General features: G+C 40.0%; 3 protein-coding genes across 4 annotated transcripts; 2 read left to right on the top strand and 1 right to left on the bottom strand.

Moving 5' to 3' along the window:
* Positions 1-29,034: 29,034 nt before the first annotated feature.
* On the top strand, positions 29,035-61,331 carry bsg (basigin). 2 transcript variants are annotated; one of them, XM_028816227.2, is made up of 8 exons: positions 29,035-29,280; positions 41,215-41,377; positions 43,184-43,263; positions 43,458-43,582; positions 44,015-44,294; positions 50,004-50,028; positions 51,564-51,637; positions 60,159-61,331. In XM_028816227.2, exons 1-7 carry the CDS (start codon positions 29,217-29,219, stop codon positions 51,622-51,624), a joined length of 798 nt encoding a protein of 265 aa, XP_028672060.1. In that variant the 5' UTR covers positions 29,035-29,216; the 3' UTR covers positions 51,625-51,637; positions 60,159-61,331. The 2 variants fall into 2 exon arrangements, with proteins under 2 accessions (XP_028672060.1, XP_051790635.1); XM_051934675.1 differs by lacking the exon at positions 29,035-29,280 and adding an exon at positions 40,110-40,514 and having other exon boundaries at positions 41,223-41,377.
* Positions 61,332-97,799: 36,468 nt separating this feature from the next.
* Positions 97,800-200,133, top strand: hcn2b (hyperpolarization activated cyclic nucleotide-gated potassium channel 2b). Its single transcript, XM_028816226.2, is given in 9 exon segments — positions 97,800-98,722; positions 105,628-106,051; positions 131,518-131,679; positions 163,182-163,400; positions 183,537-183,683; positions 183,851-184,091; positions 184,936-185,100; positions 195,533-195,960; positions 195,962-200,133. Coding segments are annotated over 9 exon segments (2,976 nt in total). The 5' UTR covers positions 97,800-98,030; the 3' UTR covers positions 196,460-200,133.
* Positions 200,134-204,490: 4,357 nt separating this feature from the next.
* On the bottom strand, positions 204,491-245,378 carry polrmt (polymerase (RNA) mitochondrial (DNA directed)). Its single transcript, XM_028816225.2, has 21 exons — positions 245,180-245,378; positions 244,874-244,972; positions 234,936-235,609; positions 230,337-230,470; positions 222,596-222,782; positions 221,708-221,857; positions 218,902-219,069; positions 218,634-218,804; positions 217,962-218,201; positions 215,675-216,466; positions 215,445-215,567; positions 213,242-213,364; positions 212,981-213,160; positions 212,818-212,904; positions 211,892-212,005; positions 206,646-206,698; positions 205,859-205,957; positions 205,686-205,758; positions 205,480-205,571; positions 205,319-205,389; positions 204,491-204,948 (listed from the first exon to the last, which is right to left on the bottom strand). The coding sequence occupies exons 1-21, from the start codon at positions 245,256-245,258 to the stop codon at positions 204,899-204,901; spliced, it is 3,759 nt and encodes a 1,252-aa protein (XP_028672058.1). The 5' UTR covers positions 245,259-245,378; the 3' UTR covers positions 204,491-204,898.
* Between the last annotated feature and the right edge of the window lie 36,122 nt (positions 245,379-281,500).

The raw sequence follows: 281,500 nt of genomic DNA, 5'->3' as shown, positions 1-281,500 counted from the left end.
CAAGCATACGTTAAAACTCGTGGTCCTATGCTCTTAAAATAAAATGCTACAAAAAGCTAGATATAAACAATAATAAATTCCCTGGGTATTTACAGACCTTACATGTGATATTTACTTCTCTTAGTTTCTCTAGAAGTCAATATATTTTATTACTCTTGGTGGCTAATCTAAAAAAAAAAATCTAAACTTTTCTATTTTGGCAGTACATTGTTTTGTTTTCAACATTAACTTATATGGTGTAATATTATTCATGTGAAGTTGTGACCTTCAAAAAAACATCCGTGTAAGAATGTAACAATAATGCTTTTATATGGTCAGAAGTTTCAACTGTGTGCACTTCTGGCTGTGGGGCGTTCCTGCATTGTGTATCCTGGCATTTATCTTGCAGGCCTATGATCCATCATGGTTGTCTGCTGTTCAGTCAATCTATATTCAGGATTACTTCTTCCTTGTCAGTGCCATTCAGCATCAAGTCTTCTTATTCTTTCTTTTTCTTCATCACTTAATCACCTTCTGCAATTTGCTTGACACTTAGCAGATGTTGCAGTACTTCTTTTTTCTGCCATTATGGTGGTAACCACTTGGTTTTGTGATTATTTTGCTGCAAACACATGACCACAAATACTTTTTTGCCATCCATTACTGATGTTTAATAAAGTTTGATGTGAATTCTTAACACATATGTACCATGTTCTGGGAGTTAATAAACAAATGGGCTTGTGAGGAATGTGGTTTTCGTGCATTAAACTTTTCTCGCAACCAGATATCCCAAAAATGTTCCAGAACATAGTGGGCCGTGATACTCACCAGGTATCACTTGGTTTTGTGATCGCATTGCCATCACAAACACACAACCTAAGCTTTTTGATTTCCAGAACACAACAGGTCATAAGCTTTGATGAAGGCCAAGATCAAGGTTCCATCCCCAGTGGTTCACAATTATATATTTATATTGTAAGTGCAGGAGAGGGTGGACTTTGAGGAAAATTACCTAATCATCTGGAAGGCCATAAAGGAAGGAGTGCAAGGATAGAGACACAACCCAGCCAAGAAGATCCCACGTTTCTATTCCATACAGGAAGAACAAGTAATGAACAGGCAATTCCCCCAGCATGCTGCTCCTCTGACCGAGTTCAAGATTGGACACCAGCAGGGTTGTCTGGAATTTGTAAAACAGAAGAGTAATCCTTTCAGAGTCCTTGGGTTCTGCCAGGGGGTGTTGTCAGGGCAGGACCTCCCTGTTATGGGTAGAATCCGTGTGACCCGGAAATGCTTCTGTCATATGATGCCGTGGCACCAAAATTGTTCTTGGGTTCGAAAAGGAGGGAACTCATCTCACTCACGGAACTGGAGTTGGGAGATAAAGGACAAGGCTTGTCTGAAGGAGATTGGAGGAAATTCTGTTTTGGATTGTTGCTTGTGATTACTGGTGTTGGAGGAAGAACCTGTGAAATGTATTTAATGCAATAAAATACACTTCATTCATATTCTGAGCAATTTTTGTACTTAGTGTCTGGTCACTAATATATATTAGGCCTGGGAAAGTTAACCCATTAATTTTTGTGATTAATGTGTTTAATGCATTGAAAAAATATTGTCAGAACCTGGGGCAGCAACAAGGGAAATGCTTCAGAGCTTTGGTCAGGTTGGCATTTTCATGTACTGTATTTTTTTTTTTAAATATTACAAAACAGTAACACAAACAAGTATGTTCCTAAAGAATTGCATATATATTCATTTCTGCATTTATATACTAAATGCAAAGAATTATTATGAAATAAAATTTTTAAAGGTTTAACATTTCATATTACGTGTGAGTATTTAATGTTAGATGTGATTAATATCTTACATTTATGCAATTGATTTAATAAATTTCCAAACCTAAAATATATTATATACTAGGGGGCTCCGCCCCCTGCTTGCTTCGCTCGCCAACCCCTGGTCTTGGGTAACCCGAAATAGATTTGAAAGAATTTATATATCTCCGTCAAATGTGGTCTTTCTTTTTGAACCCGTGCCTGCTTTGCTTCCGCAGTTTCAGATGCGCGTTATAGGTGCCTGCGTTTATTGATCTTATCCAGGTGAGCTCGTGCTTGTATTGTTGAGCTGTATTGTGTTTGAATTTGGTGTAAAGCGTTCAGCGGTTTGTACAATCCCAAGCAGCACATTATTCCTAACTTCACTCCGCAGTAGTGCAACTCACAATATGGCGCTGACGCCTGCGCCTTCACTCCGCAGTAGTGCCACTCACAATATGGCGGTGATGCCTGCGCCTTTTGTACTACCTTTGCGGACCTGTGGGGCCGCCGTAGCCTGTCACGTTTGACTCTGGGGTGCAGCACAGAATCCTCTTTTTTGTGTGGTTGTGTCGTTAGTGGTAGCTATGGGCGCGTTGTTGCTTCATTTCTCATTCACGTTAGTTGAGCTCTTTCGTTCTTGGGCCGTGACTGCTTCGTTCGCAGTGGATATGACTTCACTTGCGGTTTATGAGATGCGCGCCTGCACAGTACGTCTCATGGTCCCATCGCCGTGTCCCTGCGTCCATATCCGGTTTATTCTCGGTTAGTAATATGGATATAAAAAAAAAAATAAACATATTTTAGGTCTGGAAATTGATATATATATACTGTTCAAGAAAATTAAGGGGACACTTAATAATCACAGTCTAACACCAACTCAATAAAGCTTAAGGATATCAATTTGTTCAGTTAGAAAGCATAAGATATTGTGAATCATCTTCACCTGCTTTGGTGCAAATGAAAGTGACAACAGGTGCACTGGACAGGCAACAGCATGAAAAACTCCCTAAAAGGGAATAGTTTTACAGGTGGTGGTCACAGACAATTGCTCTCTCCTTATCCTTCTTGACTGATTCTTCACTAATTTTTGCATTTTGCTAGTGGCCTTGGGCCTCATGTATAACACCGTGTGTAGAATTCACACTAAAATACAGACAATACTGGATGTGTGTACAAAAAATCCAGATGCATAAATCTGTATGTACACCAAGTTCCATGCACTTTCCCTTTATAAATTCCCAATGAACATGAAATTTAACACATGTGCATGCGCCTACAGCCCCAGCCCGACTCCTCTCATAAATTTGCATAATTGTAATATGCAAATTAATATAAATAACCCCTTCTGTTCAGTGTTTTGTTAAAAGACAATGGCAAAAGCATGTGGATAAAAGAAGAATTTAAGTGAATGCAAGGAAAAACGTACTATTTGGTGGCCCTGTGCAGTAGTATAAGCAACAAAAGGAAGTTGATGGAGTGATACAGTGTAGCAGAGACACTTTAAAGTTCAAGTTCAGAAAGTCACACGGTGCCTGAAATAAAAAAAAAAGTGGTCAGACATCAAAGTCAACGTGAAAAGGTGAGTCACAGTGTCTTTATTCTGTTTCAGACAATATTATGAAAGCTGACCCCCGTGCCGATGATGCAAATCCATGCGGTGATAGTGCTGCTGTGCCCAACACATCTTCAAACACTGGCTGCTCACACACCTCTGCCTCAAAAACCCCTGGATGACCATTTGGCTGTGTGCCGACAGACATTGTTCTGGAATCACAAAATGCAATTGTGGATGCTGTAAGAGATGTTGCCAATGAACTAAGGAATATAAGGGCTGTACTATGTGAAACTGACCACAAATTAAATGAATTGGAAAAAAATAAATGCATCTCATTACCTGTTTTCACATTCTGCTAATTACATTCAAATGAAGTTGTAATGCTGCCCAGTTTGGCTGGTCATTTGGTGGGTCAGGTTCATCACACTGTGTCACTTCAGGTATTGGGCAAGCCATGATTGTATGCCACATTATGTAGCACGCTACATACTAGCACAAAGCGACACACTTTTAGTGGACTATAGAGCAGCACATAAACAGAGTGGAATTGCTTTCTATTTACATAGGGAAATTAATTCTCTGAAGGCGCCATTTACAGTGTAGCGTCGGCAACAAGTGCCACAAGGATCGATTCTGTTCTCTTTACATGACTCTTTGAGGTGACTTTCTGTCTTTAAAAGGACTGCTTACCTTTTGCTGCACTAGTTGGAAAAAGCAAGTGTGACTTTGAGGAGCTGCCGGTGTCACAGGCTCTCCTGCTGCAGATGATGTAATGGCAGCTCATTGTTTTGGTGATTCGTCCCTGGCTGATGTAACTTGTCCAGCGCAGTTGACCACTCCGATTACATTTGGAAAACTGGAGATTGCTGCGAATTGCCCTTTGGTGTTTGCCTGTTGAACCGTAGTGTAAGGAAATCTTATATATCTGGATCAAAAGCAGATAATACCATCCCATACAGCTGGCGTGGCGCGACTCAGTGATGTTTGTGAAATGCCAAATCAGTCAGCAAGTTCATGTTGAAAAGCTCTTGTGGCTAAAAATCCGAGAGTAGATAAAACTTTCAGAAGAACAAGTAGAGCATAATTACTCAAACTCTGCCTTTGTAAAGCCAGCACCACTTCAGCACACAGCTCCAAGAAGATAGGTCTTGGAAATCGAAATTAACTTAGAAGCCAGTCATCATCATCATCATCTCTAAATATGCACTCTCTTCTAAATTCTTACATTTGCAAACTTCTCTAACAACGCTAAAGCAGCTATGGTAGTTGAAATAGTTTGGCCATTCTGTGCTCCATTATATTGTTACAGAATGCTTACAATCAAGTGAATTAAATTTGTAAACGCTATGCAGTTAATTTTGGTGTAATTGATAATGCCCACATCATGGATGTGAATATGAAAAAGAAAGATAACTGACACAGAAACAGTAGCACTGCTTTGATGCTGGGTGCTGGGTGGTTATTTTTTTTTTAATATCTGCCCAACTTATTTTATAATTATTCTAGATGTTAATAACCTGGGGTTAAAGCATTGTGCTTGCTTCTTCCAGTTATGATTCTTGCAAATATGTTTTGAAGTAATTATTATATCACTCTATTATAAAAGAAAATCTTGAGATGAGACGAGACTATTGCCAAGAGATTTTTTCAAGTCCCGCCCTCCTCTCATCCATTTACGGTTAGCAGGCCACGCCCACGGTCCTCTCACCTCTCATTCGTGTGAATGCTTCTGACAGACACAGTTCCTGCTCTCTCAGCTCTTATGAATTTTTACGTTTTCCTCACTTTAATTTCCCAATAAAAGAAGACTTATTATGTCCAAGTCTTATTGAAGAATTTCATCCCGAAGAGTTATCAACAGAAAAAATGAGTACATGGGCAAACCTAGCACAGAGAAACAATGAAGTCAAACGAATTAACATGAAAACTGTCAATCGGTTTCAAGGCAAATTGGTTAAATGCGTATCAAAAGGCTATGCTAAAGCAGTTGGTGGTGATCATGTAGAAAATGAAAACATCAGCTTTCAATATCCCATAGAATATCTACAACCGTTAACACCGTCCAATCTTCCACTGGCCGAATTACTGTTGAAAGAAGGATGTATCATAATGTTATTATGAAATTTATCTATGAGTGATGGACTATGCAATAGGACAAGATTAGTTGTATTCAAAATTGGTCAAAGAATTCTGACATGTACAACAAGGGGGCTCTGCCCCCTGCTCGCTTTGCTCGCCTACCCCTGGCGTTTTGAACCCGTGCCCGCTGGGCAGCTGTAGGTTGCTTTTGTATTGGCCTCTCTTTCAACCTCATGTAGCATTTTTATAGACTTAGCTAATGGGTGATTGTTTATGACCTTAGTCACGTTTCTCATTATAAGCTCCGTGCATTGTTTGTTTTCAGGAAGGTTCACTCGTTGATAGATTGCGTCATCTGGATCTAAGATGTATATTTCTGAAAATTTGCGTTCATGATTTGTTTCAGGGTGCACTGTTCCAATGCGATGTAATATTTGTCCACATACGCAAAAGCAGTATGGGCCATTGCCAGCTGGTGGCCTGATATTTACTCCGGTAGATGCAAAAGCAAATGAACTATTGTAGGATCTAATGCAGTTCATAAAGTTTTTACTTTCAGGTACATCGTTAGTTAGAAGCTTCCGTAGATATTCAGGATATTCATGTAAAGGAGGCAGTCTAACTTGACCCTTTTGACAACAACGTGTAAACTCATTAGTTGTATTGCCAGTTGTTTCTTCAGGGAAGTTAAGTGAATGACAATGATTGCAAATGACATTCATTAATTCCAATGAATTTTCATTAATAGTGGACTCATTATAGAACGCGTTGTCAGCCAATTGGCGGAATTGTTTAGCAGGTGTTTGTCGAGCTCTTTCCTTTTGAACCTGTGCCTGCTTTGCTTCCGCAGTTTGAGATGCGCACTGCATGCGTCTACGTTCATTGTATCTGTCCATTCGGGCTCGTTTCTGTACCTGTGTTAGTCAAGCTTTTCGTTTTTGGAGCCGAGACAGTTTTTCTTCCGCGGTTTCAGAAGCGCATTGTAGGCGCCTACGTTTATTGTTTTTTTTTATGCGGGCTCGTCTTTGTGGTCCCGTTACTCGAGCCGTATTGTTTTGCACCCGTGATCGTGAATTCATGACTTGTCTGTTCTTTATCGTTAGTAATATGGGTAAGTAATAAGGATGATCGCACTTACTATTAATAGGGAGCGTTTTCTGTGGTTGTACGGTTAATAGTGCATCACTGTAATGAGATTCACCTATGCTGTATAGTTTGTACGTGTTCAGATGACGTATGTTTAATACGGAGCGTTCGTTTCTTCTTATTATTACCCATCAGGTGTTGCGCATGTGTTATCTGTGGTTGTCCTGTTAATATTGCATCACTGTAATGCAGTGCCGGATTAACCAATAGGCACATGTAGCATATGCTACGGGCCCCGCAATTTTGGGGGCCCCCAAATGGTGGACCCAATATTTAATGAAAAAGTGTAGCATTGAAAAACTGGTCTTTAAAAATATTATCTTTACGTTTTTAAACTGTAAATTTCTTACACAACAAAACTTTAGGGGCCCAACACATAAAATTCACATAAATATTATAAGATTCTTATTATAATCGAGAGTAAAATAATTATTTAGTCTGGTTTGAACTGTTCAGAATCTAAACTTCAGATGATGCAGACCAAAAGGGCCCCCAAATTTGAAATGTGCTACGGGCCCCCAAAGCTCTTAATTCACTCGGGGGCGTGGGTCTGACTCCTCTTTTTTGTGTGCTATGGGCTTTGTGTGGCGCCTGCGTCTGACTCCTTTTTTTTTTTGTGTGCTATGGGAGCGTTGCCTCATTTCTTATTTCTGTTAGTGGAGGGGGGCTTTGTGTGGCGCCTGCGCACCATGTCTCCTGCGATTTCTGTTAGTTGGAGGGGGGCTTTGTGTGGCGCCTGCGCACTATGTCTTTTGCGTCCACGGGCAGGTCCCTGCATCCATATCCGGTTTACCATTCTCGTTTAGTAATATGGATTTTAACAGGTGACAGTTATCCATCTTATGCGGATAACATTAGACAACAAAGGAGATCATGATATGCCATTCGTATTAAAACGTGTACAGTTTCCCATTAGAATAGCTTTTGCTATGACAATTAACAAATCACAGGGACAAACATTCAAAAAAGTCGGTTTATTTATTAGAGAGAAAGAAACGATATTCACTTATGGGCAGTTATACGTTGCGTTGTCACGATGTAACTCCAAACACAGAATCAGAATTCAATGCGATATTGACGAAAAGTTAATTCCAAATATTGTTCTTACTGAAGTTTTACAGTAAGAGTGTAAGTTTAAAAAGTATTTCCTTGTTAATTTCAAAGCCAAACAGAATGAAAACGTATAACACAACTAATACCTCTAACGCAACATAAAACATAATTTTCTTTCAGTTTATTACATTTTACTATTTTTTACTGTGGTTTACTCGCTGTAATATAAAAGTTTGTTCTATTATGCATATGTAACAGTTCCCATGAAAATAACAATCTGTTTAAATTATATATCCACTTCCCCATAAATGAGTGGCACAGCTGTGAAGTGGTTATTGAGGAGCGCCCACCAGGGGTTGGTGAACGAAGCGAGCAGGGGACAGAGCCCCCTAGTAATAATAATAGAAATGATTATGAAAAAGTTTAGGAAGAAATTAACAAAACTCCTTCTATGAAAATTATATACAGGTGCTGGTCATAAAATTAGAATATCATGACAAAGTTGATTTATTTCAGTAATTCCATTCAAAAAGTGAAACTTGTATATTAGATTCATTCATTACACACAGACTGATATATTTCAAATGTTTATTTCTTTAAATGTTGATGATTATAACTGACAACTAATGAAAGTCCCAAATTCAGTATCTCGGAAAATTAGAATATCAATTAAGACTAATGCAAAAAAAGGATTTTTAGAAATGTTGGCCAACTGAAAGGTATGAACATGACAAGTATGAGCATGTACAGCACTCAATATTTAGTTGGGGCTCCTTTGGCCAGGATTACTGCAGCAATGCGGCGTGGCATGGAGTCGATCAGTCTGTGGCACTGCTCAGGTGTTATGAGAGCCCATGTTGCTCTGATAGTGGCCTTCAGCTCTTCTGAATTGTTGGGTCTGGCGTATTGCATCTTCCTCTTCACAATACCCCATAGATTTTCTATGGGATTAAGGTCAGGCGAGTTTGCTGGCCAATCAAGAACAGGGATACCATGGTCCTTAAACCAGGTACTGGTAGCTTTGGCACTGTGTGCAGGTGCAAGGTCCTGCTGGAAAATGAAATCTGCATCTCCATAAAGTTCGTCAGCATCAGGAAGCATGAAGTGCTCTAAAACTTCCTGGTAGACGGCTGCATTGACCTTGGACCTCAGAAAACACAATGGACCAAAACTAGCAGATGACGTAGCACCCCAAACCATCACTGACTGTGGAAACTTTACACTGGACCTCACGCAACGTGGATTCTGTGCCTCTCCTCTCTTCCTCCAGACTCTGGGACCTTGATTTCCAAAGGAAATGCAAAATTTACTTTCATCAGAGAACATAACTTTGGACCACTCAGCAGCAGTCCAGTCCTTTTTGTCTTTAGCCCAGGTGAGACGCTTCTGACGCTGTCTCTTGTTCAAGAGTGGCTTGACACAAGGAATGCGACAGCTGAAACCCATGTCTTGCATACGTCTGTGCGTGGTGGTTCTTGAAGCACTGACTCCAGCTGCAGTCCACTCTTTGTGAATCTCCCCCACATTTTTGAATGGGTTTTGTTTCACAATCCTCTCCAGGGTGCGGTTATCCCTATTGCTTGTACACTTTTTTCTACCACATCTTGTCCTTCCCTTCGCCTCTCTATTAATGTGCTTGGACACAGAGCTCTGTGAACAGCCAGCCTCTTTAGCAATGACCTTTTGTGTCTTGCCCTCCTTGTGCAAGGTGTCAATGGTCGTCTTTTGGACAACTGTCAAGTCAGCAGTCTTCCCCATGATTGTGTAGCCTACAGAACTAGACTGAGAGACCATTTAAAGGCTTTTGCAGGTGTTTTGAGTTAATTAGCTGATTAGAGTGTGGCACCAGGTGTCTTCAATATTCAACCTTTTCACAATATTCTAATTTTCCGAGATACTGAATTTGGGACTTTCATTAGTTGTCAGTTATAATCATCAACATTAAAAGAAATAAACATTTGAAATACATCAGTCTGTGTGTAATGAATGAATCTAATATACAAGTTTCACTTTTTGAATGGAATTACTGAAATAAATCAACTTTGTCATGATATTCTAATTTTATGACCAGCACCTGTATGCTAGAAAGCAGCATGACATTAGAAGAGGTAGACCCTACCAAATAAATCTTTAGAGACTTTTTTCAACATGTAGCTGAAGTAACAGCAATTTACATAGGCTTTCAACAAAGTATATGATGGGTTTCTGCATCTACATTAATCTTGGGAGTACAGTAGATGACATGGATATCACCAGTGACTAATGAAGATGGATTTTCAGCAGCCTAATAGAAGATGGAATATAGAAAATGTTGATAACTGGGGAGTATTCCGTTCTACATGTGGTAAGTTCATCGGTGAAGTCCTTCAAGCGGCCGTGCTAGGGACCTTACACTGTGAAGGTTATTTTAATGATACACATTCTGATACAGAATGGTACAGTAGATAGATTTCACCACTATGTGTATAAGGGTTTTCCACTGGGTAGCTGAGTCCCTCATGCCAAAGGCTGCCTTGTTTGGTGACTGCAAATTTCCCAGCTTGGAGTGAATGTACTTGTTAATGGATTGATGAACTGGAGAACTGTGACTCCACACAGCTATAAAAGTGGAGTATGCCAGTTCAGTAAATTGAAAACATTGATTTCGATATACTGTAGTGTGCAGCTTTTTGAAACTTGCAGATGCAATAAAATTGAGGTGATAACACATATTAAGCTGGCAGCAAAATATCAGAAGAAGGAACATATTACGTATGTACATACAGTACAAGACAAGCACATTAGTGAGTCTTCATTGTTTGTTAATTTATTTTTATTTTTAAAGTTGTGTTTTTTTTTATTATATTTTTCACAAACAATAAAAAAAATTGGGAATTTCAGCTAGTAAATTATAATCCTCAAATTCTCAAACACCATGGTGAGACTGCATCTAGAATGCTGTGTACAGCTGTACTGTGCATCACCACCCTATTATAGACTGTAAATAAAAAATAAAGAAAGAAGGCTGTGTAGAAACCTTATTCAGGTGTTGGTAAACCAATCCTTCAGAATTATTTGAGTTCAATAACCACATCCAGAATCCTTTAGAATTTAATGTAAGGTGCATTAAACACAGGACCCAGATGCATTCCTTAACATAAAAGGTTATGGGAGTCTGGATAAAGCAGAGAACAGGACAACTTATACAACTATCTGGATAGTATCTTAATAAAGAATTCAATTCAAATGACTCAGTTCTTATATAGTACTCTTCACTGAGTTAGCTAAGAGCTAATCTTTGAAAGATAATATATACTTGTCTAAATTGTATCGGGGGACGTGGATAATATGCATGCTTGTAAAGATTTGTGGCAAATGAAAGTTAATGGAAGCAAATGTAAAATATTACATGAAGAAAGTAGATGTGTTAGCTTTGAATACAAAATGGGAGGTCTGATACTTGAAAGTACATCTTATAACAAGGACCTGGGAATTGTAGTGGACTTATCACTATCAACATCCAGACAGTGTACGGAAGCAATAAAGAAAGCTAAAAGAATGTTAGGTTATATAGCACAAGGAGTCCAAGGAGGTGATGCTCAAGCTGTTTAAATGCACTAGTGAAGCCTCATCTAGCATACTGTGTGCAGTTCTGGTCTCCTTATTACACAAAAAGACATAGCAACACAAGATGAAATCAAGAGAAGAGCAACTAGGCTGATTCAAGACTAAGAGGTACAAGATTAAAAGAGTTGAGCCTTTTCAGTTTAAGCCAGTGGCGGACCGTGCATTTCACACCTAGGCTTTCAGTAGTGCTCCATCTGAATCAATCCACCCCTCAAAAACTAATTTATGGTTATAAAAACCATCTTAATATGCAGAAATACAGTATAAAGAGCCGTTGCATCGCAGATAACTCCTGTAGCCACAATAAATGCCTTTATTGAATAGACAAACCAGGGGTGAACAAGTTCCTTTCTACTTCAGCTACAGCCCGCGACACACATAAAAAACATCAATAATAACTCAGAAAATCGCAACATTTTACTTACCAAAAATTCGGATTATTTGTAAACAAAATCCATTCGCCTCTCTTTCCTCAAAAACAGTTCAATTACTCTGTCGTACAGATTATCCGTGCACTTCAGTTCCATCGCGAAGTCCTTTTCTATCGCCATCGAAGATAATGCTGAAAGTCGAACCTGCCCTGTCGTATTTCTGGCATAAGTTTTAATTCGCTTTAGGGCTGAAAATGTCCGCTCAACAGAAACAGTGGACACGGGAATGCTCCCCGCCAAACATACCAATGTGTACAGCTGCCCCATGATGCTCTCGTTCAGATTTTTCTATTACACCATTTGCACCGTCCTATCCAATCAACGGGTCTGAATACGGTGACGTTGTTGTATGCCTGCTAGAGGGCCCTAGTGAAACCAACTCAAAATCTGATTGGTTGAAGCAACAGTTTAATCGACATTTATTTTGTATTAGAGGGCCTGCAGAACAGATTGTGAAGGCCTCTGGGCAGACTTCTTTGACTTTGACCCTGCCTGGCAACAAATGATGGCTGAAATGTGATTGGTTAAATGCTTTAATATGAAAATACATGTCTGGAAGCAGGCGCAGCACAACCATCGGAAAAGCTATGAAAGGAAGCGGACAGACTATTTGGAATTATTTAATAAGTATTCATGGACAAAATATAAGTAACATCAGTTTGTGATTCAGATATTTTTTTAGGCCAGCAGAGAAGGCCTTGCAGGCCCTGACGGCCCGCCACTGGTAAGCAAACCGGGATTAAGAGTGTCTAAAATTGTGAAAGGAATTAATCAAGTAGATCCAGCTGTTGCTTTAAAATAAATTCTGTAACAAGAACACGGGGACATGGTTGGAAACTTGGGCAGAACTAAGAAATTTGGCAAATGAGAGAAGAGAGAAGACCATTCAGTCCATCAAGCCAGTTTGTTTAGCTAATAGATCAGCTGTCCCAATATCTCATCCAGATGCTTCGTAATGATGGTCAAGGTTGCTGCTTCAACTAAATGTCTCGGGAGTTTGTTCTATTGCACAAGTGAAAGAAAGTATTCCTTCATGCAAAGAACCAGAGACACATGAAATGAATTACCAAGTAGTGTGGTGGACAGTAGGACTTTAGGCACCTTCACATCTCAACTTGATGTTATTTTGGTCAATTGAGTTGAATGGCCTCTTTTCGTCACAATTTTACAAATGTTTGAATGGACTTTCTAGTCCATTGAAAGACACTAGTTCAGACCCATACTAGATGCTGACTTCATGAATATGTTTTAATACTACTCGCCAAAATTCAGAAAAATATGAAGAAAGAAATAAATAGCTTGCTTAAGACAAACGAGAAGACAGCTCAAGACTTGCTCAAGACAAATGAGAATCTGCGGCTGAAGCTGCAAGAGATGTGGCAGGAATATAAAGACTTGGAAAAACGTATATATAATCGTTTTGACAAAGTCTTTAAAGATATGCTGAGAAAAATTGAGAAACACATTCATGAAAATGCGTCTAAACTGAGAGAACTTGTCGATCAGCTGGAAGACGTTAAGCAGACATTCACGGCTTGAATTAAAGCAGCGGAACAATTGGCATCTAATGCCAATGGAAAGCTACAGCTGCAAATTCCATCCATCCATCCATCCATCCATCCATCCATTGTCTCCCGCTTATCTGAGGTCGGGTCGCGGGGGCAGCAGCTTGAGCAGAGATACCCAGACTTCCCTCTCCCCGGCCACTTCTTCTAGCTCTTCCGGGAGAATCCCAAGGCGTTCCCAAGCCAGTCGAGAGACATAGTCCCTCCAACGTGTCCTGGGTCTTCCCTGGGGCCTCCTCCCGGTTGGACGTGCCCGGAACACCTCACCAGGGAGGCGTCCAGGAGGCATCCTGATCAGATGCCCGAGCCACCTCATCTGACTCCTCTCGATGCGGAGGAGCAGCGGCTTTACTCTGAGCCCCTCCCGGATGACTGAGCTTCTCGCCCTATCTTTAAGGGAAAGCCCAGACACCCTGCGGAGGAAACTCATTTCAGCCGCTTGTATTCGCGATCTCGTTCTTTCGGAAACTCATTTCAGCCGCTTGTATTCGCGATCTCGTTCTTTCGGTCACTACCCATAGTTCATGACCATAGGTGAGGGTAGGAACATAGATCGACTGGTAAATTGAGAGCTTCGCCTTACAGCTCAGCTCCTTTTTCACCACGACAGACCGATGCAGCGCCCGCATTACTGCGGATGCCGCACCGATCCGCCTGTCGATCTCACGCTCCATTATTCCCTCACTCGTGAACAAGATCCCGAGATACTTGAACTCGTCCACTTGAGGCAGGATCTCGCTACCAAATTCCGAATGCAAAAAACTCGGAGACAGACTTGCAGCTCTGGAAGATGGATGCAGAAGGAATAATATTAGAATCGAAGGTCTACCTGAGAATTGCGAAAGTCCAAACCCAGTGAAACTCGTAGCTGAACTATTCTCAAAAATAATTGGAGAGGAATACCTCTAAACCTAGGACTTTAATTGTCCGCTTCGAGAGATTACAATTTAAGCTTAATGTAATGGCACTTCTCAGACACAAACAAGAGATTATATTTGAAAATAACCACATTCGTATTTTCCTGCCAAACTGAAAGTGGATATTCAAGACAAATATCACATCTTTTCCTCCAAGGAGGAAGCAGAAAAGGAGTTAAGTGAGCTGATCCTGATGCTTATTTGAAATACGATAGTGAGTCATATCCTGTCATGGTATGGCAAGAACATATTACCTGCTGGCTGATCTGCTTGCAATGACACGGGTACCATAATTATACATCCTTTTCTCATCTCAGCCACTTTCTGTTTATGTTTTAATTACAATTATATGCATATGTATGGTAGAAATTAAAGTAGTTTTTTTTTCTCTTTTTACTATTCTAAAGGAGACTGTTTAACATCATACCCTTGGTTTATTGTTATTGTTATTATTGCATTAGGGTTTACTATGCTTATCCAGGGCCACTTTTTAACACCATTCCCTGGGTTTACTATCTTAATATTTCAAGACTGTTGAAGATTATATTTTATGCATATAGTATTTAGACTTTATCAGCAATAGATATCTCTACTTTTTAATCCTCAAATGCTGCTGGTAGGGGGCTTGTTTTGCTTTGGACGTGCTCTGTCTCTAGGTATGTGAGAGGACCGGGACTTTGTGAAGTCGGGTCCAGCCTCACGTGGGGAGGCAAAATGGGGGGGGGGGGGGAGAGAAAGAGAGCAAGCTATATCTAATCTATCCTTTTTATCCTTATAATTATAATTACCAACGTAACAATAGGCTGCATGGCAATAACTTGTAGGAAAATTGGAGATTAAGGTTAAAGCTGTCTCACTTCCAGTTAAGACTACAAAATGACATCAAAAATTCAGAATCAATGTCTCCACGATGGGACAGTTAACTTTGTGAGCTGGAATATTAAAGGCCTGAATCACGAATTAAAGAGAAAGAAAGTATTCTCTCAACTAACAGGTCTAAACGCAAAAGTAGTATTTTTACAGGAGACCCACTAACTAAGCAAGGATCATTTCCGGCTGCAAAAAGACTGGACTGGCCAAATGTTCCATTCCAGCTTTACAAAGAAAACTAGAGGTGTGGGAAATCTTATACATAGAACAGTCTCATTTGTAGCATCAGATGTAGTCTCTGATCCTGAAGGGAGATATGTGATTGTCATGGGCAATTTATTTAACTGTAAAGTGATTTTGATAAATGTTTATGCACCCAATGTCGATGATAGGGAATTCATGCAAAATGTATTTGCATTTATTCCCAATGTGAACACTCATAACATTATAATGGCTGGGGACTTTAATTGTGTTTTTAAATCCACTCTTAGATAGGTCTCCTGTCACAGGGGGGATGACATTTAGCACTGCAAAGACAATTACACAGTTTTTAACTGACCACAACTTATCAGACCCCTGGAGGTTTCTAAACCCAAACTCAAGAACATATTCCTTCTACTCACCAGTGTATCATTGCTACTCAAGAATTGATTATTTCTTTATAGATAATAATTTCTTGCCTACGATTAAATCTTGCAAGTACGATGCTATTGTTATTTCTGACCATGCCCCTCTGATCTTGGAGCTAAAATCATTATGCCCCACATATTCATCTCGCAGATGGCGTCTTAACCCACTTCTATTAGCAGATGAGAACTGAACAGAATTTATATTAAAACAAATCAGTTTCTATCTAGAGACAAATCAGAGGTCTCTGCAGGAACACTCTTGGAAACTCTAAAGGCCTTCTCAAGAGGACAGATTATTTCATATCTTTCCCACAGAGATAAATTAGAAACCAAGAAGGTATCAGAGCTAACCAGCGAAATTACTAGAATAGATCAAGAACATGCCAGGTGTCCAAGTGAAGCTCTTCATAGGAAAAGACGGGCTCTGCATTCAGAGCTCAACCTCTTAACAACTAAAGAAACTGAACAACTCATTTTTAAATCAAGACATCATTACTATGAACGCGGAGAGAAAGGTAAAAAGCTCTTAGCTCAACAAATCCACAAGCAAGAAGTTCACAATACAATCCCAGCAATCACCAACACGAACGGAGATAAAATCATTGACCATAAAAATATAATGCACACGTTTAGAGACTACTATAAATCCTTATATTCTATTGAGTTCAAAGAAGACAACACACAATCTAATGCATTTCTGGATACATTACAGATACCACAAACAGATACTCTTAGTGCAGAGGAACTGGATAAACCTTTGGCGCTATCAGAATTACTAGATGCTATAAACTCACTTCACAGCGGGAAAGCAGCAGGCCCTAATGGCTACCCTGTCAAATTTTATAAGAAGTTCTCCACTCAGCTAGCTCCCCTCTTATTAGCAACATTTACAGAAGTTAGAGACAACCAAATTCTACCTCAAACTTTTCGGCAAGCATTAATCACCGTCTTTCCAAAACAAAACAAGGACTTATCACAATGTGCATCATACAAACCAATTTCACTTCTGAATAATGATGTTAAGATACTCTCCAAAGTCCTAGCTAGAAGGATGGAGAAAGTGCTGCCTTCGGTAATATCACAAGATCAAACTGGATTTATTAAAGGCCTACACTTAGCTTCCAATCTCTGACGCCTGTTCAATGTAATATATTCACCAGCAAAGTCAAACACCCCGGAGATATTATTATCATTGGATGCAGAAAAAGCATTTGATATGATTGAATGGAACTACCTTTTTCACTACATTAGAGAAATTTGGGTTTGGCCCGAATATTTGTGCATGGATCAAACTACTGTATACCAATCCAGAAGCTTGTTTGTATTAACAACATCTGTTCAGACTACTTTAAACTAGAACGTGGTACCAGTCAAGGATGCCTCTTGTCACCACTGCTATTTGCAATCGCCATTGATCCACTGGAAGTTCACTGTTGAAATGCTTATTAGATAAAGGGGATTATTAGAGAAGGACTGGAACAGAAAATTTCTCTATATGCAGATGATATGGTACTGTATATATTAGACCCACAAAATACTGTGCCTGCAGTCTTAACAGCACTTGCAAAATATTTCAAAAGATCTCTGGTCTCAGAATTAATTTGAATAAAAGTGTGCTCTTCCCAGTGAATTCTCCAGCATACAATATTAGATTGGACACCTTCCCTTTTATTATTGCGGATCAGTTCAAATACCTAGGGGTAAATATCACAAGTAAACATAAAGCTCTTTATCAACAAAAGTTTGCCATCTTTATGGAAAAAATTAAGCAAGACTTGCATAGATGGTCAACTCTTCACCTCACTTTAGCTGGAAGAATTAACGTTGTTGAGATGAATATCCTTCCTAAGTTTCTCTTTTTATTTAAAAACATTCCAATATACATCAATAAATCATTCTTTAAGCAGTTAGATTCAACCATAACCTCATTCATTTGGAAACTAAAACGTCCACATATCCAAAGAGCAACCCTACAAAGACCTAAGGCAGAAGGTGGCATGGCTCTACCTAACTTTCAGTTCTACTACTGGGCAGCAAACATACAAGCTATAAAAACCTGGACACAAATAGATGAACATACACAGGCTTGGTCAGCAATAGAAATAAAATCTTGCAGTACTTCTCTATATTCCCTGCTTTGTGCCCCAATAAATACAAGTTATTGCCATTATACTAATAACCCAATTGTGCTTCACTCACTCAGAGTATGGAACCAATGTAGAAATCATTTTAAGATGGAGAATCTTTTATCTGTAGCACCTGTGCATGAGAACCATCTTTTTCAACCCTTGCAAACATATGCAGTTTTTAATGTCTGGGAAACATTTGGGATTAAATTACTTAGAGATCTTTATATAGACAACATCTTTGCATCCTATGAACAGTTACATTCCAAATTTAACTTTCCAGCAACACATTTCTTTCACTATCTTCAAATTAGAAACTTTGTTAAACAGAACCTGCCCTACTTTCCTCATCTCTCACCTTCCTCTATGCTGGAAAAAATGTTGCTTAGTCTCCAGGACTCAGCCAGCATTTCTGCAATACATAAAAATATTTTACAGTCCCTTCCTTTCAAAGATCCAAGAGGACAATGGGAAAAGGATCTCTCACTCAACATATCAGAAAAGGAGTGGAAGGTAGCAATGCAGAGAATTAATTTGAGCTCCAAATGCGCAAAGCATACAATTGTTCAGCTCAAAATTATATATCGAGCACATCTGTCTCACTTGAAATTGTCCAAAATGTTTCCAGGGCAAGATCCAACCTGTGAACTCTGCAATCAAGTTCCAGCCTCACTGGGTCACATGTTCTGGGCCTACACCAAATTAACATCATTCTGGACATTCTGCCTTTCAGACAGCCTTGGTGTCACAATCCCTACTACCCCATTAACAGCTGTGTTTGTTGTTCTTCCAAATGGGCTTAAAGTGGAGAAGGACAAACAAACTGTGATCGCCTTAAGTACACTATTGGCACTCAGACTGATTTTGCTGAACTGGAAGAATCCTAACTCTCCCCTTTTAAGTCAGTGGGTAACTGATGTTTTATATTATTTGAAATTGGAAAAAATCAAATTCGCACTTAGAGGATCTATGAAGAACTTTTTCAGAACCTGGCAGGATCTAATCAATAATATTTTAGAATAAGCTTTTAAAGCACTGAGAAAGTAGATTCTCTCCCTATTACGTTTTCTTCTCCATTTATCTGTATCCACCTATTAAACTCTTCAATTTATTTATTTTTACTATTTTTAATTTTAGTCCATTGGCCATGCTCTTTCTCAGGGGTGGGGGTGGATTTGTTTTCAATCCTATTTTTTTGTAAAAATTGATCTATTTGTACGTAATGATTACAATAAAATCAATAAAATTAAAAAAAAAGAAAATCACTTTTTTTATATATAATAGAGAGAAATCTATCTCAGGAAAGGCTACTCCATCACAGAGAGAACCCTGGACACACTGGAAGCTGTTATGGCAAAATTGGATGCCATCATGAAAAAATCCCCTCCATTTCCTCCACCAGGCGCTGTCTTGGAGCACATTTAGCCACAGGCTCATTCCAACAAGGCGTGTTAAGAAGCACCTCTGGTAGTCTTTTCTGCCCACTAATATAAAACTATTCAATGCTTCTTACCAACATACTCTTAAATGTATTTATTTTTATTTATTTATCAGTTGATTGATTGGTTTTATTATCCTTCCCATGAGTCCAAATCTTTTTTTTATGTTTCTGCTGCGGTATGCCTCCAAATTTTTGCAGGGGATTACTAAAGTGTGCCTAATCTAATGTTTGAATGTAAAACCAAACATATGAAGTTACCTATGAACATGGATGACTTGTGGTACCTTAAAACAGCTTAAAACAAAATAAACAGTAATGCATACATTATTACTGAGACATAACCTTTTATTTTAAATGTGGGTAGAACATGTGGAGATATTTTTAAAACTTGGATTTAGTTGCCAGTCAATGTTCCAGCCACAACAGCTGCAGCGTAGCACTTCACGCTCATTCTGCATGCCGGCTGCGGGACGAAGGGGGTTGATTTCAAAAAGGAAGGGAGATTATGTAAGAGTATGAAATGGAATATAAAAAGAGTGTCATTTCACTATGTCAACAGCAGCATTTGTCATGACACATATAATTTTAACATGTCACTTCCTAAAACCATTTCAAAGTTATGAAAGTGATGAGTGATAGAGGAAACAATGATGATGAACGCAAGAAACTTGACTCCTCCAAATAAAACTGAATGATGATACAGAAATTTAAGTTTCCAAGAGACAACACGTATAACAATAATGATGATGCTATTGGAGTACAAAAGCTTCCCACATGCATTCAAACACTACATGAAGCTAGTACTGGCAATTTTTCTCAAAAGGTTTACAAATCAGCTCTAGTGGTGTTGGGTTTCTTGCTTATCCTTTTTTTAAGTATAATAGGCCTTATTTAGTCCATGAAAAGCTTGATTAGAATCATATTAAAGTATGTTCCTCGCAAGCATTGCCTGCTCATTTCATTTCCTCACAGGAACTGGTCACAGCTTTGAGTGTAGTAATTACTTTGACAGTTTGCCATCTGTAATTTTCACAGCAATAAATGACCAATTAACCGGATTTCCTTTTAAACAATGAAACACCAGAGCACAAATCATATCTGGCACCTCTGGCCACCACTCCATGGGCAGTGTGTTTTCATTCTGGAGCCCCTTTCTTATGCTGGCATTAAGTAAAATACTGTATATACTGTAATATTAAGCTGGCTACGACATGAAAGGGGTTATTGGAAACACCAGAGGTAAAAGCAGGAATGTACTGTAGAATCTGACTGCCCTATGAAGCACAGAGTACCTACACTCTTACGAAAATCAGAATTCTTTAATGAACCTTTGCTTGACAAAGCACCATTTCATTTTGACAGGGGTTCTCTGCATATAAAGTTGGTTCTTTGTGCTTTGAAAAACTTTCTAATGTGTGGAACAAAAAAAAAAAACTGAAATCCATGAACTTACCGTGTTATTGTGTGGAGCAAGAGTCCTTTTAAAATAATGACTTACTGATATTTCACAAATCTGTTATTATTTGTTCATGGTTATTTACTGTATGGAGCCTGTTACAGATATAAATAAATAAAGGTTCTTTCTGGAACCTTCAGGTATAATGATTCTCTTATGGCATCGCTCTATACAGAACCACACTGGCACCTTTATTTTTAAGAGTGCAGAATTAGATCCTAAAACATCAGAGCAGATGACTGGTTAAGATGACATTCCTGAGATAACTCATTGGAGAATAATGAATAGCAGTGGTGGGTTGGACCTGTGTGCAGCATGAGGTAGCGTCCGTCAGACCACCAAAGAAACCTGAATGAATTGCTTTAAGTCTGGTGGGACAGTTGTCACAAGATGAGAAAGCAACCCTGTGCATGTAAAGAGTTCATGTAAACATTTTAAAATAATTGTGGTGTGGGTGACATGGTGACATCATGTACCAGTAAATGATGGGCAAAGGAAGATGAGGCACTGAGGGAAGTTAAGCAATTCCAATTTTAAATTGTGCTGCACATGGTTGCCTGTATGCCAATGATATTGCAGTTAAATTCAAACATCTTCCTCAAACCATTTCTTTCAACTATAATTTGCCGACTCTGTTCTGACTGGAAACCACAGGTGTAGACTACATTCCTGCATGTCCCACAACCAATGTGACAAATAACTTTTGACATTAGCTGACAATAATATAGTGGGACCAGTAGGGGGGCTTTTCAGCACCTCAAACACAACCTCATCGACACCAGTCCTGTTTTAAATAAAAGGTTTATTTGCACAAATACATTACCATAAAAAGGCTTAAAGTGTGACATAAACACAAGTATTCTTCTCCTTTCTTCTTTTCCCTTTCCTTCCACTCCTCCAGGTGGGCCTGTCCCTCTTCCACCCAACTCCAACTCACCTGGATGAAAGCGACTTCATCCATATTGGACCCGGGAATACCTCTGCTGCGGTAGTAGTGAATGGCAGAAGCCTCGTGATACAGGGTTATTCTCCCTGCAGCGCCCTCTGGTGAAACCCAGGGACCCTGACAGGGTTGTCCTCAGAACTATGAATCCCATGGATCTCTCTGGGTGACCATGCCAGAGGAGCGCTGCCATCTATTGTACTGGGGAAGGAACTGCTCTTGACAGACACCTCCCCCAATCCATCCATTAATCTTCCGCCCTGACTGGGATAATAAACAAGCACTATCCCGGCCCCATTCACACCTCCATATACAGCGTCCATCCATTATGGCCTCCCGTCTGGACCAGGAATCACCTTTTATCACAGTCAGGGTGCCAGTCCATCCCTTAGGGCACTTACAACTGGTATACATAGAAATAAAATATTTTCATTATTTCATGTAATTTTTATATATTTTTCAGCACTGAATTCAAAAATGAAAACCATATTTCTCAGTCACATAACATTTTTTTCACAATGCACATTTTTTAGCTGCCAATTATAGTTTTTTTTATTATTTTCACACTACAATTAATTAAATATAGATATTTTAACTGATTTTTTTTATTAATATTATCTAATATTGAAATCTTGGTTTTCTGTGCTGACCTAAGTGGCCCAGTGTAGAAACTTGAGCAATTACAATGCAGAAGAATCCTAAGAGGAGACCTTCTTCATAACGGTAATAAATATGCATCACCACCTGATGGTCATTCTATGCATTTCAAAGAAGCCTACAAGAACTTCAAAAATCTTCTCAAGAAAATGACTTACAATGAGCACTGCTGGTATATATGTGGGGACCTGAAAGTTCTTCCATATCTTACTGGGTCAGCAGTTGGGGTCTACAAAACTCTTCCGTTTTCACTGTGAGTGGGACAGCAGTGCCAAAAATTGAGATAGGTTCAGAAGGAATGACCAGCTAGAAAGAAGTTACAGCTGTTGCTGCCAACACTATCAGAACGAGTTTGGTGGATTCAGATTAAATGCTGCTACCACTGCTTCATATGATGCTTGGTTTAATGAAGCAGTTTGTCGATGCCCTATCAAAAGATGGAGTCTGTTTTATGTATTTAGGCTGAAAGTTTCCGGGTCTGTCTGAGGCTCAATTCAAAGAGGACATTTTTGCCAGACCTGATGCTAGAAATCTGGTTTCTCGTGCAGAATTTGATGGTGTATTGAATGACCTGGAACAAGAGGCTTGTGTATCTTTCAAAGAGGTACAAATAATGTGGAAATTTATTAGTTAAGTTTTAGAAATTGGGTTGCAACATGAGTCTCAAAGTTCACCTTTTGGATTTGAAATTGGAATTTTACCTTGAAAATCTTGGAGTGGTGAGTGAAGGGCAGGGTGAAAGATTCAATCAAAGTCTTGGAAAGAAGCTACCAGCATATTGGGATGTCAATATGATGGTGGACCACTGCTGGATGATTCATAGGGACACACCAGAAAAATGTATACAGGAAGAATGAAGGAGTGACAAAATCTTGAGTTTGCCTACCAAACAAACAGGTCAATATGGGCCTGTACTACATCCTGCAACCCAGGGACCTATGCAAGGATTATTTTTGTGGACTTAAGTTCAGTCTTCTAATAAAACCATCCCTAAATTCCTCAACTATCCGATGCTCTCTGTCACTGCTGCCACCTTTCAGTGGATTCCCAGTTTCCTGACAAATAAGAAGCAGCAGGCGAAACTCACCTCAAGCTCCTGTACAATCAGCACTGGTGCCTCCCACAGATGTGTGTTCTCCTCACTGCTCTACTCCCTCCATACTAATGACTGCACCTCTAAGGACCCCTCTGTCAAACTCGTGAAACATGTGGATGACACAATCATCATTGGATTTATCAGAAACGGTGATGAATCTGCACACAGAAATTAGGTTAAGCACCCACCACCTTGGTGTGGTCAGAACCATCTGAAGCAAAAAGCGCTTCAAACCGTGGCAATAACAGTGGACTATTAAAATACCTCTCCATCTTTAACAATAATGTGGCAGTTGTGGAAACCTTAACATTTCTGACATCTGCTATCACCCAAGACTTGACATAGAAGATCAATATAGATTTTATTAAACAAAAGTCACAGCAGCTAAGGGAGTTCAATCTACCACAGGAGCTTCTGATTCAGTTCAAAACAACAATCACTGAGTCTGTTCTAAGCTCAATCATTACAACTACAGTAAGTGTGACAAGAAGGGGCTACAATGAATTGTCAGGCCTGCCGAAAAGATCATGGGCACCAGTCTTCCCACCTTACAGGACCTGTGCTATTGCAGGGAAAATCAGCCTGGCAACCCAATATCTCTTGCATACAATATAGCTAGCACTTAACTCTGTATATATTCATTATTTCTTGCACTTTGTATGTTTACATTGTTTATCTTCTGTCTATCTCAGGTGTCTACTTATCAATTGTAGGTCTGTCATCCAAAATGGAGCCAAATTTCTTATATAAGAGCAGACTTGGCCAGTAAATGTGATTTTGATTCTGAAGTTATATATAAGGCAATGAATTAGTATTGCTTTTTTTTCCTTTACATAAAAGTATAAAAATATTAGACTAAATATTTTCATGCTAAATTGATTTTGAACAATTTTGTGTAGATGAATAAATTGTGTAATTTAAGTTTTAATTAAATTTATTTTCAATTTTGCAATTAAATGTGAGGAGATTTAAACAATTTAATTATTTTTTATTATGAGCATAAATTATTATTCACAATATTTTTTATGACGTGTATTTTAAAGTATCCGACACCTTTCAGGAAAGCACTGTGTCCTGACAGACTGATGTTTATCAAGCAGAGTGGAAACAGATAATAGTGCACAATACTGGTTCTTTAATGGCATTTTATGGTTCTTTTACTGGGTTTTGTGGTTCTTCATAGAACTATTGCTTGACAAAGAACCATCTCATTCTAGGATGGGGTCTTTGCATATGAAGTTGGTTCTTTGTGCTTTGAAAAATGTCATAATATACAGAAAAAAGATTAAATCCTTAATGTATGGCGCACTGCCTAGCAGGATGCTAACAGATTAGATAGATAGATAGATAGATAGATAGATAGATAGATAGATAGATAGATAGATAGATAGATAGATACTTTATTAATCCGAAGGGGAAATTCACAAGAACAAGTTTACTACTTGAACAATATTAAGAAAACCTGAACTTAGCCTGTGTTACTGTATTCAGTAAGAGTAAAATCATGACTTACTGGTATTTCAAAAATCTGTTAACATCAATTTAGGGTTATACGTATATAGAGCCTGGTACATATCTAAATAGATAATTTGATCTTTCTGGAACTTTCATATGGATGGGTCTTTTGGGAACCAAAATGGTTCCCTTATGGCATCACTCTGGCACCTTTTTTTAGTGTGGGTTGCTGTGTGTCAGAATTTATGACAAACTTTGGGTGCTTTGTTTTAATAACAGGGTGAGTCCACAGGGTGTGGTGACATGCTACTCTTCTTAAATGTATGTGACACTACAATACCACATGGTGATGGAGAAGATCAACAGTGAGATACGTAAATGAGCAAGACTCCATTGGGTGGACGCCAGCGAGCACAGCACAGCGCACATTCACAATGTACGATTGATTCACTGCCTTGCATCCTGTGTTGGTTTTTTTTGGTCAGGGCGTTAAGAGTTTGTGTATTTTCAACATGTCAGAACGGATTTTCCCTGGTTATTTTATTTTCCTTAGACATGTCGAAAATGTTCATAAAAATCGGCCAAAGTGGGCTATAGCTGAACATGAACTGCATGAATGTACTAAAATCGTATTTCGTCCCGTCCTTAATAGATAGATAGATATTTATTGTCATTGTCACTTTTACAAAGGAACAACGAAATTGAAGGTACAGTATATACATTGATATATTATGCCAATGTACAGTATTGTACCGTGCTAACCTATATACAGTGTGTTTTTTATCTGTGTATTTACTGTATATGTTATATGGGGCGGGAAACTGAACTTGCATAATGGTGTCAACAAAAGAGAAAGGTGCAACTCAAAACACAACAAGGCTACATATCATCAGGAAAGCATCCATACAGTACACTTTTTTCCGAGAACTAAAAAATCATACAACGAGGTGTTCAAAATAAAAAAAACGAGGTATACCATTTGCTTTCTAAACTCTGCATCATTTTCCAAGAAACCGTAGTTTCAGGCTGTCTACAGTTAGACCCGTTTCTCATTTTCCACCAGTGATAGGTCATTCTTGAACGATTCGTTCATTTTGAACGAATCTTTAATGTGACTCGGGAAGAACGAGTCGTCTCGTGGGAGTGATTCGTTCAGCCGTGCATGCGCATTTGCGCAACTTCCTATAGTTTCTGTATTGGAATTATTGATTCACCTGTTTCGAGTCTTTTGGTTTTTCGAGTCGTTCGTTCATCACGTGACAGCCCCATAAGCTTAACCAACTCACTCTGAGCCGGAAACAGAATTGATTAGTTCATCTCTCGAGTCTTCGGGTTTGAGTCGTTCGTTCATCACGTGACAGCCCCATAAGCTTAAACTATGCAGTCTGAGCCGGAAAGAGAATTGATTAGTTCATTCCTCGAGTCTTTCGAGTCATGCGTTCTTTTGTCACGTGACCACTTACCGGCTCAGTACCTCAGTCAAATACTAACGTAAAATTCCATTTGTTGTATGTTGGATCATATTTAGAAATTATCATAAAATTATCAAAAATATCTAAAACGCATTTTCTTATATGATTATCAGAGATCAAATCAAGTATCAGACATACTTGTTTTGTTTTTTCACAGTGGATTCTAATCTTCATAAAATACTATACCTTGTTGTATGATTTATGAAACATTTTTGAGTCACGTACTATATGTTTAGGCCATAATAAATTACCTTCAATGTTTACAAGTTTTTTTTTTAACTGAAAAGTCACATGTACTTACCAATGATACTTAATAACTTGTAACTAAATAACTTTTATACTTGATTACTTAACTGTGCAGTTATTTACTAAATCAGATTGTCTTTGTAAACTATACTTTTGAAACACTGACACTTTAGACACTAGCCAGGTTTCCATCCAAGGAGTTTTTGCGAAAAAATATTTAGCGCTTCAAATTTTTTACCGATATAGCTGATGGAAATGCTAATTATCGATAAAATGTTGTACATGTCGACATAATATTTTTCCGTTTAACTTTAGCGCATAAATTCCATATCAATACTTCAGATGTCGCAAAAACTACATTGGAAACAGTTTTTGTCGGAAAAAAGGGCTTTAACGCAAATAAATGTGTCACATTTTCATCACGTGCAATCAAAACGAGAATGGCGGAGCGGTTCGCATGGTCTGATGAAGAGAGTTTTTTTTTTTGATTAAACGTCGTTATTTTGTATTAATTCAAATTTCAGTTTTAATTAAAAACCTTAAGGGAAGCAGGTTAATTCAGTTGTTATCGCACTGTGAAGGGATATTGAAAGGTAGGCTCACCTGTACAGATCCGATGCTGCAAACACAGCTGCATCATCGGCACTTCCAGGAGTGCCAACGCAAATGTCTCGTATCATGCACCTGTCATCAACAAGGGCCTGGAGAACAATAGATGGCCACCCTTTGCGATTAATGTAATCGCGGTAGCCTTCCGTCGGGGGAAGAATAGGCACATGCGTGCCATCCAGCGCACCGTAAATCTGTGGCACAAGATGCACCAAGGAATTGCGGTATGCAATTTCATTGGCCTCCGCTACAGTCGGAAGTCTGATATAACGCCGCATTCATTTTTCTTTAATAGCGGTGCACACAGCATATACACATCGATGGACGGTAGTTTTACTAACCCCGAAAGTTTCTCCAACTACTCTATACTCAGCGCAGGTTGCCAGCTTGTAAAGGGCGATGGCAATCCGCTTTTGGGTTGGAACCGGTGGTCGGTGGCAACCTGTGATGGGCGCAACATCAGGACTGATGAATCCACACAACATCTCAAACGTCGGCCGTGTCATTATAAAATGTTGCAGCCAGAGATTTTCTGTTAAGTGTCTCTCCACCACCTCCTCCCAGAAGGTCTTATTCTGTCGTCTCTCCCATACCCGTGGGTTTCGTCGCACTGGGGTACTTTCTTCGAGCTCTAGGGCTATCAGACAAGCAACTGCTTCATTCTGCTGTCGTCTTCGGATAATATGTACAATTCCAATTATTTGTGAAACTGAAATAACAGTAAGCTGGCAAATTTCAAAAAACTGTCTGAATTCTCCATTTCTTTGTTTCTTTGTTTAGTGGAGGGGGTGTAACGTGGAAAACAAATGGTAGATAATTTGCGACATACACAAAATTATGTATGGAAACGGCTCAAAGGCAGATTTTTTTCGCGATACAACAAAAGTTATGCGACAGTTCGTTTTGGGGGGGGGATTACGTCATCACGCACACCATTTTATCGATAAAAAGCCAGTTTGATGGAAACAGGCTGGAGACAGCAAATTTCGCACATTTTTTTTACGTATATTCTGTTTGTCGATAACAAAATGTCGCAAAAAACTGGATGGAAACTTAGCTAGTGTGTACACACTCTTGAATTGTTTTTATTGTTTATTTTTGTGGGAGAAAAGCTTTATAGCAAAGAGGATAACTATTCACAAATGAATTAAAACAATTTACATAAAAATAATTACAAATTAAAAGATACTAAAGCCACAGAGCCCAATAACCTTAACAAATTAACTTAAAAATCACAATATATCAAAAAAATTGCACAACAAGCTAGGCTTTTAAAAAAATAACAAAAATAAATAACCTTTAAAATAAATAACACTTTTGTGCCAGAAAGGCTTTAAAGCAAAGAGGATAACTATTCCCAAATGAATTAAACACAACTTAAATAAAAATAGGCCTAAATGAAAAAAATAAATAAATAAAATAAAGCCACGGGGCCTAATAACCTTAACAAATTAACTCACAATATTAAAATATATATATACTGCACTACAAGCTAGGCTTTTTAAAAATAAATACAAAAAATAAGCTTTAAAATAAATAACACACTGTGGCTATATTTTTAGGACTTGCTTTAAGGCATGTTTGCGTTCAAAAAAACAAGCTTCCGGACCTTGGATGGGCTTAGTCTATTTCTTCTGTCTGACATAATCTGCCCAGTTTTCGAAAAAATTCTTTCAGATGGCACAGATGTGGCCACAATGCAGTCTTGCCTTCATGACCTCAGAATGGGTTTTGTATACAGTAGAACATCTCCACCAGGCCACAGGGTCTGATGTGCGGGGTAAAATTTCCACTCGTCGTAGGGACACGCCCATCTCCTGCTTTACGTAATGCACGTAAGCGTGACTCTTTTGTCGTCAGCCCGTGTGAGGACGTACCTTCCTGCCTGTGCGCGCAAGCGCGTGCTCATGAGGAACAAATAGAGGACAAGCAGTTAAGCTCGGGCTACTTATCAGCTGATGGGCAGCGACGTTTGAGCTCTTGGTGTGGATGCACATTTGAAAGAGATAACGAAAATTTGTGTTTATGTTTTAGACTAACAGCCGACGAAAACATACCGGTCACCATGTTTCTACTCTGTTTTTCCGTTGCTATTATCATGTGTTTGCCTAGCTATCATTCTTTTACAGGTAGGTTATTTTTTCATTTTCTTTTATATGTACACAAAGTATTTGTTTGATAGTTTTATGGTAAATCAATTGTAAAGATGTGTATAATAAACAACAGTTATAATGGAGCCCTGTTTTGTTTAAAGTATGTCGTGTCGAGTGACTAGTGTTGGCCCTGTTTAGGCCTGTGAGACTCGCCCATAGGCCCTTATGTACGAACGTTCATACTTGTATTTTACATGTACATTAACATTTTTTATAGAATGTCTTGTGGCACATTTTAAAGCGGTTGTAACCCACGATTAAAATTGTCCGGTATGAGGTCGATACTCTAAAGGTCAGGGGTCATTTGTGTGTGTGTGTGTGTGTGTGTGTGTGTGTGTGTGTGTGTGTGTCTCTCGTTCGCCCAGTCGATGATCGATCGACCGATCAGTCGGTCGATCGCCCTATTAACTAACATGGATGTCTTGGTCTCGTCTCGGTGGTTATAACGAAGGTCCAGCAAAACCTAAAGATGGATTTGCTTGGGTTAGTAGGTGTAGTGTTTTTGGTAATATTCGGTTTTCTTTTTGAGTTTAAGGCTGTTTATTACAGGGATTAGAAGTTCTCACATTTTGAAGAATGGGTGTAATTAAAGATGTTTTATTTATAGCATATTTGTGTTAGTGTTACTGTTCTCGAGTATTTAATCGTTTTCCCACGCAGGTTTCTACTCTGGCACCGTAGGTTATTAAGTTTATACTTGATTAATATATACTGTTCGTTTTCCATTAGTAGGTGCCCCAACTGGCATTACTTTCTTTGCTATATTGCTGCTTTTACCTCATTTTGGACTGAAAGGATTTGATTTTGAGCAAAAAGATTAAACTTATACTACAGAATATAGTGGATCAGTAACCTTAGAGTGTGGTGTGTGTGTGTGTGTGTGTGTGTGTGTGTGTGTGTGTGTGTGTGTGTGTGTGTGTGTGTGTTTTAATGTTTTCTTAAGTGTTAAAGAGTACCTCATAAACCATTGAGTTATATATTAAGTTTCTCAGTACCGTTGGTTCCATTTTGTCATTTGAGAGCTTGCTAGGCAATCTGAAAATGAGTGTTATTGTCATGGAAGTTTCACAGTTTTTCCCCATTACCTTATTTATTCTGTAATGTAGGACTGCCTGCTGCTGTTCGTTTTATAATCTAACCTAAATAAGTCGTCATACCTTTGCCCTGGTAGCATTTCCCTTAGGAGAGCTGCTGGGTTTGTGGAGGGACTGGTCTGATCTAGTTTATCCTAATTAGCGTTTGTTCAGTTAGCCATGTGCTGAGAAACCTCCTATGCAATCCACACTGCCAAGTTTATAAGTACACTGATGAAACCGCGTCGATGTTATTTAATATACCTGCTAAATCTCACATTGGTGAAGTAGTAATAAGATTCCTTTGACACTTAAACACAGACTTGCTTGCCTTCTGGAGACCTGTTCCTGCAGGGTTGTGACAACTGATCCATTATGCTTGTTAAGACGGCCTACTATTTATACCAAAACTGAATGTGAGAAATCTTCATTTAATTGGCCTCTTCACCAAGCCATTAGAACCACACAACATTGGTGTTCTATGCACGATCTTCAGGGGCTCTATCTGGTCATCTGCTTACCACAAAGTGGTGGTGGTGCTGAGTTTCATATCGTGGTCTTTTCCTGATGAAATATAAACATTATGTTGTTTACCTGTCTGTCTTATTAACTTAAAACCTGTATTTAATATCTAAAGTGGTTTCCACCTGTATATTCCTGGATGAGAACTGAGACTGTTGCCTTTTGACTGGCCTTAGCATGTACAGTGTAAGTAGGGTACACAGTTTGAGACTTTTTTTTTTTCTTTTTCTTTACAATGTTTAAAAAATATTATTTTCAGAGTGTAAAAGCATAATGTAATCGCCCCATCATATCAGGACTATGTTTTGTGTGCCACTTGTCACCACCCAATCGAGGGTAACTTATGTCATCTTCCTGTGTGGTCAAGAAGGTATTCCCATGATCGGCTAAAGGGTTTTAGCTATTTCTAGTATTGTAAAGCTGAAGGATCGCAACAGATGCATATATGCTTTCTAAATAGAGAAATGGTAATCTAGGGTTGTCGAAGTAAGGATTTTCTTTTTCTACTGATTTTGTTCAAGAACAAGTATTCTGTATGTAAAGGATACAGGGTGTTGGGGGTGTAAGTAAGTAAATTGCTCTCTCTAATCTAGAATGAATCCATTCTCTCTAAACAACTGTGATTTGCATTTTTGTTAAACAGTCCATAATCATTTAAGGGATTAAATAAGGGAATTAAGTGATTTAGGACTAGTATTATAGTATGTACTTCTAAGCGTTCAAAGCTGTGGAAACAATACACATTTATCCCCAATGCCTTACAAAAGTAAACCACAGTTTTAGGTTTTATGAAGTATAACAAGGACCTTTAAGGCTGGACCTGAAGTGAGCTTTGTTCATTAAATTTGTTTAACACCACCTGCTATGTCTGTCCTTTTTCACAGTTATTGGGGAGGTGCTGATTAGGATTGCTTTTGTTAACTGGGCTTTTTCTACTTTTAAGGTATTTATTCCAAGTACCTTTCATTGTACAGTATTTTATGTTTTTATTTCTCCCATAGTTTTGCATGTTATAACTCAAACAAGATGAAAAAGCGATGTGTGAAAAATTTCTTGAAAATCATTTCATAATTGACCCCTCTAAATAGTAATCATTAGCGAACACTTGATTTCTGACTTTTCAGGTTTATACTATGACACAATTATCTTTTTTTTTTTTTTTTTTTTTTTTTTGGAAGGTTCCAATCAGTTTGATTGCGTTGCAGTCAAAATGGGCTTGTCTGTGATAAATTAAGCGTTTGCAGGACATGAATTACCCAATGAAAAATGCCTAATTCTTAAATGTCAGTTTTATTCCCTGTTTACTGACAAAGACAAGACAGCTGTTGGAGACCATTTAGTGGGGGGGAATTATCATGAGACATAAATGTGAAAGCGTGCAAATCAATCCTGTTTTCACAGTTAAGATATTTGGTGCTCATGAAATAGTCAATAACCTCCTAACATGTGGTAGGAAGAGAGAAATTGATCAAACAAGTCTTTGAACATTGGTAAAGACAGTGGGGGGAAAAATGCCTCAGGAATATTTGGAGTGCTTAAAAGCTGTCACGGAGAGATCTGGGGTGGTGGTTTCGGTGTGCCCCACAGAAAAATTTTTTATGAGCAAAGGACAGGAAGAGTCTCCACTGTTTTAAAGACCAGCATAAAAAGGCACAAGTGATCTTTACTTAGACCTGCCGAAAGAAACTAACATCCTTCTTGGGAAAATGTTCTGTGGGCAAATGAAACCACAAAAGAGCTCTTTAGTAATTCAGCAGAAGGGGGGGGGACCTCAACACGGCAGATATTGTGGTGGTTCTGTAATGTTGGGGTGGCTGTTGGTACAAGCCTCTTAAACATATTTAGAGAATCATTACATCAGAAGGTTACCCTGTTGTTTAGGGGTTAATTGTACCAAGTGTCAGAAACCTAGATATAGAGAAAAGATTGTGGATCCTACAACAGAACAATGACCCAAAACATGCACACAAGTATGGTTGCAAAGTAAAAAACTGGAGGTTATTAACCTGGCCAAATGAATCCTGGTCTAAATCAACTTTCAAGATTTTGAAAAGGGCTGAAGTGTTCTTTAACAGGGGTGGATGAATTAGTGGCCTCAGTGTTCCATGAACTATTAATGCATATAACCACGTTGCTTGCAAGTCCCCATTTCTGAGCAATAGCAGTTTGGCTTCTCAATAAATCCGTCAGCTATGGGTTTCTGTTGAAACCTGAGGAAACTACTGATTTTCATCTGTCAGTTTTCATTTATGTAGTGCCACATCCTTGTGATCCAGTTGTTCACACAATACATAAGTCTTAAGTCTTTCAGGGCTAGTTTTTCTTTTATCCCAGGAATATTTTTCCAAAAACATTTTATTTTTTTTAAAAAGCACTTGCTTCTAATCTGTTGAGACTTTGCATGGACTGAGTGTTGGGCATGTGTTCAGTGGCTGTGGCACTCTCTGTTGGTGAAGAAAGCTTCACTTATCTTGACTTTGCAGATTATGCTGTGATCTTCATGGAATCAATGGAGGCTGTGATCGGGGGCTCTCGAGAGACTGAGTGAAGAGTCTGAGTGTCTGGACTCACAAGCGTCCTGGATAAAAACCAAGATCCAGACCTTTAAATACTTCCTGGGCATAGCCATTGGTAGCATGTCTGTCTATGATGAGAGTGTCGACCATATCTAGAGGTTTACTTACCTCAGCAGTGACATTCATGTCTCTGGTGACTCCTCCCAATCTGTCTACTGACTTAATAGGAAAATATGAGGGGAATGTGACGCTCCTGATATCAGGAGGGTCCAGGTTTTTAAGAGTCCTGGTGCTTCCAGTTTTGTTACACTGTGTGTTTGCAAGACATACTGTAGGTGCTATCCAGTGACCTGAAACGGAGTGGGCTCCTTAGGTACTGTGTCTCTTTGGAGAATTCTTGGGTACTGCTGGTTTGAATTTGTGTCGAATGAGTGGTTTCTCGGAGTTCTGAATGAGGCACATTACCTGCATTGTGAGGGCGCCTCAGTTATGACACTACGACCATGTGGCACAATTCCCAGTGGGTGATCTGGCTCACAGGATCCTCATTGTTGAGGACCTGAGCAGCTGGACCAGGCCAAGGGGACACCCACATAATACCTGGCTGGGGCAGATAGATGGTAATTTCCGGAGGGTGGGACTGGGCCACATGTTTAGCTGGTTGGTTGCCCACCAGGATCCTGAGCTGTTTTGTCATGTAATGGGTGCAGGAGTCATGTCATGTCAGACATAATTAAGTTTGCCTTTTGCAGACAACAATCAATTAAAAATATATTGTGCAATACATTACAATTGGCTTTTAAATTCCTAGGTTAATATAAGGTTGTAAACTTTACAAGAAATGAATAATTGGATTGAGATTACTACCTTAACAAAATTTTGTTGGCAGGCTCTTTTCATTGGTGTACAGGTATATGTCCTGCTTATATCGTTCTTAATACGCACATCTTAGTTTACTCTCTGCTGTTTTCATTGAAAACTGAATTCTGCAATCCTGTAGTATAGCATGCCTTTATTATTTAATATAGTGCTTGTTCTTTGCATTGCAGTGGGCCAAGAAGATTACAAATTATGAAATATTTTTTTGTCTATTTCTTTACCGTCTGTTTAGCAACTTTCCTTTTTTAATGCTAAATCTAGTTATATAATCTAGACAGGTAGCAAAAAAACAGTGTTCCATTGCAGTACTTGCGTTTTGTGTTTTTCAAAAGCTGATTGGGAAATTGGCTGTGTTGGAGATTTGTTCTCTCCTACAAAAGTCAGATTAAGTGTATTAATACATTTGTCAAATATCCCCCTTTAGATTTCTGTTACATACCTGAAGGCCATATACCCACTTTTTACATTTCTGAAGTTGAGCAATTAAGCACCTTTTCCCTGGATCTTGCTACTATTGTTGGAATCATTTACAAATGAATCGTTAAATGCCAGGACTGTTTGTCATAGTGTTAAGGTTTTCAAAGCGATGAGAAATGATACTTTGTTAGCAGTGTACTGGAATGAAGGTGACCTTGTGTGAATTTGCTGTGTCGACTGATTAAAGGTCACATGTTGGTTTGTGCCCTGGGCATTTATTTCTTAATACCAAGTTTGTTGTGACTACAGCCTTTTTAGAAGAGTACATCTATTTTCTGGACAGTAACATTTTGAGTTCTGATCATTACAAATGGGTAATTGTTTTCTGTAATGATTCTGCATGCAGTCTCATCAGTCTGCAGCACTAGATCTCCTTGTCTGTGTTGTGGCCATTTTAATGATCTGCATTTTGTTTTTACTGTTTAGAAGTGTACTAGACTGAATTATCAGATACTCTTATTTGTACTTGGTCCCTCAGGATTAAGTGGTTTTTTTTTTTATTCTTATTTGGACCTAAATAATCGCAATTGTACATATTTCTGCAATTTTACTTCACCACTTGTTCACAGTGAGTGTGTTATAAGTAATCTAATCATCCTTATAGTACCCCCTTATTTTACTTTAATCAGACAATTGGAAGAATGAGTAGTGAGTAGCATATAAAAAGTTTCAGAATTTTTTTTTTTTTTTTTTTTGTAAGTACCCACTACTTTGACCTCCGTGTCTCTTAATTTCTGCTGGCATTGTATTGTCTCTTGTTCATAAATTGATCATTCCTACATATTTTTTTAACTTAATATTTATGCATTACTCAATTCATTTTATTTGGAAACCTAAAAATAATGAAACATGGCCTAGTCTAACATATGGAAATAACACAGTACTGTAGTATGCTTTGGTAGCAACGCTAGAAATGTGAAACTCAACCCCAACCCAAACAACATAACTATGTGACTAGAGAGCCCTGTCCAAAAATTCTTTTTATTGAATAAAGCAACAACTAAAATAAATTGAGCACAGGATAGACATGTTTTACTTTAGGATTACAATAATGAGTTCTTGCTAAGTTTTGGGGGGGAAAAAAAACAGATCCTCGGTTCTATTCCTTGTTAAGAAAATTTAGTTTTTTTTTTTTTTTTTTTCTTCTCATTTAGTTGAATTATAGTGTGTGGACAGGGAAACTTCCATTTAAAAAAAAAAAAAAAAAAAATGCCTATGCACAAGCAATGCGGTATAGGATATTGCAAATACTTTTTTCATAACACAATTGTATCTTATCTTGCATTTCTCAAGTATTGCTCTCAAAGCTCAATGTTAGGAGTGATTTGTTTAAATTTGGGTACGTCAGACCGAGATGAGAGCGCATTACCCAGAATTTTTTTTATGATAGGTCACGTTTTGGGAACATCAATGCCAATCCACAATAATATAACTTAACAATTTAGATCTTCTTCTGGGCATGTTTTAGACCATTTTTGAGAAGATGTTAGATCAGGGAACAATTTTCGTTTAATTTTGACCTACTTGGCACGTATTAAACTAGGCTGTATTGTAAATGGCTGAATTAGATTTTAATTTAGATGCATTTTCTCCATTGTTCCCTAAGATTATTAAGGGATACGTTCCTTAAATTGTTTTGGTATAGCTTGGAAATGTTGTTTGAGTTCTCAGCCCCGCTAGTCACTGTTACCATAGTTGTAGATAATAGTGAAAGAAGAGAGATGTTTGTTGTTCTCTATGTAGAAAAAAGTGTGCTGCTGGGAGATACAGTTTAAAACTTAATTAGTTCAAAAGTTGAAAGTACATCTTGGAGTTAACCATTATTTGCTTCCACACTGTTTTTACCACCAGTATGGAGTTCCAAATGCTGATATCGATACTGAAGTAAATATTTTAGTACTCCTTTACAGTCACAATGAGTCATACTACAGATGTATTGCTCTTGGTATGAAGAAGCCCCAGTAAGTGTTTCTTGATACACTTCTCTGAATAATTTGTTGGCTGAAAGTTCTCAGTTTGTCAAGAGAGGGGATGTTCAGCATTGGTCATAATGACACTCGATTGGGGTTTTAATTCTCTCGTTTGCTTCTACTTCCAGGGTGTCCGAAGTGAATCCTAGAACACCACCTGCTGTTTTAATTAGTTTAATTTAATGGGCCTCTCTAGTAGTGATGTTACCAGTCCAGCACACCACAGCATAGAAATAACACATTGGCCATCACAGTTATAGAATATATGAAAGAGATTAGATGGATGGATAGATATAATTACATAAAAAAAGTCACCAAAGGAAAAAATTGCCTGCTCAGCCTTTTGTTATACAGGTGCTGGTCATAAAATTAGAATATCATGACAAAGTTTATTTATTTCAGTAATTCCATTCAAAAAGTGAAACTTGTATATTAGATTCATTCATTACACACAGCCTGATGTATTTCAAATGTTTATTTCTTTTAATGTTGATGATTATTACTGACAACTAATGAAAGTCCCAAATTCAGTATCTCGGAAAACTAGAATATTGTGAAAAGGTTCAATAGTGAAGACACCTGGTGCCACACTCTAATCAGCTAATTAACTCAAAACACCTGCAAAAGCCTTTAAATGGTCTCTGTCTAGTTCTGTAGGCTACACAATCATGGGGAAGACTGCTGACTTGACAGTTGTCCAAAAGACGACCATTGACACCTTGCACAAGGAGGGCAAGACACAAAAGGTCATTGCTAAAGAGGCTGGCTGTTCACAGAGCTCTGTGTCCAAGCACATTAATAGAGAGGCTAAGGGAAGGACAAGATGTGGTAGAAAAAAGTGTACAAGCAATAGGGATAACCGCACCCTGGAGAGGATTGTGAAACAAAACCCATTCAAAAATGTGGGGGAGATTCACAAAGAGTGGACTGCAGCTGGAGTCAGTGCTTCAAGAACCACCACGCACAGACGTATGCAAGACATGGGTTTCAGCTGTCGCATTCCTTGTGTCAAGCCACTCTTGAACAAGAGACCGCGTCAGAAGCGTCTCGCCTTTGGACTGCTGCTGAGTGGTCCAAAGTTATTTTCTCTGATGAAAGTAAATTTTGCATTTCCTTTGGAAATCAAGGTCCCAGAGTCTGGAGGAAGAGAGGAGAGGCACAGAATCCACGTTGCGTGAGGTCCAGTGTAAAGTTTCCACAGTCAGTGATGGCACCCCAAACCATGTCATCTGCTGGTGTTGGTACATTGTGTTTTCTGAGGTCCAAGGTCAACGCAGCCGTCTACCAGGAAGTTTTAGAGCACTTAATGCTTCCTGCTGCTGACGAACTTTATGGAGCTGCAGATTTCATTTTCCAACAGGACCTGGCACCTGCACACAGTGCCAAAGCTACCAGTACCTGGTTTAAGGACCATGGTATCCCTGTTCTTGATTGGCCAGCAAACTCGCCTGACCTTAATCCCATAGAAAATCTATGGGGTATTGTGAAGAGAAAGATGCAATACGCCAGATCCAACAATTCAGAAGAGCTGAAGGCCACTATCAGAGCAACATGGGCTCTCATAACACCTGAGCAGTGCCACAGACTGACTGACTCCATGCCACGCCGCATTGCTGCAATAATCCAGGCCAAAGGAGCCCCAACTAAATATTGAGTGCTGTACATGCTCATACTTTTCATGTTCATACCTTTCAGTTGGCCATCATTTCAGCACGTCCAATCGGGCTCAGAAGTAAAAGACAAAGTATAACTTCATAAAGACGTTCAAAAACGTTGGCGCTATACACATGCAGAGCAGATGAGAGATTATGAAAGCAGTGGAATTCGAAAGGCTAAAAAAAAAAAATAATAAAGGTGCGATACACTTGCAGAGAAAGGTAAAGAATATGAAAGCAGGAAAATTCGAAAGTATTGTAGTGTCCCTTCCAGGTTGAAACCTTTTTTTTTATTTTTATTTTTATTTTTTTTTTTGAGAGACTGTTAGGTTTGATTGAGGGAGGGCGGAGTACAGCATGGAAGACTGACAGCGGGGTATTGATTGATGCGGTGGGGGGGGGGCAGGATGGGAGGAGGGGGTTGGAGAGGGTGCTAGAAAGCTGTTTGGGGTTACGAAGTCGGCGTTCTTTTTCTTGATTGTTCGAGTAAAAGTTTTGTGAGACTTTACTACGTCTGTCTGGTTTTTTTTTTTTTTTTTACTTTTTGAGCCAGACGCAGAGGTCACTACAGTATCCAAAAAAATAGCAAAGATTGTATTAGCACAAACTAAAGGAAATTTCAAAAGATTAAAAAAAACATAGGCGCGAAACACATGCAGAGCAAGATACAGAATATGAAAGCAGAAAAAAACGAAAGTGTCAAAACAAAAAGTAAACATCGCATTAGCACAAACAAAGAGAAATTATTACTCGGAGAAATAACAAAAAGGCGAATAGAGATCGAATATATGGACATAGGTGATATGTCTGAAGTATGTACATATTGTAAGGCTTTGAAGTTTAAGTCAGAGAATTTCAAAAACGGACTCTAAAGATTGCAAATATTGTTTTTAAAGAAGTTCTGAAATAAAAGTGAAACTAATGAAATAGCAACAATTCAAAGAAAAAAAATCTTAAGTGTGTATCTGGAAAACCAAACAAGGGGGTTGGCGAGCAAAGCGAGCAGGGGCCAAAGCCCCCTAATACTTTAAAATTGGATCTTTTCACCTTTTAGTATACGTTTTAAAGGAAGTTTTTGATTTACATATTGGTATATTTTCTAAATTTTGTGCATCAGTTTTTATGAGAGTAGCATGAACCATGTTTTTTTTTTTCTTGAGGAATAAAAAGATTAAAAAATTACTGTATATGAATTTTTTTTTTTTTTTTTTTTTTTTTTTTCCGCTTATATCTAGGTAATAGCTGTAAATATGAAGCCATTGTGTTCGTCATTCTACTTCAAGGATAGTCTTGGAAGGCAGCAGTGACTACTTTCTGTTGAGGTCATCCTTGTAAATGAACCTTTTTTGTCTTGATCATTGCTTAATTAGTGGCTCTCGGACATTGCGTAGTCTCCTTATAGCCTGATGGTCTGACTTTATCTGCATGAAGTCACTTCAGCCTTCTAGGACCAAATTTTTATACCCTTTTAAACAGTTATATTTGCTTTTCTTATAAATTAGACAAGCCCCCTCTGTCCTGTCTCTGGTGCATCCTTCATTGGTGTTTTGTTCTTAACCAAAAACACAGCTTTTTGTGAAATAATTTTCTTGTCATTTTTATGTACTTACTCTTGTCTAATCTTTGTTTTTATAATTTCTTTCTCTTCTGCTTTGTTTCCTTTTAACATGAACCCTATTTATCAATTGCACTTTTTTTTTTCTTTTTGCATCTATACAACTTCTTTGCATGTTCTCTGCTCTAGTGGGGTTCATCAAATCCCCACTGTCTCAGGTGAAGCTTGTAGAGGACAGCGCTGAATTACACTGTGAGGTGGTTGGAAAACCAATTCCAGAGGTACAGTGGTGGTTTATGGAGGGTGATGAGCCAGAGGAGACGTTCACACAACTGTTTGATGGTGCAAGGCAAGAGCGGGTCAAAATCAATGCAACTTATATCTCCCATGGTACCAGTATCATTTACTTCTCTAACCTGACACTTGGTGATTCAGGTGTATATGAGTGCCGAGCGTCCAATGACCCTGATCGCAATGATTTGAAGAAAAGCCCCAAAATCAAGTGGATCCGCTCACAGGCGCACATTATTATCTTTGAACGTGAGTGCTGGGGAGCTTTAGTTGTGAGTCCTAGGCCCAAGCACCCTATTGTTCTGCCCTGTGCACTACTTTAGTAGCCTTAACTTTTGTTGTCTGAATTCAAACCTCCCCCTAAACCTCCTCCATGTGGACCGTCTTTTTTGAAAGTAGAATAGTATAGTGTGTTTGGCTCATTAGGTGTGTGCCTCAATCTGAAAAGCATCTTTCTTGCTGCGTGTTTATAATTGAGTATTTTATCCATTCCTTCAAGCAGTGTGTGGCTGTGTCCCTTACCTGGCCTTGCTAAAGTCTTTTTTTCATCAGTGTATGTGTATTCAGTGACCACTTCAGATATTGTTTTAAATTATGCCTTAAAGATTTGGCCATAGTCTTAACTTTTTTTATATATATTTTTTGTACTTAACCACTTGTTCTAAGCTTTTGAAGTGGTCTCTTTGTGCCATAATGGAAGTGCTACATTTATAGATGTTTCTCCCTTATCACCACACCTGGATAGGTAGCTACATGTATATTCCAGTAACTTCCCGTTTGTCGTCTTCCCCAATTCTTGTCTTTTGTCTTAAACTAAATTTTGACATGTATTGAAATTGCCCTATGGTATTTTTCCTGTTTTTGGACAGTTTTTTTTTAGCCTTTAAGTTTGGAAATTGTTTTCTGAATATTTTTTTTCTAGGTATCATATTCTCTAGCTGTGTAAAATATTACTTTTTCATTTAATCTTAGCTGCAGAGATCACGACCAACATTGTACAGATGGGAAACTCCACAATATTGACATGTAACCTGACTGACCCAGCCATAGGTTTGAGCGGAAACTACTGGATGAAAAATGACAAGTCACTGGAAAGCAATGTAAAAACAAACAGCAGTACCTTCTTAACTTACATGTATGTATACAAAAACAAAGCTATGTAATTTGTAACTTAATGTATCTGCATTCTCCAAACTAAGTCCTTACATTCTGATGGTCTTAATTTGATTTGGTTTGGTTTAAGTTGGAGTTGTTATTTAGCTTATTTTGATGACTGCAAATGCTTTCTGGCAGTGCTGTCTTGCAACTTTCCAATTTTGAGTGAGCTCTACAGAAGGTGGCAAAAAAACGAAGTAAATATAAGATACTCGTTTGAAGTGCACTATAGACGATAAGCTGTTGCCCTGATTCAGAAATCTCATTAGAATGTTGTGCCCTGTATTTTGCAGTTAAGCTTATGTTTAATAGCTTTCTGGATATTATTGAAGTATATTTTCAGCATTAGTCCCATTCAGGTAGCCAAATAATTACTTTTATTGGTATGCAAGTACTGGTTGCTCTGCATGCCATGACATATCCATATATTCACAAAGGCAAAACAGGGTTTCTGTGAATATCATTTGGTAAAAAAAAAAACTGTGTACATATCATCTGTGTAATGCTAAGACAAATTTCTTCAAATGTTCAAAATAACCATAAAGTTTGTAATTGTCTTAAACACATCTCCAAACTTTGAGCATTTTAATGCTCGTTTGTTTGTAATTTCCTTTTATGTGTTAATTCCATGGTTGTACCTATTTCCCATGTCACTGAAATCATAGGGCCCTACTAATTAAAAATGGATTTGCATTTACAAATGTAGGAGGCCTCATGGTACTTGATGGAAATAGTTTTGCTTCCATAACCCTTGGTCAGGATTGACAGTAAATCAACATAACATTATTTTATCACTGTTTCTTCCTAAATTCAGTACTGAACAGTTATCAATGAGATCAAATATGTTAATCTGATCATTTTTCAGTTTTTATTGTGTGATAAGCATGATGTCAAATTTACTGTGCTGAATTACATAGAAATAGTTATACTGGTAGAATTTATAGTATGGTTACAATACTTGATATTTGTGAAAAAATTAAAATTTGTAGAAATTTTCCTGTATTGGTAAAAGTGAATTTTTTTCTTTAAGACCGCAGCAGTAATTTTGATACTGAGCCTTGATTATAAAGTTTGCTATCCTCCTCTTACTATTTTAGACCAGATGTTTTTGCAAAAGGATACTTTTTTCAGGACTTTTTTTAGGATTATGCATATCTTTTCATGCTCTTGTCTTTCTTACACCTGCTAGCTTAAACAGCTTTTTGTGTCAAACTTCTAATGGCCTCATTTTTCTATGCTCCTATCAATGTTGCACAGCAATATCAAAAGTATTCTGAAATTCAACACTACGCACTTGTTTTTAGTTTCAGCATATTCCAGGAAATATGTAAAGTCAATGTTCTTTCCTGCTTTTTAATCATACCTTTATTTAATAAATTCACTTGAAATGAAATGTCAATAAAGAACTTTTCATTGGATTACTTCACACCCTATTTATTTTACCAGTACTGTTGGGTTTGAAATGGTTTTGCATTTTATTAATTTACCTCTTTGGGGTTGCTGTTTAAGAAAACCCAAATACCTTCAATTTATTCTAAAACAATACAATGTTTGCCTATCAGTTTTCATGGTTCCCAAAATCAGCACATTATTTTTAACTTAAAGCTCATTCATTAAGCGGTCTTATGGAAATTGGACATTCAGAGTTTTATGTGGTATAGTCAAGTTTGCTTACCCTGGTTCTGTTATGTTCTATTAATATTAATTATTGATGAAGAGGCCAAACTGGTCATTGTATATTGGTTGTTACGATTATTTTAACTGAATATCTGACTTTATTTTAAAGAATAAAAAGCACAGACTGGGGAAATTATACTTGTGTGTTTGGCACTACCCCATCATCATCTGCTGTCCTCGAAGTTAAAGGTGAGTTAATACTGTCAATGTACTGTAGTTTTTGATTTGCTCTTGTCAAGTCACAATACATTTTTCCGATTCTTTGTAAACCTGAATACATTTCCATTGTTCTGGTTACTTATACCTTTTTAATTGCTCCTGTTGCACTTTATTGGTTAAAATATTACATAACCTCTTGTTTATCCTCTTTCTCACCCACCCAGTGGCTCCTCAAGTTAAGCCATATAAGCCTTCAGAACATGCAGATGAAAATGAGAAAGTTAATTTAAAATGTGAATTGCATAGTTACCCTCCAGCACTCAAGTGGACTTGGTCAGTGAATGGAAAGGTAAACATGGCCTCAACCATTAAAAAGTTTATATCCTGTGGTTTAAAAAAAAAAAAAAAAAAAATTCTTTTGGAGAAAAATACTTTTCAATTGGCAACTCAGTATTTCATTATTAACTACTGTTTGACACTGGTTTTTGCTTATAATTTGAACATTATTAGTACAGTATGTAGTGAGGTGGTCCACCACCCCAGTGGACTTTCTTTCACATAGTACTAACGAGTGGTACTGACTTTGACACGCACGCATTAGTTTAAAAGTTAAGTAGCAGAGTCCTGAAGTAGAGGTGTAGTAATAGAGAAATCCCATAACTAAAGTAGTCATGTGTTTCTGTTGTGAAAAGTTTCTATCACAAGTGTCTATCTCTTACATCAAAAATTCTTTAGGTACTGGTGAGTGTTTTCTGCCTCATTATATTTTTTTCCCCAATAGGTAATTTCTGGTAATGAATCGGATGAGAAGTATGTCTTCCTTGACTCTGGCAATAAGTCTATACTTACTATTGCAAATCTTGACATGGAGAAGGATGCACAAGAATACACATGTGAGGCAGAAAATGAAAGTGGGAAAGGTAGTACCAAGATACAACTGCGTGTGCGTAGCCGTCTGGCTGCACTTTGGCCTTTCCTGGGAATTGTTGCAGAGGTCATCATTCTGGTCACCATTATCTTCATCTATGAAAAGAGGAGAAAGCCTGATGAACTGGCTGACGGTATGTTAAATTTAGTAAATGTTTAAGAATGCAGTAGGGTGTATAGTGTGTTTCCCTTTTTTTTTAAAATGTCAATTTAGGATACTGCTTTTGAAATTGATTAGAATAGTTTGTCATTTAGGTTAAGTGAATTTTTAAACACGAAGAATTTGTGACGACAATGCATTTGTCTTTGAAGCAAATCTGCATTTTGGACTGCATGTGGTATTGCTTGGTAGTCTAAAAGTGTTTAGCTTCTGGTTAGTGCTTATTTTTCTTACGCTTGAGTGGGAAGACAACTTTTGGAGAGTTCAAGCTATTGTTCCCTGGTCCTGTGGTGGGTGCAGTAGAAGTCGCCTTCTATAACACAGCATTTGGTAGGCTGTGTTGGGATTGTGTGTGTGTTTGTTTTTTTTTTGTTTTGTTTTTTTTGTCCCACCCCCCCCACCCCTTCCCATTTTATTTATTTAGGTGGAAAATAACATTGAGAGCAATATTAATAAACAAATGAAGAGCAGCATTGACTTATTTAACCTGTTAAGTATAAAACTAAAGTCATATTTACTGTTCATTTTGAAGACCCTCTTCAAACTTGCCCCATTCATATTATGCCTTTTTCAAAATAGGTAAATGAGTATTTGTAGACTTTTTAATTAAAAGCTGTTTCTGGGTAGCCCAAAAAAAACCGTTCACACGCTAGTGGTTGTTCTGAATTTAGTGTGTAGTGGGGAAAAAAAGTGATTGTTGGGAGTAAGGAAACAACAAAGGTCTTTATCGAGTTCACCTCCTAAAGTTCCTCTTAAAATGTTATGCATTGATACCTTTGAAACCATGGAAGGTTGTGCTGGTGATGGTTTCATTTTGAGAAACTGCAGCTGAAAATCTTTCAGATTTCAGTCTGGAAAATGCTAACAGTAGTGTTTATGCTACTTTCCCACTACTCTCCTCCCCTCCTCACTAGTGCAAACCTTTACAGTTATGTAAAAAAAGTAAATGCATCTAATGGAAATTGACTTTTTCAACATATGTGAACTGGCATATAATACTTTTTCATGCAAACAGTATGTAGAGAGAGAGGTGATATACTTGAACAAATGATACATAATACGAAGTCAATTATATATTTTTTTTCATAATCTAAATTAAAAAAAAAAAAAAAAAAAAAGTATGTACACCCCTACATTTATTACTACTTAAAATTTATAAAAGTAGAATCTGATATTTCATATTAGATGCCAGTGAGTAGAACTTCTTGGAGAGTATGCAGATGTAACCTGATATTTGTGGTTTACATAAGACTAAGGTCTAGTGTTCTATTTGCTGTTGACATGTGTGGCGTCATTATGCCAAAATCAAAAGGCTCTCAGAAAGAAGGCAGTGAACGCTTAGGAGTCTGGTAAGGGCTTGCACTAATTTGACCTGCATGTGAAATATGCCAGGAAAAAGCAAGACAACAGATTGCCATTGAACACTGAGGCAAAGACCAGACCTTCTGGAACAGTTTGTTCTGGATAGATGAAACAATAGTAAAGTGGTTTGGCCTCAATAACAGTAAGCATCTCTGGAATAAACCAAAAACAGCATTTCAGGGGAAGAATCTTATGCAAACTGTTATGTATGGTGGTAGAACTGTTATGGTTTGTGGTGGTTTTGCTACCTCAGCTTGGGATGCTTGCAGTTGTCAACTATCAATTCTGCATCATACCAAAGTGTGCTTGCGGAGAATATCGGGCCATCTGTCCTGAAGTTGACCTTTAGACTCCATAATAAGGAATGGTTCAAAAAGAAGAAACTGGGGGTTATGGGCTAACCTAATCAAAGCCCTTATTTGAATCTTAATGAAATGCTGTGGGAGGATTTGAAGTAGGCAGTACATGCATGAAAACCAATAAGCATACTGTAACCAAAGGATTTTTTTCATGGAAGATTGGTCAAATGTTGTTCAAATATCCCTACAAAAGACTGTAGTACCAGCGTTTAAGGCCAAGGTTGTGCTTACTTTTCCCCCCAATAGGCTTTCTTTTCTGCTTTGTGTATTGTATTTGCTCCCTTTTTTTTTTTTTTTTTTTTTTTTTGACACCCATTTTAAGCCCAGCCTTAACTGGAAAGGGATTTCCCTCGGAATTGCCTTTCCCAAGAGTTTATATATGTTTTTGGGAGTTTTCTTAGGGAGTCAAGAGTTGGGTGTTGTCAAAAAAAACATGGCCTTTTAAAGCCCATTGCGTCACTCTGTGATTTTGGGCTATACAAGAAATAAGTTGTTTTTCCTGTTCAAATATATTGGAAAAAGTAAATTTCCATGAAATGTGCTTATATTTCCACGTGACTTTAGGTGTGTTGACATTACACCCAGGAAAGTGTTTAATACATTGAACATTTAGTATTATATATTAGGAAATATATTGTCCACCAGGCCTATTGTTAAGCCGTTCACCCTAATTTAGTCTCTGTCCACACTACTACATTTTCATTTAAAAATGCAGACAGTGGGCTCTGTTTTAGTCTTTCACCACACTACTGTGCCGTTTTTAATCGTAGATGCCACCTTCCAACGTATTATATTTCATAAAATGCAGCCTCGTCATTGCAGTGTGGCTGGGTGAAAATGCAGACTGTAATCACACTATTGTTTTGTGGTTATCAGGTGGTCTTTCCCTAATTGAATCCTGCTTATTACAATACCTCTATTTCAATATCTCCGATTGGTCAAATGCTGCATAAATGTTCAAAAGGCATATGTACTGTTGGTAATTTTTCATAAATCCCATGGATTGGCAGCCTAACAAGCACTAGTATAGGTGAATGGCCATTTTAGTGTGGTCAGAAATAATTTCGTAAATTTATATAAAAGTGCTAATATGATAGTTTTTGCTTATAAGTGCCATTTTAGATGAAAACATAGTAGTGCTGACATAGCCTTAGTTGTTCATTTTATCCTGAAGTTCATCCTAAGTTTCCTTAGGCATGTTGATACTTAAGAAGAAGGGTATATAAACATACTGCAGTGACTTTGCATGTGTTAGGACATCTTTATTCCTTACTAGTAAGAAGTCCCAGATTTTTCAAGGTTTACTATATTCTCCTCCCCCAAAGACGACAGTTTTTTTGCTGTCGCACGTTTTCACATGAACTCTCTAACTTGAGCCTTGTTGTCCGTAGCCGGTCTTCCTTAGGAAATGCTGCATCCAGAGGATGCTGGCGCTTCACCTTTCATTTTGCAATTTTAAAACTAAATAAAGATAAGTTTCTCAGAAGCATTAACTTGTTAAATTCCTATAGTGTATATCATTGCCAAATTTTATTGCAATGTGTGTATAAGAATGCACTAACAGGACTTGAAAATCTGGTTGAATTATTTCTTAATTTGAAAGCAGAAACTGATAAAATGACCATTTGTAGTTGGAGAATTTTTTTTTCCTTAAAATCAAATGGATGGCATGGTTCAAACGTTCTGATGGTTTAGATGCCTCACATACATTGTACGCATTTGCCTCTTTACACCTAGGCCAGCTTTGGAGCCATAGGGTTAGGGCAAAGTGAGGTCTAAGTGTGAATGGGGTCTTTCTATAAAAAAAACAAATTGATAGTCTTGACTCTTCGCAGTGAAGCTTCCCCCTTCCTTACCCATACTGACTTTAACTAACATTTGTGCTGCTATGTCTGTGAGCATATTACATTTATACAGTCTTGAAATGTATGTTCAGGAGATGCTCATGGGGGTTGTATTAAGTGTCTTTTAAAATAATTTAAATAGTGGTGCATTTCAGATAGGTGAATGAGTAAGCATTAAGTTTTATATACCTTGACAATTTCAATACTTTTTTTTGCAAATCTGGGATCTAAAATGACAGCTGTTATACTTTATTTTGATAAGTATTTTTATGTGAATGATTTTTTCAGATTTTATTTTTTACTACAGCTTTGTGTATATACAAGATAAATATAGGCGTGTGTGTTTTTTTTTTTCTCAATTAAAAATCTTTGAAACCTTCAGAGTTTTTGATTCTCAACAACTTTATCTATCTTGTCAACCTTGTATGTGATATTTAATAGATTATGTAAGTGCTATTGATAATTGGTTTTAAGATCATACAATCCAGTTCTGCTGATCTTTGAAAAATGCACCTTAATGAAATCCATATATTTAAAGATTAATATTGATTTAGGTTACAGTTTAACTGCTTTTTAAAAGACTTGTGCCTGATCTTTGCACTTTTCATGGTTTGACCTTTGAAAGGTTGTTTGGTGAATTTAAACTTTTTTAAAAAAAATCATTTACTACTCCGCTATCTAATGTGCCCAGATCAGTTGTGTTCAGGCAAGCTCATAAATATCCTTATTTTTTCAATACCTAGTATTTTTCCCCAAACCCATTTATTTTATTAGTTTTATTTTTGAAATGTTTATTTAAATTGTAACCTCTTAGGATTTTTTTTCTCATTATTTTCCTGCTGCTTTAATATTTTGGTAAGTGAACAGACCTGCATGTCAGACTGAAGTGGTTATTGCCTTAATCTGTAGATTAAAACTTTTCAGATTGTTTGTGCATATATGCAAAAGGGGTTTGCAAGGGAAAAAGCATTTTTATATGCATATGTAATATAAACACCTGTTCTTTCACTGGTCTGCTTCAATCTATTTGGGGTCTTGTATGGATAATTTGGATGGTATTTGTTGTTTTAAATTGATCATGTGTAAATGAGTATGAGCAAAGCTGAAGTCTGTTTTACCAGTGAAAGGGCATTGAAGTCTGACATGAAGTCCATAGATGCAGACTTTATTTGTACTACAAAGATGTGAGGGTTATGCAACATCACCTGCTTTTTATTATGCTGTTTTGGAATGAGCAGGTTAATTTTGCATGTTAAGCCTCATAACCAATGCTGTGTATGCATGTCTGCTTTCTAAGCAGTACAATCCAAGTATTTTAATGACTGCTTAAGTCCTGTTGATGTCTTGGTTATGAAAACTCAGTGCTTGACTTGTATCTTGGCTTTTACATGTTAAATGTTTTGTCCCTCTGTTTATGTACAAAAGTGAAAACAAACAGTTTAGCCTCAGCTTTTCTTGGCTGTGAATCAGATTTTACTCTTTTTAACTCATTTCTGCATACATTTTAAGGTATATCTTCTCTACATAATCCTGCCGATTTAAAAGAATGTTTTTTTTGTTTTTTATCTCTGATTATGAAATACAATTTAACAGTGAAAACTGTTCTAGTTTGAGAATTTTGGCCAGGTTTTTGAATTTGTGATATGAAACATTTCTTCACATATAAACCACATGAGTTAAAAAAAAAAAAAAAAAAAACTTTCACCAAATCAATACAGAATTCTTAAACTATACAGTAATAGTTATAGAATGTTGTATTTACTTCACCTGCAGTTCTTTTAGAAATAGATATCAAAGCACAAGTTATGTTCTACGAATAACAGTTGCAGTTTTTACAGAATGAGACTGCCCAAGATACGCAAGGCCCTTTTTGTCAATGATTTAATCCTGTGCATGTAATGAGTGACACTTACTTACAATGATAAATTGTATTCTGGGTTTGTACTGCAGATTTTAAGTATGCCGATTCTATTTGCAGTCTTTAGATAGATTATTTAGGTTTGCTAACTCTCGCTGTAATTTTTTTGGGCATTTCATTGTATGATAAAATGTTTTGTCAGTCTTTCCCTTTAAAACTTTAAATTCTCTTATTTCCTTTTATCTACTTTTACTTTTCAGATGATGACTCAGGATCTGCCCCACTGTAAGTTTGCTCAGCTTTTTGTGTTTTTCTTGCTTGAACTACTGGCATTCAAATGTAATTTTATTCAAATAGATCATAATTTTTTTAAAAAGGTAGGATATTTTTACTTAATTGAACAAGGTCAAAATATAGCTTACATGAACTGTCTGAAGTGGCAGACATCCCACACAGCTTTTTAAAGGGACAATGAAAATATAGTCCAATGATTGATAGTTATGAATATGGAATCATTTATTCTTTGCAATTTATTGAAATGGTGTTCTTTAAAACTGCATTTTTTTGCAGCCCAAAAGTGGTGCCAGCTAGAAAGCATCACACAGATGGGAACAATCAACACACATTTAGCGCTTTTACATGTGCTTCAATGACCCGATTTTATTCACTGAAACCCGATTTTCTAAAATGCAGCGCAAACCCTCATTCGGATTCGAGAAAGCTGGTTATTGGCCTTTTTGAAACCAAGTTAATAGAGGTAGATTTCTCCACGAATAATCCAGTTATATGGCCGTGTAAACCCATAACCGGATTACTGTTAAGGCTTTTGTAGTTTGCGCATGTCTGATGTACTGTCAGCCTACGCATGTATTTTCTTCAGGAACACTTAGCTTCTGTTAGCAGTGTCCACAAAATACATTTCCAGAGGCAACAGTTTGGGCAAACACATTTCCTTCTCCTGGATGAAAAAAATTTTGTCTTAATATTTTGTAAATTGTTAAATTTATGTTGATGAGCTGAACATAGAGAGCTAAACTCTGCAACACAATCTCAAGAGCAGTAGGATAACTTTTTTAAAAGTAACATGCGCTAAGTAGTCGGATTACTACTGATTTTACTAAAGTAAAAATACCTGCATTGTTGTTCCAGTAGCACTGGGTATAAAGCAAGAAGTACACTTGCTGGGTCCTTTTCAGGGCTCAATCACACAGCCATGTTAAAAAAAGTTTGCAGCATGCAAACCACTCGCAGAACCCTATAGAGTGTCAATATATTTCTAAAGCACAAGAAAATTTAATAAAGGTGTCATGTTTATTTTCAGATTCACAGTAGCTGATGATATTTAACACTTTGTGTAGTGTAATGACTTTGGAGAGTTTTGCCAATGGAGAACTCCAGAAGATTACTTGCGCATGTAACTGCAGAAATTATTTAAGAAACCAGGTTTCTGCTTTAACCGGGTTATTCATCTTAACCCAGTTTTGTGTGCATGTAAACACATGAATTGTTGGGCCATGAAGTGGCCATTGTTTGGTTCTACTCTGTTATCCCATTTGTCATCTGTTTGTTTTTGAATAATCCAAACCACAAAGTAATCCCGCTTGCCATTACACTTTAGCAGCATTGATACAATTTGAGTTATTGCGGATTTTTTTTTCCAGCTTTACTGATTAAAGGACCTAATACCCTGAAGTCTCATTTTTTGACTGTACAGTACTTCAATTCTATATTCATTCTCCAGCAGTGTAATTTATAAAGTGTTATTTACTTTATGTGGTTGTTGCTAATTTTTTTTTTTTTTCTCTCCCTAAACATTACAGGAAGAGTAATGCTGCAGTTAACCACAAGGACAAAAATATCAGGCAGAGGAATTCGAACTAAAAGCGGTGTCAAGGTCAGCATGCATACCATAGGCTACTCTTGGCCTTTGTGTAGTTTCCATTCCTATTCTATGCCAACAGAGTGAAATTGGCAAAAGAAGTGAACAAGTGCAGAGACTTTGAGGAGAAATGTTTGAGCAAAAAATTAGTGTGTGCGTGTGTGCCTGTGAAGGAGTGACAAGAAGTAGAAAAGGACTTTTATCTGCCTGCCTTTTGATATTTTGGCTAGATTATTAAAGAGTAATTGGTGTACAATGCAAGTCTTGCAGCATAGCTCTATATTACTTTGCTATCACTGAATGATCGCCCCCAAAAAAAGCAGTTTTGAAGTGGTCTTTTGCCGTTTCAGATAAACAGCCAATGACTGGGCAATTCACTAAAATCTCATGATCCCGTAAAGCAAGGGACTGATAACTATACAGTATGTACAACTTGTATACCATGTAATATTTCTGTCTAATCTGTTATTTAGAAACCATGACACTGGCGTAAGACTTTTCTTCAAACGCTGTTATCTTGGTCATGAAATTTATTCTGTTTTTGTGTGTGTGTGTGTGTGTGTGTGTGTGTGTGTGTGTGTAATGGTAGTACAGAATATTCAGTGCTTAGTTTTGGTTTACTGTTTTTTTTTTTTTTTTTTTTTTTTTTTTTTTTTTTTTTTTTGAGCAAGTATTTTTTGTTAGAATTGTTTGTTGTTCATGAACATGAAGACAGTGGTACCACCTAGGAAATAAACCGGAGCCTTAGTGACAGCTTCTTCATTTACTAAACTTTAAATGCTTCTACACCTTATGATATTGTGTTTTTGAAGAGTAGAGATTGTAATGTGCCAGTCTGACTCTGTAGCACTAGTGATGCCACAGCTGAAGCCCAGTGTCTAGTCCGGGCATCTGAGGTCACGTCAGGAGGCTGTCCACTATTAAGATATTTGTAGCCTATTATACTTATTTGAATCTTGCCCCCTTTGCAATGACACTTTTTGTTTACATCTTTTATCTTGTAAGTACAACTCTCCTTTGCGTTGGTCAGATATATTTGATTTTGAGCTAACGGTTGGTGTACTCCACATTATTCAAGTGATGTATTTGATTAAAGCTTACCCATGACTCCTAATCTTGTTTGATGTATCTATTTTGTAAGCTTCAGTAGGTCTAAAGGGCAACTGGAAACAAATCAAAAACATGCTGCAGACCATTACAAAGCAAATCTTTTAAATGCCTCAAGCAGGTACAGTATAAAGTAATAAAAAAGCAACTTAGGAAGACTTCAGAAAGCTCTTTTAACTTGGTGTAGGTCACCTAAAAATAGACCATAACAGATGGCATATTTGCAGCATCATACAGTGCATCCGGAAAGTATTCACAGTGCATCATTTTTTCCACATTTTGCTATGTTACAACCTTATTCCAAAATGGATTAAATTCATTTTTTTCCTCCGAATTCTACACACAACACCCCATAATGACAACGTGAAAAAAGTTTACTTGAGGTTTTTGCAAATTAATTAAAAATAAATAAATTGAGAAAGCACATGTACATAAGTATTCACAGCCTTTGCCATGAAGCTCAAAATTGAGCTCAGGTGCATCCTGTTTCCCCTGATCATCCTTGAGATGTTTCTACAGCTTAATTGGAGTCCACCTGTGGTAAATTTCAGTTGATTGGACATGATTTGGAAAGGCACACACCTGTCTATATAAGGTCCCACAGTTGACAGTTCATGTCAGAGCACAAACCAAGCATGAAGTCAAAGGAATTGTCTGTAGACCTCCGAGACAGGATTGTCTCGAGGCACAAATCTGGGGAAGGTTACAGAAAAATTTCTGCTGCTTTGAAGGTCCCAATGAGCACAGTGGCCTCCATCATCCGTAAGTGGAAGAAGTTCGAAACCACCAGGACTCTTCCTAGAGCTGGCCGGCCATCTAAACTGAGCGATTGGGGGGAAAAAGGGCCTTAGTCAGGGAGGTGACCAAGAACCTGATGGTCACTCTGTCAGAGCTCCAGAGATCCTCTGTGGAGAGAGGAGAACCTTCCAGAAGGACAACCATCTCTGCAGCAATCCACAAATCAGGCCTGTATGGTAGTGGCCAGACAGAAGCCACTCCTTAGTAAAAGGCACATAGCAGCCTGCCTGGAGTTTGCCAAAAGGCACCTGAAAGACTCTCGGACCCTGAGAGAAAATTCTCTGGTCTGATGAGACAAAGATTGAACTCTTAGGTGTGAATGCCAGGCGTCACGTTTGGAGGAAACCAGGCACCGCTCATCACCAGGCCAATACCAACCCTACAGTGAAACATGGTGGTGGCAGCATCATGCTGTGGGGAAGTTTTTCAGCAGCAGGAACTGGGAGACTAGTCAGGATAAAGGGAAAGATGACTGCAGCAATGTACAGAGACATCCTGGATGAAAACCTGCTCTAGAGCGCTCTTGACCTCAGACTGGGGCGACAGTTCATCTTTCAGCAGGACAACGACCCTAAGCACAGTCCAACATACCAAAGGATTGGCTTCAGGACAACTCTGTGAATGTCCTTGAGTGGCCCAGCCAGAGCCCAGACTTGAATCCAATTGAACATCTCTGGAGAGATCTTAAAATGGCTGTGCACCGACGCTTCCTATCCAACCTGATGGAGCTTGAGAGGTGCTGCAAAGAGGCATGGATGAAACTGGCCAAGGATAGTTGTGCCAAGCTTGTGGCATCATATTCAAAAAGACTTGAGGCTGTAATTGCTGCCAAAGGTGCATCGACAAAGTATTGAGCAAAGGCTGTGAATACTTATGTATATGTGATTTATATGTGTGTAGAATTCTGAGGAAAAAAAAATGAATTTAATCCATTTTGGAATAAGGCTGTAACATAACAAAATGTGGAAAAAGGGATGCGCTGTATCTTTGTGTTGTCATGCTACACATGCAGTATTAGAAAATGTGTGCCCCCAATGTGTTTTTGTATTTCAATCCATAAAGCTGCATGATGGTTTTCTTATTTAAAAATATGTGGTTGTACTCTGTTTGTTTGCAAAACTCACTGCATTGATTCCCTCCACAGTTAGAACATTACTTTGAACATTTAATAGTAATTACTACAGCATGTGCAATTGCTGTCCTTGAGTGTGTTACTTATTTTCTTCATGTTCGGTGACATTTTAGCTGTTTTGCATAAATCAATAATACGGTTAGGACCAAACTCGGCATTTGCTAGGTAAGCATCTTACTTTTTCCTCGGCGTTTTATCATATGAATGACAGGACCTAATAGTTACTCCACTTGTCAATATATCAAATTATGTTTTCATAGTTAATTTTAGAGCTCAGCAATAAGGGCAATGCTCCTTACAAAGTGCACATGTGTGTAGGTTCATGCAACTCTGCTGGTAGTACACAAAGAAACAAGTCTAAAATTTACCACACCCACTGCTGAATGTTCACAAACTATAGATGTTACCTTAGCCTTCTTCCTGGTAATAAGTTTTATTAAAACTTGATGTCTGAAAGTCTAAAGGTGAATCTTTTGAAAGTTGACCGTAATTAACAATAAAGTGAATCGGTTATTTTTTGCTTATGCCCATTCCCCATGAATATTTTTCATATACTGCAGTTTGTGGGTTACCCCTTTTGAAGTAAGGCTTCTAAAGTTATCTCCGAATACTCCATTTTTAAAAAATAGGTATATATTTGAGTATATTTGAATATGGGTTGAATGTTCTGAGTGCTATGGTTGTAACATGTAAGCCTTTTAATATTTTTACCTAGCTCACATGTCAATCGCCAACCCAGTCCTTAGAGGGAATATTGAATTTTGGGTTTCTCCATAGTGGTTTATTTTTTTATTTTATTTTTTTTCCCCCTCAATGTTACAGATTCATTCTGTTGCCCTTCTGGTTTCAACTTTATTTGTGAAACATAATGGGTAATTTCTCACCTTGGGGGTTGATTTCAGTTTTTCAGCAGATATGTCATCTCTGGAGATTTATTTATTTCTTCAAAATAACACATTTGTGTGGAGAGGAGTTTTAATAAAATCTTCATCTTCCAGTAATTAGCTCTGTTGGAAATTGTTAATTAAATGCTTAATACTGTAAGCTCAATGATAAGTGGAGAATGGTCTGAAATTACAATGGCATTGTAATTGTAAGATTTATCAGAGGAAATTATCAATAAAGTTGTTCGCTTCTGAATAGCTATGGTGAAATGGAAAATACACACTGTAACTGTCTGTAAAATAACTCTCTAAGAGCTCAAACTTGTAATCCTGGATGAAATTTAAAATCATTGACAAGTTTTAAATAGTTGGATTGTTGTTGAATGACCCCAAAATAATACATTTTTAAACTTGTCCCATAGTGATTTTTGACTAGCCATGAAAGGGGCCGGAATGTATTTAGTTTTGCTTGGTTAATTTGGGGTTAGTGTTGTGACTAAAACCTCTCAATTACAATATCCGATAATAAAATAAATGTTGATTTAAACCTCATCAATTTGTGCAAAGCATAGTATTTATAAAATACACATTGTACATTGTATACCTCGCTTTCCACTTGGATTATCCACAAGTGTAATTCGGACTAGACTTTAATTGTGAGAGGTTCCATCTGACACGTCTCTCTAGGAGACCTTATTCGAATACCTTTTCACTTATGACCGTTTTGAATTTGAAATACTCAGAATAGTGCTCTTGGAGGGTTGAGGATTAACATCTGATGATACATTCTGGTTTGTTTATCTGTTATGGTGTCTTGTGCCATTATTACTAGCATGTTTGCTTATTTTACTTAACTGAAAGAGTTCAAAATGCACTGCTACAAGAATGTTTTCTTTCACTTAGTCATTTATGCATCATGAGGGTTTCTAGAACTTTTGTAGAATTTGGCAGATTTGTATTGGTGAGCATTCTGAACCTCTGCCATCTTCCCACCTTGTGTTCTAAAGTGAAGCATTCAGTATATTAAAGTACAGTTTACAGATTAAAATTTTCAAAAGCCCTTTCACTTGCACATGGAGTCAGTCTTTCACGTTTGTGTGTTATATTTATGACAACAAACGGACTTTAGAAATATACCTTATCACAGATTTTTTAAACTATTTTCCTGAGGTAAGTATACTCTGTTAGCTTGTTTATTTCAGAATGACTATTTGTTAGTGTAGTTTTCATGTACATAAGGAAGTAAAATGGCATGAGGCAAAGAGCTTATCATGACACTGCCTTTTCTTTGAAAATCGATCAAATTCATGCATCCAGGATATAAAAAGGGGCAGAGGGGTTGAATTAAGGAATTGTGGTAACTTGAGGTTATCTTACCGGTTGTCTGAAACCTCCTTTATCTCTCTTGATTTCTTTCTCTCGTTTGCCCCTCTCAACTACAGTTTGTTGGAGCTCCAGATAGTTTTATCCTGGTTCATATTATAGATACATAGCATGATCTCATGCAGACTGAAGTAGGCCATACAAGTGGAATACTGTATAAAATGTGACTAATGTAGGTAGGGATCTTATACCAGCATATAGGGAACATTAACTGAATATTTATAAATAATCACCAAAGTTGTAGCAGTAAAACCTTGAGACGCTAACATACGGTTTGTTTTAACATTATGCCCAAATGCACAACAGAGGAGAGATATTGATAGTAACAGAAGGCTTGAAAGTACTAATTATTAAAATCCCAGTACACAGAAGTTGAAAGAGAGGCAGTAAAAAAAAAAACATGCCTGAGGTGTTTTTTTTTATTTTTGTTACTAGCTGATTACCCAGTGGCTTCACTCACTGAGTGCACGGGGAAAAAAAATAAAATGTAGTATTTATAAAATAAGTTTAATTGCCAATTTTATTTTTCAACAAATAAAGAGCACTTACAGTAACATAGAAATCAATATAAACATTATTAACATCATTATCATATGAGAATATGAAGTAATATATAAGAAGCACATTGCATATAAATATAAATTATCAAACCGTAAAATCTTCTGTAATACGCTACCGTGGCTGTTCGTTTGTCTGTCCAGGATTTTAAATCGGCAGTAGCTCGCAAACTGTTTCACCTATTGACTTGAAATTTGGTACACATATACTACATGACGTCTACTGTCCGCTTTCGGGGTGATGATTTTATTACTCTTTTTATCTTTATTTTATTTTATTGTAGAATCAACTCTCGGCTGTGTGCAGATGCGTACGGGCGCTGTTCTCATTCCCTACCACCTTCGCTGATCATTCTTGAGGCAGATTGAAGACTTAAGTGCCAGATTAAGTGAAAGGTTAAAGTAAACATACTAAGTAATTGCAACACAAAAACTAACTTAATCAGTTTTATTGCAAAACGATGCCAACGAAAGAGAAGCAGCGGGCCACTAGGGTGGAGTAAAGAAGAGCTGCTCAGGAAGCAGCAAGCACATCAACCTCTGAGCAAACGAATGGTAAACGTACAGAGAAAGAGGATGAATACTATGAATGCTCAAGTCAAGTGTAACGTGCAGTGCGCCGTTACTGGTATTTTGATAAAGAATTTGAACAACATATAAGAAGCGTATAAATTATTAAACACTAAAACATTAACATTTAAGAAGTAAAGATGCATTGAGTACTACTGCAGTGCTTTCGGGTATACTACATTTTTTGTTTGCCCATTACATGCATGAATGTATAAATTTTTTTGGTGTACCTACCCAAGAACACGCGACATATAACTGACCGTGGGAGAAGCATGGATTTTAAACACGCATTGAGTTCATCTGCTGGTGTCCCTCGTGAAATGTTTGACTAAAATCTCCAAGTAAAACGACAGTACCTCCCATTATTTTGGTAGGATCTCTGAGATCTTGCATTGTTTGGTTCAAGGCTTCATAAGCTCTTTTATGTGCCATGGTGCACTCATCCCAAACTATTATCTTTGAATGTTGCAAGACTTTTGCCTTTCCAGAGCCCTTGCATATGTTGCAAATTGGATTTTCGTTGTGAGCGAGGTTTAATGGTAATTGCAATGCCGAATGTGCTGTACGGCCTCCATCTAATAATGTACAAGCGATTTCCCCATGACGCTACAGCCAGAGCTATGTCACTATTCGCTCTCTCGGCAAGAATCAGGTTTATTAAGAGTGTTTTTCCTGTTCCTCTGTGGTCATACGTAATTTCCATTTCAAACGCGAAAAGAATTTATATATATATATATATAATTTTTTTTTTTTTTTTTAATCCACTAGTCAAGTTCTTGCTATGCAACATTTTTGAAGGAGCGAATGACATGAACATGACATCCAAACCATGAGACTAGCAATGAATATGTCAGCATAAACAACATGGTGATGGCCGAGCAAAATAGTAGTGCTCACATAAAAAAAACAATATTAAGATAGCACCATAAAGATGTGATTATCAAAATGATGTAACGTGTTGTGAGATGCAAAATCATTTAATCTATAGAAAATACAAAAATGGTAAATGGCATCAACGGGAAGGCCAAGTATGTCCTCATTTTCATAATCTGTCATATCACTGGTATAAAATAACAGGACAGCTTAATTTGGCTATTGTTAAAGTTCACCAATGCCTTTTCTTCGTAAGATGTCTGAAACTTGGCCTTCCCCCTCTGTTCTCACTAACATTTGAGTGAACGCAGGAGTCCATTCTTACTGGTTGGCTAATATCCTGTTATAAGGTACATGCTCAACTCATAAATTTTTATAAAACACCGAAGATCAAAAGTGGTACAAATTATTAGTGGCACTAAGTGGCCACTTTTAAGGACACCTGTTAAAACAGATGCTATCTTAGAAAGGTGAACAGGATTATCAAAGACATCAGCTCTTCTGTTCAGTTACTGTTTTCCCTCCTCTCTTCTGATAAATGGCAAAGGACCAATTAAACTTAAACCAGGAGTTTCAGAAAACATTTCCATCCAGTTCTTCTGCTCACTTAATTATTCACAATAACATACATTTTATGCAAGGGTGCCCAGGCATTTGCATGCCACTGACTGTACACATGATAAACTTGAGCTTAAAGAAAATTTGTGTCTTAACTGCTAGAAATAATTAAAGCAATTGTGGAATCCATAAGCTGTGGGAATCTATACCCATAGGAATGAAACATGGTGCTGTGGATGGAGGACTGATAATGTGAAGAGTCCTGCTGGACCTCTTTTAAAGTGGCTTCTGGCCTTTGGAACCAACTTTTAAATAGCAAATATAAGCACTGTATTTTTGTCATTTTATTTTAAAGTGTTATTTCAGTGCTAAATTTCCTGTGGCAAATGAGTATACACTATAACTCGGGGGGGAAATTTACTTTTTTATATATATAAACTTATCCTTTTAAATTGTTGCATTTCAGATTCAGTGTTTCATTATATTAGTCTTGTCCACTTTTAGATTTCAGGTATGACGTTTGTATGGAGGGTAACTGCTATTTGCAAATTGGTTTTTAGGGTCTAGTGTGTTGGTGATGTTACATTTACTAAAATGATATTCTAGAAAGGACCATTTAATGTATATGAAATAATGCTGTGAATCTAAAGTAATTTTTTTTTTGTCTTTTACAGGTGACCAGAATTTTGAGGAAACTATGAGGAACAATTGTTTAGTGGAAGAATTAAGTGTCTTCAGGTGTCCGTTTTTCATACTGGTCTCCCTCTCTTCCTCTGTCCTTTTGCCTTATCATTAAGAAAAGGTCACATACTTTCTGCCTGTATTTGATGAATAGATGCATAAAAATTTTAAATGGGTTTTTAAACTTTGAGTGTGCAGATGAACCTCTTTAGGAAGGGTATTTATAACCTAGCATTACAGTTAAGATATCTCTGAAACACACCACACCATAATTTTGCTTGTTGGTTTTGGGGTGTAGCCATTGTAATGATATAAAAAGCAGAGTTCCCTTTATGGCACCATGGGACCCTGACCTGTTTTAATTAATGAACGTTTTTAGCAAACTGGGAGTGTTAGAGGCTATTGCCCATTCTAGGCTTTATTTGTATTTTTTTTGGTTATCCTGAAAGAAATGTCTCATGCACACCTATTCCTGTAAATGCAGATGAGCTTGTTTTTCAGATGTATATTGGTTGTGTATGTGTGCGTGCATACTTGGCATTTTCAGTATTACATCACTTAAAATATTTGGAATATGTTGTGACTGTTTTGCTCTACTTTGCCATTTACTTTTTGTTTAATAGACGTAGAGTGCAAAGGCACACTTTTTTAAAAGTAATATTGGATCCTCTTTTTTTTTTTTTTTTTTTTTTCTCCACATTTGACAGCATGCAAGTTGCCTGTTAATGGCCTAAAGTTAACAATGTGTCAGTTTAGCTCCTCCATTTAAACATTGAGTGGACCAGTTTCTTTTCCTGAACATGTCAGTTTGATATTTGTGTGTGTGTTTTTTTAATACACCCCCCACCCCCACACATCTAACTGACTCACCCCAGCCGTGAGGATGCTAAAATAAAATTGTATGCCGTTGGTTTTTTTTTTGTTGGTAGAGTGAAATTGCCTGATTTTTAAAGTGTTTTTTTTTTTTTTTTTTTTTTTTTTTTTTTTTAAATAGATGCTATTAAAGCCATATTTTTGATTGAATTTAAAACAGAGGTATAAAAATGTATTAAATATGTAATGCTCATGTTGGAGTGTTTTAAGCTATACATATGTTGCCAGTCTAATTGAAGTCAGCGTTGTCATTTGTTATTGACTTTGCACACAATAAATGATTTTTTCCTTGTTGTGTTTGGATTTTAATTTCTTGTCTCAGTTATAATCGGTGTTTTACAGTGTCGTATGGAAACGCATCTCCCTGCACCATAATAGAGACCTCTTCTGTAATATCTGCTTTTGGTAAAGGTGTACCAAAAGTTGAAGACTTGGCTTTGATTGCATGCTTATGTTGAAGCAATGAGTTGGGAGACCAAGTAGTACGCCGTGTCTTTGAGATGGCTTTCTTATTCTCTAGCTTTCTTTTCATCTTCTTCAGTAGGTGCTACTAATCCGTTTTGATAACAGTAGTAACACTTTCTCATTTCCCTTCAATGGTGTTTCACCTGTTGGAGATTTTAGTTAGGACGCCACCTGTTTTAGCACTGCAATCTTGCAGCATAATCCATATATTTAAGTGTTTAACTGTATTTGTATAAAGAATTTGAATCTTTTTTTTTTTTTAAACCAAGCATACAATCCAACTCTTTTTTTTATAAACCCAGTAATGTGGATGTTAGATTTGCTAAGACTCTTATCCTGAAAAACTTGGAGTGTGGCACTGCTAAAGAACCTTGAAGCTTACCTCTACTTGGGTAGGGAGAACGTCTTGTGCCTCAAGGCTTTAATTTGGCCATGACAGCCCTATGTAGGCAAGTGATGAAGTTTACTGTTAGAGAATAAATTTGGATTTTTTTTTTCTTTTTAACATAACCTTTATTAAAGTCCATACCTACAGAACCAGTCAAGTTTTAGAACATCTCCGTTTTTCCAGTTTTCCTTCAAATTTAATCAGTTGAGATGCAATGAATGACCTGAAAAGGTAAGCAGTAAACTGCAACTGGTTTAAATTTTAAAATTTAGATTAGGAAAAACTGCAACACAAAAAGGAAATATTAGAATATTACAAAGAGGCCTCCTCCAGGTAACAACTAATAGATTACAACCTACAAATGTTCTGCAGCAATTAAAATAAATTGAGCCTTGCAAGATGAAGCAAACTGTTGGGACACCTGTGCAAACTTGTGTTAATTACTTAAAAACCCCCAGTCTGTCTTAAAGCAGAGTGGGAACAGACTGTGTTACTACACCCACTGAACAATGACTGAAAGTTATAAATTCTAGGGATAATGGCAAGAAAACAGCAATTCACAAATGAAATGAGATAGAAGAGCAAGCCTTTCAAAGTTGCAACCCAATCGGAAGACAAGTTTCTGAGGGTCACCAACTTGTGTGAAAGGCACAACAGTTTAACAGTGCAGGTCCAAAGAAGCAAGTCTCAGTTTCTACTGTGAATGGGAGTGTTTGTGCTGCAGGGTGAGTAAGACAGCCAGTCTGTAAAGGACAAAATAGGTCCTTGAAATATGACTGTGGACTACTGCAGACTGGAAGAAAATCTTGTAGACTGATAGGTCAAAGTTTGAAATCTTTGGTTCATCACGCAGGGTGGGTTTGTGTGCTGTGCAGTTGAAGAAAGAAGGATTGGAGGAGATGTGTGATTGTCTGGGATTCTTTTTTGTGGAGGCAGAGTTGGTGACTGGCATTCTGACTCAAAACGGTTTACCACAGTTCAGCTGTTTATATGTGCAGAAGGTGGCTACTTTGAATAAAATTTAGCGCTCTTAATTATTCCAGTTTTTTTTTTTTTTTTTTGCCATTGTTTTTGTTCTGGGCCTCGATTTCATGAAACATAAAAAATGTTGGAACTGTGTGTATTTTTATAAGAACGGAGAGGTTCTGAACCTTTTCACTGATAGTGGGTAGGGTAAATCAAAGGGCAACAGCAATTTCAAAATTAGCCATAACAAGTAGAAGCAGATGCAATACAACATGCTTGCAAAGGATTATGGGAAGTTTGGACAGGGCTAGTGCATCGTTCTATTTGCCTATTTGAAGCCAATTTCAAGTGAATGTAGGCTCTCTGCTGCAGGATTGCACCATTGTTGATTAGTGTGCTGCAGTGAGATTTATTTGGGGAGAGGGAATGAAACTTGTTAAAATTCACAGAAGGATGTCTGCTGCCACAGTCTGGCCTTTGTCAATGTGAAAAGAAAACGTCAGACATCACCTTGATAACAGACTTAACACATTGGGCTTTCTTTGGCAGTGGTAAAATGGTAGAGCCAGGATCACTCGGTTGTTCTCATCGGAGAAATGCACTTCTAGGCATGAAATGAAATTGTGTCCGTTTTCAAGAAACATAGATATCTTGAGCATCGCCATTAACCACAAGTCACACAAAACAATCTCTGTCTCCCATATACTCGGATAAATTGATAACTGGCCCCAGTTTGAGGCTTTCCATTTGTCTTCTGTCCACCAGTGCATCCCATTAACTTAAAGCTGGCAGATAGCATGTGTGCCCTGTCTTTAATATTTCAATTAGGCGGATTGGTGGCTCTGAGGCTAGGGATCTGCGCTGGCAATCAGAAGGTTGCTGGTTTGAATCCTGTAAATGCCAAGAGGGACTCTGCTCAGTTGGGCCCTTGAGCAAGGCCCTTAACCTGCAATTGCTCCGTCCTGTGTATGAAGTTAATCTGCATGTAGGCCCTCCAACCTGAAGGGAAAAACTTGGGGTTTGGTGGCAGAATTGGCACTCAAACCACCATAAAAAAACTCACACTGTTCCACTCCATCTGAACTAGTTTGGTGCTGAGGTGTCACCTGTTGGTGTCACAGCTGCACTCGGGTCCTAATCTGGGCATCCTGAGTTGGTTTGTTGTGTGGTGGGTGCTCCTAACCCCTCTCTGTCTCTCTCTTGTTTTACAGTTTCCAGCTATACCCATTTCTTTATTTGGGTGCTCCTGTCTCCCATCTTTTTATTTCATGTCTGCTATGGCCTCCTTTCCTAAAATAGAAAGCTGCCATCCTGCTCAGCTATGGACAGTTACTGTTAGTCCACTAGTTAATTGGAGCTTCATCAAGGAAATAAGAGAATTGCAGCAAAGATAATTAAACCAAACAAAAACTCTCTTAGTCGCTTGTAAGCAAAAACTTCACGTTTGTCATCAACTGTTAGTGAACCTTCTCTGTTCTGTTCCTTTTCTTGGTATCTGGCTGGCACGGGTCGATTTAGGCATAAGGTAAGCCAAGCCACAGCTTCCGAGGCCTCTCAGAATTTTTCGTTTTACCTGTGTATTTTTTAAAGTTGTGCTAATAACCTTTTATCATGTGGGGAAAAATGCTAATTAAAAAGGAGTGACTTGGAAACTTACTTTGCCTTGCATTCCAACAAATCCAGTACAAAGACCAAGCATTTCATGTTTACCTAATCAACTGTTTTTTTTGATAATGAGGCCTTCAACATTTCCAAAAACGATAGGATGGGGCAGTTTTGGACTAATAACGATGTGTGTGACCAGTTGAACTAACACGCTGGTGATGTGAGGCAGTTATGTTTGATTACAGTGGGGCAAAAAAGTATTTAGTCAGCCACCAATCGTGCAAGTTCTCCCACTTAAAAAGATGAGAGAGGCCTGTAATTTTCATCATAGGTATACCTCAACTATGAGAGACAAAATGAGAAAAAAAAATCCAGAAAATCACATTTGCAAATTATGGTGGAAAAAAAGTATTTGGTCAATAACAAAAGTTCATCTCAATACTTTGTTATACAGTCATCCCTCACCTATCGCGGGGGTTACGTTCCAGAGCCCCCCGCGATAGGTGAAAATCCGCGAAGTAGCGACCTATATTTATTTTATTATTTATACATATTTTAAGGCTTTATAAACCCTTCCCACACTCTTATAAACCTCTCTCACTCTCTTGTTAACCTTTCCCACACTCTTATAAACACTTCCTATGCTCTTAAACACTTTCTACATTCTTAAACACCACAGACCAACACTGCACACAGCGATCAGACGTCAATGTGTCTGCACTCGCTTTGTGAAGGGGGGCAGCTGAACTCACGCTGAGCAGAAATAGACTTTGTGCTGCTTCTGCCAAAATGCCTGCTTGTCGCTCTGCGCGTTCAGAAGGAGGAGGAGTGGGGGGGTGTGAGGGCTGAACGCACGTTTGCTCAAACCCCCCCCTCCCCGGAGGTGCAGTACGCTCCTGCCACTTCGCATTGTCAAGGGGGTGGGAAGCTGAATGAACGCTAAGGAGAGGCTTTGCGCTGCTTGTCACTCTGCGTGTCAATAATTTTAAAGCCTTGTATTTTCCTGTCTCACTGTCTTGTCTTGCGTGAAGTTAAAATGTTTTATAATAGTGAGATGTTACTCATACCCTTAGCCCGACATCCACATATCATATGTGTTAACAAAGTGTGTTTTATAAGTTTACATGTGTTTAAAGCATGTGGGATGGGTATTTTAAGGCTTAAACTATACAAATGTTTATTTATATGGTTTTTCTATATCGCGGATTTTCTCCTGTTGCTGATGGGTCTGGAACATAACTTCCGCGATAGGCGGGCAATCACTTGTATTTAAAAACCCGCGAAGTCGTGAATCCGCGAAAAGTGAACCGCGAAGTAGCGAGGGATTGCTGTATACCCTTTGTTGGCAATGACAGAGGTCAAACGTTTTCTGTAAGTCTTCACAAGGTTTTCACACACTGTTGCTGGTATTTTGGCCCATTCCTCCATTCAGATCTCCTCTAGAGCAGTGATGTTTTGGGGATGTCGCTGGGCAACATGGACTTTCAACTCCCTCCAAAGATTTTCTATGGGGTTGAGATCTGGAGACTGGCTAGGCCACTCCAGGACCTTGAAATGCTTCTTACGAAGCCACTCCTTCGTTACCTGGGTGGTGTGTTTGGGATCATTGTTATGCTGAAAGACCCAGCCACGTTTCATCTTCAATGCCCTTGGTGATGGAAGGAGGTTTTCACTCAAAATCTGACGATACATGGCCCCATTCATTCTTTCCTTTACACGGATCAGTCGTCCTGGTCCCTTTGTAGAAAAACAGCCCCAAATCATGATGTTTCCACCCCCATGCTTTACAGTAGGTACGGTGTTCTTTGGATGCAGCTAAGCATTCTTTCTCCTCCAAACATGACGACGAGTACAGTTTTTACCAAAAAGATCTATTTTGGTTTCATCTGACCGTATGACATTCTCCCAATCCTCTTCTGGATCATCCAAATGCTCTCTAGCAAACTTCAGACGGGCCTGCACATGTACTGGCTTAAGCAGGGGGACACGTCTGGCACTGCAGAATTTGAGTCCCTGGTGGCGTAGTGTGTTACTTTGGTCCCAGCTCTCTGCAGGTCATTCACTAGGTCCCCCCCGTGTGGTTCTGGGATTTTTGCTCACCGTTCTTGTGATCAGTTTGACCCCACGGTGTGAGATCTTGTGTGGAGCCCCAGATCGAGGGAGATTATCAGTGGTCTTGTATGTCTTCCATTTTCTAATAATTGCTCCCACAGTTGATTTCTTCACACCAAGCTGCTTACCTATTGCAGATTCAGTCTTCCCAGCCTGGTGCAGGTCTACAATTTTGTTTCTGGTGTCCTTTGACAGCTCTTTGGTCTTGGCCATAGTGGAGTTTGGAGTGTGACTGTTTGAGGTTGTGGACAGGTGTCTTTTATATTGATAACGAGTTCAAACAGGTGCCATTAATACAGGTAACGAGTGGAGGACAGAGGAGCCTCTTACAGAAGAAGTTACAGGTCTGTGAGAGCCAGAAATCTTGCTTGTTTGTAGGTGAGCAAATACTTATTTTCCACCATAATTTGCAAATAAATTCTTTAAAATCAGACCATGTGATTTTCTGGATTTTTTTTTTCTCATTTTGTCTCTCATAGTTGAGGTATACCTATGATGAAAATTACAGGCCTCTCTCATCTTTTTAAGTGGGAGAACTTGCACAATTGGTGACTGACTAAATACTTTTTTGCCCCACTGTATATAAGGCTGCAGTGTTTCAGGAGTAATGATGGGTCGAGGCTCACCATTTTACCAACAAATGCAGGAGAGATAGATCTTTATTGTCATTGTCACTTTTACAAAGGAACAACGAAACTGAAGGTGCAGTCGACTCAGTGTGAGGCATAAGAGTTAAAAAGACAAGAAGAGAGAAAATAATCCATCCATCCATCCATTTTCCAACCCGCTGAATCCGAACACAGGGTCACGGGGGTCTGCTGGAGCCAATCCCAGCCAACACAGGGCACAAGGCAGGAAACAATCCTGGGCAGTATGCCAACCCACCGCAGGACACACACAAACACACCCACACACCAAGCACACACTAGGGCCAATTTAGAATCGCCAATCCACCTAACCTGCATGTCTTTGGACTGTGGGAGGAAACCGGAGCGCCCGGAGGAAACCCACGCAGACACGGGGAGAACATGCAAACTCCACGCAGGGAGGACCCGGGAATCGAACCCAGGTCCCCAGATCTCCCAACTGCGAGGCAGCAGCGCTACCCACTGCGCCACCGTGCCGCCCTCCGAGAGAAAATAATAACAAACCGAATAGTAATAAAAGTACTTTGCAAAATGTACAAATTGCACTTGTTGACTTAAGGTCTGTATTGCACATTGGGAGAATGATATGGAGCAGTTTTATTCTGAGATCAGGGCCATGATTGCTTTTGGATAAAAGCTGTTTTTAAGGCGGTTTGTCCTGATTTTCATTGCTCTGTATCTCCTGCCCGATGGCAAAAGCTGGAAGAGGCATTGACCAGAATGTGATGAATCCTGTGAAATGTCTATTGCTTTTTTGCGGCATCGGGAGGTGTAGATTTGTTCTAGAGAGGGGAGGGTACAGCCAATTGTTCTCTCCGCTGTCCTGAAGACCCTGTGGAGCGCTTTCCTTTCTGAGGAAGTGCAGTTGCCGTACCACACACACAGTCCGTACATGAGCACACTCTCGATGGAACAGTGATAAAAGGCAAGGATTTTTGGGGAGATGGTTATTTTTGAGGATTCTCAGAAACTACATTCTCTGCTGCGCCTTCTTCAGCAGCTCCTTGGCGTTGGAGCTCCAGGTCAGATCATCCTCCAGCTAAATGCCCAGAAACCTGAACACCGGGACCCTCTCCACAAAGGCCCCGCCAATGATGAGTGGCTGGATGTCAGTTTTGTTTTTTCTAAAGTCAATAACAAGCTCCTTCGTTTTTGTGGTGTTGAGGAGCAGGTTATTGACTCTGCACCACTCTACAGCTGCTCTACCTTGTCCCTGTATGTCAGCTCACCCTCCTTGTCAGAGATGACATGTCATCTGTGAACTTTATGATGATCTTATTGCTATGGTGAGTGGGGACACCGTCATATGTGTAGAGGAGCTGGCTGAGCACACAACCCTGTGGCGTCCCGCTGTTGAGGCTGAGAGCAGTGGAGGTGTGGGGACTCAGCCTGACCCTGGGAGCGACGATCTGCCAGTTTGGGCACCAGTTGTTGTGGGAGGATAGTGTTAAACGCCGAGCTGAAGTCCACAAAGAGAAGTCTGGCGTAACTCCCCTGTTGCTCCAGGTGGGTCAGGGCAGCATGAGGGCACTTTGAGAGCGACATTTCCTAAAGACAAACCAGTAGGATTTTAAGCACACAATGCAATTAAAAGATTCAAGGAATCCGATTAAATCTTAGTGCATAAAGGGCTAAGCTGAGAATCACTTCTGGAGTGTGTGATCTCCAATCTCCTAGATGTCACCAGTCTGTAATGGATGTTATGATGTGGACTTGGGGGGGGTACTTTGTAAAACTTCGGAAAACAGCAGAGTGGAATTGTGTTTTGTGGTCCAACGAGTCAGCATTTCAAATACAGGGTGAGTCAAAGTGATGTTAACACTAATGGTACTGCTATGTATATACTTGTATACAATATTGGTGGACAGTTTATGTGCCACATATGGTACATGTGTTGAACATGATGGCGAACAGGTCGAGACCTTCCTGTAAATCATCTTGCACATATGAAGTATGTTTTGTGAATAAATTGTTTCCACCATTCAAATGTTAACATAATTTTCACTCACCCTGTAGTTCTTTAGAAAAAAAAAACAGCCGTTGCGTTCTCCTGGTCAAAGAGGACAAAGACCATTAAGTCCATTATCAGTGTCAGGTCCTAAAGCCAGCTTCTGATATAGGGATGAGTCAGGGCCCCTGGCATGGCTAACTGGCACATCTGTGAGAGCACCATTAATGCAGGAAGAAAAATACAAATTTTGGAGCAACACATGCTGCCATCCAGATGCCCACTTTTCCTGGCATATCCCTGTACTTCCCAGCAGGACAACAGCAGAGCACATTCTGCCCAAGTTACAAGCGTGAGGCTGTGAAAGTGGAGAGTGTGGGTACAAGAGGGGCCAGCCTGTGATCCTGACCGGTCTCTGACGGAGAATGTTAGGCACATTATGAAGCGCAACATATGGCAGTGAAGGTCCTGTCCACATGTGCAGCTGAAGACCTGCATAATGGATGAACAGTGGAAAATGATGTTTGCTAAACGTGTGTCTTCAGTGCCTAAACACTTCATAAGTGACGGCGATGTTACACTGGTGAGACACAGCAAAACCCAATACAATTCCAGGTTCAGATAAATGATTTTTATTTGATAAGACACCTTCTTTACAGAAACTCCACCAAAATAAACCAATCATGATTCCTCCATCCAGTTTAATTGAGTTAGCAGGCTTGCTTTAAAGCCTGACCTGGGAACTGCTTCCAGTCTCCTGTCCAGAGCATTTCCGGGTTGTGTGGAAACCAGGGCAGTCCTCCCCTGGCAGCCTTTGGCGGTCCTTAAAGACCCTGACAGGGCTGCATTTCCAGATTCCAACTCCCATGCCACCCTGAGGATATCCTGATAGAGCTTAGCTTGGATGGACACGTCCCACTGTTGTGTGGGGGAGTGATGTGCTCCCATTAAGCCTGTTCTCCTGCTCTTTCTATTATGGCCTCCTGGCTGGGCATGAATCCTTCCTTTACCCAGTCCTTCCTCTCTAGCACTTACAACATGAGTGTCCCAGTGTTTTTGAAGCATCTGTTTTATGCTTCGAAATTACAAACAAAAAAATCACAAGGTAACATCAATAACGTGTTGGAGTGTTTTCAGTATAATACAGAGTGAACAAAAATTCACAAATCCCTCCATTTGTTTTTATTAGCATAGTCCATACTGTCCCAACCTTTCTGGTATTGGGGTTGTATAGAGCAGCTTTCCCATGTTCAAAATGAGAGATGAGACAAATGGCAAGTTTCAATTTGCACACAGTTCTGAGAAACTGACACTAAAGTTTGTTTTGCAGATGATTTTGCAATTGCGAAAGTTCCTATTTGTTTTTGGAGCATTGCTCTCCTGCGGTGGTTTGGCACCCTGCCCGGGGTTTGTTCCTGCCTTGCGCCCTGTGTTGGCTGGGATTAGCTCCAGCAGACCCCTGTGACCCTGTGTTAGGATATAGCAGGTTGGAAAATGACTGTCTGACTGACATTGTTCCCTAAAGCCTTGTCCTGTTTAACTGGTTCTTTTCTGTAATCTGCCAATTCCACGTACACCTTTTGAAAAATGTGATATTCTGCATGTCCATTTTTTCCACAGAAAATTTCGCTTCATGAGACGTTGCTCTCCTAACTGCCGTTCTTTCCCGTTTCTTGATTCCTTCAGAAGAGGTTGAGAACAGGCCGTCTCCAAGCGCCGTGGACCTTTGGGTTTTATTTCTGTCACCACTGCATCTTTAGGATTTTTCAGTCGGCAAGATTGTCTTCACAATTGGCAAAGTTGGAGAACATACTGCCAAGAATACTTCTGGAGGCTCAGCAAAACGGCTACATGGGCCATGAAGTGAGCGACTTTCTTCACTAGACATCTTTATATCAATGCATCCATCCATCCATTTTCCAACCCGCTGAATCCGAACATAGGGTCATGGGGGTCTGCTGGAGCCAATCCCAGCCAACACAGGGCACAAGGCAGGAACCAATCCCGGGCAGGGTGCCAACCCACCGCAGGACACACACAAACACACCCACACACACACCAAGCACACACTAGGGCCAATTTAGAATCGCCAATCCACCTAACCTGCATGTCTTTGGACTGTGGGAGGAAACCCACGCAGACACGGGGAGAACATGCAAACTCCACGCAGGGAGGACCCGGGAAGCGAACCCAGGTCCCCAGGTGTCCCAACTGCGAGGCAGCAGCGCTACCCACTGCGCCACTGTGCCGCCCTTATATCAGGCAGATTCATGTTAATGCTTCCACATGGGAATTAAATGCCTTTGCACTTGTGTTATTGGTTTGAATTCTCCTGGAAGTGAAATGCAATTTGCTTTGAAATTTATTTTTGTAAAGTCAAATCCTGAGTTTCATGGTACATTTGGTTTTTGTGTGAATCATTTTGTTCATCGCTTACTCAAAACGTCTTTTTTATAAGAACAATGCTCTGCTCATTCCAGCACGGTGTGTCTGGAGACATATCTGCTGATTTCTCTTCTTACTCCATCTTGTTCTCTGGTAGCACTTGATGGGTTGAGCCTTGGCAGCTTTTCTTAGTTGAGAGCCAGCTCTACCTGCTATGCCACCACGTGCCTCTACTACAGTGCCAAGCTCATGGAAATGAACTCCGGAGATATTGGGAGAGCTGTGTGTGATTCTACAGTTAATGGAATTAATTGCACTGGAAAGAATCTGCTTCTTCTCAGTGTCCAGTGAGTCCTTATGTAGAATCTGACTGGGGACACTTGGCTTAGACTGCTTGAGCTGCATCTTTGTGTTATTTGTGTGGTCTTCTTCTTGTAGGATCACTCAGTTTTTATAGATGGCCTGCTATAACAAATTTACGACTGACACAAACTCCATTTCTTCATGGCTGGTGGACTTCCTGGACTCCAATGATATTCAGTGACTTGGATATTTCCTTGTCTCCGTCTCCTCACTTGTGCCTTTCAATCCCCTTTTCACAGAGTTGCTTGGACTGTACTTTTGTCTTCATTCCGTATGTTAGACCACCATACTGACCACCACAAGCTGGCCCTTCCACATTCACGGGCATTTATACTGCAATCGATTGAACTGATTCTGTGACTTCTAAAACCAGCTGGCTGCACCAGTGATGATTCAGTTGTGGCATAATAAAGAGGGCGAATAACTTCTGTGATCAATTATTTTGTGTTTTATATTTGTAATTAATTTAAACCACTTTGCAGAGATCTGCATTCATTTTGACATTAAAGAGTCTTTTTCTGTTGATTGGTGTCAAAAAATGTCAAATTAAATCCTCAGGGGTTCAATGTTGTGCAACAATAAAATGTAAAAACTTCAAAGGAGGTAAAATCTTAGTTTCAAGTCTTTTTTCCAAATATCTCAGAGTACTGAGTCATAAAGCATTTTTTAAACTGCCATTGCTTTTGTTGACCAGAAGATGTCACCAAAAACGTGTTTGTAGAACTTCAGGAAACAGAACCATTTGTGGGAAGGGCTGCTCAAAATGACTGAACACTTCAGAAAACTTCATATCATCTATTAGTGTAGGCAGCCAGAACTGGTGTACATTAAACAGCAACTGAAGGCCAGGCCTGAGTGTGCATTTTGATTGAGACTCACAATATAAGATGCACTGGAGTGTATTTTCTAAACTCCCTTAATTCTGAGGAACGGTGTCTAGGGATGCCACCTCTGCGTGAAGTTAAATCTCATTCCAGCCTCTTTTCATGTGTAGCTCCTAGTTGGTGGAATGAGCTGCCCACCACCATGTGAACTGCTGACTCCATACATGTATTTAAGAAGCACTTGAAGACTCTCTTCTTCTGGCACCATCTTTCTACTTGCTGATGGGTAAGGAAAGATGAACGAACTTAGTGTGCTGTTTGGTCGTGGTGATCAATTGTGTAAGCTTGTTTCAAATCAGTACCCCGCACTGTTGTTTACTTGATTATGATCAACTCTTTTGTAAGTCACTTTGAATTAAAACATCTGCAAAGTGAGGAAATGTAAATTCAGTCTTGTGGATGCAGGAAGCTGCAACCTAATCTGGAAACCCTGAGCACAAGGCAGGAACCAACCCTGGATGGGATGCCAGTCTATCAGTGGATCCACACCCATTCATGCTGAGTCCCCAACACACATTCATTTGGGGGGTTTGCACAAAAACACATAGGTAGAACATACAGACTCCTCACAAAAGGGTTAAAACTTCGCCTTTGTTTATCATATCTCACTTTGCAATGACGGTAGGCCACAGCAATGAACCATTTGCATGGAACTCTCTTATGGTGCAGCCAGGGGTGCTGGCCTGGTATACGTTTGTGTTAGCTTTTATGTTGTGTCATTAATTCTGATTTTCCATCCATCCATCCATTATCCAACCAGCTATATCCTAACTACAGGGTCATGGGGGTCTGCTGGAGCCAATCCCAGCCAACACAGGGCGCAAGGCAGGAAACAAACCCCGGGCAGGGCGCCACTCCACCGCAGGACACACACACCCACACACACACACCAAGCACACCAGGGACAATTTAGAATCGCCAATGCACCTAACCTGCATGTCTTTGGACTGTGGGAGGAAACCGGAGCACCCAGAGGAAACCCACACAGACACGGGGAGAACAAGCGATCCCGGGTCTCCTAACTGCGAGGCAGCAGCACTACTACTGCGCCACCGTGCGGCGCTAATTCCGATTTTGTTTTGTCTTTCTATTTTTTGAATTGTATGGTTTTCTTTGTTATTGTGTTTCTATGTAGTGTTTGCAATGTGCCCTGCCCCCTGCATGTGGAGCCTGATAAAGCGGGGCCACCTAATCATCCAAACCTTGCTCAGAGTAGAGTCACATCTGGCGTTTACAGGATTCAAAACCAGCAGCCTTTGTGTGGAAGAAAAACAAGACTTTGGGGTCATATAGTCATTTAGGGATAGTACAGTGACTGCGCATGAAATGTCTCGGTATGCTTTCCACATTCAAGTATAGCATCTATCTTACACATAGTATAAAAGGGTTAATAAGTGTCAAGAACTTGTTCAAGTATATCAGGAAACAGACAAAGGTCCAGCAAACAACAAAGAACAAGAAGGTACTGGGTGATGGTTTAAGAAGCTGGCTGACTATCATGTACCCAGTAAGACTTACAGATGTCACACACACAGGAACTCAAGAAGGAAGACCAAGAATATACTGAAATGAGACTTTTATTTTCAGGATATGTAGGCTGGTTGTACTCTTTGCTAAACACCTCATGTCTTTTGAAGCAATCAGAGAAAATGTTAACTGAATTTGCATATTCACTTATCTAGACATAGAGCTCTTTGCTTGTATTCGGTGACCATTTGTTGACAACCTCTGCCCAGGGCACTGTCCCTTAGTGGACTGCTCTAACATCCATCCATTCATTTTCCAACCCGCTGAATGCGAACACAGGGTCACGGGGGTCTGCTGGAGCCAATCCCAGGGCACAAGGCAGGAACCAATCCTGGGCAGGGTGCCAACCCACCGCAGGACACACACAAAGCACACACTAGGGACAATTTAGAATTGCCAATCCACCTAACCTGCATGTCTTTGGACTGTGGGAGGAAACTGGAGCGCCCGGAGGAAACCCACGCAGACACGGGGAGAACATGCAAACTCCACGCAGGGAGGACCCAGGAGGTGAACCCGGGTCTCCTAACTGCAAGGCAGCAGTGCTACCACTGCGCCACTGTGCCGCCTTGCTCTAACAGGAAGAGAAAATAAAAGACGCAATGGACAAATTTCTGCTGGTCTGGTTCCTGACTCAAAGAGGTCCTAATCAGTGGTGTAGCTCGAGTTCCTGCTGCTCGGGGCGGGACGGTGCTTCAATTTGCCTCCTCTGCCCACCCCTAGCTATGCCACTGGTCCTAATTGAAGACTAGGTTTATTTTTTTGTTAATATATTTTCAATTTATTTCTACCACAAGTGGACATTTTGAGTTTTTGTTGTTTAAAGCTCTATACCCCATTTCTTAGGGCCGGTACAGGCTTGAAGCCTCCCTTTGAATTTGGGGCTAGGCTGCTGTGCATGAAGCCAATCCAATGGGCCCAGATATGAAATAAAGTTAGGTATGGTAAATGCAGAAAATGCTTGCTTCCTGTAGTGCGTGATTGTCTTCATGCGAGGTGCTGCAAGCCTGTTTCCATCTTTGTCCACTAGGGGGCGATTGCTCCTTGGGAATGAGTTCTTTTGTGATTGCGGCATGTTACTTAACCCAGATCTATATAGATATAACATATCCCCCCTCCCTAGTGATATGGCGGTAAGAAATAACTTGGCTTTGTTTCATGTCGGCTTACACTGCAGATGTCACAACGACGAATGAAGCAAGTAGCAAGACCCAGCCGGGAGTGGGACCCCGAGGAGTGGATTCTGTGCAGATGCTCAGCAGTTGTGGAAGGCATTCTGAGGAACAGGTGGCAACGTCCTCCATCTGTTTGTTGGCTTCAGAGGTGTAGCTGGAAATGTTCTAAGGCTTTATACTGTTTCACCACGTCAAGGTCCCCCTCAGACAAGCATCCAAATCCAAACAAGGCAACAATGCTCTCCAAACTAAGTGCTGACTTAACAAATACAAATAGTACCCTGTTACAGCATCTCACAGTCTGACTGCGCACGGTTTCCATTTGTCCTAGTCTGTCTTTTTGCCATGTTGCTTGCACGGTAGGTCTCTGTGTCAGCTTCTGTGCTTAATCTGGCCATGTGTCTGTTGTGCCGCATGCAAGTAAAAATCAGGTTTTATAAGATATATTTGCACAGAGCACAGTGACACCATCTTAGAGGGCTTACCAGTTGGCCCCGCAATGTCCTGTATACTCCTGGAAGTGTACACTTATGTCCAATCTCAACTTTCTAATATCAGAAAATAAGAAATTAGACAAGCAAGGGGAGACCATTCAGTCCATTAGTTTCATTTGCTTAGCTGATAGCTAATATGTCCCATGCTCAAATATGTCCCAGAATTACGGGTCATCTTCTTCTTCTTTTGGCTGCTCCCATTAAGGGTTGCCACAGCGGATCATCTTCTTCCATATCTTTCTGTCTTCTACATCTTGCTCTGTTACACCCATCACCGGCATGTCCTCTCTCACCACATCCATAAATCTTTGCTTAGGCCCCACGTTTACTAAAATGAGAACTGCTTGTTGTTGGTGGTGTTGTTTTTTAATCACATGTTTGCACTTCTGGTTCAAGCTTTTACAAGTCATGGCCATGCAGTGCATGCCAGGGAAGAGGTACAAAACATCCAGTTTGCTCCCTTAAGTATAGCCGTGGTATAATGAAATAAAAAAGATTTAGATTAATATCATTAATGCATCATTCACAGGTCATTAAACTACATCTAGATTTTCACCCGCCATTGAGGAGGACTGCAAGAAATTAAAAAAAAAACAAACCCCAAGGAAGACTACCGGTGCTCCTGACAGTTCGTGGAAGAGACATTAGCAGTATGAGTGGAGTGGCATCAAATCTGAAATGGAGTTGGAAAAACAGGAACATATTGTGGAAAGTCATTGTTTGAATTGTTTGTCGGCCTTGTGCTCATTAGAAAACAACTGGCTACATGGTAGTTAGTGCTACTACCGGACGTGCAGTGTGCAGGTTGAGCCATGCAGATGTTTTTAGATGATGTGTTCTGCCCGTATTATTGTGGTTTGTCTTTTTTCACTTCAAAGCTCATTCAGTTCTAGACCTGAGGTGTTGCCATTTCATTTCAGTCAGTTCATAGCCAATAGATTTTAATGTCAAATCGGCTACAGAAGAGTGGCTGCACAAGACCAAGCACTGAACGGTAGGACCACCAGAGGGTGTTGCAGTACCCCAAACCCCAGACACAACCTCAGATACCCAAATACATAAATGCACAAATTCTTTAAACAAGGCATCAACCAGCCACAACACAATTCTCCTCTTCTCTTTCTCTCCTCCACACCGCGCAAGCAAGCTTCCCGACTCCAGCTTTTCTGGATGAGGTTGAGTAGTCTCTTTTACCTTGGACCAGGGTGTACTGTAGGTGCTAGGGCATAGCTCGATGAAAGTATGTCCAGGTCAATCAGAAGTCTCACAAAGTAGGGATTAGGAATCCCATCAGCTCCCACTGGCAGCCCCCACAAAACCCAACAGGGCTGCCTCACAGGACTACAGCTCCCAGCATGCTCAAGTAGGTGTCTGTGTGGGAATCCTTACCCAGGGAGGCTGCCACCTAGCATATTGGAGAAGAAAATATTCATTTGTGGTCATTTACCCCAATCCTTCAATTGCATGGGTCTCCGAGACAGGGAAGGATCCTTGCTCAGTCTTGGCTGGGATGCCAGTCCATGTGTGCCGTCCATTACAACAGCTATGTGCCAACTCTTCTGGACCGATTACTGTGGCCAAATAGCAACCTGAGCTATAAGGCAGCAATGCCTTACTGCACCACTCTACCTTCCTTCAATAAAATTAACAGAATTAAGTATCACAACAGTAAAATTGCTTGCCGACAGTGTCAACAGGTGGAGTGTGCATGAATTTACTGAGGCTTGGACCTGTAATCAGAATCGAAGTTTAATATGTCACGGTGTTCTGTACAAAAAATATTTTATAAATCCACTCACATGTACAGCTAACACAAGGCCAGATTTAGCACACAGGAGTTCACCACATAAGAACTGCTAGGTATGCTAATCTTTTTAAGACAAGACAAGTTAAGGACAAACTGCGAAATGGGCATTGTACTATTTGTGTATGTCAGAGTCAGCATGACATTGGATCTTCTTTTCCTTGTTTGGAATGGCATGATTTACCAAAGTGGGGGCCTGCACATGGAGAAAGAGTATAAAGCCTTGGAACATTGCCTGGCACACCTTTGAAGCCGACGGACGGATGGGAGATACCGTCATCCAATCCGGAAAATCCTTCCAATACAGCGACGAAAATGGCAAACTCTACACAAGGTGTTGTCATGGCTTCCTCGTCTGTTATGCCGTGTAAACCGTCATTAAAGAAAGCTAAGTTATTTCTCCTATGTGATTTCTTACTGCTGTATCACTAAGGGAGGGGTATCACCTTTTTATATTATATCTATATAGTTTCGGGTTATGTAACATGCCGCAATTACAAAAGAACTTATTCCAACCAGGGAGCTAGCGCCCCCTGCTGGATAGAAGACCCCACAGATTCCATAGCAGGTACTCACTACTCTTGAACCAAAGAGTACCATTTGTGTTTTATTTTTTACCCTGATGCTTTTGTTTGCTCACCATTGCTGCTACCAAATAACCACAACACCAAAGTACTCCTTCCTGTTTGCATCAACTGCACAGAACTCTGGGTAATACCATTAAACTGGTAGGCTCATGTATTACACATAGGCCACACAGAAGTCCATACTGAAAGACATTACCTTTAAGACACGCATATTCTCCCACATTTCCAGTTTTATTTTGTATGCATGTTTTGTGTTTAGCATGCCAGTGAAATAGTTTTACTAAATCCACAGCAGAAGACAAGTCCATCCATATATCATAGCAGCTGATCTGTCATACCATTCACTTCTAGGATCAGCATTATATACTCAAGCAATGGGTTATTGGGCTGTCCCATCCAAGTTTCGCTGCCACACTACTGGCCTTGCAAAGCATCATGGGCCACAGGGGAGAAAAAAAAAAGTTTGTCTAAGCAGACTGCAGAGAGAATATTCAGGAAAAGATTACATGAAGGTCAGGCAAATCTGCTGTGAAAAACATTTTGGCAAATTTTGCTGATTAAGACTAGCAGGCTGCCGAGTTGAGAAGATAAACCTTAAAAAAGGACACACAAGTAAACTCATGACTGCCCTAAAGACAAAACGATTAGGAACAAAAAATAAATTATCAAATAAATGGATTGGAAACACCCTCTTAAAAATAAAGGTGCCAGAGAGGGTTCATCAGGGTGATGCCATAGGGGAACCATTTTTGGTTCCCAACAGACCCAATCCACAGGAAGGTTCCAGAAAGAACTTTTTATTTACAGTATTTAGTTCCGTAACAGGCTCTGAAATATCCATGAACAGGCAGATTTGTGAATTACCAATGGTTCCTGATTTTAAAATGACTCTTGCTGCATACAATAACTCAGGCTAAGTTCAGGTTTTCTTACTCTGTTAGTGTCCTGCTAGGCAGCCTACCATAGATTAAAGATTTCAGTTTTTTGGTACATATTAAGAGGTTTCTCAAAGCACAAAAAATAACTCATATGCAAAGAAACCTTTCCCAAATTAAATGGTTATTTGACAAGCAATAGTTCTACGAGGGAGTACACAACCCAGTAAAGAGCCATACAGTGCTGTTAAAGAACCAGGATTTTAAAGAGTGTAGTTGGACACTAAAAGATCAAGAAGACTTGAACTTCATCGGAGTTACTCTGTGCAGCAAGAGTTCTTTTAACATCAGGAGCCCATTGATATTTCACAAATGTCTTATCATTTGTTCATATATTTATGGAACCTGTTACAGATCTGCCCGGACCCAAAACAAGCCTTCGAGAGGGGTGACGGCATGAAGCGGACTTCGCCCTGGCTCCACAGTTCTCCCCCGGGCACAGCAGGCCTGGCCTCGGTCCCCTCCGGACATCCGGGCATAAGAAGTTGGAAAAATTTCTAAGTCCAGACCCAAAACGAGGCTTTGGGAGGGGTGCCGGCACAAGGTGGATTTTGCCCAGGCTGCATGGTTCTAAGAAGAAAGGGTTTCTTACTAGAAACTTTACGTGGAGGGTTCTTTTGGGAAGCAAAAATAACTCTCTTATGGCATTTCACTGAAGTACCACTTTGACATCGTTATTTTTAAGGACGGGAGCTTTGTGTCAATGGTGAAAAAGTGTGACAATTGGTCATTGGTTTCTAGGCAGGAAACAGCCCTGAAGAAGGGGTCAGGCCAATGGAGGGTGCAGTCACTCTCTGGAACAGATGTGCAGGACTCTGGGAAGTGGAAAGAAAACCCATTCAGGACATGAGCCCAGAGGCAGGATTTGATCCCAGGGTACTGAATCTGGGAGACAGCAGTGATAACTGTAATATTTGCATATATATATATGTATATAGGTGTATGTATATATTGCGCTGCGGTGGGTTGGCACCCTGCCCAGGATTGTTTCCTGCCTTGTGCCCTGTGTTGGCTGGGATTGGCTCCAGCAGACCCCCGTGACCCTGTGTTCGGATTCAGCGGGTTGGAAAATGGATGGATGGATGGATATATATTGCGGGTGTGTGGGTCTGATTCACCAATTCATTATCTCAACTCACCTTTATGACGTCTTGGATCGCAGTGGCTTTTATGGCTGGAACCATTCCTTGACGGGATATCAGACCATCTTAGTAAAAAGACATGTTTAAAAATACCGCAATAAATCCATTCGAGCTTTTGTGCTGCTGTCTCCCTGTTTGCTGTCTTTTTCTTTTTGTCCTTTTGTTAGCTTCATGCCACACACAATTGTCTTCGCTATTTGCAGTGCTCAGCTCGGCCCGACTGCAGATTCCACGACTAATTATCCGCTGTCAAGGGGCTCCTAATCTCTGAGGAGGCGCCCACGCTCGCGTCCTGCCTTCCCCTCGCCTATTTCTGGTTTTGCCCTTTTGATGTGCTGATTTGCTCGTTTTGCGCCCTTTAATTACTCTTTTTCTACACGCGGGTATTCTCGACATGCTGTTTGATCCCTGCTAGTGTAACGATGTTAACTGCGTTGTAAATGGATTTAAGGAAGGCGCCATATAAGGTGTCTAAAAACTCGCAGCCGATTCATAAAAACTGAACGCGATGTTTACATCCCCACACTTCATTTGCTATCTCATTGCCGGGTAACAATGAGTGTATTTATAGCTTTAATTAATATACCTGCTCACACACGTGGAATTTCGAAAATGAAACAGTGAATAATCGAGAAGGATGGAAACCCCTACAACACTTAAATGGTCTCTGCTCAGCTGCATCTGAGCAGTCAGACAATGAATTGTAGCAATGTGAGACCCCCAGAGTCGTGCCCACAGCATGCTATGATCGTAAACGAACCCCCACCAAAATGAAAATGCGGATTGTTTCTAAACTGGGGCGTCGTCTTCGGCGGCTAAAGCCACTGAACTTATTCTGCAGGCTGTCTGACCTTCGGAAGCGGCAGCAGAGGTCGACCGGGAAGCCCTCTTTAAATGCGAGTGTTTATAGATAACGGGAATGAGAAAACGGGCCGCGGAGCTCTGTGTGTGTGTGTGTGTGTGTGTGTGTGTGTGTTTTGAGAGCCACCTGTATCTGTGTGCTTCTGTGAATTAGGACTACAGCAGCGGTCTTCTAAGCGGACGGGTTGGCGTACCAGAGAAGGGCAGGGCGGATTGGGAGGAGCGACTGCGTGACCAAATACCGGGGGCTCCGCTAGCTGACGAGGGGGAAATAGTGGGGAGCAATAGTGGCGTTTGCGTATCTCTGAATGGCTGTTATAAAGGTTGTGCTTTCAAAATAGATTCGCTTAAATCTTTATTTTGTTCCGAAGCGCCAGGCGATGTTGATCACTCTAAAAGGCGCTATATATCATAAAATTGTAGAGATGTATAAGCCGGCATATATGCGTAGATACGCGACAGAGTGAAAGACTGGCTGCGTGTGAGCTTGGCCGTGGAAAATAGCAGGAGGTACTTAGCCGCAACAGCATGTTTATCTGTTTATTATTTTTTATTGTATCACTTGGTGTTTTTTTACGTTAATCTAATTATGAGAGCGGTGGTGGTAGATGACCAAAGAAAAAGTCCAAGGGCTACACAAATAATATTAAAGGTGGTGGGTGGGCTTGAGTTGATTGATTTCTGAGGGTCTTCACGTGAAAGTACTGGAAAGCTGGCAGTTTCTTTTACAGAATATCTAAATGAAGGTTATTCTCAAGGACCGACTGAACTGAATGAGCTAGGGGTTAATATATGTGTATGGTGTCTTTCACATCTGTCTGTCTGTCTGTGTCTTAGCAGTGATAGTAACACCATTGATGTTTTGCATTCTCCCCTTGATGGACATGACAAATTCTGATTGACGATCACCAATCAATTGTGATAGGAAACATCCCCTTCACTTAATATCTATCTATCTATCTATCTATCTATCTATCTATCTATCTATCTATCTATCTATCTATCTATCTATCTATCTATCTATCTATCATAGTGTCTTTCATATTCATGTATTTTTATTTCTTTCTGATATAATGACTTTTCTGTCTAAATATTATCTTTCTCTCTCTATAGTTACTTTTCCTATGCATTTAAACAACGCCTTCCAGATGGAGCACAGTATCAAGATGTTCTACAAGGAACACATCAAGGCAATATAAAGACCTCAAAATAACCAGGAAAATGATGATCTTCAATTCTATTGTGAAAAGTTACAGGGTGTTGCAGCAATCAGCACTGCTGTTGCAGAGGTCTAGAGTCCAGCATTTAAATGTGAACATGTAGACATTTGAACATCTTGTACATGTGTGATGGACTTTCTTCCTACCACCCAAACATCTATTTCTTCTTTCGGCTGCTCCCGTTAGGGGTTGCCACAGCGGTTCATCTTCTTTCATATCTTTCTGTCCTCTGCATCTTGCTCTGTCACACCCATCACCTGCATGTCCTCCCTCATCACATCCATAAACCTTCGCTTAGACCTTCCTCTTTTCCTCTTACCTGGCAGCTCTATCCTTAACATCCTTCTCTCAATATACTCAGCATCTCTCCTCTGCAAATGTCCAAACCAACGCAATCTCGCTCTCTGACTTTGTCTCCCAACCATCCAACTTGAGCTGACCCTCTAAGATAGCACACTGGACCAATAAGAGTGAGTGTGCCTGTGTTTGTAAGTGTGTTAACTGCAAAAAATAAATAAGGTTTACCCCAAAAACTTGAGACAGAGGTTTGCACCCACCATGCCGCCCAGTCTATGGCTATGTTTGCCTAAATATTTCACTTAAACATGAACATACTCTATTATTATTAATGCTGTTCCAGAAGAATATATTCTGTTGTACATTGGTGCAGTGAGACCACTGCTGCCTCGGAGTAAGGTGACCACGGTTCATGTCCAAGTTGCTCCCTGCATGGAGTTTGCATGTTCTCCCAGTGTCTTCGTGGGTTTTCTTAAGGTTCTCTGGTTTCCTGCCGCAGTCCAAACACACGCAGGTTGTGTGGACTGGTATACTAAATTGGCCCTAGTGTATGTGTGTGTGTGTGTGTGTGTGTGTGTGTGTATGTATGTGTGTGTGTGTGTGTGTGTGTGTGTGTGTGTGTGTCTGTGTGTGTGTGCGCCCTGTCCAGGTGTGGCCCCTGCTTTGCACCCATGATTGCTAGGATAGGCTCTAGCTGGATAGGTGAGTTTAGAAAATGGATGGTTCTATCATGAAGTCTTAAGATCATATAAAACTGAAACAATTACCTACAAAAACAAAGAATGTTACATACTGTGAAGGATTGCCGGCTTTCTACTCCGGCCCTCACCCCCAGGCCGCCAGGAGGAGCTCTCCCGACAGCATGAACGTGCCCCGAATTCCAGCAGGGCATCATGGACTCTGTAGTTTATATGCACAGCCCTGCTGGATACCATGGGGGCCTCCAGGAGTCGCTGTAGGGAAGTTGTCGGACTCTTATGTGCCCTATAACCTGGAGGTGCGTCAAGATCACATGACAGGAAGAAACGACGTGCCTCCGGGGTGAAGAAGAGTTTTTTATATGACCCGGAAGTGTTCCTAGTCACGTGGACAGAGAGGACGAAACACTTCCGGATCAGGACTATAAAAGGACTATGGGAAATTCCAGATGTTGAGCTGAGCTGGGAGGTAGGGTGGCAAAGTGTCTGGGCGAGGAAGATTGGTTTGTTGGAGAGTTTGATTTATATGAATGGGGTGTGGAGAGTGCTTTGTGCACAATATTCTTATAAAATAAAGAATATTTATACTTTCACCTGGTCATCAGAGTGGTACCTGAGGGTTCAAGAGGTGGACAAAGTATCTAACTATCACAATACATTGTACTTAATATCTCAGTAATATTTTAGTAATAGTAATTATAGCATGTATAGCATATGATATAAAGTAAAATATGTTAAATATAATTTGATAGTCTTATATGATTTACATTTCTGACTTTGACATGCTAAATTTGCAGTATTAAGTAGATGGGATTTATTTGGATGTGTTTAATGCACTCATTTTACGTTTTCTTTACTTGCTAAAACATGGGGCTAAATGTACCCAAGTAGAGTGCGTTCAAATTCTGTCCTCAAATGTTTTGGATAAACCATATACAGTGGTGTGAAAAACTATTTGCCCCCTTCCTGATTTCTTATTCTTTTGCATGTTTGTCACACAAAATGTTTCTGATCATCAAACACATTTAACCATTAGTCAAATATAACACAAGTAAACACAAAATGCAGTTTTTAAATGATGGTGTTTATTATTTAGGGAGAAAAAAAATCCAAACCTACATGGCCCTGTGTGAAAAAGTAATTGCCCCCTTGTTAAAAAATAACCTAACTGTGGTGTATCACGCCTGAGTTCAATTTCCATAGCCACCCCCAGGCCTGATTACTGCCACACCTGTTTCAATCAAGAAATCACTTAAATAGGAGCTGCCTGACACAGAGAAATAGACCAAAAGCACCTCAAAAGCTAGACATCATGCCAAGATCCAAAGAAATTCAGGAACAAATGAGAACAGAAGTAATTGAGATCTATCAGTCTGGTAAAGGTTATAAAGCCATTTCTAAAGCTTTGGGACTCCAGCGAACCACAGTGAGAGCCATTATCCACAAATGGCAAAAACATGAAACAGTGGTGAACCTTCCCAGGAGTGGCCGGCCGACCAAAATTACCCCAAGAGCGCAGAGACGACTCATCCGAGAGGTCACAAAAGACCCCAGGAAAACGTCTAAAGAACTGCAGGCCTCACTTGCCTCAATTAAGGTCAGTGTTCACGACTCCACCAAAAGAAAGAGACTGGGCAAAACGGCCTGCATGACAGATTTCCAAGACGCAAACCACTGTTAAGCAAAAAGAACATTAGGGCTCGTCTCAATTTTGCTAAGAAACATCTCAATGATTGCCAAGACTTTTGGGAAAATACCTTGTGGACTGATGAGTCAAAAGTTGAACTTTTTGGAAGGCAAATGTCCCGTTACATCTGGCGTAAAAGGAACACAGCATTTCAGAAAAAGAACATCATACCAACAGTAAAATATGGTGGTGGTAGTGTGATGGTCTGAGGTTGTTTTGCTGCTTCAGGACCTGGAAGGCTTGCTGTGATAGATGGAACCATGAATTCTACTGTCTACCAAAAAATCCTGAAGGAGAATGTCCGGCCATCTGTTCGTCAACTCAAGCTGAAGCGATCTTGGGTGCTGCAACAGGACAATGACCCAAAACACACCAGCAAATCCACCTCTGAATGGCTGAAGAAAAACAAAATGAAGACTTTGGAGTGGCCTAGTCAAAGTCCTGACCTGAATCCAATTGAGATGCTATGGCATGACCTTAAAAAGGCGGTTCATGCTAGAAAACCCTCAAATAAAGCTGAATTACAACAATTTTGCAAAGATGAGTGGGCCAAAATTCCTCCAGAGCGCTGTAAAAGACTCATTGCAAGTTATCACAAACGTTTGATTGCAGTTATTGCTGCTAAGGGTGGCCCAACCAGTTATTAGGTTCAGGGGGCAATTACTTTTTCACACAGGGACATGTAGGTTTGGATTTTTTTTTCTCCCTAAATAATAAAAACCACCATTTACAAACTGCATTTTGTGTTTACTTGTGTTATATTTGACTAATGGTTAAATGTGTTTGATGATCAAAAACATTTTGTGTGACAAACATGCAATAGAATAAGAAATCAGGAAGGGGGCAAATAGTTTTTCACACCACTGTACCTTATTTTTTTTTTTTCACCCAAATTTGGTTACCACCTTGCATTCAGTCCTACCTGGATGGGCACACGCTTCCTGCCTAAAAAGCAGACAGACGGATAGAAAATAGCAGTGTTTTGCTTGCTTAGTCTCCATCACATTCACTAAAATAACTTCAAGTTCAGACACAAAGCACGAGAACATTCACGAAGTGTGGGCGAAGTGCTTCTAAAGAAATGCAGTTGCTTTAACGGTCCAGAAGACAACCCTTCAAAAACAGCCACAAGTAAACTCCTGGCTGCCCTAAAGATAAAACAATTAGGGAAAAACCAAAATATTTTAATATAAAGCATCAAATAAATGTAAAGTGACACCATGGATTGGAAACACACTCTTAAAAATAACGGTGCCAAAGAGGTTTTTCAGAGTGCTGCCATAGGGTAGCTATTTTTGTACCCAAAAGAACTAACTACTGTACATAAACATAACAGGTTCCATAAATAACCATGAATAAATATCAAAGTTGTGAAATGCCCGTGAGTTCAAGATTTTAAAAGGACTCTTGCTGCATGCAAGAACTCGGGCACAAGCAATGGTTCTATAAGTTACCACAGAACCCAGTAAAGTGACATTTTAGAACCATTGTTTTTAAGTGTAGGCCCCTAATCCCCTGTGACAGCTGCAAAAGGAGGGCCGAGCTGTCTAGCCCTTTCCATTAAAACAATTTGCCAACAATTTACTAGATGAACAAGGCTGCAATCATCCCATCCCATCTGTCAGGTGCATATACTGTAGTCTACTCTAACATGCCAACATTATGATCCCATAGGAAAGACCAAATTGTTTTGCAGCATGAACTTTCCTGTGGGTAATCCAAGACTGGTGCTACTCCTGTGTGCAGCACTTATGGTCTCCCTATGTGTATGTGTGTGTATGCCCTGCAGCAGACTGGTCCATGATGCTCCCAGGACAGGCATGGGTACCCTGCAGCATTCTAGAAAAAATAATCAAAATAAATAAATATAGTATATATATATATTATATATATATTACAAGTGACTATCCGACCATTGTGTTAACCTTCATGGTAATGAAGTGTCTGGAGAACCTGGTCATAATCCTTATTAATCACAACATCCCTTTCACCCTGGATCCACTAAGTTTGCATACTGGCACAGTTCTGTGGATGATGCCATCCCGCTCACCCTATACATTGCCCTGGAGCATCTGGGAAGGAAAAAAACACCAATTTCAGATAGTTGTTCATGAACCATAACTCTGCCTTTAACACCATTGCACCCACCAGCTTAGAAGCTTAGAAAACTTGATCTGAGCAGCTCCATCTGTGGCTAGGTGTTTGACTTCCTGATATGTAGGACCCAGTCAGTGAGGACTGGCAACAGGAACGCTCCAATGCTGTTCACCAACATCAGCATTCCTCAAGGCTTCTGCCTCAGCCCACCACTGTTACAGTCCATTTACCTATGACTGCATAGCAAAGCATGAATCAATTTCGCAGACGATCCCACCATGATTGGCCTCATCTGAGATGATGATAAGACTGTCTACAGAAGGGAGATAAAGGACCTGGCTATATTGTACCATGACAACAACCTTTCTTTGAATGTCCAATAAACAAAAGAGGTCATTGCTGACTCCAGGAAGAACAATGTCAGTCACACTCCATCCATCCATCCATCCATCCATCCATCCATCCATCCATCCATCCATCCTTTATCCAACCTGCTATATCCTAACACAGGGACACGGGGGTTTGCTGGAGTCAATCACAGACTACCTTTCGTAAAAAGAGCTTTGTGGTGGGAACCAAAATCTTGGTGAACTTCTACCGCTGCACTACTGAAAGTATCCTGAATGGATTCACCTTGGTGTGGTTTGATAACTATACTTGCCAGGATAGTAAACTCCTCCAAAGGACTGTCCATATGGTTTTTAAAATCATTGGTGCTGACCTTCCACAGCTTAATACCATCTATTCAACCTGATATCTGAGGAGGGCTGACTCCGTCATCTCTGATGCCAGCCATCTGGCCCATCCCTACTGCCTTCTGGTAAATGTTACTGGAGCCTCACCACATACTCCAACCCCTTCAGGGACAGCCATAAGGTCACTGAACTCTTGGTAACTTGATCTTACCTGCCCTGTACTGTACCCACCTGCATGGTTGGTTTATGTGTAACTCTTCTGTATGTTACACGTGTACTGCCATCTTCTTTTTGTTGACCACTGTTAAACTGTTTGGTCTGTATGACAGCAAAAGTCTGCTTTGCACTATGTATATTAGGCCATTCTTCCGCTACCCTTATTTATTGTACCTATTTATTTATACTTCATCTTATTGTCTTATTTCCAGTATATACTCGTACTTCCCAGCATCCTCCATCCAAGCAGCTGTGACACAGGATTTTCACTGTGTTCTTACATTGTATGTGACAATAAAGATCTAATATAATCTCATCTAATCATAAAAATATGACACAGTAACCATATGAGACACTTAACGTGTGTAACTATTTTATAGCACCTCTGATCAAGCACATGGGTCACACAGCTTTGAGAGGTTGAATCTGTGGAGTGGATGGATTTTCAAATCCTGACAAATGACTCAATTCTTCACTTTGGTGCAATAAAGTACTGTGAAACACAACAGTCATTTTTTAAATCTCTGTCAGTTTTTGTGTTTGTAAGAATTATGAATGCTTAGACATCTGTTTTTTTTTTTTTTGTCTGGAGCCTCCTGACTCACCGTTATGGGTAAACCCTCACATATGATATATCATTTGATGTGTCTTGATGTCAAATTATGCAAGATGTCAAGCTTGTTGGGGTCCCAATCCCCTATTTTTGGACCTTTAGACCAGAAACCCCTAATTTTAGGAATTTATTTGGACCAGGAAATAACACGCTTATGATAGAAGAGTAAACCAATAGGTATCTTCAGCAAAGGACTCAAAGTTGTGCATGACACATCAACTGACCCTGAGGGCTGGCCCCCTAATGGGATACCAGGGGTCAAAGTTACTCCTTTTCAAAAAACTTCAAAAAAAAAAACTTGTTTTATGGTATTTCGAGGTTGCTGATCACAATTATGACCTAACCCTCTAAGAACCACACCCAGAAGGTTAACAGTTACATTTCAAACATAAGCATGTGAGGTATTGTTTTAGATTATTTTAAGGTCAGTGATTATAAATATGACGTTATTTTTGATATTCAATCCCAAAACTCTCTCTTTATGGTCGCCTATCAAAGGGTGAAAAATGACACATTTTTATTTTAACATTTTATTTAAACATTTAAATTGAAGCACACATTTTTCATTACTTCAAATATCTGACTGTGCGCTCTGACCCCCAAAGGTCATGCGAAAAGACCAGTCAGTCATTGTCCAACCTAGGGGTCTACTGGAGCCAATCCCAGCCAACACAGGACACAAGGCAGGAACAAACCCTGGGCAGGGCGCCAGCCCACCGCAGGGCACACACACCCCAACACACCAAGCACACACTAGGGACAATTTAGGATCGCCAATGCACCTAACTTGCATGTCTTTGGACTGTGGGAGGAAACCGGAGCACCAGGAGGAAACCCACGCAAACACGAGGAGAACATGCAAACTCCACGCAGGGAGGACCTGGGAAGCGAACCCAGGTCTCCGTACCGTGCCGCCCTGCTAAAAGACCATCGGGGATTATTAACGTAAATCTAATCTGACACAGCTATTCTGGTTTATTATGTACTTCTGCTTTATGAAGTAAATTATCATATTTCTTACAAAAACACCGAATTTGAACGTCTTACGCTTACTTTTTAACAGTTCGGACGTTGGATTTTTCTTGTCCTCATTGTCTTCGCCGCCACGCAGCTGTTAAGAAAACGGCGCTATGCGGTAATGAGAATAACGGACATATGAAAGGCGCTTTATAACGGTGAGCTGACCTGTTTGTATGGTGACATTACTCAGCAGATGTATTCGGGCCTTTATACAAGAAAAGACTATCGACAAATATTGTTTGTTATCTTTAAGTAGGACTAAAACTCGGGCACTACGTGTTGCCGAGCTGTGCACGATAAGGCGCCTCTTAACTCGTAATATTTATGGAAACCCGGTGTGCTACCAGTAATGACAGAGGCGCTGCTGCTCGCTCCACGAAAACGCCGACAGCGTGCCTACGGGACACCCCGACCCCCTTCTGAGCGCAGAGCTGTTCCACTTCTCATTCACCTTCAGTGCCAAAGGAGATCAGCAGAGGGCGCCAAAGGCCGACCCGCTGACGCCACAAAGCTTCTGACTTCCCGCTCTGACTGCGGGGACGTGCGCAGCGAAGGAGACGCGACGCGACGCGATGCGGGCTGTCAGCTAAAGGACACCGGCATTTGAAGTCTGCTCTTCTAACGGCCTGGCAGAGTTTTTCCGAGGTTTGTGCAAAGTAATGAAATTAAAAATACGTTTAAAACGATAGGAAATATGACGCAAGAGTTTTCCTGAGTGAATTAAATTACAAATACGTTTAAATGACAGGGAAGGGTCTCCTGACTTGTGAGGTGCTGGTTTGTTTTGAGAAGTCACGCTTATTTTAAGCCACATCTCGATACACATTCTAAATTGATATGAGTAAATGCTAGTGGGCCCTGTAATGCTGCCTTGTACTCAGTGACACTGGGAATGGGAAATGACCCTGAATTAGATTGAGAAGATCTCTACTCCACATCCCAAAGACATTGTTGTTGGCTTGGTCTGTAATTTGGCCTGGTATTTTCTTTCTTTCTTTTTTTGGTATATTGTATTAATCCCTGAAGGGAAATGGTGTTTTCACTTGACATTTGGGGGTTAGAGTGCAGGGTCAGCCATTGTACAGCACCCCTGGAGCAATTTTCAGGTTCAAGGGCCCAATGGAATAGAATCCCTTCTGGTATCAACAGGATTTGAATAGGCATCCTTTCAGATACCAGCTCAGATCCTTAGCTTCAGAGCCACTACTCCCCCATGATCCCCTAAGAACTACCATACCATTCAGGGTTTGTTCTGCCTTTGCCCGCAAAGCCTGCAGCAGGGATGTGCACAGAGGGGTGGCTACAATGGCTGAAACCCCTGCCCCTTTTCATTCTTTGCCCTAAAAGTGGTCTTTCCTCCCATTTGAAGTGTGTGTCACCTTTTTTCATTGTAAGATGCTGAGAATAAGCATCGCTATACAAGGTGCCTTGGTAGAGCTCTATATTACTCTACTTTCTCCTTTTATCTTCTTTAATGTGTAGCCTTTGTCAGATCCCATAGACTTATCACTGTTTATAAGGTATTGTACTTTATAACTTCTCCTCACCTTCCCTTCTACATCTATAACCTCAGGCAATTACTTAGAGTGAAATGACAAGCAGGTGTTAAGTTACAACAAAAATAATGTATTATTGATAATAGTCATCATTTTATGGCTTCCTTCAGGACTGTCTCAATATGGCTGCCGAGTTGTGCTTCTCAGTGTGGTCTTCTTTTCAGTTCATGGTGTGTGAGATGCTCCTTCATCATGATGAGAAAAGAGATAGGGAGGGGTCAAGCAACCAAATTTATACATTCTTTATCGAAATTCTTAAACCAATAGGGTGTTGTGCTAAAGAATGGCCTCTGATTCAAATCAATCCCAAAAAGCCACACTTCAGACCACTGGGGGCACGTAGTACCTTTAACACCTGTCCCCAGTACCATTTGTTAAGGAGAAGCTTGCCAGCTAGGTAATGTGGCTTTCCTGTGGGGGCTGATTGAGAGAGTCCTGCAGACAATCACTTGCCAAGCTGGTTTTAGGCACTTCCACCAACCCTGTCATACAATTATAAAGACTCAGTCCTGAAGACTGGAGGGTGGGGTTCTTAAACCATCGCTGTTCTTATCAATGATATAACACTAATATTACATTGCTATGTTAAAAAATAAACACATACCAAATAGTTATCAACTTGTATACAAAATTTCACACCACAGCAGTAGGGTACTGCTTACTACTATTCCATCTAGAAATAAAGTATGGTCTATGATAATTACTGCTATTAGGTCAACATAAAATGTGCAATAAATATTTGTGTGCTGGTCACTTTGTTTTTGTATACTGTCAGGATGTGTATGGTACCTATAAAGTGTATGCACAAGCCACATACCGTCCCCAATATTACAGACTTATCACATAAATGTTTTTCGCAGTGCACAGCATTTTCTGCCTGCAAAAAGAGTTTTTCAACAGTGCAGGCTCAGCCCGCAAATGCAGGTAAAAGTATCATCTTTCAACCATGGTCATAAAGTTGGAGAAACTATAGTAGTGGGAGGCATAATCTTAACACATTAAAAAAAAAGCATGCTACAAAGGACTTATTTATCTACCACGTCTGTTTAAAATACATGCAGAGAAGTTCTCATGAGTGTGTGACAGGAGCTCCTTTCAGGTCAGTGAGACTGAGGCTTAATAGCACTTTGACATTGAAAAATGGAAAATGGTGTAGGAGCCGGTAAAAGCATCTACCTGCCATTTGACAGAAGACAGGGTAAAAGTACTAATGATATGTGTAGCAGAAAGGTATTTTTGCTTTTCTTTTGTTTTTGTTACTGAAAAATCTTAACATGCATAATATATATATATTAACATTTTGCATGGTTCTAGATCATACTGTAACAATCCATCCATCCATCATCTATAGCAGGGTCATAGGGCAGTTAAAGCCTATCCCAGCAACCATTGGATTCAAGGCAGGCCTAACACCTGGACAGGGTGCCAGTCCATCACATGGTAAACTCACCCCCCCCCCCCCCCCACACACACACATAAGTCAGGCCCAGTTTAGTAATGCCAGTTCATTTAACCTGCATGTCTTTACACTGTGGGGAGGGGGAAGGGGGCAACCTGAGCATTAGAGGGACACTGGGAGAACATTCAAACTCCACACAGGCTACACCTGCTTACGGAAAGTATAATGCACAAAGAATAAATCAATAAATAAATAACGGTCATAGATTTTACCTCTTGATCAGTTCTGGTGACAAAATCTTTAATTTGATGTGGTGTGATGTGAACTCTTGCTGCTAAGATCCAGTTGGTACTTGTATGTAGATAGAAATTGTTCTATTTGGCCTTTCCTCTTGCTAAGTTGTGTCATATGAAGAAAATTAAGTATATGTGTGGTAGAGGTCTGTCTTTTCTGAAAGTCTGACATATTGTACAAATATTTATGCCAAGCATAAAGTTACACCCAAATTTCCAGTGGAATCAAAAGTACAGAAATTACCATGCACACTCATTTGTGTCCAAGGTCAAAATGTCACACATTCTGTCCAGTAATGTACCATGCCTACCCTTTGTGAGCCACTGCCCACCAAAATGTTTGTCCCTGTCACCTACAGTAAATTGGACTACAAGTGTTTAGGATTGAATAGTTTGATTAACAGTAACAAATACAGGCAGGTCTTCAATTCAAAATGTCAGTGCCATTTACAAAGTACATGGGGTAAGGAACATATAAAAAATAATTTGTGATGGAGTATTCCTTTGAGCCATTTTGTTACAACTTTTGAGGTAAGCTTAGTATCTTTTTCCTGCTAGCAGACAAATTTGTGACCACGTTTTAATGTCTTGAGAGGTTGCTTCAGAATTTCTAGATAATTCTCCTTCTTCAAGATGCCATTTTATTTTCTGAAGTGCCCCAGTCTGTTTTCCAACCAAACATCCCCACAATATGATGCTGCCACCCGCGTGCTGCCCTGTTGGAAGAGTGTTCTTTTGCTTAAAAGCCTCACCATTCTTCCCCCATACATAACAATGATGATTATGTCCAAAGAGTTCAATTTTTGTTTCATCTGACCACAAAACACTCTTCGAAAAGGCCCAGACTTTTTCCTGGCGATCGCCTGCAAACTTTTGCTGACTTTTCTATGTCTGTCTTGAAGTAAGGGCTTTTCTTCCTTATGCAGCTGCTTCTTGGGCCATTGTGGTGAAGGACTGTCTTAATGGTGGATGTAGATACTTTGGTACCTAATGTCTCCAGCTCCTTTGCCATTTCCTTTTTGTTGTTGTTTTTTCATCCTTCTGAGCTATTTGTACATCCTTCCCGAACAATGCAATATCTTTTCTCTGACATCTTGGCTGAGTTGCCTGGATTTTCCTGTGGTGTTAAAAGCAAATTGGCTGTAAAGGTAGGCCCTTACATACAGCCACAGGTGCACTCCTCCTTTTAACTCAGTTAAAAGAGTTTATCAATCAGAAGCTTCTGAAAGTTATTATATCAATCTCTGTAATATTCCGTGCTGTTTAAACAGACATTCAGGTTGGTGTATGGAAACTTAAAACTTTGGACATTCTGAAAATCTGATATAGTCAATAAATTATAAAATAAGTCTCATAGCTATTATTTTGACATTACTACTTATGGAAAAAAAGTTCTGTATATACCCTAATTGGTTCTGTTCAACCAGAACCACTGTTACAGTATGGAAGGTACTGCTGTCTGAGAGCCCTGCCAGCAGTTCAAAGTGGAGGGAACAAAAGCCTGAATAAGGGACTGAGGGCACAGAAGTGGCTGATCTCATAGTCACTGAGAAGACAGAATGTAGAGGTTTGGGCTAATAAAAAGTATAACGATTATCGTGACTAGTCTCCCAGTTCCTGCCGCTGAAAAACATCCCCACAGCATGAAACTGCCACCACCATGCTTCACTGTAGGGATGGTGCCAGGTTTCCTCCAAACATGATGCCTGGCATTCACACCAAAGAGTTCAATCTTTGTCTCATCAGACCAGGGAATTTTCTTTCTCATGGTCTGAGAGTCCTTCAGGTGCCTTTTGGCAAACTTCATGCGGGCTGCCATGTGCCTTTTACTAAGGAGTGGTTTCCGTCTGGCCACTCTACCATACAGGCCTGATTGGTGGATTGCTGCAGAGATGGTTGTCCTTCTGGAAGGTTCTCCTCTCTCCACAGAGGACCTCTGGAGCTCTGACAGAGTGACCATCGTGTTCTTGGTCACCTCCCTGACTAAGGCCCTTCTCCCCCGATCACTCAGTTTAGATGGCTGGCCAGCTCTAGGAAGAGTCCTGGTGGTTTCGAACTTCTTCCACTTATGGATGATGGAGGCCGCTGTGCTCATTGGGACCTTCAAAGCAGCAGAATTTTTTCTGTAACCTTCCCCAGATTTGTGCCTCGAGACAATCCTGTCTCGGAGGTCTACAGACAATTCCTTTGACTTCATGCTTGGTTTGTGCTCTGACATGAACTGTCAACTGTGAGACCTTATATAGACAGGTGTGTGCCTTTCCAAATCATGTCCAGTCAACTGAATTTACCACAGGTGGACTCCAATTAAGCTGCAGAAACATCTCAAGGATGATCAAGGGAAACAGGATGCACCTGAGCTCAATTTTGAGCTTCACGGCAAAGGCTGTGAATACTTATGTACATGTGCTTTCTCAATTTTTTTATTTTTAATATATTTGCAAAAACCTCAAGTAAACTTTTTTCACGTTGTCATTATGGGGTGTTGTGTGTAGAATTCTGAGGAAAAAATTGAATTTAATCCATTTTGGAATAAGGCTGTAACATAGCAAAATGTGGAAAAAGTGATGCGCTGTGAATACTTTCCGGATGCACTGTATCAATGTATTTTATTTTACCCTATCTATCTATCTATATAGGGATGAGCTTGTTCCTCTGAATGGCCTGTTCTTTTCATGATCTATCTATCTATCTATCTATCTATCTATCTATCTATCTATCTATCTATCTATCTATCTATCTATCTATCTATCTATCTATCTATCTATCTATCTATCTATCTATCTATCTATCTGATGTATTTCATATCTGTTTATCGTGCCATTCATATCTATATATTACATACCTATATAGATAAACCTATCTACAGTATCTATTTTAAAGTACCTTATCTATCAACTTTATTGTCTATTATAGTGCCTTTCATATCAATATATTTTTATTTCTTTCTAATATAGTGAATTTTCAGTCTAAATTTTCTTTCTGTCTTTGCTGTTACTTTCCTATGCATTTACTAAATAGTATCTTTTATATGGAGCACAATCACAAGATGTTCTACAAGGAACTAGGAATCAGGTTTGATTGAGCTTACCAGCTGAGAAAGTGGGCTAAGATAGAGAAGAAAACAGGGCTCTGCCCTGATCTTTGAACCACAATAATGTAGGCAATGTGAGGTCAGAACAGCAAGTTATGCCGAGGGACACAAAAGGCCTGGTCAAAAATATAGGCAACCAGTCTAGCTTAGAAGATTGCAATAAAATAGATAAGCAAAGGTGACTATTATCAAGAAGCAATGAAGGGTCAAGAACAGTGGGGAAAGAGGGGAAGGGTGCAGAACTTCAGCAGTGCAAGAACATCTGCTACAGAAAGCATAGTGGTTTTGCTAGAACTACTTCTGTTGGTGCCAAATTTTTAAACATTCTGCAGGTTATTGTCCATCCATCCATCCATTTTCCAACCCGCTGAATCCGAACACAGGGTCACGGGGGTCTGCTGGAGCCAATCCCAGCCATCACAGGGCACAAGGCAGGAACCAATCCCGGGCAGGGTGCCAACCCACCGCAGGACACACACAAACACACCCACACACCAAGCACACACTACGGCCAATTTAGAATCGCCAATCCACCTAACCTACATGTCTTTGGAATGTGGGAGGAAACCGGAGCGCCCGGAGAAAACCCACGCAGACACGGGAAGAACATGCAAACTCCACGCAGGGAGGACCCGGGAATCAAACCCAGGTCCCCAGGTCTGCAGGTTATTGTCTATAATAAAAAAGAGCTATTAATGGACAGTGTATGTTGGTAGTTTTTGTAAATGAAACAGAAAGGAGACTGAATGGTAATTCTCTCTATCAGTCACTTTCAGAAAATGAAATTCACATTGACCTGGAAGGGAACTTGTATTGAGGTACTGAAAAAAGTTTTTGATTTGGGAGAGGTGCAGAATGGACTTCAGATCACAGGTGGGTATGTTGGCAAGAAGCAGATTGCAAATTTTAAAGTCATCTATGGGAGAGGAAGAGAAGATACAAGAGCCAGTAAGTGACGCGTTAGCGGACATCAGACAAATACAGAAATGGTCCTGGATATCAAAAGCCTTTGAAGTGAGAAGTCCCGCCAATAGCAGATTTGCTGTACCTTTCCTCACGATTTTTGACCATTTGCCTCACCTTACCCAGCAACATTAAAATTTCAGTTTTAATCTCAAATCTGTTAATTCCTCCTGTGACCCAGAGTTCCACCTTTTTGTGTCTGTGATGCCCTTTGGTTTTCTTTAGCATCCCTAAAGTGAATCTTCTTTCACTGTGTCATCCTTTTCCCTTGACCCTTTTGGTTATACGCCAGCCAGCATCAATGTGCTCATGCCGCTGTTACTATGCTGTATTCCACCACAGGAATCAACCTCTTTGCTACAGAACTACCACTCCAATTCTCTAGGCACTGTGTTGGACGTTTTCTTCCTTTGCATTCTGTTGTCTGCCCCGATTCCAATGTGGACCCATATTTAAGCTATTCGTGTTTTTGCTAGTATGTCTCTTTGCAAAGTGCCCGGTAGACGTAGAGATGCCCAATCTATTTGCCAGTGTATTCCCAAGCAATTGTGCTTGCCCTTTCCCAGACATGCCATTAGCACTCAGGTGTTCATCTACTGGCTGGCGTGCCCCTCCTCTCCGTGTAACGGGGCGCGTGCCCGGTCCTCACCTCGCACACTCGGTGGCAGCGCGCGGAGCCTTACCGTGAGGAGGGTTGATCGCTCGTTCACGCTTTACAAAGGAGTCACGTCTTTCTGTTTTCTCTCCCTCCTCTCTCTCTCTTCCTCCCTCCCTTCCTCACTCACTCACGCACCCTCTCGTTCTCCGTGTCTCATTCTCAAGATCACCGGAGCTCATATTCGCTCTCCCCAATGTCATGGACAATAAAGACGGAGCTGCAGGCGCCCCGGAGGCTCTGACGAATACTGGGGCGGGGAGTCAGCAGCAAAGCCACGACTGCCCGGCCCTGGGCGCCCCGGTTTCCTCGTCAGGAGTAGCTGGCAGCCGCAGCCGCAGCCGCAGCACCGCGGCGATGGAGGAGGAGGAGGAGGAGCCGCGGACGCAGCCGCCTCGCCGGGGCGGTGCAGCTCTGATCAGGATGCAGGACCTAGTGTCCGGCCGGCCTGCTTGGGAGAGGGGCGATGCGGCGACTAGGAGCGGCGTGAAGCGCAGCGAGAACGGTGAGTGCGTGCGAGAGCCAGACAAGCCAGAGGACGGAGGCGGCGGCGGAGGAGGAGGCAGTGGCGCCATGGACGGGACGACCCCTAGCAGCGAGCCAGAGCGCAGAGACCCTCGGGTGTCATTCTCAAGCGCCCCAAGCAGAAAGGCATCTTCATCGTTGCCCCGTAGCACCCTGAAAGCAGATGACAACCCGCAGATCCTTGCCGAGGATGGAGAGCAGCGCGGCAGTCAAGCCAGCTTCATGCAACGCCAGTTCGGGGCGATGTTGCAACCAGGGGTCAACAAGTTCTCTCTGCGGATGTTCGGCAGCCAGAAGGCGGTGGAAAAAGAGCAGGAGAGGGTGAAGTCGGCGGGGTCCTGGATCATACACCCATATAGCGATTTCAGGTGAGAAAGGCTGTCAGGGAGAGTTATAATACTGTATAGAAGGGAAGAGGCTTCGTATGGACTTAGTCTCCCAGGTGGGTTCACGAACGCAAGTGTCTCACCGGTGATCCAGTAGTCGGGGTGAGCAACCTGTTAGGGTTTTATAGTTGGACAGTTACTTTAAGGGCTTTCTTTTAGACTGAGGCCAGTGCAGGGTTAATGTGCGTCGCAATTCGAATAGGTGCAAGACTATGAGCAATACAGTCTTAAAAAGTTAATATTAGTTGTCCTGGAGCAATATAAAGCACTGAGCTCTCATTCATTATGATGGGTTAACAAGACTGAAAGAGTAATGGTCTTTTATGTAAATTATTTACACCAGCAAAGGTCAATGATTAGTTAATGGGTTTGGATGACAGTAGAGACATGATAGATGATCATCTGTCATCATGTAGTAAGTCACCTGTAGTAGTTGCACGTTATGCAGTCCTAAAGTAAAAAGAAAATGTCATGCCATGGACATTCTGTGAATTGCAGTAAGAACAGTGACTGTTAGGGTGGACACTGATGTCAGATGATATGTTGCATTTGAGCTGGTATGCGGCAACCAGTGATGCATCTATCTATCTATCTATCTATCTATCTATCTATCTATCTATCTATCTATCTATCTATCTATCTATCTATCTATCTATCTATCTATCTATCATAATGTCCTTTATTTGTCTAATATTGTGTCTTTTATTTCAGTCTGTCTTTTCCATCTGTATACTGTAGATCATCTGTTTAATATAGTATATTTAATTTCTATCTATGTATAATACAGTATCTTTTGTTTCTCTCTGTCTGTCTGTCTGTATGAGCATTTTCAGCAGTGATAAATATTCAAGTTTCAGAGGAAGTAAAACCACAAAGCATATTATATAAATTCTCTGTTAAGTTCTGTCATTGGGTTATTTAAGTAATCTGGATCATCCATAAATCAGATTTCTTTCATCTTTAGCCCACACTGATGTTAATTAACTAGAATGTCAACAAAAATGCTGCAGTCTTTCTATCTGGCCTCCACCAGGATAACATAACCATGGCAGAATGTCATTAACATTGCTTGTTCTATTCAACCTTGTCAATTGTGAGACGTAGGAACACTTGAAAGAGCATCCTCTTGGCACTGAGCCAATTGTTTGGCAACTTTGAGCAGGCTAATTTTTTCTCACCTTTGACATTTGCTGTATAGCACTAGCCATTTAAAGTTTTTTTAAATATGAAATGATAGATTATGAAAAGCTGATTAAATGTAGACATTTGCTGTTTATAGGGAGACTTTAAGGAGGAATTTACCAGTGAAAAGAAAACATTTTGAAGGTCCTTTAGACTGAATTTAAGTATGCTATCGCCCTTTTAGAATGTTTTATAGTATATGTTTTATTCAATTTTCTTAAGCTGTATTATTACATTTTTAAATAAATTATCTGTAGAAAGTAGCTTCCTACAATCTATAGAATAATTTGAGGTGCAAAGACAGGAAGGGGTTTTTCATTCCTGTTGCAGCAAGTGACAAAAGTCCCAGTCCTTACATTCTTAGTTCAATATCTCTGGACAATCATACGTCAGCCTGTGAGATCTTCTCTTTTGCATTTTACATGTTTGTAATTGTGTCTGGCTTATCAGTTAATAACACTGAAGATACTTACTCTCAGTTTGGTCTTCATTTTCACTTCAAGAAAAGATAAACTGTCCTTGCTCGTTGTCAGCTGATGATAGAACACAGCAAAACAAATCTTAACCTCTGTGCCCAGTAGCATGTAAGAAAATGACTTATGCGACATGTCTTTTGGGAGAGCAAAGCCTGCCGGCATGGAACTTGCTGATAAATTGTACCAAACAGGAGGGTCATCAGAACTGTCTTGACAGTCATTTTTTCATTGAAGCTGTAGGCACTGCATGCTTTTTGAACTTTTATTAAACTTGTTCCAAACAGTTGTTTTCTCCACAGTGACTTGTGGACTTTTGCGAGCTGTAACCATGACAAAAGAAGAAATCCCAGTGGTCACTTAACTGAAACTGGAGGCCTTTTACTTCCTTCTGTAGAGTGTTCTCCATGCCTCAGAATTCTTCTCTTTTCACTTTGTAGCTGGTTATGCAAATTAGTCTGTGTCTCCATGATCAGACTGGCTGCTCCTACAGCTCTAAATCTCCCCAGTGACAAGTGCTGTGCATGAGGGATCCAGAGGCTTAGCTGTCTGGCTTAGGTGCCTGGCTCAAGCTCCTCAACTTAGCCGATGTGAGGAGTGTCGCAGAGCATGAAAATAACTGGAGAACAACAGTACCATGTATGTGGCAGACAGGCATTAGAACTGACTGCAGTAGTTAATAAGGCTGCAATCCTAAAGCCAAGGGTACTAGATGTAAAATGGGTTTGCTGCATGTGCCTTCCTTTTCAATAGTGTTAATAGGGTGGACTGTGTACCCCTCTTCCATTATTTAAAACCAGGGTGACTGCTTAGTATTACTATTGAATAATGTCTTTCTGGATATCCCCTTGTAATTTTCCTTCATATTTTGGACATTGGTTGAAGAAAAGGTCTTTTTCCTATTTTTTCTGTTTCTTTTTTGACCTTATTTTATTTTTTTTGGGGAACAGTTTGAGACTTTATTATTAGAAATTCATTGGTATTAGTGATGGAAAGGGTTGATTGAAAGCATTTCAACCTTTCTATTAGGCAATATGACTGGAGCCTGCTACTCTGTTTTACTCAAATATTCTTTTTTAATTTAATTTAGTCCCTTAGTTGGAGTAAAGCGAGTAGAGTTTAGTATTTTGCATTTTCACCAGATTTCATTTTTTGTGGGTATGAGGGAGGGGATTTGGTGCTTTCTTTTGCAGTTTTGAGAGGGAAGATTAGGAGATTTATACTGAACAATCATTCATCATTTTTGGTCAGTCTGGAAGCTCAATTTCTACATTTTTCATTATTTAGGCAGGTTGTTAGTATAAGCTATCTTTTTATAGTTTTCACAACTACTATGGACAAAATTAAGTGGTGATTCCCATTCTGCATTTTCCAATATTTTATTTTTGGGGATGGTGGTCCCTTGTTTGCAATTGCATGCATCATTTAGGGATAGAGTTGACCTAAATATCCCTTATTTTAGTTTTCCATCACTTAAATAAAGTGAGTGGGGCTTCCTATTTTACAGTCTCTTGTCTTTTTTGTGGAGATTGGAGGCCCAGTCTATACAATTTTGCATCATTTTTGGAAGGGCAGAGTAGAAGTGCCCTTTCTGTAGTTTTTTATACTTTAAATAGAAAATGCTAAGTGTGGGGTGGCACGGTGGCACAGTGGGTAGCGCTGCTACCTAGCAGTTGTGAGACCTGGGGACCTGGGTTCGCTTCCCGGGTCCTCCCTGCGTGGAGTTTGCATGTTCTTCCCGTGTCTGCGTGGGTTTCCTCCGGGCGCTCCGGTTTCCTCCCACAGTCCAAAGACATGCAGGTTAGGTGGATTGGCGATTCTAAATTGGCCCTAGTGTGTGCTTGGTGTGTGGGTGTGTTTGTGTGTGTCCTGCGGTGGGTTGGCACCCTGCCCGGGATTGGTTCCTGCCTTGTGCCCTGTGTTGGCTGGGATTGGCTCCAGCAGACCCCCGTGACCCTGTGTTCGGATTCAGCGGGTTGGTAAATGGATGGATGGATGGATGCTAAGTGTGGCCTCCTTTTCTGTATTATATTCAATTGTAATGGTTGGGCCAGAGCTAGAGATTTCTTTTCTCCAGTTTTCTATTATTTAAATGGAGAAATGACAAACCTTTTATCCTACAATTTCCCATCTTAGTGAAGGCCACTTTCTGGTAAAATTCATCAATTATTAAGAGAGTTGAGTCGAGGAAGTATCTTCATGTTTTTTAGTCATGATTGTTTTACAAGACAGGCACATCCACTTCTACAGATTTCTGTCGTTACGTGGACCTGTTCTTCTCTAGTTTTCCCTAACTGTATTTCTCAAACTTGGTGAAAGTGGGGTTGCCAAGTGGCCCAACACCTGTGATGCCAGATGGTGCAAGAATGTGATCGATGTTGACTGGTCTGGTCTTTGTGAGCATGCACACAACTTAGGATCAATTTGTTGTACATTTTAGATGTTAGTTATTTTAAAAGATGAAACCATTAACGTGACATCAAATTCACAATTAATAAAGAAATTTGATGAGGATGAAGCTGCAATGAACTCCATCACAGAAGCAGTTTTTAATCAATAGTACAATGTGGCATACTTCAGTTTGTCAGTCTACTTTATACTTTATTCTAGTATATCTGTTCATATAGACAGGTACTTTGAACTCAGTGAACTTGTTTTTCCAATCATTTTGCTGTATGGTTTCTATATAGTGTCCAGAAGATAGTGGTCTTTGTTTGATATTACTTATGTTTAAAGTGTCATTTTTGTTGTCAAGGTCTTATTGCAATCATGCACCCTCAGTTTTTCTTAGTATTCTATTAAAATAACATAGGTTAGATCCTGCAGAGAAAGAAATACAAATTTAATTTTTGTTGTTGGATGGGGTCCTCTTATTATAATCTAATGGGGACAAGCTCTAAACACTCTTTGTACAATTACATGTAATTTTATGCACATATAGGATTCATAAGGTTCATTGGTATCATCATGGAACCTAACAAATTGCTATTATTTGCCAGCAGTGGAAAATAATGGATAGATAGGCTTGGCTTATTTATTTTCTTTTAATGGGAACACCATTTTTTTGGGAAAAATTGGGTTGCACTTTAAAAATAAAAATAAAAAAAATTTAAGACTCCTAATTTTGCCTAAAATGTGTCAAAGCTCTTTGCATAGCATGTAATGATAAATTGCAAGCGACAAAAAACGGTAAAGGAAGGATGACTGCAGCATGGTGGGGGAAGGCCTGTCTACTGTAGTTCACATTATTTGAAGTGAGCAGGGTGAGTGGATGAAGGAAAAGCTGAGTTTTATGTCATTTCAGGAAGATTGAATGATGAAGATTTTCTGTAGTTTAACATTATTAGACAGCTGACAGTTGCTTGAAAGATTCCTTTACGTTTTTCATTAACTCGAGAAAAGGGTTTGAAAGCCATCTAAAGTTTTCCACCTTTCTCAACTAAAATTATTAAGTGAATGTCTGTTTTCATTAGTTGCTGAGCATTTCGTAAGGAAAGGATGAATGGATCATCATAGTATTGGAAGTGTGGGCTACTTTTCTGTAGTTTTTCTCCATCTAGAGCAGGTGTGCCAAACTCCAGTCCTGGTGGGCCGCAGTGGCTGCAGATTTTCATTCGAACCCTTTTCCTAGTCAGCGAGCAGTTTTCACTGCTAATTAACTTGTATTCCTTCATTTTAATAGCCCTGTTTTTAAGGACTCAGTTCTCTGAATTGATTTGTTTCTTCATTAAATGGCAGCCAAACAGATATGAGGTGTGAAACTAACCACCTCCAGCCAGTTTATCTACAACCAGTTTCTCAATGAGAAGCCAATTCATGCTGTTAATTAAAGCCATCATTGAATATCATGACTTGTTGCTGCTCTCATTCTGCCACAGCGCACTGTTGATTTTCTGTTTTTTCTAAGACTACCATCAAGATGTTTTGGTGACCTGAGCAAACCAACATGACAGAGACCTTCAATTTTCTTTATTTTCAGGTTAGTTGGTCATGTGGTGACTTGTTTTGTGCCTAATTATTGTTTGGCTGCTCATTAAGGAAAAGAGACAACTAAGGCACTGGTGTTGAACTCCAGTCATGGATGGCCTCAGTGGCTACAGGTTTTCATTCTAACCATCTTCTTCCTTAGTGACCAGTTTTTGCGCCTGATTAACTTCTTTGCCTTAGTTTTGATTAACTTGACTCAGGCCCCTTTCCTTAATTAGCAGCCAAACAATAACGAGACACAAAACAAGCCACCACATGACCAACTCATCTGTGCCCATCACACAATATCTGAAAATAAAGAAATGTGAAGGTCTTGGTAAGGTTGATCTCTCAGGACACCAACACATTTTGATGGTGTTCTTAGAAAAAAAACAGAAAAATCAACAGTTTTGGAAATGTCTGCTGTGGCAGAATGAGAGCAGCAACCAGCCATGGAATTAAATGGAGGGTTTAATTAACAGCAAAAATCAGCTTCTCATTAAAAGATTGGTTGGAGTGAAATTGGTTGGAGATTGAAATCCCAGTTTAGCTGGTCAACTGTTGGCTCGTTTCACATCTCATTTCGGTTTGCCTATCATTTAATGAAGAAAGGAATAAATTCAGAGGACTGTATCCTTAGAAATAAGGCTATTAAAATGAAGGGAAAATAAGTTAATTAGCAGTGGAAACTGGTCACTGATAGGAAAAGGGTTCTAATGAAAACCTGCAGCAACTGCGGCCCTCCAGGACCGGAGTTGGACACCCATGATCTAGAGAATAAACCATGCTATATTCATTTTCCACAATAAGTGAAGATGAGTTAAGTAGAAGGCAATTTTGAAGAGAGAAGGTTTAGTAAATGCTCTTCTTCTGTAGTTCTTTTTTGTTTTGGTGGTAGATTTTTGTTTTATATTAATTAGTATGTGGATTGAGAGGAAATCTTGCATTCTGTTTATTTACTTCATTATATGATGAAGCCAGTAATCAATGGATGCTTCATTTTCTTTATTTGAAATAGTTTTCAGAGCAACCAGTTTGTTCATCAAGAGGAGTCTCTTGTTGTTTCATTTTTATGTACTTGGTGAGTAGTTCCATAAAATCGTTTCATTAAGAGGCAAAGTGAATGAAATAGAATGAGGGACTGTTGCATTTGTGGCTTCACATTGTTATATTTAATTTATGGAATGTCTGGACAGTCAGAAGAATCTTCAGGGAACAGCACTAGGGAGTGATGCTAATGATACTGTTCTCTTTTGACACCACCAGGTTCTACTGGGATTTCACAATGCTCTTGTTCATGGTGGGAAACCTTATAATCATTCCTGTGGGCATCACTTTCTTTAAAGATGAAACCACGACTCCCTGGATTATTTTTAATGTTGTGTCGGACACCTTCTTCCTAATGGATTTGGTACTGAACTTCCGGACTGGGATTGTCATTGAGGACAACACAGAAATTATCCTTGACCCTAAGAAGATCAAAAAGAAGTATCTAAAGACTTGGTTTGTGGTGGACTTTGTCTCCTCCATCCCTGTGGATTATATATTTTTGATAGTGGAGAAGGGAATAGACTCAGAAGTATACAAAACTGCACGGGCACTGAGAATTGTGCGCTTCACAAAAATCCTAAGTCTTCTGAGGCTCCTGCGTCTATCTAGGCTTATCCGCTACATCCACCAGTGGGAGGAGGTAAGCCTTTCTGGGTTCATCTCACTTTGTTAGAACTTGAGGGCTGTGAAGTTGGGGGGATTCTATCTGAAACAATGAAATTGAAGTCTGTATGCATGGAGAAAGATTGCTAGCATTTGCTCTTATGCACATCAGTTGGGTCACTGGCAAGAGGTGAAAGGTCATATTGTTTATGTGAGTCGTAAGAGTGCTCACTAAGGATTTACATTGATTTCCTATAGCCATGACGCCTGCACATGATAGTTATCAAATTAGTGCAGTGTCTCACAGGGTCCTTCGATTGTTGTTGATCTTGTGCGGGAAATGGAGAGGAGGTCAGTCTCCCAACAAGGTTTTTGTTGCATTATCCCTTGATGGTCACACTATCTCATCTTGCGTGTGATTTGTTCATACTTGGATTTTTCAAAGGAGAATGAAGTTTGAGGTTACTGGTAACGTTGTTGTTGTATAAGTTCAGAGAAAAATGATGTATTGGTATTAGTGGACAACTATATGAGATTCTTGGCTTGTGTTCTCAGTTGTATGACCATAATATCACTGGACCTCATAGTATGTTTATATTTTAGTTTAGCAGTATTTTAGTTAGCTTTCCTTAGGCTCTCCAGCATAGTCCACTCCTGCAGGAAAGTATGTTATACTTGAACTTGGTCTGGGGGACATACAGACTAACTTCTTAGTGTCAGATTTACTCCTTTTCTTGTTCATATTTTTGTTTTATATGTTTCATATGACGAGGACCAAAAAAATACTTGAACACTACAGTACATCAGACTTTTATTTTGTATAGTGAATTTGTACAGTGAAAACCATCCCAAGGCACTTTAGAAGTATTTTACCTGTGTTTACAGTTGGGTTAAAGGCAGCCTAAGAAATTTGTTCAGAGTGACATGGTGAGCTTTAGGTAGGAATGGAACTGACAGCCTTGAGGTTTAAAACTCTTAAACTCCTTATGCCAATGTCCATACAGTACAAAACAATTTAGAGAAGACCCTCTTATAATTAGAGTGTTGTTACTTAAGGGACGTGTTCATGGTCAAGTAGTCTTTAAAGTGTATAACCCATTTCTTTGTAAATTCTTTCACAAATCACCATCATTTTTCTTATTTGTTAGTTAGTGTGCCCTTGGAATAGTTATCTATCTCAATTCAAAGCACCATCCTAAAGTGGTAGACATATAAGGAAAAATGCACTCCTACAATGAACCACATGGCAGGATATACACACACGTGCACACACAGACACTCATTAAGGCCAAGCCAGTTCAGAGTCACCAGTAAACCTAATGGACATCTTTATCATGTCTTGCCCTTGAAAGAATCATTTACTGCACCAATATAGATATATTACATTATACTGTTTGATGCTGTTTTATCATATTATAATATAATCTATTGTTTTTTATATCATACTCTCAAAAGTGCTTTTATCATATCAACTCATACCGTGTTATATTATATTCCTAAATGTACTTTTATCATTTTAATTCATATTATATTATATTATATTATATTATATTATATTATATTATATTATATTATATTATATTATATTATATTATATTATATTATATTATATTATATTATTCATCCATCTATATCCAGAACTGGGATTGTACAATGTAATATTATACTCTTAGACACACTTTTATCATGTCAAATCATATTTCGTCATATACTGCTTAATCGAGTTTAAGGTCAGAGGAATCCAATCCAATTCTGGCAGCATCAGGCACAACAGAAAAATCATCCCTGTACAGGGTGCCAGTCTGTACCTGGGTGCATTCCTACAGGGTCAGTTTAGAATTGCAATTAGCTACCGCCACACATCTTTGTGATATGAAAGGGAAACCAGAGTACCTAGAGAATGACCCATGTTGAAATGGGTAGAATGTACAACCTCCACACAGAGTGTGATCATGTACAGGATTTAAACGTATAGGATATTGTATTAGTGAGACTCATCATTGTGCCATTGTGCTACCCAACATTGTGTTGTGTCTTCCTGAAACATAAGAAAATGTTTATAACTATGGACAGCTAGTTTACTCTTGATGTTATATAGTGCCTTTCATGGTGTGAACTATTCTTATGCACTTTACACACATAATACCTTACCAAAGGATATGAATATTCTTATAAAGAATGGTCAGGCTGGTAATGTGACAACTTTAAGTCTATTGATCAAACAGCATATATAAAATCCTTTCAGTGCAGACTCTTAGAATGCTCAGAAGGAGCAGTAAAAGATTTATACAGTAATTTTTTTGTCTACTTTTATTTGGAGCATGAGGAAATTCAAAATTTCATAGGCCATTCAGTACAACTTCATTCTATATTAGCATCTTTCAGGGTATGGACCATCTGTGCTTTATATTTAGTGTACTTTATAAGAGCTTACAGTACGTAACCTTGCAGTCACACTGAATTAACTGGCTGGGCAATTTGAATCCATGACTACAGCAGCTAAACGACATGCACTGCTGACCTCAATTGTCCTTTTCCATAGACCTGTTTTGCTGGTCAACACTGGTGTTGGATATCTTCCTTCCTTTTTATGTATTTATTATGTGCATTTTCCATCTGCTTGTTGCACCTCGTACAGTTTGCTTGTCTTGTACTCTGCAGCAGTAATGCCACTAGCCTGTGTCCCATCACCACTCTCTACTAATGTTGCGGGTCATTCAGTGGGGGAGGTGTTAGATATTGAGACAGTTGAAGTCTTGAGAGACATACTGTCTTATTTCCATGTTTTTTTCTGCATCATTCCTATGCCCTCTGCATAAGAAACCCCTCCTTGGAATGGGAGAGATCCTTCTGGTAGCCCTTATGGAGACACCTTGCCACATTGCAGCTGCTCATCTTCTCTTTGGAAATGATATTAATGCTAAGCAAGTTGTGGGGATGCAGTGGAAGGAGAAGGCTGCTGCAGTGCTGCTCTTGCTTGTCCAGCTTCCATTAGATTCGCTGCTTATGCACTTTGCGTGTAACCTTTCACTGTCTAACTGAGCCTTGCTTGTCGGGGATGTAAGCGAGATGATCAGATGTCCCTGAGGGGCTTCTTTTTGTCTCTTAATTGGAGGCAGCCTGCTAGGTGAGGTAAGTCTGGCCTTGTCTTCTTGGAAGGCAGTTTTCTTTCCGATGTCCTAATTTTGACCTTGCCGTCAGGCACTATGCGCTGTCTGATGCAAGGCTACTTCCACGGCTCCAGTGCCGCACCCCCACCCCACCCCTCAACTAATCAGCATGTGCTGCATTGTGATGTGACTTGGGACCAAAGCCAGCTGATAAGCTGTTTGAGATTTTGACAGCCTTCAGGTACAGTGTTAGGCACAGCAGCTAAGAGGCTAAGAGGGCACCACTGGTATCATGGCTGTGGTTATTTAGTGGGTCCCACATTGTCAAGTGTAAATTGACTACACCTGTGTCTGCAACCTTATATCTAATGCTTCTGTATCACTTACCACCACTCTGTGTGATGGTCAGAATCTTCATTTCATTTTTCTTATCAAATATCCTTCTGTTGCATAAAGTACATAAATCTCACTCTATTATCTTGTTAGATAGATAGATAGATAGAGCAGCATCTATCTATCTATCTATCTATCTATCTATCTATCTATCTATCTATCTATCTATCTATCTATCTATCTATCTATCTATCTATACTAGGGGGCTTTGCCCCCTGCTCGCTTCACTCGCCCACTCCCAGGCGGGTGCTATGCGCTAGCCTCTTTGCGCTTCTGCCGCTCACGTATGGGGATGCGGATGTACAATTTAAACAGATTGTTATTTTCATGGGAATTGTTACATATGCATGATAGAACTAGCTATTTTACATTATAGCGAGTAATTAGCCATAGTAAAAAATAGTAAAATGTAATAAATTGAAAGAAAATTATGTTTCATGTTGTGTTAGAGTTATTCATTGCGTTTTACAATTTCATTCTGTTTGGATTTGAAATTAATACGCAAATACTTTTTAAACTTACACTTTTACTGTAAAACTTCACTAAAAACAATTTTTTTATTAAATTTTCGTCAATATCAAATTGAATTTTGATTCTGTGTTTGGACTTACATCATGACAACGCAACGTATAACTGCCTGTAAGTGAGTTTCGTTTCTTTCTCTCTATTAAATAAAATAATTACTTTTTCAAATGTTTGTCCCTGTGATTTGTTAATTGTCATAGCAAAAGCTATTCTAACGGGAAACTGTAAATGTTATAATACGAATGGCATATCAAGATCTCCTTTGGTGTTGATTGGTATCTGCGGAAGATGTACTACATTACCTTTCTTGTATACATCCTTCTGTTACAGTAATTCGTGTGAAAGAAGACCGGACAGTGTTCATGGTTTTAGACATTCTTCGGGGTATTGTAAGTTGATGTTTTCATCTTCTGCACGATCACCACCAACTGTTTCAGTATAGTCTATTAATACGCATTTAAACAATTTGCCATGTAACTGAACAGCAATTTTTGCGTTAGTTCGTTTGACTTCATTGTTTCTTGGTGCTATAATTGCCTGTGTACTCATTTCTTCTGTTGATAACCCTTCGGGATGAAATTCTTCAATAAGATTTGGACAAAATAAGTCTTCTTTTATTGGGAACTTAAAGTGAGGAAATCGTAAAAATTTATAAGAGCTGAGAGAACAGGAACTGTGTCTGTCAAAAGCATTCACACGAATGAGAGGTGAGAGGACTGTGGGCATGGTTGAATATGGTTGAGAGGAGGGCAGGACTTGAAAAAATCTCATGGCCAAAGTCTCGTCTCAATTATCTCTTTGAAAAAAGGTTTGTCTCGTCGCAGGATTTTCTTTTATAATAGAGAGAAATAATAGTTAAAAAATGGCACTGGGATGTGTGGTTACTCATAGAAATGTTGCTTCACTCCCACAATTTCAATATCTTAGGAAGAAAGCTGTATATGCCTTCCTACATGCATGTCTTGCAAACAAAATAAGGTAGGATAGGAATCGGGGCCGGGTGGTGGGAGATATGAGGTAACACGAACTCCCTGTGTCCGCACAAAGTCACTTGTGCAGTGTTGTCTTGGTTCTGTTAGATAGGGTTTGCCAGAGAAAAATGTGTGTGCCTACCTTGCACACCCTTGTAGTGCCTACTCCTACCTCCTTTCTTTGTTGCACCTCTAGCAATCTGGTTTGCTAATAAATACAGCTGGTATTGTATTGCACCTGTCATAATGTTTTTTTTACAAACCAGTTCATACAGCAGTACATTGTCTGTGGATGAACATGTTAAAGAGAAGTAAGGTAAAATGAAAATGTGTACAATTGTGCAAGGTAGCAGAACATTTAAGATGCTAGGGCCTATCAATACCTTAGATGCTCACATACCCCAATAAACATTACCTCCAATAAAAGAACGAAAGATACTCTTTACTCTATTGAAGCACCTCAACCCTTCACTCATTACACAAAGCTTTATTCTATCCTTTGATTGGTACATGCTGTAGTCAGGACTGACACTGGCCTTTCAATGTGCTCTAAGGAAAGACTTGGTGGCTAAACCTGCAAACCAGCTACTTGTAACATGTGCTTTTCTGTCATTATTACAGGGTGCTAGAGTTGAAGCAATACATGTGATAGCATCAGTATGTGTCTAGTTACTAATGATGACTCTAAGCTGGCCTAGTGTGAGAGAGTATGTGTAGGGTTGATGGATTAGTATTACCTCCTGGGCACATTTTTCTGCTTTGTGTGTGTTGTTGCCAGGATTGTTTCCAGCATCTTGTACCATGATCAGGAAATAAGAGGTATAAAAATTATAATATAATATAATATAATATAATATAATATAATATAATATAATATAATATAATATAATATAATATAATATAATAAGGTCAGGCCTGCAGTCCTGAATTGTATTATGCAGGCGAGGAAATGAATGGTTGAATAACATAATATCATGTCTGAGTGGATTTCCTCCCACATTCCAAAAACATGCTGTCAGCTTACCACTGATTTGTCCTGATGTGAGTATGTGTGCGTGACCGTCTCTTATCTAGGGCTCGTTTCAGCTTGGTGTATGTTACTTTTACTTTTCAGTTCAACGACTTGGAAACCAACTGAGCAGGAAAGTGTGGTATATTATTTATTTTGTTTCCAAACCCACTAATTCTATTTCATAGTTTTCTATGGCACACATCATTTGTCTTAGGATGGAATGGTATCCATCACAGGAAACAATACTCAACACACCCACATTTACTGTACTTAAACTGGACCACTTTAGAGCTACCAGTCAATTTAAACTGCACACATTTGGAGTGTGTAAGAAAACTGATGAGGATACAGGGACAACATACGTATACATTCCATATAGATAATGCTTTAACTTGTGAGCTGAGAGGCACAAGTGCTGCTTAATGCTATATTACATTTAGATCTTGTTATGTATGGCCATGTGGTCAATACTGCTGAGTTAGACTTCACCCCACACCCCACACAGCCTCGAGAATGGCACAACACATTTAAAAATGTTATGTAATGTTGTATTATAAGAACTGGATTACATGTTAAAAAATGAATGAAAGGCTATGTTATTAACAATTTTCTGAGAATGCCTTTTGTTATAATGTTATGGAGTAGCATTGTATCCAAGAATCAACCATAAACTGGATGCCAGTCTGTCAAAAGCATGTTCATAAACACATACAACAACATTTACTCATACTTAGCCAGTTTACAATTCGTACATAATCTAAGATGGGTGTCTTTTTTATTCATTGCATAGTCCATTTAAGGGTCCACTCATGCATACACTTACTGTACAACACCAACAGGGCCAACTTTAATCTCTAAACCTAACTTGCTTAAGCTAGGGAAAGTGAAAAGAAGGCCAGAGTACCAGATGGAAAACCCATGCAGACCCATTGAATTGATAGAATTTGGTATCAACTGAGCATTGTTTAAATGCCACAGCCTACCTGTGTATTGTTGCTGATCATGGCCATCCCTATATGACCGCAGTGTACCCATCTTCTGATATCTTCTTCCAGCAGGATAATGTGCCATGTCACAAAGCTCAAATCATCTCAAACTGCTTTCTTGAACATGACATGTTAGTTCACTGTACTCAAATGGCCTCCACAGTCACTCCACTCAATTCAATAGAGCACCTTGTGATGAAATGGGACATTTGGATCACGGATGTGCAACTGACAAATCTGCAGCAACTGCCTGATGCTATCATGTCAATATGGACCAAAGTCCCTGATGAATGTTTCCTGCACCTTGTTGAATCTATGCCATGAAGAATTATGGCAGTACTGAAGGCAAAAGGGGGTTCCACCCAGTATTAGTAAGGTGTACCTAATAAAGTGGCTGGTGAGTGTATCTTATACTATTTTTGCTATCTGCCTAAGATGGGTTGAAATCTGAATAATCAATGTAGACCTTCTACATTGCAACACCTATTGGAATGTACTTTGTACTGCATTTAGTAATAAAATGCATTGCATTTGTCATTCAAACAGATGGCGCATCACAAACATTCATAAGAATAAAATGCATTACTACAAATGTTTGTAATACGCCATCTGTTGGAATGACAAATGCAATTCATGTATTATTGCTGCAAATGTTTGTGATGCGCAATCTGTTGGAATGACACAGCCATAGGAACTGGATGGACACACAGACACTTGTCCTTTTGTTAAGATGGATTATATTATATTATTTGTGTTGGGTTGGCACTCTCCTGGGGATTTGTTCCTGGCTTGTGGCCTGTGTTGGCTGGGATTGGCTCCAGCAGACCCTTGTGACCTTGTGTTAGGATATGGCGGGTTGTATAATGGATGGATATATTATATTATATTATATTATATTATATTATATTATATTATATTATATTATATTATATTACATTAGTAATTTTTTAACCGTTGGTTTAGTTTCACAATTAGTAGAAGGCTGGATCATGGTGTCTATCTGGGCAGCATAAGGTGCACTGCAGGAACCAACCATGGTTGGGGAACCAGTAAATTATAAGGCTCACTCATTCAGGCACCTACACTTGCACTTATACAGGGCTAATTTTGAATCAATCTAAACTTCACATCATGGAGATTTTGCAAACACCCCACATATATAACAGCTATCTGTGATAAGTGGGGAAGCAGCGAAAATGCCTGCACCATTATAGAGACCAATATATTATTAATGAAAGTGCATTTTTGTTTCCACAGCTACTAAATGAGTAATTTTGAGTAAGACTCTTAAAATGTGCAATACATGATTGCCTTGCTTACTTTGCAGGTCTTTCTGCTAATTCTGAGATCATGGCAATGTAGCAACCTCCTCCACATTATGAATTCTGAATATCCTGTTCCCTGGTTTCCAATCTCTTACAGTTATAAAAAGATTTTTAAGTCTCTATTAGTAAGACTGCTACGTGCTCAAAAATTGCACTGAAGAAAGATGTCCACTGTTGAGGAAAAATGAGACCAGGACCTCTGTTACAAAAGCATGTATCAGAGGATGGGAGGTGTGGTTTTGAAGTAAGAGCGCTAACTCCTTTGTGACACAATTGGGTCAGGATTTGATTCCTGACAGTTCTGCTTACTCGAGATAAAATCATTCCAGGTATGCATCCCAGCTGATATTGGTCTTAAAATCCTGGCCACTATAGTGTTGTCTGTTCGTTGACTTTACATTACACTCGAGCCAGTCTTGAATGGTTGCTGTTTTTGAACATGTCATTCTTGTTCTGTGTGACTGGCAGCAGGAGAGCCACTAATTAAGCGGAATCTCTCCTTGGAGCGGCCTGATTTCAGAGCCACGCTATGGGATTGCTCATGAATGATTGAGTATGACAGCTCTCTGAGAAATTCTCTCACTTTTTCCATTTCTCCCTGATGCTCACCGTGCTGCCCAGTTGGGTAGTGGTACATTGTCAACAAGGTGGAATGATTTTAGTTCCTTGCAGATTTGCTTTTTTTCTAGCAATGGCATGGTGCAAGGTCACAAAGATTCTCGGATGCAGTGCTATCACACTGGCGCAGTGGTGGTATCCCTTGGGTTTGATTCTGGACCTTCGGTGTACTGTTTGGTAACTCCTGTCAGGTCAGAGTGGGAGTTTCCTCGGGCCCCGGATTTCTCCTACCATCCAGACATGTTAACTGGAGCAATACACATATTCTGTGGTGTGCAGGTGTCGTGTTTGAAATGAGATCTTGCCTTTTGATAGATGTTGGCAGAACAAACACTAGATGTCAAGTTATCATGAACTGAAAATGTTAATGAGAAAAAGATTGATAAGAACATAATCAATTTTACAACTAATTGGAGTCCATTCACCCACTGAAACCCGTTTGGTTAGCTGATGGGATTTTCTCAATATCTCAGTACTGTTTTTTTTTTTTTTTAAGAAGTCTGCTTCATAAATCTCAAATTTTGTTAAGATTTACATTACCCTTTCTGCAAAGAAGCATTTCCTGCTTTCCATCTTTACTGCACTTACACTTCCACAGTTTCCACTTGCTGTCCTCGAATATGTTATTGACTATGGCTGACGTTACATCACATGACTTTGAGTTAGAGTGTTTGACACACTTAATGACTGCAGCTGCTGGACCTTGTTGCCTTAAAAATGTTGAGTTATGTGACTAAGAATCACCGCGGATGATGCATTACATAACTCTTTTATGATTTCTTAGTGCAGTTACAATATCCTATTGTGCTGTTAAGCATACAGAATTCGACATATTTTTTGCAGCCAATTGCATATTTTTCTCTTTTTCCATTCTGTCATTGTACAAAACAGGCAAGACATCAAACAGACATTTAGAGGTAGCAGAAAGTTTCACAAACCTTTTCTTTGTTTGCACAGTCCACAATATCAATTTTCCTTTGTATATGGTGGTATCATTGTGCTTCTCTGCTCTTCTTTTTCTTGTAGATTTGATTGGACTATTCTTGGTTTCTGGACATGGTATGCATTCACTAGTTGTGATCTTTCTTGCACACAGAAGCTCACCCCTACGACTCGAGGCAAAATTCAAACTTTTTGATTTTGTCACGGATAGTCATAAAGCTCTATGACCAAGATGATTTAGGTGTCATACTACATGACTGGCAGTCGTAAATGCTATGACTGTCCACAGCTTGCATAGATTATGTAAATGGCAGCTATGACGGAAGAACACTTGAAAAATTGTGTACTGTGATGAATACCATGGCGCAAGATCCTTGTCATTTGTATGAAGTACAGTAAGGTACCTGCATATCTATCACAGACTAGTAATAAAATTGTTCAGGTTCGGATTCAGTGATGTCTTTGAGAACCTTCCAGTTTGAATTGGGTCCCCATATAGGGCTAATAGATTAAAGAGGTTTAATATCTTTCTCCTGTCCCTTAGTTAACGTTCTCTGTCCTTTCTGGGCTATGGTGTCTGGAACTGCATACAGGACTGCACATGCTGTCTCACAAGCACAGAGTCATAATTTTCACTTATTTAGGACCTCTAGAAGCACAATCTGTTCAGACTTTAAAGGAAGCAAGTAGGTTGTCATCATCTGGATTGGTGTGTAGTCTAGTAACTGTATTGACAACTGCCAACATTTGTGGTTTAGGGCCAAAAATGGTATATAATGAACTACTCTTCCAACACACCAAAACAAGGGTCACAATATTTGAACCCCCATTAAAAAGTGTGATTGGATTTATTTGAGATTAGTGGAAGTCTTAAACTGAACAATTTGGGCAAAACTACAATGTAAGAAAATGAATACTTACAGTTAAGAAGCAAGCTAGGTGTCTGTACATCAAATGGGAATACTGCATATGTAATTCTTTCATTCAGGGCAGAAGACGCTCCTTCACATTTGCTCACCTTTCCTTTGCCTTGCTTTTCTGTCAGCCTGGCTCTAATGCTCCAGGGATCTTTTACATTGGCTTTGGCATAGACTTGGTCATGCTGCTTGCAGAGGTCTCACATTTTAGCATTCCCAAATCCTATACTGTTCTAGTTCCATGCAGCTTCAAGCCTGTACTGGTGACATGTTAGAAACTACAGTGGCTCAGGTGAAAAATACTGGACTGTACTAGCCTTCATCACAGTTATAATTATCTCTGCAGAATGTCCACTGAGTTGGGACTCTGAGAGGGCATCTTGAAAGTTAAAGTTCAAGATGGGTGTTTCTAAATGTGTCTTGTGAAAATCTCATAAATCTCAGTTCCTTTCTGTATGCTCCAGACCAAAAGATATTAGACAGGGTGCTGTTGTTTGGCCTGTCAGGATATACTCGTTGTGCAAGTACTTTAATACTCTAGCTTTACAACAATTTCTTTTACAGCATGCCTAATTATTTATGTCTGAGTGGACAACTGATCTTGGTGTATATTCACAGCTTGTTGCCATATACGTACCAGCTAGTGGTTATTATGAATCTTGGAATTCATGATATGGCCACACTGATCACTCTCTGTACTCTCTGGTTCCATTGTCTTAACCTCTGAATAAGACTTGATTGTAGCTATCATGTAGTCTGTCCTGATACAGCCAAAAATATGTCATGGACTGCACTGGTACTTTGTTTTGCCTGCATTATTTATAGGCTGGGTATATCTTGACCCCAGAGATCCATGATGCCACTCATCCTTATCTCCCTAACTTTCACTTGCTCATTCTGGTGATGATTTGCTTCCTGAGATCTGTGGTAGCATATGTCCATAAGTGAGTAGTTGGGTGGCAGGATGTGCAGTCTGTACCAGGAGAATGACAGCCTGCCCTCTTCCCCTTCCCTGCCCTTACCCCTTATAGGGCTGCAACCCTGCTGAGCTTTGATGAGTCAGAGTGCCAGCTCTGTCGTGCTCTAATGGGAACTATTACTCTGTTGATTGCCAAGCAGTTATTTTCTCAGATTGTGACCCCTAATTACTTAATCAAACTCAGCGATGCTAAGACGCCAGTCGCATAGCACGCTATTGAGGTAAGTTTGGAAACAATGAGGCCCTTGCTGATTTACTCTGAGAGCCAATTTACACATGCCACAAACAAAAATAACCATCTCGGTGAGTAACCTAGCACATTTCTACCCTTTTCCAGGTGTGTGGTGCTGCTTGGAGATTTGCCTACCACAGATCTGTTTCCTAAAACAGTATTGAAATTTACTAATTAGAAGAATAATCCTCTGCCATTCAATGTGGGCTTTGAGATCAGAAGCTTATGGGGGTCACAAGAAACTAATAAAATGTTCGAGGATGTCCCAGAAATAGCTCTGTCTTCTATCATAAACTGGACAGTTTTCATCCTTTCAGCGTGGCCCAGTGGCAAAGGAGCTGGATTGCATTACAAAAGGTCTGAGGATCAATCCGCACCAATCCATCAATGTGTGACCATAAGATAGCTACTTCAATTGAAGGAATATGTTTAGTGTGCTCTAGAAAGGCATTGGACATGACATTCTCAAACTTTCTTAATCCATTTCAGTAGTGAACAAAGCACTTCCCTGCAATTGGGCACAATGAAGGAGAAAACCAGTCCAGTGAAGGGCCTATTAATGCACACACTTACCCAGGGACAATGTAAGATCCTCAGTTAAGCAACACAGATGTCTTTGGAAAGTGGGGACCTTGTCAGTTGGGTAATTGGGGGGTGGTAACAATTGGCAGTCTGACTTTTGAAGCTCTTTACATTTAGGGTAGAACAGGCAAAATGGTTTTCTAGTTGTCAATATGATGCACTGTAAAATGCAACATTGTAGGATTAAACCCCACCACACTGACAGTGAAAACCTCAAGTGATTCACTTAAACTAATAGTTTAATTTTGCAGAGATATGGAAAAGTAGTGAATTACATTTTGGATAAAAGCATCAGATAAAAGGAACAAAAAAAAAGGACTGACCCAAATGGTGTATCACAAAGGCGTGGCTGGTCTGACTTTATAACACTGAGAAAATTGCTTCATCCACTCATATTGTTTCTATGAACATGCATCTCTGTTGTAGCACTCACCGTGGAGTGCTTTTTTGTAATAAGCAATACTTTATGTAATGATTTTTAGTTCCTGCCATGTGTTTATTTTGCTCATTTGGGTTAGATTCTGAAAGCTGCTTTGTCTGTTACTGATGTGAGGCCAGAGTGTCCGATATGAGCTTTTATTTTTTCTTTTATTGGGCTCTTGTATCCAAAAGGAATATGAGTTTTTTCACCCAAGGCATTTTGCTGCTGTGGTCAAGAATTTGTGCTGCTTCTAGGGCCAGCACCTAGTTGCATCTGCTTTCCTTACTGTTTATTTTGTTTGACCTAGTTTAGCAGAAGCTATTCCTGTAGCAGTTTAACATTGGACACAAAGATGGAGGCCCATGTTTTGAGGATCCCTCAGGCTGATACTGCTGATCTCACATATAGCAGAGTCAATTATTCTGTTTGTCTAATATAATGCCTTTCATATCTATCTATCTATCTATCTATCTATCTATCTATCTATCTATCTATCTATCTATCTATCTATCTATCTATCTATCTATCTATCTATCTATCTATCTATCTATCTATCTATCTATCTATCTATCTATCTATTCGTTTTATTTCTTTTTTGCATATCTATGCACTTATTAAGGGATTTATAGTAGACAGCAGATGGCCCAAACTGTAAATACATTTTCTTTGTGACATCTGATTTTGGGATGAAAATAATTTGATGTTGCAGCCCTGCTTTTTTCTGTCAATTTATTTTTTTCCTCAATGTCACCAGAATGAAACACATTCGAAGAACAGCAAATCCAATTGTAAGTTAGTAAAGGTCTTTGTCAGTGTTTTTCCTCCTCCTCCTCATCATGGCAGTGTTCACTTACTATATTTTTTAATATTCTAGCCAATCAGATTCAAACAAAAGAGGTCATTTGCATTTGTAAATCAGCTTTACAGAATGCTCTCTTGTGATTAGTTTAGCGGGCATCACATGCCCTCAGGGTCTCCGGGTACAAAGCAAAGGCTGAAATGATTGCCAGCTGACTACTGAAGGCTCTAATAGTGGTTAACATGCTGCTGGCAAAAAAAAAAAACCACACACACTATGCTGAAATATATTCATGCCTCTACATTTTTCAGGGTCATTTTGAATTGTTTTCCATTAAAGTTTTCAGACTCTGTTTCTTTGGGTACAGGTAGCATGCTAGTAATTCAGTAAATTTATGGGGCAACAGATTGACATCCTTCACTTGTATATCAAAAATATTTAAGACCAACAAATCCTTCTACCCCTCAACTCATTTTTTTATTAATGTTAATTACCATTGGCTGTCATTCACAGTTAAAATCTTAGACTTCTCCTAAATGATAGCTTGCTGATGTGACTGCTTCAAGTGTGTTTCTGTTTAGGTTGTTGGAATGGAATGAATGGTGCTGTGTTGTCAACACAGATAACGGCAAATTTTTGTTTTTAGCTTTTGATTTTCAGGAATTATTTGGATCTTTTCTGTAACCTCTTTCTCTATCTGCCAATTTCCTCCCGAGAGATGGTCTCTTAAGAGGTTATATCTATGCAGCATCTCTACACATTGCTCCTGAAATTGTCTTTAAATTCCTTTGCTTTCCATCCCCTGCCATGCTTTCTCTGAGTGATCTAGAAGAAGAAAACCAACTTTGGAAGCTTAGCCAATAACATCCAAACATGGAATGTCTAATGATCATCATAGCTCTGATGTTTGTGGGGGCTACTTGCAAGCTGATGATCATTTACCTAGTATAGAGGATCCTCATACAAGCAGTGCTGGTGGAAGATTTTTCTGTGTCCTTGTAAATTTTAAAGTATCAGCCATCAAATAGTCTCTTCTGTTGACTATAAGCTGCGCTTACAGCAATCAGGTGAGAGCGCAGCTCTTTGTTGACCCTAACTTTTTGAAACAGGTGATTACTAAGGAAGACCAATTGTTCTGCATTTTACAGCATTTCATAGGCTCAAATTAGTGAGGCTGAAGCTAGGATATTGGGAGATAGCTGAAGAAGGTTTTTGATGGTCTTGGTGGTCTTGTGCTGGCAAAAGCCTGAAATTCTGTTTACAAAAGAGGAGCTCTTGTACATTTCTGTTTACTTTTCTAGTTTTAATGCTGCAACTTTATTTTTTTCTAAGGGTTCTATTTCTGTTTAGTTTTTAGTGACGGGTGAACTTTTAATTTATTTTCTGTGTCCTCTGTTTCTCTTTATTTTTGTGTTGGCTATGTACTTTTTCTGGGGAGTCTTATTTCTGTTTACTTCTCACAGTTCTGTTATTCTTTGCACTTTTTCCTAGTTGGTTCCACTTCTGTTTACTTCTTTGCTGATGAAATTCACACTTTTTTCTGGGGGCTGTGTATCTCTGCAAATTTCTTTAGTGATTCTAGGTTTTTTCAGGATTCCATTGCTTTTTACTTTTCTGGTTTCTGGGACAAAGTAATGTTTTTTCTAGGCGATTCATTTCTGTTTTTACTCCTGGTGACTGAAATAGTCAGTAGAAGCATTTTGATGATTTACATTTACATGCTTTTCTTTGTGGGTTATGTTTCTAATTTGTGTTCTTAGGGATTCTCTACTATTCTAGAGACTCCATTTTGGCTTTCTATAGTTTTTACTTCATTGGTGACAGATATTTTCGTAATTCATTTCTGTGTGCTTGTTTTTTCTGTGCATTTACAGTATAGTAAAAGCGCACACTTTGGTGGATTCTGTTTGCATTTTTGGTCCTTGAAGCAGTTTCCTTCTTTATTTGTATTTCTCTCTATATTTCTATTGACTCTTCCCTTATTTGTGGACTGAAGCAGCTGCGTGGTTTACTTTCTGTACTTTCTCTCTCTCTTTTTTTTTTTTTTTTTTTTTACTAATTTTGCATTATTCTGACACTTCATTTTTTGCTGACGTTTCTGGTTTCTATAATGCCACTATATTTTTTCCAGGGGTTCCATTTCTGTTTACATCTTTTGTGACCGACAGTTTCATCCTTATTTTTCTGTGGGTTATGTTTCTCTGTACTTTTTCAGTGATTCTACACTTTTCTGAGGACTCACATTTCTGTTTATGTTTGTGGTTTCTGTGGCACTTTCATGCTTTAATAGTGAATTCCTGTGTTTTAGTTTCTTTGGTGTTTTTATGCCTTTTTCTGATCCCCTTTTTTGTTCGTCATCTGTGACTGTTCTTTTCTGGTTTGCTCGCTTTTTTGGTAACTGTGACATTTTCTTCTTTTTCCTTATTGACTCGTTTTTTTTTTCCTTACATTGGAAATTCCAAGCTACTTTTTAAGTAATCTATTCCCTGAGTACGTTTTTTGTCCATAGTGATATTTTTCTATATTGTTCCATTTCTCTGGGGACCCCATTCCTATTTGGTTTTCAATTCAAGTTTTATTTGCCAGAGTTAAGTATCACAATATAATTCTTATTTTCAATTAGAACAATCTAGGCATGGCATGGTGGCGCAGTGGTAGTGCTGCTGCCTTCACTTCCCGGGTTCTCTCTGCGTGGAGTTTGCATGTTCTCCCCATGTCAGCGTGGGTTTCCTCCCACAGTCCAAATCATGCAGGTTAGGTGCATTGGCATTCCTAAATTGTGCTTGGTGTGTGTGTGCCCTGCGGTGGGCTGGCGCCCTGCCCGGGGTTTGTTTCCTGCCTTGCGCCCTGTGCTGGCTGGGATTGGCTCCAGCAGACCCCCGTGACCCTGTGTTAGGATATAGCAGGTTGGACAATGACTGACTGACTGACAATCTAGGCAGGAACAGGCTATTCATCCCAACAACCTAATTGAGTTCACCTAATTTCTCTAAAATAATATCAAAGTCGATTTTTGGTTGTTCCCAAAGTACTCTACCGTCTACCACACTGCTTGTTTACTTATTCCAAGTGTCTTTCTAAATTTGGGTGAGATTTACTCTTAACAAGTTTCCATCTATGCCCTCTGTTCTTGTTGAAGAACTCATTTTAAAGTAAAATGTACCATAGTAATTTTGTTCATAATTTTAAACACTTCCATCATGTCACTTCTGAATCTATGTTTGTTTAAACTAAAAATATTCAACTCTTTCAATCTTCCTCATAGCACATACGTCTCAGGCCTGGAATCAGCCTACTTGCTCATATTTAGGCTGTACTACTGCTTTATTTTTTCATAAAGACCAAGACTGCACACAATATCCTAAATAAGGTCTAACTAGTGTGATACATATCTTAAGTATATCATACCTTGAAAGGAATTCATCAATTCACAGGAAACATTGACTCTCTATTATAAAAATAAATCTTGCGATGATACAAGACTTTTTTTCTGCGACGAGATGTGATCTTTTGAAGAGAGACAAAGAGACACTTTCACATCCCGCAAGACGGACAAGTCACGTCACACTTACAACTTTTTGGAAGCAAGTCCTGTGATACACATGCAGAGCAGGTTAGAGATAATTGAAGTAGGAAAATTCGAAAGTCTCAGAAAAATGTGAGTAAAGATCGCATTAGCGCAAACAAACGGAAAATATTACTCGGTGAAATAATGGAACAGCAAAAAGAGATTGCATTGTGTTTGAGGATGTCTGGGGGACAAGAGAGACAGGTACTGTACAGGCTTTTAAATGTTTGAAGCGCCGCACGAAATGCAGATCACGTGGCACAGCAGCAGCAGCAAGCCAGCAGCTGATCGAGCAAAGAGGAAGTAAAAAAACAACTGTCATTTGTTTCCCATTATATCACCGTTTAAGAGAAGTTTCGGAGGAGCGGCCGCATCTCCTTTGGGTGCGTTTAGCCCCCCTCTTCACAATGGTGTAGTGCTAGGGGTTGGTGAGCGAAGCGAGCAGGGGGCAAAGCCCCCTAGTAGTTTTATATTAACCAAGCAGCACCACAATTCAGCTTACACATTTTTTATCTATAACATATGTCCTGTTTAAAATTGACTAAAATATTCCCAAGTCCAAGACTGTACATGTGAGCAATGTGCCTGCATCACAAGGTCACATAAGAGTGCACTATTACACTTAAGCCATTGTGGGCAAAAATATATATAAATCACTTAGATCATTTTGGATTTGAAAGTACTCCTAATACCTTAACAGAAGTAATGTGGATAATGCCAGAGAGGATGAAAGTGTGTTAAGAAACTTGGTTGTCATTTTATACACCATACTACTTACATGAACATTTATTTTGCTTAACTGGAAGAACCCTAGTCAACCTTATAGGGAATGTGATGGTCAGTATTATCTGAAATAAAAAAAAAAATCAAATGCTCTTTACAAGGATCTTTTTAAAATATTTTCAGAATTTGGCATGGATTCATTAATGGAATTCTAAACTAAACATGCTGATACTTTTCTGTTTTATCTTACTAAAGAACCATTTTATAGTTTTCTGGGAATAGAGCACTGTGTTGCATGGATTGGCTTTGGAACTCATTATAATTGCTATATTCTTTCATTGTGCTTTAGTTATATTTTGTTATTATCTTCATTTTCTGATAAAAATAAAATAAATTATAATCTTCCTTGACTTGTACTCCACACATTGGCCTATATAATCTAGCATTCTTTTCTTCTCATAGTAACAATAACAAAACCAATCTAAAGGACACTGTGGTTGTAGAATATGCCAGTGAACACATAGAACAGAAAACCATGAAGGAAATCAATATAACATAAAGCAGTATACAAAAATGAGCAGTTTGTAATGCAACAATCATGATATATAACAGTAGCAACCTTAAAGGCATTTGTGCAGGCAATCATGATACATACTTTATTGTTCTGTACTAAATGCTTCTTTTGATCCTTCTGATCTGGGTTTTGGTACTTTGAAATTACTTTATACTTTACTTTCTATACTTTTCTAGAACTTCTCTTTCAGCATGCTTTTTCAGTGATTTAATGACAGACATTCCATTCACATTTTATTATTATGGTGATTCCAAACTTTTTCTGTGGATTTCATTTCTGTTCACTTTTCTTGAATCTCCATTCTTTGTACTTTTCTGGTTACTCAGGTGTTTTTATACATTTTTATATGGGCTTATATTTTTGCTTATTTTGGTAACGTTTAGATTTTTTTTCGGTGGGCTCTGGTTCTTGGCTGTGTCTGGTGATTGTACTTCTCTTTAGTTTTATTGACTATTTTATTGTTTAATGTTTTCCAAGGCACCCGATTTCTTTACCTTTTTACTGAGTGTGTAACTTTCATGTTTTTTTCTGTGGGTCCTATTTCTCTGCAGTTTTTTCTGAGAATATTTTTTTTTGCTTCCAATTCTTTATTGATTCTTTGTTGGGCCATCAAAAGCAGATATGATGAACTCATACTGGGCTTTCATCTATGTGGCTAGAAACACCAGTCTTTACAACAAGTTAAACGTTTGGGTTAAATGAATTTGAAAGATATTAACAAATGCAGAGAGATAAAAACTGATAAAGCTTTGTTTAATGGAGGATTCTTTAATGTGGGACAAACAACAGAAAGACACAGAGGCATTATCTAACCAATAAAATGGTCAGTAAACTGGGCAAGCACAAGCAGTGACAAAATTGAGCAAGCAAAAACATATTTAAACATATTTTAAAAGGTCAAAAACATAAGCATTAGAAAAGATAAAAAGGTGAGTAAAGATTCAGCAACACAAGTGACAAGAGTAAGTTGATCCCTGAATAAGCAGGATGATATATGCTAAAATGCAAGTCATGTATGTCCAGTGGGAGCTTGCGTATGGTGTAAAGGTCATTCCTTGAATGGTGCCACCTCAAAGCCACAACAACGACAAAATACCCACAACAACAATACTAGTCAATTATGGCACAAATGGTAGTTTTTTTTTACTTGGCTTGTATTAAAGAATCTTTTAGCATAAAAGTGCACAGTCTGGCTGTATCAGGAGTCTCAAGATAATAGACGACAGAGATGAATATAACCGTTAGCAGAGTTTGGATTGGATATGTTTACAGAGAGCAACAATGGACGTTTATAGAGGTGTAATGAATGACAGGCATGGGCTGGCGTCCTGACAAGAACAGGGTATGATTCATTACTCAGTCAGGAGGCCACTGTAGTTAAAGAACAGGAGGAGACTACATGCTCCCCTGAACTGCTAGGTAGCAGCAACCCTGGAGTCAGGTGCACCAGGAAGCACACATAGTGCATGCCGGGAATTGTACTGCCATAGAGCAGCCCTGTTAGGGTCTCTGGGTGCCACTAAGGGGTGCTGCTAGGAGATGTGCTCCTTGGTTCTTGGGACTTCCAATTGACCTGGAAGTGTTTTCCATCAGGTTATGCCCTGGCACCGGAGGTACTCTCAGGCCCAAGATGAAAAGAACTGCTCTGCCACATCCAGGCAACATTCACCAGGGTGGAGTGGAGGAACATGAGAAAGAGAAAGGTGAAGGGAATATTGATAAAGAACCTTATTGTAAGGTATTTTTGTTAATAAACATGTGCTATTTGAACCCAGGACTGGTGTAGTGTGGTTGAGTTTGGGATTTGGGATGTTGCAGCACCCCGTACTGCTCAGACAGGATAAACTAGATCAGCAGATGTGGTGCTCCATCGTGCCGGGGTCTAGAAGCTGTGAAATCTCAAATGCAAGGGTAGTCTAACACTTTTTGTAACTATAAGATAATATTGTTTTGAAACAATGAACCAGTCAGTGTCCTACTTGGAGATTTGCCACTCCTTTCTATAAAACAAACAACTTTCTCTGACTTTCTCCCTGTAGTGTCCAAGAAACACTTTTTCATTGATTTATGTAGCACAAGAATGAAAACAAAGGCAAGTAATACATTATCACCAGTAGGGGGCGTTGCAGAACTCCAAACCCCAGACACAACCATCATGACACAAGTCCTGGGATAATAAAAAAGATTTATTTTCACAAATTCCATTTGAAAAGGATTCAACAGTGGCATAAATACAATGCAACTATTTTTCTCTCTCTCTCTTTCTTACTTTCTTGTCCTCCACACATCCCAGACAAGCTTTGTCCATCCTCCACACTCAACTCCAACTCACCTGGATGATATTGAGTGGCTTCTTTTATCTTGGGCCTGATAGTACTTCCAGTGCTAGAGCTTAATACACTGGACGCACTACCGGGTCAAACGGAAACCTCACAAAGTAGAGATGATAGATCCCTGCAGCACCCCCTGGCGGTACCTACGGAGCCTGACAAAGCTGTCCAATGGGATTACAGCTCCCAGCATGCATTGTGGGCATCGATACAGGTAGCATCACCTAGGAATGCTGCCTTCAAGTGTATCAGAGGTGTATGTACTCCTAACAGGTTGTGTCCCCTGTCCTTTCATCACACTGGTCTCCCAGCTGGGTATTGTTCCTTGGTCCAACCCTACCACACCAACGTAGCCACTTTCAAACTGGCATCTCGTGTCTGTCTCCTGGCTGAGGCAGGGTGATCCTTGCTTTCCTTCTCGTGCTTCTGAAGGGCTGGCCTTCTGTCCAGATAATGAATCTTACCCCATTCCAGCTGGGACAGCCACTCATGTGTGCCGTCTATCACAACATAAAAAAATGAAAGTCAAGCACTGTAACATACTGATTAGATTAGATTAGATAGAATAATAATATTAATAATAATAATATTAGTAATCAGAAAAGCAAATATATTGTATATGAAGGAATAATATTTTATAGATAAGCTACATATATGAGAGTAAAGCTGATTAAATATGCAGTCCTTACTGATGCATTGATTAGTACTCATCAGTGCTGCCTGCAAAGTGACACCATGCACTTTCCAATGGAGATTCTTTTTCTTATACTTTTTTATTACTCTTTCATTGTCTTCGTTTTCCTAGGAGCCTCTGCTTGTTAGTTTTGACTCTTGTAGTTATTTAGGAAGTTTTCTATTTTACATAGTTCTCAATTTCTCCTTTTTTTGTCTGTGGCACTTCTTTCATTGGACTCTTATTTCTTTGTATTTTTCTGTTAACTACTCTAGGGGTTCAGTACTTTTTTTTCTACCATTTTACTGACTGCTCTTTTTTAGAGGCTGCATTTCTGTTTTATTTTGTAAATAATCTGGTGATGCAGATGTTGATGTTTTCTTCTGGTGATGCAGTTGTTTTCTGTAGAAACTTTTGGATAATCTAGTGTTTCTATTCTTATTTTATTCATATTTGCATTGCAATTCAATACACCATTCTACAGAAGCTATTCTTTGGAAAGTTACTGTATTTCTTAGACTTTCTGGTGATTTATTAGTTATTAGTGATTTTACAAGTTTCTTTCTTTCTTTCTTTCTTTCTTTCTTTCTTTCTTTCTTTCTTTCTTTCTTTCTTTCTTCTCCTCCACACATCCCATTTACAATCTTAAAACCAAAACTGTAAGATCAGTGGTTTCTGCACTCATTTTACTCTCATCAGTTGTATAAATGTTTGATTTTGGTCTGGAGGCTAAGTGCCATTTTATCTTAAGGAGTTTGAAATTCAGCTGCTTACCTTACATGACTGCTGTATATATTTCAGTGATTTACTGTATTTATAGTCTCAAAATGAATACAGTACAATTTGTGTAAGTTTTGTTGCTGTAGTGCTTGCTGAACTTGGTTATGAAAAAACATCAAAAGGGTTCCTAAAGTGCTATAGTGAAATTGTTGACTGAACAACTATTTAACAAATGCTTAAATACTATATAGTTATTATTTTATTATAAATATAGTTATTACACTGCATACTGGATAAGGGGCATCTAAAAAATTTACAGGTGAAACTAGGTAAAGTTAATTGAACTTTAAGATGTCTGATTTAGTGCAGTCTCTAGCCACATAAATTAGGAAATAAGATGGCACCTAGCTCTTTATCCAGGAATTACTCTATTTGATACCCTCTGGTTACTTGCAACAGTTAATTTCAGAATATTCTGAATGAGCACTTTCACTGTAAAACATTTGATTAACTTCTTACATAGCTGTTGGCCGAATTAAATAAAATGGCAAAACGAGCATAACTTCTTAGCCTTCACCAAAGGAGAAACTCCATTGCTAATAAGTGACGTGAGAACAGAGTTATAAGCTTTTTAGAAATCAAATTGTCAACCCTATTCTCTGAGAGAGGTTGGGAGCATGCACTGATATAGCGTGTTGCTGCACCCACCACATGGCAAACCACCTCAGAATCACAAGTTAGGACCCGAGCACAACTGTGCAATGGGTGACACCTCAGCACCACACTAGTTTGAAAGGAGTGGAACAGTGTGAGGTTTTTTATAGTGGCTGGATTGCCAATCCTGCCACCAACCCACAAGTTTTTCCTGCAAGTTGGAGGACCTGCTTGCAGGGCTGGATGCAGGTTAACGCCATACACAGGACCAAGCAATTGCAGGTTAAGGGCCTTGCTTAAGGGCCCAATGGAATGGAATCAATTCTGACATTTATGGGATTTGAACTGGCAACCTTCCGATTGCTGACACAGATCCCTATCCTCAGAGCCACTACTCCGCCCGGAGAGGGAATCAAAAAAACATGAATGTTAATTCTTGATGTAAAATTTATAAATGGCTCATATGGATAAGGACACCCATCTATCACCATAACCATTTTATGTCAAAAAGCGTAGTGGGTAGTGAAAGTGTCACTGGCGACTTTCAGGACACACTAACAGCTTGTTGCTAAGTAGAAAAGCATCACATATCAAAGGATCAAATATGTAGCCAGTGTTTGATTAGAGAAGACACTAAATTCCTGGAGATGCCTGCATATTATCATTTATTTAAAAGCCTGTATGCAGTTGACTTTTTGAGCTCATTTTTGTTCAATATGAGCAGTAAAATAGTCATTATATTCCACTTGATTAGGATTTATTTTCTTTTTTGGGGTATAGCAAACCACTATTAGCCTCCAACCATATATTTAACTTCCTTTCAATATGGAATTTACAGGAAACCTTGGCCATTTTAATGTACTGTTTACAGTATATCAATATAATTGAATTATTCTTCATTGTGGAGTTGTACAGCTGTAAGTGGATGAATAGATTAATAAATTTCATCATGCCTTCCTTCAGTGTAAGTAAATACAAAATGCATTTTTTTAAAATCAAAAATATGTCAATTTTGTAATAGAACATCCATTCTTAAATTAGTAATAGCCTTCAACTTTTTCATGTTTACAATTAACAGAAAAATGAAAAGATGTTAGCATAGGAAGCAAGGTGCTTATACTTTTTCAATTGAGAAGCGTAGGTATTAGGTAGCTATCAAATCATAACAGTTAAACTTAAAGAATGCACTATAAGTGAAAGAGATACTGGTATTTCACTTACAACGGTTTGACTTTTAGTCAATGCATAAGCTAAAAATATTACACATTTTGTCAACCCCTTCTTAGAAATGAGTTGGGCTCTGTGTCCCAAATATTTCAGTGTGAATAGACATGCTTTTTAAAAATGATGTGCATACAGAAAGCCCAAAGTTATTTGGCAATAAATGGTGGATTATAGAAATTTTGCTTTACTTACAAAATCTATTTTCAATCATAAAAAATATACTTTTAAACATTTATTTGATTTAGTGTAATTTTTTTTACATTTTGTTCTTATTTTTATAGGTGAATTATACATGGCCATCTGCCAAAGTTCTTGCATCGTTCTACTTATTTATAATTTCTCAAGTACCATCATAGTTGGTTGTAAGTATCAGTGGTGCCAGGCTGCTCAGCTCTAGAGTATAAACATAAGACCTTAGCTGTAAATATTTGAAGCTGTAGCAGTAGGGGGTGCTAGAGCTCCCTTGAACCCTCAGGTACCACTCCAAACACCGGGTAAAATTATAATTATTATTTATTTTATAATAACTATGTGCACAAAGCACCCTCCACTCCACACTACACATATAAGTACACTAATCACCAACATTAACCAATCCTCCACTCCCAGACACTTCGCCACCCTACCTCCCAGCTCAGCTCAGTGTCTGGGCTTTCCCACAGTCCTTTTATATTCCCTGACCCGGAAGTGTTTCCCATCCTACAGTCCATGTGATTTCTTATCACTTCCGGGTCAGATAAAAAGTCCTTCTCTTCAACCCGGAAACACGTCATTCCTTCTGGTCATATGATCATGACGTGTTTCCAGGTTATAGGGCACATACAAGTCCTTGAGCCTCCCTGCAGCGTCCTCTGGTAGGCCCCACAGTGTCCAGCAGGGTTGGGAATAAAAACTCCATTGTCCATAATTCCCTGCTGGTCTTCGGGGCACTTCCATGCTACAGGGAGGGCTCCATCTAGCGGCCTGGGGGTATTGGCCGGGATGAACAGCCGGCCATCTCCCACAAAGCATACCACCTTATGATTAGCTGTTGACAAATTTGAAGGTCTACAATAAGCATGATCAGAGAGGCATGTAAGTAACGTTCTGTGACTGACCTGTCTGAGTCCTTTATTGGTATAATAGGGGGTTTGGGGAGTGTTAATGCAGTGCAGATGTATTTTTTTCAAATGCCAAATACTGACCAATGACATATTATACTCAATATATATTTTCTATTTTACAGATCTTCCACATGACTTATGATTTGGCAAGTGCAGTGATGAGAATTTTCAACTTAATTGGAATGATGCTGCTTCTGTGTCACTGGGATGGCTGTCTGCAATTCTTGGTCCCAATGCTCCAAGATTTCCCCAATGACTGCTGGGTTTCTTTGAACAAAATGGTGGTAAGTTGTTCCTGTTTCCAGAAATTGTTATTTCATATAGTGCCTTTCATAATGATTTGCTTTAGGTAGCGATTAGTGTTCTGTGCCAGTTGTTCTGCAGAATAGCTCAAAATGTACATGCAGGATAACATTGCAGTGGGACTGTTTTGACACATAAAGTTATACTTTACATATAACTCACCTTGAAAAGTGTACATTTTTTCTCATACATTTTTTTATTGGTTGTGATAGTCTGAATATTTTGTTATATATATACTATTTGGTACAAAAAGTAGCATTTGGGTTTAGTATCTTGCAAGTAGGATAAATCTCTTATATGCCAATATGCCACTTCATTTGTGTTAGGGCCGCAACTGGAAAGGTGAAAAATTAAAGGTAATAAACTTTGATATCATTTGTAATTACTTTATAAACTTGTTGCATTTAGTGCATTACAATTGTTACTACTGGAAAGCTTCTTTATATGTAATTTTCTTCTTCTGGGGCAAGGAAACCCAATTTCAATTATTATCTCAAATGACAATACGGCTCCACTCAACCTTCATGGAAAAGATGAATGTTACATGTCAAAAACCTGACTTATTGTGCATGTGTGGAAAATTTCAAGTCTCTTCTCTTGAAAAACAAATCTGTGCATGAAAAACATACAAACAGAATTTGTGATTTATGGATGTTAAGATAATATACTATATATAAGTACTGTATTATAAAACAAGCAATTATTAAAATATATGATATCTAGAAAATGCACAGTACAGACTGATGTCAGTTCAGTTTAGTTAATCTTTTTGTCATTATACTTTGTTAAGAAGCTGGTAAATGTATTTGTTGGTAAGATATTGATGTGTACTGACAGTAGAGTACAATATACCATATATTATATGGAAACAGCACCGGTAACAACTAGACAATTCAAATAACCTACCATAATGTTACTGGATTCTTAGTAAAAAATGTAGACTTTTAAACTCATATTTCTACTTGGAAGTCTCTCTGTGTCACTTTCAGCAATAGGATTTATGCTGTTTGGATCAGAGTTTGTGAGCAGCGTGAACAGTAATGGCAAATCTGTCTCACACGATCCACACTCCTGCTGGCAGTATTTGAATTGCTGTGTCAGGCAAGCAAAACAGTACGAACAAAATTAAGATACATATGCATATTTTATGTTCATCTCATTTGCTTTATAGATTGTCAGGAGTACAAAGGGATTACAGTTCTGCATATAGAACAAGATATGTCACAAAAATCTAAATTGATTTGATTTGGTAGTACAGTTCAGGCAGATCTCTATAGTTGTGCTGTATGAAACACTGGCATTTGATTTATCATAAACATTCAAAACAATGTATACAAAAAACTGGATACCAGGACAACTGTACACAATTTCATGTGTTTTGAGTAAAGACCATTCATTACTATTATTTCTGTGTTTCTCTTCAATACTGCCTCACTAAGCCAGCATTCAAATCCACAACTGTGTTGTTTGTAATCTGCATGTTTTCCCTATGTGAATATTTGTTTGGCTATTCTAGTTTTCTTCCCACAGTTAATTGGCAATTCTTTTTCGGGTCTGTGTTTATGGGCACTGTGATGGAATGGCTGCACATCCATGGTTGGTTCCTACACTAAACCTGATGCTTCCAAAGTAGGGTCTGGTGTCCTTGATCCTGAATTGAATTAAGCATGTTTGAAAATATGATGTAGCTTGTCTGACTAGTTTATCCAAGAAGATTCATTGGATCAGGAATCTGTACAATTGTTCACATACATTCACATTTTGTACATCTGGATCATAGGCAAGCTGAGCGATTTGCTTTTGGGTTATAGAATGGCTTAGGGGTGAGAATGGAATCTTTAATTTTGTAGTTTAAAGTAGAGTGTTTTAGTTGGTAGGCCACACTATAAGAGCTAAAGATTGACCAATTCACGCTGCTAGTTTGGCCACCAGGGTACCTCTGTATTGGATGAACATTCTGTTTCTTTCTGTGCCAAATTACTGAATCTAAAGCTTATATTGGCGGTCAAAGAATTGCCTTTCATTATCTGGCCTTGCATGGCTAGGCAGCAGAATTTTTTTTTTTTTTAAAGCTAGCTGCCTTGACAGGACACAAAAACGCTTCCTGTGTGGCACCTACTCTCTCTCACAGTGGACTTAATCAGCTAATCCCAATTTGCAGGCCATTCATTTCCCCTCCAATTGACAGGTAATCATTTAATAATAAGTCCATTATTACTGGGAAGACAGCAACACTCACGGCGCTGCCTAGGAGACTTGCATCGGGGTGAAAAAATCGAACTGCTTTGAAGCAAATAACAAACTCTTACCGTCACATTGATGCTGAAAGGCAATAAAGAGGAGAGCAAGTCAGTCAGAGATGTGCATCAAGTCTCACAGAGAGACTCTTATGGGTCGAGATTATTTTTTTATACTTTTTTATAATTTGCAATCCCATACCATAGAAGTGTTTTTCTTCTCTTTTCCTTAAAACTGTATTTCAGGTAGCCATCACAGAGGTTCCTTAAATTTTGTTCATTTCTATTGTAATTCTAAATTACTTGGATGAGCTGTTATAAAGGTGATGATACCATAATTCATAGGCAAACCATCCTGAGAGTAAGCAGGGGAATTTCATCCCTGGGGAATGTTGACCCCAAATTATTTACTTCTTGGATAGTAATCAAGCTTATTAGCACATGCCCAATTGTCCTGTATTTTCTATTCAATGGCAAATGATTTGCTTTGCTCATCTACTTTGAATTGTCATATACAGGTGCTGGTCATAAAATTAGAATATCATGACAAAGTTGATTTATTTCAGTAATTCCATTCAAAAAGTGAAACTTGTATATTAGATTCATTCATTACACACAGACTGATGCATTTCAAATGTTTATTTCTTTTAATGTTGATGATTATAACTGGGGGTGGCACGGTGGTGCAGTGGTAGCACTGCTGCCTCGCAGTTAGGAGACCCGGGTTCACTTCCCGGGTCCTCCCTGCGTGGAGTTTGCATGTTCTCCCCGTGTCTGCGTGGGTTTCCTCCGGGCGCTCCGGTTTCCTCCCACAGTCCAAAGACATGCAGGTTAGGTGGATTGGCGATTCTAAATTGGCCCTAGTGTGTGCTTGGTGTGTGGGTTTGTTTGTATGTGTCCTGCGGTGGGCTGGCACCGTGCCCGGGATTGGTTCCTGCCTTGTGCCCTGTGTTGGCTGGGATTGGCTCCAGCAGACCCCCATGACCCTGTGTTAGGATTCAGCGGGTTGGAAAATGGATGGATGGATGGATGATTATAACTGACAAATTCAGTATCTCGGAAAATTAGAATATTGTGAAAAGGTTCAATATTGAAGACACCTGGTGCCTCACTCTAATCAGCTAATTAACTCAAAACACCTACAAAAGCCTTTAAATGGTCTCTCAGTCTAGTTCTGTAGGCTACACAATCATGGGGAAGACTGCTGACTTGACAGTTGTCCAAAAGACGACCATTGACACCTTGCACAAGGAGGGCAAGACACAAAAGGTCATTGCTAAAGAGGCTGGTTGTTCACAGAGCTCTGTGTCCAAGCACATTAATAGAGAGGCGAAGGGAAGGACCAGATGTGGTAGAAAAAAGTGTACAAGCAATAGGGATAACCGCACCCTGGAGAGGATTGTGAAACAAAAATGTGGGGGAGATTCACAAAGAGTGGACTGTAGCTGAAGTCAGTGCTTCAAGAACCACCACGCACAGACATATGCAAGACATGGGTTTCAGCTGTCGCATTCCTTGTGTCAAGCCACTCTTGAACAAGAGACAGCGTCAGAAGCGTCTCGCCTGGGCTAAAGACAAAAAGGACTGGACTGCTGCTGAGTGGTCCAAAGTTATGTTCTCTGATGAAAGTAAATTTTGCATTTCCTTTGGAAATCAAGGTCCCAGAGTCTGGAGGAAGAGAGGAGAGGCACAGAATCCACGTTGCGTGAGGTCCAGTGTAAAGCTTCCACAGTCAGTGATGGTTTGGGGTGCTGGTGTTGGTCCATTGTGTTTTCTGAGGTCCAAGGTCAACGCAGCCGTCTACCAGAAAGTTTTAGAGCACTTCATGCTTCCTGCTGCTGACGAACTTTATGGAGATGCAGATTTCATTTTCTAACAGGACCTGACACCTGCACACAGTGCCAAAGCTACCAGTACCTGGTTTAAGGACCATGGTATCCCTGTTCTTGATTGGCCAGCAAACTCGCCTGACCTTAACCCCATAGAAAATCTATGGGGTATTGTGAAGAGGAAGATGCAGTACGCCAGACCCAACAATTCAGAAGAGCTGAAGGCCACTATCAGAGCAACATGGGCTCTCATAACACCTTAGCAGTGCCACAGACTGATCGACTCCATGCCACGCCGCATTGCTGCAGTAATCCTGGCCAAAGGAGCCCCAACTAAATATTGAATGCTGTACATGCTCATACTTTTCATGTTCATACCTTTCAGTTGGCCAACATTTCTAAAAATCCTTTTTTTGCATTGGTCTTAATTGATATTCTAATTTTCCGAGATACTGAATTTGTGACTTTCATTAGTTGTCAGTTATAATCATCAACATTAAAAGAAATAAACATTTGAAATACATCAGTCTGTGTGTAATGAATGAATCTAATATACAAGTTTCACTTTTTGAATGGAATTACTGAAATAAATCAACTTTGTCATGATATTCTAATTTTATGATCAGCACCTGTAAAGAAATTGAAGCCAGCATTGCCATGGAGAGTAGCTAAATATCTTTTGTGCACTACTGGTAACACATTTCCAATCCATCCATCCATCCATCCATCCATTGTCTCCCGCTTATCCGAGGTCGGGTCGCGGGGGCAGCAGCTTGAGCAGAGATGCCCAGACTTCCCTCTCCCCGGCCACTTCTTCTAGCTCTTCCGGGAGAATCCCAAGGCGTTCCCATGCCAGCCGAGAGACATAGTCCCTCCAGCGTGTCCTGGGTCTTCACATTTCCAATCCTAGATAGTAATTCATATATTGACTGCACAACCCAGCAAAGGACAAAAAAAACCAGTAATAATAGTAATGGTGGGGTAACGTAGGCCCAGTGGTCACCTCACTGTTCCAGAACACTGGGTTAGAATTTGGCCTCATTACTGCCTGTATAAGAATTGCATATTCTTCCTATCCTTGCATGTTTTTTTGCACAGTCTGATGACCCAATACCCTTTACCTTGAATAATGAAAGATTTAAAAAATGGATATCTATAATAATACAAATTATAATAGTATCACAAATAATTTAAATGAACATGAATAAAATATGGCCACGGCTGTATGGATTTTCAAGTTGTTCTCCTGTTTGCATGGAATTTCTGAGGATGCCTGCGCTGCCTCCCACACCTGACAAATGTGTACTTGTTGTTAACTGACAAATCTGAATTGAAAAATTGTGAGCATATGTAGATTTATCCATGTGTGTATCCTATGACAGATTGATTTGCCATCCAGAATGGATTTCTGCTGCGTGTCTGATGTTATTGGGATAGATGCTGGCAGACAAACAGACTAAGCAGGTTTTGAAGATGCTATATTATAATTTATTTTCATTCATAACAGCAAATTCCAGGAGTCCATTTAAAAATCTATACATATACAGAACCTTTTTTAACAATGATAATTGTTTTTGTTTTTTTTTTTTTTTAATTTTTATTGATTTTATTGAAATCATACAACATTCCATACAAATACATCAATTTTACAAGAATAGGATTGAAAACAAATCAATGATAATTGTTAAACCTGGCACAATATGTGACCATGAATTTGCTGGAGTCTTGAAACTGTAATCTCCAGTTCAGGCTGTCACCCAATATTGCCTGGTGGCAACAATCAACATTTAGAAAATATTTATCCCAAGATTTTCAATAGCTTCACTTTTATTTGCACTTGTGAGCAAAACGCCAAATTTCTCTGTGGCAATAGAGACATCAGTGACTCATTTCTCCAGTAGAACACCTGTGTACTGTTTCTCTCAACAGGACAGCTTGTCTCTTCAGCCTCCTGGATCACTGAAATGCCAGGATCTTCTGGCTTTTAGGGTGCTGTGTACCTTGCAAATGTGGATCCCATTGGTTATTACTCCTTAAAAATATCTCATATTATTCTTTCAAATGGAGTAAATGTGACCACTGTTGATTCCAGTGTTGCACTTGTTGTTACTGATATAGGCACCAGCTCCCAGTAAAATATATGAGAAAGTAGCAGAAATACAGGAGTAAGTACCGTATAACAAAAGTACAGCTGTTCAAAGAACATTACTGATAGACAAAAGATCCTAGCCTAATGTTAGGATTAGCAGAATGACTCTGGCAGCAATTTCTGAAAATGATTTTGGACTTTTTGTTGATGCAAATATTCTCATCCTCTAGGTAATGTACAGGAGCAATTACAAATGAAAATAAAACGTCATATTGTACTATAAAAATACTTAATGAAACATCAAATGGCATTGTGCTCCGGCAGTATGATGCACTAGTGAGTTCACATTTGGAGTACAGTACTGTGTGTTTTTCTGGCCTATATTCAAACGACGACCCGCAGGACACATGCGGCCCAGAAGCTAACTAAAGGCTCCAGACAGCAACTAAAATGGTCACAAATGCGACCAAAATAGGGTTTGCTGATTATCCTTTCTGTTTAGTTCGCCAGTGGCGAATGGAATCATTTAAACTTTATACTAATTACACTGTAACAGATGCAAAAGGGCATTTTTTACTGTTGAGCGGATATGCCGTTAACATACAGTATGTGTCAGTACAGGCTCACCATTCCATATCCGTGAGCCGCATAAATGATGGTTTATACACTGAAATGACGCCAGACTTGGAGACGCTTTAGCTAAAATATTTGTAAGTGCACGGCACGGCTGATGCGCTGGCAGTGGATTCCAAATCACCTCCCAATAATCATTTCAACGAAAGATAAACTTCTGCCAGAATAATAAACGAAGTGCTGAATATGACGCAACCGTTCATCAAAACAAAAGGAAAACATGCAAAACATTTGAAATTAATTTGCTCATCACGGAGGTCCCCTCTTATGAAGATATCAGTGTCCCATGGAATTCAGTTGTCTTTTCTGTTTTGGCGCAGGCACAGTAAGACAGCGTTCTTCAACCTTTTTACACCCGAGGACAGGCGAAAATAGAAGAAATATTTCGCGGACCGGCTGACGGATAAGACAGAAATAAAAAACAATTTAGATAGCATTTTATTTATTGAATTTAATGTTATAAAATTACAAATTTTACTTAGTGTGACATCTGCTGCTGCTTCTTTGTTAGAAAATATGATATACGTGGCTGAAGTGCTGTTTCTGAGAGATGAAATGCTGCATTAACATCCATTTGATTTCGCTGTTTGGTTTTTATTACTGACAAGGCTGAAAAAGTCTTTTCACACAAACAGGAAGTCGAAAAAAAGACCAATAATTTGATACCTTTATAACTGAGAGATGGATATTCTTTTTTGAGTGATATCCAAAATTGAGACAACGATTGCATTTTATGCCTGGACACCAGAGTGACATCAGAAAACAACTCGATCAGCTTTTCTTTTTCACGAAGATCAAGTGCGCATGATTTTATATCTACCAGGAAGGGATTATTAATCCAGAGGTTACTTTTACGAGGAACCTAATTTTCAGGGAAATAATTATGAAAGTTTTCATCTAACGCCTTTAAATGTTGACTTATTATATTGAATATGACTTTCTGGTTGACATCAGCAGAAATCAAAAATCCTCCCAAAAGCAGAACACTTCTATATCTTCCTCTTGCATGAGACTATCCCAAAGAACCAATTTCATTTTGAACGCATCAATTGTATTTCTCAATGTAAAAATATTTGTAAAAGATCCCTGAAGAGAAATGTCCCGTGGCTTATCAGTAAAATCTCTATGCTTCGAATGCAGATGACGAGCGAATTTGGAAGGTTTCATAGCATCATTTAACAGAATTTCGGAACATACTACACACAAAGGCCGTGGCGGTAGTTCACTACCAGGGGCTACAATAAAATCCAAGCTTTAAATACTCCTTATCATAATGCCTAACAACGTTTCCTTTTCTCTTTTTGGTTTTATTGCACATTCCGGAGTATCAGCATATTTATTTTTCTTTGTTTCTTCTAAACTTGAAGCACTTTGTATACTTTCGGTACCATCACTACTTTTCTCCTGAACATTGTCCTTTCCTCTACTAAAGAAGGTTAAAAGGTTTTGCTGTTTGACTTTTTTGTCTCCATTTTGTAGGGTCTCAAATTTTACGAAGTAAGTAACTTGTTTTCCGAAATACCACAACACAATATTAGAAAACAATATGCACGAGCGCGATAAAATAACATTATTTGCGACGTGTTGTCTACAGGCGAGCGGACGCAATAATGGCATTCGGCTGCCGCGCATTTCGCCTATACAGTACTCGTAATCGTATACAGCGTCCAGCTAGCCCGGCAACAACATAGCGTCTGAATCATGTGGCCGTTACATGATCCTGGCGTCATTTTTCGCGGACCGGCAGGACATTTCCACGGATACCACCGGTTGAAGAACACAGGACTAAGATGTGATTATCAAGGATCTCACGCATCTTTGTGCGCCGTTCCTTAGATTTAACGCCTGCTCCATGCAAAATGCTGTCATGTCTGTCAGTAAACCTGCACATTCAGTCGGCTGCCTGCTGTTTCCTTACGTACAGCGATGTCATGAAGTCTGCGTTTTAAGGCTGCAGTGATTGACGGCGGACAGTAAACTTTGTTAAAATGGTATCGATAAATGCCACATTGTTATGTCTGTGAAGATTCACAGTCATCCAGGTGAAATTATCTGGTAGTTGAGTCATGGCAACTGGACTTCTTTCTTGTTAGGTAAATACGTTTCACTGCTCATCCAAGCAGTATTGAAACGTACTGTATCAATTCAATACAATACAATTTATTTTTGTATAGCCCAAAATCACACAAGAAGTGCCGCAATGGGCTTTAACAGGCCCTGCCTCTTGACAGCCCCCCAGCCTTGACTCTCTAAGAAGACAAGGATAAACTCCCCAAAAAAAAAACCTTGTAGGGAAAAATGGAAGAAACCTTGGGAAAGGCAGTTCAAAGAGAAACCGCTTTCCAGGTAGGTTGGGCATGCAGTGGGTGTCAAAAGAAGGGGGTCAATACAATACAATACAATACAATACACAGAACAAATCCTCAATATAGTATAAAAATAAAAATTTTAGAAGGACAGAGCAGAATTTAACAGTAGATGATATCACATAATAAGATTTGGATATGTTTAGAGTCCTGGAGACCTCATCCATCAAGCTGCCTCCCCCATTTGGCCATTCCACGGCTGAAACAGTGCTGGGCCAGCCAATCCGATGAAAGGACCCGTCTTTCCCACGATTCCTGTGATCCTCCATCAGGGATGACTTTACCTTAGACAGGCAAAACAACTTGGCAGGTGGGCCGTGGCACCAAGTGCCACATTTGAGTACCGAGAAGAGAAACAGAATAGGTGAGGGTTAGCATGCCACTTTGTTAGTTGTTACTTCAATTGTTTTGCCGTGTGCAGTTGACAACAACTCTTTTTGTTGTATATTACATGAACAGTTGATCAGAGCAAATTAAAACTGATCAAACTGTGCACACTGGGTTGTTAAAATTCTGCACAGTGTCTTTAATCAGCCTACCAGACAGTCTTCTAGCACGTTCATATCAACTGTACCCCTCTATCCGTTCTACAAGAGGGGGCACTTATTTCCATAGCTGAACCTTGGCTGTAGAAATGCATGCCCCTGTAAGCTGCTTGCAAAATGAACACTGTATAGCTAAAATTGTTCAAAATGTTCTCTAAAAGACTGTAGACGTCTTCTTCATCAATTTCACATTTAATTTGCCTCTCCATCCCATTCACTTTAGTGACTCTGATTTTACATTGCTAACTCTTTGTTGTTGAAATGCTCTTCTGTTTAGAAAATGAATATGGGACAGCTAAAATTGGGCTAAAACTATTATAAGGAACTATCTAGGAAGTCATTTGTCACTTTTTTCTCTACTGTGCCCTTTTATCCTATGCACTGGAAGGGACACTTATTGCTCCAGTTGGAGCAGAGCTGTAAAAATACATGCCCCCTGTCTGCTGCTTACAAAATGAACACTGGATAGCTAAAAGTCTACAAAATGTATTTTTAAAAGGTTGTGGAAAGTCTTCTTTTCACTCTTATGTCTGCTGTGCCCTTCTGTCTCATCAGGAGCACTCATTTTCCATGGCTGGGGCAGAGCTGTAGAAATGCATGCCCCCTGCCATCTTTGATTTTACCTCAAACTGTAGCAGTTATTGACAGTTGTTTTCTCACAATCAAAGGGATATGAGACAGATCATTAAGGAATGGAAAGCTGCAGGAGTTTCTGCAGCACACTGGGCTAGAATCACTTGCTCAGCATAAAAATGTGGTGCCCCATGATAAACACACAGATCTCAGACAGACCGAAAACTAAAAAGCGGGGAAAGTCGTGAGTAGTACCAATATAGGCATTACCTTTCAAAATATCCAACTCAAAGGCACAAGTCTCAGCAACTTAATAGACAACCTGCAATTACATGTTGAGAAAACAGTGAAGGTTACAATCAAAGAACTGGAAAGCCTTTGTGAAAATATGAGGGGTAAAACACAGCCAGGAAGCTCACATGGGTCTGCGATCATTAGTTGCTTCTCCATTTTTTATAATGATTCATGGCCAGATGATTTAACCACTATTGGAGAAAATGAGACTGACACTTTAATTAACTGGTTTCAAGAAGTCTTGTTAAAGAATGCATGTGATGTCAAGGCTATACAAACAGAATGGAGATTGCTAAATATTCTGATTAAAGGCCAATTCTCAGACAAGTCTTACAATAGTCTGTGGGCTGTCTTACTGACAAAAGAGCTTCATTGCAAAGATTTCACCAATATTCTACATTAGTTGAGATCGTGCTTGTTCTGCCTGTTTCAGCAGCTCAGTGTGAACTTGGCTTTTCAGTACAGAATGCAATAAAATCAAAAGTGTGAAACTTACTCAATGTCTTAACCTTGGAGGTTTTAGTCACAATCAGCACAGAAGGCCCATCACTTGAACAGTTTCCTGAGCTATATCAAATGCTGGCTTACTTCAAACAAGAAGAAAAGAAGACTGCATTACACTGGATGGTCCCCTTACACTGGCATTCTAGTGGTCAGTGACACAGACTCAGAGCCTGAGTAAAATACTGTACATCATTTGAAAGTTACCCAAATCATCAAAACAGACATAAAAGCACAAGCGAAGGAAAAGAATTAGGTATACATACATGGAGATTTGAAAGATAATAGACTGACAGATTAATATTTTACATATTTGATTATTTGGCACCTAAATCAAAGCTATGAGCTCCTAGTTTTTTAATCTTTTAGAACCCACTGGCTCCTTGAGATGAATTTTTATCTGGCATGCTTGGTCCCACCAGAACTGTTGAGAAAAAACAGAGAAAAATACATTTTGAGAGTCTTCAGAAATCCCTACATAAATTCTTACAATAATACAGACCATGAATGCAACATTCTGCATAGCTTAGCAACATTCGACCCATAATGCAGCGCGTTGTGTGTCAAGAACTGGTGGTAGTAGTCTATGATACTGTGACAACCTGTTGAATAAGACACACAGGTGGCACTTCTCGGGGGGAATCTTCAAAATGCCGACTGGCTTTTTATTTGTTGTGCCACACTATAAATGGTGCCCTACTGCTCCTTGTATGGGTCATGGGGACACCTCCAAAAAAGTGGAAAAAGTGACCTTTCACTTTTCTGCCTCTTCTGTCTCTTTTACCATTCGCTCCCTCTCACCTTGATCCTGTCACTCAGCTCTCCCTAGGGTGGTGCCCTGAGCCCTCACAAAGTGCTTTCCCACAATACTCCACCCCCGATAGCCCATGCAGTAGCAAGACATGTCACAATAACAGCATAAAGTCGGAGGTGTAACAAAGCCATGCCTAATCACACATGTGATGATTTAAAACAAACCTGTGTTCCCTCAGTGTGCAGTAGATGTTGTATTCATGTGTGTTAGTTAGTTATCACTTGTTATAGGTTTGTGCACTGATAGCTTTGATAACATTGACAGTTCTTTTTATTCTGTTAAATGCACTTTGTGCTGTGGCTGGGTCATATGTGACCAAATTGTTTATTTCAAAAGGGAAATAAATGTTACTGTTACTGCTACTACTGTGCAATATTTTGTTTGTATGCACTTTGAGATGTGCCTAGGTCAGATATGACCAAAATATTTATTTTTTTATTTCAAAAGTAGAAAAAAGGTATTGCTATCCATATTACTAACCGAGAATGCTAAACCGGATGGACACAGGGACATCCGGCCATGGGCCGTAGCCGCAAAAAGATGTACTGCGCAGGCGCACCAAGAAATGAGGCGCCGCGAGAGGCGGACAAGACCACAGAAAAAAGGAGTCAAACACAGGCGCCACACACAGCGCCGCACGAGCAAAACACCCCCCCCCCCCCCACACACACACACACAAGCAACGGACGGGACACACACAAAGAGGAGGATTTAATCCCATTGCACACGAAACGGGACGCACACAAAGAGGAGGATTCAACAAGCCACAAGCACACAAAAAAAAAGAAGCCGCGAGCACCACACAAAGCCCATTGGACACGAAACGGGACAGACTACGGACATAGCACACGAAACGTACACAAAAACGACGATTCAGACCCACGACCACAGTAACATAAATAACAAATGACACACAAAGCCCCATTTCTAAATGAACCGTCCGTATTAAACATACGTCATCTCAACACGTTCACAATATGCAGCATAGGTAGATCTCATTACAATGAGGCACTATTAACCGTTCAACCGCAGAAAAAGCTTCATATTAACAGTGAGTGCGATGCTCCTTATTACTTATCCATATTTCTCACGCTCAAGAACAAACAAGTCATGAATTCACGATCACAGGTACAAAACGATACCGCTCGGATAACGAGACCAAACACAATTCACACTATGCAGCATAGGTGGATCTCATTAAAATAAGGCACTACTGTATTAACCGTTCAACCGCAGAAAAGGCTCTATATTAACAGTGAGTGCAATACTCCTTATTACTTATCCATAATTCTAGAAGAAAAAATGTCTCGGCTCCAAAAACGCAAAGCTCAACTAAAGCTTCTAACTGACGATGTACCTAAAAGTAAAAACTTTATGAACTGCATTAGATCCTACAATAGTTCATTTGCTTTTGCATCTACCGGAGTAAATATCAGGCCACCAAAAGGCAATGGCCCATACTGCTTTCGCATATGTGCACAAATACTGCATCGCATTGGAACAGTGCACCCTGAGACAAATCAACAACGCAAATATGCACAAATCTACATGCTAGATCCACATGACGCAAGCTATCAATCAAAGTGCTGCATCGCAACAGGCACGGATTCAAAACGAAACACCTCCCGTCTCAGACATACGTTAACGGCAATAAAGGCTACAACAGGCTTCTCACACAGCACAGACAAATCGAATACAGCTCCAAAACAACACGTCCCAAATACTACACATGCAACGACATAGCAAACGAAACGTACACAAAAACGACGATTCAGACGCACGACCACAGTAACATGAATAACAAATGACACACAAAGCCCCATTTCTAAATGAACCGTCCGTATTAAACATACGTCATCTCAACACGTTCACAATATGCAGCATAGGTAGATCTCATTACAATGAGGCACTATTAACCGCTCAACCGCAGAAAAGGCTCCATATTAACAGTGAGTGCAATACTCCTTATTACTTATCCATAATTCTAGAAGAAAAAATGTCTCGGCTCCAAAAACGCAAAGCTCAACTAAAGCTTCTAACTAACGATGTACCTAAAAGTAAAAACTTTATGAACTGCATTAGATCCTACAATAGTTCATTTGCTTTTGCATCTACCAGAGTAAATATCAGGCCACCAAAAGGCAATGGCCCATACTGCTTTCGCATATGTGCACAAATACTGCATCGCATTGGAACAGTGCACCCTGAAACAAATCAACAACGCAAATATGCACAAATCTACATCCTAGATCCACATGACGCAATCTATCAATCAAAGTGCTGCATCGCAACAGGCACGGATTCAAAACGAAACACCTCCCGTCTCAGACATACGTTAACGTCAAGGAAGGCTACAACGGGCTTCTCACACAGCACAGGCAAATCGATTACAGCTCCAAAACAACACGTCCCAAATACTACACATGCAACAACGCGCCTCTCAAACGGCACAAGCAAAACATACACCAGGAAAATTCATTCGGATTAATGAATGTCATTTGCAATCATTGTCATTCAGTTCACTTCCCTGAAGAAACAACTGGCAATACAAATAATACATTTACACGTTGTTGTCAAAAGGGTCAAATTAGACTGCCTCCTTTACATTCATATCCTGAATATCTACAGAAGCTTCTAACTAAAGATGTTCCTGAAAGTGAAATCTTTATAACTGCATTAGATCCTACAAATCGGTATCCACTATGAACATTAACGGTGGCACTGCACGTGACATACGTCTTGCAAAAATGTTAATTATTGATGAATGTACAATGGCATCCAGTCACTTACTCAACACCATTCATAAACTTATACAAACGTTTATGAATAATAATATTCGCTTTGGAGGAAAGGTACTTTTATTAGGAGGAGATTTTAGACAGTGCTTAGCTATTCTTCCACATGCCATGCGCTCAGCTATTGTTCAGTGCACCTTAAAATACGCAGACAATTGGCATTGCCTTCAAAAGATACAGTTAGTAAAAAAGATACGATATCCAGAACCAGATCAAAGCAATTGCTTATTACAACTGGGAGATGGTACACTCACCAATACAGATGGACTTCACCCACATATTATTACAATTCCTCAAGCCTTTATCTGCGACGACTTAGTTACAGAGAGATTTGGAACAGCAATCTCATTAGACCAAATGCCCCTTTTAACACGACGCACTATATTATGTCCAAAAAATATTAATGTGGAAAACATAAATACCCAAGTCATTCCATTACTTCCTGGAGAGACACAACTCTTTCTAAGCTCTGACAAACTTGACTCTGATCACAACAATAACCATCTTAAATGACCTTACAAGTTCTGACCTGGAATTACCTTTTACACTTAAACGGCGTGTACAAAGAAATTTTCCAATAAACCTTTACACTGTGCCACACACTTTATTGTTTGATTTCTATTTGCATCATCTACACCTTCACACTATTCTATATCTCATTCATACATCACGCTCTTTGTCATTCCCAACACCAGGGGTTGGCGAGCAAAGCGAGCAGGGGGCGGAGCCCCCTAGTTACCTTAGATTCTATTCAGTTATAGCTTTTTAAATTATTTTTTTATGAATCTTTTGTTGTGCCTGTGTCAGATGTGACCAAATTTAAAAGGGACACAATACATTAATTTGTGTTGGTTAAAAATTTGTCATTACCTGTTGCTTACGGGCTGCTGAAAATGTCTGGTCCAGATGAATTTCTTAGTTTGAATATCTGGCCCAAATGAATTTGTACTTGAATAGCCATGCACTAGGAACTGAAATTTTGTTTAGATTTTAGAGATTTAAACTGTATTTGTTACATATACACACCCGGGTATACAGTGAAACGAAGTTCAGTGAAAAGTCTGTACTGTGCAATAAAATTAAAAAGTATGCATTGTGAGGGACGGTCAGCAGCTCAACTTGGCCGGGTTGCCCAAAGGATGGAAGGATGGGGGAAGGCAGCTTTTCCAGGACTCTGCCTCCCCCGAAACGCTAGATGGAAGCTCCCCTGGAGTGTAGCGGTGCCCTGGATTCCCGCAGGGCATTCTGGGACTTGGAGTCCAGTTTCTCAGCCCTGCTGGGTGCCGTGGGTGCCGCCAGGGGAAGCTGTGAAAGGACCTGGGGAGTCATGCTTCCCTTGCAGCCCAGAAGTACTGGGAAGTCATGAGGACAGAAGCCCCACAGTAGTTCCGGGCTAATTAAAGAATGGGGATTCTCCATCTGACCCGGAAGTGCTGGCAAGTCATGTGGAAGGAAGAACAGAAGCACTTCTGGGTCAAGGACTATATAAAGGACTGATGGGAACCCAGCAGGCGAGCCAGAGTTGGGAGGAGTGTGACAGAGCTTGCTGGGAGGTGTGGAGGAGAGAATTATTATTATTTGAGAGTATTATTGTATATTCACTTGCCTATTTATTGTGGCTGGGGTGCTTTGGAGGCACTGCTCAAAAGAAAACGTATTAACATACTTCTTATTGCTTTTACCTTGTGTCTTGAGGTCTGTCTGTTGGGTTTAAGGGGCAACAGTGCCCCCAAGCATTTGACAGCATTAAAAATAAATGTTAAGTATTAAACGGTGCAAATTAAAATACTCCAGCAATTGCAATTATGTTGCACAAATACACATTGCTGGTATAACAATTGTTAAATTATAAAAAGAGTTAAATATAAATAATAGTTTGACTGTTTTTTCAATTTTGACAAGATGACCATTTGTTATTTTTACCACCTGGGAAATTATGTTCTTTCTTCATGATCCTGACTACCTTGGCAGTGCATCTTTTTGTATATAGTATCTTTAGGGATGGTAGTAATATCCCCATGATGTACTCAGCCTAGCACACAACTCTCTGCAGTACTGATTTTTCCTTTTTTGAACCACTTCCATACCATGAGATGATGCATCCTGCCAGTATGCCTTGAACGGCAGTGTGGTAGGAGGACTTTAAGACTTTTTTTGACACTCTGAATTTCTTCAATTGTCTGGGATAATAAAGGCGCTGCCTTGTCTTTCTCACCAGAATGTCTGTGTCCGTGGCCCATATTAAGTCACTCCTGATGTTGATTCCCAGGTGAATTGCTGTGGAATCAAACCACAAAGCATCTCCGTTTCAAGATTTGCGCTGTGCTGAACTGCTGGTGATTAGCTGTGAACCTGCATTCTTTGGCTCAGTGGCGAGTATTTTGTGGCACAAGGTAAATGGAGACCTCTATTTGTCAGCCGCGCAAAGCCAATCTCTGACCACTGTGAGCAGTACACTTCAATGGTAGTGTCAGCTGATCTGTCTCTCTCTCTCTGTATCAGGCCGCTACTAAGACCAGATATTTGAAACACTCAACCCTCTCCAGTGCAGTATCGTTAATGAACAGAGGTGTGCACCCAGTTCTTTGGTTCTCTTTCTCCCTACAGAAATCCACTATGAGCTCTTTTTTTAAGCTGGCATTGGTGGACAGACTGTTTTCCTGACACAATAGTGACAGACCAGCCACTTTGTCTAGGTAGGTATCATTGTTTTTGCTGATGAGACCAACCACAACTGTGTCATGAGGAAATTTTACAATGGCATTTGAGCTGTACCTGGCTACATAATCGTGTGTATAGTGAATACAGCAGGGTGCTAAAAAAAACTCCCTTGGTGGGGTGCCAATGTTTAGGGTAATGTAGCGAGAGGTGTTTTTTCCCTTCCAGACTACTTGGGGTCCATTAGACAAAAAGTCCAAGATCCATGTGCATAGGTTGAGCTGAGACCTAGATTCTGTGATTTTGGTGCTAAATTGGTGGTGAAAGTTGTGTTGAACACTGCGCTAAAGTCAGTAAACAACAGCTTCACGTAGCCTTTTAAAACGTGTCCAAGTTTGAAAGAGTAGAATGTAATACCCAGAAATGGCATCATCTGTGGAACTATATGCAAACTGAAATGAATCCATATCTTTGGTTAGGCAGGAGCAGATGTGGTCCTTAATCAGTTGTTCGAAGCATTTCATAACTACCATTTTGAGAGCTACAGGCCTGTAGTCATTCTGACGGGATGGGAAGGAGTCCTTCAGGTCCAGGACATTAGTGGACCTTTAAAAGCCAGTAGGGGCTACATCCATCCATCCATCCATTTTCCAACCCGCTGAATCCGAACAGGGTCACGGGGGTCTGCTGGAGCCAATCCCAGCCAACACAGGGCACAAGGCAGGAAACAATCCTGGGCAGGGTGCCAACCCACCGCAGTAGGGGCTACATAAACGGTCAAAATAGTGGTAAACATAGGTGCTAGTTTGTTAGCATAGACCTTCAGCACATGACCTGTTACACCATCAGAGTGTGCAGCTTTCCTGGTGTCTGCACACTATCAGAGTTCTCCTCACACTATGCTCAGGCAAATAAAAAAGTTGGTTACATCTAGCTGAGGATGGTCATAATTTCTCCATGCCATGCTATTATTAGCTTGCAGGCTGCTGTTCCTACCATCGGTATCGAAATGTGCATAGAATAAATTCTGCTCCTCAGCTAGAGTAGTGTCTGCATTTGCCAGTTTAGGGAGACTGCTCTTGTAGTTCGTGATGAGTGTTGACACTTTGTCTCAAGTGACTGGAGTCAAGCTGCCCAGTCTGGTACTCCACCCTATCCTTGTACCATTGTTTTGCCTGCTTCACTGCCAATCTTAGCCTGTATGATACCGTCCTTTATTCTTCCATGTTGCCGGACTCAAGGCCAGTGGTGCAAGTGTTCAAAGCATTGCAGATGGATTTATCAACCCATGGTGTCTGATTAGGAAAACTCTTAACAATAACCAATAAGACAATGTTGCTATGAAACCCATGCAGAAGAAAGCTGCTGAGTGCGTCCCAGGACTAAAGGTATTGTTCTGTTCTGACAGGCTAAGAGAATTAAATTTCTTTAGTTTTTAACAGACAAGGTTGTGTGGAAACATAATCCAAATCTTCAAAATTCAAAATTAGTCAAACCAGAATATTCACATATTTGGGAATACCAGTGGAAATTAAAAGGCAGTGAATTTCAGACTGAATTAATCTGGAACAAATTAGCAAATCACGTAGCTGAAGTGGAAACCTTAACAATTCTCAAAAAGTATCTGAACAATATAGTTGGATAGATTAGGTATTAGCTAACCGGACAAGCTTGGTAGAGTAAAAGGTTTTGTTTCATTTGTCAAACTTCTTATGTTCTAATGACCATCAGTGTTCCAGGGCAATGCTCTATACAGATTCTGGACCAAAAGTAGCACTTTTGTAAAGTTACAGGCCCTAAGCTCTTAGCCTTTCTTTGAGTGCCGTTTGACTCACATCCCTCAGTTGGATGTGCTCTCAGTGTGATTGTTTTTCTAATGCAGCAGATATAATTTTGGCCTGGGAGCATAAACATGAGTAAGAAATACATTTGGTAAGCTGATTTATGTTTTCTGTTAAATAAAAACAAGTATGTTTTAATATGTTCTTATTTATCATGGTTCTGGAGAATGGTGACGTTTTCCACATTGTTTGCACATACAAGTATGAATTAAATTGTGCTCTGTGTATATGAAAATATTAATACTGCTACTGTTGTTTTGGGTATTCTGATCAGTAAGAAAGTGAGTGTGAAGCTTTACTTTGTGGACTAATGCATTTGATTTTTAACATATTTTGATAATTATCCCTATGAAAAATGTATTATTTTATATATTGTTTACATAATATTTACATTTACTTACTAAATTAGGGTTTTTTTTTATAGTTAGGGTCATCTATCTTCTTTCAAACTTGCTTATCTAATTTAGAGGCATAGGCAACTTATGCCTAGCCAGCAGCTTTGGGAGCAAGTCAGGAACCAACCCTGGACTAGATGCTGGCCAATTGCAAGGCACACTAAAACATTTACAAATTACAGCAATACAGTAGTTTATACATAACCACAGACTGAGCATAAAACAACTGATAACTAACTGAGCCACAATATCCAAATCATAAGTACATTTTGTTCTCTCTGTGCCATTTAAGAATGCTGCATGCACACACAAAAAAGGAGAGACATCCATAGTGCATGCGAGAATTCAGAGCTTTGTCATTTGACCTGATATTATGTGATATAATGTGCTTTTTAAAGGATTTGTATAACGAGCATTTGCAAGGGGATCTGCGCACAGCCGGCTTATTACAATCCGCAGCAATAGGGTGCCAACACAGCAGCACTCTATCCCTCCCTCCTGCCTTCTCTGGATTTGTGTTTTTGAGGAGAGAAAGCTGGTCAGACAATCATAAACCCAGGCCTATTGCTGTCAGGTGAGTCAGCTTTTAAACTGCATGAAGCCTGTAACCTCAGAAGATACGAAGGATGTGGCCAATAATAGGAAGTGTGGCCTAGTGGACTGTAAACCACAAGTACTCACTCACAGTATGGTCTTTGGCACTGGTGCTCAGTGTTGTACTATGCACTTATTGTTTGCACATCACTTTAAATAAAATAAGTTCTTAATTAAATAAACAGAAACTACTGGTTTGCTTCCATGTTTTCATTAGCATTCTCTCTGAACTCAGGATTCTTTATTGAGTTGGGATTCAGAAGAGAAATACAATTTGCAGTTAACTACAAAGTCTTCCATTGTTACATCATCTTGTAGTTTTTCTGTAGTTTCTGCTGCTGCAGTGACACTGAATAACTGCTTTAGGGCAGAGAACTAAAAACATGAATTTTATCCAACAACATAAAATCATCAGTGTTGGAAGGGTTCTCTCTCTCTCACCAATGCAAACTGGTGATTTCTCAATTTCTGCAAACAGCATGGTCAGCAAATGACAAGCACCAGGAGGCTTGATATACTCATACTGATCCTAGTTGTCTTTGATATTTAGACATGAATTGGCCTTCTTCCAATTGAATTTGGGTTGCCTGTGTCCCAACAAAAATAAACATTTGACAAAACCTCTCCCAAATCCTGTCATCTGTTGCCCAAAGCTGTAATTCTCTGAGGAAGAAGATGAATTGGAGAACCCTCAGGCAAGCTTAAAGTGGATTGTGAAACCAGAGCACCATGGCGGCTGCCAATGAGTTCTGTGCAGTATGTATGCAATGTGACCTATTGCAGTCTCCGAATTTTAGGAGTGGATGGGAACTGCATAGGGATCAGGCAGTCAGTGTGAAGTGGCACCCTCAGAAGTGTTCATCACTGACTTTGACAAAATTATTCAACACTTGTAGCAAAACCTGACTACCTTGCTGGCCTTTACAGTTGCCACAATGATTACCTAGTTACTGTTTCCATCCCATCTCACTTTTTGTTCTGTTTTTTACCTCTACCCTATTTCACTCACCCTCTGCACCTTTGTCTTCTTTTCTGTCATTCCTAATCATCTGCCATCCTTTTCCATTGCTTTCACTTATGGAAAGTTTCTGATTGACACAGATTTCACTCTGACAGCTTCCCCCACTAAAACAGACTTAAGTTTCTCAGATCTGTAGATCTTACAACTTAGAGTTATATGTAACAGTTTGTACACCTTGGTCAAACTATATATTTCACTCCATGTTAATACAACATTTGTATAGTCTAAACCGTACACATTATATATTTTTGCACATTTTAATTCACAGTTTCTATTTATTTGTTATATTTAACAGGTTAAAAAGAGTAAATGTAATCTGCAAATTTTAAGAAAATTGCAGCTTGTAATATTTTTTATATTCTGTTAAGTATTTTTATATTTTTGCTTTGGGATTTTTTCACTGTTGTTTGCAGAAGTCTAGCTTAGTAATATTGTTGTCTGCAAACACACCACATGTCTCTGCACAGAATTTCAATAATAATGAAGACTGAAGGGCTGTGAATGTCATTCCAAATCATTAACTTTTTTTGATCCTATAAATATTCTGTGATTGATTTTGAAGTATGTTGTGGATTTTTGCCTTGCTTTTTCAGAGGATGGGTCCCTGCTTGCAACAGGTATTTCAATTCCTTCACTAGCTATTTTTTATATATTTTTATTGATTTTAATTAGAAACAGATACAATTCCATTTAGTCAAGTCAAACTTAACAAATCAAAACAAAATTCAACCTCCACCCAAGTGAAAGGGAGAAAAGCCAGCAACTGAATCTACTCTATAAAAGGAACAAGAAAGGAAGGGTATCCTTTTCCCCAAAATGGAAGCTTATTCTAAAATGTTATTGATTAGATCCTGCCATATCTTTTAAAAATAGTTTTGAACATATTCTCTAAGTGAAAATTTAAATTTTTCCAATTTGAAGTAGTAAAAAACATCAGTTACCCATTGACTTAAGAGTGGTGGGGTGGGATTCTTCCAGTTGAGGAAGAGAAGTCTATGTGCTAGTAGTGTAGCAAAGGCATTTACAGTTTGTTAGTCTTTCTCAACTTTAAGGCCATCTGGGAGTCTACTGAACACAGCAGTTAATGGGTTAGGAGTGACTGTGACACAGAGGCTGTCTGATAGGCATGCAAAGATTTTTGTCTAAAATGTTGTTAATTTCGTGTACACAAATAACATGTGGCCCAGTGAAGCTAGAGCTAGATTGCAATGTTCACATGTTGAATCTTGCCCTGTAAATATTTTGGACAATTTTAAACAAGATAAATGAGTTCCATAAAAGATTTTAAATTGCATGACTAAATGCTTTGCACATATGGAGCTAGAGTGTATTCTGTGTATGGCTGCCTTCCTCTCCTTTTCTGAAATATTAAGTGATAGATCATTTCCCCAATGTCCTCTGGGGTCTTTGAAAGGAAGGGACTTTAAATATTTTTATAAATTGTAGAGATGCTATCTGAACCTTCAAGGCTAATCACAATTCTTCTGGAATAGAACAAGGTGAACGGTGAAGAAAATTGGGCAGGTTCTGTTTAGTAAAGTTTCTAACTTGAAAGTAGTGGAAGAGTTGTGTTGATGAGAAGTTGTATTTGAAGTGTAATTGTTTGTAGGATGCAAAGGCATTATCTACAGTCATATGGAAAAGTTTGGGAATCCCTGTTAATTCTTTGGATTTTTGTTTATCATTGGCTGAGCTTTCAAAGTAGCAACTTCCTTTTAATATCTTACATGCCTTATGGAAACAGTAGTGTTTCAGCAGTGATATTAAGTTTATTAGATTAACAGAAAATATGCAATATGCATCATAACAAAATTAAACAGGTGCATAAATTTGGGCACCCCAACAGAGATATTACATCAATACTTAGTTGAGCCTCCTTTTGCAAATATAACAGCCTCCAGACACCTCCTATAGCCATTGATGAGTGTCTGGATTCTGGATGGAGATATTTTTGACCATTCTTCCATACAAAATCTCTCCAGTTCAGTTAAATTAGATAGCTGCCGAGCATGGACAGCCTGCTTCAAATCATCCCATAGATTTTCGATGATATTCAAGTCAGGGGACTGTGACAGCCATTCTAGAACATTGTACTTCTCCCTCTGTATGAATGCCTTTGTAGATTTCGAACTGTGTTTTGGGTCATTGTCTTGTTGAAATGTCTAACCCCTGCGTAACTTCAACTTTGTGACTGATGCTTGAACATTATCCTGAAGATTTTTTTGATATTGGGTTGAATTTATCTGACCCTCGACTTTAACAAGGGCCCCAGTCCCTGAACTAGCCACACAGCCCCACAGCATGATGCAACCTCCACCAAATTTGACAGCAGGTAGCAGGTGTTTTTCTTGGACTGCGGTGTTCTTCTTCCGCCATGCAAAGCGCTTTTTGTTATGACCAAATAACTCAATTTTTGTCTCATCAGTCCAAAGCACTTTATTCCAAAATGAATCTGGCTTGTCTAAATGAGCATTTGCATACAACAAGCGACTCTGTTTGTGGCGTGAGTGCAGAAAGGGCTTCTTTCTCATCACCCTGCCATACAGATGTTCTTTGTGCAAATTGCGCTGAATTGTAGAACGATGTACAGATACACCATCTGCAGCAAGATGTTCTTGCAGGTCTTTCGAGGTGATCTGTGGGTTGTCTGTAACCATTCTCACAATCCTGCGCATATGCCACTCCTGTATTTTTCTTGGTCTGCCAGACCTGCTGGGTTTAACAGCAACTGTGCCTGTGGCCTTCCATTTCCTGATTCCTTACAGTTGAAACTGACAGTTTAAACCTCTGAGATAGCTTTTTGTAGCCTTCCCCTCAACCATGAGACTCAACAATCTTTGTTTTCAGATCTTTTGAGAGTTGCTTTGAGGATCCCATGCTGTCACTCTTCAGAGGAGAGTCAAAGGGAAGCACAACTTGCAATTGACCACCTTAAATACCTTTTCTCATGATTGGATACACCTGTTTATGGAGTTCAAGGCTTAACGAGCTAATCCAACCAATTTGGTGTTGCAAGTAATAAGTTTTGAGCAGTTACTTGCATTCAAATCAGCAAAATTACAAGGGTACCCAAATTTTTACACAGCCAGTTTTTCACATTTGATTTAATTTCATACAACTAAATACTGCTTCACTAAAAATCTTTGTTCGGAAAACATCCCAGTACTTAGATGTTCCTAGGAAATGAAAGACATACCACTGTTATCTTTTTTGTTGAAAGTAGAGTAAATTATTATGCAGGCTGAGAGGGGTTCTCAAACTTTTTTATATGACTGTATGTACAAGTCTCTAAGTGTTTTGATCCTGGACATTTTCCAGACATTAAATAGTATATATATTTGAGAGGGTGGAAAAAGGTGGTTGTCATGTAGAGGTGCAACAGATAAAAGCTTTTCTGTCTTAAAGTGCTTCCTATATTGGTTCAATATTTTTGAGAGAATGAAGGGCAATTGGATTATTAATGTAATGACGGTAGTTTGTATTAACTGGGGCACAGAGCAGGGAATGTAAAGAGGTACTGAAAGATTTTATTAAATGATTTTGTGGGTCAGATATATACAGTACCATATTGTCTGCATATAGTGATATTAATTGTTCAAGTACTTCTTTGAGAATATGCTTTACCATTTCGAAAGTATACAGCCAATGGTTCAATGGCGATTACAAAAACCAAAGGTGATCGGGGCATCGTTGTTGAGTACCATGTTCTAGTTGTCTGAAATAATGTTGTTAATATGAACTGAGGCTTCTAGACTAGTATAGAATAGTTTTATCTATGCACGTATGCTTTGGGCTCAACCCAAATTTGTGCAATGTGGTGAATAGGTAGTCCTATCCAACCATATCAAAAGCATTTTCTGCATCTAAAGATAATAAAATCTGGGGTGTTAAATATAATGGGTGAATATATTAAATTAAACAAACGTCAAAGGTTATTAGTTAAGTGTCTGCCTTTAAAAAATCCAGTTTGGTCTTGTGATATTACAGAATGAAGCACTTTCTCAGTCCTTCTGGCTAGAACTTTGGAGAGTATTTTAACATTGTTTTTCAGAAGAGAGATTGTCCTGTATGATGCACATTGTAGTGGGTCCTTGTTTTTCTTAGGAAAGATGGTAATTAATGCTTGGCAAAAGGTGTAAAGTAGAATTTTTTGTCTATAGTTTCTATAAATGTTGCTAATAATAGTGGAGCTAACTTATTAAAATTTTTTTTTTATAAAATTCCACTGGGTAGCCATTAGGACCGGATGCTTTTCCACTTTGAATTGAGTTTATAGCATCTAGTAATTCTGAAAGTGTCAGAGGTTTATCCAGTTCCGCAGCACTAAGAGTATCTAGCTATGGTATCTGTAATGAATCAAAGAACTCATTAAATTGTGTCTTATCTTCTTTAAACTGAGTAGAATATAAAGACTTATAGTACTCTCTAAATGTGTAAGTTATATTTTTATGGTCAATAATTTTATCTCTGTCTGTGTTGTAAATCGCTATTATTGCATTATAGACTTCCTGCTTGTGGATTTATTGGACTAAAATGTTATTGGCCTTCTCTCTGTGTTCATAATAATGATGTCGCGATATAAAGATAAGCTGCTCCATTTCTATAGTAGTTTAGAGGTTAAATTGTGATTGCAAGACATGTCTTTCCCTATAAAATGCCTCATTTGGAGACCTGGTGTATTCTAGATCTATTCTGGTAATTTTGCTATTTAACTCAGATGCCTTCTTGGTTTCCAATTTATTTTTGAGAGAAAGATATAAAATAATCTGACCTCTTAAAAATGCATTCAGAGTTTCCCAGAGTATACCCGCTGAGACCTCTGAGGGTGCATTTGTCTGAAGAAAATAATCATTTGCTTGGATATGAATTCTGTGCAGTTCTCATTAACTAATGACAGGGGGTTAAGACACCAGCAACAAGATGAGTGTGTAGGACGTAGCACTTTAAGGTCCATGATCAGAGGGGCATGGTCAGAGATAACAATAGCTTTGTACTTACAAGATTTGATAGTGGGCAAAAAATTATTGTCTATGAGGAAGTAATAAATTCTTGAGTAACAATGATGTATGGGTAAGAAGAATGAGTATGCTCTTAGGTTAGGATTTCAAAACCTCCATGGTTCTGATAAGTTATGATCCATTACAAACTGTGTAATTATCCTTGCAGTATTAGATGTTATCACTGTTGTATCTGAGGATCTATCCTGGTCTGGATTTAAAACACAATTAAAGTCTCCGGCCATTATAATTTTGTGAGTGTTCACATTAGGGAGAGATGCAAATATATTTCGGAAGAAAGCTCTATCGTTCACGTTAGGTGCATAGATATTAATCAAAATCATTTTAGTATTAGATAAATTGCCTTTCACCATGACATATCACCCTTCAGAATCAGATATTGCATCTGACCCTACAAATGGAATAGTTCTGTGAATTAAGATTCCCACACCCCTGGTTTTCTTTGTATAGCTAGAGTGAAAAATATGGCCAGACCACTCTCTCTGCAACCGAAACTGGTCCTTGCTTAACAGGCGAGTCTCCTGTAAAAATACTATCTTGGCATTTAGATTTGTTAAATGGGAGAGTGCTTTCTTTCTCTTTAATTCATGATTAAAAACCTTAACGTTCCAGCTCACAAAGTTCACTATTTGGTCATCTTTTGTTGACATTTTGCAGTCTTGGGTTAAGTTAGTCATTGTTACATATGATAGCTTTGACATATTTTTCATATTATTGCCAAGTGATGTTGCTACTGTATGGTGCGTATTGTTATGTTGGCACTAACAATAATTGTGTTATAAGGGATAAAACAGAAATAGCATTGATCCTTTCTCTCTACCCCCAAGTCTTCCAAACACAATGTGCCTCTGCTGGTGAGGCAAACCACACTTTGCAAGGTCCCCGTCCTCTGACATGTCAAGAGAAGGAGCACGTCTAGAGCGAAATGAACCCCCAGCAGCGGTGTGGAGAAGGTTAAAACTGAGATATCTTGTGAAGATACAGTCCAAATACAATAGATTAAAGATACAATCTTAAACAGTCCAAATACGAGGGCAATCCTAAAAGTAAGGTCTCCAAAGCGGTGGGGACGTAGAGAAACTGTTCGTACGGCTGTTGGCCACACTGTTGTGATTGGTGCTTCCTCCACTCCCAAACAAGCATGTGTGTCTTCTCTGGGATGCTCAATCTTGGCTTGGCAGCCCTTGAAAATGGAGCTCCCGTTGAACGCTACCGCCAAGTGCGAAGTTCGCGCAGGAGACCGTCAATTTCCAACGAGACAGTCGTGAAGGTTGAGGAAAACATGCGTAAAGATCGGCGGTTGGAACTTCATCACCCACCCACCCTATAGTCCGGACTTGGCACCCATTGACTACCACCTGTTCCCTAAGTTGAAAGAACATTTGTCCGGAAGGCGATTCTGCTCTGACGAAGAGGTGAAAGATGAGGTTCAACGCTTCCTGAAGGACATGGTGGCAAGCTGGTATGACATGGGCATTCTAAGACTACCACAGCGTCTACAAAAATGCATAGACCGAAATGGCGATTATGAAGAAAAATAAATAAGTCTTTAACCTTTAAAATGATGTAAACATTATTGAAAATAAACAGTTATTTGTATTTCTAAAAAAATAGGAGACCTTACTTTTGGGATTGCCCTCGTATAATAGACCAATGATATGATGCTAAAGAGCTGTAAAAGGCTGGCTACTTAATTAAAGCTTAATAGTAGGCAATAGTTGGTTACTTTAAATGGAAGAAATTTCAGTAAAATAGCTGAAACATAAACAAATTGTCAATAGCTGTTTAATTTTCCATAACCAATTAGCCAAGCTGTAGCCAATAAGCTGCCAAAATATGTGTATAATTAATGAAAGAAATATCAATATAATAACACTGCACAACAATTTTTTTGAAAAGTCTTGCTTCCTGAAAAGTTTTTGCTGATTGTGACAGGTACCTTATGCACAAATATAGTTTTGGTTTTACTGCATCACGTAGGAACTCTCAGAAATAGAGAATTATATGTTTACTGACAATAACGTATTTAGTCTCATTTATGTTTCGCATAAGCTATTAAACTCAACAGAATTAAAAGTGTTTTGCTCCTGATTTTCTTTTGTATTCAATGTCTGATGCATCACGTAGCAGTGTCCAACAGTAGTCAGCAAGCATTAATGGATTCCAGTTGCCCTGGTATCGTTTCTCCATTGTAGCAATGTCCTGGTGAAACCTTTCACCGTGTTCGTCACTGACAGCACCGATATTTGTGGGGAAGAAGTTCAAGTGTCAGTGGAGGAAATGAATCTTGAGTGACATGTTGCACTTCATTGTCTTGTATGCTTTGAGAAGTTTGTCTACCAGCTGAATGTAGTTTGGGGCTCTGTAATTGCCCAGAAAATGTTCAACAACGTCTTTGAAGGCTTTCCAGGCAATTTTTTCCGGCCTAACTAGCAGATCTTCAAACCGCTTGTCACTCATAACATGTCTGATCTGGGAGTAAACAAAAATGCCCTCTTTGATCTTGGCGTCAGTTATTCTTGGGAACATCTGTCTTAAATAACGAAAACCTTCGCCACAGTTTTATGTGAAGAGGAGGCAAAAATATCTTTGCTGGGTCGACAAGCGATTCAGGTGTCACATTTTTCTGTCTTAGAACTAACTTTTTACGGAGTGGCCAGTTCTGTCGAGAATAGTGTGACTCTTTGGCATGGCTGTCCCATTCACAGATGAAACAACAGTACTTTGTATAGCCAAGCTGCAGTCCTCGTAACAGAGCAACGACTTTAAGATCTCCACAGATATTCCAGTTGTACCTGCTATACTGGACGTGCTTCAGCAACAGTTCCATATTCTCATACGTTTCTTTCATGTGTGCTGCATAGCCAACAGGTACTGAAGGATAAACATTGCCATTGTGTAGCAGAACAGCTTTCAGGCTTAACATTGATGAATCAATGAAGAGACGCCACTTTTCTGGGTTGTGATCACAACCCAAGGCTGAGAACAATCCTTCAATGTCACAACAGAAACAGAGACTGTCAACTTGTGCAAAAAAATTGGTTTTATCATGATGTCAGCCTTGAAACACAGAAATTTTCATATCTGGTGATAGCAAACACCATTCCTGCAGTCTTGAACCCAGCAGCTCAGCTTTTGCTTTTGACAGACCCAAATCTCTGACCAAATCGTTCAATTCGGACTGTGTTATCAGATGTGGATCGCCTGATGAGCACGGTTCAAAATCCGGGTCAATGTCACTGTCAGAACCCTGCATTGCAGTTTCTTCATCTGGTTCGTCTAAGTTCCAATCCTCTGGTGGTTTCGGAATTGGAAGACTGTCGTCATGTGGCACGGGTCTCATTGCTGAAGGCAGATTAGGATATTCAATTGATCTCTTGTTTTTGGCAAAGAAACCAGACACATTAGTCAAACAGAAGTAACAGTCCGTCACATGGTCTTTCTGTTCTCGCCATATCATCGGAACAGCAAACGGCATCGCCTTTCGAGTGCCTCTGAGCCAGGCTCTCAGACTGACAGCACATGTCGCACAGCAAATGTGAGGTGGCCATTCCTTGTCTTGATCACCAATTTTGCAGCCGAAATACAGATGATAAGCAATCATCCATCGTCTCTGAGGCGCAAATGTATATTCGCCATAGACATGGCAGAATGTATAGTGGCTGTTACAACATTGACGAGACATATCACCCGACACCAAAATGTCTATAGCATCAAGCTTACTTGCTGTTACATTGCTACAGATACTACACTTTACTATACTGATACTATACATACACATTGACATATTAACCAAATCAGCAGGATCGGTGTATGCAAGCCGCCTTAATAGCATGCTGAGACAGCGTCAAGCTCATTCAGACCTACCCAGGAATGCCCAGGATGTCAACTTCCACAGCACAGCTTCCACCCTGGCCTGATTCCATGCCTGGACATGCTCAGTTTGCACAAAACCGTTTTTGATAAGTCACTTATGGGAGCAAAAATGTTTGGATACAAATATAAGAAAAAATCATGACAAAACTGAAGATTTCTCTGAAATGGTACATGATGGGTAAGTTTTGAGCACCCAAAAATCTATAAGAAACACCCAACAGTGTTCAAGAAGCAAAATTTTTGTTGTGCAGTGTAATTGCTACCAAAAAAATTAGAAAAGGAAAGGGATCACCAAAAAGAAGTAAAATATAAAATAAATTAAAATAAATAAAATATAAAGTTACGGTAAATGTCGCATTACAAAAGGTCCAGAATGCAAGCTTCAAGTAGAATCTTCTTTGCCTTGCCAGAACACAGTGTGACTCATGATTGCGTATTTCAAAAGAAAGTCGGGATCAGTTTTCTCAGCTCTTTATCTGCTTTGTCTGGTGAACTAAAAATGTAAAACTGATCTTCAATAACCACTTTCAGTTTGGCAGGGTACAAGAAGCTGTATCTGATTTCAGTTCTACTTAAGCACTGTTTAATGCTGTAGAATGTTGCACGTTTAGAAGCTGTTGCAGGGGAGAAATCTAGGAAGTTATAAATATGGTTAATTTCAAATATAATCTCATCTTTCTGTCTGAGAAGGAACATGAGATTCCTTCACTAACTTGGTGACATGAGTTTATAGGATTTGTTTGTGAATGCAGTCACCCTTGTACCTGCACAATACAGTATTTCCTGTTCCATATAATCTCAAAGTAAAACAGTTTAAACCCCATACTTAACAGCAACAAGATATACTTATTTCCAAATATTTAACGTTTTTCCTATGCATACCTTTAGAGATTGTGAATAAAATGCTCAACTTTAGTTCCATCAGTCTACAGCACAGACAGTGGAAGTTCCAAGCTGGAAGTGTATTATAGTCTTCCCCTACAGTGTGAAGGTCAATTTTTTATTTTCAACTTCTCAGTCAATCAGCGACTTAGAGGAGCTCATGGTCTACAAGATCACTTTTTCTTTCTGTCTTGCTCTTCTCCATACCCTCTCATCTCCCATCTGCTGAGTTCGAGCATGTGGTGATACTGTCAGAGTTTCAATGCTTGGATGTTACCATAACCTCTGATGCAGAAGGGTGCCACTCCTAGTTTGCTATTGCCTTTTTAGTTACCAATTTGCAGATTCCTCTGTTGCATAACCTTGACAACGTTAGTAGGGTGTAAATGCATTACTAACTGACAAGGACCAGTGTCTTGTTTAGTGAATACTATAGTCATTTATTCTGCAGTTTCCTCATATCTATGTACATTTTTTTTATTTACTGTTAGCTTATCTCTTTTGTTCTAATTCTTTCTGCAGAACAATACATGGAGCGAGCTGTACTCCTTTGCCCTCTTTAAGGCAATGAGCCACATGCTGTGTATTGGGTACGGACGCCAGGCTCCAGAAAGTATGTCTGACATTTGGCTAACCATGCTGAGCATGATCGTGGGGGCCACATGCTATGCCATGTTTATTGGGCATGCCACAGCGTTGATTCAGTCTCTGGATTCATCCCGTCGCCAGTACCAAGAGAAGGTAAGGCCCATAGTGTTTGTGTTGCTTGACATGCAAAAAGGTTGGCAGGACAATGAACCATAATGCTCCTAAGATTACATACTTAATGCAATTTTTCACAGCAGGTGGCAATGGTATTCCTGGGAAAGATGCATTTCTTCTCATCTTTGTGTTTAAAAAATTAGATTAAGGTTTTCAGTTCTGTATTACATTCAAGGCTGTGGCAGCCTTGTGGCCATGAGGTCAGTTTGAGAGAACTATATAGCCCATGCCAGAATCAGACAATTACTTACTAAATCTTGACAATGTACAGTAAATGTGTCTAGCAAATTTATGAAGGGAAATTAAAAATGTGGTGTTCTAGAAAATCAACCCCATCTCATGCAGAACATGCCCATGTCAAATGACCTTTACTTTAGCTCACTGTTGAGTCTTTCTTCTCTTTTCCTGCTTGCAATGTGTCAGTGTTTTCCCAAACAAACATACACTGCCATTCTCTGCTGTTGATGTGTGGAATCTCACATTTAGAGATGGAGGGACTTGGTGACATAATTTTTAAGTGTACAAAGTGGTGTAATAAAAACATTGGTGTGTTACAAAATTATTATTTTTTTTATTTTTAACCTGTGTGATAGCCACTCTCAAAAAAAAAACACCTGTCTCAAAAAATCTGTGTAAGTAAAATTGCCCATGTTTAAAGAGGAAGGAGTCTGGTTGTACTGTACCATGCTCTGGGCTATGATCACCTTGACAGCCAGCATCCATTTAACTAAAGAATGATTTATTGGTATGTAAGCCGAGAATTGACCGTTGTCTTCTTCCATCGAAATGTATGCTAGTTGTGAAACCTCTGGCTTTCATTTACCTGTCAAGGGGGTGACAGCAACCACACTCATTTAAGTGGCTGACACTGTGATTCCTCTCTGCAGATGAAGGAATCAGATTCCCTTCAAGGTATGCTTCTGATGAAGGGTGTCAGACACTGCAGTAACATCTTAAATCTACAAGTCTTTCTGATGCCAGCTTAGATTTTGCAAATAATAGAATTGGGTGACCTCTGCATGGCAACTGTCCCTTCTGCTACCAGGGTTTGTACATTTTGTTCAAGTGAGCAGGTCAAGTAATATCATTTTTTGTTTTAGGCGGCAAATTAATAATTCATGTTATTCTGAGGCAGTACAATCTTCATTTCTGGCTTCTTTTCAGGTCCATTAAAGCTATCAGGATCAAAGAAAGATCAATGAGGGAAAGCTGCCATAATAAGTCCAGTATTAGACAAAATAACAATTAAATCAACAGCTATTCTCTCTGTTCAGTATGTTCAAAACCTTGCAAAATGCCTTCCCCTGCTAATCATTTAGCAAACCCAAATCTCGGTTAAACCCTTTCATAAACCAAACATAATTTCATGTACAGTATTCCTTAACCAAACCAAGCAAAATATTTCCAGCCCCAGGGTATCAAGCTAGAGGTATAATTTAAATGTCCTGGCAAGTGGTATATCACAGCACATCTGTCAGTTTTGATGAGCCGGACTCTCACAGAGCCCGCCTGCCTTCTTCAGGATGAGTAACTTGGATTTTTTGCAAGTAAATAACCTCACAGACTATTACAGGCTAAGTTGAGCCTTGTTACAGTGGCTGATCCATGTAAAATTTTTATAGGGAGGAGAAAACCATCTTTTGAAATGGTTTTGTCCTTTCTGTTTTGCCCTTTGGAGTTGTGTGTTTTCTGATTGGCCACCTTCTCCTGTCCTCTGCGCCTGTTAAGCAAGGTGACCGTGACAATTCCTTCATTGTTGGCAAGCATACTAGGTGAAGGATTATTGCTGAAAATGTAATGAATGTGTGTTTGTGTGTATGTGTGTGTGCGTAGATCTATAATAGATTGACATTGTCTTGGAATCTGGCCACTGTCTCTGGTGGAAGGTACACCTTAGGACTCGACATGCAATAATTCACCTAGGAGTTCAAACAGATCTCCGTCAGCTTACTGGCTTATTTTTATGCAGATGTTTTGGGGCCTTTGTTCAAACAGCATGATTTATTACATCTCTAAGTGAACCCAAAATCTGCAGTTTACAACTTAGACATGACATATTTCCACATGTTATAATGCTTAGTTGAACTTAATTGTTAAAAATAAAATTGTGAAAATATCCACGTACAAACATTTGGGCTCTCTGTCAGTCAGTACTTAGTAAGGCTTTTCTTGGCAGAAATGTCAGCTTATAAACATTTCTTGTAACCAGCTAAGAGTCTTTGCATTACTATATTAAAAGATTTTACATACATCTCCTTGCAGAACTCTTCTAACTCAGTAATGTTCTAATTTGAGATTTTCCTCTAAATCTTAATAGTATTCAAGTTTGGGAACTGTAGAAGCCATTTTGAAGTTTTATTCTTTCATGTCTGTAAATATTCAAGGCTGATTTTGAAGTATACTATGAACCATCATCTTGCTGAAATATCAAGCATTTTAAAGTTTCTATTATAAGGTTTATTGTGTACCCCAGCTGTTTGCTATGATTTTCTGCAAGATTTGTGAATTTTGCTTTCCCTATCTAACCAATGTTTGTAAACTTTTATCAAACATTCTTTTTGGGTTTACATTGTTTGTGGCAGGATGGAAACATTTAGATACCTTTTTATAGCATCTCTCTAATTTGTAAGTATCATGAAATTTTATTTTTTAAGTCATGGGTCAGCTGCTTGGAGATGTCCATAATAGCCGAGTGTCTACACAACATCCCAAGAAGGTAGATGGATCAGAGCATGAATACAACCCGAGAATTATTTTCAGCCAATTTATTTTAGGTTTCATGAACTAATTAACTTTAAGTCTTAAAATAGTATTAATAAATCAGCTAGAGAAGTGCCCAAACATCTGTAGTATTTTATGTTTTTTTCCAATCTGTGAAATTCAGCAAATGCGTAGTAATTTTGCATTAAAATATTTACAAATATGTCATGTTTAAGTCTGTACTCTGTAAAAGCTGAAATTTGATAAAACATGCAGTTTGACCAGAGATGTCTAATTCTTGTATATAATTATATGTATAACAAGGTGACCCCAACTTTGTAAAATCTAATTTTTGAGGAGGTATAGTTCACTAAACTTTTATGAAGATGCTAACTTCAGAACCACTGCACATTTTTTCAGTACTATAATTTCCAAGACTATGCCAAGTGGCGTTGAATTCTTTAGTTCTCACTAATTACCTTTCAGCTCAGCATCCTAATAATGCGACCCTACTGCCCTATCCCCTAAAACCATAGACAGCTTAATATAGCTTAAGTGAACATAAAAATAAATATTTTCTTGGCACACAGAATATATTGTTTGAATATATTTTCACTTTAAATGTAAGCATATGTTATGAATTAAAAGAAAAGCTTGAGGTTGCACAGCTGCGGGACAGGAAACTGTTTTAGTATTTATCACTGAAAAGCAAAACAACACATTTTAATCAAATGGGTACATAAAATAATACATGAAATATAAACTATTTTTTATGGTGACACTTTACATAGATTTTAGTTTTATTGAGCATGCATTATCCAACTTTGAGCTGCTTCATGCTACTGAAAACAAGAATGACATGAGTAGTTCCAAAGTTTTTTTCCCTGAATCAGCATAAAATGCTTCAGTATTTAATCGTAAAAAGCAGAACAACATTTTTCAATCAACTGGGTACATAATATAATAAATAAAATGAATACTTTTCTGTATGAATAGTCTACAAACATTACAGCCATATTTCTTGGAATAATAAAGGACAATTGGCATGACAAACTGATTAGAAAACTTTACACAGTCTGTCGGTGCTCCAGTTATTTCAGTTAGCTAAAAATGATCTCAATTGAAATTGCAGTAAAACGTTTTCACACACTTTAAATGCAAAGTACACTGCCAGCACCAGTTTGACATCTTGAAGAAAAACAAGTAAGATGGCACTTTTTAATGAAGCGTGCTGCAAGTGAAGTGACTTGGTTTCTGAGTTTTCACAGTCTTGCCAGACCTGACAATGTACATAAATGCGAGAATGAACCGTGGGCTTTCTTCATAAAAATGGAAGGATCAATACAATGTGGTACTTGGTTATGAACGAAATGCCTTTTAGAAAAAGAAAATTATTTGAGTTCAGTTATTTTGAAATGCACGCAGTGTAACAGTAGGGGGCGGTAATGCTCCCTTGAACCCTCAGGTACCTTGCCAAACACCAGGTAAAAGTATAACTTTTCTTATTTTTATTATAAATACGTGCACAAAGCACCCTCCACTCCACACTACTCATACGATACAATTCTCTAATTAATCAACACAATAATCTCAGTCCTCCTCTCCCAGACACTTAGCCACCCTTCCTCCCAGCTCAGCTCAGTGTCTGGGCTTTCCCACAGTCCTTTTATATCCCCTGACCCGGAAGTGGAACCAGCCCAACAATCCATAAGTCCTCATCACTTCCGGGTCAGATTAAAAGTCCTTTTCTTCAACCCGGAAGCACATCGTTCCTTCTGGCCATGTGATCATGACGCACTTCCGGGTTATAGGGCACATAGCACTCTGTAATCCTCCCTACAGCAGCTCCTGGTGGTCTCCACGGTATCCAGCAGGGTTGTTTATAAAAACTACAATGTCCATAATGCCCTGCTGGAATTAGGGGACCTTCCATGCTGCTGGGAGGGCTCCATCTGGCGGCCTGGAGGTGTGGACCGGAATATTTGGCCGGTCATCCCTCACAGCGGATATATCATACACACATTTGCATGTATTGTATGTTGTTATCCAAATGTGAATGGGTGTTTTACTCTCCTCTAGACAACTATACAGTAATAACAAAAAAAATATATTTTTAAAAATTTTTTCAGTACATGAAATAAAAAGATAAAAGGCTAATTTGGAAACTGTTGGTGCTACAGTTATTTCAGTTAGCTAAAAAAAGTACATCATTTTGCCATTAATTTGGAATGCAATATTTTTGCAAAACTTGTAACACAAAGTATACCACCAGTATCAGTTTGACATGAAGAGAGGATAACATGCAAGGTGGCACATTGTGGATGCAGCAAGCTGCAAATAATGGTGACAGTGTTGGAAGGAGGCTCACTCGCAATGTCTACACAGACATGGCAGACTCTAACAATATGTGCAAATGTGAGAATGAACACTGGGCTTTCTTTATGAACATTGAAGTATCATTAGAACATGTAACTTTGCCACAAATGACGTGCCTTTTTAGAAAAAATATGATTTGAGTATAGCTATATTGAAACTCTTGCACAGGTATTGACTCACATATACACATTCACATGTATTGAATTGCATACACATACAGTTTTACATAGTTATGCATACACAAGCAAAGAAAGCTGATTGTTTATTCTTATGTTTGCATACATTTCCAGGTATACAGTGTCTGTGCATTGTAATGTTTTCATTCACATTGGAATACAAAGTATGCAGCCAGTATCAATTTGACGTGTTATGTGCTCTTCAGATCTGACCTTTTTACATACAGAACGTGCTATCCCAATGTGCTATCTTGTATTTTCTCCTTTACCTGTGGCAAATTTGTGCTGGCTGTGTACTTCGTATACTGAGCTTTGCAGCTCTCAGACACTTGCTACACTTTGATTCTGTCTACATCCTTTTTATTCCAAGTTGTGTGAAAACATTACGTTTGAGGTGACAAATTGTGGATGGAGAATGCTGCATCTAAAGTGCACAGTGCTGGATGCAACTTTCTCACATTTCCACAGTCACTGCATATCTAGCAATTCATGCAAATGCAAAAATAAAATGTAAGCTTTCATTGCTTCTGTACGTATCTGCCGTAAAACCATGTTTAGATGTGATTCAGTACATATGCCAGCATTTTAGTATGGTTTCTTAAATCATATTTTATTTTCTAAAAGGCACCTCATTCATGAAGAAGTACAATGCTGTAACCATCTTTCCATTTTAATAAAGAAAGTTCATTCTCACGTTTGCATGCATTGTCAAGTCTGATATGTCTGTGAAAACAATGCGAGTAAGCTACCCTTAACACTCTGCCTTTTAGTAGTTTATCACCTCATCCACTATTCACCACTTCGCATGTTCTCCTTTTCCCACATCAAATTGATGCTGGTGGTATACTTTGTATTCTAAGTTTTATGAAAACATTGTAGTGAAATTTCATGTGATTTTATGTGTTTTTTTTTAACTAACTGATATATCTGGAGTGCCGATCGTTTTTAGATTAGCCTATCATAATTTATTTTATTATACAGGGTATGTACTAAAAAATTTGAGTGATTATAAATGACATTTTCTGTGATTATTGTATGGTTGTCTGGAGAAGAGAGAGGCAATAATTCATAGTTTGTTATTAACAATCCATACCCTTTATAAAGGTGGCTAGATTGGATTTTTCAAAGCGAAGAGAATTTGCAAATGCAGTCAAGTGTGTGCTGGAGGAGAGAGAGACAGCAATTCACACCTGGATAGCAACGTTCAATGATATTGCTTGTGGCACTAGTAGGGGGTCCATAATGTAACAAGAATATCAGAAATCGTGTTTTCAGAATAGAATTTCAGAATTACAACATGTATATTTGCAGTGCAGCAAAGTAGGAAAAGTCAAGGAAGGTCAGTGAGGAAATAATTAAAGGTTTAAAAAGACAACACCAATTGGTGTCGGCCATGATGCTTCTAGTGTTAAAAAGAGCAATGTGGGGTTCTGATGGCTACTGTGTTGATCTGTATAGCACAAGTGTGTAGACTTTCACTGATTTGACACTGAGTGCATAACGTTACCTGTACTTCACGTACAGAATTACAAAAAAAAATTAAGATTTGGGCTGTAATTCACTTTGGATAAGGTGCTAGCTGAATAAATAAATGTAAAAAATGAGTAGTCAATCTCCTACATCTAAACAGGTACACAGAATGTTGTGTGAACAAAGATATGTGCTTGAAAGTATGTCATGTTTTACTTTCACTTTGCACAAAGGAAATGAATGCCTAAAACTAACAGTTAAGAGTGAATAATTTATATTAGGAGACCTAGGAATTTGGGCCTAATAATATCAAACATGTAAATTCAGATTTTTTTTTGCTTACAAATGATTTATTCTGCCTTTGTTGCCAGCTCTGTTAAACACCCAAGCTGTTCAGTGCTGCCTCATGGGACTGCACTTCTCGGAAAGCTGCCCAGTTTTTTTATCAGCTTCCAGCATTTTTGTCAGCTGCGTTGTTTCCATTTTCATGTTTTTCGTAAGTGCTTTTGGATTGTCTTTTTTTATTTCGGCATGTCTGTCTTGCCCCTGTCACTGCAGCAAGAGAAAGTAAATAAATGCCAAATCTGGATTCAATTGGCCGGGTACTCTCAGGAGGGTGATGGGAAATGGACCACGAGAGACTAGGATCAATTGCTCTTGTTATGTAAGAGACTTCCTGAGCTGGGAAGCTTGATTAAAACTCCCTAGAGGCTCGTGTAGCAAGCCGTGAATTATTCAGCTCCCATTTTCAGGAGCTCGGCTGTGTGGACTGTCTGAAATCATCTTGGCAATGGGGTCTGCCGCTTTGGCGGTTGCCATGACATTTCTCAAGGGACAAGGCCTAGAAAAAAAAATCATGCAGACACACATGCACACATGCATTGTATAATGTTGATTTGGTAAAACACAAATTGTGCGTGCTGTGTGCAATAAAATAGACTGATCTACCCGGTTACTGTAAATAATTTAGAAATATTTTTCTAGACTTGCAAAAGCAGTGATTCCTATTTTAGACTCGCATAGACTGCATGGACATTTTCCACATGTGTGAAGAAAGATAGAAAGAAGAATTAGTTAAATGTGTATAGTGTCTTAATAATGATAATGATTAATAAAAGAAAAAACGGTATCTAAATTTACTTTTAACTTTGCTTTTAGTAGCTTATTACAAATTTGCATTCCCTTAATCTGTATTGCTGAAAAAACAATGAGTCAGTCCACTGTTTTAGGCCCAAAATTGACACTGTAGTGATTTTCCTGAATCTGAGCCTCATAGCACCCTGGCATAAACTTCCAGGAAAGTTCAGGAGTATGACCACCTATCTTTAGAATACACTTTCTGAATAATATTTTTAAAAAAGGAGAACATATATTGATGAATTTTAATTGGTCTCATTTGACTGTGGTGGCGGCTGACTGTGATGCACTTTGGATAAGAATCAGCATGCAGAAATCTACGTGGTACTTTTCCGCAAAATAATTGCTTGCTGTCTGCAGTTGGGTGGCAAGCAATTGCCCCCAAGAGGAATGTACATACTATTCATTGATGTATTGTCTACAATTCAGAGTAGAGGGCTCAGAATTGTTGCATTCCTTACCTACAGGCATGAGGTTAGGCAGTTGTGCTCAGTCCACAACTCTGAATCACCTTGTGATTCAGTCAACTGCTAGGAATCCAAATGTACATTAGATCTGTGTATTTCCAAAGCACCTTGAATTAAAGCTTCAGAAATGTACTATATAAAATGAAAATTGATTTTAGGTTTTTATAGTGACCAAAAGGGTAAGAATGGGGATGTACAGCTGTCAAAATGTGGATCCTTAGCAAGGGTGCAGAATATACTCTTCTTGATTGGGTGGGAAGCTAAGTAATCTTGGAAGGCCATGGCATGTGCATGCTGTACTGTAGAATGGAAAGAGCCAGTAGAATTCTTCTGGTTTGACTAGTCAGAGTGTTTCATGAGCCTTTCACTGGATGAGTAGCAGACCAAGCCATTTAGGAGGAGACCAAGGAGCAGTCAAAGGACATGCTAAGGCAAGGGTAGGCAATTTTGCTCTTTGAACTGCACACTGTCTGAAGGCTTTTCTTTCAAGCCTGTTTAATAATTTGAGGCTAGCCTCTAATGCCATCTGATCATCTAATTTTCCCAGATTGACTTGCATATATGTTTGTCTATGGTCTCAGAAATAACAGATATGTGTTGCTTTCCTTTTTTATGAAGTTCAGAAAGATGCTTATCTATTTGCCTCAATTTTCATGGACAATATACCATCCACTGACTATATATACAGTATTTTTGCTTCATGTGAATTTATTCTGTTGTTAAGATACTGATCTTAAAGAAAAGTGGAGAATTGATAGGTAATCCAAACTAGGTCAAATAATATTTTGTTGATTTTATCAGAAAGGTTTAATGTACACAGATGGGATTTTCTAACGAAAGCTCAATCGACCCATCACAACATGATCCAAGAATGGTGAGAATTAGCTCCTCATTAAGAAACTGGTTAGAATTAAAATATATTGTGACTTCTGCTGTCATGAAAGGTTGCCCTCCCTTACACTAAAGCATTTTTACTTCATGATTCTGCTGATGTCTCTAAGTACCCTAACATGTAGGAGTACTTGGAGACTATGTCTGAGGACTAGACTAGTGTGTTTGGCCTATTAAAAACTTTTCCTTTATGAGGACAAGCTTTTACAATAACATGATGAAGAAATTTCCTGTTTTTCCCCATAACTGCATGTTTGTGACGATGAACATTTAGCTCAAAACAATAATAAAATGTGTACCTTTCTTAAGGTACAACACTGCATTTTTAACATAGGCTATATCTGAGATGTTTAAAACTCAAAGCACATATGATTATTGATGATATATAATAAATCATTTTCCTTTGAGTTTTCTTTCCTACTTCTGAGTACCTAAAGTACCTAAAGCATTTAGTAAGATGTTATCACAATACAGTCATCATTATTTTTTAGTTTAATCAGTTTCCTTTATTTACATCTCTAACACGTTTCTGTAGATTATTTTTCTTTTCACCTGAGGGGAGCAGTAATGAAAGTTGTGAAAAATCATTTGAAAACTGACAGTTTTACGTTCTATATAAGATCCCAATTTAATTCTGAAGTTCAATATTTCATTGAACATTTTTGTTTTGATTAGCAGTGTTAAATGTTGCAACAGTCAAAATGGACATGATTGTTAAGGTTAATCATTAGGATTCATTATGTTTTACTATAGGCTGAAATTAATTTGCGCGTTAATGTATGTAAATGTCTAATTATTTAATAAGTTACTTTTAGGGCAGTATAGTTGTAAAAAATGTGTATGTGCCCTGAGCCTGTACTAAGTGAGGAGCACTTTACAAGAAAATAAACTGGATTGAATTAAAATAACCAGGGTACCCGCTCACAACCACAAGGACCTTAAATTTGCCAGATAGCGTAAGTGGATTTTTAAAACAGCAAAATCTACAAGGGAAGAAAAAGAAGCATATAGATGTGAGTACCTCTGTTTTTTTTCACAATGCAATCAGAGCAGACCTATTCCTATCATTTTAAACAAAATAAATAAAGAGATGAATAGTTAAATAGGTATAGGGTGTGCGGACATCTTTTTTTTTGAGATCTAAAATAGTGGTCTGGCTGATATATATATAACATCTAAAATTGTACTAGATTTTTGTCTTGATCATTACTCAAATTGCATAGAAAAGCAATAGAGCAGCATAATTCTGTCCATCCCTTGCACAACAGGTACATGTTTTGAACCTGCACACAGCCTCACTTACATACAACGTAGGGTTTATTTAAAGAAAAGAACATGTGACAGTTTGAATCAGCTGACAGCTATAGAAGGACCAGTTAAAGAATAAGTTTGGTATTGTTTAAGTCAAAATGATTTCTTCACATTCATGGTGTATATTAATTTACTACATGAAATTACATTCTAAAATGAAGCACATTTTATACATTTAAAAAATTATCTAGCTTAGTCTTACATTTTATAATAGAGTTAATGAGTACCAGGGTCCTATTGTGAAAAAAAACTCTTAAAACTTAAAGAATATGTAAACTTTTAGTAGCACATGTTTAGGAAAACATCTTTTTCGTCTGGCTGCTCCCATTAGGGGTTGCCACAGCAGATCATCTTCTTCCATATCTTTCTGTCCTCTGCATCTTGCTCCGTTACACCCACCACCTGCATGTCCTCTCTCACCACATCCATAAACCTTCTCTTAGGCCTTCGTCTTTTTCTCTTACCTGGCAGCTCCATCCTTAACATCCATCCATCCATTTTCCAACCCGCTGAATCCGAACACAGGGTCACGGGGGTCTGCTGGAGCCAATCCCAGCCAACACAGGGCACAAGGCAGGGAACAATCCTGGGCAGGGTGCCAACCCACCGCAGGACATCCTTAACATCCTTCTCCCAATATACCCAGCATCTCTCCTCTGCACATGTCTCAACCAGTGCAATCTCGCTTCTCTGGCTTTGTCTCCCTACTGTTCAACCTGAGATGACCCTCTAATGTACTTATTTCTAATCCTTTCCATCCTTGTCACACCCAATGCAAATCTGAGCATCTTAAACTCTGCCACTTCCAGTCTCCTGTTTTTTGGTCAGTGTCACCGTCTCCAACCCATATAACATAGCTGGTCTCACCATGGTCTTGTAAACCTTCACTTTCACTCTTGCTGGTACCCATCTATCACAAATCACCCCCTACACTCTTCTCCACCCACTCCACCCTGCCTAGACTCTCTTCTTCACCTCTCTTCCACATTCCACCTTACTCAATAATACTGATCCCAAGTATTTAAACTCACCCACCTTCACCAGCTCTACTCCTTGCATCCTCACCATTCCTCTGACCTTCCTCTCATTCACACATATGTATTCTGTCTTGTTCCAACTGAACTTCATTCCCTTCCTCTCTAGAGCATATCTCAACCTCTCCAGGGTCTCCTCAACCTGCTCCCTACTCTCGCTACAGATCACAATGTGATCAGCAAACATCATAATCTATGGGGATTCCTGTTTAATCTCTATATTTCTATAATCTCTAATATCTATAAATAAGAAAGGGCTCAGAGCCAGTCTTTGATGTAATCCCTCCTCTACTTTGAATGCTTCCATCTCCCCAACCACAGACCTCACCACTGTCACACTTCCCTCAAACATATCCAGTACCATTCATGCATACTTCTCTGCCAGTCCCGACTTCCTCATACAGTTCCACAACTCCTCACTAGGTACCTTCCCATATGCTTTCTGTAAGTCCACAAAAACACAATGCAGTTTCTTCTGTCCTCCTCTATACTTCTCCATCAACACCTTCAGAGCAAACACTACATCTGTAGTACTCTTTCCCAGCATGAAGCCATACTGCACTAATCATCACCTCCCTCCTTAGCCTAGCTTCCACTACCCTTTCCCATAATTTAATGCTGTGGCTCAGGCATCCTCTCACTTTCCATGATTGTATTAAACAATCTGGTTACAAACTCCACTGTAATCTCTCTTAAACACCTCCTTACTTCCACAGGTATGTCATCTGGACCAACAGCCTTTCCAATCTTCATCCTCTTCATAGCTGTCTCCCCATCATGCAACCTTCTCTCTCTCTCATTCTCTTCATTCATCAACCTCTCAAATTACTCTTTCTATCTATTCAGCACACTATGCTCACTTTTGAGTATGTTTTTATCTTTATCCTTTATCACCCTAACCTGCTGCACATCTTTTCCAGCTCGGTCCCTCTGTCTAGCAAATCGGTGCAGGTTCTTTTCTCCCTCCTTCATCTCCAACCTCTCATATAACTCATCATATACCTTTTTTTTTAGTCTTTGCCACCCCTCTCTTCACCTTGCGCCTTATCTCTTTGTACTCCTGTCTACTTTATGCATCTCTCTGACTATCCTACTTCTTCTTTGACAACCTCTTCCTCTGTATACTCTGCTGTACTTCCCCATTCCACCACCAGGTTTCCTTATCCTCCTTCCTCTGCCCAGATGTCATACCAAGCATCCTTCTAGCTGTCACCCTTACTACTTTTACTGTAGTTGCTCAACTATCTGGTAACCCTTCACTGCCTCCCAGTGTCTGTCTTACCTCCTCACTGAACTCAAACTTATAGTTTTCCTTTTTCAGGTTCCACCATTTGATCCATGGCTCTGTCATCACTCTCCTCCACTTCTTCCTTCAGACCACCATCCTATGCTGCCTAACTATGCTTTCCCCTGCCACCACTTTGCAGTCTCTAGTCTCCTTCAGACTGACCCTCCTGCATACGATATAATCTGACTGTGGGCATCTTCCTCCACTCTTGTACGCCACCCTGTGTTCCTCACTCTTCTTAAATATATGTATTCACTACAGCCATGTCCATCCTTTTCACAAAATCCATTACCATCTGACTTTCTGGGTTCCTCTCCTTGACACCATAACTACTCATCACCTCCTCATCTCTTCTGTTCCCTTCATCAACATGTCCATTGAAATCCACTCCAATCACCACTCTTTGTCCCTAAGGGTACACTCTCCTCCACTTTATCCAACTCACTCCAGAAATCTTCTTTCTAATCCATCACACACCCAACTTACAGTTTAGGAAAACATGCCTTTTGCTTCTGAGGCATGCTGGTGACAGCATATCTGCACTGAAAATAATACATTTTATCACTGTTTTTTGGTACTGTTTTCTCAAGATAAGGATACATTTCTTGCTCTCTTTGTCTTGAGGGTAAATGTTTGTTCAAGTGCATTTCTGGTCAGAGTTTTAGAAGAAACTTGAGGATGTTCATTCAATGAATATTGCATCCTTCTAAATACAACATGACAAACAAATGGCATTTCTAGCTATGCTAATTATTTTTTATTTTATGTAGTGAAAAAAGGCAAGAGGTCAAATAGATACAGATACAGAACAGATAGTTTGATCTGTAGCAAATTAACATTTGGACGAGAAGACTTATAAGCTACCAACACAGAGGACAGCTGCTACCTCTGATCCCAAAATGATGCTGCTTCTCTAAACAAGGGGAAGGAAACTTTCCTGTGAGAGCCATCATTGGTAGAAAAGAAATCCCGAACCAAGGTTAATTAGAATTAAATTAACTAAATAATATAGCAGCAAGTTTCAACTTTTGTATTGAAATTAGCTTTCATTTTTATATTGGACAGGTTATTTTTAGATCAGGGTTGAAAACTTGAATGAGTTTACCAAGTTTATTTATTCCAATTTCTTTTAAATCCTTCTTTTTTGCTATTAATGCAAAGAGTATTCATAACATAATAGAAATAAAGCTGATTTTCTTTCCAGAGAGATACATTATGATTTTAACTTTATTCAGGACAACAAGTGTTCATTTAAATTTTTGGACGAATCAGTGAAGAACCAAAATTTGGCAGTCCAATGGAGTTAATTGGCCTATTGGATTTGCAAATTTGAAAGGAAATTTTAAAGGAAAAATCATTTATAGTAGTGAACATCATTCTGGGACATATATCATTCTTACCCTTGTCTTTGGATAAAAAGTAAATCGTAATTGTTAATGTACAGTTTATGGTATCAATTATAAGATGGAAGAATGTTCCAAGTACTCAATTTTAATATACATCATGTTTTGGATACACTGTCTCAGTATAAAATAATCTTAGTAAGTGATTTTAATGGCACACTGGATAATTGCTTGGATATAAAGCATCAATAGAGAGATCATTCCATTGAGTAAATTTTGAAAAAGAGAATTAGTGTTGGGGTCTAAGGGTATTTGATGTTCAGACAGTTTCAAATCCTGGGGTTAGACCAGTGGTGCAAGTATAGGCAGCATAAGCAGGACAGTTGCACCGAGACCATGGTGCCTGCATGCTTGCCTACTTGATATCAGAATTAAAAAGTTAATGGTGTTTGTCATTGACACAACTTCAGAAAGCTTAATTCTGACTATTTAGGGTTCATGTAGGTTATATACTTGATGTATGCTATTGATGGTGGTCCTTTTTTAATTGGATTTAGATTAATTTCATATGAGGAGGGTATAATTTGTTTTTTGCATTACTATCCATCACATTCTACTTATGTCACTGGGTTAAACAGTTTTCATAGAGTCAGAAAAGAACTATCAAAACAGGCAAGACGTAATCATTAAGCAATTACTGTATTTGAAATGCACTTCAAAACAACCTCTTCTGCTGTAATTGTGGAGTTTATGAGTTTGCTGTTTAAGGGGTAAAATTGTAGTTTTTAGCAAAAAGAAATAAAACAATAATAACAGTCAATGACAGTATGTTTTACTTAGATTCCTAATTATACTTGGGAAGAAAAATAATGATTGTTTATTATAGTTTTAATCACATGGTTTATCAAGAGGCAAAAAGAGCTTTGTGAGATTTACACTGGTTTCAACTATGATTATTAATTAAACTTTTTGATGATAGTATGAGAAATATTAATATATTTAAATGCAGCCAGTCTTTGGAAAATGATGGACAGATACATATTATATTTCTTTTCTTTTGTTAAATATGGAGTCTGTATTTGAGTTAGTAGAAATGAAGGAAATACCCCTATCCTTAAAATATAAAGTGATTTCTCCCATACCAAAATAAAATAAGTGCATTTTGTTGTTCGAAACCTACAGTATTTGCAAGCAGATTGTGAAGGAAAATATTGATAATCATTGATAAAACACAGTAATTTTTGATTGATATAAAATAGAAAACTGAAAAAAGAAAAAGGTTTGGGGGTCCATCCGATACAGTATATTGTCGTAACTAAGAGCTCTATAGAGTAGTCTTAAAAGACTGCGGAAGGCAAGTGACTGGTTTTATAGGCGGTGGAAAGGAAGAGGAGGGTCTAACAGGGTACGGGTGGAAGTGAGTTGAACAGGAGGGCGTGGTCTGGAGGGGGAAGTGGAAATGGCTTAGGCTGTAGCCAGTCTTGTCTTCTGTGGTTCTGCAGAGGAGGAAAAGGAGACGTTAGTGCACTTCATCAACCCCTGACCAAGCGTTTTGCCCATAGTTAAGCCCGTACTCCCATGCGCACGTGTGTGACAAGATTATCATTTAATTATATTTTTATGTAAATATTTGAATATTTTTTCTTTTCAGAAACTTTGTATATGCCACTGGCAATACAATATATTTTGTTGTGCTTTTATGATTTTGTTATACTTTGTTTTCTGTTTTCTTTCTTCTGTGTTATTGTTTATATTTTAAATAAAAAATATTATATAAACATTATCTCCAAATCGCCCATGTAGACGGGTGCACATGTGAAATTTCATACTGTGAAGCTTGCTTTTCCCATAGCATGTGTGCATGCATAATAAATATCCAGGGATCAAGCATTTGGAGGGAAGGAAGTAAACTTGTTTCTTTCTAAGTGCTGTGGTTTTTAATGGGCTTATTGTGGTTTAATGTTAATGGGCTTACTTTTTACTTGGATAATTTGGTATAGGATAACATCTTTGAAATTTACTTGTGTGTCTAGTAGGTGTTTGCCTTAAGATGCTGTGTTTGTATGCATTGTGGTTTTTTGATGTGTAATGCCATGTTGTTCATACCTGTGTTTGTGTCCACCTGTGTATTTCTGCAACATGGTGCATTTTGTTACAGAGTGTATATTATAGCGTTTGTCAAAGTAGTTGTGCAATGCTTTTTATTGACCATATGAAACCTGGAAGTTCAGACGGTTGTGATGTAAAACAGGAACCCTTAATAACAAAGTTGAAAAAATTAATGTATTTTTACACAAGTTGATGGTAGTCTCCCTTTTTTGAGTGTAGAGGGTAATTGCAGACACTATCTCCCTTTCTTAATTTGCTTAAGTTGGGGGCAGAGTACCAAGAGTTGCCAGACTGTTGAAGATAAACTCAAAGTCCATTTAAAACATGGAGCACTTATCTTTGCATAAAAAGAATTTTTTGACTGATTTTATCAAATGTTTAAGACAAGACTTTGTTTTGCACAGATTAGCTAATTTTGAATTCAAAGTGGGCACTTGATCAAATCTAATTAAACATATTCCACCTTGCAAAAATAATCTGTATTGTGTAAACATTCAGTTATTTCAAACCCTTCTGTTCCAATGTTTATGAGGGTATCAACAGACATTTAGCACGGCCCAACCTTTGACCAAACATTTCTACACAGGACTCCTTCTCATAATGCTCATTATAACTTGCACATATTTCTGTAAACTTGAGTTTGCTATGCAAATATGAGAACCTGCAAACTCTACAGTGTTAATGACTGTGATTTGAAACCACAAACAATTCAGAAACATAGATTTAAATGCAAACCACTTAAGCCATTCATCCCACAGGAAGGATTTACAAATAGATAACTTGGGCATGAAAACTACATACCAGATAAAGCCAGTGGAGCTGTTATTACTTTAATTGGAGTGAGAATGAGACAGTAATAATCAAAATATGGAGGGTGTTCCACAGATCAAATTATTATACAGGGCCTTATCATGCAAATACATTTTTCAGGGTTAATAGCAATTGGGCTAATCTAATTTAAGTTGATATAAAAGAAGTATTATGTAAACACATTTTTTTCAATGTCTAAGATCATAATTTGAGACAAAGCCTAAGTGATTTATTCTTTAACAGTGGAGGGGTTGACCTGGCATCTTGAAGTGAATGACATTATGTTTTGTACGATAAACAACATAAGGTGGAATACCTCAAATAGATAAAACAGTGAGTGAAGCAATGTGTTGTTCTCTTATGTGAGCAGAACATTCCATATTAATTTAAATGCTCAAAAAAACAAACCTTACTCTCTAAGCTTTTTTTTTATTTGACTATCAAAATTATTTTAAACGAAAACAAATAAAATTTTAAATTTATTTTACCATAATGATGCTAATGGGCAGCACGGTGGCGCAGTGGGTAGCGCTGCTGCCTCGCAGTTAGGAGACCCGGGTTCACTTCCTGGGTCCTCCCTGTGTGGAGTTTCCTCCGGGTGCTCCGGTTTCCTCCCACAGTCCAAAGACATGCAGGTTAGGTGGAATGGCGATACTAAATTGGCCCTAGTGTGTGCTTGGTGTGTGGGTATGTTTGTGTGTGTCCTGCGGTGGATTGGCACCCTGCCCGGGATTGGTTCCTGCCCTGTGCTGGCTGGGATTGACTCCAGCAGACCCCCGTGACCCTGCGTTCGGATTCAGCGGTTTGGAAAATGGATGGATGGATGATGCTAATGTTTTATGTATTAAATAGACATGAAACATCTCTGTGCTTGGCAGTTGACCATTGATTTTATAATTTCGTCTCTTTTTACAAAAAAAAAAAACCAAAAACATCATGATCCAGCAGTTGCGCAAAGTGGATCAGATGGAAGCTGATAACATACTAGTTATGAATTGTTATTCCCTGTTATTCCATGATGCCTTTGTCAACCTTATGCTGAACAATCAGGCATGATGCACAGCTTGAACTTTTCACCTATCAGCTCTGTATCTGAGTCAACAGAGACGTTTGCATCTGTGAATGTTACCTTCAGCATTTTTTGAAGAAATGTTTCCTATTATTGAAGTGCAAGAAAAAGTAATTTGACAGCATTGGGTACACAGCAGTAACCACTTGAAGATTAAATGACGGCGCTAGACAAGACATACACTCACACATCTACTTATTTGACTGTGGGCCAGGTTAGAGTTTCCAGTTGACTTCAAAGCATGTTCTTGGACTCTGGGAGGGGTCTGGAGTACCCAGAGGTAGGGATGCACCGATACCACTTTTTTGGAAAACGAGTATGAGTATGAGTACTTGCATTTCAGTACTTGCCGATACCGAGTACTTAATAAAAACATGATTTAAATTTACAGGTAACAGCTTTAGTCATATAATTTAACAAAAAAAACAAGAAACTCTCGTCTATCCACTGGGAGGTTAGGCTAATTAGCGACACGGGGCTAACACTGCTTGTCCAAATATCCGTGGTGAAACTAAACGCAGAGGAGGCTTGCAGTAGGCTGTGGATATGTTTTTTCACGGAGTCGTGTAGTTTAGGCAGCTCCGTGTCAGTCATGTAGCGGCGACTTGGGACATCATATCTGGGCTCCAGAACATGGAGGAGACAAAGGAATCCCACATTTTCTACCTCCGAGAGTGGCTGGTCACTCAATGCAATGCACTCGATAATTGCCTGTGTTATTTTCACAGCACGTGGATTGTCTCTGGACATTTTCTCTCGTCTTGCAAGAGTTTGCTGCAGCGTGGGTTGTGTTGGTTTAGAAGCGTGGGTAAACTCTTTGTACTCGTTGTCGTGCTGGGATTTTAGGTGCTTGATTAAATTACTTGTGTTAAATGCACTACCTTTTGAGCCTCCTCTGGACAATTTCGCTGAGCACAATTTGCAGTCCGCCTTTGTCTTGTTGTCTTCAATCACTTTGAAATAGTTCCACACGGCTGACATGTCTCGCCTCGCCTTCTCCCCGCTCTGAGCTGCTGCAGCCGGGGCCTGGGGGCGGGCACTCGGCGCCCGTGATTAACCCCTTACACGCCGCTCAAACATAGACATTACTCAGACCGTGGTATCGGTCCCCGGTATCGGGGGACTTTTAACGAGTACGAGTACTTTAGAAAATGTGGTATCGAGGCCAATACCAGATACCCGTTTCGGTATCGGTGCATCCCTACCCAGAGGGTAAGCATCACAACATGTGGAAAGCATGTGAACTCTGTACGAAAGGCATCCAGGTAAGCATAGAATTAGGGACTAACCTACTACACTCTTCCTGTTCATAGTATTAAAATGTTCTGCTGTGTTTAATCAAGTAAATGTATTCATATTAGGAACTCTTCTACTTAATAGTGGAATATATAGTAAAGTAAATAAATCTATAAAGGGTTGTTGTAGTAATTAATTCAGTTATTGAAAAATCTTTTCACTTAGCTGATCTGAATTATTTATGTGAACTTAAATACCCAACATTTGTTCATTATTTTCTGTAATACCTTAGTATTATAGATGGTTGGATTTTTAACATATTATACAGAGTTGTAATAGTTTGCCTCTAGTTATAATTGTCTGATATGATACTAGGATTATTTTGCTGTGTGTCATGTAATTTTTGAGAGGCTGCTCCATGTGTGAGACTTGAGCTTCCATTGATGTTCCAGTCATGCATTCTAGATGTGGACAGTTTTATTCCATGACTTTTGAACAGTAAGAAAATTTATTCTGAAGGATCTTTTCTGTCAAGCAGGCTTAGTGTATGGTAATGTGTTAAAAATCTGGAATGGGTGCACTCTGAACACCTTAGTGGCAGTCAGGTGTTTTTTGGTTTGGAGATAGGTAGTCAAATGTGTCATGTTATTTCTTTGTTTAATGATGGATCTTCTTTCTCTTCCCTCATCCCACTATAGTACAAGCAAGTGGAACAATACATGTCCTTTCACAAGCTGCCAGCTGACTTTCGTCAAAGAATCCACGACTACTATGAGCATCGATACCAAGGCAAGATGTTTGATGAGGAAAGCATTCTGGGGGAGCTGAATGAACCCCTTCGAGAGGTAAAGTGGCATTGGCTGTGATGTGGCAGAAATTTCACAATGATTTGGGGTTAAGAACTACTTATTTTTGCGTTCTTTAAAATTCTTTTTACAGTGATTGCATTCCCATTTATAGCTTCTTTGACACCCCTACAGTTTCTGAGGTTGTGATTGTGTTCTTCCAACAGGAAATTGTCAATTTTAATTGCCGGAAACTAGTGGCCTCCATGCCACTGTTTGCCAATGCTGACCCCAACTTTGTAACTGCCATGTTGACTAAGCTCCGCTTTGAGGTGTTCCAGCCTGGTGACTATATCATTCGAGAGGGTACTATTGGCAAGAAGATGTACTTCATTCAGCACGGCGTGGTCAGTGTGCTCACAAAAGGCAACATGGGAATGAAGCTATCTGATGGCTCTTATTTTGGAGGTATGTTACTTTCACATGGAAAGGTTGCTTGAGTTGCTAGACTAGTACAAAAAAGATAACTGGCTTGACACTTTACAACTGTTAACTCTGAAAGACTATGCCATTCTGAACACTTTGGTGTTTGCCAGCATCTGTGACTTCCTTCTTTCTCCAGAGTTCAATACCCCCTCTTCTTTAAAGCTCCCATTCTCAGTAGTGCTCTGTGTAGCAGCTTGCATCTGATGTCTCACAAATCTGCAAAGAGCAAAGTTCAGATAGTAGCGATATTTGTGTTGTCATGGATACACTCTTATGCCAGTGAGATGTGTACTCAGGGTTGCTGATCCTACATCATGTGATCCATGAAATGGTGTGGTGTCCTTCAAATACAGATATCTGCCCAACTTCAGTGTGGGCTGTGAATCAGTGAAGGTCGATGCAGGTATGAATCATCTATGACTAAGCAGTCATCCAGGACCATCCTCAAAGCACTATGTTCCGCATCAGCCAACTGCGCCAACTGCACCAGCTGCTTCATAAGCATACTTTTGCTGCTGTGGTACTTCTTAGGCCTTCTAGTCCCCACAGCATAGGAAAAATGCAAAAGTTGTAGGCTAAGGAACTCATCTGAACACTGATCCTGTTCAGTGCTACTATAGGGGTTGATGGCATCTGTACAGAGAAATCAGTGTTTATGTTGGCTTTTGTTTTTGAAGGGAGTAAAAATACTTTTTGCTTATTTTAAAATTAAAAACAGCAGAATGTTCTGGAGGCCAGTGTGCTGTTTGTGGCAGGTCAGAAGTGTTCCTATGCATCTTTAACTGAGACATGTTTTTTTTTTTTTTTTATCTCCCTCTCACCACAGAAATTTGCTTGCTAACTCGAGGCCGTCGAACAGCAAGTGTTCGGGCTGACACCTATTGTCGTCTATATTCACTCTCAGTGGACAACTTCAATGAGGTGCTGGAGGAGTATCCTATGATGAGGAGAGCCTTCGAGACTGTAGCCATTGACCGCTTGGACCGTATAGGTAAGAGAATATCTTGCTTCTTAAGGCAGAACTATTTGCTGTCAAACTTTTCAGTATACTCGATATTACTTTGTGAAGCTAGATGGTAACTTCCTGTAAAGGCCAAAGTACATCAAGAACATTGGTATTGCTTCTTAATTTCACCATACTTGATACTTCCTAAAGGAATACTCCACCCAAAAGTCATATTTCTTAAATTTTATTTACTCCATGTGGTTTGTAGTGATAGACAGGAATAATTTTAGATAGGGTTGTGCTTTTGAATTGAAGACAAGACTCTTGGCCAATATATTGGAGGGAGAGGTGGGTCATCAATTGCTGACTTCTTCTATAGCATTATACTGTATTATCTTTCTCATGGCACACACCTTTTTTATGTTTTCCACATAGCTTGCATCCTTGCTGAAAATTCATGTCCTCTTTCTTCAATCAGTGACTAATGAATTTTCTGTGAGTTATGAGTATTGCAATTTTAGAGAGAACAACAAAAGATGAATTAGGGAGACTATGGTTTAAGAAAATAAACACTGGGTCTGAATGTTGTGCAACATGTATGTTGGTAGAAGGTTTAGCAGCATCGCTAACACTGTTGATATGGTTGGGAATGGGGAATTGAAAATATAGAGAGCATTATGCTTCAGTCTGAAGGCTTCGGACAATCATGTTTCATTTGTTAGGAATCAGATTTCCTGCTTTAGAGAAATGAGTTGCAGTTTGTGACTTTGACAGCAGCTGAAGAATTCTGGTCATGTGCATGAAGTCTCAATGGGTTTATGCTGCTTATAAAACACAAAAAATCTTGCAGCAATTAGCAAAGTAATTAACTGCAAAATAAGTACCTTGGGATTTTATTCATGAGTGCCAGCAGTTGGATCATAAGTTTGAGCAGTAGATTAGGGCAGTGGTTGCAAGGCTTTATGTGCTATACCAGATCAAGGTGATGAAGTGGATAGATAGATAGATAGATAGATAGATAGATAGATAGATAGATAGATAGATAGATAGATAGATAGATAGATAGATAGATAGATAGATAGATAGATACTTTATTAATCCCAATGGGAAATTCAGATGGATTTCCTACAAACGTTTATGCTATATTTGAATTTCAACTGTTAGGAGCAATATGCTTTATGAAATGCAGCCTTACCCAGGCAACATATATTGCAACCTTAGTCAAGTAATAGTGAAAGCACGATACTTGATTTTCCCGTTTTTGTAATTCATAGAGATTTGGTTCTGAAACAATAAACATATACCAGAGACTGAATTTCAACACAAGATTAGAGGAATCACAACTTGTATTTAAAAATCCTGAATGGTTTAACGTAATAAAGTAGGGAAATTTCACTACTCTTTCAAGGCAAGAAATAGCTTTCATTGCTACTAATTTTTTTCCCATCATGGATTTAGTTCAAGAATAAAACCATATGATTTGTGTATGCTTTGAGATAATATGACCAATCAGCTGTGAGTTGCCCTTTCAACTTGTAGTCTTATTGAATAAGCGAGTTAGAAATGAGAGATTTGCAGTTAGTTGGGCTCCTAACACAGAACAGTTCATTGCTAATTAACACTACATTTGTGCCATTTGTTGGGTTTTTGAAGTAAAACTAATAATCGTTATTCTAACTAGTAAAATGTGATGAATGTAGTAGAAGCACATATGACATATATTTGAGTAGTATAAAATCAAATAGTTTGCAGTCATTTGTTATCATTAATTGCTGTAGTTAGGATCAACTGATTCTACCTTAGTACCCAGGCATAATCAAGTTGAAAACCTTGGCACTCACTACTCAAACGGAGTCCTGGAGACCCAGTGTTGCTTCCGGTATTTGTTCCAAACAAATACTGCTTTTTAATTGGACTCCTGGCCTAATTAAGCAAGCTGCTATTTCATAGGTTTGTGTGTTTTGAGATCAATATAGGAACGACAAAACCAAGTTTATTTTTTTAATAGAATGCGGCAAGCATTTATGTACTGTATGTTACTTTTATAGTTTGATTTTTAAGACAGATTTTCATTCTGCTTTTCTAGATGTTCTGGTTATTAATTCATTGTTTACTAATGTGCATGTGAGTGAGTCTGACACTGAAGTAGTTGTATCCTTTCATCATTTGGTTTTTCTCTGTTCATTGTTAATTGTCATTATTAGGATACACTTTAGGGTGCAAACTACTCAGAATAAAAGGGAAATTAATATGAAAACAACAATACAGGGTAAAATATTTAAAGCCATGAAAAAATACAAATGTCTGTAAATGTCTTTTAAATGCTAAAATCACTCTACTGTACTTTTGTGAATGCAGAATAAGAAAAGAGAAAAAAGATCAGCTAAATAAATGAGATCAGTTAGACTTAGATTGACTCACTGATTGTTAAACTGGTTGGAGCAAAAACCTGTAGCCACCTTGTAGCCCCAGGAAAGCGTTTGAGAACCGCTGCACTAATTAATTTGGCACTAATATCATAAAGCTTGAAATCTGTATTGATTTTTAAGCAGTTTAATTTTTTCAATTACTGAACAAAGAATATCAGTTAATAAGTGCAGCATGTTCAAATAGCAAGATAAATCACGTAGTTAATGATGATCATATAAGATTTTATAAACTTTAAGCTGAAATGCCCCCAAAGACAATACAATTCCCCTCTAATGTTGCTACATCAGGGCAGCCTGTTTGCTTCAAATGAAATGCAGACCCTGATAAACTATGAACTACAAATTCTATAAATCTAACATTCTCTCTAATCGATCCAATCCAATTCAGAGTCACGTGGAGGCCCTGGCAGAACTGGGCTCAAAAAACTGCTCTGGACAAGGTGTCAGTCCATTGCAGGGTTCAGTCACACACGCACACACCACCATGTCCACACTCATACAAGGGCTACTTTGAAATTGCTTATTAACCTAACCCATGTGCAAGTAAGAATTTCACTGTATATGTGACAATGGTGACTCTGTAAACCTGGGAAACCAAAGTACCAGAAGGAGATTCCATGTAAACATGATGAGAAAGGTAAACTCCACAACATGCAGAGGAAAAGCTAACATTTTGCCTTGCAAGAGGAAAACACACCCTGGAGATTAAAGGTTATTGCGGAGGAAGACAAGTGCTGACGTATTGCGCATACCTGGGCTTCTTTTAAAATGGCTGAAACTCAAAGTTTTGGTGTTTTTCTGTTTTAAAATGATAGGTATAAGCTATTTTATAAAGAGACATTGGCAGAACTGAGCTCAAAAAACTGCTCTGGACAAGGTGTCAGTCCATAGCAGTGTTCACACACACATCTTTTTCTTTTGCAAGGCAAAATCACAGTAAACTTTTCCTGCCACATGCTTGGTACCATGTTGATTTCTTTCAGGTTTATGTGAGAACTCCACCTACGTAGGCTACTGCTATCATACAAATGACTAGAAAACGTATCCTTAATGTGAAAAAAATAGTACCAAGAATATGCAATAAAATAATTATTTCTAGAATGGAAATTTAAGGTACAAATGGCTGAATCTCACAATATTTTTGTTTTCTGTTTGAAAATGACAGGTATAAGCTATTTTACAATGTGTCTGTAATTTCATGATACAGATGAAAACTGAACAACTTGGCCTAAAAAAAATGGATGTTTTTCGTAAGTTTTTGAGCTTTTGTTCCAAATGCCCCATGCCACATAGCCAGTCCTGGCAATTTATAATAAAACCTATGTAGTTTTAAGAATTTATAGAAGATGGCTAACTTTAGAAAACAATTTTGCATGGCAAGTGCATATATACCACTAGTTGTGTAACCCTGTGCTGTAAAAAGCCTGGGGTCCTAGAAACTATTGAAATCGTCAGAAAAAAACTGAAATGTAGAGATGTCAGGTAATTGAAAGGAACTACTCTGGGCATCTCTCTCCTAGGAGGTTTCGTTTTGCCAATGTGCTCGCCTCGCCTCACTTGTGTATTAGCAGCGGGGGGGAAAGTAAAAGGGATACCGTTTTGCTGATTTGTTTGCTTCGCTAAATGAGTTTCTGTTTTCCCGGAGGTGGACCCCTTACCCTGACTCTACCTCTCACGTCCGGGCCAAACAGACAGACCCACACACTTCCACACGTAGACATTTATATGTAAGACTAGCCGACACCCGCTGTAGCATACGGCGGTGTAAGAATAGGAATGGAAAACGATAAGAAGGGAATTCACAAATCAAGAAGAAATAAATACTTCTTGAAAGACGCAGTGTGCATGTAGAATTTCCGGCCAAGTAGGATTACATGTGAAAGTGATAAATAAATCTGGCTTTCCAAATTTACGTATTGTGGCCATGGAATTCTGATAGTTTTGTTGCATGTATCTTGGACTTCCTGGAAATGTGGACGGTAATATGATCATTTTGCCTACACGTATGTTGTTATTTTCAGCATTTGCTTGCAGTGCATCTGATAGTTCCACGCACAGATCTTGTTGATGTAATCTGAGATAGTTGAGATGCGCGCCCTCTGTTTTAACTACGACGTACTGTTGGAATAGTTTACCGCTTGAGTGCAAAATACTAAATGTATTCCTCATTGCTAATCTGTACGCGTAAAATTGGCATTGAGTAAGCCTTATTCACGTAGCGGTTCTTTTATCGGGAACCTGTAAATATTTGTGCCAGCCAATGTCTCCGTAAGGGAATAAAAATGGGTAAACCATAGGATCGCAATTCATATTGAGCGTGGAAATCAGTTTGCAAGAGTTGCCAATGGGATAGATGCAAATATCCCTTTTGGCAGGCGTTTTGCCATCTTCTCCGACGAAAATCGCTGCAACGTCGGTGTGACATGTCGGGGCATTGTATCGTCGTAAATTATGCCTAGGAGTTTCCTTGTAAACCATTTGTACAGATGCTGTTGGATTGGACTGAGCGATTTCATGCATGTGTTTGTATGATTTAGCGAAGGGGTTGATGGTTCTGAGCATGGAATCTAGCTGGAGAAGTTCATTTTCACTGCATGCAGAGTTTGCTTTATTTTGTAAGCGTACTTCAGTAGCTTGCGCTGTGTCAAAAACATACAACTGTCCATATCCTGGAGAGGTAGAAGTGTTAGCGTATAGTGGAGAGATTTGGGGATAAATTTGCCCGTGTATTTTAAAACAGTATGGTCCGTGGCCAGGAAATTGAGTTATCTGTGCACCAATGGAAGCAAACACTAGAGAAGAGTTGTATTCTCGAATGTGTTCACGATAATTTTTAGCTTCTGATGTTTGCTGTGTAAGAAGCTGTTGTAAAGACACAGGTGGCTCCCGCCGAGGTGGTAAAGCTACTTTACTGTTGTGGCAGCACTTCGAGTACTTGTTGGCTGTACAGTAATCCCTCGCTATATCGCGCTTCGCCTTTCGCAGCTTCACTCCATCGTGGATTTTATATGTAAGCATATTTAAATATATATCGCGGATTTTTTGCTGGTTCACGGATTTCTGCGGACAATGGGTCTTTTAATTTCTGGTACATGCTTCCTCAGTTGGTTTGCCCAGTTGATTTCATACAAGGGACGCTATTGGCAGATGGCTGAGAAGCTACCCGGCTTACTCTTCTCTCTCTCTTGCTCTGACTTTCTCTGATCCTGATGTATGGGGATTGAGCAGGGGGGCTGTTCGCACACCTAGACGATACGGACGCTCGTCTAAAAATGCTGAAAGATTATCTTCACGTTGCTATCTTTTGTGCAGCTGCTTTCTGAGACGACATGCTGCACAGTGCTTCGCATACTTAAAAGCTCGAAGGGCACGTATTGATTTTTGATTGAAAAACAAACTCCGTCTCTCTCTCTCTGTCTCTCTCTCTCTTTGTCTGCTCCTGACGGAGGGGGTGTGAGCTGCCGCCTTGAACAGCTTTGTGCCACGGTGCTTCGCATACTTAAAAGCAAATAGCCCTGTTGATCTGTTTGCTTTCCTCTGTCATTCTGACAGACTCTGCTCCTGACACGCACTCTTTTGAAGAGGAAAATATGTTTGCATTCTTTTAATTGTGAGACGGAACTGTCATCTCTGTCTTGTCATGGAGCAGAGTTTAAACTTTTGAAAAAGAGACAAATGTTTGTTTGCAGTGTTTGAATAACGTTCCTGTCTCTCTACAACCTCCTGTGTTTCTGCGCAAATCTGTGACCCAAGCATGACAATATAAAAATAACCATATAAACATATGGTTTCTACTTCGCGGATTTTCTTATTTCGCGGGTGGCTCTGGAACGCAACCCCCGCGATGGAGGAGGGATTACTGTATTACGCTCAGCAGGCCAGTATAGTGCATGACATGGAAGACGACGAATAGGAATCGAGAAATGGCGTGTCGGCTGCGTGTGGGCGGGACCAGTTTTGAAGTGGAAGCAGGATGAACCAGAAGATATATATATATATAAGAGATGTTTGAGAAGAAATAACTTCCACCTGAAAAATACCAAACTTACTGTATCCTTTAATGTCTGATAAAAGCTTTTAGGATTGCATAGCAGTATCAAAACTCTGTAAGATTTATCCATCCATCCATTTTCTGAGCTTGCTTTATTAGTTGCAAGGGTTACAATAGCTGAAGTCTATCTTAGAAGCAGTGGAATATAGAGAGGAACCAGTTCTGGATCAGGCACGACTCCACCGCAGAGCATTTTCACACACTCACTTATACCAGGCCAATTTAGTATATGTAGATATAAGAATAACATGCAAACTCTACACAATAACCTGGCTGTCTCCTTTACAGGTTAGAATATGAGTGTTAAAATTGAAAATGTTAATGGGTCATTTATGCATACTACCATAAATAAATGCTCTAAAGCAGGTAATAAATTCAGTTCCTGCTTGTACCTTACGTTTATCTTACTAATGTATAACATTAATCATTGGGGTCTTCTCTTTAGCTAAGCTTTGTATTATGGATTTTTAGGCTAGTATAAAAATATAGATATTCATATTCCATTGATTCTACTGCTTGGCATTTACATGATATTAATAACACAAGCAAAAATAAATATGAAAGCCATTTTTGCATCCAAAATATAGACACAGAAATCAAATTGTGGTCAAAAACTGTAATTGTAATTGGTATTTGAAAAGGTACAGGTAAATGTTTATTTTTTGTAATGAATTATTATTATTATTATTTTTGCAGTTCACTTTGTAATCTCCCTTTTCATACATGTTGCCAGTCCACCTGAGCAATACGGAATATATATACTGTGACAGAGAATAAGTACCCTTTGCTTTTTTAAGATTGTGTCGCATGCCATATATTTTCTAATAAGCTCTTCTTCAGAAAGACAAATGAGAACTAGGGTAGAAACACTCAAGAGAATGAACTGCGGACCCCCTGCTCAGAACACCGGAGTCTGTGACAGCTGCAGTTCTTCTTCCTCTGGAGGGCCTGAGCAGAGAAAGTCTTCTCTATTTCACTGATTTTTTTTGCCAGTGGTCCCTGAGTCAGGTGCCTCAACTAGTGGTGTCCCAGCCCAGCTGTCCACAAAATATATTTTTATGGAAGGCTATTAGCTTTATAATGTGCAGAGGTCATATGGTTTCCAGTACCTTTTCTGTAGTTACTGAACTGACAATCTTGTTGACATGCGCTAGAAGAAATATTAACACATCTTACCAGATTGTCTTATTCCCAAACCATCTGGCTGAGCAAACTCAAGTAGGAGCTGAAGTGGCTTTCTACAATAACCACTAAAACAAATAGCCCCCTGTTGGAGTTATTAGTCCATCCTTATATTTTATCAACTTGCCTTTTTCATTAGTGGGACATAATCTAACAGTACTGGGTGCAAAGTAGAATGCAATGTTGAACAAGAAAACTATCTAGCAAATGACACTCATGCAGACACCCACCGATGTACCTTAGCTAGTGTACTATTAACAGTTATCTTAAAATACACATCCTTAAGTTTTGTGAAAAAAACATACTGTACTCGCATGCTGGGAGAAAGTGACGACTCCACATGGACAGGCACATTGCCAGAAGTAGAACTCTGGTTAATGAAGACACAAGCAGCAGTGTCATCCACTGCACATCTTTTCTTACTCTTAGGAATTGTCCATCCTTTAATTTTCTGAACAGGTGTTTTTTTTTCATTAAAGAGTTTTGATGGAGGGCGGCACGGTGGCGCAGTGGGTAGCGCTGCTGCCTCGCAGTTGGGAGATCTGGGGACCCGGGTTCGCTTCCCGGGTCCGCCCTGCGTGGAGTTTGCATGTTCTCCCCGTGTCTGCGTGGGTTTCCTCCGGGCGCTCCGGTTTCCTCCCACAGTCCAAAGACATGCAGATTAGGTGGATTGGCGATTCTAAATTGGCCCTAGTGTGTGCTTGGTGTGTGGGTGTGTTTGTGTGTTTCCTGCGGTGGGTTGGCACCCTGCCCAGGATTGGTTCCCTGCCTTGTGCCCTGTGTTGGCTGGGATTGGCTCCAGCAGACCCCCGTGACCCTGTGTTCGGATTCAGCGGGTTGGAAAATGGATGGATGGATGGAGTTTTGATGGAAGCCAAAGGCAAGAACTATGGTCTAGAAAGCTAGTCCACCATGGAGAACACTTGACACACCAGCACTCATACAGCATCGCTTTCCTGTAACAATTCTGCACATCTTTGGGATGGAGAGGGAAATTAGAGTAAATCAATGGCTATATGGGAAGAATAAAGCATTTCACATAGACTGTGACAGAGCTGGAATTTTAACCCAAGGTTTTGGAGCAGTGATAGCTGTGTTAAGCAGTCTACAGGTATGTTAAAATGATTAATAATTTATATTAAATTTGAGGCTGTTCTCACTTGGTTAAGTGGACTCTTGTGAGCTATTCCAACCCTTGGGTTCAAGTTCAGGCTTATGCTGTTTCTTCCTCCTTAATGATCAGCTATTCAGTCTCTCACAAATGACTTAACAGATTTAATGTTAGCTGACTTTGTACACTGTGATAGTGTTGCCTGATCCCGAGAGGCTGTTGCTCAGGGCTGCAAATAGCCCTGGAGTCAAACTATGCATGTATACTGTTCAAGAATTAAAAATTGATTTATTACTTATTTATAGCCAAGAAGGTTTAGTGGGATCATTTTCCATTGGAGAGATGAAGAAAAAGCATTTAATAATAAGTAGGTACCATTTTGTCACATGATATCGGCTGGCCAGATTGCCTTTCGCCTGTCTGCTGTTATAAACACGTAATATAAGTAATTTAAGAATATGTAAAAAATTCCAACTAATGAAAGTATAAGTATACCTAATCAATGCAGTTCTGCTCTAGTTTAAAATGCACCGGTTGACTTTATTCTGTTGTGCATAGTGCATTTATGCATGGTATTTTTTTTTTTAAATTTTTAAATCTGCTAGATGTTTCCTTTCTGAATGTCCTGCAGATTCAGTCTCCTTTTATCTGAGTCTCTAAACTTTGTCTGGGTCTGTTGCCTGTTATTACAATATCAGACTCTGATAAAAATTACTTGTGTTATTACTTAGTTTGTGGACTATTTTTTTCCTGAATTACAGTGACTTATAGTACTTGTAGCTCATATTACTGTAACTTCTTCATGAAGATATTGAGTTCTTGCATGTAACCATAGTAACCTAATATGTACATGCATACATTCATTTTCTGAACTCGTTTTTTTAATTACTGGGATTTGGATAAAACAATACAACATTATTAGTCTGTGTAAAACTATTCATGAACTTCACATACCCTACATGAAGTGTTTCTCAGAGAGGGATGAATAAAAAAAATGATTTAGAGACGTTTGCTCTTTCATTTGGGTAATGTGTAAAATGAATAATAATAATTCTTTGCATTTATATAGCGCTTTTCTCACTACTCAAAGCGCTCAGCAATTGCAGGTTAAAGGCCTTGCTCAAGGGCCCAGCAGGGCAGAGTCCCTATTGCCATTTATGGGATTTGAATCGGCAACCTTCCGATTGCCAGTGCAGATCACTAGCCTCAGAGCTTGAGATTCTGCAAACATTATGAAAGTTTTATGCTGTTTTTTGTTTTTCAGAGTGAAGTTTTGACTTAAGAAGTTTAGGTTTTGTACTATTGTGATGTTTCATTACAAATACATTTTATCAGTTTGAGTTATCTGGTCCTGCATGAAAACAGGCATTTTCTGAAATGAGTAAGGAGATTTAAGAGAGGAAAGTGAAAGCTTACCTTTATGAGGTCATACAGTAATGCAAAATTTCTGGCTGGAGGTCTACTCAGCATTAAGTAGGATCTGTACTGTCACATAGTGGCTATCTGTTTGAAAAAATGCATATTGTTTTTATATTTAAGGCAGTAGGTGTAATCTAAAAAGAATATAAAAAGTGCAGGGCAAGAGTTTAAACAACAATGGCAAGTGGCTACAAAGACAGACGAGCCTGTTCTTTCACATATTATTTGTAGAGCTTTATCTCTGTCTAATTAAGACTCCTCTTTGTTTTTTCACCCCTTTTGCAGGTAAGAAGAATTCTATCCTTATGCATAAGGTTCAACACGACCTCAACTCGGGAGTCTTCAACAACCGTGAGAACGAAATCATCCAGGAAATTGTCAAGTACGACCGAGAGATGGTGCAGCAAGTTGACCTTCAGCGGCCTAGGGCCATGTCCATGACGCCTCCACTCCATAGCTCCATGTTTGCTCCACCTGGTCAGCCGCAAGTCAGCTCTGCCATTGCCACACTTCAGCAGGCAGTGGCGATGAGCTTCTGCCCACAAGTAGCTAGCCCCCTGGTGGGCTCTGTGGCAATGCAGTCCCCCAGGATGGTTCGTCGTTTCCAGGTTGTACAAAGCATCTCCAGTCCAGTTTCTGTGTCACCTCTCCAGCAGCAGTCTACCCCACTAGTGTCCAGTGGAGCCTTTGCTTCCTGTGTTTCCAGTCCCCCGAGTTCAAAGCCCGCTGGCTGCCACTGGCCGGACTTTCCAGTACACCTCCAGCCCGGGCCAGTCAGGTTCACAGCTTTCACTAGTGCAGCAAAGGGCCCCCAGCCCTCCACAGCGTCCTGTCTCCCACAAAAGCACCCAAGCCTTGCACTCTGGCAACTTGAGCCAAGACACCAGGCCGCTGTCTGCTTCGCAGCCTTCCCTTCCCCATGATGGCACTCAGACAGCAACCCCAAGCCCACCACAGTCTACACATGTCTCATCCACCTCCATCAGCTCACCTCAGCAGGCTCACCCCATTGCCCCTGGATCCTCAGGGCCTAGGGGTCCTGTACCCCAGAGGGTGACCTTGCCCCATCAAATGTCTATAGGTGCAGGAGGCACCATCTATCCATCAACACCACCTCCAGCATCTACATCTGGGCAGCAGGACTCAGGAACGCCCAAGAAAGAATTGGTGGAAACGGACTCGACAAAATCTAGGCTTTCTTCCAATTTGTGACCTTGAGTGTGAGCTGTGGCTATGTTGAGAGCTATAGAGTTCCTGTTGCCTTTTAGGCACAGCAATGTGAATGTACGTCATGCAGGTGGTAGCAGTGACATGGCAAAGTGGGGAGAGAAAAACGCAAAAAACTCTTGTCTCCCTCCACCTGTGCACATCCTTCCCAGTCGTGTATCCATAGAATACTGTATAAAGAAGCCATGCAAACTATCGTTTAGCCAAGTGGCGCCAAGACGGCGAATGAGTGTAACGCTTTGCCAAGTGTGTTGGGTGTCCTCTTTCTGTAGAAACAAGCTGAGTAACTTCATTGTTCTCCTCATGATGCTGTAAGCTTAGTCTGGTTTTAGAAAAAAAAAAAAACTGAGAAAAAAATGCTAATAGTCGTTTAGACCGCTGGTCGATCTTACATCAATTAAAGGAAAATAATAATGATGTTATATAATATTCATTGTAACTTATCAAGACCAAAGTTGAGCTTGGAGGTGTGTTTGGTAAAAAGCCGTTTATTTAACTGCCTTGATTCAAATTGCGATCGACTTTTAGAAGCCATATTTTGAATTTGTTCTTGTCTTGGTTGCGTCATCTTTTCTGGGGAGTGGCCGTCTACTATGTTTTGTGATCCTCTCTGCTGCTTGTTGTCTTCCGTTCATGGAGAAGGCTTGGCTCCACCAAAATTAAACAATTAAACAATTAAACAATCCCGCTTGGGGACTGGTGGATGGCCTACCTGGCTAGACTTTTTAGTGCCAGCTGGGCAACTGCATTGTCAGTGCCAGACGGAAAACTCCTCAAGAGTGTGCTAAATGCACATTGTACGAAAGTTTCTTTTTTGGTTACCAGTATTTTAGTTATAGCACCTGTCCCAGTAAACACCCTCCTGCCATCAGCAGAGTGTAGACAGACAGGGAGGCAATAGTGGAATATGAGCCTGCTCCATTTAAGACACTCTGCTTCTCCATCAGGCCCTGTTAACATTATAGTTAGTGAAATTACCACAGTGACCTAAAAATCACACGCAGAAGGGCTGTTTCTGAATTTCAGCTGCATGAGTGCTGGCAGGTTACTGAAGGCCTCTTAGGGTTGGAGATAGTACTCTAACATATTAATCTGGAATTAGTTTTAAAAGACTTTTTAATAATTGATCTAATTAAAAAATAGAAAAATGTAAATGACAATGGTGATTATTAATATGACTTATTAGTCAATGTTCACTTTTAACCTAGAGTCACTAAACACGTCAAAATGATTTGCTGTTATACATATAATATAATACCATGTACGTTTAAATTGGAGTAAACAATTACAGCGATAGACATTCATGAGGCCTTACAGACAAGACATGGCCCACCGACGTATTCAGTAGGTGTTGTCTTGTTCAATATTTTATTTTTTTCTTGCATATCATAAAACACGGGGAATACACATTGCATGCACTAAAATGAAGTTTTTCAAGTCATATAATCGTCACCATCAGGAGTTCAGGTGAACAGCTGCTACTCTTTAGTGTTCTAATGTCCTCATTAGCTCACTTTATCTCTTCAGCTTATACTTCTATCAAAAATGATGTAAAAATGAAAATGCATAGTACAACATTTCCTATAATTGTACAGAGTGAGTACTAGAAAGAGCGGAATGACTTAGTGCAGGTGATTTAATCTGCATCGGTGTGGATTATTGTCCATTTCTTAGCCACTTGGCTGCCCTGCTTATATAGTGCCAATCATCAGTTATGAATTATATGTGACTGAAAAGTGAAAGGCTTGATTACTAAAGTGGAAAGGCCAGAATGACTCCAATAAATTTAGTACAGGGGCCCCTAGCTGTTAGATTTGTATTTTGTTTTATTCCTGAACTATAAATGTTAAAAAAGGTCTGATTTACAGAAAACAACACATACTTTTGCATTTCTCAGCATAGCAAATTGGTTAAAACCCCCCTTGTGATTTGAGCTTGGCTCGGACCCCACCACCGCCTCCTGTTTCAAACCTAAATCCCAAATGCTGGCCTAATTACTGATTTTAATATCTTGTGCTGTAAACATAAAACACCAAGGAAGGGTGTACATATTGAAAGGTGCTATAAACACAGTTTTAAAAAGCACACGTAAATAATGTATGACACTAATTATGTTCTGGATGCAGAGTAGAATTTGAACAATTGCAGACAAGTAGCAAAGGTCCAGGCGTCATTCTTCTTGAACGGAGCTCTGTGCTCGTGTGTGTGTGTGTGTGTGTGCTTGTCTGTCTGTGATGCCCCTGCCCCAACGAAGGTCTTGTTGTTTTATGCTGCAATTCTGAAGGATGGCCAGCTCTCGAATCTCATTTTAAAAGAAGTGCCTGTTTTTTGCTGCTCACATTTGGACTTGCCCTCTGCAAACACCCTCACCCACCTCCAGTGCCCCTAAACAATAAAAGCTTTTTTGGACAGCTTGCCTCCTCTCCTAAACCACGTTAGGTTACTGCAAATTCGACTATTTTTGTGCCTACTAACCACTGGATCACACAAGCAGTGGCTCTGGGGGCCCGTCCCTCCGATTTCTTACTTGCTTCATGGATTCACTTTTTTTTCAGCCCAAACGCTGCATAATTAAGGCTTTGAGATGTGACTGCTGACCAGACAGCCTGTAGAACTTGTGGCCTCTACTCTTCTTCAGACTAGAAAAAGGAGTGCTGTTTGCTGTCATGGTGAGGGAACAAATATTTTTAATGGCACAAGAAGTTTGGGGACTGAGAGATGCTCGCTTTTTATTTCAATGCACGTTTTGTTTTGCTTTTTTCCATAATTAGTGAAATGTCAGCAGGCCCGGTGGTCTTTGAGAGTCTACTGTGGATGGGTGGGAGGCACAGTGTGTACTACCAGTGTTTGCATATTGGCACCAGCACTCGCTCTTATTGTTTTGACTGGCAGTTTCTTTTTTTCCTTCTCCAAATCTGAAGTGCAATATTCTGAAAAGTGAACGGTGAGAATAATTGTGACAGTGGCACATATCACACAAATTGTCCTGCCTAGCCAGCTTGCTAAACGCTGCTCATAAAGTTGTCTGGCCATCCTCCGGTGAGACTTGGGCAATAAGTTCAATTGTGAGGACTGCGATGGCTCGAGGGTTTTAAATAGGCAGAGACAGGCAGGGCTACAGGGACTTTCATTTCAAGGAAAAGTATCTTCTCCTCCATGTTTGACAGAGGAGCTGCCCAGGGTATGTGCACATTGTAAGGACAAGCACTGCCCAAGCACATGATCCAGCTACCATCTGTCCTGCTTCCCCTAAGGAAAGCACATAGCAGACTAAGGAACATGCAGGCCCTTTTAAAAAAGACGCTGAGTGAGAACCATTATGTTCGGCAGAGAGAATGGACTACAGCTCAGCAGAGAGAGTTGGGAGGGCAAGTGGGTGAAGAAACCTTCCTGCACAGACACTTTGAAAGGAATTTAGCAGGAGCTGGCATACTGGGGGACTCGTCCACTGCAGACACTTTCTGAGAAGCGTTCGGCCGGCTGTGCAATAAAAAAGTCATCCATGTGCAATGCTGATGATGTTGTGAAGCTCAGTTTCCTAATCCAGTTCTGGGATTTGTGGGCTTTTTTAATGAAACTGCTCTTATGCTAATAACTTATCTGGTCATTTTAAAAGGAACATATTAAAAAAATGACTTATAATAATCATGGCAGCCATAGTCACGGTATCTGTAGCCTTTTTATGTCAAATGTATGCTAATGAGGATCAGAATGTGCAAATTAAAGAACAAATGCACTGTACATTTAAACCAAGAAAAAAAAAAGTCAAAAGGGAAACTGCCAGGTGTCTGTGGTGTTTCATGTCAGACGGGTCTACTCTGTAATTCTGGTCGTCAGGTCCTCCACGTCCTAACGTGCTTTGGAATAGGCACAAAACAAGTGAGGGCCATGTTGGCATCTACTGCCCAGGGAAGGCATGTGGGGGCCTCACAGATTTTTGAATTGTTTTTCTGTTTAATCCCAAAGATCAAGCAGGTTAAATGTTAACTCGAAACTGTCATAGCTCAGTGAAAAGAAATTTGCTCAGGAAACACCTATCTTGGTGGCACATCATCATTCAGAGCTGCTGGACGGGCCAGTCTAACTCATAAAGGATAACGTACTTCCTCCTGGTGACCAGTTTGGCATTTAGCTGCAAGGGTGTCTTCATTTGGCGGTTAGCTCTCACCATTGCCAGGCAGGCCCGTTTCATGTACAGTGAATCCCAGATGAGCGCCCAAATGCGCCAGCACTTCTCTCAGTTACACATCCTCTCTTTTCTTAAAGTAGTTGTCCCTCCAATTTTTTATATTGCTTACATACCTCATGGAGTTTGCAGTGATGGCTAAAAAAAAATCTTTAATATGTTATTTATTTATACAGCACCTTTCTCAGGCTCAAGGTGCTCTAATCGCGTGTTTTCCTGCAGAACAGAGATGACAACAAAGTTTCTGGTAGAAAAGGCGACGATGATGACCAACACTGGACAGCAGCAAACGATTTCAAGCAGCTTACTCACATTGCATAATCCACATGTCAAGTCATCCAGTCGTATGCTCAGAAGGCCCCAAACGTGTGTCTTTTTACGAAAATATCGTTAAATAAACCGCTTTCAGAAAATGCTGTGATGAGCAGAAGTGGAGCGCGCGCTCCGATGTGAGAGAGAACTGAAGAGCAGCCCGCTACATTTGAATTCATCCCAGGGAGCCACAACAGGAGTGCCTCAGGATTACTTAGCAGGCGCTAACTGACTTCTGCTTGTTGAGAAATCTCAGTCCTTGCACGAGTCCAAAGCATATTTTCTTCCTGATGTTTCACCCGCTTTTCCTTCAATTGTAATCTTAAATGTACTTTTCTGTCAGCACATCTTGAAATGTTAACATCATGTAAATGGAAATGTTAGTCAGCATCAAGTGTTACAGCAATGAATCCTGTGGCACCAGAGGAGTTAAGGACATTTTACGTTGGCTAGAATGCCCGGTGGGAGCTGGGTGGTCCTTTGGCCTTGGACCCCCTACAGATTGTTTTTTTTTCCTCCATCTTAACTGGAGATTTTGTTTGTTTGTTTTTATTCCTGTTGTCCTGGCCATCTGACCCATTTTTAGAGACTTCTATATATTAAAAACTATGATATATTAGCCTCTACTTTTCTACTAAATTGTTATGTAAGCTCATGTTGATTTTTTATGTTACTTATTCATCATTATCCTTGCCTAATTTATTTTGTTTTCTTGGTACCTTATAAAGTTTGAGCTTCATTCTGTGTATGAAAATGTGCTATAAAATAAAAGTAGTTGTCAGTGGGCCGTGCTCCTGAACACTGAAGGGGCTCATGAGAGCTTTGGCCAGAAAAGGTTTATTTAAACGATATTTTAGAAAAACTACACGGCTAAGTTGTTTTTGAGCATACAACTCAATGACCTGACATGTAGATTATGCAATACGTGTGATGTGACAGTTTTTTTTCTTGGACATTTTTGAAATCATTTGCTGTTCTTCAGTCAAAAATCATAAAAAATATTCTGCCATCACATCAAATAATGTTTGGTAGTTAAAATACAGCAGTAATAGATTTGGGTGAAGTATTATATGAATACGTTGAGCTAAAAGAGAACGCGCCACACCTTCTCAGTGACTAATCAGGCTACTCACTGCAAGGGGTCTTCTTTTCACGGTGGGCTCTCTCCACGTCAGCCGTTCTACAGCATTATAAACGTGTCGGTGCCCTGTCATGAACCTGATGCTTCTGGGGTCCTGCCCTGGAATGAGTGGGTTTGAAAATGGAGAAGGACCTGCACTAGTATACTAATGTTAAAACTTAAATGATTTTTGATACGCCTGTGATCAGTCCCTACAAAGGAAAAGCCAATATATGCTGGATGGATGGAACTTTACTTGGCCCACCGGGGAAATTTAGCGTTGAATAGAAGCTCTTTAACCAATAAGAAATACTCTAGAATAACTCGAAAGAAAGAAACCTTATGACTTAGCATAAAAACAGCAGTGACGCATTCTAAAGATGTAATGCTGTCAGTGTAAAGGAGCCCCAGGAGCGTTCCTTCACACACTTTGGCTGAAAGTCCTCCGTGTTGGTGTGTCAGAGAGGAGACGTGCGCCATTTGGTCAGTGGCTACGCTCACAACACAAGGCTCTTTGTTCAGATCAGATTTTCCTGTCTTGATGGTTCACATTCAGAAGTACAAGTGACCTGCTGTACTAACTGGAATGTGAATGCATTTGTCCTCCAGAGCCGTGCACATGCGCACATTGACATGTTTACGTACGAGTCATCTGTGGCACCAACAACAAAAAAAAGACTTGTATTTGTTAGACGACTCATGCATGGTATTAAATCTGACAAAATGTCTGCCCAAGTAGCCAGCATATGCATTGCATTTTGCTCTGGAGGACAGCAGTTTGTCAGCTGTAGATGGTTTGGTTGAGAAGGCAAAAACAAATTTAAAAAGCCAGCCGGGTAGCTTTTGCTGACACTGCTACACCAAGGAGCCAGAAATGGTGGGACTGTGACTGTAGTCACAAGTGTAGCTCTTCTCCATTGTTTTGTTGTCACAGGCTGGTGCTGGCCGATGTCAACAGTGCTCAGCCCAAGTGTATGGGCCAAAAAAAAAAAAAAAAAACACCACAAAAACTGCATGAATTCGATGCGACTATCCACACAACTCTGAAAACATCAGATACGTTACACTGAGAAAAAGAAACAAATGTGATTTGAGTCACTTCAGCCTGGTGATGGAAACAGAGCCTTGATGGCTTCACTGCAGCCGCCAGGGGGTCGAGAGCTTGTCTCGCTCGGTGGTCAGTGGCGAGTGATTCATGCAGATTCTGCCTCTCATACTCTAGAGATTGCACATCCTTAGCCATAACTAGATATATAAAAGATTGAAAGAATTTTAAGATAATATTTCCTCTCAGTAGCTTGAACTGGTGTATGTACAAGGCCTGGGCCTCATGTCGTCGTCCTCCTCCTGCTGCTGCTGCTGCTAATGGACGTTTACAAGGACAGAGGCCTTCTGCTTTCTTTACATCTTAAAAGCCCCGACTGTTAAAAGCCATAATGCCGAGATGTGTGTGTCCTGTACTGGCACAGGTGATACTGGAGTGCTGACAGGTCTCATCTGGAGGACATCAAGGGCACTCACTCCCTCCCTGCCAGCACAAGTCTCTTTAAATAGAGAGGGGAGCGGGTGTGTTACTCTCTGGATTTATATTCACTTGTTTAGTCTACTAAGTCGAGCACATCCTGATCTACAAGGCAGGTCACTTCATTAGCGTCCAAAAACAGATTTGCACACACTGGCGGGCCGTGTATAAAATAAAAACCTCTTCAGGCCCCCAGATGCCCCTCCCTCCCTCCCATTCATTGCTGCTTTACAATTCACAGACTGGCATGCCTGGCTATTCTTTCAGAATGAAAAGCAGCGCATCAGAGGTCCTTGGAGCAGAGGACCAGCCTACGCACCTCGACTTCAGCGGCGTGTGCCGTTTCTTCAGGTGCGTCAGTGAGCAGCATGGGTGCGTGTGCTTGCGCTGCCTCATGCGCCGACAAGGGAAGGTCAGCTCAAGGACGACTCCAGCAGTGCAGTCAGAGGGCTCAGCGAGTTTTGGTATGCAGAATCTAAATGAAGTAAGTGGGGAGAAGCAAGGAACGAAAAGGGGGGCTTCAAAATGCCACAACGTGAAGAAATGGATGCATTTAAACAGAACTCAATTAGGGAAATGGGATCAGTTTACCAAGTGCCTATCGCTAATCTTAAACACACAGCTATGGAGGCCCTCTAAAAATTACAGATGTGCTTCTGGCAGTCAGTGGTGAAAGGCGACAAAAACAAGGGAATGCAAAGGACGTGGAGAGCTGAAATGGTGCAGGCCAGCCAGCCCGGCAGTGTCCTCCCCACTACGCTTCACAAATTTACATTTTATCCTTTTAATATCTTTAGAAGGGAAAAAAAAATAAAGTAATGAAAAAACAAAATTAAGGAGTGCTTGAGACAAATAATTAGACTGCTATACAGTGGTATTATTATTTAATTCACCAAATTACACCTGAACAATCAAAAGGACAGATGTTTGCAGTTTCTGGCTGAATCACCAAACAGCAGCACAAACTCAAGAACGAACACAAGCTGGTGCTGCTGCCCCTGAGGAGACCAGATGGTCCCACCTTAGTTTACTGTCCAGAACCATAAAGTGCCATCAGTGATTATTTGGTCTTGAAGAACCGCGAGACCATCTTCTGAATTTCTGAGGACCGCAGAAGCTCTGTAACAGGAGTTCCATCTTGTGAGAATCTCAAACAGAGGACTTCTGTGTCTTTGAGCATTTAGTGTGCCACATCAGGGCTGGAAAGCCCCTTGGCGTGTCCACATCCAAAAAGCACCAACAGTGCTGCTGCTTGAGAATCACCTCCAGGCAAGAAGTGTAGTCTCAGCTGAAGAAATACTTGGAGTCCTTCACCTTCTGCAGATCAAAGTCACCTGAGAGGGAGAGACGGAGAGGTTTTGTAGGTAAGCCTGATGCTTCACAGTTCTGTCCAGTGTTCAAAGTGGGACTCAAGGCCAAATAAGAGTAACAAGCCTGGAAGTGCTTACTAATAAGACTTGATGAAGGTGGCTGGGCTGCCCCAACTGGTGCCGTCAGCTACAGGACACCAGCAGTCTGCATCACTACTGAGCAAGAAGTTCTTTTCAGATTGAGACATACAGACCCCCCCTTACCTCCAAATGGAAGTTACAGTATTTCTGGTGGTCAACTCAAACCTGTGTCACCCAACAGACCACAAACTAGTAAGCCAGCTGCTCCTTGGCAGCAGTGAATTCCTGCAATTTCATCTCCTCCATAACTCACCTGTTTGTGGAACTCGGAAAAGCAACTTTAACAGCCTTTTGTACTCCATAAACTTTTTACTCTTACGATCACTATGTAGGGGGAAAGAAACAAACAAATTTACTAGGTGCTATTGCACACCACTGCTGTTTGCAAGTGTACTGTGAAGCTAGAAGTCTTACGGAACTCTCCGGCTGTATTTTTCCAACAGGAATTTAGACAAGTCCTCCAAGATCGGCTGGCTGTGAAGAGCCACAAACTGCTCTCGGCAAATCTATAAGCAGATCACACAAAGAACTGAACCATAGTGGCTGGGCTTGGAGGCATCACAGACAGTACTAGTGAGAAGAGAAATACTGTATAACAAATACAAAAAAGTGCCACCCACCCTATTCATGATGTCCACTGTCACTGCATGTGTCCAGAAGCAGTCATGTACCGAGACAAACGTCAGGCCGGCACTGATGGAGACAAAATGAAGGCAAACCTTCAGCTTCAAAGTCATCTCCTGCTCTCACCAGACCTTTCCTCCATTAAGTTGTTCGTACCATTGAAGCTTACCTGTGGCAGTGGAGGGCGGTCAGCATCATATGGGTCGAGTCTAAAGAGTGAATGAAATTTGGTGGGAATGCATTCTTCTGCTTGACCGTGTCTGGTAGCCTGCAGAGACAGTGAGGAAGAGCAGATGGGCAAATGTGATTGCTCGACTGAGTCACTTGAGCCTTGCAGGACATTAAACAAGACTAAGACTAACAGCAGCTCCACATGGCAGGGAGACCCTCAAGGGTGGTTGTCTCAGTCCCCAGCTTATTAAAGACAACAAGCCTTGTGTCAAACCCAGGAATGTCTGCTGGCTTACGAAGTCAAATCTGTGCAAGTCCTTCATCAGTACTTCTTTATATGGTGGTCCAGAGTGGGCATGCTATATGGCTTCCACAGAAAACTACTGACGCTCAGTTCACACAAGGGTTGCCAGCTTAACAGAGAGTGTGTGCCCGGCTGACGTGCCAGCTGGAATGTGTCCGATTATGCCGCTCTCCCCATAGCTCAGATGTTAGGACAGCCAATGCATTAACTCAAATTGTCAACTGGAAGTGGGGCCAAGCGCATCTCCATTTGCTCATCCATCATTACAGATGTAACACAGCTCATGGACGCTATTTGGCCCTGCATTCATAAAATAATATGGCAGAGTGCCCACCACAGAAGCAGCCCCCTGCCTGCCAGCAGATTTTAAAATAATTAGATGTAGGGGTGGAGGTTATATGTGAAGGACACAAATCAGCAGACTCCATTACAAACACATCAGCTGCTAATGGTAGCTGGCTACAGAGACAGAGACACTTACTGAGTGACATCATGGCCAACTTGCAGGTTCAGTGACTGGATGTTGCCCTTGACCTAAGAAGAAAGGAGGAGAGGAGAAATTTAATGGGAGCTTCAGCAAGAGACCACTTACAAGGGTAAAAAAAAAAAAAATTACAAACTTTGGTTAGGATGTTCTTGTCCCTGCAGTGCTGTGTGGTCTGCGTTGCTTTGCCACCTTGCGCTCCTTGCTTGGCCACCACCGTCACCCCCCACCCCGCATTTAGGCAAAACACACAGCTGACTTCCAGCTCTCGAACCTCTGGCACAATGCTGCACTGCGTCACATCCAGTCCAACCCAAGGCCTTAAATACTTAAATACCGGCACTGTGATAAATTTGACCTGAAATGTGACGTCTGATGACTCTTGATATGTTCTCAGAACTTTAAAGACTGAAGATCGGCAGGTACAGCATACACAGAATACACGTCCTCCACACAAAGGCGGGAACCTGGTATATGTTTTAATAATAGTATTATGAAATGTTTACATCTTCTAAAATGTTAACAGTGTGCATACCCCCCGCCCCCCCCCATATTTGTTTTACATCTCTGTGACATATCTCTGAGTTGTCATTGGTTTAGTGTGTTCAGCGCCTTGCCTGTTTTGCAGGTGTCTGCCAGTCTTTATCATGTCAGTAAATGTTGTTCTCCTTCTCTGCTGAGGAAGCTCTTGAATTCATTACGGTTTAATCACAGATCATAATATATTTCTGAATGTATATAACAAATACTGTAGTAGGCTTTATGACTGGTGTCATTTTTAATGGTTCCAAATGATGCACATCTGCATTGATGTGGCTGTTCACGTCTCTGCCAGCTGTTCACGTCTCAGCCATTCTAATTTTACTCATTTTGTAACATTCATTGGTATAGACAGAACTTCATTGGCAACAGCTTCTTCAATTCGGATTTTTATACGCTTGATAAACGGGTAACTTGGGCAGCCAGTGCCAGGGAACAATCTGTAAGGGGGTGGGGGGGGGGTTTGAGAAGGGCAGTGATATTTTGGAGAAATGCAACTTTTGAAACTACACCGCAAAATTCTCTTTTATAAAAAACGAAACAAAAAACATTTCACTAATTTATATGGCATCATCCTATTTTTGAATTTGAAAAAATAAAAGTAACATATGGCTGTTTGCTTAACTTAACAGACCTTAGCAGACTCTCATGGACCCGACACAGTCAGTCAAGTCACCGGCTGAGCTGGACAGTGAAGAAAATAAACCAATAAAAAGGCAAAACTTCCAGACATTTGAAACGAAGCAAAAATGAGATTAAAATCCTGCTGCAGCACTGGGGCCACACCAGCCAAGCGCTGCTCCTTCCCAGTCTCTCCACCTCTTTCAAGGTATGCTCAGCGGGAGAAACGTCAGCCACCGCGGTCCTCGCATTACAGACCCCCGTCCTGGCTGCCTCTGCCGGCGTCTCCCTGACCGCGTGGAGTCGGTGGTCCTCCCTGTCTTCCTTCTCGCACTCGGAAGTCGTCCCTCGTTTTCCCCAATCGTAGCCCCTCTTAACTTAGTGGGCACAATCCTGTCCCACACACGCTGATCACTCGCTCCATCTGGGACCCCTGGCCGCACTGACCTTTCTCTTTCTCATCTGGCGGGCTTGGCAACTCTTTCCCCTAATGCTGCTCTCTCTCTGCCTCTTCCTTTCTTTTACCGTTCCCCCCCCCCCCCATTCTGCCTCACGGTTCTCCTATTTATCCTGAGGACGAGGCTCAGGTGTTGTGATTAGCAGTTCCCGGCTTCCATTATGGATGCGGACGACTCCTCCCTATGCACATAAGCGAGGAAACGCCCGCCTCACGTAGCGTTCGTGAACTGCTCCGGCCCCACTGCCACATCCCCTCTTATAAGCCACGAGTACGCCGTTTATTTATTTACAACCTGGGCTTTTATTCCGAGCAGTGGGCCCGCTACATCAACACTCATATTTTGAAATGTTCTCGCAAAACAAACAAGCGTTACATGGAGCAGCTACAACTATTGTAATTAGGAAGCTCAATTAATTTCCTAATCAAAAAATACAAATGCAAATGAAAATAAAATGGCTAGTAGCACAGCTTACCACGTAACCGATACATGAACATTGAATAAATAACACAAAAGAAAACTATGAAGGCTGCCATTTCTATACGTATTCCCACGTGAAATGGACAGAAGAGGGCTTACACTGCATGGCCGTGGTGCTTTTAGTGTAGTGTTAGGTATCGGACCGCTGACAGATCATCTGGGTGCAAGACAAGCAGGTGAAGGAGAGTTCGGGGATGCGTTAAGCGCCCGCTGCTGCTCTCTCCTCCCTCCTGACAGTCGTCTGCTTGGCGTCAGAACAGACAGACACTTCAGGAAGCTTCACTCAGTGGAGACGCAGTTTGAAAAAGCCCACCTGTACCCAGATGTGTAACACGTTTTATCTTTAGAGCCAAACAATTTCCAAAAAGCAATGCTAACTCTACTTGTTCTGAACTCGCCGCCTTCTTGTGATCCTCACTTCATTTTTACTTCCTCACACACGGATGTGCTCCTGAATTATTGTGCAAGACATCAATGCCTGGGAAATCAGATTGTTTGTGTAAAAAGACAGTGAGGATACAGAGAGCTGGCAGAAGATCAGAACACCTCCTGGCCCACAGAGGGCAGCGCATTGTCCTAAGTACTCCTTATAAAGGAGCAGACTAGATGGAGTGGTGGAAGGCTTGTCTTTACCTTTCAGCTCATTGGGTGGACTAGGGTTTCCTTTTAGGTGAAGAAGCCATCCTTTAAAATGCAGAGGAGCAGGAGCTCCAGCAACCACTACATGGACATGCAGCTACCCACTAGAGAGACGTCATTCACTCTACAGCAAGAGGAGAGTTGGGAGTGAAGTCAACCTCCCATAAAGGAGACAGAATTAGAAGGTAAGACAAGAGTGTGCGTTGGGGGGGTCACGGTAGTAGGAGCCTCACAACGAGGAGACTGGGGTTCACAACCTGGTTGCTCCCAGGGAGGAGTTTGCATGTTCTCCCCATGCCCAGGTGGATGTCCTCCCATCATGCAGTTACATGAAGGTTAGGTGAACGTGGGGGTGTGTGTGTGTACCCTGCTATGGACTGGCGCCCCATCCACGAAATCACTCCTGCCTTGCGCCTGATGCTTGCTGGGACAGGCTCCTGTCTCCCCAAGACGCTGCTCATGATAAGCAGGTCTGACAATGGATGAATGAGAAGAGTGTGACTTTGGGGGCTTTGAGAGGTGGGCAGGAGGGTGAGCCATCTCACAGGGTTTCAAGACCTGTATGTGATGATCACAACCACAGCAGGGTGGTGCTTTTCTCATTTACCCGTCCCTCACGTGACTTCTCTCTAGTAAATGCATCATTTTATATACCTTTAGCCACCTTGGCATTTGTTGTGAATGAGAATCCACTTCTATTAAAGTTGCATTAAACACAGAGATATAATGGATGATTTATAAATGGATATGAAAGTGATGATAAAAGCTGTAAACATCCCATAAAATGAAATAAACTGGGCACATGGGCTGCTGGTCACATTACGATTGTACCAATGGACAAAAGCCTTGGCGATCAGCAGTTGATGACTTGCCTCGCTGATGGATGTTACTTTTGCTGACCTCATTTACACTGGACAGGCCCTCAACACACACTGCAGTCGCACTAAACACTGAGATACAAATCCAATTCAAATTAGCAATCTGACAATGTCCTGCATTGTGGGGTTCAACATGGCAGGTGCACCACAGCTCTGAATGCTTAAGGCATTTTAGTCTGTTAATGGAGGCCCACAGAAAAAGCCGTATGTGACATACTACTAAGAGAAGAGAGGCAGATGATGTACTGTAATGCTGTAACTGTTCAAGCTTTAGTCGACTTTTTTCCATATTTGTGAAAGACTGCAGCTTCCGCAGAAAAGAAGAGATACGCAATTTTGAAAATGTGGACGTGTCGAAAAGAATGGCACCGCATCGCTGTGGTATCTGGGCTCTGGTTTTGGCCTCAACACCTTATCCAATCTTTTTTAGACTAAACGAGCCATCAGTAAGCGAGTGCACTCTGAGCTCGGCAGGAGACGTACACCAGTCCACCAGTAGGGAAGGGATGCTCTTAAATTGTGGGTGGCTTTGAAAATAAGAGGGGCTTCCTGAGTGTGACCGGCCGCACAATCAATGTGTCACAAATCCCCACCACAGCCCCAAAATAAGTTGACACAAATTCTAACACCCAAAAGGGACACTTCTAAATTCCAGTCCAGGCTATAACTGGTTGGTCATCACCGGTATTGGGAAGTTTGATTTTGGGATGAGCTGAAAGCCGAAGGCGGACATTTGTGGCAAAAAAAAAAAAAAACAAAAAAAAACACACATCCAAAGCAAACCAGTTATTAACACTGACTCACAGAACTGTAACTGGGAAGGCTGTTGCATGTTGTGCCCATGTCACGCTGCCCTTCTTATATTGTGTGGTAAATCCAGAAGCTCCAATAACTAATATCTGGTGAGAGGAGCCTTTAGTGCTTGTAAAGGCAAGTCTGCGAGATGGCGTTCGCACAACCATCTTCCTACTTAGTTGACAAATGACTGTAGCTAAATCTTCCTGCTCACCATTCTCACTTGCTTGAAGCCAAAGAATTGCCAAATTGGTAAAGTCGACTTGTTCTTAGCCACTACTTTGTCCAGCTGTGCTTTGGTATATTAAATGGCCAACTACTGGACTGTCTCACAGTGTGTGGCTATTAGCAATGAGGACACCCAGTGGCTAAAATTAAAATGACACAAACTGCAAAAAGCAATGGTGGCTTACTCACTTAAGAATGTTGATGCCACACCTTGGTGATGTGATCATTAAATCAGCGACGTACAAGACATCAAGCTGATCGACATGAGAACTTTACACACTGCCCAACGCTAGTTCACAATAAACAGATGAAACCAGTAGAGCCACCCAGTGACCAGCAGTGTGTTTTTCTACTCTTCCTTTTTCGTTCTGCAGATACATTTCAGGACCATTAAGTGTTTGATAAACAGCTCCCTACAGGCCGCTCTGTATCTGGCAGCAAGCGGCTGGTGAAAGAAAAGATGGCACACTCTCATTAAGGTCAGAACAAACCCCAAGAGCAGCTCTAGCACACGGCTCGACACACACTTTACAAGATGAATACGAGACCTGATTAAAGAAGGGTGCCCATTAATCAGGAGGAGAAGTAGAACAGCTTTACTTACCACCAAGCTCTTCGTACGATGGTACGGCTGCACTATCGGTAAACCCAGGGGTGTCACCCACTGCACTGTGCTGCCCAACTTGGCAATCAAGCGGGCACTCTCTGTCAGCCAGTCCTGTGAGGAGAGTGAAGGGTCTTTGTCAGCCAAAGCACACAGAAAACATCAGAGGCCTATTGGACGATAGGTAAAACGCTGGCAGCAGATGGCCGCCTACTGCCAAGTCTCTCAACTGTTCACTTTCCATGCTTGCTTATGGGCAGATCTGCTCTGATCATGGAAGGTCCCGTTTACTCTGCTGTTGGCTTTAAGCTGCCTTAAATGTTAAGCAGGCTCAGCTCTTTGCTACACTTTACACATGCATACCATTGTTCAGATCCCACCCAACTGTCCGAGTGAGTCAACAGGCAGAAACCTTAAATAGACCTGCATCAGAACAGCAAGGGTTACAGGACACAAGGGCTGGCAGGCAGAACAAAAAAGAAAAGAAGGGACCCCCTAAACTGCACCCGAGGCCAAATCATGGATCAAACTGGAACAGGCACATGGTAGGGAGGGGGCCAATAGCATGTAAAATTGATATTTGTGATTTTTACAAAAACCGTGCTGGCAGACGAACTCATTTGTCAAGCTGCCACACTCCCTGTGTCCCACAACTTTGTTACCCACAAGTACATCTGTGTACATCACTGTGATTAATTGCATTGTTACCTCTAATTTCCACTCTGGGATTTGCTGGGGTGCTGCATTTCTGGTGGACTGACCCACTTAAAAAGACTGTGCAGCTAAAATGAGTAAAATAAATGAAAGCCACTGCCATGCCATTTAGGTGGCACCCAAGAAAGCTCAGTGTAATAATTTATGTAATAAGAAAAACTAGGTTGTGGAATAAGGAAGTGAATGCTGACCCCCTAACCCCAAGAACTTACCTGGATTTCTCTGGTCCCTGTGAACATCTCTTTCAGGCTGTTAAACACCTGATGTACCAAGTAGTGTGAGGCATCCCATACATACTCCTGCCAACAAGAACATTCCTGGTTACTACGGAGGAGGACTGAGATGAAGGCTATACTTGCATGGACAGCTGTTTACCTTGGGGAACTCATCAATCTCTTTTAGCCTTTTCTCAATCTGCAGGCGGCCCCCATACCGAGTGACACCATAGACCACCGTCATGACTGTCTGCTTTACCACCTTCCTGCTAATAAAGCCTTCCAGCACCTGGGCAATCTTTACACCATTCATGGCATCGAGTCTGCGAAACTCCTCGACCTGTCAGAGACAGCACTGTCAAGCGCTCACTGGCGATAGCATATGGCAGCCAAAAACCTCTTTAGGTAGAAATCTGCTCACCTGCTGTGCAACACCGCTGTACACATCCTGCGGCACATCACAGGGCATCAAGTTCACAGATGTGGCACCAATAATGTCACGTCCCAGAGCAGCATAGTGCTGGAGTCCATTGCAAGAACCATCCTGAGGAAGCGTTTGACAGGGCACAGGGGAGAAATTGGTGAAGTAAAAGTTAGTGGAAGGAGAGGAAAAAAAAAAGAAGAGTGTCAGGACAAACTAGGGTGTGAAAGGGCTGCAGAACGAAGATGTCTCAAATAAAATCGCGAACATCACCGAGACTGCGGCATTCCCTATTAGGAACAAACTGTGCAACACGCCACTCGTCACATGCTAACAGATTCAAAGCAGTAAAAACTCGGCAGAGAGGTTACAGGAAGCAGAGACTACTCAAAATATTACAGGCCACAAGTGTGCTCCACCTCCCTGCAGGGACAACAAGGACTTGCTCACCTAACTTAACAGCTGTTTTGGAAGGTTTGATGCAACCAGTGACACGCCTGCAAAGAAATTCAACCCTCTTCAAGATAATCAGGTACTACATCTCAAAACAGACGACATTCAGAGGATCTTGCACAGAGTCAAGCTACAAAGGTCTGTGGTGCCAGTAAACATGCCAGGTCACATGCTGACCAACTACCATGTGTAATCACCAACATACAGTATGTAACATCCCTCTAGACCAGGATGTAGTTGGATCGTGTTTTCACTACCTCTGTTGTGCTATTGTCTGTATGCCTATCGCCCCCATAGCACTCACTCCTATTATGACAAAAAGATTTGAAGGACTGGTCAGAGCCCACATAACCAAACTCCCCCCAAGTTCTCTTACCTTCTTTATCACTGCACCAATGACACCATAGCCACTACATTTCACCTAAGCTTGGCACATCTGGAAGGTAAAGAGACTTGTGTACGAAAGCTATTCTTAGACTTAGCATTCAATACAATTATTCCTCAGGACCTGGTAGACTAACCTGCTCTCCTGTGCCTGGAAACCCACTTCTGCAAATGGATATTGGACTTCCTGACCCCAGTCAGTCCCAGTTTGAAACAATACATCAAATACCACCCTTCTGTGCACTGGTGTCACCCAAGTCTTTGTCTTGAGTCCACTACTCTTTACCCTAATGACCCATGACTGTTGTGGTTTGTTCACTTCCTAGCACATCATTAAGTCTGCTCATGACACGACAGAAAAGGCCTCATCAGCAGTGTGGATGAGATGACTTATAGAGAAGTAGTCAAACTACTCATGGACTGGTGTAAGAACAAGAACCTGATCCTGAAGGCCGAAAAACAAAGGAAATGACAATCGACTTCAGAAAGAATCAAGCCACCCACCTTTCCCTCTCTATTAACAGCTCCACTATGGAATCAGCCACAAGCACAAAGTTCCTGGAAGTGGAGATAACAAATGATCTCTCCAGGACACAACACACCTCTTTCCCTAGGAGGGAAGCAACTGCAATTCAGGTGGCACATAAGGAGAGCTGTCCTCTGTCACAACACCCTCATCACTTTCTACAAAGGTAGCAGATAGTGACAGTGCATTGACCACCTGCATCTCTGTCTGGTGTTAGGACTGTAATACCTCAGACCTGACATCCCTACAGTGTGCGAGAGCGGCAGAGAACATCAATAGAACATCTTACTATCCCAATGAGGAAAAAAACGGGGTCGTCAACATTATCAGAGATCACTCACTCCACAAAAACGGTCTGTTTGTCCTACAGCCCTCTGACAAGCTGTACTGAAGTATATGGTGCAGAACCACCGGATTTGATAAAAAGGTTTATCCCAGAAGCCTTCAGACTCTTACATAATGATCTGACTGTTAATACTCTAAGTCTGTTAATAGAGTAATTTTATAGAACACATCGCTGTGCAGTAGTAACTTCTGTTATCGTGTTCATGTTAGGTGGCGAGTTGCGTTATTGTGTGGGGTGTAAAGGGTATAGTTATGTGCCGTATGTATGTTGGGGATTCTCTGTTTATTGTCCTTATTATTCTTGTTTATTTTTGTTACATTATTCTCATAAATAATCAGGCTGGGTGATGCCATTTCATTCTGCTGTGCATGGTTTCCAATCCAAACTAACGTTAACCTTGATCTAAGCAGATGAAAGGTAACTTCTGCCAGGTGGCTCTACCATGGCTACAACCCACCCCACCTCTGTCACGTCTGTAGGAGGCATTTCATTACCTGATGCACTGGGAAGTGGGAGATGTACTTTCTGTGATCAGGTGAGCGGATGGCACTGGCAATTTCCATGCAACATGCCAGTACTTGCCAGGGTTCATCTGCAGCCATCCACCATTTCTTACCCTAAGTGTTAAAAAAAGAAAAAAAAAAAAAAAGAATGAAAATGATATTAAGTAGAGGGGTACAGGAATTTGCATCATACTGAAAAATCACTAATCAGCTTTGCTTACATCTAGAGGGTTGTCTGCTGAATCCAAAATGTCTTCCAGAATCTCATTGGCATATGCCAGCCTCTCTGGCAGAGAGTTTCGCTTCTTTAAGCCTGTGAGGTTGACCAGGTGAATTTTTAGCCAGTTCAAGCCATGCTCTCCCAGTGGCCTTCCTTCAGCAAAGAGCAAGATAGCCCGAGTAAGGTCACTTCCCAAATGATTAAAATATGGTGGGCAAGGATAGGTGCGCCCCCTGAAGTCCATGTTGTGAGGAAACCAGAAGATCTCATCCCGCATACAATTGGCAATGGACAGTTTATATAGGGCATCCATCCGTAGACTCTGCATTTCAGCCATTTTCTTTTTATACTTGGAGAGCTCTCGCTTGAAGGCAGCCTTCTCCAACTGGGAGCAGGCCCCGTCCCTTAGCTGAAATTGGGGCATTTCAGACGCTTCCGAGATTGGTGGAGGAATATTCAGACTATCATTCCCTTTGTCATTGAAGATTGAGATGATAATGTCTAGCACAGGTTGATTGATCTTCCAGGCACAGTTGCCTAGCTGATTTAGAGAGTCCAGAACTGGTTGGAGATCTTCACTCGGACATTTCTCCAGTAAGAGTTGGTGCTGTACAGCTCCCTCCAAGCACCGCATCAGCTTACTAGGGACCAGGACATAGGCACCAAACTTTGACGAAGTCCATGGTACTGGTGGACACAACATTGGCATCACATGCGAGTCAAAGGTCAATGTAGTTTCCATGGCCCTTTGTAAAATATCTGTAAAGATGGGATGGGGCTTAATGAATCCAACCTAACAAGAAAACAAAACAAAAACAGCATAGTCAGTAATCCTTTTCTTTAACTGCTTATCTCCTTTGGGAACACAAGGAACAAAATGGATGACTGGAGAAAAACCGTGAGCACTTAAACGATGCTAGAGGCAAAAATTTAGCAAAGGGCCTTGAACTCCTCATGATGCAATGGGTGAGAAAACCAGACTAGCAGTTCCAATTCTTTCAGATGTCGATTTACTACAATTTAACAACTGGAGAACAATCTACCATGCTTTATCTTCTTAATTTTTTCCTGGAGAAAAAAAAATCTAAGTATAATACATCTGTACTCGGGTATGGCGAGTTCAACTGCAATCTCTGACCTTTCTCTTTTTTCCATTCCGTCACCTACTTAAAGACATGAAACAGACAGACAAGCCTTCCTTCAGTTTCTGAGGACCGAAACACCCACGTTCTGTAATCCTTCTCACTGCACTCCTATGGTCTGTACTTCTACATTAACATTCATTGGTTGTCAACTCTCAAGCACAAAGAGTGTGCCTGTACAATAAAACAAATCAAACCGCTGGAGTGAGTTGCTGGGCATTTCACATTAGGTGACTGGCGGTCAGAGGAGTGCACTGCCAACTGCCTCCAACTCTCCAAGATTATGTAAATCAAAGATACAAACTACTGGAAGAGCCATCTGCTCACTACAGTACACCCGACACTTCTCTTACAGTAATGTCACCGGAGCATGTTCGATTTGAGCATCATGCACTTTTATCTCCTATATTTTGCAAAACTTGGGCTTCATGCAGCTTCACCTACAGGAGTTTATTCCTGCAGCTTTATCCTATGTAGTCTAATTGTGCCGCATCTAAATATGCTGCAGCTTTACCTCCTGGAGTCTCATCATGCAGATTCACCTCTTGGAGTCCTTCCTGTCAGATGTCTGTATCCTGAAGCTTTAATCACGGTTGTCTGGTCATGCTAAATCTCTGTACCGTGCAGCTTCACTTCACAATATACCATATGATCTAGAAGCCTTTCCAGGTCAGGCCCAAGCAACCTGCCGCTTTACCTCCAAATATCTTGTCTCACTAGATCGGAGTTGAATTCTTGGAGATCTCGCCATACTGCAGCTTTACCTCCTGCAGTTTGATTCTGTCAAATCTCAGCATATTACAGCTTTCCCTCCTGGATTCTGATCTTACAGCTGCACTCTGTGTATTCTGATCCTGTAAGAGCGCAGCATCCCATAGTTTCACTGACAGAAGTGATATGATCAGCAGCACGATGGAGCTTTGCTACTCAGTGTCCAATTTCAATAAATGTCAATTTAAAGCATTTTGAAATCCTTACCGTCTGATCTCATCAGACCCACAGACGGCACCCGATCCTACCAGTAACCACCTCCCTATACTTTAACTTCTTGTTGTTCAATTGTACCGCATATCAGTATTACGTAGTTTCATCCCTTGAAGTCCAGTAAAAAGCAAGAGCACAACCTGTGAAAAGCTAAAACAGTACCTGCCGGTTGCTGCGGAAGGTGTACATGTGATACAGCACAGAAATAAGTTTCTCCTCCTGTTCAGGATTGAGGATGTTAGTTTGAAGCTTGAGTTCTTGAACCATCAAGTCAACCAGTTGCATCCCAAGCTGGATCACAAGGTTATCTGGCCAGGGCATGTCTTCACTTAATGCTGAAAGGCCACATCTCTGTTCTGCCTCAAGCAGCAACCACTTTTCTCTTGGAAGGAGCAATGCAGGCTATTAAAAGAAAGAAAAAAAATGACCAGTCAGTATCAGACCAATTTCCTGCAAATGGTGAAGGACAAATGTTGTGCCAACAGTGCAGGTCACAACTTAATATTTACAACACAGTACTGTTTATTAAAGAGACAAGAAAGATACTTTAGGCAGGGGACCACAACTCCTTCAATATGCACAGGAGGCATAAGGGATCTATCACACTGGGATGACTGCACAAAGCTACTTACTCACAGACCTGAAAAGCTGTTTAAAGTCACAGAACTGGGGGTCTTTGAAAATGTGCAAGACAGGACAAACATTCAGAAATACAACTGGATAAAGCAATTTCTCCTAAGAAAAAGCTTCTGACTCCAAGTTCCTTCTAAATCAGCATTTTCACAACCTGTCTAACTCGGCTGGCAGAGATGCATCTGGAATGTAACTCCTTACTTTAGTGTCCTTGGCCAAGAGTTTGGCATATCTGGTGTAGATGTCACCCATCTTCTCTCTCATTCCAATCTTCACTTTCTTTTGAATAGAATACTTGTTGTAAATTTTTGATCCTAACTCCTTTGCTACAATAACCAAGGACTCTCCAATGGGCGGGAGGCTGGCAATACACTGCAAAAAAACCAAAAACTGGGTCATCTCGGAAATTCTGCAGCTCTCTGTCAGAATGTCACCTGCACATAACTGAACAGAAGAATAGGAGAGCTACCTGCAGCATGGCATCCACATATTCGTCATCCTCCAATAGGCACAGGTATGGGTACAAGTTCATTCTCCATATTTTATCTCTACTGCTGGCAAGCTGGGACTTGCGTTCACGTAATGCTTCGAGAAGGCACTTGCGCCAGTGTGCACGCAGATCCTGCAGTATCCCTCGCTGAAGAAAAAGAAAAATAAAGAAATGCAATGCAAGTTGAATGCACAAATGTTTTTGCTTAAAAGGCTTTTTGTTAGAAAAATCAGAACTTAATTTATCCACAGTACTTAGATTAAGTTTGGAAACGCTCCCCAAAACCCTGAAAAGAAACAGGCCAAAGCACTGGGACTGTTAACCTGTCCTTGTGAACCAACGGTCTTGGTCTCCTGCTTCTTGAAATATTTAATGTCCGATAGAAAGCCCACATTACGGCATAAAGGTAGACTATGGGTGCATTCCAAAAGCCACTTAGCGGTTTAAATTCAAATGCTGGAGGTATTTATCGGTTAGCCTCACAGGGTACAAGGAGCTCTGAAATTAATTTTTTAGCTACTCGCAGGGTACGATTAGGATATAATGAGCCACACAGCCGCAAAAGGCAGAAAGTGCAGCTGGATGTCTATAGAAGGCTCTGTGGAAAAGGAGCCACCACATGTTAAGCAGGTGCACAATCCAGCCTTCAGTCTCCTCAGCACAGCTTGCTTGTTTGCATGCGCGGATATCACACATCGTTTCTGGCAGCATGCGCCATTACCACATTCTTAAAAGCACTGGACAGAAGAGACGGCAAAAGAACTTTTTACGTAACTGTAAATTTCAAAGATTAAAGGTTTTATTTCAGTACTCGTTTACACAAAGCAAGTGTCTAAAGCACTTTACATCCTAAAAGCATGTGAAATACAAAACATACTAAAAAAAAACAAAAAAGTCAACATAAAAGTTATATAAAACAGAACAAGATTTAAAAATATGTAATAATTGAAATAAAAATGCTTAAACCAAAAATTAAATCTTTGCTTAATTAAAAAAAGCCTTAAGTCTTAACTTGAACACAATCTAAACACTACAGCTGCCTAATGTTGATCGAGGTGAAGCGCCTGAGCCGCAAAGGTGTAATCTGCATTATGGAACCACAAGAAGACGAGCACCAGCAGAGCAAAGAGCTGCGTTTGGTACACAACAGTTTATCAAAATAAATAAATATGAAGGAGATTTATCATGTAGTGCCTTGAAGGTTAAAGACAAAATTTTAAACTTAATACACTTTTCAACTGGAAGCCAAATCAAATGGAGTAAGACCTGGAGTTATGCTGAAAAGTATCTTGGTATGTGATGTTACACGTGTGCACAGCTTAAAGGCTGTTGATGGTAAATGTCCGCTGATGTACAAGGTGGTGCTGTGTACTAATGCCTCTTCTCTTCCTCCATCTGTACACTGGAACACTGACAACCTTGCCAGCTCTGACATCACTTCCGGTGCTCATAACGTGGAGCCGTCTTTTCATGCCTAGCTTGTAGTTAACTGGAGGTGTCGCCATCATAGGCAGTCTATTTTCAGACTTGCGCCTGCAGAGACGTTTCTTTTTTTGGAAGGCATTTTATTATTTTATTTATAATATACGGGGTAGCGGTGGCACCCCAAATCTTTTCCTGCCTTTGTCCTGTTTAATAGTGTCAGAAGATGTGAGGCTAAATTCTGTACCATTTTAAGATTATAATAGCTGTGCTACCCATCTAAGCCGGGTTGAAATCAAAGTAATTAAGGTAGACCTCGGTGTTAACATTTGCAGAACACCCTGCAAAGCACATGTCTCTGTTACACGGCATTTGGTGTGGGATTCGTAAAAACAGTGTTGATGTTTGTGATGCACCATCTTTTGGAATGATAGAGAAATAGCAACCAGACAGACATGGATCTTTTTGTCAGACGGCTATATAAAGCATTACAATAATCCAAACAAGAAAGGATAAAAGCATAAATCAGTATTTTAGCAGCAGCAAAACTAAGATATGGATGAATTAAGTGATATTCCTCAAGTGAAAGTAAGCAGATTTACAAGTGGCTTTTATTTCTTCATTAAATCTGAGTTCAAAGTCAAACACCATTATTATTATTATTAGACATAACACCTTTTTTTTGTCCACATATAAATGCAAAAAAATGTAAGCTCATTCAAGAGTGATTTCAGTAATCATCAGGATAAATATGGAATTGTATTAATATTTCCTAGAGGAAGTGTATTTACAAGAAATAAAATAGGGCCTAATACTGAGCCTGGAGGTGTTCCACAGCAAAAACTGCAGATTTAAAATCATTCACCGTAATATACGGACCATATAGCAAATAAGACGCAAACCATTTTAGATTGGTGCCCAATATTCCTACCAGACTGGAGCTGCTCAAAAAAACTGTTGGTTGACAACAGATGTTGTAATTCATTTGCAACACATTTTTCCAAAACTTTACAAAGGAAAGGAAGATGAGAGGTGGGACGATAATTAGCAAAATCAAAAATATCCAAAATCAGTTTAAGTAATGGCAATAAATATCAGGGACTACACCAAGTGTAATTGACAAATTAACCAAATTTCAAATTCTGCTCAGGCCTAAACACTTATGAAGTTTAGCTACACTTTAATTACTTTATGATGCTGCTTGCCGTGAAGTCTGCCATATATTTAACTAATTTTGATTGATTCCACATACCAAGGTCAGATTTTTTCTGACAAATGTAGGCAACTACCAAAATAAGAAAATAGGAATGGCACTATACATGGTTGTACAATTTTGCCAAAGCAAGCTAAAAGAATGTCTTACCATTTTAATTGTATGGGCCAGCAGAGGTTTTGATGCTTCCACAGACTCAATGGTGATCGTCCCGCTTTGTTCTTTAACCACCTGTTGTCTAAAACGGTTTCTGAGCTCCTCTAAGGTGAAATCAAGCTTGGGGTACGTCACAGAGTCTCGCTGTGCAATTAAAAAGAAAAACAACAGTGAATTTCACTCCAATCCCACAACTAGAGATTCACCCTGCAGGTTCTAAAACTCTGGAAGAATCTGCTGACCTGACAACAATAATGTGATCCACAGCCGGGTCCACAATAATGCAACTTCATGTTTTATGGGCCAAGACATTGAGAAGTGGATAGGGTGAGCCAGCAGGAGATAGCCACACAATGTCAAAACACCTTCCTAGCATCAGGGCACAAGAGCCAAAAGGACAAACAGTGTGGGCCGATTCCTTGCATTGCCTTTGCCACATTACTTTACACTGCTACAAATTTACTAATGAATGCTGCCTCTTCTTGCTACTCCACAGGGTGGGGGTTACAGACTATTTTAATCAAGTAGTGTGAGCGCGTGGAGCAACACTTACAAACCTGTGACTTAGCACATTTTAAAATAGCAAAGCAGTTGCTAGTCACAGGCTCCACTTCAAGAATGGCAGTAAGGAAGTGCCTTAGGCACAAGAAGGAGAGAGTCGGTCACCTGGTAAAAAGGCTTATCCAGCACGAGAAAGAAATGTGCCACATAAACAAAGAGCTGGCTCATTAACATACCTTAATCAATAAGACCCAAGACAGCATTATCTCAGATTTCTTCTAAAGTACACCTGTGCAGGGGAGTTTTAACTTTCTAGGCTCTGCAAATTTTCTTTAGGAGAATGAAAGGAGTTCCAATGTTCTCCATAATATTTATACACACCTTGGTGTACAAGTCCTGAACCAAAGGACAGGAAGAAATTTTAAACTCTTGAAGGGCAGGGGGCTGAAAATCTGGCACAACCATGTGAACAGCCTTTAGGACCATTTCCTGCTCACCATCCTGAAACATGCAGGACTCAAATAGCTGGTGCAGTGTGAAGTCATCTTCCTGTAACTGCTGCAGACACCTGGGGACACACAAAACAGGTCAGCATGTTGAATAGATGACAAGGATACACCAAGATGTTGGATAAATTGCCATTAGCTTTTATTTCTATATTGTGCTTTGTATGCTAGGCATTTTCACAGATCAGAAACACTACAACCCAGGATGAGAACATCACAAAGGTAATCAAGAAAGTGACAAGAACCTGAAGCACTTTAAGTACTGGCAGCAGGTCAGGTCAAGTCAGGTTGGAGAGCATGCACTGGTAGAGCGCATTGCCACACCAACCACACAATGAAACAGCTCTGGATCCCAGTTGGTAACAGGCAGACACACGGTCCAGTCCCACCCTCTGGAAATAATCATCTATCTGCCGCAGCCAGGTGTTAAGTGGGTGTCCCCTTGGCCTGGTCCAGTCGCTCACATCCTCAACAATGAGGATGCTGCGGGCCAGATCAGCCCTGGGTAATCATGCCACATGACCATAGTACTCTCTCACAATGCAGATAATGTGGCTCATGAATGTACCCAAGGATTTTCCGGAGAGACAATACCAAAGGTGTCCAGTCTTCATCTCAGGTCAATGGATGGCGTCTATATCTTTCAACCATATAGCAAGACAGGAAGCACAAGGACTCTAAAGTCTTGGACCTTTGTCCTTTTGCAAAGATACCAGGAGCACCACACACCACTTTCCAGCAACCTCATTACCCCAGTGCTTTCCCAATCCTTCTTCTAACTTCAAAGGGAGAGTCAGAGACTAAGTAAACCTCTCGACAATGTTGGCACTCTCTCCACAGATACACACACTACTGATGGCTGTGCCCAAGAGGTCATTAAAGGCCTGGACCTTTGTTTTTATCCAGGACATTTAGAAACCCAGACACTCGGACTCCTTGCTCAGTCTCTCAACAGCTCCAATCAGATCCTCCATTGACTCCGTGAAGATCACAGCATTATCAGAAAAGCCAAGATCAGTGAATCTTTCTTCACCAACAGATACCACACTGCCGCTGGACCACATGACCCTGCCCAACACCCAGTCCATGCAAGCGCTGAACAAGGTAGGAGCAAAAACACACCACTGATGAATCCCAGAACCAACTGGGAAAAACAGAGGTACTGCCTACACTCTGCACAGCGCTCACAGTACCAGTGTACAGGCCGGCACTGGCAGCATTGTGTTCCAAGTATGAACCTGCTCTTTCTACTTAACAATAGAATCCCTGAAGCCTACGAAAGAACTCGCAATCCTGGGCCACCTTAAATTCCCTCGCACCTCCTCATCAGCATCTTTTGTTTTGCAAATATGTCGATCAGCACCGGCATCTGACAGCCTGCTATCCCATCCCCTACCAATGCAGCTTTAGTCATACACAAAGTTCTCCCAGCTCAAGTCTGTTTATCTGGGTGTGAGGTGCCTTGAATTGTATATATATTATTTGGAACACATACATTTCATGCGTGTTCCGTGTCTACAACGATCTGTGTAAATGTTGGATGACAGGCAAGATATGTTGAACACATACCTAGAACAGAATCTTTTTTCATGTTCTACTAATAATTGGCCAAATGCTGACATGAAGTGTATAGTTTGTGAAGACTGAAGTCCAAATATCAAACAAACACTTTCACAAAACTCACAGATATAACAAAACAAGTGCGCTTTTTTCTAGAATTTAACCAAAATAAAAGAAATTGGGATAGGTACAACAGACACACCCACATATACGTCTGCTTGGCTGGTGCAGAGGCAAGAACTGCTGTCTCCAATTCGAGAGGTTGCAGGATCGATCCCAGGTCCTTCACACATTAACCATTTTGAGTAGTGAGTGGCTATTACTATTATTGAATAAAAACATACATTTGATTTATTTGAGTCTGTAACAGCTGGTATAAATTTATGTTTCTTGTAAAAGTTAGTGTTTTGTTTTCTTTATTCACTTTTATTCTCTGTCATGTTCACGCTCCTCCTGATCTGACAGTTTTCAAATAATGACGTGCTATAACACAGGTGAACTCAGATGTGGATGAGGGTTCTACATCAGAGAAAAAGAGAACAGAAGCCCTCCCCACAAGAAATGTCCATTCACCCATAAGAGAAACACAGCTGCATCAAGCGTAAAGTGAAAGATGGCACCGTCTGGATGCAGCAAGAGGTTGGGCATCATCTTGCTACTTAGTAGGGTTGTGGGACACTTTGTGTAGTTCATGTTTATTGTCATGTGTAGGCAGTACAATGAGACTCACAGTTGTACGTTTCCTGCAGGTTTGTGACAGCATCATAACACATACAGAAAATATAACACTACATACAATACAATAAATACACACATGAGGTCGATTCATGCAGTTATTTGATCTGATAAAAGTTATCCTTGAATCTAGTGATGTGAGCGATAATAGCCCTGTAAATTATATCACAACAGAGCAGGAAGCGGCTGAAAAAGTCTTCACGGTTTGCCATTCTAAGGCAGCATCTGACACATACTGTATGTCCTAAAAAGACAGAAGCTGTTTACCAATAATTAGGGATGTCATAAGAACTGATATTTTGGTACTTGTTCGACACCAAAGCTATGAAAACCTAACAGTACCAACTTTTTTACAGTATCAATAGTACTGCAAGTAGGTGAAATAGCCTGAAAGGCACAAAAATACATGAAATATATGCAAGTAGACTACAGATCTAAAAGCACCCATCCATTTTCTAACCAGTGTATACTGTTCAGGGTCACGCTGGAGTGTGACTCACAGTTACACATATAAGACTGAGGGACTGCCAGAAGAAGAAACAGTTGTAGCATGAAAACATCAAGGCAAGACTCAAATGAAGTGGCTATTTGGCTTGTATACATCGACAATAACATGAGTTGCTCCATTCACACATAGCAAAATGTAATTTAATTACGGTTTCAGTGCTTTGAAGGACAAGGGACATCTCCCTATTAATGCAATGTGTACTGTGTTAACAGAGACACAAATCACCAAAAAAGTGCAGTTAGCACGACAAGCAAAACAACGTACTGCATTGCTAAAAACTGTGAACACTACAAACACTGAATCTGTGTCATTTGTTTGGGTTTTAAAAGGCAAACTATCATTCATTAGTATAACCCGTGAGTGTAAAGCAAACATCATATACTTGAATGGTACATTAAAGAATTTAACGCTGCCCCACAGTTGTAAATTTACTAAATATTGGTAATGACAAGCAAAGTAATTTTCTGTTTCTGGATTTGTACACAAGCGTAAGAAATAACAAAATCTAATCACTCATGCAAGAAATCTTAAAATCAACAAAGCAAAGGCTTTTTACAGGAGTTCTGAAATAAAGGAGTCATGCAAAACTGACAAGTTGGATTTCATACACAAAGCTTTAAAGTTGGGGCAAATACAAAAAAAGGTGGACGGACAGATTTGGAAAATTAAAGCACCAAGAGTTTGACATTTGAAATCTGAAGTAATTTGACTAATCTGTTAATTACTCTTTAGTATTTTTTTAACCAGCTAATGATTCAAATATAAATCTTAGAATGATATGACAGTGGTGGGACTGATAAGCAGGGATGATGAAACGGCATACAGAGATGAGGTGGAACGGATGTCTGCATGGTGCGAAGACAACAATCTATCTCTCAATAGAAAATCACATCCTGCCCACATTCCACTCAGCATCAACAGTTTAGATGTGGAGACTGTTAGGAGTACCAAGTTCCTCGATGTGCACATAACTGAGGAACTTACATTGACGCATAACACCTAATCACTAATCAAGAAAGCCCAGCACAGCCTACACTTCCTGAGGCGGCTGAAGTGAGCAAGTCTTCCCCATTCCATCCTCACCATGTTCTACTGAGGTGCCACTGAGAGTGTCGTTACCAGCTGCATCACTGTCTGGTATGGCAACTGCAACATATCCGACCGCAAGCGCCTGCAAAGGATAGTGAAGACAGCAGAGAACATTATTAGGGTGCCACTCTCCGCAAGGCCTGCAGCATTGTGCAGGACCCCTTACATCCCCTCACATGGACTTTTCACACTTATGCCATCCAAGAGAACATACTGCAGCATCAAAGCCAGATCTGCCAGGCTGCAGGAGAGTTTTTACCCCCAAGCTGTTAGACTCCTTAACACCAGGCTGCCCCCTGGAATCTTCCACACGGCCTCAACCACCTCTAAAAAAACAGAACTTTTATACATGCGAGCGACTGTCCTGTAAATACGAGTGTGCAGGTAGAAAAGAACTGAAAATCTCATACTGACCTTTAAGTATTTTGACACTCTTGATATCCTCTGCTGTGAAACATTCTGACCTGTCATTGTTTACACGTCTTAAACAACTATTATCATACACTGATCATTTCTGTATTATTTATATCTATTATTTATTATATTACATATCTATTAACTATATTTATGTTTCTAGTTTACAAATACCATACATTGTATCAATGTTCATATTGCTAACTACACATCAATATTGCTGCTACTTCTTTATCTTGTTTGTGCACAATGTCTTGTCTTGTGTTTTAATTTTAAATTTAAATCTTAATTTTAATTCTATTTTTATTTAATTTGCACTTCATGTTGTTACACTGTGGACCCTGAGCTTCGCAATTTCGTCTATCTGTACACTTGTATATGGTTGAGATGACAATAAAGTTCACTTTGACTTGACAAACCAGACTTTAAAAGCATGTTGTTACAAAAACAGCTTTAAAGAGTTGGTTTAAATGAAAGTACCCAGAATTACCCTTGTATTCACCAATTTAATAGTACATATATAATAATGTCTGAATTTTTATATTTAGTAAGGATTTTAGTAAGATGTGGTGGAGTGGTGGCTCTGAGGCTAAGGATCTGTGCTGGTATCCAGAAGGTTGCCGGTTCGAATCCCCGTCACTGCCAAAAGAGATCCTACTCTGCTGGGCCCTTGAGCAAGGCCCTTAACCTGTAACTGCTCCAGGGGTGCCGTACAATAGCTGACCCTGCACTCTGACCCCAAGGGGTATGCGAAAACTAACAAATTCCTAATACAAGAAATTGTATAAGGCGAAAATAACTAAAAAAAAAAAAAAAAAAATCAGGTAATTTACTATTCTTTATAAATCCTATGCTGAAATTGCCCCAAGATTATAAAGTCTATTTGTTGTTACACTGATGGGGGTCCCCACCTTCTCACCTGCCACACATTAAAATTCAAGCATTGCATTATATTTTGATATTTATGAATGCCAATACTAGCTTACTTAAATGATGGTTGGGTGACTACTTGATGGATACAGTAGTATTTTAAAGTTGATGTTACCAGGCTAGTATTTATATATTTGACACTGTATTAAAGAAAAAGGCAAAATATTGTTCACTTCAATAAGCAGAGGTACTTTAATAAAAAACCATTGAAAGAGATTTCTGGTTTTGTCATAGTCTCCTTCTTCATCTTAGCATCTGGTTTTTGGATCGCAGTATGCCATATTGCGTGATCAAGTGCATCGCTCGGGTCTAGTGGAGCGATCTTCAAGTCTGCTCTAATTATGTCCTGCCATCTATGCTTTGGCCATTCTCGTGGGTGTTGGCCATCAACTGTGAACATCAACTGTGAGGTCCATTCCTCCTAGCGGTGCCACTGGAGACTGCATGCCCGAAAGAGCAGTGCTGAGCTGAACACAGACCGAGCCAATGTCAGGATGGGGCAATAAGCCGGTTGATTCACAAAAGTTGCAACTAATGGGTGAACTATTTTTGCTGTGGTATTGAGTATCATAACATTTCACTGGTATTGGTATTAAATACAAAAATTCTGGTATTGTGACATCCCTACCAGTAATTCCAACCCAAGCTCAGCACTCTCTGTAGAGCCCTGCATTCCCAAGCTGAGAAGGACTATACCAGGATGGTACATGCCAGTGAGCTGAAGCCTCTGTGTGGTCGTCAGAAAAATGCAATGCAGGGATTGAGTACTATGACATTTAGTGGAGGGCATACTTGTGATAGATCTAGATGTACTACAATCTGAAGACTACTGCAACATAAAGCTGCTTTTTCACTATATAAAAAGACCTTATAAAACAGTTTGTTCCGTTTATCTATGAATTTACTAATGATGACATTGTTAACTAAAAAACACAAAAATATTAAGGATCGCAAAAATAAAAAATAAGAGACATGTTAATCAGGGAAATATGCCAGTATGGTCCAAGCAAAGCACGTCATTTTTCAGAAAGCCGTATAACTGTTAAGATTGCTGTTCTGTAAGAGACAAGTGGAGCATCAAAGCCAGTCAGTTCCCAGACCGTTCTGAAGGTGCTATGTAAAAAGTCTTCTTAGCTGACCCACTTGACCTGCACTGCTACAGAATAGAGGCTCACAAACGATTTGAAAAGCTACTTTGATCTGAAGGATTTAAGTGAATAAAATGATAGCCATTAATGAGCCGACGAACTTTGTGTTTAAAAGGCATCTCAGTGTTTCAGCCCTGCTCTATCTGAAGGCTAATTTTAGCCAGAATCAATACCGTGGATCTCTAGACTCGATGACCTTGTTCTTTAGACCACATGAGAGAAACTGCAGAGGAAATGTCTCTTTCTCCCTAGGACATAGAAGATGAACATTTGGGTAATTTATCAGGTGAACTTTCCATCTTCAATCAGCATGAGCATCTATAAGGAAAGCTTTTCTTCCGACTACTTAGCTGATCAAAATAGGGGTAGGAACGGGACCAAAGGCATGAGGGATAACAGAAAATGATGACATACAGTGCGCTAAGAGCTGGGCATTTGTGGTCATTGAGGGAGGAAGCACTGAAATCCTAATACATTCTGAAGGCTAAGCAAATCCTTTTTTCCTTCTTCCTAACTAGGCATGGAAATCAAAGCAAATCATTTTTATGGGGGAGTACAAAATAGTTCTAGTCCTGGAACATATGAAAGACATTCAAAGGACAGTGTAAATAAATGCTCAGTCAGTAACAAATGGGGTAGCCACCCAGTTTAAATTATAAACGTGGGAGACGGCTCCTACGCATTGGCAAGAAATAGGCAGAAAAAAACATGCAAGTCATTTTGCACCTTCTCCTTAAATAGAAGTCTTATTTGCTGCCTCAGAATAAGTCTATGAGCAGGAAAAGCAGTTGTGCCCTTCCTACTGATTTACGCCAGCTTTGCCCTTGTGCCTCACTGGTACAGCTGACAAGCCTGCTTAGTAGTGTGTGCTATTATACTGCAGTGTGGACAAAGCAGGGAAATGAAAAAAAAAAAAAAAAAAAAGGACACCTTGTGGTAAATCTTGTGTACTGCACTCATCTGGATTGAGGAGGACTATGCACTGGCACAACTACACATTGAGAAGAATGAACTACAAAGCATCTGCAGTTTAGGAAAACAAATACACTAACAGGTTTTTCTTAATTTAAACGTATAAAGACACTAAAGAGTGTTTCTCAGCATCAGCAGAGTTCAGTGAAGGAGAATGTATATGAATATTATACAGATTTACACAAAAGTGCAAGATACAAGTACATGACCACCCAAGACTTACAATTAGAAGTCACCATTCTCGAATACACTCTCCTTACCTGCGGACCATTCTCTCTGAGCAACCAGGACTGCGGCCTATGCACTCCAGTGCTGCTGCATACGATTGAAGGTTGGGCTTGTGGCCTGCCTCTTCCACCAGAATAAAAAGCTTGCCAACCGGTTTCAGTGCACCCTGAGAAGTGAACCAGATTCAATTTTAACATGAAGCCAACAAAAACAGGGGGGAGGAGGTGGGGTTACAGACAGCACAAATTGAAATCTCTTTAATCGTGACATTCCTGCAATGAACTTGCATACCATCCACTCTTTGTTCCTGCCATGTGCTAAATGCTACCAAGTTCCTCTGTGTAAACAGGTTCAAAAATGTATGGATCTCTACAGTCATCCACAATTTTACAAGTCAAAGCTATTTCTATCTATAGAGAAAAACTGGTAGAAGCACGGAGGTACAGAGGTGAGCTCGACTTCACTCAGTGACTAACAAGCGAAAATGAAGAAAAGGCTTTTTTTTCTGTCAAAAAACAAGTTAGTGAGATTAGATAGAGGGTCAAGACATGGTATTTAAGGTAGATGGGAAGCCCTGTGCTGCTCATCTTTAGGTTTACCATTGTGGTACACTGCCACACTGCCTACCTAGATGTCTGTAAGCTCGGCACCTTACAGACAGCAAAACTTTACACTGTACAGTGTTAATACAGTAACAGACCACACATTAAAGGAGCTGTCACAGTAGCAGCAAAATGGGCACTGGCTTCGTGCTGCATACAGCGCATCACTTTTTCCACATTTTGTTATGTTACAGCCTTATTCCAAAATGGATTAAATTCATTTTTTTCCTTAGAATTCTCCACACAACACCCCATAATGACAATGTGAAAAAAGTTTACTTAAGGTTTTTGCAATTTTATTAAAAATAAAAAAATTGAGAAATCCCATGTACATACTGTAAGTATTCACAGCCTTTGCTCAATACTTTGTCGATGCACCTTTGGCAGCAATTACAGCCTCAAGTCTTTTTGAATATGATGCCACAAGCTTGGCACACCTATCCTTGGCCAGTTTCGCCCATCCCTCTTTGCATCACCTCTCAAGCTCCATCAGGTTGGATGGGAAGTGTCTGGGCACAGCCATTTTAAGATCTCTCCAGAGATGTTCAATCGGATTCAAGTCTGGGCTCTGGCTGGGCCACTCAAGGACATTCACAGAGTTGTCCTGAAGCCACTCCTTTGATATCTTGGCTGTGTGCTTAGGGTCGTTGTCCTGCTGAAAGATGAACCATCGCCCCAGTCTGAGGTCAAGAGCGCTCTGGAGCAGGTTTTCATCCAGGATGTCTCTGTACATTGCTGCAGTCATCTTTCCCTTTATCCTGACTCGTCTCCCAGTTCCTGCCACTGAAAAACTTCCCCACAGCATGATGCTGCCACCATCATGCTTCACTGTAGGGATGGTATTGGCCTGGTGATGAGCGGTGCCAGGTTTCCTCCAAACGTGATGCCTGGCATTCACATCAAAGAGTTCAATCTTTGTCTCTTTCTCATGGTCTGAGAGTCCTTCAGGTGCCTTTTGGCAAACTCCAGGTGGGCTGCCATGTGCCTTTTACTAAGAAGTGGCTTCTGTCTGGCCACTCTACCATACAGGCCTGACTGGTGGATTGCTGCAGAGATGGTTGTCCTTCTGGAAGGTTCTCCTCTCTCCACAGAGGACCTCTGGAGCTCCGAGAGTGACCATCGGGTTCTTGGTCACCTCCCTGACTAAGGCCCTTCTCCCCCGATTGCTCAGTTTAGATGGTTGGCCAGCTCTAGGAAGAGTCCTGGTGGTTTTGAACTTCTTCCACTTACGGATGATGGAGGCCACTGTGCTCATTGGGACCTTCAAAGCAGCAGAAATTTTTCTGTAACCTTCCCCAGATTTGTGCCTCGAGACAATCCTGTCTCGGAGGTCTACAGACAATTCCTTTGACTTCATGCTTGGTTTGTACTCTGACACGAACTGTCAACTGTGGGACCTTATATAGACAGGTGTGTGCCTTTCCAAATCACGTCCAGTCAACTGAATTTACCACAGGTGGACTCCAATTAAGCTGCAGAAACATCTCAAGGATGATCAGGGGAAACAGGATGCACCTGAGCTCAATTTTGAGCTTCATGGCAAAGGCTGTGAATACTTATGTACATGTGCTTTCTCAATTTTTTTTATTTTTAGTAAATTTGCAAAAATCTCAAGTAAACTTTTTTCACGTTGTCATTATGAGGTGTTGTGTGGAGAATTCTGAGGAAAAATATGAATTTAATCCATTTTGGAATAAGGCTGTAACATAACAAAATGTGGAAAAAGTGATGCGCTGTGAATACTTTCCGGATGCACTGTATGTTGACAATTGCTTTGTAATATGAGCATTATCAGCACAAAGAGGAGGAGGAGGCTGGGAGCATGCGCTGATGAACTCGTGATTGAAAATCCAAGCACAGCCATGCAACGGGTGACACCTCAGCACCACTGGGAAGGGGGTGAGGGTTTTTTTTTTTTTTTTTTTTTTTTTAAAACAGTGGCTGGAGTGCCAAACCCACCATTAACTCCTAGGTTTTCCCTGCAAGTTGGAGGACCTGGGCTGGATTACCCAGGACGGAGCAATTGCAGGTTAAGGGCCTTGCTCAAGGCAGCAAATTAAAATACATCAAAGATATAAAATACTCAGCTTGGAAATAGAAATGCTTTTTACTGTAAGTCGGCATTTCATCCTACATTTCTTTTGATTTTTCCATCTAAAATAATGTGCACACTGCTGTCACTATAAAATTCCATGCATTACTTCATACTATTCAGTACTCCATATGAATGTGAGCGAGACAATATAGTGGCACGTTGCTCTGATGAGTCATGATCCAGTTAGTTGATTCTCCATTGCAAACACTACAAGTTTTCTTTCCAACTTTGAATTCTTTGCATTTATATAGCGCTTTTCTCACTACTCAAAGCGATTAGCAATTTCAGGTTAAGGGCCTTGGCATCTTATGGATTCAAACCTGCAACCTTCTGATTGCCAGTGCAGATCCCTAGCCTCAGAGCCACCACTCTGCCCAAACTTTGAGGGCTGGGTTACTTTTGATTATCACTTAATTTCCTTTACAGGAAATCAAGGAAAAAATACTGTGCATTTAAGACCTAACAAAAAATATATTGGGGGAAAAAAAACCAAAACAATCTTTGAGTCACCCTTTTCAAACCTATTGCCTATTTACTTATGAAGTGCCGTCCTATACACTTTTCGGTTTTATTTGTACTTTGGAGTAAAAAGTGTGTTTTAATTGCTTCAGGAGTGTAGTTGAGTATACCTAAGTACCGGTACCAAAATGATACCCAAGAAAATAATGGATAATCCCCCTCCCTCAGGTCCCAGGCGACTCATCCAGGAGGAGTAGGCACATTCGTCCTACGTGGCTACACCACACTCCATTTTCCCGGGGCCAGAGGAAGCCCAACTGCCACACTATCACATAGTTCTGCCAGGGTTTGTCTGAGGCTCACCTTGGTCATGCACACAGGCCAATGGTCACATAATGAAGTGCTTCTCGTAGTGCTAGATTTGCAGAACTCTCTGCAGCCTGCGGCTTCTGGGACAACGCGTCCCTCTCAAGCTTATTATAACGAGAAGGTCATGCTTCCCTGGAAATTTTGAGAATATACACATTGCTTTGAATAATTTTGATGAGATGGGGGTCTGAGCATTAGAGGCCAGTAAGTAGCCATTACCTGGACTGAATTTTGCATAATGCTGGGTAATGTACCATTTTAAAAATTTGGTAGTTCTGTACTTTCAGTCCCATGATGCTGTGCCAAATCACTTTATCTCATTTTACTGTCACATTACCAATGTGTTACTTGTAAAATTATTACTTTTTCCAGTTAAAATATTTAGATTAAATAAATGTGTTCACCTTAAGACAAACGTTTCAGCCCAGCAAACAATGTCAATCTAATTTCCCCAAAAGAACACTTAGTTCAGTTTTAATGGCTCCCAAATAACTACACTTTACCACAGTAGTGTACTGTACTTGGTCATTTATTTCATACGTTTTTGGTTCTCTGCATGAAGAAAACCTTTGTAAAGTTTGTGCAAAATGTACCCTGTATTCTTGTTAAATAACATCCTTTAAAATGACAGCTACAATCCAGCTTCCAATTCCACTTTAAAATTTTGCACACTTCATCAATTAACTTCTCTTTCTGTCTGTTTAAATGGTAACAGCTCAGTTTCAGTCACTCTTTCCTCATGGCAAATATCTCATAGTCCTGCACTCAACCAAGCTGCTCTTCTTTGGGCTCTCTCTAGCGTTTATATGTTTTGTTTTGTAAAATGCAGAAAAAACTTGCACACAGTATTCCAGATGTGTCATCACAAGTTCACTATAAAGCTTAAGCATAACTTTCCTTGACTTGTACTCTAAACTGTATTCAGAAAGGAAGCTTAGCAATTCTCTATATAATAAATGCATATTATATATGATATTTATAAAAATGTATAATAATAATGCAATTCTCTTCACAACTCATGCAAACAGATGGCTGCACTTTTGTTCTGAGGCCTAGTCACAGATCCTTCAAACAACAGAACAATCAGTGACAGCTCTAGCACTCACCTTTTTGGCCCAGGCACGCATCATAACATTATACAGGTCGATGGTGAGGTGTTTGCGACGGGACACTTTGCGATGGAAGTAGTGTAGACACTTTTGACCTTGATCGAGGTCATCATTGAAAAGGCAAGCTTCCAGGTAGGCACGGATGTTCAGATGAACACTCCCTTGCCTGATGCCCTCCTGATCTTCCACCACATTCTCAGAAGATATTAATGAGTCCCAACTAGTTCCCTGTTCCTCTACCTCTCTCAGAAGGTTTTCCACATAGATGTTAATAACTAGGTCTTCACCCAGATCAAGCTGGCAAGCAGCATTGGAAACCGAATCATCATTTTCTGACACTGCTGTGTTAATTGTGCCAATTTTGCCTTTCTGTATTGCACTTTTTTCTCCTTTAGAAGTGTTGTCTTTAAACTTCTGCTGAAGGTGTTGCTGTCGCTTACTCCTCTTCCACGTCTCTTGCTTTAGCTTCTCTATCCAGCGACTACCATGTGCCTGGGCTTGGCTCAACTGTTGGACCTCTGAATGTGGTGGCCTTTCCCTGGGAGGCATATGAGAATTCCAGGGAGGGCGGATTTTACTGATTACACGTGAAACATTCACAACATGTACTTCAGAGTTCTTTCTGTCCAGGAAATCATCTGTGCGAAGCTGTTGGATCCGGGCTTCAAGAACTGTATTTAAAAAAAAAAAAAAAAAAAAAGAATTACATATTGCAGGTGTCAGTTAATGTGATGGCTCACAGAATGAAATCATACAAGGAGCAGTCAACTCTGGCACTCTGCTTCCCTGAATGCGAAATACAAGTAAGATGAAGATGGATGGATATTGTTTTCTGAAATGAAACCTGTGTGCACACACAGTAGCTGCTATGTGTATGGTATGTGCTTAGACTGTCTTATCAAGCACAGTTTACACTACAAAACACCTTTGTACTTCTTACGGCAGTCACACATTAACCCAGTTGGGAAATAACCAAAAGTTACTGTCCATAGATGACTTTATAAAGGCACAGACAGACACTTTTAAACAATCGGACAATTTACAGCCAACAGCTGACCAGTCTTCAGAAAATGTTAGGAAACTACCACTGGTTACCTTTGTCATGACCTCAGATCTTTAATAATATGATGACTTTATCCAATGCTCGGTGTCATGGATGCCTTCTGTGAATATTGCTGTAGGAGAACATCGTCAGTTTTAGTTTTGGGTTGTAGTACTTGTTGTTGAAACAAAGACTCACTCTCACAAACGAATTAAAGGCTTTGTTTAAAAATTTAAGGCTCCTGACAAACAGTTTCTCCAACTCTCTGTTGGTCAGTTTCTGGTTTGCATATTCAACATCTACCACTCGGAGAAAAAATAATCTGACGCCATGCTCCTTTTTAGGAGTCCTTCTTGAAATACTACTTGATTTAAATAACCATGAACAATATGCAATTTACGGTGAAATGCGGTACATTTTATGATGTTACCTGCGAATGAATGAATTAAGAATGCTAATAAGACAGACTGGTAAACCTTCACTTGGCACCCTGACCTCGAAACAGAAGCACCTTATTTGTAAACACTAGAACACGTTGCATTGTGTTACAAAAAAAAAAAAAAAGTCAATGCCTAGAATAAGGGAGGAGATGCTCTATTTGTGTGCAAGTGTTCATACTGCAATCCCTTTTAAGACAGCTTACCTTGTTCAGCATTGACCTGGTAGATGTGTACCTTGGCAGAAGAAGCCTGGCCATTTTTAACCACAGTTACCTCACTCTTTGGAAAGCCTGAATTCTTAATGGAACCAATCTTAACATTTAAGGAGAATGCCTCATTCTAAAGCCTAATCTGTGGTACGATGTGTAAGCACTGATATGAAGTGGACAGAACTACAAGTTGGTGTTCTTTATTTTAGCTTATCAAAGTGTCTTTCAGCATACAATTCATATACAGTGTGAACACCAGAAGGTTGTGAGATTTTTCATTATTATACAGGAATCGGTAGAGAACTGAACCATAGACTCCAACACCATTCTGGATGAGATGCCCGATTCATCAAATGTCCTGGGTTCAAATTCCAGCCTGGGGACTACCTGTGTGAATGTCACCTGTTCTACCAATGTCTGCCTAATTCTTCCACTGGGCCCACGTTTTCCTCCCACTTCCAAAAGAAGTGTGCATCGTGTTAAACTGGCAATGTATTAGTGAAAGATGTCAGACCATGCTCCCCTTAAGAATGGTTACCCCAACACCCAGTCTCATGCAATTTCTGAATCAAATAATCTTAAAAATGGATGGTTTCATGTCAATTTAGTGTGTAAAATTCAAATAATATAATAAAAAGATGCCTTTATTAAGATAAAATTTCAGCGGTCAAATTAATTAAAAGAAGACTGAATAACATACTATACATTCAATGTCCTTTTCACATCAAGATCTGCACCTGATGATTAATGAGATGAGAAAATTGTGAGCACAAATCTAAACAGCATCTAAAAAGGAAAATGAAGTGCTTTGAAACTACTTATTTAGTTCTTTACTACTTTAGCATTTATTTTTATTTGCTATAGTATTTTGTCTTTGTTTTCAGAGATTTTATCTTACTTAATGGTACATTGCAATTTCAGTGTGCATACATTTCTTAAGGCAGCATGACATTTGTATTATTTGCAATGAAACCTCACCAGTCCAGAAGACTTTGGTTGACCTGTGGCCCAATCCGGGTGTGTTTTATTTGTACGCTTGTCCCATGTCTGCATTGGGATGCTTTTAGGTGCTCCAGTTTTCTTCACACAACCCAATGTTTTAGACTGACTGGGGCAACACTAACATAAAGTCGCCCTACAAACAGGTGAAAATAATGAATGCACAGATGGGCACTGATCCTCATTTATAAAAATTAACATGAAATCAGAAGACGTACAGTCATACACAGAGGTGAATGTTCTAAAAGGCAATATTTATGAAACAAGTGTAAACTTTTAAACAAATATTATTAACTGTGAGAAAATAAACATGAATATTTCTTTAGAACTCAAGTCAAGTCAAGTTGGGGAGCATGCACTAGTACAGTGTGTTGCCGCACCCACCACATGATGAAACGGCTCGCGACCCCGGTTGGCACAGGCAGACACACGGTCCAGTCCCACCCTCCGGAAATGACCCTCTATCAGCAGCAGCCAGGTGTTACGTGGGCGACCCCTTGGCCTGATCCAGCTACTGGGGTCCCCAATAATGAGGATCCTATGAGCCAGATCACCCTCGGGTAATCGCGCCACATGGCCGTAGTGCTGTAACTGAAGCTCCTTCACAATGCAGGTAATGTGCATGAGAAATCGCTCATTCGACACAAAGTCAAACCAACGGTACCCAAGGATTTTCCGGAGAGAGACAACATCAAAGGTGTCCAGTCTTCATCTCAGGTCACTGGATAGTGTCCATGTCTCACAACCATATAGCAAGGCAGGAAGCACCAGGACTCTAAAGACTTGGATCTTCATCCTTTTGCATAGATATCGGAAGCGCCACACACCCCTTTCTAATTGAAGACATTAATAAATGCTCCAAAGATACATTACATGGAATTAAACTATTCTGTCAGCAGGATTACCAGAAAGATAATGGAAGGAAAACCTAACCTTTTAAAACCCATTTAACCTGCTTATGGGACACAGTGAGCTAGTCTACATTGGCAGCATCAGGGACAAGGCAGTAACCAACTCCTGAGTGGGAGCAAGCCCATTACAGGGACCACTCATGCATATAGCAAAATTAGAATTGAGAACTTATTTGAGACATACATTGCAGATACAAGAAGAATATTTAAAATGTATTAATACATCAATCAGGTGCGGGATTCAGACCCAGGTGAGTGGATCTTTGTGTCAGAAGTACCAATCACTACACTAGCATGCCACCCAATAGAAGGGTTGGGTATACAAAAGACAGATTCGCCATAAGAACTGCTCTTTGTTGATATAGAAAATGGGATTGATAAAGTAGAACTTAAATAAAGTGTGGGTAATATTTATATACGCTTTTACAAATGTTTCCGTAAACTAGGCACAAAAAAAAAAAAAAAAAGGTATAGAAAAAGTAGTTAATTATGTACACAAATCAATGTATAGTGAAACGAACAGGAAATTGAATCAAGTAAAACAACTTTAATAATATTTAATTTAGAACTGAACATACTGGATCACAAGAAGTAAACAAGCTGCACAGATAAGACAGTTTGTTACAGGGTTGCTTTAATGCTATTATAGTGAACAGCAAACTTTACAGGTCTATTATGGGCTGTCAGGGTTTGTATTTGCGCTTCTTTCTTTTCACCATCTAGCATGTGCTCTGGTAATGAAAACAAGCTGTCACCTATCTTCACTTATACATTTATTTGAGCATGTGAGTGTACGTGCACGGGTACCAATAGGCATAATACCATCACTAAACAGAGTAGATCGGAAATCCCTGTTTAACTTAAAATAATTTCTATGGCAGTTATTGTAGGACACAGGTCAAAACATTTTTGATGAATATAGAGATAAGTACTGGACCAAACTCAATAGGAGTACAGCCTGTGATCACACACACACATAATGCAATTTGTTTGAAAAAGTTCTTTTCTTATTGGAGGTTATCCCTGAACATAGGTGTCCACAGATACACACATACAAACATCATACTAAAAATCAACTTTTGATAGAACATAGAATCAGAACTTAACTCAATATTCGTTTGACACCATCACTAAATTTCCTTTTATATCGAAGTATTAAAACAAAGACACCCACGGGAAAATTTTAACCAAAAATCAGAATTTAAACAGTTTTTTTTTTTTTACTTTGAAAAATGTTTATGTGCAGGTGGAATCTATGTTTTTGTTTATTATTTTATATGTTATACTTGACGTCTTTATTATGAAAGTATAAATAAGATGTATTCAGCACTACAAATGCTTACATTTGGCAGTGAGAAAATCTTTAATATACCAGTTACTGATAATAATTCTTGAGCACTTCAACCTTACTAGTATCCATTCCTGACTATTTGTGGTTTCAGGTGGTCATTGAGTCCCATACTAAAATTCTGTATGCATGTAACTTTATATTTGTTACTTACAAGAAAACAGACAAATCTGGAATTGTGTAGCCAAACGCGGCTCCAGTTCTATCATAAAATTTGCAAATAACAGTACAATCCAAGGCCTGATCACCAATAATGATAAAATGGCTTACAGAGAAGAGGTTTTCCATTTAACACTATGATGCCGGTCAGCAGTCTCTCCCTTCATATCACAAAACTAATGAGCTGGTCATAGATTTTGGGAAGAAGAAAACAAGATTGCACTGATTTTGGACAGGGATGCAGACAACTGGTCACTATACTGTCAGGACTGGTCAAAGGTAAGGAACTAGCCCTTGTGTGATTGCAAATGCAGCTAATTCTCCCTCCAAACCCAGGGAGGGAGAGAGAAAAAACGTTGAATCGCTAAAGGTGATCCACGTCAAGATTGGAAACACAAGCAAAATGCAAAAACTGTGCCTACATTAACACATACTATTTTTCCTTCTAAAGAACACACGTCTCTTTATTGTGATTCTGATCTAAAACTACTGAACCAGCTTGTGTATTTAAGGTCCTTAAGAATTTACATTTAACTGTAAAAGATTGCTGCATTCCTTCTACAGAGGCACAGCTCTTCAATGCGGCTCAGGAGTTCAACAACACTTCTCATTCAATTTAGCAAAAAGTACAGGGAATGGAAAGGAAAAAGGCTGCAATACCTTCCACATTTAACTTGTTTTGAACAGCAAAATGCATGGAAGACGTTTGTGCCAAAGTGAAATGTAATTCATCATGTTAACTACATAGCAATGCAATACAATGCATATGCATGTAGCACTGCTCATTTTGGCACAGCCTTATTGTGTCACAATTAAAAACATATCAACCAAATGATTGGGTGATCTTCACTATGACATTCAACTTTTGTAACAGTTTTAAAATGAAGTACAAAAGTTCATTACATTTTCATTCATTTCCATAGATTGTACATTGAAACTAAAAACAAAGCAAATATTTTGCAGTTTGCTTAGCAGCTGTATTGCACTTCGATTCAAGACCACATGCTAATTATGCAAAAACTGAATGTAATCAAATGTTTAAAAGGTGAGGCAAGAGGCGTCAACAGCTGGACCAAGAGGCGTTCCACTTCTAAACATTTCTGTGTTCTGGCAGCAAGAGTAAGTTTTGTCAATGTGGCGTGACTAGTTGGAACTTTGAGAAGTACGTTTTAGGTGTCACTGAAAACGTTTACTCATTTTTTTTATTATTTTTACCTGTCCAGCTCCACGCCTAAAATGGAGCCTGCCTTCCTCACCAGTTTGTCCAGCCGTGAGGCGTCCCTCTTCTTTATGCTGCCTCCCCAGCACACCACCACGTAGAAGAGGGAGCTCGCCACAACAGTTTGATAGAACATCTTATTGCAGATGTTGAAGGACACCAGCCTTCTAAGGAAGTATAGTCGGCTCTGTCCTCTCTTGCACAGAGAATCAGTATTGGCAGTCCAGTCCAATTTATCATCCAGCTGCACTCCCAGGTATTTATAGGTCTGCACCATCTGCACACAGTCACCTCTGATGATCATGGGGTCCAGGAGGGGCCTGGGCCTCCTAAAATCCACCACCAGCTCCTTGGTTTTGCTGGTGTTCAGTTGTAGGTGGTTTGAGTCACACCATTTAACAAAGTCCTTGATTAGGTTCCTATACTCCTCCTCCTGCCCACTCCTGATGCAGCCCACGATAGCAGTGTCGTCAGCAAACTTTTGCACGTGGCAGGACTCCAAGTTGTATTGGAAGTCCGATGTATATAGGCTGAACAGGACCGGAGAAAGTACAGTCCCCTGCGGCGCTCTTGTGCTGATGACCACAATGTCAGACCTGCAGTTCCTGAGACGCACATACTGAGGTCTGTCTGTAAGATAGTCCATGATCCATGCCACCAGGTATGAATCTACTCCCATCTCTGTCAGCTTGTCCCTAAGGAGCAGAGGTTGGATGGTGTTGAAGGCGCTAGAGAAGTCCAGAAACATAATTCTTACTGCACCACTGCCTCTTTCCAAGTGGAAGAGGGATCGGTGTAGCATGTAGATGATGGCATCCTCCGCTCCCACCTTCTCCTGGTATGCGAACTGCAGAAGATCCAGGGCGTGGTGGACCTGTGGCCTCAGGTGGTGAAGCAGCAGCCGCCGCTCCATGGTCTTCATCACATGTGACATCAGGGCGACGGGCCGGAAGTCATTCAGCTCACTAGGACGTGATACCTTTGGGACTGGGGTGATGCAAGATGTTTTCCAAAGACTCAGGACTCTCCCCTGTTCCAGGCTCAGGTTGAAGATGCGTTGTAGAGGACTCTGCAGCTCCAATGCACAGGCCTTCAGCAGTCATAGCGATACTCCATCTGGACCCACTGCTTTGCTGGCACAAAGTCTCCTCAGCTCTCTGCTTACTTGCTGCTGTAATTGTGGGCGAGGGGAAACTCTCTCTAGTGCTGGTATCAGCAGAAGGATGGGTGGAGGGTGCAGTACTCAGAGGTAAGAGTGGGTTAGGGTGGTCAAACCTGTTAAAGAAGTTGTTCATCTGGTTTGCTCTCTCCATATCTCTCTCGATGGAGGAGGCACCCTGCTTCGAGCTGCAGCCAGTGATGATCTTCATCCCATCCCACACTTCCTTCATGCTGTTATTCTGCAACTTCTGCTCCAGCTTTCTCCAGTACTACTCTTTCGCCGCCCTGAGCTGGACTCGGAGTTCCTTCTGCACACACTTGAGCTCATGCTGATCTTCACCTTTAAAAGCCCTTTTCTTCTGGTTCAAAAGGTCCTTGATGTTACTTGTAATCCATGGCTTGTTGTTAGCATAGCAGCGTACTGTTCTTACTGGAACTACAATGTCCATACAGAAGTTGATGTAGTCAGTAGTGCAGTCAACAACCTCCTCAATGTTCTCACTATATGATCCCTGCAGGACATCCCAGTCCATAGTTCCAAAGCAGTCTCTCAGAGCCTGCTCTGCCTCAGGGGACCACTTCCTGAATGAGCGTGCGGTTGTAGGTAGCTCTCTCACTCTTAGTTTGTAGTGAGGCTGAAGCAGAACCAGGTTATGATCTGCTTTCTCAAGGGCAGGCAGCGGGGTGGCGCTGTATGCGTCTTTAAAGTTTGCATACAGTAGATCAATGGTCCTATTTCCCCATGTGTTACAATCCACATACTGGGAGAAGGCAGGTAATGTTTTGTCCAGCATCACATGGTTAAAATCTCCACAGATTAGCACAAGCGCCACGGGGTGCTGTGCTTGCAGTTTAGCAACAGTAGAATGGATGATGTCACCCACTATCTCCACGTCTGCACGAGGAGGGATGTACACAATAACGTGTCCAAACTCTCTGGGCAAGTAATAGGGACGCAGACTTGCTGCCAACAGTTTGATGTCCCTGCAGCAAGTGGATATTTTGACGTTTACATGTCCAGAGTTGCACCACCTTGTATTCACAGAGAGCGAGTCCTCCTCCTTTCCGCAGGTATTTGCGTCTCTGTCCGCTCTAACTGTGCTAAACCCGGGTAGCTCCACGTCAGCATCTGAGATGTTAGTTGTTAGCCATGTTTCACAAAAACACAACAAACTGCATTCTCTGTAAGTCCTGACATTTTTCACCAGCGCAGCCAGTCCATTGATCTTATTTGGTAGTGAGTTCACATTTCCCAGGATCACAGAAGGGACCGAAGGCTTGTATCGCCACTTCCTCGCTAGCCCCTTAGTCTTTAGCTTAGCGGCGTCTCTGCTGCCATGATACGGCCTTCTTACCTCATCAGGTAAATAGGGAACCACACCAGTGCGGGCATTTGTTCTCAGCGCTAGAAGTTGACTACCTGAATGGATGAGTCTCAACGTGTAAAAAGCCATGTCCAAGTAGTGAAAAGTGTCCAGGAAACGAGTCCACATAAAAGAAAGTGGTAGGAGTTAACAGAGAGATAGAGAATAAGGTAGAAAAATTAAGAAGATAAAGTCCTACACGGAGCTGCTGGAAAGGCTGCCACTCACTGTGGCACCTAACTAAATTTATCTAGTCTAGGGGGGGCTAGTTGGTCTTCATGGCTTCGAACCCCCTGCGATTTTGTTTTTTTTTTTCCTCCAGCCCTCTGGAGTTTTACTTGTTTCATTTTTCCTGTCTTTCTGGACATTGGACCTTACTTTATTCTTTGTTACTTAGTATTGCCTAATCTTATTTTTATATTTTTCTTTCTGCATCTGGTAAAGCCCTTGGAGCTACATCATTTGTATGAAAATGTGCTATAGAAGTAAATGTTGTAAATCATCTGGTTGGTTTGTATTTAATTATGACACAATAAAACTTTGCCAAAATGAAATGCACCATTTGCATATCCTTTGCAATGTAATTAACAACGTAGTTTTTGCAGTGCAAAAATGTGGTATTCTTTTGCAGGTTGTGTACAGGAATTCACATTAAAATTCGGTAATGATTTTTCATCAGAATACTTTGAAATATTTTACTACTGCTGTAGCCAGGGCTAGTTCACGGGGTGGCTATGGCAACACAATTTACATGTACAAGTCGCAAGACCGCTATTGACAACAGGACAGTACCTCGTTCACTTCTTCCTTCGGCTGCTCCCGTTAGGGGCTGCCACAGCGGATCATCTTTTTCCATATCCTTCTGTCCTCTACATCTTGCTCTGTTACACCCACCAAGTGCACGTCCTCTCTCACCACATCCATAAATCTCCTTAGGTTTACTCACTACTGTAGGTCCTGGCACACTATACCGAGTTAGATAAGCATGACTTTCGATAATTCGGTCAAATTTCAGCTACAAGTAAAGCCACACCTGACGAATTTTGTCTCCCTTTGTTTCCGAAATGTTAAATGCTAGCTTACCGTCCACCAGCTGGGCCTGTTCCACGAGTTTTCTCTTCTCTCTTTCGGTCCTGAGGATGGCTGCAGAATAAAGTCTACGAAAACGGAGCCCAGGTACTTCTGTAAGTGACAATAAACACAGAGATGCCGGTCAAAAGTCTACGTCGCTCCTCTTCACCCTCCGGTCTCGGTCCCTGTAAACACTGAATTAGAATCTACTGGGTCTGCGTGCAGGTATAACAAAAACGTGCCATTCGTAGCAGTCAAGGGTGCCTGTGTACCTGCACCTGCTGTCCCACCGCCGGTGTTGCTGCTTATCGCACTTACCTGTCCGCAAGCCCGAGTGACCCCACCACACAGACTCGGGGATCCTGCGAGTCAGGGCACTGAGGCGAAGCACGGACATGCCAAAACAGTCCACCTCTTCAAACTACGCCGCCATGTCAGGTCAAACGCCGAAGACAGAGCGCCGAGCTTCTCAGGCACGACGAATCGAGCACAGCACAGCGGAGTCATCTTCCGGGAAGCCTGCCAAGAGGCAGCTGAGCCTGTCGCTACCCGATCTGCGAGCCCAATAATATGCACTTGCAGAGCGTTCGCGTACAGGTAAACGTGCAGGCTACGCAGCAATGGACGCGCTCTGTGAAGTTAGCATTCCTTTGTGTATTACGTCATCAGTCCTATATTGCAGTAAATAAAAATACATTTATTTTCTTGGGTAAAGTGCGTCCAGTCTGGCTAAAATTAACATGTTTGGAAAACACGGATCAAAAGTTAACTACTTCCTTCTTGAGCTCACAAGTACTTATTTCTTTTTTTCTCAGTGGTTTCATTTGACGGAAAGTTAATAGTTTATCCAAACGTACATGTATAACGAGAGAGATATAAAAATTAGAGTGTTTACATGTACTTTAATAACACGGTTATTTACAGAAACACATTTCCCAAAATTCTATGTAAACTCCCTGGTTATGAGGCCATGTAAACCTTTTACACTGGATGTCTTAGTCTGCGCATGTCCATTGCTCTCAGTTCGCTCGTGTACCTCTTTGCTTCGCATATTCATCCAGCAGGCACGGGTTACAGACGGTGGATGCGTCCACAAGATACATTTCCTGAGGCAAATGCACGGGCGATCCCATCATTTTTTCTCCTGGTTGAAATAATCAAGTTCAATATTTCAGAAATTGGTGAATTTATGTTAATGAGCTGAACTCAGCAGCACAAATGATAGCAGTGTTGGGGGTAATGCGTTAAGAGTAACGTGTGTTACGTTGTATGATTACTTTTTAAGGTAACGAGTAACCCAAGTCAACACTTACACATTGAAGTAAAAAAAAATACTTGCGTTATTATTGTCCCAGCAGCATTGGGTATGAGACACAGACCACACGCACAGATACACAGCTCCTTTGTTGGCTCAATCGAGTTTCATCCAGCAATTTACTATTGAGAGCAGTGTTGAAACAGTGTGATCGGATGGTGTAGTGACTGGTGTTCATAGCCCAAATTATAGGTGGCTCAGTTCGAGGATGTAAAACGTATGAATGTTATGTACTTCAGAACACATGAAGGACTAAATATATAAATATATATGTATATATATAAATAAATATATATGTATAAAACACAAAGTGATTGCAGGCTCCCTTCATGCTTGTTTTCAAATTCTTGGTGGCCAATGATGAGCTTTAACTCTTTTTTGTGCAATTAAATTTCAAATTTGCCAAATTAGACCTCCAGAAAGTGTACTTGTGCATGTAAAATGAGGTTTTTAGGTCACAAGGTTTCTACTTTAAACGGGTTACTTGCCTTATCCCAGTTTTGTGTGCATGAAACACACTCAGTGTAATGTAAGTACCCTCTCTAACTAATGGCTGTATATTAGATGTATGGTGCTAAATATACAAGAGAAGCCTGAAATTACTATCCTCCCTTAGCGGCATGGTCTGTCCCTGTTTAGTAGATGCCAGGGCATTGGCCATCATATTTTTTGCCTGACAGTCAAACTACTAGGAGTTTATTTTCACTTGAAGTTGTTGAGATACAAGATATTATGACTATTGTGGTAAGCTGATTTTTGTTTTCTATCAAATAAAATCAAGATATATATATACATTGTGGTAGAGCCCCAGCTGGGACGCCTGGAGGATGACAAGACCAGGAGAGAGGCAATACCTCACCCGGGACATGAGAGGGCGTTTGGACAATTCCGGAGCCATGGAATGCAGTACTTAGACCACACCAGAAAGTGTGGCAGGAAGGTCATCAAAGAGCACCTGGAGCACATCGGGGACAATGTAAAAGGGGCCGCATCACTCCATTTTGGGAGCCGGAGTCCGGTCTTGGAGGACAGAGCTTGCGAAGGAAGGAGTAGAGGCAGAAGAAGAGAGACAGAAAAAATAGAGAAGAAAAAGACTGAGTTATTGTTGGTGATTTAAGAACTGTGTAAGGTGATGTGTGCTGAATTGGAGAATAAGAAATAAAAGCGCAAGTTTTCATAAGTGTGCATCTTGGGTTGAGTGCCTATACTGTGTACAGATGTCAGTGCTACTATTAACTACTAGACCAAGAAGGGATGAGCTGACTGTGACATCACATTAATGTTCCAAAAGAGAAACAGTAAATGAAAAATATTGTAAAAATCCACATTACCTCTAAATAAACTTGGAACAGCTTATTCTGCATGGAGTATGTCAGTCCCGTATGTCTTGGATTATGTATTTTACATCGATATACAAGCAGTTATCCTATTTCTATAGTCCTTGTGTTTATCAATAAACTGCATGATGTGCTCTTAAAATGTGCTTTACTTACCTTCATACAAGCCTCCTGTCTACAGATTGTTGGGGCATATAGTAATTCAAATAAACAATCTATAAATCTTAAAGAGAAATGAAGTATTGCTTATAAAATGATGTGTTATAAAATATATTCCCTATATACAATATATACACTGCCTTAAAAGATTTGAGCTAAGAGTGAAAAATTAGTCTGAATTAACAGAAGAATACAAGTGTGTGTAAGCTAACAGCTAAATATTAATAAAGACCTTAGAGCTAGCTGTAGCTGTTCTGGCACATTACTTTGAATGAAATCCTTTCAAGTCCTCCAGAAAAGGTGAAAATATGAGCATACATTTCTCTTGCCAAATTTATTTTTGTCTTTCTGAGTTACAAAACTGCAGGGCAGAGACCATAAGAACGTTCTTGACCAGCAGTGGCCTTTCTGTTCTCAAGCTGAAATTGACACCAGTGCCCGTATTTATCAAACATCTCAGTATTACTCCTAGGAATTAAAAGTCTGACTAGGATAACAATTTGTCCTACCGCAGTGCAGGACAGGACAAGTAGTTTTGATGCATCCTAAACTCAGTTACTCCCTGCAATGAGTATGAGTTCATGTTTGAGATGTCATGATTTTACTAAACCCCAAGCTGCAAAATGGCACTCATGAAGGTGTTTCGTAGTTTCCTTAGAAATGATGATGATATTTCATAGTTTACTGATACTAACACTACAGTTTCATCAGATAATAATATTTAAAGTATTAGGAGTAGCAGAAAAATAAAAATAGGGAAAACATAATAAGACAAGATACTGTGCTAAGCTGCATATAAATATTACATTTCACAACAACACCAAGGATAATACTGTAAGGAACACAGAGAAGGAAGGACCAAGACACATGCACCAATAATGGGTGCGCTTATTTAACACTGAATGATCCACCACCGTACTTGCAGAAGAATCACTGTCCCATTCTTATGGCCATGGAAATCACCTAGTAAAGTTAATTATTGAAACTAGCTACAGCTGTTTGTTTTGTTTCTGATGTCATCTTCACTCTTCTAGTGTTCCTGATCATCTCCCAGAGTCACGTGATTTGTCTGTCTATGTCCGTGATCCCCCCTTAACACCATGCAAGGTTATTTGTGCCAAAACTAAGTACTGTGTTGATGACTATGTAGACAAGCTTAAGTGCCACAGGGTCTTTTATAGGAGTGAACACAGAAGAGATTTTAGGATTGACCAGTAAACTGGTGCAGCAGAGGAGGTACCAGACAATGATGGTGATGCAGCACATAAGGTCAAATGGCTAAAATTAGGTTCCTGTGCAGGGCTGTAGGGCTAATTCTCTGTAATAAGATGTGGAGCTGAACAGTCCAAGTAGAACCATTCTTGCTTTGGACTTAGAATGTCAGTAGATATAATTTGGTCATATAGCTAAGATGCTCCTTAGGCGTCTTCTCTGGAAAACATACTGGGTGCAGTCTGCTTGGGGCATGGATTCAGGACACCCTGAAAAGATTAAAGCTCCCAGGTGGGCTGGATACACCTGGGAATTCCCTACACTCTTAAAAATAAAGGTGCCATAGTGGCTCTTCAGAGTGATGACTTAGGGAAACCATTTTTTTCCCCAAAAGATCCATCCACATGAAGGTTCCAGAGAGAATGCTTTATTTATCTAGATCCATAACAGGTTCCAAACAGTATAGATAGATAGATAGATAGATAGATAGATAGATAGATAGATAGATAGATAGATAGATAGATAGATAGATAGATAGATAACTTTATTAATCCCAAGGGGAAATTCACATACTTCAGCAGCAGCATATTGATAAAAAACAATATTAAATTAAAGAGTAATAAAAATGCAGGTAAAAACAGACAATAACTTTGAATAATGTTAACGTTTACCCCCCCCCCCCCCCCCCCCCAGTGTGGAACTGAAGAGTCGCATAGTGTGGGGGAGGAAAAGTAACTGAAGTAATGTTAAAATATGGTAGATCATTTCTATGAAAGACCTCCAAAGACTGCTGTAGATATAGAGAAACATCAACAGAGCGAAAGAAGTCCAGTTTTTAAGTTTTAAAATCTTTTGCTGTTTTCCTATTGAGTCACCATTTTTCTCTGGATTTTCTCTTTAATTGTATCCCAATTTTGACAACTAACAAGATGAATTATTTGCATTTGTAATCTCTGTGCTGTACATAGCCAGTGAAGAACCACTTCAACCACCACCAATGTGTAGCATCCACTTGAATGACGTGATAGAAGCCATTTTTGCACCAGTATGCTCACCACACATCAGGTGGTGAAGAGGTGAGAGACAACTAGTTAGTCAGTTACAGTCAGGGGATGATTGGGGCCAAAATGGACAAGGCTGTGGTGGATAATTAAGCTAGGACATTGGAACACACCATTCTGTTTTTGAAAGATATCCATAGATCTTTTATAATCACAGAGAATCAGGACTTTGGCTTTATATCTCATCCAAAGGACAACACCAATTTTTACAATTCAATGTCCCTGTCACTGCCCTGAGGTATTTGTACCCACACAGAAACCACAGAGTAGGCACTCCCTGCTGGCCTGACCAATACCTCTGACAATAGCAACCTAAGCTTTTCCTAGATGGCGTCACATGCAAGTACTGGCTGGGCCCAAACATGCTTAGCTTCAGGTGGATTAGCTGTTGTGAAGTGCAGGTGGTATGGCTGTTATAGACCTCAGGGCAAATGACACAACATTTTCATTGGCCCATCTGTTCAAATGGGGTTGATCGGACCTCTATGTGTGAGTGCGCCTCATCCAGCTTTCAGTCAAGGTACTTCTGAAATGGGCCGAGACTCAAAACATTGCATTTGAAAATAAACTAGTGAGCTCTGAAAGGAGACTGATAAGGCTGGTATCTCTGAGAATGGTAGACACTTGAATGATTGTGGGCCTCAATGTGTTTCTTTTTTTATTGTTGACTCACATGGTGTAGTGGTACTGGACTCAACGCCCTAATGTTTCTGGTTCATTTTCTACCTGTGATTTGTTGCATGACCCCGAAGAAGTGAGTGCTTCAACTGTAAAAAAATATCTGTAAATTGAAACGTATAATATTTATACGAGTTGTTATAAAAGTCATCTAAGTACTGTTTTCGTGGCATTAACAATTGAAAAGTCTTGTAGGCTGTTGTTACCATCTCTTGCCACCAGATGTCGCCAGGCACTTAAAAAAAACTACTTTCCAAATGTTCCATTTAAACTAATGCTCTAAACGTAAATGAACAGATATTGCTCTTAAACTAAAATACATAAAAGTGAATCACTCCGAATTGATATATAAAAAGTCAAAAGTATTAGCTTAAACCCCTAGGTGTGAAGACAATTGTTCTTGAATTTCTGGCTTTTCATGTGAAACTGAAATATAACTGAATTATAAAGGAGTGAAAACTAAACAGATTAATTTGGTATAAAACAAATCAGTAATTCGTTTGACATTTCTGCACTTTAGTTGCATGTTGATTTGCACACGCAAGTAGAGTTTCAGGGTGCTTTGTTTATCTGACCTTGCAATCAGATCCATCAAGTTGCCACTACTAATGGCACTTGAACCTGTGAATACTTGGTTTGTCTCGTGTTTCTAGCTAGTTTTACAGGTGTCCTTGTATCTTTTCTAGTTGCTCTCTGATGCATTTATTCTTGCTAACCTACATTACTATTTACCATTTGTGCTTGTGAGTTTACACAAATCATTGTTTGCATATTTTCCAAACATCATAACATGTTATTCATATGGTGTGAAAGCAGCAGAGCGGAGAGGGTGGACTTGAACTTGAAATCTCTATCACTAAACCAAGATGCCGCAGAAGCGCAGCTCTTCAGTCAATTCTGCCCTCTAGCTCCTGTGGTCCACCCTCTAGTGTCCACATCCATCTAGCACAACTTATTTTATTTCTTGCCAAGTGATGGGATCTGTTCATGAGATCTTGCCTACCTAAATGACAAGTAGGAGCTCTGAACCTCTGTCCCAGGCTTCTTTGCATGACTTTAAAAGCCAAGGGCATTTGATGATGGCTACAGTTATGGGGTATGACCCTTCCTACTACTCATCTCAAGCACAAATCTGATTAATCTAATTTAGGATTGTTTAGAGCTGATACCTTTCTTAGCATTATAGGCACATGGCAAGTGTTTTATTTCAGTCAAGTTTGCTCCCCTAGGTTGGGATCAAATCCTTGTTTATTGTCTTCTTTGTTCATTTTTGATTTTTTGTTTGTATTAATTTCTGTTTATTGGCTTTTTTCTTTGTATTTGATATTGTCAATGTATACATGCCTTGGTTACATTACTTATGTTTTGTGGGTGATTCCACAAGAGGCTGCGCTATGTGTCCATCAACACAAGGGACTGCCCTCAGCCTTATAAAGGCAGGGCTACCCACAGTCCCTTGCGAATGTGCTTGGATACAAGTGATTCTACTATGCTTTGTCATATATTGGATTTTATGTCTTCATGTTGTGTTTTTCATTGTGCTTTCTGGTTCCTGTATTGGACTTTGCTCACTTAGATTTCCATTTGTTTCGGGCAACCCATTTTCTGCCTTTTGTGATCCATGGAGCTTGCTTTTTTGTTCAGAACATTTTGTGAAAAAAAAAAAAAAAATCCTGTGTTTGCCCTTATTACTAGCCAGGGCGTGACAATAATATCCCCCTCTAATGGGCACTTTTGGAATATTTGGGGACTTTATGCTTGGAAACTCTCGAGTTTCATAACAGCAGGAAACAGCCCTGTACACGTGTCAGTTCATCACAGGGCCAACTCAGGCACACTCGTACATGCCCTGGGACTACTTTAGTTTCCATTAAACCTATCCAGCATGTCTTTGGGGATGTGAGAGGAAAACAGAAGTAACTAGATGAAAACCTATTAAGAAGTGAGGTGAACATTCAAACTCCCCATGGACAACATCTAGGTACGTGGGATTTAAATCCACAACAGTGTGGCAGCACTAAAAACTTGCTCATTGTGGAAAGTCCCTGGGTGTGACCCAGCTTTTTTTTGCTTACCCCTAACTGAAAATCCATCTCCACCTCCAGAATCCCTCTTCTAGGGTCCCAGTTGAGAACATAATCTATGTCTCTCTGCTATAAAAAAGAATCTTGGAAGGAAATGAGACGTGATTTTCTCAGAAAGACACTTTCACGTCCCACGAGACGAGACTTTGTGCCAAGAGATTTAACCAGGCCTGGGGGCCGGAAATAAAAGACAAAGAGTAGATGACAAAGTAGAATGTCGTAAAGAATTCAAAACGTTAGCGCGGAACACATGCAGAGGTTAGAGATAATGGAAGTACGAAAATTCGAAAGTCTCAAAAAAAGGATAGTAAAGATTGCATTAACTCAAACAAACGGAAATTATTACTTGGTGAAATAGCGGAACAGCGAAAAGAGATCGAATATCCATTCATCCATTATCCAACCCGCTGAATCCGAACACAGGGTCATGGGGGTCTGCTGGAGCCAATCCCAGCCAACACAGGACACAAGGCAGGAACCAATCCCGGGCAGGGTGCCAACCCACCACAGGAGATCGAATATATTGTTCGGAATTAAACTTTAAGTCGGAGACATGTAGATTGTCTAATTCGTGTTGCCATCAAGGAAAAGTAGAGTTTCTTCCCAAAGAAGAGGCGTATCTGTGAGAAGTAAAGATCTGTTGTTTGGTGAAAGTGAAATCCTGTGAGAGAAAATTTCAAGCCCCGCGTGACAAGAGCGTATGCAAAGAGATTTGAAAAAGTCCTGCCCTCATAACCACGCACACGGTTCAATTATTTCTCATTTGTGTGAATGCTATTGTCAGCCACATTTCTTGTACAGTGAAAGAAACGATATTCACTCACGGGCAGTTATACGTTGCGTTGTCACGATATAATTCCAAACACGGAATCAAAATTCAGTGCGATATTGATGAAAAGGTAAAAGCGAAAAGAGATTGAATATATGGACATAGGTGATATGACAGAAGTATGTAGTTATTGTTTGGCTTTAAACTTTAAATCGGAGATTTGTAGATCATCTAATTTGTGTTGCCATCAGGGAAAAGTAGTGTTTCTTCCCAATGAAGAGGCCTATCCGTGAGAATTAAAAGTTTTGTTGTTTGGTGAAAGTGAAATCCACATATGCGAGCGACAGAGATGCAAAGTTGCTGGCACGTAGCGCAGGCAGCATGGTTGGCAAGCAAAGCGAGCAGAGGGCAAAGCCTTTATTATATAAAATGGCAAAATGTCCGGCGTCTGTGCCTGGGAATAATGTTGTGCAACATCCAAAGGATGGCTGCAATATCCGATTAACAAAGGCAACTAGAAGCACAAAGAAAGAGGGAAAAAAGGTCTAGTACATTCGATAAACACAGGTTCCTAATTGCACAATATGATGAAAACAGCTGGACACTAGTGGCTAATTCTCTCTTCAGGCCCCATGTATTTCAGACCATCTACCTGTATGTTGCACTTTCACTGGTACACTACTATTATGCCCTATAATGGATTAAGGAGGTTCAGATCCTTCACTGGCCTACAATAAAGAAATCCTTGATCCCTTCTTGAACCTGCTTCTTTCTAGAATGTTGAACTTCTGGTTCGGGATTCACCCAACATTACCTTTTGAAGAAGTCAGTCCATTGAAAAAAATGACTGATATGCTGGCCTATATATCTCTTATACCCCTTTTGAAAGGAGTGACTAAACATCTGTTGATCTGGTATGGTGGTTAGGCTGAGAGTTTAAGTGAACTTACTCCTGGTTCTTGTAGTTTCCCACAACAGATGACAGCCTTTCTAAACTAACTTATAAACCAAAAAAGCTATCCTGTTTTTTTTATTTAAGTCACATGAATGGAAGCACACTGATGACTGAGAGAAAATCTTGTCAGGTGGAGCTTTACTTTCACAGGGGCCTAATTCAACTTCTCCTCCTGGAACAGGATTGTGAATATAAGCTGATTTAAGGCCGTCTGCACATTATAGTTGTTTCTTCGGGTGTCATTGTTTGATTTTTCTTCTGTGTTACAACTGTGACAGATTTTGTGCCATCTCACAGTTAACAGCTCATCTGTACTGCCAGCTTTTCAGAATTGACATACACTGTTGGATTTGTGGGGCTCACAAACTGCTGGAGGTGTTTTGAACACTTTTGTGTGATTGTGTCTCAAGATCAGCTGGCGAGGCTTTACAGTACATGCGCAATTTGACCCTGTAAAGAATGGATTCAGAGGAGGAAGTAGACATTGCTTTTGCTGAAATTTTGAGTGAATCCAAATGCTATGCTAATCTTTTAAAATTACAAATATGTAATGCCACCATGGCCTTGTACCTGCTGGTCAATGTTGCTCAGTCTTTCTTCTTTGAAGATCCTATCTTGACATTTCTCAGAGAATGCTTTCCACAACTCAACTAATGTGTCCTCCTTTTCACATGTCCACAAATGCTTCACAGCCATTCCTGCAAAGGACTAAACTTACATTGGCTTTCTGGATGGTCCATGGAAACTAAAATGCAGAACATTTCACACCAAAGTAAGCTTAAACAGTAATCCAAACTTTTTTCATATGTCAAAAAACCACTTGGGAGTCTGTAAGTGACTCCGATCAGGTTGGGACATATCTTATACCTTGTTACCCCGTCCTAAAATACAGAATAATTTTCCCCCATGTTCAGATTCTGTAATGTATAGTAGACCAGAACTTGTGTCCACCACCAGAGCAGTTGACCTGCTATCATTGCACTCAGAGACACAGCTCACAGCTGCAATGCACTTTCACCTGGGACTGCGATGTGCCTTTATCCAGAGTTGACGTCTACTGCATTCTATTCACCCAATTAGGGAGCCTCCCACTAGCAATAAGACAAGCAGGGGAACAGTTTCAAACTTTCCATTCACTCATTATATATTTAACATTCTTAATATACCTGAACCAGAAACAAAGACAAAATGTGACAACTAAATCATTCAACCAGGTTGGTAAATCCTGTCCTAGACAATACTGGTTGAAATACAACTTTATGACCTTTTATTAACTTTCTTGCGATTTTGTGCCAATTTGAAAAATCACTTGATAGCTTATGAGTCTGGTTAAAAGTGCATAATATTAGACCCATTCTCAGGGCAGGAAAACCCATTAGATGACACAGGTGGCCATCCAGATTTGAGGGGCACCATTTAGTTAAGGCAAGTGGTGTAAATGTCTGCTTCTAACACCAAGGGGCTAACTTCCACATCCTTGGTGTATAATACATATGACTGAGTGGACACTTCAAACACAATGGGGCACCCCCCACCACACACTCTTGGTTGGAGTTTGGGAGCACCCACCATATGACAAACCACCTTGATTGGGATCTGAGTGCAGCCATGCAACAGGTGACACCTGAGCACCACACTGAACAGTGTGAGGTTTTTTACAGTGGCTGGAATGACAATCCTGCCAACAACTCCTGAGTTTTCCCTACAAGTTGGAGGACCTGCTTGCAGGGCTGGATGTAGATTAACGTCATACCCAGGACGGAGCAATTACAGGTTAAGGGCCTTGCTCAAGTGTCCAGCATGTGCTATAGCTTTATTAAACTTAGGCCTCTGTGATCTTCAATTCCATGTTTTTCTGAGGAAGACACCAGCAGTGATCCCTACCTAGGGCTCCATATGGGCTTTGACTAGCACTGCATGTTCTAATGGTTCACAAATGGGCAGGATGAGCAGACATTGTAAGAATGAAATACAGTAATATGATTAGCACTGCCCTCTGCTGGCTGCACACAATATATCAAAAAGTCTTTCCATCAAGTAGCAGGGTTAGCTTCTATTGTGGTTACTTTCAGAAAGTACACGTGCACATGGAATACAGGAGTTTGGATCTACTGAATAAAAACTGATGTCACTCTGTTTATGTACAGGACTCTTGGGTCTTCTGATGAGAAAGAAAGATGAAGTAATTTTTATTGCTTCTTAATTCTCCAACTGAAATAAATTAGAAACCAAGAAATTGTCAGAGCTAAGAAGTGAAATTACTACAATAGATGAAGAACAAGCCAGGCATCCAAGTAAAGCTCTTCACAGGAAAAGGCAGGCCCTGCATACAGAACTCAACATCTTAACAACTAAAGAAACTGAACAACTTATTTATAAGTCAAGACATCATTACTATGAACATGGAGAGAAAGCTAATAAGCTTTTAGCTCAACAAATTCAAGAACAAGAAGTTCACAATGCAATACCAGTAATCACCAACACGAATGGAGAAGAAATCATTGACCATAAAAATATAATGCACGCATTTAGAGATTATTATAAATCCTTATATTCTATTGAGTTCAAAGAAGACAACACACAATCTAATGCATTTCTGGATACATTACAGACACCACAAATAGATGCTTTAAGTGCTGAGGAACTGAGAAACCTCTGACACTAACAGAATTACTAGATGCTATAAAGTCACTTCAAAGTGGGAAATCAGCAGGCCCTGATGGTTACCCCGTAGAATTTTATAAGAAATTCTCCACTTAGCTAGCTCCCCTCTTATTGGCAACATTTACAGAAGCTAGAGACAACCAAATTCTACCTCAAACATTTCGTCAAGCACTAATAACCGTCTTTCCTAAACAAAATATGGACTTGTTACAATGTGCATCACACAGACCAATTTCACTCCTGAATAATGATGTTAAAATACTCTCAAAAATTCTAGCTAGAAGGATGGAGAAAATGCTGCCCTCGGTAATATCACAGGATCAAACTGGATTTATAAAAGGCCGACACCTATCTTCCAATCTCTGACACTTGTTTAATGTTATATATTCACCAACAAAATCAAACACCCCAGAGGTATTACTATCATTAGACGCAGAAAAAGCATTTGATATGATTGAATGGAACTACCTTTTCTCTGCATTGGAGAAATTTGGGTTTGGCTCGAATATTTGTGCATGGATCAAACTACTGTATACCAATCCAGAAGCTTCAGTTTGTATTAACAACATTTGTTCAGACTATTTTAAGCTAGAACGTGGTACCATACAAGGATGTCCCTTGTCACCACTGCTGTTTGCAATCGCCATTGAACCACTGGCGGTTCACTGTCGAAATTCCTATCAGATAAAGGGGATTATCAGAGAAGGACTGGAACAGAAAATTTCTCTATATGCAGATGATATGGTTTTATATATATCAGACCCAGAAAACACTGTGCCTGCAGTTTTAATAGCACTCACAGAATTTCAAAAGATATCTGGAATTAATCTGAATAAAAGTATACTCTTTCCAGTGAATTCACAAGAATATAATATTAGATTGGACACCCTACCTTTTACCATAGCAGATCAGTTTAAATGCCTAGGGGTAAATATCACAAGTAAACATAAAGCTCTTTATCAACAACATTTTGCCGTCTGTATGGAAAAAATTAAGCAAGACTTGCATAGATGGTCAACCCTTCATCTCACTCTAGCCGGAAGAATTAATGTTGTTAAGATGAATATCCTTCCTAAACTTCTTTTTTTATTTCAAAAAATTCCAATATATATCAATATATCATTTTTTAAGCAATTAGATTCAACAACAACCTCATTCATTTGGAACTCAAAACACCCACATATCCGAAGAGCGACCCTACAAAGACCTCAGGCAGAAGGTGGCATGGCTTTACCTAATTTTCAGTTTTATTACTGGGCAGCAAACATACAAGCCATAAAAACCTGGACACAAAAAAATGAACATACACAGGCTTGGTTCGCAATAGAAGTAAAATCCTGTAGTACTTCTTTATATTCCCTGCTCTGCTCTCCAATAAATGAAAGTTATTGCAAATATACTAATAACCCAATTGTGCTTTACTCACTTAGAATATGGAACCAACTTAGAAAGCATTTTAAGATGGAAAATCTTTTATCCGTGGCACCTCTGCAAGAGAACCACCTCTTTCAACCCTCGCAAACATACCCAGTTTTTAATATCTGGAAAAGTTTTGGGATTAAAATGCTCAGAGATCTTTATATAGACAACATATTTGCATCTTTTGAACAATTACGTTCCAAATTCAACCTCCCAGCTACACATTTCTTTCACTATCTTCAGATTAAAAATTCTATGTTAAACAGAAACTGCCCGATTTTCCTCACCTCGTACCCTCCACCATGCTGGAAAAAATACTGCTCAATTTCGAGGAATTAAACACCATTTCCGCATTATATAAAATCTTATTAGAGTCTCTACACCTTTCAAAGACCCAAGAGGACATTGGGAAGATCTCTTAATCAATATATCAGAAAAGGAGTGGAAGGTAGCAAAGCAGAGAATTCACTCAAGCTCCATATGCGCAAAGCATAGAATTATTCAACTAAAAATTATATATCAAGCTCATCTGTCTCGCTTAAAACTGTCCAAAATGTTTCCAGGGCAAGATCCAACCTGCGAACGCTGCAACCAAGCTCCTGCCTCACTGGGTCACATGTTTTGGGCCTGCACCAAACTAACATCATTTTGGACCAAAATTTTTAAGTGCCTTTCAGACAGCCTTGGGGTCACAATCCCTCCTAACCCATTAACAGCTGTGTTCGGTGTTCTTCCAGACGGGCTTGAAGTGGAGAAGGACAAGCAAACGGTGATTGCATTCACTACACTTTTGGCACGCAGACTCATTCTGTTAAATTGGAAGAATCCTAACTCTCCTCTGATAAGTCAATGGGAAACCGATGTTTTATATTATTTGAAATTGGAAAAAATTAAATTCTCAGTTAGAGGATCTGTACAGAATTTTTTTAAAACCTGGCAGGATCTAATCAATATTATTTTAGAATAAGAGAAATAACTATTACCGCATTTAATTCCCTTCTCCTTTTTTTATTTACCTATATATATTTCTTCCTTTCTTTTGTTTATTGTTGCCTTATTAAAAAGCCCTAAGCAATTCTCCTTTGGGTAAGCTCTCCTTCTCAGGGGTGGGGTTTGATTTATCTTCAATTTTTTTTTGTGATAAATCGATCTATTTGTATGGAATGATTACAATAAAATAAATAAATAAATTAAAAAAAAAAAAAAACAACTGATGTCACTCTGTTTATGTACAGGACTCTTGGGTCTTCTGATGAGAAAGAAAGATGAATTTTTATTGCTTAATTCTCCAACTGAGTTGAGAGGTAATATTTCTCAGCCAAGTTATGTCAAATGATGAGCTGAGTGCCAGTCCTTCTCACCCCCAAGCAGCTGGTAGGCAGTACTTCACATTTCCAGTTGAACTATGAGCCATTTTGTTAGGGTTTATAACCTAGGAACTGTAATTCTAACTTGAATTTGGCTGAGCTCTACACTTGTGATGATTAATGAGTGCTGTTTACTAGATTATGTTGATTTCTTTTATAAGTTGCTTTAAAGAAAAGCATATGATAAGTAAATAAATGAAAATGTAAAATTCTTTCATTTCATTAATATCTCTCATCCCTTAATATAGTGGGAGCCTGTATTTCTCATCCTTGGTATGTAAACTAATGAGCATCAACATCTATATGCTCATAATGAGCTTGAAGGCAGACCCAGCATTTTATATTGTCAAATGATTCAAACCACTGCCTTTCATCCTTTATAAACTGGAAGCTTGTACATTTTATCACATGCATGTCAACTAATAAAGTAGAAGCCATCATTTAAACTTCTAATGAACCGCAATTCAGTGTCTCTTATACCAAAATATATCCATTGCCCTGTAATTGAGTCATATTGATTTACGTAAAGGAAAAAATGCAGATAAATGTACACTGGGTGGTGTTTTCTTTGTACAGCACTGTTTGTCTTTTCATTATATGTCATTTTGCTGTATTTTTATATTAGAACATTGGACTAGTTTTCATGAGAACAGACTATTCAGCCAAACAGACTTGCCAAGCCTAATCATCTCATTTCTCCAGCATCACATCATGTCGAGTTACTACAGGCTACCACACCGCTGCTGTCTGAGGGAAGAAAAGCTTTCTAACATTAACCTTAACCAGCTTATACTGTATCTGTGTACGCATGCTCTTTTTGAAGAATTCATTTTAAAGTGACAGTCCCTATAAAAGTATTCACCCTCTTGGAAGTTTTCACTTTTTATTGTTATCACTGAGTCACATGTAGATCTAATTTGCCTTTTTTGACACTGGTAATAGATTAAAGATTCTTTAATGTCAAAGTTGAAACAGATCTCTGCAAAGTAATTTGATTAATTACAGATATAAAACACAAAAGGATTAATTGTGTAAGTATTTGCCCCCTTCTCATCAGTATTTCATCGATGCACCTTTGGCAGCCACCACAGCCTTGACTCTTTTTGCACAGATCTCTACCGGCTTTGCACACCTGGACACATTTCCCCCATTTTTCTTTGCATTGTGCATTGTGAGTGAACAGCTTTTTTCAAGCCCAGCTGCAAATTCACAATTCAATTGAGATCTGGACACTGACTCGGCCACTGCAGGACATTCACATTGTTGTTTTTACGCCACTCCTCTGTGGCGTGGGCTTTATGCTTTGGGGTCATTGCCATGCTGGAAGGCAACATGCAGGTTTCTTGCAGAGGGCATCAGGTTTTCCTCCAGGGCTTCCCCATATTTATCTACACAAGCCTTCCAGGGTTTTCTGCAGAGAAGCAGCCCTATAGCACAATGCGTTTTAGTGTGTTTTGACAATATGCGGTGTTTGGCCCACATCAAGCATGGCATTTAGTCTGATAACCAAAATTTTCAACTTTTGGTCTTTATCAGATCAAAGAATCTTCCTTCAGTTGACTTTTTCATTTTTTTAAATGTGGCTTTCTCTTTGCTAGTCTTCCATAAAGCTGCAACTAGTGAAGAACGCGGGTACAGTTGTTGTCTGCACAGTCTCTCCAATCTTCTGCTGTATCTTGTGACTCCCTTAGAATTATCTGAGGTTCCTTTGATGGCCTCCCTCATTAGTCTTCTTTTTGTACAATCAGTCAGTTTTGGTGGATGGCCTGCTCTAGGCAGATTTACAGGTGTGCCAATCTTTTTCCACTTTTTTAATGAGCGATTTAACTGGATGTTCACTGACATGGATATCTTATTATCCTCTGATTTGAGTTTTTCAATCCCTTTTTTTATGAATATGCTTGGAGTGTTCCTTTGTCTTCATTTTGTAGGTTAGGCCACCATACTAACTCACCACAAGCTGGACTTTCTACATACATCAAGACACCAGACAGGTGATCTCCATTGTGATGTCTAAAACCAAACTGGACTCCATCATTGATGATTTAGGTGTGTCATTAAAGGGGTGAATCTTTATGTAATCATTTATTTTGTGTTTTATGCTTGTAATTAACTTTCACAACTCTACATAGATCTATTTTTGCTTTTTAACAGTCTTTTTCTGTTGATCAGTGTCATAAAATTCAAATTAAATCCAGTGTGATTCAATGCTGTACAACAATAAAATGTAAAGACATCAAGAAGGTGAATACTTTTTAAAGTCATTAAAATGAGTCCTTCAACATGATGGCACAGATGGACACTTGTCAAGGGTCTTAGACTTAGTTCCTCCCACGCCAGGTGGCACATTGGGCGCCAAGAGATCGCCAATGAATTCGGTCAGCGGCAGCGGATTCGGCTTCGTCCCATGATATGTCTATAACGCTTAGGTCTTCGTTGAAAGAACGCCGCCATGTTTGTTTTGGGCGGGTGTCCAGCTCATAGTGATCTTTGGGAGGCGATGTATCGGTTGGCGGAGGATGTGGCCAGCAAAACGAAAGCGGCGTTCCACTACAGTGCTTGCTAAAGGTTGGGTAGCTGTTTGTTGAAGGATTTCATCATTGCTGACATGGTCCCGGTAGGGGACCTTCAGTATTCGCCGTAGGCAGCATTACTGAAAGACATTCAGGCGTCTCGTGATTGCTGCAGATGACTTCCAAGTTTCGTTCGCATATATCGCCGTAGGGATGACGGTCGTGTTTAGCAGTCGTATATTTGTTGGCAGTGTAACGGTGTTGGATCGCCATATTGGTCCCAGTTGTCGCATTACTGATGATGCTTTCCCAATACGGCAGGCGCCACGGTGCTGCCGAGGTAGGTGAAGCGGTCGACTTCCTCAAGCTGTTGTTGGCCGATGGAGACTGGGATGTTTGCACAGGCATAGCCGATGCGCATGACCTTGCTCTTGGCCTCACTAATTCGGAGCCTGATTTTTGCCGCCTCACGTTGTAGTAGTTCAGTGAGATCGCGGAGGGATTGTTGGGTGGGGCCAAGTAGAGCGATATCATCCGCAAAGTCCAGATCTGCTATTCGTCTCCCATCGTGACCCTGAAGGCCATGGTTGGCGTGTACAAGGGCGTGGTGCATGACGAAGTCAAGTGCCAGCAGGAATAGAAATGGCGAAATGATGCAGCCTTGGCGCACACCCGTATTGATCCGGAAGGCCTCGGATATGCCATAGTCCATGCATACGTAGCAGCTCAACTCGTGGTACATATTTTGTAAAATGTTGACGAACTCCACTGGGATGCCATAGACTCCGGCGATTTTCCATGGTGTCTCTCGGTGAATACTGTCGAAGGCCTTAGTAAAGTCGATAAAGTTCATAGACAGTTTTTGCTGGAATTCAGTACTTTGTTTGATGATTGTCCGTAGGACAAAGATTTGTTCGGAGCAGGATCTCCCGTTGCGGAACCCTGCTTGTTCCTCGCGGAGTTGGTGGTCAACAGCTTGGCGTAGGCGTCGGAGCAGGATGGAGCACAGCGCTTTGCCTGGGACAGAGAGGAGGGTAATTCCGCACCAGTTGTTGCAGTCGGCGAGATTCCCTTTCTTTGGAATTTTTACGATGACCCCTTTTCTTCGGTCTTCTGGGACGGTCGCTGTTTCCCAGCATCTGTTAAGGAGAGATGTAAGACGGTCTATAAATGGTTGTCCTGCATTTCGTCTATGCCGGGTGCGTGACTAGTCTTGAGGGCTGCAATCGCCGACTTGGTTTCGGCTGACGTGATCGGTCCAACTTCGACAGGAAGGTAATTTCCCGGTGTTAAGAGATCGTCCGCGAATGTTGATGTGGGTTCTGGTTGGTTCAGGAGCTTAGCGAAGTGCTCGACCCATCGTTTTTCTTGTGCTTCGGTGGTTAGCAACAGGTGACCGTCCTTTGCTTTTATTGGTACACATCTCCTGCTGGGTGCGCCACTCAGCTCTCGGATGATCCTGAATAGTGTTTTAGTGTCGTTCTTGTACGCGGCTTCTTGCGCCTCATGTCCTTTCTTTTCAATCCAATCGCGCTTATCTTGGTAGCAGCTTCGTTTGACCATTCGATCGGCAGCTTGGTAGCACTCCTCTGCCGCGGTGAGACCAGGTCCTGGGGGCTTCCGATTGCGATCTTGTTTGAAGCAGCGCCGTGGATCAATTAGGTCCCAGGTGTTATCTCTTATCCAGCGTTCTCAGTATGTGCCTCGTCTTCGACCGATTGTAGTTGTGGCACTTTCGATGACAATCTGGTGGAGTCGTGTCCAGTCATCCTCAACCGATTCTTCGCCGCCTGTTTCTGCGAGTATTTCGAAGCGATTTTGGAGCTCAAGTTGGAACTGTTGGGCTATGGGCGTCTCTTTGAGCTTTGTAACATTGAAGGGTCTTGGTCTCTGAGGTTTAGGTGTCGATCGCATAAGTTTTTGCCAGCATTTGGCAACTAGTAAATTATGGTCAGAGCCGACGTCCGCTCCTCACCGGCTTTTCACATCTAGCAAGGACGAGCGCCATCTTTTGCTGACGCGGATGTAATCGATTTCGTTTTTGTATAGTCCTCCTGGAGACTGCCACTTCATCTTATGGATCCTTTTGTGCTGGAAAAATGTATTTCCGATGCATAGATTGTTCGTGGCGCAGAGTGAGCGCAGTCACTTGCCGTTGTCATTTGTTCGAGCACCTGATCCATGCGGACCCATTGTCGCCTTGAAGCCCGAGCGGTCGCCGTTTAACTGAGCATTGAAGTCGCTGACGACAAGGAGCAAATCATGGCGTGGTACGGTCGTCAGCTCGTCTTGGAGCTGGTCATAGAATGCTTCCTTTGCTGCTTTGCCGGATTCTCTGTTGGGGTGTATATCTGGATGACTGTGACTTTCACCTGTCAGAATCGGAAGCGGGTGGTAATAATTCAGTCAGAGACTGGTTTCCACTCCATGAGCGCTGCTGTCGCCTGTGGTGATAGTACGAGTCCAACGCCATGTGCATGTTTAGTGCTATGGCCAGAGTAGAGAAGCGTTTTTCCATCGCTAATTATGCGTCCTGACCCCGCCCATCATACCTCGGCGAGGCCTAAAATGTTCAGGTGGTAGTCGTCGAACGCTTGGAGCACCTGGGCAAGGTAGCCCGTTCGGCAGAGCGATCATACATTCCATGTTCCGATTCGTGTTAGTGTCTTAGCGTTAAATAAAGAGACGCGCATCGGGTGTTGGACGGCCACAGATGGGCTTTGTTCCAGCACTGTCACAGGGAATCGGCCTCCGTCGTTGCTGGTTAGTTGAATTTGTTGTGATTCTCTTGGCGTTTCAGTAGCAGGTTTTGTTTTTACGGGGTCAGGCCCAACCCTCCTCCTTTTCCATCCAGACTTGTTAAAGGGTAGACTTGTCAAGGGCAGACTTCATAAAAACATTACAAAGTTTTTCTTCTCACAAAGAACTATGGACACGTGGAGCAATGTGGTTGACTCTTCCAAGATGGCAACTGCCATTTATGGCTTCAGGTATCAAAAAGGAGGATTTTAAAATCAGCTTTAAGCTTCTCTTGAAGACAACATAGTGATTTGTAACCCGGGATTGTAGAATTTTGTACCTTATTTCTAGTTATGAGCCCTTTGATTATATTTTCAAGTGACAGTAGACTAACTGAATAATTTAAACAGCCTGAAAATTAAATATTATAATATTCATCTGTTTTGTATATTAAGAAAGTGCCTTTATTTCCAAGCTAGAGATAGCAGACTTTCTGAAAATGTGTACATGTGACCACTAAAGGTTTAAGTCCTTGGTTATAGTGAGATTCCGTAAAACAAGAGTAAATGTCTAATGAATCTGCAGCCAGTGCTTTGCCAACTATTGATCTGGGAGTGAACCAGCTCCTTATGACCTCCTTTATCCATCTCTTTACAGGCTGGAAACAGTGCCTTTAAATTGTCTCTGCCCCCACCTCATTGTCCCCTGAGGTTTTTGGATATTGTCTTGCATTATCTTCTGGGTGGTGAGAGGAGACATCAATCACTTCCTGAATGAATTGCTCTTCCTACTGGTCTTTGCTCCCGTCATGTCAGAACTGGTGGCCGCCAGGGAAGCCATTATGATGTGTCTCTTTGATGGCTTGTCGTCAGTGCTGTGTGACGGTCAGTGTCGGGTCACTGGCAGTGAATAAGGACTGCAACAAAGACTGGACTATGGCCACCCCTATGCCTTCAGAAGGCGGTGTACTTTAGCTTTGTTTGTTGGGAGGCAGACCCTTAGGTGTAAATTGCCCTTCTCTGTCTCTTTAGTGTGTTCTGCACCTACAGCACAGAGTTTCCATCTTAACTGTCTCCTGTGATCTGCACTTAACCCAGTAGAGCCTAAAATAGCATAAACTAAAATCGCAGCGAAAAAAGAAGAGATTAGCTGTCCATGTAATGAACTTTTGAATGGTGAACTCTATGAAAGATTGCTACCTAAAATAAAAAATAAGATGGACAGGTGCCATCCTTGAAACATAATTGCAGGTCACATTTAAGATCGACTGAAAACCATAAATGCAAATAGCTGGAGGCTTTCTGACCCCCCCCCCCCCCCCCCCCCCCACAACACACACACATACATTCACACACACACACAACCTAAGCACTAGCTCAGCCGCCTCCGCCAGGCTGTAATTCCATGGGGGCGTCATCCTATAGGCCTTAAACGACAGGTTCCTTTTATCCTGCTGTCAGGGGGCAAAACTGAAGCGCTTTCAGTCCTGGTGAATCCGATAGCACAGGATTTCCACTTGGAATGAATAAAATGGAGAGAGAGGGAGAGAGAAGAGTCTGGGCTCTGTGTACTCAGTCTAATGTTACTTCCCTGGTGAGTGGCAGGTCAAAAGTGCACCTGTAGGAAGGAAAGCAGCTGGAAGCAGACAGGGCACGTGGCTGAATGATACCGACACTGCCCAAATGTCACTTTGTCACCCTCACATGCCAAGTAGACACCAGTGCGGGACAGCAGATGGCCAGCTAGTGACAAAGCATTCAACAAAATGGCAAATGTACTTTTAATAGAAAGAGAGAGAGAGCGGTTGGGAGCATGTGCTGATAGCGTGTTGCTGCACCCACCATCCGAAAAACCACTTGGATTGGGACCCGAGTGCAGTGAGCGACACCTCAGCACCACACTGGAACAGTATGAGGTTTCTTTTACTGTGGCTGGATATGAAGAATAATGAAGAAAACACATCTACAGCACAAATCACAATGATGTATTGATTACTGATCATTGTCATCACTTGCTGTGTGTGCACAACTGTATCAGGAGTACAATACAGTTTAATTAAGGCTGGCTTAGTCACTATAACAGGAAGAAAAGGGAGGAAAAAGCCTCCAGCTATACAAGATCTTTTTTACTGGGGCAGCTACTATGATTATTTGTATTAGCAACTTGAAAAAAAACAAGAACTAGTTAGCTCAGATACCGCAAAATGGGGAAAAAACAAAATGAAATGCCAGCAAGTAAAGACAAACTATGACACTGGGAAATAAGAGAAAAAAAATGCCTTCCAGTTAACCTCTTGATGATACCAGTGAGATATTAAAATCTGCCCCATAAGTGTAAACTCCTTAAACCTAAGCCACTGGAAGACAGGTAGGAGTGTCTATCAGTTATGTTGTAGGGAGACCAGTAAGGTCAGTAAGAATTACACTGTGAGAGCTCAGCCAACTATTAAACAGGAAACGTCAGCTCTGCTATACTGGGAAAATTCAAAATGTTCCTCCCAGTATCACAAAGATAAAACTGTCCATCCATTTCCAAACTCACTTATCCAGTTAAGGGTCTTGGTGAACTGGAGTGTACCCTGGATAATAGATAGATAGATAGATAGATAGATAGATAGATAGATAGATAGATAGATAGATAGATAGATAGATAGATAGATAGATAGATAGATAGATAGATAGATAGATAGATAGATAGATAGATAGATACTTTATTAATCCCAAGGGGAAATTCACATATATAAATATAAATATATAAAAATATATAAATTCACATAATAGCAGCCATGGACAAAGCTGTGATGTTTCAACTTGTGTTTATTCCTTGGTTAAGCCTTTAGACTTCAAACTGGGAAGACAAAATAAATGTAACCAAGTTTATCTCAAATAACAATAAATAATAACAATGTGTCCAGTTTTTTTGTTGTTTTGGGTATTTAGTCCTGCACGTTATCCACATTTCTTGTGTCCTATGGGTGAAACCCTAAGAGGAAGTCCACCATGATGTCACACATAAGGCCACACCAACTTTATATCTTGGTGGATAAGACAGCATCCCTCAGGGTGTCATTAAGTGTTACTTGTAGAGTTTTGCAATTATTGCTTTCTTTTGACTTTATTCAAGTTTCTTGATATTTTGATTCTGTTTCTGTGATTACAGTTTCTGGATTACATATTGGGACTTATGCACATTAGATTGCCCTTTTAGGCAATGCTATTTGTTATTATTTCACCATGGCTAATTTTTCTGCTTTATCTCTTTTGTTTAAATAAATTCTTGGTTTATAGAGATTCTTTTGGGGACTTGCTTCAACAAGCCAGAGGTCTTATGGTCCCACTCTCCATTAGAAGGCATTTTTGTTGGTTTTAAACTTTTAAAACCAGCTGCCCTGGTTTCGGCGTGTGTAGGCCACTGCCTGCCCTGTGGTAGTTGAGGCTGGCTGTCTAGGGTAAGTCCATTTTTGGACAAGCCAGAGAAGGTTCTGGCCTGCTTGCTGGATCTTTCTGCAGAACTTACACTCTTTTCTCCAAGTTCATGTTTTTATTACACAACAGAAGTGCCAGTCCATCACAATGTACACTCACACTCACTTCCTCACTCATACTGAGATATTTTAAAGTTGTTAATGTACCTAACACACATATCCACTAAATATAATTACACACAAAAGATGAAATGACTCTGATATACAGATGTAGTATGTAGGACTAGGCAGGCCTATTGCTGAAGGATCAGGAAATGAAAGGTCTCCAAGTTAATCTAAGGACAATTAAACTAATAATTAGGACAGGAAGAACTTTTCAAGTTAAGTCAGTTATTCTAGATGAAGAGCAGAAGAAACACCTCCTGGTTCCACTAACTTTGGAGTTCTTCTCCTGGCAAGGGTTTAATTTTGCATATATAGGACCTCAGAAGAGAAAGTGTCTCCCAGTCACTCAATATACTGGAGAAGAAGAGAAAACAAATGTCTCCATTTTGCTCTTTTGATGCGATAATACTTATAATAAAAAGAATAATAATTTACATTTATAATGCATTTTTCTCATCATACAACTCAGTCTTGGCCCCTTTGGCCATATACAATGGGGTGTAGGTCAAATTCTAGTTCAGTTTCAAATTCAAAGCCTTGGTGTAGAAGCCTTGTGGACAGATGTGTAGAAACATATCCTTGGATTTTAGTGTGTGTGCCCCTGACTGAAACCTTCCAACTGGTACCTGTTTTTTTCCAAACACAAAATAGTGTGGCATATCAAGAGCATGGAATCTGATGGAGTTGGGGATATGCCAGGCTCAACTACAATTCACTTTGAAGCAATTGTTAGCAGATGTTGGACTGGTAGCTATTAGGGCATGTACCAACCCCCTCATCTTCCACCTAGATCCTCCTTAATCCTAGGACAGCCCATCGCACTCCTTGCATTCATGAAAATAAAGGGTACTATTAAAATAGTGTGTGATGTACTCCCTTCACTGGAATTGACTAGGACAGCAGTGATCAAGTTTATGTAGACAAGTGTTCACCTACAGGGAACTAAATCCTCTGACCTGAGGCTTATGGGAGTGCCAAAATCCTTCACCAAATGATACGGCACCTCTTCTGCCCACTTCACCAACCCTGCCCTTCTACCATTCCACTAGTGGATCAGTGAATGCTTTGTCATAACAAAATTCTCTTAAGTCCATTGGTTAGCAATGTGGCTTGAGGCAATGGCTGGCATAGATGAGTCTGGTAAGATGATCAGCTATCCACTATGTTCAGGAAGCTAGCCAAGAAGCCTCCATATCCTTGCTGAACCAAAAACAGACAAAATACAGTAAATTGAGGGAAAGTGTGAAACAACACAAAAGCTCTGGAAGTCACGTCCCCTGCTCCTGCCTGCGTAGGTGGTGTCACACAATGTCAGAATGTCTCTTATGCAAGAGAGCTTCATGGCACAGCACAACCCGGAGGGCGGTAGGGGGTGAGCTTGAAACGCAACAATTAGTGCTGCCATAATTAGCAGCTCTGTAATTAGCCTTCAGACGCTATATGAATCACCGCTGTGCTGGAAAGCAGATGGCTTTGTTGTGCAGATTCATGCCATCAAAGCCAATCTTTTTCTCATCGTCTGCTCACGCACCACCACCCCCCCATTAAGACTCACACACCTGATGATCAACTGATTTCTAACATGCCTCAGAAGGAAGAGGTGTGTAATGAAGCCTCTGAGCCCCAAGTGGTCATAGACCCTGTCCTCTTTCAAGTGAAGTTTCACATACAGGAGAAGAAAATGAGAGGAAAATTAAGCCGGTTTTGCTAGTTGGAAAATAAAGGAAACAAAAAAAAAAAAAAGGGAAAGAAAAACTCAAAAAAACAATTCATAATGGAACTTATTAGGGACATTGTCAGCCAGAGGAAGAAAAGGTCAAGTTTCAGGCCTTGTGAACACTTTGATGGTTCGACGGCGGCCCTTATTAGTGAGATATTATCTCCATTCATCCTCTTCTGGGGGCAGATGGCCCTCTGCTGCAAGGGATTACATTGCTGAGTCCTGCTTTCCCAGGTCCATGACTTTCTCAGGACAAGGATGTGGTGGTTGGGGGGGTGGGGGTGGGGGGGGGCTTTTTGACAGACAAAAAGGCCTTTGAGGGCAAATCTAACAATGGTAGGCACCCTTTGCTGTACACTATGGGGTTATAGCTTGACATTTTGGGAGAATACTTGTTCAATGAAAGACCAGCTGGATCAGAGCAGACTCAGACTAAGAGTTTAGTGCAGCAAAATGGGCAACAACTGTCTTGAAAAGGTTCTTCACAGTCTTCCAAACATCAAACACCACACCCAAAATCCATTATCCATAGTTGGAATAACCCATGTAACAAAGAGGTAAAATGGAAAGTATGACTGGCATTGTAACTGGAAAGGTTGGTAAGGGAGACATCATGGTTGGGAGAAGGTAAATCTACATTTACATTTATTTGTTTAGCAGGTGCTTTTATTCAAAGCGACTTACAAAACATGTCAACATAATTGACTAACCATCAGTCTGGGAGACTGTTTGGGAACAAGTGTTAACAGGTTAAGGGTACCAAATTGACCATCATGAGCAAAGAGCTCAGAGCTCAAAACAAAAGCGAGTTACAATTCAGAGAAAATAAAAATCTAAAGGCTAATATGAGTTAGACAGATGTTCACCAAACATAAGTCTTTAAACACTTCTTAAACACATTGAAGAAGTCAGAATTTCGATTAAAGGTGGGTAGCACTAGCTACACATGAAAAGAGTCTGGAGTGAAATTCAATGCCACACAGAAGTGGTAGACCCCATTCAGCAGCAGACCTGAGTAGTCGAAGAGGAGCATAGAACCTCACAAGTGTCTCTATATTTATAGGTGTTGACCTAATGGATACTCTATAGGCAAGCATCAAGGATTTGAGCTTAATATGTGCTGCTACAGTGAGCCAATATGTTGAACTGAAAAGAGAAGTGACATGTACTATCCTCCACTGGCTGAACACCAGACATGCCACTGCATTTTGAATCGTCTACAGCGGTTTGGTGACACATGCCTGTACTCATGCCAACAAAGAATTGCAGTAGTCCACACATGGCAAGACCAAAGCCTGGACCCAGAGGTGTACTGCCTACTCTGTCAGATACAATCTGATCTTGCAGGTAGTGTATAAAGTGAATCTGCAAATTCAAAATGCTGCAGCAACATTGGCCCTGAAGGACAGCTAGTCATTTGTCATCACCCCATTAGTGCATACCGACTCAAATTGTGTTAGTGATAACGAACCAAGCTGAACAGAGGTAGGGTGCTGGGGAGACAGGGAAGCTAGGATAACAATAAAGTCCGTCTTTGCCAAGTTGGGCCGGAGATGGTGTTACTTCAAACAGTTTGCAGCCTCATTGAGACCTGCAGGGATTCTAGTTGATACTGCATGGTCCTCTGAAAGGAATGACAGGTACATCTGCATATCATCACCACAGCAGCAATAAAGGGAAACCATGGGACTGATGATAAGGCCCAGTAAGGTGCATAAGGAGAACAGGAGAGGGCCTAGCACTGATCTGTGGGGCACCCCCATTCTTGCTTGGTGCATCCTTGACATCTCTATGTGACAGAAAACACAGTAGGATCTGCCCAAATGGTGCGACTTAAACCACCTGATAGCTGCCCCAACAATGCCATGGTCAGAGAGGATGACAAGGATGCCCCCTTTCATGGAGTTGTGCCTTAATTGCATACTAGATTGTGTAAATCTTTCAGCAGTTTAAGATGCACAGAGTAAAGGACAACAAGTCTACTTGAATCCAGGTGAGAATTCAGAAACCATATTTTGCTAAAATGTGTCATCCTGGTGCATTGGCCATGAACCCCATATTAACTGTCATTTTTTTCAGTGTGTGCACTTTAGAGAGAAACAGTTTCTATTTTCTGAAATGGGGTAACTCCAAACTTCAGGTGAGCATTTTGACAGCCTCCCGTGGGGACATCTTTGGCTGTCTGGGGTGTACTGTTTCCTGAAGCATTCATGTGTCTGGCTCTTCCACTTCAACAGAAAGGAGCGGAGATGCTGATCTTCTGATCTTCCTGATAACCGTATAGTTGTTCCTCTTCCAGTTTTGACTCAACAGATTCTATTTTTCTTCCCTGAAAAATGCCACATTGAGACATGGACAGAAAGAGAATGAAAGATGGTGATTACATCAGTGTCAATTCACTTTCAAAGCTGGGAGAATGAGAGTCTTGCATCTCCGCTGATAACAATCCAGACACATTGTGCTGTGTGTGGTGGTAACTGGAGTGGGGGGGGGGGGGGGGTTGGGGGTGTCAATGTGAAAGAAAAGATCTGTGTCAGAATTCAAAAAAAGCAAGGCTATGGTCGAGAGGGTATAATGTGTACCTGCAGGATATGGAGGTGTCCACTGAAACATGGGAATGAGGCTACTGGAACACCAAAATATGACACTAGAAAAATGGAACAGACACTAGAACATGGCTAACCCACAGTACACTTTCTAGAGCCTGAAACATTTTAGCAAAAAAGATGGCCTTTTCAGACAATTAATTTTCTATGGCTGTTAAAACCTCAATTTGTTATATGACTAATTTAAACAAAGTCTCTTTTCCTTATTTTCCATTGTCTCTACCACACAACAGACCTCAAGAAAAGTTACGGGTGTTTTTTATTTTTCACCAAGACAATTGCTGGCTGGGAGGTGCATGGCAAAAAGAATTTAGAGTTTCAGAGGTTTTGCTTCTGAACTTAGGAGAAGGAGATCAGATTTGATAAAGCTGTTGACAATTAAATCCACACCGTCCCAAGGTCTGTAGCTCAAGGATTTTACTCTTGAGCTGCCAAAGATCAAACGACCTTGAGAGTCGTCATTCTTGTATCAAGTGACTGCTGATGATGAGGAAGACAAGGACCTTTGATCCCATGAGACTGTGCCCCTCTCTTTTCTGCACTCAATAAACCTTCACTCAGCACCTATTTTTAATTTAATACATCACTAAAACCAGAAACAATCATGAGGATTTACATTGGCAGTAAAACATAAATTAGTGCAAAATATTTGATTCCCAGTTTTATGGCAAATAGCACGTTGATTTATAGGACAAAGTGCAGTGCTGGCACATTACAAAATGCCACCTGAGGCAATGTGCATCTTTACCACCCATTTACCACCTCCATCCCCAACTTTACAACAAAACCATAAGACAGCAGTAAAAGATGCATTTAAATCACATATAACACATATTTCTATACAGGCTTTGCGATACAGAACATTCTGACAAAGAAATATAATATCCATTAAAATCAGCTTTTAAACAATAAAATACAAAGTTAAAAACAATACAAATGTACAATATAAAACTGAAAGTAGAAATGTGTCGTTCTCCTGCAGACTATACTAAATACCTCAGCTACTTCAAACGCTCTTGCAAGCTGAAAGGTGCCTGTCCTTTTTAACTAAACACACACAATGTAAACTTAAGAGATTTTTAACAGAAAATGTGACTCTCACCTTAAACAGATTCCAGAAATGACCATAATTTCACAAAATGGTATAATCAGTATCATTGTCTTACATTAATACCATCCATCCATTATCCAACCCGCTATATCCTAACAACAGGGTAATAGGGGTCTGCTGGAGCCAATCCCAGCCAACACAGGGTGCAAGGCAGGAAACAAACCCCGGGCAGGGTGCCAGCCCACCGCAGCTTACATTAATACTCAATATTAAAACTCCGCAAATCCCACCTTTTGTTGTGCACCGCTCCTGGCACTCTAAAAAAAGTTCTCTCTAGTTGGGAAAACTGACACCAAGCCATGATTGGATGGTGATATTGCCTTATTTGCATACACTAGTGAAGATATGGAATCACAGATCATGGGTAAAAATGATTGGTGATATATATTATACTTTCATTTGATTGAATTTAGAAGTTCTATTAAGCTATTCAAATTAGTTTAAAAGCATAAATATAATTTATATCATTACTGTTTATGGGACTGCAAAATAAAATATAATTGTGTTAGTACCATAACTGTAAGCTACAAATCAAATGGTATGTTTTTTTCTGCAATGTCACGGGTTTAAATGCATATTTGTTTGAGAGAGTCTTGCAGACAGATTCAGCAGAGATGATTCCATTCAAAGGATCTTGAGGCAATTCACCAATGTCCTGCACGGTACAGAATTTGAAATCATCTTGTAGCTGGTATTCATATTTGTTTATTAATAAATTTGTATTAATTTTCCAGATTCAGGATAGATATTAGTATACAGCCATATCAGATCTGAATCACTTGCAAAGAGGAATTATTTGAGGCGCTGAACAGGCCATAAATCATATATTTTTGTGTGCAATCTATTAGCTTACATGTTCATGCTATTGATTTATGAGTATCTATGATTGGTTTGCATGCATGCTCACTTAATTGGTTTGTATGCATACAATATTGGTCTCATTCATATGAACTATATTGGTTCATGTCCGCTGTAAGAGAAGAACGGGCATTCCGGATGGAATTGGACAGCGGAGCGGAGAAATAACTTTGTTTCTGGATATAGGAGATAATGGATGGATAAGAGGAATCTGAGATTCTGGAGAGGTTCAATCTCTCATATGCAAGGTGGCAGTGGTCCACATATGGGAACCAGTTGGGACACCTACAGGGGTGCTTAAGATATGGAGTCCAGAAGTGCTGCTTTGTCTGGGTCCATTTGCTCCAATAGAGGGTGCTGTCGGCCTGGAAGTGCTTGGCATGACACCGAAAGCATTCCCATGTCTGGCATAAAAGGACCCCCCTGCCACACATGTATGACTCAGAGTGAGGAGGCAGCGGGCGACACTAGGTAGAGGAGAGAAGGAGGAAGAATAGTATTTATTAATTGTGATTTGGTGGGTTCTGTCTGGAGAGTATTGTATCTAAAGGTGCTTGTGTGAATAGTCTATTTTATTCATACATCATGTGTTGTGTTACTGAGTCTGTGGTTTTTGGTCACACCGTATATTATCAGTGTGTATTGTGGTTTGTGAATGAAAAACTAATTGCATAAGTTTGTACATTATATGCATATAAACTGTATTGATTTGCACATGTACATCACTGTTTCAGGTACATTTGTAATTGGTTTCTGAATGAATTGCTTCAGATTACACTCACAAGCTATTGGTTTGCAGATGAAATATATTGGCTTGAGATCATAAAGTACTGCACTGCGCACATAGTAATGGTTTTGTGTCTGCATTATATTGGTTTCATGCTCGTCTTAAACTGGTTATAAATATTGTGGGAGATGGCCGGTCGTTCATCTCGGCCAATACCCCCAGGCCACTAGATGGAGCCATCCCTGTAGCATGGAAGTGCCCCAAAGACCAGCAGGGAATCATGGACAATGGAGTTTTTACTCCCGACCCTGCTGGACAATGTGGGGCCCACCAGAGGACGCTGCAGGGAGGCTCAAGGACTTATACGTGCCCTATAACCCGGAAGTACGTCCTGATCACATGACCAGAAGGAATGACGTGCTTCCGGGATGAAGAAAAGGACTTTTAATCTGACCCGGAAGTGATAACAAGTCATGGACTGCAGGGTTGGAACCACTTCTGGGTCAGGGACTATAAAGGACTGTGGGAAACCCAGACGAGTGAGCTGAGCTGGGTGGAAGGGTGGCAACGCGTCTGGGAGTGGAGGATTGATTATTGTATTGGTTTATTGTGTATTATATGAGTATAGTGGAGTGTAGAGTGCTTGGTGCACATTATTATTATAAAATAAAGTCATATTGGACTTTTATCTGGTGTCTGATGTCTGGTCTGAGGGTTCAAGGGGTCGACAGTGCCTCTATCTGTTACAATATATAATATATATAAATATATTAAACAAACCACAACCTCCTCAAACTCACATTGTGTTTTTTTCTGCTTTAGCCTTCCTTTGCTTAAATGCCATAGTTATTCTCCTTATAACAATATGTTTCTTTTTTTGAGATTTTAAAAAACAAATCTTTTCACATGTGATTTTCCACCATTGGAGATGCTTAAAGTCCTAGAGTACCTAGAGTTCCAGATTTTCTCCAGGTACGCTGGTTCTCCTCTCACTTTACAGAGACATTCAGTTTTGTTTAATCGGCACTGCCATTAGTGAGAGTGGATACGAGTGAAACAGGGACAGCTGCCCCCTTCAGTACCAGTACTGCCTTCAACCCTGGCCACTCCATGATTCTGAACTGGATGAAGAGGGTGATGCATAGTTATTTTCTACATAGTTTCATGTTTCCGTCTTGGAGCTTTGGAGACTTCTGTTGTTAGAAGTTTTATTTTCATTTTTTAAGTCAGTGCTGTTTCTTTTGTGTCATGTCATAGTAGGACATTTCTGAAGGCCTGTTAATCTACTCTAAACTGAGAATATTTAAACTTTTTTGAATTCTTAACGCTTAGTTATTTCCTTCACATAGAGATCCTCCAAGTTTGGAAAAGATTGACCTAATTATTTTCAACATAAACAATCAACTTTGTCAATTTCCACACTTAAGCTCTGTGTCTTAACCTCCAACACCATTACAGGGTCTTTAAAATAGAACATTTCTTACTTTAAAATGTTATTATGCTATGCCAACGCCCCAATTTGTAATCAACAATATTCATTTGGAAATGTTAATGACTAGCATCACAGATTGCTCTGAAATAAAAAAAAACAGACACTCTAATCAAAATCATCACGGATGTCTCTTACTTAGTTCCCGGTAGAGTGATTTTGTTGAAATTTGGTACACTTACTCTTTAATGAAATCTATCAAGAACTGTCCATTTCCCCCCTTTTGTTTGCAGTTAAACATGCTAAAGCCAAGCATTTTGCAATGGCAAAGATACAAAGACACATGAACGTATATTCAAGTTAAAACTGCAAAGTGTGGACCCTATGACCCCAACCCAAGATCCTGCCTGGCACCCTGCAAGAAGAGTATCTTGGCTGTTTGGATGGGGAAAATGAGTGTGTATGATATGGAATACCATTAGCACAGCAATGACTGGGTTTGAGTAGCATTATTGAAACTGGATTGAAACCAAAAACACCAAACAAAAAAAAAATGGTCCCCATAAAAAATTTTAGGTGTTCCTCATAGATTGAATTATAAATTACACGTTGAGGACTGTGGGATATGCATAGTCAAAAGGCAAGCTGAGGTCAGAGCCAAAAACCTCTCAAGCAAACTGTAAACACAACCAAAAAGCGAAAGTCAGAAACAAGAACAAGAAATTAGAAAACTGTGAAGTCAAATGGAACAAAAAGATTTGAAAGATTTGAGCTCAAGTTCTATCCATAAAATATGGATAAGATGGAGATATTTATAACGACTATAAACTCCGATGACATCACAGATATTGCACATTGTGGAAGGATTGCTATTTCAGTGACCGATGGTAAAAACCCAGGAACAGCGGTACCAAAGGAAACATGGCATTGTGGCATAACAGGAAACATCTCGAACATTCTCAATTTACAATAAACACAAAAACCAATGAGAAAATCACAAACCTCTAGTTCTAAAGCCCCTAGATCAATGCGATAGATTGTGTAAATCCATCCAGAAAGTTCCATAAAAAAATGAATAAAGGTACAGATCACAACAATGGTGTTGCCTCTGACCACAAGTGAGTGGGGTGAGCAGCATGGAAGGAGCTGTGAAAGATCAAAGCAGCGGCCACAGTATTGGAGGGTAGCCGAGGAAGGGGACATCTTCCTGTAAATCTCATCTAAGGGAGTGAGGGAGAGACATGGCATTTTAAATGTATTAGGCTACCAAGATGAGTGATGATAAAATGTTAGCTGAATAATGCCATAAAAATTGCAAAAAAATGAAGATCCATCAACATATTGTCATACAGTATAACCAGCAAAGCACAGCACTGAAAGACATCTCAACATCAAATAGTTAGCACAGAAAGTAGAAACACAAGTGAATATTCAGAAATTTAGTTCAATGAATAAAGTCCTGAATGCAATTGTATATGAGTAATTGATTTGATTCACGATAATGATTACGGCTACTATGAAATAGTGAGTTGTACAAGTTCACTCACCCTTTTATTTTTGTCACAAAAAATCAACAAAAGGTTTGCTTAATACACAGACAACACTGCTTATATCTAGTAGGAGGTTACAGTAAGGAGCTGAAAACTAGAAAAGCTAAAAATTTCACCCCACTAAGAGGTTTTAAGGTTTCCAATATAACATCCTTCTTACTTAAAGGAAAAGTTTGGTATTTTTCAAGTTGGCATAATTTGTTCATAATCATGGTATATAGTAATTTCAGTCAGTCAGTCAGTATTCAACCCGCTATATCCTAACACAGGGTCACGGGGGTCTGCTGGAGCCAATCCCAGCCAGCACAGGGCACAAGGCAGGAACAAATCCCAGGCAGGGTGCCAGCCCACCACAGGGCACACACACACCAAGCACACACGAGGGACAATTTAGGATCACAATGCACCTAACCTGCACAGGGAGAACATGCAAACTCCACGCAGGGAGGACCCGGGAAGCGAACCCAGGTCTCCTTACTGCGAGGCAGCAGTGCTACCACTGCGCCAACCTTATATAGTAATTTGCCACATGAAATTGTGTTCTAAAGTGAAGTATTTTTTTTAATCTTTAAAAAATAACTAGGCTGCTCTTGCATTTTATAATGGAGCTAATGGGCACCAGGGTCCCAATGTCAAAAAAAGTATTGAAACTTACGAAATATGTCCATTTTGCAAGCTAGAGATGTTATTGAGTATTGATCAATGTCTTGAGGTTACACACATATTACAAAATATCTTATCCATATTATTGTTTTAAGAAGGTCAAAAAGCAAACCATTGTTGTGAGATTAAGCCACAACACATTGCAGGTCACCTTCCTCTGTGGCATCCTTTCAGCTCCAGGGGCACAGAGTCACCTTGGTAAGTCATCACCAAATATGATTATTGACATTATTCAGTGCTGAAGCCAAGATGTGAATTACTGTCTCTGTTGTGTGGACAACTAGACAATACTAAACATTTGGGAAAAACTTCCATCTTGTTCAGATGTCCTCCTTTGGAGATTTTAAAATTGCTAGTTACAATTTCCACCTTGCTACCCAGGCCCTGGGGAACCTCTTCCTCTTTGTAGGACGCTTCACCTTTGAAGATGGTTTAAAACAAATGCTTTCTACATTACACTTTGGTTTGATCACGCTGTTTATAACTAAGTTGTGCTGACTCCTCTGGGTGGCAGCATTTTTTTTAATAGTCAGGAGTAGAATCTGGGTTTTACTACCAGGCAAAAAGAACTAAGCAAACAGAAAAGAATGTAGCAGGAGTATTGATAACCAAAATAATTTTACATTACCAGAGCAGGAACATAAAATGAAAGTTGCAGTTAATTAACAAAACAATTTGTTGCAAAAAATCAGAATAAGAATGCTCGAGGTTTCCTTATTGTGTCCACAACCTTGGACAGACCAGGAAATGCATGACACTGACCTTTATACCCTTGACCTGGTGATGTCATGTGCCACACTCTTTTGTGAACTTGACTAGCTTGGCAACTGCTTGGTGTCATAATTTGGACTTTTGTTGATATTCTGTTGAGTTTTTTTCCACTGTTTTATGAGATTAGATACTATTTTTTTTTCTAGTCACTAATTTTGATTCTGATGTCAGTTTGCAATTATTTTGTGTGCTTCTATTGCTGTAAATCAGCTGTCATTTAGTTTTTTCATGGCAGTGTGAAATTGCGCTCCCTTCATTAGGGTAGTTGTCAGGGGCATATCCTCAGTGGTTGTGACCTGTGGGAAACGACACAATTGGTTAAATGTTTTCCCAAGGAAATTTCTTCTAATTCCAAGCTGATGGATTCCAAACACCCTTCTTCCTTGTCTCACAGCTCCAGAGTCCAGGGGCCTCATGTATAAATGGTCCGTATGCACAAAAATGTTGCATACTCCCGTTTCCACGCTCAAATCGTGATGTATAAAACCTAAACTTGGCGTAAAGCCACGCACATTTTCACACTAGCTAAATGCTTGGCGTACGCAAGTTCTCCGTTTGGTTTTGCAAACTGGCGGCACTCAGTGTTAAAGCAGTGCTTTTGTTCCAGTGTGGTTTCCCTTTCTTTTTTAGATCCACATCCCTGACGCAGCTTTATCAAATACACTGAAATTAACGGCATATAGTTTATTAGTTTAAGGCATCTGATTGTAATTAACCTGTAACAATATAATGGTCCACGGAATGGCCAAACTATTCCAAATACCATAGCTGCTTTAGCATTGTTCCTCTCGATGCACCACTCAGACTATTTATCCCACTGTATCTGAGTGTGCAATCTGATCGGAAAGAGAATTATCAGCATACAGCATCAAGCACACGCTGCCTCAGCCAAGCTGTCTACTGAACTGCTCTCATCCGACAAACGCATCAGAGCCTTTCCTGTACGGACCTCGTGGTTCAGAAACAGTTTCATCCCAAGAACTATAAATGCACTCAATCAGTCCATCAAGTGCTCCTTGTAGAACTGTTTGTACTTATTAGTACAATCACCTTGTGGTATAGCAGGGCCGCTGTAGGGAGGAGACAGCACGAGCTGGGGCCCTGCGAAGGAGTGTTAAATTGTGGTGCTCTAGGGGCTAGTTTGCCCCACTGAATGTTCTATTGGAGTGGGGTGAGCAGGGCCGGTGTCCTCCCGAGGGATCTGAGGAGCGACTGCGCGAGTGCAAAAGATGAAGGTTGGAGAGCCGACCTCGCATGGTCTGGCAGTGATGTCCATAAGGAGGCCAAGATGGAGGTTGGCAGAAGGAGCTCATAGCTGTGGGGTCTCCGCCGGCTGATGCAGC

This window comes from Erpetoichthys calabaricus, chromosome 12, assembly GCF_900747795.2.
Source record: "Erpetoichthys calabaricus chromosome 12, fErpCal1.3, whole genome shotgun sequence".
Classification (NCBI taxonomy): Eukaryota; Metazoa; Chordata; class Cladistia; order Polypteriformes; family Polypteridae; genus Erpetoichthys; species Erpetoichthys calabaricus.
Note: the sequence above shows the minus strand (reverse complement) of the source record. Positions and strands in the feature narration are given on the sequence as shown.

Bases quoted from the DNA above. Each gene is read 5' to 3' on its own strand.
- bsg (XM_051934675.1), top strand. From the start codon at position 40,125: ATGTTCTCTGCTCTAGTGGGGTTCATCAAATCCCCACTGTCTCAGGTG. The intron at 41,378-43,183 runs GTATGTATACAA...TTTATTTTAAAG, and splicing joins AGTACCTTCTTAACTTACAT to AATAAAAAGCACAGACTGGG. The intron at 44,295-50,003 runs GTATGTTAAATT...TTTACTTTTCAG, and splicing joins GCCTGATGAACTGGCTGACG to ATGATGACTCAGGATCTGCC.
- polrmt (XM_028816225.2), bottom strand. From the start codon at position 245,258: ATGTCCGTGCTTCGCCTCAGTGCCCTGACTCGCAGGATCCCCGAGTCT. The intron at 205,572-205,685 runs GTGGGTGGCACT...ATCTGCTTATAG, and splicing joins CAGTGGACATCATGAATAGG to ATTTGCCGAGAGCAGTTTGT. The intron at 205,390-205,479 runs GTAAGACTTCTA...CCCCCTACATAG, and splicing joins AAATACAGCCGGAGAGTTCC to TGATCGTAAGAGTAAAAAGT.